Here is a 215,402-nt window from a genome sequence, read left to right as displayed (position 1 = left end):
CGGAGGTTGAGAAACAAATAACCGCAAGGGATGGCTGTCGCATTATCAAAACTTTCCAAGACGAACTTCATACGATGAGGATAAATTTGACGAACTGAACAAGCTATTTGCAACTTATCTTTCTTATTTTTAAAGCAGCAAATGAAAGAAGTATTTAAGGATATATTTCGAATTTCTTCATTTATTTCAAACATATTTTGAATTATAAAGATAACTGAAAAGTTTTTATGGTGATTTCCTTTTATACACAAATTGGCAAGTTTTTCGCTCAGTTCATAACATTAGTCATCAAAGACAGCAACAGATTTGGAAATATGATGACAGTTTGTCGGTAAACCATCACGAAATTCTACTTCAGATATTTCTTCAAAAAAATTTTGATATATACCATAATGCTAAATCATTCTCGAAGGAAAAGGATCAATTAATTTCGTTTCGAGGATACTTTTTACAAAATGACTTGGCTTGGATCACAAATTACGAGACGAAAAGGATAAATTAAATAGGGGTACTCCATTTTTTAATATGAATCTTTCTCAAAGCAAATTGAACCAAAAAATATTTTTAAAACAATAAGATGACTTGAAAAAAGATGTTAATACACTAATAACGAACGTATAAAAAAAAGACTGATATATATATATATATATATATGTATATGTGAATGTATATATATATATATACATTCACAGTTCATTACAAGTAAGTTTAATCCACTTGTTTCGTCACTGTATAATAACTTGTTAATGCCTTAGATACACGAGTAACCCCGCACATAATAGCAAGGTTGCGGTGGAATAGTGGTAAGGTTTCGGTTTTTAGCCGGAGGGTTTCAGGTTCGTGACCCGATTCCACCGAAGAACAGTCATGTAAGTGAGTCTGGTGCTCGCTAAATCCGTCGGGGCCGAACGTGCTGGTGTGGTGTGGAAGTTTGGAGAGGGTGTGCGAGCTCCGGTGTCATCCTCGTCATTTGATCGCTTATCAAAATTATGATTACTGCTGCCTTAAAACGGGGCGTTAATAAAACTAAACTAAACATATAAGAGTAAGTTCAAGTCCTCCCTATTTTTGCTGTCCTTCTGCCCTTTTTTATTTACAAAAGAAGTAAAAGATAAAATGAAAACACCTTGTGTGTCGCTTCGTTAGAGACACCATTGAGAGTTCTGGTCATTTCACTAAATGGATGCTCGCTGACTACGCGCCATTTTCGATGAATATTTGCTTAATCACTGCCCACTTCTTTCCCCATTTTAGTCATTGAAATTTACAATCACTATTTATTTGAGTAAAGCTATTGTTTTGACATCCGATACATGGAGAACGTTCAAAACAATCCTTACAACTCTTACTTTTTCGAATTAGAAAAATCTTTTAGCAATTTATAGTTAAAAGACTTTAGAAAGGCAGTAGCGGTTATCCGCACAGAAATTGGAGGTGCTCGCCTCGTGACTCAAAACTGGCCTTTAATTTTATGTCGCATTGCTAAGCCGGTGACAATTTTTTTTTATAATGCAGGCTTGTCCACAGAATTTTGTCCCTTACCGAAAAAAAAAGAATTATAAAAAAAAAACTGAATAAAAATGAAAAGATAAAACGTACGGAAATAAACATGAATGGAGAAGCCAAGATATAGCAGGAAATTTCTAAAAGTTACAAAGAACAGAAAAAAACGTTATACCAGAACCAATGCTTAAAATAAATTGCAATATGATTAGCATTATTATGATTAGAATATTATTGACTGATAAAGATATGACGCCTATAATGATGTTAGGAATAGTATATACTTTTTTCCTGGAAGGCAGAGTCGTACTCTTTGGATCCACGAGAAAAAAATTTTGTGGTGCAAGGAAATTTTTATTTACAAGACTATTATGCTCGAATGTATTCTAATTAAAGTCAACTTCCGAGCTCCAATTTTAGCTAGTTGATTTATAAACCTACTATTCTCGGCTATCATAAGACAAGGGGAAAAAACATTTATTTTACAAGAAATGTCACTACTATTACCTACACGGAGAAAAGAGAGTGTTTCCCCTTGGAAATTAACACCCTTGACCTTATGCCGAAGAAATGGCATGGTTTTGTAAAGATTTCTGCTTATTTTCGTATCATATCTGCATTTTTTTAAAAATCTTTACCTATTCTTATTCTCACAAAGTATTCACAATTTTTTTTTCTCTTTTTATCGAATTTGTGAAGAATGCAGGCTTCTGGACCTCTTTCGAAGTGTAGAGATACACAAATAGAATGTTTCTCAATTATCATAAAACTAATATTATGTATATATTTCATTTCTAAATGATTTTAAAGATAATTCAGCGCTAATACATCTTCTGCATATGTTCAAAAAAAATTTGAGAAAAACTGAACAAAACAAAAAATAATGAATAATAATTTTTAAAAGAAATGATAATTCTAATTTTGATGCATGTCGTCGGCTTATTTTCCTATTAAAACTATTATCAAAAACACGTTTTACTCTGGTAATTATAAAGGCAATTAAGTTTAAACATTCCATTTTATTTTCAATCGTTCTGAATTGATACCTGTAGAGCTTTGCATAATCATGTAAACAGATTAATCACATTTTAAAGTAATAATCACGATTTTTCTATATTGCTTCACTGATGAATTGTAAATCCAAAGAGATTTTTTTTACCCGTTCATTTTTGTTGTTTCCTTTTTGGTATTGTTTCATACTTTAGTCTATATAATTCTTTAAATTTTTGCAAATCCTTTTTTTTTTTTGGCAAAGTACATTAATTGTCAATTTTAATAAAGTGTCCCGGAAAGCTCGACATAAATGTGGTATAAAGTTCCGTAATGCATTGGAAACCAGCAAAAACAGGTGCTGGTTTAGTTAAATTATTAGAAATGCTTGAGAATTACGAGATGAAGGCAAATGAAACAATTGATGTCCAATGTTGCGATAAGGCCGACATACAAAGAAAAGGAAAGGAAGAAAGAAATTTCAACGACGATAGTACAGAAGATATTGAACTAAGAGGCAAGGAAAAACTGAGTGTCAAAACATATTTGCCTGTGTATAAAATAATATGAAATTTTATATGTTATATCAATAAAGATATAAATATAAAAAAGGGATTTTTCTATAATTTTATAAAATAATACTGTTTTTAAGTTTAAAAATGTCCAATTCTATTATTAAAAAGTATTTAAATTGTGTTATTACGTTTTGGAATCGTTTTACTATCTTGTTTAAAATAAAATATTTGTTATTTCAATTTCTTCTTTCATTAATCAACGTATTTTAAATTCAAGTTATTAAATTAAGTCTTAATTGATTTAAATAAGATAATAGAAGTAATTTAATTATTTTTAATATGCATTTTTGCTAATATATATATATATAGATGTAAAAAATAATTCATGTTATATATATATATATATATATATATAGGATTCATCTTTAATTTAAATAACAAATATTTCAAAATAAGCATAAATGTGAATTTACAAGAGCATGTAAATCTAGTTCTCATTCCTTTCTTGTCATCAATAAAATTTAGCTTGCAAGGGGCATTCCGAATAATTCATCGGCTGTGCTTTAAGTTGACAAAATATGTCACTGAATATATTAAATCATTTTAGAAAAAAAAAAAATCAAAGCCCCCTGAGAGTTGAAAATATAGATAAATTGACGTGTTTCACTTGTGGCAGAATACCCTTCATGTTTTGTTATATCATAAAAGTTTAATTTATGTAATAAAAGAACTATAAGCAGTTTTTGATAATAAAAAATAATCATGACTGAAAGTATTTGACTAAGCTACATATATTTAATACGCGATACTCAGAATTACTTTTAAACAAGAGAATTAAACCTAGGCGTTCCTAGTTAAAGTATGTGTGTTTAACCTAAATTATTTTTCTATAAATTCTGTAGAATTTTTTATGGTATTTTTCAAAATGCCCTAAATAAGATATTTGACTGAAAAAAAGATGAAATTTACTAATAAGTAGTCAAATAGCGAAGATGAAAGACACACGCTACTATATGAAGAGAAAAATATCATATGAAAATTCCCAAACTACAAAGGATGTATGTACTGTTATAAAATGTGAAATATATGGTGTTTGATTATGCTTTAATAAAAATATCAACTATATCAAAATTTTCCACATATTTTCTTAACTAGTATGTGCTCATATTTGTCACTGTCATAAAGTAAAATCTTTTCTTAAGGATTTCAGATTAATTTTTGTAACTTTTTGCAATAAATGTTGGTATTTCAATGATAAATTATTTACTTTCTAAAGTAGTTTGCAGAAATTCATTATCATAGTTCTTGAAATTTATCTATGTTTTAATATTATAGAGATTGATGACGGAAATATTTTTCTCAACTAAAATCAAGTGTTTCCGATTGCCAACAAACCATTTTTTATTCGCAAACCATACTTAAAATATTATTTTTAAAGCATTTATGTAATGATTTATTCGAAAATTATTTTTAAAAATCAGGTATTTAAGGGTTGATTAAAAACAAGGCTATAGAATCTGGCTGTATTAAGGGAAAAAAAAAAAAAAAAAGACAGCAAAAATTTGCCAATATCTTGCGGGAATCAAAAACTGCAATGGTTTACATTCGCAGTGCAATGCTGTCCAAACAGGAAACGAAAATACCCAGACTCCTGTACATAACAGGGTCATCCTCTGATGGAAAAATGTCAATGTGGAGACTTCTCCAAAACACTTAAAAGCAGCACACTTTATTACTAATACATTACACCCTATTCTGCAGTTGTGGTTTTGTTTTATTATAATAGGGAATGTTTGCGAAGACTGTTGATTTTCGAGTTCGTTGCAAATAAATAACAAAATAAAAGATAATATAGATATACATGTTAATTTTTTAAAAAAATGTGGGAAAAAGCACAATAATATTCTGAAATTAAAACGCTATTATTTTATATTAATTTGAATAAGTTACAGTACATTCTTTGTAGCATTTTGGTAGGGGGCAGGATAAGTCCAATCGGCTATTAGCCTATGCTTTTATTTTAACTTTAAGCATATTTCTTATGTTAAGGGAGGGCCGCGGTAGCTTCGTGGTAAGATCTCAGCTCGTGAGCCGTAGGGTTTCAGGTTTGTGACCCGATTTCACCGAAGAACTGTCGTGTAAGGGGTTCTGTTGCACGTTAAATCCATTAGGCCCAACGTCCTCCCACTGGTGTGGTGTGGTGTGGAGAAGGGGGCGCCAGCTCAGGTGTCGTCCTCGTCATCTGACCAAGGTTCAAAATTATGAGGTCCGTCCCAAAATAGCCCTAGTGTTGCTTTAAAACAGGGCGTTAATATAACTAAACAAAATTAAAATTATATTAAGGGATGTATTTGCATGACCTCTTTATGATTGAATAATAGTAAGGAAAAACATTCAAGAATATTTTCTTGAAAATTAATAGTCTTCCAGACCGAGTGGAAGGTGGAAACATATGAAAAATCAATTATTGCCTTTACAACTTTCAGAATGAGAAATAACTAATACAGACTTTTGGTAATGGATTAATTTATCTATTAAACTTATCCATTACCACTAATGATTACTGAAGTTCTTGCAGTTCCTGAAGATGAAATCTTGTTCACTATAATCATCCCATAAAGGTTTTATAAGAATGTGATTTTTTATTGGCTCCTCTGTAAAGTTATCGTCATGGGAAAAAAAAGTTGTGCATCCGAACTAGCTTTCATATCGGGAGGGGGATGAATATATGGAATTTTGAGAATAATTGTATTCATAACTATATATAATTTTTATGCTAAGGTAATGGCTTTTATCCCAATACCTCGGCATATATTTAGTTTTCAATCCTTCCCTGTCTTTCTGAATACGAAAACCTGAACCATTCATAACTTATTTAAGCATTAAATTTCAACAGCCACTGTAAAAAAAGATAGTTGTTATAGTCCAATCTGCTATAATCCATGGTTCATTGATTGTATATATATGTGGTTTTGACATAGTACATAAAAAGTATTTCATGCTTGCCACACAGAACTATACTATTTAAAAAAACTTCCAGAGAACTCAGAATAAGCTTTATAAGAATTATAAACACATAAAACAAAATTACATTGAGATTACCTTCTATTACATGTTCTATCCTTTTCAATTCTGCTATTTTTTCAAAGTACGTCCTACTAATGGATATCAGATGAAGATATACATATTTTCAAGAACAATTTATTACAAAAGACTTATGTAAAATACAGATGTGCACAAAAATACTTTACTAACATGATTTTGAGCATTTATAAAACAGTATATCTCTACAATTCTAATTAGTAGCACACCGTTTTACATAAAAAGCTCGGAAGGAATACAGATATATGCATCCTTTTATAGAAGTAATTATACACATATAAACATCCTACTATCTATGTACAGCTAAAAAAAGGTTACATTAAGAATTTTAGACATATCTCTTCTTCAATCCATAAAAATATTTATACCTTAGTAGTCTTTGATAGATAGTTATTACTTTCACAAATGAAAAAAGAATTAAACAGTCACCTCTTATTTGATATTCATACATTTAGTATTATATTCTGATCGGAAATAAATAACTTCTATAGTGTGTCGGCCATTAATATGGAAGAATCATTTTATCAAGATCTTCACCAAAAGAAAAACCTATATTTATAATACGTACAATTATAAATTCAATGTAATAATTTAAAATTCCCTTTTTAAAAATCTTGAGAAAATGCAAGCAGTACACATGGAGAAAATCAATCTGATTAATTTCAGCGATAATCTAATTACTTAAAAAATTAAATACACATAAAAATTAAGAAGCGGAAAAATTAATATATCTAGATCGGATTTATCTACCAATTATTTTTATCGAGATGCATTGCATTTGTAATATTATTACATTAAAAAATTAATTGATGATTTAAAATTATGTCTGACTAACACCTTTTCAAATGGTATAGAAGAAAGGGTACTTAAATCCTTAATCATTTTAAACTAAACGTATAAAATTGTGTAAGAATTTAATAAATTTTCAATTCAAAATTTAAATAAACTTTCTATTTCATAAATTATTAGAATTTTAAAAATTGAGTAAAGCAATATAATAATTAGATATGATTGTATTCACTAAAAAAAATTCATTGTATGACACTAACAAAATTAAAATGCAGCTACTTCGATTGCAATAACAATTCAAAATGTAAAAGAAAAAAAAATCTTGCAGTAGTAATTAATTTGATTTTGTTGAAATACCCCAAGTTATACAGGGTGTCTCAAAAACCTTGACCGCGGTTTTTATTCCTTAAATACTGATCACAGACATATACCGAAAATTACAAATTTGAGTAAAAAAAGGAGCAAAATGTTATGAAATCGATTAAAATTTTCATAAGATTAAACTTTAAAAAATAGAAAATGTGAAAGAACTAAAATGTGCCCCATCCTCTAATAAGGTCATGTACAAAATTTCAGAATTTTATCATGAAAATTCTCAAAGATATGTAAAAACAAAGTTGGTGAAGGGTCAATTACAAATTAAAATGCAAATGTTTACAGCTTCAGTGCAGATGACGCGACGCAGGAATGAATCATAAAGAAATAAAATATGCATTATATCTTTAGTTTTAAATACAAATTTTAAAATCTATGCTTCCTGAAAAATACTTTAAAATTTTACATCATGAATTACAGAATATAGCTAAAAAATAGCACAGTCAATGAACTTGTAAAAAAACTTATGTAATCGTTCCTTTAAGTTATTATTTCTACAAATTTTTAATACTTTTGAACCAATAAATACCAAAATTATTATTTATTTATTCAATTATTATTTTTTTTTGTTAATTTGTGTACGATCCCTAAAACATGGACATCCAACATGATTTTTCCTCTTTGCGAACACATATCCAGGCATCGAAAAGTGATTTAAGTCAGCATTTATGTAGTTTCATATCTTTGAGACTTTTTGAGATAAATTGCTGAAATTTTCTACATGACCTTATTAGAGGATGGGGCACATTTTACTCATTGGGAATTTTTCTGTACGGGGTCCGCATGAAAATTTAAATTTTGTATTTTTTGAAGTTTAATCCCCTGAAAATTTAAATCGATTTCATAACATTTTACACCTTTTTTACGCAACTTTTTAATTTACAGTATATGTCTAAGATCAGTATTTACGGAATAAAAGCCGCGGTCAAGGTTATTGAGACACCCTGTATAAACAAAATAGAATGTCAAATGTCAAAAGATCCTTTTTTAGAACTAAAATGGAAAGAACTGTTATTTGTTGAGTTAAATTGCTTAATAACAATTTTGTTTTCTTCTAGTGGAAGAAAAAACGATTTACAAATTAATAACTAATGATAATAATTTTACAAAACTATTGGATTTAGAGTTTCCTTAATATTTAACATATTAGTCAGTCATATACGATTATTATAATAGTCATGTCAGTTTCAAACCAAGGAATTCTGAAGTTAATATGCTCTTAAGTATAAAATAAACATGTTTCTTTTCGAAGCAAACGTTTTAAATTTAATTTAGTTTTGCTTATTTATTACTATTCAAAAACATTCAAAGAATATTTTTCATGATTGAAATTTCAATGATACATGTGGAGAGAGTTTGGAAAACAGTTCCCAATAAACAAAATAAAGCAGATCAAGAATTGAATATTTACAAAAAGCGAGCAAAGTTATTATTCAAGCAATCTAAAACAAACAACTACCAATACATTTACTAAATAATATATTTTAATACACAAAAATCATCTGGTGGAAATTTCTTTTTCATTACATAACCTTACTTCAGAGGAAAAAAACATTTAGAATTTATATATCCTAATACATTAAACATTCAACAAATTACACAATATACTTGCAGCTAACCATACATACAGTTGTCCTACACATAAACCGTAAAAACAATACAAAAAGGGGTTTCATATTTAAATTAATAGATATAGAGAAATATTTGGAAGAAAGTTTCAATGTATATTAATGAAACTTTCACTGTATGATTTCAAAACACTGAAATGCATATACACATATTAAAATCGATGCAGCTAAAACAAAAATTATTCATACCTCTTTAATTATGAAAGTATATTTTAAATAATGAGATTAATTATAAAAGCAAATCCTATGCTTAAAGAAATATCTATTGCATATATGATTTATTCAAACATCATTTTGAAATAAATCCGTTTTCGCAAAATACAACAATACTGAAAAACAATAGCAGAAGAACAAAGAAAAGAAATAGCACCAAATTATTTTATCAGTCTGAAACAAATGAAATGAAGCCACAATAAATAAATATGTTTAATGTTTCGAGTACATTCAATACTCAATGTGACTGACAAGAACTATATTTCAGTTCGATATATTTAATCATTGGCCCCAATATGGCAGAGGAATGTCCTCAATGATGGCTTTTTGTGTACATTAACTTTTAAAAATAAATGTTCATATATTATATATATATAAAATACTGACTAGGACAAAGCCATTTTCCCATGATCTGGAGAAGAATCAGCGTGCATACTTCCAGCAGAAGTATTACTATTCTGAGAAACACTAGTATTGGCACGGACTTTAGATCGAAATTTTGAAGAAAATGAACCTCTAGGCGAAGGAAAAATGGTACTGGTGCACCGTTTTCTAGACGTACTATTTTGTGCAATGGCATTCATGTAGTCTGCGATAAGTAGGGTAATTTCCAGTATCTGAATAAAATAAATAAAAGGATATTACTAAAGGAAAAATCACAAACTTGTCATAAAACAAACGCAAAAAATATCTAATAATCAATAAATTCAAATTCATAGTTCAAATATACATATCAAATATCACATTTCTTTTCATTAAATCACTGATTTTTAATCATGCTCATAATATATTACAAAAGAAGTACCTTACCTTAGATATCCATCTGAATTTTTTTTAATAACATGAATACCAAACATGTATGACAAGTGACAACGCAAAGTGAAAGTATGAGAAAAGTTTCTGACAAATATCATTGAAATTTTACAACTATATATATATTGATTAGAAACTGTAACTAAAAAAAAGCTGGTAAGACTTTATCTGATGTTATTTTCAAATGTACCTTTGTTATTATTATTATTATTAAAAGTTCAAAAAATCTGAAGCTTAATTTCGTGTTTGATAACAAGTTAATCTAAAAATTATAATAAAAACATCCTCAATTTAAATTTATAGAATATTTTCAAGAACAGATTCGTTCTACAAAAAATAAAATCCTTGGAATTCAGTGAATTCATGCAATATTTTATCTACAATATTTACAGAATAACAAAACTGAAGTTTACTTTCGGTTTTGTCATCGAAAATAGCAAGCGTTCAGTACTGCATGTATTTCTCTCTGTAGAAGAGCATTGAGAGCTGATGACAAGCATGAAGTCATCTCGGCAACCACCAAATGTCATTACTGAAGAATAAGGATATCGCACAATGCACTGCTAAATAAATAAATAAAAAAAACATTTTAAAAACACGTTTTTATTCTTGGTTATTGTACAATTATGTAAATTAAAAAAAAAATGTAACTTACAGCAGTATATATTTTGAAATAAATTGAATAAAACATATATTATACAGAAGATGCGAAAGACAATATTTTTTAAAAACAAAATCCGATTTTTTAAAGATACTGCTTACTTGCACACACTAAACCACTGTTTAAATAATTCACAGCTGCTATATTTTCAGAAATTCAAAAAGATTTAGTCAAAAGTTTTTGTACTAAGAATAAATACTAGAAATTTTAAAACATGCTATTATGCTTTAAATGAATTTCAGTCTCACATTAATGATAATTTTTTAAGAGAAATTAATATCTGTCCGATGAAAAAATGAATGAAAATCTAAATAATCCATCTCATATTCGAATATTGCAGGATTAGATATAGTCTTGTATACTTGTTTTTGTTTTAACTTATCAGAAGTACAATAATCGCAAAAAAATAAAATTATCAAAAAAGAAGAAAAAAGCATATCATTAATCAATTCACAACATCTTCAAAAAATATACAGAACTGCATTATGAATGCGATATAAGGAAACAAATTGCATATCACCGACTCTCTGTCCACACTTCCGACGTATGATTTATTCAATATTCTAGCACTAAGGAAATCCAGTAGAGATAAAAGTTTTAAAAGTATATATTCTTAATCATGACCTATTGAAACTCGTGCCATTAAAAACATGTACTATGTTGACATTTCTTTCCAGACAACAGTTATTGAAGTACTTAACAAATTTATTCTTCAACAACATTTTCAGTTGAAACTTTTTAATAACTAATATTCCTTGTAATGATTTTTATAAACTTTACATTTTTCATCATTTTTAAAATTCTTACTTTAAAAAAAAAGAGAGAGAGAGAAAGGAAAAGATGAATTTTTTTGAGATGAAAATTTATCTGTGCTAAGTTTATTTACTATAGATGTAAGAAAAACTAACCAGTTGTAAATGCTATTACTTATATCTGAGTCTTTGAAAAGATTTCACTTGCTATTATACTTCAGTGCATATAATTGACGTCTTAATGTTCTTATATGTGTCTTGTCTACAACCACTTATGTACATTACATTCACTATATTTTAGTAATAAAAGTAATAATTTAAAAAACTATTAAAATCAATTATAATATCAGAAGAATATTACATTATGCTTGTGATAAATTTATTTTACTGCAAGAAAATAATAAACCATCAGAATACATTGCACTTACCAGAGTAGAAGTATCTAAGATTGCAATACAGTTTTCAGCAATGGCCAGCCAAACATTCTGATGCGATCCAGATTTGAACTGTGATAAATATTCAATGAAGAATTAAAGAGAATAAATTGAATTCCACATAGTTTATCAACAAATGTTTGAGTTTGCATGCACCTGAGAATAAGACACATTTATATTTCAATAAAAGGAATATTTTGAAACCAATACCAAAAAAAAATTAGTAATTATAAAATGATAAAACAAAGATAGGTATGAAATAATTCTTATGACACGAATTTTTCTGATGAAAAATTAAGACTGGATAATAAACTTTCTCTATAATGTAGCAATATGACCATCGATAGCAATTATATTTGGATGCAATTTTTTTTTTTTAAATGTAGTTTGGCAGTCTACTATAATTATTAGATTAGAAATTGCCATTTCTGAAAATTAATTCCAGATGCGGCGGCAGCAATTTTCCGACGGGGGGAGGCAAGTAGCATTTCTCAAATTTAGCTTCCAGATATCACATAATAATCAATTTTACATTTTACAAGCAATTAGCTTATATAATTAATAAAAAACAAATTATAATAAATAATAATTTGGATTATTTATCAAATAATTATTGTATATATGTTTACAAATAATCTTGATATAGAGACAGTAAGGTTTTTTTGATGGAAAGAAGAGCAATAAAGGAAATGTAGAATTTAGAGCATAAATATCACAACAAATAAAATATACCGCTTTGATATTGTAAACAAATTTGCACATTATTTTTAAAATCTCATGACAAAATAAAATAATTGCTGAAGCAATACAAAATAATTATTGATTTATTATTACACGTATATACATATAATATTATAAGCAAAGTTTTAAATAATGTAACTGGAAAACATATCATTTCATTTCAATTTATGGTTATTATTTACATATTAACTATCTTTTCTGTTTCGTTTGCTAAGCTCTCTTTTTTAAAATAATCGTTTTTAAAGAAATAATTGGAATTTAATATATTAGAAAGAGGAAGAACTGACGTAAATCAAATACATAATGTTAAAATTATATAAAACCCAATCATTTTTAAGGCAATCAAATAAAACAAACGTTTCATCTATTTTAATATGAACATATACAAGAATTTATATTTGCAAAACTTTTTTAGATATATTTAAAATATATCAAGTTTCTATAAATTAATAATTAATAGAAAATTAAAGTAAAATAATAAATAGGACATTATTCACCTCATACAAAGCAGGTTTAGTTCTTCTATACAAGTTATAGTATTTTTAGCTCAGTCTTGTAACTGCTTCGATTGAAAGTAATTGCTTTGAAGAACGTTGTCTTGAACCCTTGGTAACAGCTTGCGATATTTAGCCAATCGGAGCTGAGGAGATCGAGTAATTTTAGAACTGAATTTCCCTCGGCCATAAATTTATGAAGGTCAGTCTATTTTAGCCCCCTTTTTAGCAGATGTGAGGTATCATCAAGTTACAAGAGCCTGGTAAATGTTTCCAGTGTACAAATAAGATATTGCTCTATTTGTCTTACAGTAGTGTACACAAGAAGAAGAAGTAGTGCACTGTCAATGCTTCAGAACAAAGTTCTTAAGAATTTATTCTAGAAAGACGTACATTTTACTGAGGAGGAAAAAAAAAAAAAAAAAAAAAAACCAGTAAACTATAATTTTTATGTTTATATTTTTCTAACGTTAAATATATACATTAAAGAATATGGAGATATCTGAATTACAGAAGTCTACCCTTATGAATCATGCAGAATATTTTTTAAAATTCTGATACAGACAAAAATCTATATTGCATATTTTTCAAAAAAAAAAAAAGAATGAAAAGGAGCTCCCAGTTTGTTTTTCCAGAAACGAATAATTTGTATTCTTGTTATAAAAATATAAAAGTTCTTCCGTTTCATGAAAAAACTTATAATCTTCATAATGTAATTATTGAAATATTTATATAACTTTTATCGATTTATAACGCGTATTTATATTTAAAAGAGCTAATATATTAGAATTTAAGAATGAAAATATTTCTTTGTTTAAATGTAATTCACAGAAATTAACTGCTTGACAAGTTCCTTCATGAAGCTACATATCTCTTACAGGAAAAAGAAATTTCATAATTGAGATGGAAAGAATGAAAGTCTTAATTCATTTTTAACAAAGCAAACAGAACAAAAGGTTAAGATGTGCAAGTGTTAGGCTCCAATAATTTGTTTTTATACCTGTTAGTATTTGCTATTAAAATCATTTTTCAATTATTATTTACTTCTTAATTCTTTTGTTAGAATTATGTTACATTTTTAAAAAAAATCTTATAATATATAGAGAAAATGCAAAACTGATTAATTAATTCCCTTTAAGTCACCTCTAGCTTACTGGCGGTACAACTGCTGTACCAGAGTTACTTTTACCTTTCCTTACGGCTCGGTACAACTGCTGTACCAGCAACGAGTTTGAATTTCGTTCATTTGAACTTTCCAGCTGAATCCTAATTGCCCCTTTTGTGTCGCACCCCTTAGTGTCAGGAGATTTCGTCCAGTAGTTGTTATAATTATTGTCGGCGCTAGTAGTCTTGTGAACCCTGCTTTGGCGGCATTTTTTTTAAGTAACATTTCTAAAGCGGCGTTCCTACGACCGGAGAATCTTCAGACGGACCACTCGTTCCCCCTTCGACTCGGTAAACTGGACAAACATCAAAGCACCCCAAAAAACCACAAGAGGGGTCGAGTGGGGAACGCGTGTCTCATGTGCCGTCTGGATAGGTCGTAGGAACGCTGCTTTAGATTTATGGAATGAATTTGCATAATTTCATTTGTCAGTAGTACTCAATTGAAAACTTTCGTCTTTTCCCCTGTTTCTTAATTTTTTAACTTTATAAATTCCTTAATATTTTAACTTAATCTAATTTTGTAACTTTATAATAATATATGTTTATAGTTGGGCCCATCTATTCGTCTAAATATTTGAACCAAGAATTTACTTGAAAGAATTTACGAAACATTTGAATAAGAAGAATTACTTGCAGTTTCATTTCTGACGGAATGGTATTATGAAGGTAATCGGCACCCTAGACAAATTGTTACTTCTTCACTCCCATTCGTCACAAATGATGCAGAAAAACTAAATGGAACCTCGGTTTTTTGGGGTCACTTGTCCTAATATTTTATATTAAAAAGTGACAAAACACTTTGTTTTGTCTTCATGCTTACCCCCCACCCCTACTGGAGCCTTGGGCATGATACTTCCCAGTCACTAATGTATTAGTCTAACACAGTATTAAAGAATCCATGACTTACAACTTTTTTCAGCTTTAAACTTAAACTGGATATATTCCTGCTAAAAATACATTTTGGTTTCGATTTTTCAGTAAGCTGCCGGTTTCACCATTATTTTTCATAATTTATGAAAACGATTGATTGAATAATTTATAATTAATCATTCATTAAAAGTTACAATTCTAATTTTAAAATATTGAAGGAGGTTGTTAAAATCTATCAAAAATAATAATTAGTAGTTTTTCTATATCAGAAGAGAAATATTAAAATCTTTATACCTTCATTTCAATCCACTGAGAAGTTACTAGACACTTCAATTATTCCACAAATATTTGTATTGAAATAAAATAAAGTAGCTGCATAAAAATGTCAGGAATGATAGATTTAATTTTAAGCATTTCTGAAAGATAATCCTAATCAGCTGCTGTTAAAAATACTTGTATTTAATAACGAATGCTGATCATTTAGAATTCCAGATATATTGTTTTATGTTTTTTTTAAAAAAAGTTTTCTGCTAACTACTTTTCAGCGTACAATTATCGCAATGTAATCTTATGTATCGAATTCTAAGTAAACCATATCTAATCTTACTTTTTTAAAATTAATTGTCATAAATCTGGTGATTACCTACGTCTTTCTTTTTCTGCAAAATTTTAATTTTGCAGATTTTTTTTTTTTTTAATAATTTAGTTATTGATTGTCTGCAAAATTGAGCACAGTTTTCAAAAATACTACACTGCAATAAGTAACTGAAATTCTCAGCAAAAAAAAAAAAAAAACCATTATAAATTGTAAAAATCGACAATAGAATAGAAGAACGTCACTAGTAATTATATTAAAAACCGTTCGAAGTATGTTAGGAATAAAAATTACATCCGATTTCTCTGAGCGCAATATATTAATACTAAAACATTCAAAGATATTTTAATCTACAAAACAGCAGATGATTGTTTTCTGTGTTATGCACAAAAAAAGGAATATTTTTTAAACGAAACTATAAACAATTAGGATCTTTAAGCCCGATATATAAATCATCACATTTTATCAAAATTGATGAGTTAGATGAATAACAAAATAAAATTCACAATGTTCAAGCTTTATAAGAATTAAATTTACAGCTTCAGTAATGCTTGAAAAATTTATTTAATGACAAATATGAATATAGGTCACTGCAGCTGTGTATATATGTTATAGATCTAACGAACTGGGCCGAAATAAATCAAATCTTGTATACTTATTATTTGAAAAAAGGGAGACTACTGTTAACTTTTCAAAGTATGGAAGTTAATTAAATATTCAATTAATTAGAATACGCCGAAATTTTATCGTTTATCTACAGTAATTTCGGAGCAAACTTTTCTACAAGAAATGTATTTATACCATCTTAAAATTCAAACTTCTTCCTTTTCAATGATGCAGTTTCATTTCCCTGTAATTTTTCTCTAATTTTAGCCATTTTTTTTTCACATTTAAGAAACAATTAAGTAAATGCGGACGATTGTGAAATAAGAAATTTTATCGGCATTTTCGATTAAATTGCAGAAAACAGATTTCTCAGTTTGAAACTATCTTTTCATACAAAAAAAAAAAAAAAAAAAAAAAAAATCACATTGAATTTCCAAAATGAAATATGATAAGGATATTAGTTAATGAATCTATATTAATTTAATAGCAATTCTTTTAAAATACAATATTTAAAATTATTTTTTATTTCTTATTGCAATCAACTACGAAATAAATAAATATAATTACCACAAAGGTATTTAAAAGGAAATTTTGCTAATGCTAACTTCCACAAACACTTTTGATAAAGTAAATCCTAAATGTTGGTCGAAGGAAAAAAATGCTGCACATTAAATTCTAAATACAAGTAATAAAATCTAGAACAAGTAATCTCTTACTTTTGCATCGGGAAATTGCAAATAAATGTTGTTGTTTCTTATGGCACGCGCCATCTAGGGCCAAGAGAACGTCTTACCTACACACACGTCACAACCCTTTTTACGGGGCGGACTTCATTCACGCATTTCATTCACTCAACCACAGATCGTAATTTAGACCCGAATCAGAGAACGATCACCCCTGATCCAGTACCCCCAGTGGTATTACTCTCGACATGGAGGACTTTGTGACCACGACAGATTTAACGCGCGTCAGCCACCAAGCACGCGGGGAATCTTCGGCCGGCGGGGTTTGAACTCGCAACCTAAGGGACGCGAATCCGACGCTCTACCAACCAGGCTATCCCAGCCTGGCAAATAAATTAAAATATTAATCTAACTCTGGTCGTGCATCGAAAGAAAATGCAATACACATTCCTATTAGAAAAATATATTAATACCAATCCTAAATATAAATGCTTCTTACCTTGGCAGGAAATAGCTTTCCTCCTGCAAATGACCATTTTCTGGCACAATTTAAATAAATACGAACGCAATCCAAATTGCTACGCCCTTTTAATGCCAACCATTTCTCTTTGATTAATTCTGAAATCTTCCTGCAATAAAGGACATGAATTTTTGGAATTTATATTTTTTACAAGGAACAGCACAGACATGTGAAAATATGGAATAAGAGCATAATGCTATCAAAGAGATAAATTTTTTAATTTATAAATAAAATGGTGAAAAAAAAATCTAAGAGTATTAATGACAAATTTAAGATTAAAAAAATTTCTTGAAGTTATAATTTATTTTTTTACGAAAGTATATTTTAATTTGTTCTGGTAGCAGAATTCGATCCAATCTACTTCCTAAATGCAAAAAATATTGCGTTAATTGCAACATGTAAATGAACTGTAATATAATAATTCAACAACAAAAATAACAGGGCAATTTCCACCACCAACACAACTTTTTAAGTACTTACAATTTATCTAAACTGATTTATTACTTCTTAAAAGCAAAAATAAAATTAAACAAAAATGAAAGAAACGAAATAATTTTTTTTTATCCACACATTTAAAAAAAAAAAAAAAAAAAAAAAGAAACTTACTTATCATTAACAGCATCCCTGAATTTTTTAGGAAAAAATTGATCGATAACTTGAACAATTTGAGGTTTTGGTTTGGAATTAGCTTCAGTAATGCGAGAACTATCATTTGAATAATCTCCAAATTCAATCTGAAAAGAAAGCACATATTCTAGTATAATGCATTTCAAATCCTATTCGTGAATAAATTGTTTAAAAGAAACAAGAAAAATCTTTTGACCATTAGCCTTCAGGGAAGTATTAAGATAAATTCTCGTACACATGAGTGTAAGGATTCATTTTAGCTAAAAACTGCAGTTATTGACGTGTTTTAATTCCTATAAATTAATTTGAGAATTTATGATATTATATGGTTATATCACAAAATTGTGAAAACAATGCATCATTTATAATGGCAAGTCAGACTCGACTTACGAGTACAAACTGTTAAAGAGATGAGATACAAAACGTCCACTTTAATTCTATCCCAAAAGCTAACGTCCAAATCGCACCATATACTTTCGATAGGAAAGATGAATTAATAACATGATGAAAACTACAGTTACCATCTAGATAAACTTAGTTGGATATGTAGTATGAATATCGTTTGAAAGAAAATAAAAGGTACATTAAATAACGGCACTTGATTGAAAACCAACGAATATGCAAATACATACATTTAAAAAAATACATATATTTTATGTGAAAAAAATTGATATACAATAAAGTAATGATTTAATGTTGTACGTTCTTTATTTTCGAATTTTAGTTCCAATTCCTGTATTCTTGAGAATTTTATTTATTCGATGAAAACATTAAAAGATGGCATTGTAGCTTTAAGAGATAGATGATCTCTTGATAAGCAATATTTTTAGACCCAATTCCCCACTCTACATAAAATAACATAGAGCTCTAACTATGTAAGATAAAGCCGAAAATAAAATCTGATATGGCATAAATTAAATTCTAGTCAAATGAAATAAAAATATTCTTAATAAAAGAGTTAATAAAAAGAGGCTTCTATTAACATACTAATAAGAGTTGCATCTGTTCTTTTTATTAAAAATATGGTTGTCAAAATTAAATCATAAAACGGGAGTTGCTGAGAAATATTGAAAGAAATTAGGAATTTTAATTTCAAAGTAATAATTTATTTTTAATAAATGTTTTGGAATTTCTCTTTTATATTATCATGGTTTAGATTCTTTATAATATTATTATCAGCATTTCAGACCTTTGCTTTGAAAACTATATGCTAAAAAATTCCACTTTCCTAAAACACTAAGAAAACCGTGTTTCCATGAACTTATTTATTATTATTATTATTTTCTTACTATTAAAGATTTAAAAAAGTGAAATTCCTTATTATAAATATTAGGGTATCGTAAAGCAACTTTTTCTCAAATTCATCATCAGCAAAATTTAAATGAAATAAAAACACACAACTTTACAAAATTTCAAAGCTTTAGTAGTTTTAAAAGCTTTAGTTGTTACAAAATTCCACTTTTAGCTATAGAAATAAGCTAAGTTAAATGAAAGTTTAAAACATTATAATTCCTAAAAACTAGCTTCAATCAATATGTAATTTCTTACTAAGACATCACATATAAATTAACGATGTACCTGGGCAAGTAGAGCAGCCAACTCGATGGCTAATTCTTTTGACAGAGGGAACTTTCCTTCCATTATTTCTTCATTGATTTGATACACTAAAAGCAATCTCTCTTTATCTGTCTCTGCTTTGCCGTTTTGCCTTAAAATAAGCCTGAAATCAATTTAAAAAATGTCAGTACAAATCAACTGAATAATAAAGAATTATTTAAAAAATATACTAGCACTAAAAGTAAATGAGATATAATAGACCGAAAATAATGCATACCACTTAAAACATATTTAAAAGCATAACACTATTATTTATCAATCATCGACAGCAATTTTTAACAAATCTATAATTTTTTTAACAGTTTATGACAATAGTTTTTTGTAATCTCGTAGATTTTGTAAATTTTGCATATAATGTGAGAAAGAAAAGACAAAAAGTACAGATGAGAGCAAAAATTAATCCTTTAAAGAAGCAGGCATAGAGTCTTAACAATTTTTATTCGTCATGATTTTACGAAATAGTGGTTTAATTTTTATCTGTTATGATCTATTTTTAAAAGCAAAGCCGAACACGGAGTAACATATCAAAAAAAAAAAAAAAAAAAAGTAGAAATTAGGAAAGACTGTGAAAACATATTTTAGGCTTATATAATTTTAAAAAGGAATTTATTGATAAAGTGTTTTGAGTCCAGGGAAAAAATAACGTCCGCGAAGTTATAATGAAATTGGAATTCGAGTGATTAGGAAATAATTTTAATGCGAATTAATTAGAAATTATTTATATAAGTTATCCCAAGAAAGTGGAGCGGGTTTTAATTTGCATAAATATTGCATTTAGACATATACTTCCAATCCCAAAGCTCTAGTAAATAATAGAGATAATTGTATGAAAACACTTTGGCTTCTACGGAGGTTAAAAATAAAAGAGTTAAAACTAAGTTTTTAACGTTCCCCATAGTGTTAACGTCTCAATTAGTAAATATTTCTTTTACGTCATCTATGCACACAATTTCGCGCTTCTATCGACAAATTTTCAGATATATGCTTATTTTTAAATTTAGAGAGACTAATCACAAATTTAGATTGAAGCATTTATTTCAAAACTGCACATTTATTCAGTGCAAAAAATCTGCCACATATAAATATTTGTTTAGTAGTACATCATCCAATCATCTTGACTTCAAAGAAACGTGCTAACCCTGGATAATGTTCATTTTGATTGGCCGACAACTACAATATTGACTTTATAAAGAGAGAAAAATTTGAGAAATTTAACATTTAAGATATTTTAGAGAAGCACTGGAATGCCAAGCAAGAAAATAAAATGATATGCTTGTACTTTTTATGCCTTCTAATAGAATGTCATATATCAGTAACAAGGAACGTTTGGATATGTTGATGAAGCATACAATCGTAATGCATGAATATGATGATTACTTCTGCTGAATGTAAATTTCCACAACCGAATGGAAACGCCTACATGTTGAAGGACTGCATATTAATTTTAACTGTTTCTATCAATCTACCAGTCTCGATATATGAATTTTAACTACTGTAGAATAGCAAGAAGAATTTCTTATTACAAGAAAGAAAACTTATGTTGCGATTTTTAAAGAATTATTTACATTTTATTATCTGTCTCTCAATGATCAATGACTAGATGGGCAGATAATGCATATTTGTGAATTTTTAAGTAAATTTTATGCATTAGTCCTATAACTTAAAGCCTTCAGATTTTGATGGACATAAGTATTTCAAATAAGGGCAATAAAAACTGTCCAATTTATAAATAACTATATAATATAGTTACAAATTCTATTTTAGATACTGAAAAACTTTTTTTTATAGAGGAATTAAAGTGAATGCTATGTTATAATTTTTAAGATATTCTACTGATTGGAATTAATATCTTATATGTGCTTTAAATGTGATTTTATATTTTTCCTGAAACATGTAATTTAAGATAATGTAGCTCGAAGAAATTAAATCAGTGAATCTAAGTAAAGTAACTGTCAATCAGTTACCAGAAAGAATGAAGTAAATAAAATCTTCACTCTTTCAGTTGAAGTATTTACAGCTTCTGATTAGACTCAATATTTGAAGAGAGCCTCATTTTAGAAATTAGGTATATAAATACCTAAAGTAGTGTCTATCAAAGTCTCGTTTGAAAAAATGGTACATCATGAAAATAAAATTTCCTTCTTTATATAAAGACTGATGAATTCATTTTCTTAAAATGCTATTATACAAATTAGTTTTTTACCAATGAAATAAAATTTTCCTTAAAAATATTGGAATTAATGCATTTCATTCTGAATAAAAATTTTGGCGTGGTAATGAAATGTTGAGGGACGGATCAACAATAGAGGCGAATTCAAAAATACATTTGGAACGAAGTTTCATACACGCATATAAAAAGGCATACAGGATTAAATTATTAAAAAAATTAACTTCCCTAATGAGAGAATTCAGATATACTAATTAACTCGGTTAATCAGTTTTTGAGTGCAAATATATGTCTTCTTGAGAAATTTCCATCGATATTAATTTTGTGAAGATGCAATAATAAATATCAAAGTTATAGATGTGCCCATTATTATTGTTGACAACTGTACAAAAGGTTCATCATCAATGGAAATTTTCTATAATTGTGTAATGTGGCATGTTAAGAGACTTTTTGGCTGATTCCTTTTTGTACAACAGTATGTTCAATGATAACCTATAGATTCAGTTAGTTTTGTTTCGCATTATGTCTGAACTAAGGGATGAATTGATTTTTCCCGTACACGCTCTGCAGATCTCAGAATTTAGAAAATCTCTTTAAGTCACAAATCGCATATCCGCAAATTTTGTTAAAAGAATTCAACTTTGTATAGATTTTGATGGTGTTCATTTTGAACAAATTTTAAAGCACTTCAATTAGTGTATTATAAGACCATTTTTTAAAATTTAATAAAAAAGCAACGTGTTTCTATTTTCTGATTCTGCCGATTTACTAATTTTTCTTCATATGTGCATTATGCCTGATAATTGCAACGAAAGTCCCGCTCAAACATCAATTAAAGGAACAGAAAAAGGTATAATCCAGTAAATTTGTCTTTTAATATAAAAATTTGTAGACAGAGGCATGAAAATTTGTATTCGTATAGATGAGTGTAAGAAAAATATTTTACTTACCGACACTTTTTCTCTGTAGGGGCGGTAAATCAATTTATATTTTTTTTATATTACCCTCTAAAGAAGTCAAATTAGTTTCATACATATGGGTACTTTATCTGAAGAAATCTTACAAATAGAAGTGTATGATTAATTGCAAGAGCCAAGAAAATAAATATTTGTTACAGGTTTTTGAGACATCCTGTTTATATATATATAATCAAAAACTAGAGTAGCGCTAATATCAAAGAGGTGAGAAAACTTTCAGATATTGTATACGCTCCAAACGCGAATTTTACGGAAATGAATTGGCGCAGTAACTTTTAGGTATGGGTTTCATTGCTTTTTCGGTTCAACATTATGCAGCTGAAAGTTACAAAAGTTAGACCCTAGGAAGAATAGGAAAGCCAGAATGCAACGTAACTCAAAAGTTAAAGTGTTTTTTGAATGTGTAATTAAAGTGAGTAAATTTTGAATATCAGTAATAAGCAAAATAATTAATTTGAAAAAGTGGATAAATCGAATTTCTTACATATACTATATAAAACTACACATATCTTTCATATATAAAATAAATAATAAAGAGCTCTATTTAACTTTCTTTCTTTTTTTTTTTTTTTTCGTGATTTGACAGAAGGTGCAATTTTTAGTAGCTTTCAAAATTTCTTTAAATCAAAGAACATAGAGTGACACACTCACAACAGCAAGCAGAAATCAGAAAAAAAAGGAGGGGGGGGGGAGAAGGCCATGCATTCAATGTTTATACATCCACGATAGAGGATTTTATTGAAAATTAACTAAGTAAGCATTTAATTAAGCTGCGTCATTTTCATGTGATAATGCAGTTACAAATTGCATAGTTAAAAATAATAATTAGAACCTGAGTAGATTAACTGTGGTAAAACCAGATGAATGCATAACTAAGCTACAAAATTTATTATTATATGCAGACATACTGTATATTTAGAAAAATCAGGAGCACATCAGTAGGACAATGCATCAATCAACCAGCACAAAATATTTTTCTACTGAAACAATGCCATATCACAGCGATATAAAATTTTGAACACCCTGTTACAGCATAACTGTTTACAATAAATTTACACATTCTGTATTTTCCACACACTGAAAATATAAGTAGATCAATCTAGCCTCAATAACCAATCATTCTAGGATAATTAGTAAAATAATGAAAGGTAAACAAATTATTTTTCCTTTTTGACCATCAATAGGAAATTAATTAACAGCGGATGAAGGATGAACATGATGCTCTATGCTGTCTGTATGTGTAATTCTATACCATTTTCACTTTAATATTTATAATTTGTTTAGAGAAATTATCTGATGTTGATAAAAGAGTTTGTTTGCTCGATTATTTTTACATGGATAAAATCAGAATGCAATTCTCAGGAGAAAAACCTTGTGGTGCGACTCTTATAAACTGGAATCTTTAATAAAACATACACAGCTTGATTCCCTGTCGATTGGCGCCCAAATATACAGCTTTCTCGCATCCTCGATCACATATAAAGAAAAACTCATATCATGACAATCCATAAAAACATGATTGTATCATCCGCCTCAATTTTGTGATACACTTTTTTACACATGCTAAAAATGATATCAAACTGTAACTATTAATTCTATTATATTTTATAAATAAAAGGACACACAATAATAATATCACGCAATAAAAGGACATGATTCAGATTACCTACACATCATAAAAGTATTGCTCATACTATTAGTCTCATAAGAATAATAAAACAGCGCATGAATATAAGAATGAGGTGAAATTTTAATCAACTGTACCTTCAAGGTAATGAAATCAATTTAAAATAATACATTCATTAACTCTAAAATGAAACTGAAACAACTACAATAAATACTTTTAAAATGAAATAAATTAAATATACATTTTTACCTGTTTTTATACATAAGTTTGAGAACTTTTGTATTTTCAAATTTCCCTAAATGTTGTACACGCAAAGCTTGCTCCCACTGAGAAATGACATCACAAAGCTAAATAGAAATTTAATTTCAATCGATAGAAAACACAAGCATATAAAAAAATTAACTTGATAAAAAAATGATAAAAGAATGTTTAAATGAATGCAGAAATATTAGTTCCTAAAAAAATTTTGAAACTAAAACTAAGCAACTAAATCCAGTGTTACTTGCTTCAAGCAACAGAGAAATTCATTGAGTTTCTCTTTCCTCAGTTAGAACACAAGTTTTAAACTCACAGAATAATTCATTCAATCAAAATAACATGTATAAGACACAAGGCAAACTATACATTAAGTTTCAATAAAATGAAGACTTAAATGCACCTTTTTTTCAATTCTATACCTTAGTGACCTTTAATTTTGATTTCTAAGAATTCACAAATTGTTTTTATGAAAGGCTCACCAATACTTAACACAAAATAAATTTAAATAAATAACAAGCTAATCTTCATGTAAGTTGTTTACCTGAATACACCAATTTCAAAAATGATATGAAAAATGGAACATTGATATCTGTAGTGTTTCCCTGAAAATAATTTAAAAAAATATTGCACAGAAAATTTTATAGATGATTTCTACTCGTTCACCAGCAAGCACAACTTTTACAAGATACATATATAACAAAAGTAGTACAAAGATTATTAATTCGGGCAGAAAGATCATTATTTGAATTTTTTATATTAATAGAGAATAGTTTAAGGATAACTATTCCATTGTGACATTAGGGTTTCTATGCGAGGAAAAAAAATTATGGTTTCTTTTTAGCTGTTTGATTTTTTTCATTGTTCTGAGACACTATAAATTATTATCCCTTTCCCAATAATTTCAAAACTGGCTATATGAATGAGTTCCATACACAATTTATTTTGAAATGCAGAAAAGGGCGGGGATGCGAAAAAAAATTAATCATTTGGTATATAAAATTAAGACTGTAATCTTCCAATTTGACAATCACGGTTAAATTAACCGGCCAATTTAAATTTTTTCAATCAAATAATTTTGCAACTAAAACAATGCATAAAATTGCATGAATTTTCATGACATTATCAAGTTTATTAAAATATATCTAGTTACAATAAAACATACTTTGGCTTCCTTCAATAGACAGTGCTCTAAGTCTTTTTCAATAGGATCATCACTAAAGAGAGCAAAACCAGAATATTCACAATCTCTGATGCCTACTTCTCGATTTACAGTTTGAGTAAATTCATGTACAGTTGTGGAACCATCAAACCCAAAAACCTAAAATAGAAATTTTATTATGAAATAAAAAAATTATGATGAAAAGTAAAATTAAAGAGAAAAGACGTTCTTCTTATTACTATTGTCAGAATTTACTAATTCTATAAAGAGCAAATACTTTCCATGATGGTGGTTATACTGCAATATTGGTGGTTGCGCAATATTGTACGATATTATATTATATTATTAAATATTCAGCAATATTATACAATATTGCGACCATTGTTTAACATCGTATGATATTGTACAATATACGTGAGATAGTCGGATAGTAGGAACTCTTTTCATTGGGAATTGTTGTTTAATAGAATGGAGTTTTCCGGGTTTGTGAGACCCATTTAAGCAGGGATAGTAACTAAAAAAATGTACAAATTATTTAGCAAATGATATGTATTCTTTAAAAACCTAAACTGTAAAAATTATTTTAAATAATTTTTTCCCCCAACAGAATACAGGTCCGACAAAAATGAACATAACCTTTGAAAATTATCTATCAAAATTTTATAATTAAAATTAATAATTTTTAGTGTGAAATTTCATTGAATATTGGAAACTTCATGATTCTACTAACAATATATATATTCCTTTTTTTTTTAGCAATTGCAATTTTTTTGTATCAAAATTATACCTTTTCATAAACAATATTTCAATCGTCATAATACACAATTACTCAACATCTGATAATCCTTGATTCACACTAGATAATCCTTAATATCAGTATCAGATTTATTTCATAAAATAGGTATTTGAAGGGAATTCTTTTTAGCTCATAACGTTTCTTGCGATTGCGTTATGTCCAATGATGTATCGTCACCCATTATGAATCTCGATTCACGATTCTCTCAGCTCACCTGTATTTCAAATAAGCTTCTACTTTCGATTATTCATCGCTGTTTTCGCTCCCTAGGAGCTTCAATCACTATTGTTTTGAGACAATTGCACTTTTCAAAGACGAAAATAGGAATGATTAATGATAGGGTTAGATTATTTTTGTTGTTCTTACTAAATCATGCTTCGAGATAATTTGAGCGATTTGGAAAGTGTGCTAAGAAATATCAGTGTTTATCGCCGTAGAATGCGGCTGTTCGTGAATCAACAGTGCAGATGGTTTTGTTCTTTTACTTCATTGCACTTTTCTATTATCAACAAGATACTGGCAACATTTCCATTAAAAAAAAAAAAATTCATTGCGCATTTTATTACATTAAAATACTTGATTTAAACATGCCATTTAGTTTTTCTTAATATTATTTTATTTGAACACTAAACTGCACTGGAAGCAAAAAATATTATTTTTGGTGTTCTTTCACTGAAAAATTTTAGTAATTCTATCGATTGCAGCTTAATTATAATAAACGAGTTGCTTATTATTAGTAATTCAAAAAATATTTTTACTATTCACATTAATTCTTCTGGATCAAGGATTTATAAATATATAAAATTGATTCACATAATTATAGTAATAGTGGTGGCTTTGCTATATACTTTATAAGCCATCAAGGAAGTAATCTTTCTTAGGCAAAAAATATACCATAGAAATATTTTTATTTTTAATGCTTGTTGTAAATTATTCCATTATGAAGAGGTCGCTAACGTTTGATAATAACCTAATTTTAAAAATGAAGGTACACATCAGATATACAAAACGAGATCTTCATAATCAGCTTCAACTTTTTGAGAAAAAGGTTTGAATTTCTTTTCTTTTCTTTCTACAATATTTCTTCCAGATAAAAATAATTCTCTTTTCTGGAAGTATCAACCTCTGTCACTGAAAAATTTATTTAATAAATTTACGGCTCGATACAGAAAGTAAATAGTTTATAAATTTACAGAGAAAAAATTCTTAAAACTTAGCATAATTTCATAACTGATTCTTACAAGTATCCTGCTCCCCGAAAGTAGAACCTAATTAAAAAATAAACTCTATCAAGATTTTCAAAATGCTCATAATTTAAGCCCAATCACTAAAAAATGTCCTAGTCCAGATCGCCAGCAAAATTTATTGCCGAATGACCAATAAAAATGTAGATGCCACACACACTGATAAATAAAGGATGTGGCAGATATTAATTAGAATCTTCAGTATTCACTATGCAAAAAATTATGGAAGACTTCCAAAGTAATTTCAATTTTCTGCAAAGTGATCATCGAATAGTCAAGAAAGCATTCAAAGAATAAAGTAATCGACAGTAAGGATGCTAATGAATTATAAGCAAGCAATATGGACAAAAATTTAAATGCTAGCTCTATTGCTAGACAAGACAGAAATGTAGCCACAAGAAATTAAATTCGGAATTCAGGGCTTGGAATTTTATCATGAACTTTCAGAAGATAAATATGGCCAAATATGAATATATATAAAATGCTGATCTGCATTCTTTTACACCAAGGACAGTAGAGTAGCGAGATTAAATAATTATTACCCTCATACTCAGCCCAGCCATAAAATGATTTTTTTCGCCTTCAATCATTGTAAGAAGATTAGCTATTGCGACAAAGACATGACATCATCTTTCACATTCATAAAATTTCTCTTTAAAAATGTCCCAAATCCACTAACGAATAGTCCTTAGGGACATCTTAAGATTGACGTTCGGTATATTTATACTGCCCTTGCTCCCTCAGTTACTACACTACTGATCAGGGATTTGCAAACTTTATTAAGAACGAGCCATTTTTTATAAAGCGAGACAATATAACTTATTTTAAAACTCAAGAACTCATAATAATTTAAAAATTATTTAACACCAGAGTGAAAATAACTAATTTTTTAAAGTTTCTTCTATCCTGGTTAGAAATGAAACGTACTGATCTATAATAATATTCGCGACAGGCCGGAGTGAGCCTCTATAAGGGCCATAGTTTGACATTTACTGTTTTACATAAATAAATGTAAGGTGTGCATGAAAAAAAATTAAGACATTGACTAATAATAAGTTCTAATGTATCTTTTGGGTAAAAATTAATGTAAGTCCGATTCTTATTTTGGAAGGTAACACAGTATTACATTTGTTGGCTTTCAATGAAAGAAATGTTCATTTTTTTTCAATCCTAAAATTAATAATAGTAATAATATTAAGATTTGTTTCTATACAAATGTATTAGCTGCTAATATTTTTGAATTAATATGTAATTCAAAATTTAACAGTATATGCAGTTTTATTATATGCCTCAACAAAAGAAAATATAATATTTTAAAATTACATGTTCAGTAAAAATACTCGCAAAAATTTTTAAGAAATACATAAAATATTAATCACAAGTACAATAAAATAAAAGAGCATCTAATGGAGAATGCAACACTATAAAAAAAATTTAGATAGGCAGTCTAATAAATAGTCAATACAAACGCGCTTTGAAAAATCAAAAAGAAAACGTTTTATTAACTAAAAAGAAAATGATTTTCTGAAGAATAATTTACATAGTTTCTAATTCACAGATTTTGATATTAAATGAAAAAAAAAAATGACGGATTTCTTTTAAATACGTTTCATTGAATATTTGAATTCTAATTTGCATACCTGGTAAGTTCCGTTCATGAAATGTACAGGTATGCTATGAGGTAAAGAGTGATGGTATGGATTTTTCAATAAAATACTGAGAGCTTCCATTCTAGAAGGTTTGCATTCTCGTCCTCCATTAACCAAAGCTCGTTCCAGAGCTCTTTGACAAAATATGGCATATTTACCAGCTTCTAATCTATAGATATAAAAATTATCTTTAAAAAATACATTATATTACAATAAAACATAAAATTCGAGTGATTTTTCGCGTTCATTTTTCTACAACTTAGTCTACATAACTCTAATATTACTTGTATAGTAATTTTAAAAGAATGATAAAAGTGAAGTTTTATTTTACACCAATGAGAATTTTACAATATATTTTTGAATTGTTAATTAATTAACAAAACAAATAATTATTGTGATATTTTTTTGTTAACTAAAAACTGATGAATAACTTCAATTCCCTATTAGCTTCTATTTGTAAAGTTTATCTCTAATTCCAGGAAGAACATTGTTTTCAAATGCAAATAATTGAAAATACATGATGCCAAATATGAATACTTTTATTTCTCATTTCGATTTAAAACCATTTTGTTAAGAACTGAAAATAATCAGACATTTAAAACTTCATGCGAAAATGTAATGACGTGTTGCGTTTTTCTTTAAGTAGTAATATTAACTAAAACTTAAAATAATTGAATTTAAATAAAATGTAAGAGTATGATATCAAAAATACTAAATAGTGGAAGATGCCAAGTTCAAAGGCTTAACGACATAACTTTTTTAAAATTAAGAATGTGAAGACCTAACATTGAAATAATAAGGTACATATCATCAGTGTTTTAACTCATAAAGCTGCTTTTATAAATCGATTTTTGCAAATACATCTGGAAGCAACTGAATGTTAGCATCTTTTAGAAATTATTTGCAGTAATTATGAAATTGGAATCTTTTCTTTGTGACCGAGCCGAAGTGTTAGCATTTCACTAAAAAATGTTTGTCAAATCAGATTTTGTCTTCATTTTGTTTTTGTAGTATTATAGAAATGCAAATGATACAAAAAAAAAAAAAAAAAAAAAAAAAACTAGATCCGATTTAAATTTTAACATGGAGCAGATGTTTGAAATAGCTCAATAACAAAATTTATTGCAGGTTAAGAAATTATAACAAAATTAGATTTAATACTTGTAAGAAGACTTCAATTGCAGAATCAAGCCATTTTTTTAAAACTTCATTTACAATACCATTCTCAAAATATGAGTAGAATATACCATCACGCATATTTAAAAATTACTTATTGATACATTAAGTATGACAGAAAGATAATGTTATATTTTTGCTATCAAACTTTTTAAAACAGCAATTTTTAAAAAAATGTTGATCACAATTCTAATATCAAGAAATAACAGCTTTTAACTTCTTACTTGGAATTTGCATTCCTTTGCAAATGCATCCGTAGGTACCACAGAGTTCTATTCTTTGGCACGAAAAGTGAAACTGCAAGTGCTAAAAGTTGCCAGGCTTGTACAAATACAAATGGAGCTGGATTCAACTTGCTTTCGGTAGGTAATGGTTTTTCTGAGCTACCAGCAGATGAAGATGTTTTTTCTGCCGATGATGAATCACACAAAAACAGAGACTGTGTAGCACAAATAAGTAGTTGCTAAAATAGAACAATTTTATTAACAGTTAATGCATTTAAACTGCAAACAGTTTGTAATAGCTACACAATTTAGGTATAAAAACAATACACAAAGGGAAAAAAACATATGAATAATTAAATTTAATTTTATGAATAATTTTCATCTAAGATTTCTCATTTACTTTAATCTGTATATAATCAATTAAGTATAAAAAAATATGCAATTTGTAATTACATGTAATTTTTTCAAAATTTTAATGCAAATAGAACACTAGTTAATTTAATTGCATGTTCTTTATGTAACTAACCTTATTAGTTTTTAAAAACTTAATAACTGAAAATCAAAATAAGTCTTATTTGGTTTGAAAATTACTAATATATTTATTTTAATGTATCATATATTTTGCATTAACATGAAGATTTTGTAATTAAAGTACCCCCTCAAAATTTTATGCTGGATTATTTTATGGTTTCAAATAGTCCCTCAACAAAGCTTACATTTTGGTACTGAAAAGAGTGATTTTTAGATTTTCAACAATTTCTCTTCCATTTTTACCCTTTTTGAAACATTTTAGGATATTTCTCTTTTGAAAATTTCCCAAAGCTTATTTAAGAAGACTGGTACTTAAAATAATAATTAAATCTGAGTTTTCATTCTTATCCAAAATGTGCGAATTATGCAACCAGAAGACAATATTTTGGTCTTGATTTTCCTTTATTATTAATTCTATTTATTTGTTTTAAAAATTATTTAAAGGATGTACAAAATGTTTGAGTTTTAGGGGCTATATTTCCCCTATTTATTTTGACATCAATAATAATAATAATAATAGATGATTAGGATTACACAAATCACTATTTTGCTTTCAATTTTCAGTATTGATAGATTTTATTTATCCTCAGTGCTATTAAAAATGCCATTCATGAAATAACATTTTTTTTTTTTTTTTTGTAAAAAACATTTAATTCCTTGCACAATAGAATATTACGGATATAACTCGTATCTTAATAATTAATAAAATTCAATAAGAAGACAAAATCTTATTGTTGCTTCCATTCAATTTTGTGAGCAACAGACATCTTTGTAAAGTAGTTCCATCCAAATACTTTATTTGAAAGATATCCAAACTATTAGAATGACGTAAAAGATTGATGATGGTATTGAAAACAAATAGGTAAAATGATAAAACTAGCATTATGTTAGAACAAAACTAAAGCAGGAATAAAATAATACAAAATTGCGGAAAAGACCAAAATATACATAGCAGATATTTGATATTTCAAATGCTAAAAAGAAAGCAACTCTCCTATAGAGGATTTACAATTTATTGTAGTTTAAACTATAAAACAATGCAAAATGTTTGTAAAAAACAACAGAACAATAAATAAATTAGATATTTTTTATACCTCAAATTATGCATTTAAAAAAAGAAATTGGCAATTTTCATCTTTTTTTCACTGTTATTTTTTGTAAACTCATAAAACAACCTGTTCTTAAGGATTATAGCCTCACTGTTTCGGAAGAAAATATAACAATTAAGGGAATAAATCTACAAGTCTGTGAAACTAAGTTTTAATCTTTAATCACCTGCTTAACTCATATTGAGCCTGTAGTATTTTACAAGATACCTTAGTTGAGATGATTTTCATGCTTTATATTCATAAAAACAAATTTTAAGTACCTGGACGCCGATTTTCTGATGACTATGTCGAGAAGTTTGCTTAATTAGTTGGCAAAAAAGTTCGTTTTGAAGTTCTGGATATATAAGACATTGCAGTAATGAATTTTGTGCCAAAGCAACATGGTACTCTATCCCAGAAGTATCCAGTGGAACAGAAATAAACAACTGAATAGACTGAAAAAAAACATGGTCTTATTAAGTCATAATCCTTAATTAGTAGCAAAGATGTTGATTAGATGTTGTTAAAAACTATTTAAAATATTAAACGTGTTGAAAAAGATAAAGAAAATCATAAGGCATCTCACACAAGAAATAATTTGAACACTTATCTCTTTGGGCTTTAAGAGACTAAATGGCATTATTTTAACTTGCAAAAAACTATTTAACTTTAAACGCAAGCCTTCATTTTCAAAATGCATGCGATAACAAACTTATATCATACTTTAATTAATCATGTCCGTTCAATGAATCAAAATGACCAACCACAGGACAAAATGAACAGTAGTACATGAATCTCTCACTTTGGCCACATAAATGAGTACAGAACTTATTTTATAAATAAAAGAACTAATTGGAAAAACGTTACAAGAAACCTCATTACCATTACTGCAGTATCATGTTCTGTATGTAAAGGGAAGGGCAGCATTTTCCAAGAAAAGGAAGCAAACTACCAGAATGGGTTTTCTCCGAAGCTGATAGCTGTTCAGAAAAATTTTAATATATGCTTCGCAGAAAAGGATAAAAGGCAGTCTTTTCCCTCAAAAACTATATAATGATATACTATGCAAATCATATAAATTTACTGCAAACCATAAAAAAAAGGGGTAGGAGTCTACAAACACATCGCTTTTCAATTATTTCATAAACACAAATCTCACTGAAGCATTTATTTTCACCCAGTTCTTTCACTAGAATGCAATGAATAGCAAAATTACTACAGCTTGCTTTCATTTGAAAATAAATAAATATATTTTTCAATAATACTCCCCGACCTAGCCACAGGCCATGCTAGAAACTTGATGCGGCCGCCGAAGAGCAACCCCACCTAGCACGAAAGAACAAACTACACTTGATAACATTGGACTCTTGCAAACAATAAAGAACCCTCTAGAGAAAATGCACATTGGTACAGAAAAGAATAGAAAAAGAAAAAAAAAAAAAAAAAACATTACATTTTATATTACGTATTAAGTTATGAAACATTAAAAACGCATAAAATACAATAAATGAGTGTTAACTTTTTACATTAGGAGAGAGATAAATACAAAATATTTGACAAAATGTACCTAATAGAAGATTTAATGTCTGGAATTTTTATGAGTTCTTCAACTTCAAGCGACACCGAATTTCTTGGTCAGCTGAGCCCGTGTTCTCGCCATATTGCACAGGATTTGATCACGTGATTTACAGATCCTTCTTCGGTGCCACACTGACAAGTCGAACTTTGGTCAAAGAAACGACTTTGATGCACAGAAAATACACATACTTGGTGTATGCTTGGTTAAGATAAAAATCACCCTCACTTCGGTTAACCGACACGTTTTTAAAATGTTGATAGATTGTTCGCCCAATGATGGAATTATTCCAACTCTCCTGCCAGTTCATAATTATTAGTTTTTTCAGTCTCATTTCTGAGTTGGATTTTGGATTCATAGAAAGATATTTCTCGGGTTTCTAAGTTTAAAGCTTCTTAGGTTAGTGTGTCAGCTTTTTCATTTCCACTATACCTCTGATGAGCTCTGATCCAGATTATTTCAACACCAAGTTCAGCGGCTTTTTCTTTTATACCTAATATTATTATTATAATTTTGTTTCACCAACGGAATCTAGGGCCATTAAAGCAGATCTTGAATCAGAAATTATCTCTGCCCATTTTATATTGCGTTGAGAGACAAACTCGAGAGCATTTCTGATTGTCACCACTTCTGCCATAAACATAGTTGCATTGACATTCAATGCAACTATTAAAAAAGTATTTTCTAGATTCTTTTTCTTGTTCATTTTCGTACCATACAAATGCACAAGCCACTTCCCCCCTCCCATTTTTGATCCATCTGTATATATACTAATTATTACCTTTAGTTATAACATCCAATAGTAGCTCCACGCAATTTTTTTGACTTTCCATGATGGAAGATACTTCAAAATCAAAGTTGCGCCTATTGTCTGAATATTCTACATTCCTTGCTCCTCTAATTAACCACCCTTTCTGTTTTAATAATTACATCGACAGGAGGACAACTACTGAGAATTTGAAGTGCGTCTGAGCATGCTGTGCTATAGGCTTTAGTTATTTTTCAATTTCATCTCATATTTTAGCACTTAAACCTCACCATAAGGAGAATAATGTATCTTTTTTTGTAGACATAATAAAGATATAATTAAATAGCTCCTCAATCTTAAATCTTAATTTGAAAAGGAAACAATGAAAAAAAAATATTAATTCCATTGGCGAAGAATTTAAAAAGCTTTTTAAATATTTTTGTCAAGATTATTTAGCTCATACATGTAATCATAATTGGCAGATGCGCGTTCGAAAAGAAGAACCTTTTGAAAATTTAATTGAGATTCCTTTCACCACAGGAATCGTAATTTGTACAAGAGAGAAGCGATGATAATACGATGCCTCTTTACATCGCGGTAATAGCAGAAGAAACAGAAATGTTTAATGTCAATTACTATTAGATTTTGATAGGGATTTCTTTACAACATGATTTAGACAAGGGAAAGGTGTGTGAAAGTGTTTGGGATTTTTTATCTTTTATCGGAGCATGAGAAAATGCATAAATCATCAATTTTCTAGAACGTGTGTTAAAAATAATTAATTAAAAAATGGGAATTAGATCAGGAAATAAAAGATAATTTTAGAATAAAGTTAATATAAGATAAATTAAGATAAAAATTAGGAAATTAATTAGGATTCAAATTAGATTTAAAAATATCATTAGATACATATAAAACATTTTGAAAATATAGATTCAAAAATTCAATAGTTTTAGAAATTACGCTACAACGCTAGCCATATTAAAAAATACCTTAATATATAATCCTTTTTCAATAACATATACATTTCTTTAGATATCAATGTCTGAATGAAACTCACTTTGAACATTTTCACTGCTTCCAGCTGAAGCTGTTCAGATGGCAAGGTAGTTAAAGGTTGAGAGATAGGATCTTTTGAGTAAAGAAGGAGAGGATGTTTCCAAACAACACAGCCTAAAAAGCAAAACATTATATATAATATTCAATATTATCAGAAATACAATTATGATAACAAAAAAGTATATGAAATGAAACAGAATATCTTACTTTCCTCTCCATTAACCTCCATTAATTTTGCAATTAACTGCTCATATTGCGTTCCAGCCAAATTATCTCCAGATGACACAACAGTTAAATGATACAACCAAGAATCCTAAAAGATATATTAAAAACAATTAAAAGAAAAATGGAACAAGCTATATGAAATGTAATTATATAAATCTTACCATACAAATTTTCAGTTCAATAATGATATAAATTTTAATGCATAGTAAAAAAAAACAACCCTGCAAACTTAATAGTTTCAAATATGCATGCTTAAAAACAATATCTAATGACACTGCTCTACAAGTTTTAAGGATCCCAAATGTTTTCTCTTCTCTATTATCTAGTCAAATAGCAACTTCTGTTTCAGGATAATGTTACCTCATTAATTCAACTCAGAAGTCCGTAAAATATTTAAGATGTTTAAGAATTCCAAGCAATTTTGGTATCAAATTAATAACATCTATGAATGACTGATCTTTGTCTTATAAGATAAAAGTACAATAATTTGTTGCGCAAATGTTGTATGAAAATGATAGTTAAGAGGTTATAAAAAAAGAAAAATTATTTAATTGAACATAGTATTTTATAATGCAGTCCAAAATTTTTAGGAAAGCGAAAACACATCTACGAAGAGTACATTAAATTTTTAAGAAAGTAAGATGTGCCTGAGATTTGAGATCGTTGAAGAAATAAGGTACAGAAATGAGAGATAGTATAAGTTATAAAAAGAAATAATGAATGATGCTAAAGAATTACTGCTGTCCTTATTAACTCAAATACTTGTTCAGTAAAATTAAAGATTCTATGCATTACATATGAGGTAATATTATAATAATAAAATTAATAATAGGATTTAATACTGGGAAATGTTTACATATATCTTTCACATAAAAGTAATCCTAATTATAAGTAAAATAATTAGCATATACTTAAAAATCTGAAATCAAGTAACTGAACTTTTGTATGAAATTTGTCAATTTCAGAACCAAATTTGCATAAGTATCTATATCAAAAAAGTAATAATTAATTTAAAATGTTCAAGGAAAAGATTCCATCTCAAATTTTTTATAACATTTACTTGCTATTCTCAAAACTGTAAAATACTCATAGTTTGAAATTATAGAGAAAAAAAAACTATCCAAAATAATAACTTTTAGATATAGAAAAATGGTTACGTTAATCTTAGTAGAAATCGTAAAAGATTCTATTACTATTTTAAAGTGCTTTTCATAAACGGCGAAAAAAACATTAGCCTAAAATTCTAGATATATCATAGTTTAAAAAAATAATAATAACAATGGGATCTTTAATTGAGAATAAAAGACAAGAAAAAAAACCCTTCACTAACTTTATACTTAAAAAAATTGAAAACATTTTTTGAATTTATTCAAATCAATCGATAATGCAACTGTTCAAACATACAACTGAAATATTAAGAGTAATGCACAAAAAGGTTGCCTTTTACCATTTCCTGTTTGCTGTCCATCAATAAATATGTTGGTCCTTGATGATTAGGAAAAATTCCAACAGTATATTCAGATTTGGTAACTTTATTATGATCATTTTCTTCTTCATCACTATCAGAAACATGAAGTACCTCTTCCACTCTAGCATCACGCATATTAATTTGACCAAGTGGATTCTAGAAACAAAGAAATATAATTATAACTTTAAAAGAACAACAAGTTTAATAATTCTTATTGTATATTCTTAAAATTAAACATTAAATAATCAGTAAATCTCAATTTATATATGGTATAATTAATATTTCCTCAACAAAAAACACAAGGTATTGAAATCTCGTTTTTATCTTTCCATCCCTCTTACCAGGTTGCTGAATGTTTCTGAATGGAATGCATATGTTACTGGCAAAGTATAAAATGCTGTCATTCTTTAGAATACTTCGGCTTTAGGGTTTTTAGGCAAAAAAGGAAATATACGAATTATATATTTTCCTTAGACACCACATAGTAATATCTAGGCATTCTATAAAAGGATAATTGCTATTTTGGCGAAGTATGAAAAAAATAATCATGATAAAGATATTATTTAAAAGACATTCATTCAGCAAAAATGTAAATGTTGTTTTGAAAAAATAATGGAACTTTTACACCAACAAAGTAAATAATTTTATTTTGAAGCGCACTTTGTTTTATTTCTTATTAGATGCCTTTAGTTACCAATCGGTTCATTAGGTTTAAAGAAATATTTTACGTAATTTAGTCTTAATAGATTCTTCAGCAAAACACTTTTAAATTTCAAATTTTGATAGGTATATAACTCATACTTTAATAGAAGTCCTACACAATTATGTTTATTGTACTATACATAACTTTAATTTTCTATCATCTGCTTTAAAAGTTAAACTTTAATTTGTGGCTGAAGTGATTAAACTTCAATCAATATTAAAAACCTTTTTACTAATACAAAATATGTTTTTTAAAAATATGAGAAAAGAGAATCGTTCAGCATTGAAGTCTTATATGCTCTACAGAACATTTTTTGTAATTTATGCAATTCCTCAAAGTATCATTCAATAAAATTTCTCTGATTTATCATAATATTCAGTTTATTTTCAAAAGAATTTAAATGACATAGATAATAATATTTATTTCGTTTCAATCAATAAATGCAGTTCTGAAACAATTCTGAATTTTAAACAATCTTTTTATCCTATGTATGATATTCAATAAAATATTCTTGACACTCAAACTTTTTAATCAAAATTCGTTTCAATTTTCTGCTACCAAATCTGATTGAGTTATATAGCTTTGTACATTATTATTTTCAACAATTTTCAAAATCAACAATTTTTCAATACTTTAAGCCAATTAACCTTGGATAAACTCCAGGCTCCGATAGGTATATTTTCTTCGAAGCAGTGAATGAATGGTTTAACTTTTTTTTCCTTTTAGGTAGTGATATTTAGATTTTTATAATTCACAACAGTTTTTGTCGCAAAAAGAGTGAAACTTTTTGATATTACTGTCTAAAAAATATTTTATTAAATAAAACTCACAGGACCGCCGATCTATATCTAAATTTATAATTCTGTAATTCATCAGAAGATTTATTAATTCAAACTATATAAAAGTATTATTTACTTCATTAAGACAAATTTTCTTATTACGTGTCTATTACCAACGGTTTAGAAATTAGCTATTGGACCCATTAAAGAGGATATCCAGCATATATTCAGTTATGTTTGCCTTAAATAACACATAACTCTTGAATTAATAATACAGTTTTTTAAAAGGTCAGAAAATTTTCCTTTCACTTATTTTTTAGAAATTATCATTTTTCATACTCATTTCAGGAAAACACGTTTAGAAATTAAACTTTTTTAGGTTTAGCTTGCAGTAAGAGTTAATTAATCTTTTAATTTGAACTTTGTTAAGGTGATGAGAACAGATTAATAAAAGCTATTTTTTTTCCCCCCATGCATTGGTATTGCGCTCGTTCAAGTTAAATTTTATTTTCATTTTGTGTAAAAATATAGAGTTAGAAAATATGCTTAAAGTATTTTTTTTAACATTAATTAAAAATTGAAAAAAAAAAAAAAAATTCATACAGCAAAAAAATAGATACCATTGAAAACATAATTTTTTGAATTTTAAGATGTTGCAAAAATTATTTTTGTAATACTTTCGAATGCTATGGCTGAAAAACGTCAAAATTTCGCTTAATTTTTAATAAATTAAATGGTAATTAAAATTTCCAAATTCTCGCTCCGAGGTGCACATTCCCATCCTTCAAATTATATACAGGGTTGTCCCACAAGATATGCAATGTCTAATATTTACAAATTCGGATAGAAGACGTCAAGACGAGTATTTTGATGTATAACCCCGAATATAGCATCATAGTCTAATTACACGAAGAACGTTAATTACGAATCCGACAGCTTGTATTCCATACGACGATTGCACAGCATGGAAGCTTCCATAGTTGAATATGAAAATTTGTGGCAACCAATCTGAGGGAAAGCAAGTTTGCAAGTGAATATGCAAATTCCCGCCACGGCATATAAGGCTATAAGGTTTGATGAGAATGGATCGCGCGTTACTCGCTTGGAAATTACTGTGTACTGTATGTAATCATTGTGGTTTTGAAATGAGTAAATATTAGATTCAGCATCGGGTGTTCATGGTGATGACTTATCATGAATTGCAATCACCAGCGGCTGTGGTGAAAAAATTCGGCAATCACCATAACATAACCGGCATAATGATTAAAAAAAAGTACGAAAGATTTATTAATTATTTAAAAGTTACTAGGATACTCTGAAGAATTTACTAGGATAATTATTCCCCAAGATGCTAGAATTATGCCACAGTACGAAATAAAATAAATATTAAATTATAAATTCTACGTTCATCGGCGCGGACCAGTATGAATTTCAGATTGATTGAAGCCGATAAAGGAAGAAATTATCACATTACTTTGACTATATTGTATAATGTATTACAGTACATTCTGACGCCAAGTAAAAGTTCACGTACAGAAAGAGGATTTTTACCTTGATTTGATTTCGAAGAGATTTTTTTTATTCCCCCTTTAAAAATTCAAGAATGTTTAGTTTCTTAAAATAATTTAAAACTGGATTTGACTTTCTACATCACAAAAATATTATACAGTTAGTAACAGCATACTGCTTAATATGAAATAGAACTCCTTAAGTGATGTTCAGTTATCATAATCTACCTGCATTTTTTAAAGTTTTGTTAATTCAGCGGATCAGGCGTCGATCATTCAACATAAAAATCTCTGATTCGAAACTCAAAGTAAATCGCAAGTGTTATGATACGAGATTGCGTTAGAACTATAGGAGTTGCAGATAGAACCATAGAGACTTACTTGCTCTATATGTATAATTAAAACATTAATATTTTTTTCCTTTACTCTAATAGAAATTTCAGATTTTCAGAATTGTGCAAATGCATATTTTTTCAATGCACTATAATATTATATAACCGTATACAATTCAGTTAAACTTTATTCAATACTATATGATGTTATATAGCATTACATAACACTGCTCAATATCAGGAAAATATTTTTGCACCATATTATAAATTTCTTAAATATTACACTGTTTCGATATCGTAGAAATATTACATAGCACTGCTTGAAGAAATTTTATATCATTATACAATATTATGTGTTATTTCAAAAAGTCTCATTCATACTGACAACTCCAACTGATTCCAATAACTTCAATTGATGTTCCCAAGATTTCTGTATCTATGAGAAGTGTTTGTCGTTTTCGACAATGTATGCCGATCGCTTTGTTTCCAAAATGTACCAGTGCAATGCAGACATATCAATTTTTAGCATTTCTGTGTTTTTTCATAAATTCCTCCGCTTTACACATTGACATTCTTGTGAAAATCACCTTGGGACATAGCAATTACTTACTCTAACGTTTGACAATCTGAGCTACAACTATATATTGTATAATAATTTGTTCTAATCTAGGATGCGCTTCATCATCTTTAAAATTTGTACCAAGGGTTTTGAAAAACCTTGTATATTTGAGAGAAAAAATACATAATATTTAAAAATTGCTTCAATAAGCAGAAAAGAAAAAGCTTTGATTGCTTTAAGTCAGGGGTGTGCATACTTTTATAGATTAAATCAAAAATAAAAGAAAAAAATTAAAAGGCCAGGATAATTTATAAACACAAAACACAATAAAAACGAAATAAATATGACGATTTTTTTTTCAAACACTAATGAGATAACGGAAGTTGAGAATGCATTTTAAAAAGTTCCTCGTAATTTCGTTCGAACTGAGACGAATTGATTATAATACTAATAATAATTACGACAGTATTGCCATTCAAATCTAGGGAAAAAAATTCCCTGTGTTTTCCCTGTACGTATATTCGAGATACGAGGAAATGCGCAAATAGCACTCACTCATTTGCTATTTATATTGGAATATGGTTTTAAGGAATGAAAATGGCAAGGAAAGGCAGCAACAATTTGAATATGCTATTATTTCGAATAATATTAAATAAGGTTTATATTTACACACAGAAATTTTTTTATCTTTATTTGTTATTTAAAAATCACCGAGACAAAATTTATATATTAATAGGAGGAATATTTTACCTCATACGCTCTTTAATTTTAAGTCACACAAATTTAAGGACTCGGGGGAAATAAAACACAAAATATTTTTGTTATCATGATACTAATCATTTAATGATTACTTAACAAAAAACAATATAAAGCAAGATTTTTTTTGTTTGTTTGTTTATTCCTTTTTGCCATTTCAAGTATTCGGGCATCAATTTCTGCAGATCTTTCACCCATCAGTTTCATGGAGCTAATGGACCTAATCGGTTAAAAATAAAGTGCAACATTTCTGTATGGCCTAACGTACATTTTTTAGCTATTTCACTTTCATTGAATATATGAGAAAATATTTCCAATATATCTTTGTAAAAAATTAAAGATCGAATTTGACGCAACAAGTTTTAATGCCCATAAAAATTCAGCTTTAAATGATTGTTCTTGAATTAAAAAGTTCGAAATCAACTTTTTTTCAGAAACTAAATCTGACGTTTTCAGATTTTACGTGTCATTCCTTTTAGATACTTAAGCCCAGCCTCAATGATGACTCTTTTGAACTGGCACAATTTCTTGTATGTTTTTATTTTTTATTTTTGGCATGATCAGTAAATATCTTATTTCTCATATTACTTAGGCTAATTATCTTCTTACAAAGCGAGCAGTACGCAACAAATGGATTTTGTAGACCTTCTCGAAACAATTCAGCAAAATCAGGGTTGATTTTTGAATTCGCATTAAATATGGATTTTAAGCAAGTCATTGTTAAAAAGAAAAATAAAGTTTTGTTTTAAATTCTCTAATTTACTTTGAAGAAGTTCACTGTTTTTCAAATAATAAACAAACATTCAATAAACTCAAATATGATTTACTAAAAACGACAGATTGAATGTTGCTAATCCCGCCCGAGAAATGATTCTATTCTTTTCCGCAGTTCCCCGGAAATCTCATGGAAAAAGAGCAATAGTCTCGCAAACAGAAACTGCAATGATCTGTACAGAAAAAAAGGGGGGAGAGGGAAGGGGTGAGTTTCCGCATTACACAATCGCGAATGGTAATGTTTCGTTTTTGGAAGCTATGACTACCATTTTTTATTCTTGTCATCTTTAGAGACCGCCATTTTTTGGATAGGAAAAAAATAACTAAGAAACTTAAAATTCCCAGTATTTTCCCTGTTATTATGAAAAATTTCCCTGTATTTTTCCGGTTTTTCCTATGCTGCCGGTGGCATGGCGACCTTATAAGAGGAATGTTTTTTAAGTAAGTACTGTTTTGAAATAAAAAATACACAATAGTAATTTTTATCAATTTCATTTTTACATGACAACCCTGTAATTTGATATATTTTTCAATATAATTTCCATCTTTATTAAGGCATTCATCGTATTGTACATCTTCATATAAAGCTGCCGCTTGATCTGATAACCACAACAATTAGGTCGTTTTGAGGTTATCATCATCGTTGCAGAGCTGACACCAAGAATCCTTTTTAAAAGCAGAAACAAGTGGTAGCACTATGCGCTAGATAGGGATGGTAATGGAGAGTAGTCAAGTTGTTTGATGTGGTGATATCTTGGGTACGATTACCCACAAGTGAACGGTCATTGTCATGATGTAAAACAATCCCCTTATTCAGCATGTCACGACTTTTGTTTTGAATTACACTACTCAGTGTAGTCAGAATCTCAGTTTTTATTTTGACAACAAGAGGCAAAAAATCCACAGCATCACGCTTTTCTTATCTTAAAACACAATACATATGAATCTTCGGGTGAAATTGTTCATTTGATCTTCACGTCCTTCGGTGGTATTGAATGGCGCCATTTCTTCGATTGTTGTCTCGGGCCAACCATGTTTCATCACTTCTCACAAGTGCACCTCAGTCAAGATTTTCGGAATACAACTTACAATAATTTAAATGTTCTGTCACCATTCTCTAAAGAGCCCTTCTTGGAACTTGAGGACACTCATTAGATAAAGATAAAATCGTAATGCCTCTGTTCTCACTAACTTCTCCCTCAACTCGTTAATAATGGCAGAATGTCGCAAGCTTCGTTCTTCATCGTGTAATCATCTTTAAATGTTCTAATCTATATTCTTATCGTCCCTTCGCTCATGTTTTCTACACACACCTCATTAATCAGTCGATGAATTTTAGCTGCTTTCACATCTTCTGCATTCAGAAATCAAATGACAAAGCGTATTTCATAGTCGGCGTGATTTCCAATTGACTAAGATATGATACTTTCCATAACGCCATAGCGCTGCTACTCAACGTTCATGCCTTAAACATTGCAGCGGTCGAAATTTAAAACAGAACTTACTTATAAAGGAAGTATGAATAAAAAAAGCATTTTATTTTGATTCATGACTGGTTTGATAGAAACTCTTTGTAGGTTATCGCTGCTTTATTGTCTCTATCGCTGCTTTAAATATAGTGGAATTTCGTATAACACGCTCCCATATACAGTAAATTCATCTGTACAAGGCGACAACTTTTCTTTTTTTTTCATTAGCTCTCATAGAACAGATTAAACAGACCCGTATTAAGGGTAAGATATATTTATTTGCACAATCTTCGATTATTTGTTTAGAAAATCAAATGTACACATGAATCTATTATTTATATAAGTGGGATCGACACATCAGAACGACACTTGTGGAATGAAAGTAGCGCCCTTTATCCCTTCCTTATATGTGGAAATATAAGATTATGATACTTTCGAGAGACATTCAAGCTATTGGGAGCTAGATGGGCTGAAGACATGGAAACGTTTCTTTTTCAGCGGATTTCGTCTATCTACACGTCAGATGGATAGCCCAATATCAACTATATATTCTATCATCCTCTAGAAGCCGACATTTCATTTATATACATCATCTATATATAGTTATATGAATTATTTATTTTATTTTAATTAACCAGCTCTTTAATTATGCTCCCACAAAAGTGCAGATACGGATCCGGATGGAGATATGAATGATAAAGATATGGATAGCGATATGAATATTTTCTGTGGTCTGTTTGAAAAATGGTGTAATACGTCCGGAGTATTAGGGATTGCCACTGAACATATAGTGATCTTTGTTTCATTCCTCACTGATGGAACTTTTAAAAGTTGATAGCATTTAATAGAAATAAAAGAAAACACAGAGGTGCAGTAGTTAAATATGCATTCTATTCATCCGTAGAAACCGATTCATATAGTCATATCAAATAATTACATTTCTTATTAATTGAGTTTTTACCTATGTTCCTACAAATATATAATGAAGCCGATAGTTTAAAAAAAAAATAACATTTCACTAGGAGTATGTGCATTTTCAAATTAGAGACATGCCCAATTGTCTTAATAAAGCATGTTCCATAAATAATGTCTTCCTAATGCGCGAAACATATTCATTGCGTTGAATTGCCATTCATTGTTTTTTTTTAGAAAATTTTACTAATTACATTACCATTAATTTTGTAAAGCAGCTAAAATAGTAAAATCACTTAGAAAACTATTTCAGCATCACCTTGAAGTATAATACATAAACGTTTCTGTACGAATTGAGTTCATCACTGCTAGGGGCTACTAAATGAAAACATTTTGATCGTCCTCCCCCAAAACTTTTATGCTTTTATATACAATAAATATTTAATCATTATGAATGAGTATTTGAAGATATTTTTCCCCCATAAGGTAATTGATACAAATTATCAAATAGCTCCAGAAGCATTTCTAAATTACAGGAAATATTATACTTGATAATATATGAGAATATTGGTATACTTCATGCTTTAAAGCTGTTCGATAGAGATGAAAAAATTCAAACAACAATCTACCACTGTTTGCAAATATACTTATAATTCATAAATTCTCCAAAATAGAGAAAATTTTACAATTACTTCTTTCAACTTCAATCATTATGAACAAAAATAGTTAAGAAACTCACCCTGGTTTCAAATAATTCATCAAATTTTCCCCCCAAAAATATTTTAAATCTAATTTTGTTTTTATTAACAATTAACTAGGATTTCATGTTCTAACTCATAATTCGATTTTAATGTCTCCGACATTTTCTTGATTCAAAAAGGAAACACGAAAGATAAAATTAAAGCCCTCATAGTAGTTTATAAGATTAATATAGTAACTTTTAAAGACATGAAAAAGAAAAGATTTAAAGACAATTCCCTATGAAATCAAATAATATATTATTTTAAACAGAAAGTATACTTACACAGTCATTTGGTGTTTTGAAGTACAAAAACATTCTGCCGATTAACACACACCAGCAACGACGTGAATGGCCATGTTTCACCTAAAAAGAAAATGGAAAGTACATTTAATATTTGGAGTTTAAGGCAGGAACAATATATTTAATGAGTAGACACTGAATTAACTAAATGAAGAAATCAATTTTATTTTCAAAGAAAATTGCAGAAACTAAATTGAAGTAATTCATCGTTACTGTTATCAACATGCAATCACAGGACACACAAACATTAACTGACGATGGGGGGAAAAAAAATAAAAAGCTCTCATACATGAATTTATATACTTTACACAGCTCTTACATGTTTTCCCTTTATCATTTAACAAAATCTAAATTAAAAAAAATGTTAAGTCCTTTATCGGCATAAAATCAGCCACTTAAAAAAAAGAAAAAGAGAGAGAGAGAGAGAGAGAAAAAATGAAAACTGATTTACCTTCGTTAACCAGCCTTCGGCAGCAGGTTTATCATCCTTTGTTAAGAGTAATTTTGTTGCATTTCGGCGCAATACATTCTGAAGAACTAAAATAAAATTAAAGAAAATTAACAATAAAAATCTAAAGGAAATTCTTATATTAAAATTTTTATTGCCTAGTAAAATAGATGAATTGTAATTCAATAAAATAGCGAAAAATAAAAAGCAAATATTACATTTATATAGATCATTATAAACAGATTTTCAAATCAACAATACCTTTAATCCACTCTTCCATCATGCTAATAGAGTCTGCAGTCAAGTAGTAAGTTCTTTTACCAGTAGAAATCTGTAGATAATTAATATTACATTTGAAAAATGTGGCAAAATATTTGTGTGTTTTAGTCTATCTTAATTACAGAAAACACTTGATTTTACAGATTATATCTCGATGAATGGATGTCAGTAAAATAAGATTTCAGTATAATATTTTCATGAACAATATTTAGAATAAAATATTCAACATGAAATTCTTTTGCAAGTTAAATGTAATTTATGATAGTATCAAATCGCTGCAACAACAATTTCTACTACAACAAAAAACTTCTCACAACTACAATTTTACTCATGTGGAAAAGTTTGTTTGAACAGATTTTTCCTCAAAAATACATTTACTATATTAATTAAATTCCTTACGTAAATCCAAGGTTAATTCGGCGATTTATGGTACATAATTCTTAATACAATAAGGATTTTCTCAACTAACCTCAAACGTTGCAGCCCCTTCTGCACGGTTCACTCTGCAAACATTGTCTAAAACAATCTGTCCCTGTGGTTTTCTATTAACATCAGTCTGCAGAAAAAAGAAAAGTTGAAGCATTCATAGATGTTATTTCTCATAAAAGAAAAACGCAATGGGTTTTTATCATAACATTTTTCATAACTGAGAAACTGAGTACAAGAGAGTAATAATTTGAAAAATTGCAAAATAATTAAAAACATGTTGAAAATCTATCAATCTATACTTTTATAAATCAAAGTAGACATAGTTACAGAATTAACAAAAACGTAAATAACTAGCGAATGAAATAATTACACATATATATTACCTGAGATTTATAATAGCTAAGCATTCCATTTTTGAGAACAAACCATCTTCTTCTCCAAGTTTTAAATTTTCCTCCCAGTTTTGTAAGGTAGCCACTTTTCTCAAGAACTTCCTATTGAATCCAAAATCAGAATTATTCTCTTAGTATAAATTCAAGAAACAAACGAAAACGGAATGAATCAACTTGTTTCAATTCGAAATGAACAACACACTGAAAAAGTGATTTAATGTAATACATTCTAATTAGTAATGGAAATTTAGAAATTACATCAAATCAAGATTAATAATATTATATTTTTCAGTAAAACAATAAATATAAAAAAAATTATTAGAAGTCATATGCAAACAAGATTCAACAATAAACAGGTGTAAAAAATCAAATTTGGCGTAACATGAAATATGGCACTCGAAATGTTTTACCTGGTTGCTCTTATTTTCAATAGCTGTTTAAATTAAATTATTGAATGAACAGTTACCAATTTCTCTTCAGATAATCTTGTTTTAATATGACTATCTTTCAAAAGAAGTTCAGCTTCAATAAAATTCAGTATTTCAAGAGCTTTAAATGAGTAGTATGTGCTAATCAATAACTGCTGGTACAAGGATAACAGTTTTGATACACAATTTAGTTCGTTTAGATTATATTTTGAACAAATTTCTTTACCTTCTTCTGAGTATCTTCCGAATACAGTATTCTTCGAATAAAAGTTGGAGTATTTGTAACACTTGAATGATTATCTGTCGAATTAATGCTAATAACATCCACGGAAACTGCATCTGGTGGCACAGCATAGTCATCAGACAAAACAGATTCATTTGACATTTCTAAAAGAAGGAGAAAAAAGCATTTTCTAGATGATATTTTGAAAACACAGTTATCATTTAGAAATCACAAAGCAAACAAAATATTTATAAAACACCGCATAGTGTTTGTAGAGCTCAAACACACTGAAGATGCAAGTTTAAGAATGAAACAAAAATATGAATATATTTAATTTTTTAATATCAGAATTTAAATTTATTATGAGATATTACATAATAAGACATTTTGAAAAATTTACTCTAATGTAACAAACAAAATGTTTTCAAACATTAACTATTTCTATGCATGTAATATACTTTAGATATTTAAACTATAAGAAAGAAATGATACTTTACTTTTAATATGCTTTAACATAAAATCAATATTTTTGAGGTCAACTCTTTTCTTTCTGAGGCGAAATGCTTCAACTTGTTAAAAGTTTTGTACCAAATTTTATAGCAAGAAATTGCATGTGTTATGAATTTAAATGCTCATAAAAACAACAAATCTGATATAATAGAAATATTTTCCAACTTTGCAAAATATGTAGCAATCAAAGAAATCAATTCAAAGAAAAAAAATAATCTTACCTCTACGGACAATCTTCATAGGAGAAGCAGAAGAACCATGACATTTTGATAAAGCAGAAGGTGAATTATAAGGAGGGGGAGTGGGATTGGAAGATATTCTGTGATTAAGAAATAATTTTTTGTCTGTGGGACTACTATCATGAGCACCTGCACCAAGCGATGCTGAAGATTCTGTGTCTCCACTAGTAGTTTGAGATGACGTTGTGGTCATGGTTACTCTTGCATCTTCATTGTCAGAAGAATCAGATGAGTCTCCAGTGAAAGGTACAGATCTGATCTGAGAAGCTCTCTATGAAAAGTAAATTATAAAATAAGTTTCAAAACTGTGAATTCTATTTTAAAAAATATGATGCAATCAGATGAAAATTTAATGAAAATATGAAGCATTCTATAAAAGTTCTAAATAGTATTTAACTAGTACAGGCACAGAAAAAAGTCAAATATATATTATCCAACAATTTTTTTTTTGTTCCTTATATAGAATTAACGAATGAAGCTTTATGAAAGATATTATGAATAAATTAAAATGACTTAATTCCATACATTATTCAATACTTATCTTCTGTATTCAACATTTATCTTTAATTAGATAATTTTTAATAACATCTTATAGCAAAACAAAAAATATATATAAGGTCAGTCAAGATAACTGGAAACGAATTTTACAGACATAAGCATTTTCTTCGATTTGAAAAAATCATATGAGATGGAAAATAGACTTATGATTTATGTGAGTGCATAACTGTGTTCTGGAGGGCTCATTAAACAATGTTTTTTCCTGATTTATTTATTAACCATTCTCAGCTACAACTTTTTATATTTACCCGGATATTGTGGGATAATTGGGAACATCTGTTTCAACATCTGATTACAATGATGAATTGATTTGAAGAAGATATATTTGAAATGATGTGAAACTGCTACTTTAATGCCCGAGAAATTATTTTACCGTCCGAATATCTAAAAATTCTTTTTAATAAAAATATATTCCATTTCATGAAATATCACACATAAACTATTATAATTATTTAATACCTTTAATTTGGAGTGATTTATAATTATTCTATTCCAATTCTGTCGGTAAAAGTACCTTTATAAAAACAAAAATAACAGCATTCTGAAATGTGAGAAGGAAATATCTAAGACTTAAAATACCCTTTAAAATAGTGAGGACTAAGAATTCAATCTAGTAGTAGAAAGTAAAACATTCAGTCCTCTATTCAACTAATTTTTCTCTGAAACTTCTGCTCCTTCAAATTCTATTGCCTTTTTAAGCAATAGAATTTTATGGAATACCTTTGTCCAGTTCTTGGAAATTACAAACTATTATTAATTATCAAAAAAATTTTGCTTCGGTAAAATTGGTAATTTTCAAATGTGTCACTTTCTGTTGATTACAATCAACCTCTCGGACTTAAAATAATGGGTCTTCATTCTGATACTTTCAATATAATCAATTAAAATATACATATTTGTAGAAAAATATAACGAAATGACTCGAGATTGCTTTCTCTATTTCTACAGCATACATTTCTTATTAAAGAGAATCAAAATCATCAAATTTCTTCCTCAGCATCAAGTATTTTTTTTTTTTTTTTCATACTTGACATCACACAACATCAATCAATATTAACAGTCAATTTTCAGACGTGAAAAGTAACATGTAGATTACATAGCAGTGTAATAAATTATTCCAAATACATGAAAATGTTGTTTATTGCATTGAGTGCATGTTTCTCATTACTCCATGATAAAAATTTTCAGGGGTAATTGAGAACTCCATCCCTTTTCACGCGAGAAAATTCGAAAACCAAAATTGAATTTTACTCGCAAATGTCATGTCTAATATCCGATATATATATGATATTTTAAACTGTAATTTCAATTTAATTAATTTCCAAGGTTTTATCTTAATTTAGCCCATAGTAACTTCATTCTAAAATATTCTCTTATTTCGTGATCCAATTCCACTTTCTCTATTTAATTCAAGAGAAGCTTTGTAAAATTTCTGAATCGGCTAAAATCCTAACTTTCCCACACTCCGCGTGAAGGGCTAGAAAAATGTCCAATAAACACATTCTCTTTTAAAAAATCCGTGTCTTTCCCCTGCCTTGTCGACGTGTGTAGCAAAAATCCCTACCGAAATCTTAATAATATATTAGCACTCTAAAGAAATATTTTCCCTGTCAAAATCTCAGGTTATAAAAGACCAGAGATAAAATGTTCAAAGGGATTTTTTCCTCATTTCTTTCGGTGTTGTGTGTGTTGCTCATCGTTCCTGCTTGTAAATAATGCGTGCTTCTCCAAAATGAAATAAAACGACGTCACCAAATCGAAAGTCTCTTCACTGTCTTCAAAACTGCATTCTGCTTCACATAAAATAATGCTTTTATTATATATATGTAATGATATTTTAAACTTTTAATTTCAATTTAATTAATTTCCAAGATTTTATCTTAATTTAGCTCATAGTAACTTCATTCTAAAACTATTCCCTTATTTCGCGATCCAATTCCACTTTATCTACTTCATTAATTCAAGAGAAGCTTTATAAAATTGCTTAGTCAGCTAAACGCCGATATTTTCACACGCTCGGCGTGAAGGGGTAAAAATGTCCAGTAAGCACATTCTTTCTTAAAAGATCCCTGTGTTTCCCTTACATGTGATTGACATGTGTCAGAAATCCTTATCACAATCTCATAGTACATTAGCACTGTAAAGAAATATTTTCCCTATCAAAATCATAGGTTCTATAAGACCAGGGATAAAATGTCCAAGAGCTTTTTTCCTCATTCCTTTCTGTGTCGTTCTGTGTGCTCGTCGCTTGTACATATGCTTGCTTCTTCAAAATGAAATAAAACGACGTTACAAAATTAAAAGTATCTTCACTGTCTTCAAACTGCATCATGCTTCACAACAAATAATATTACATATTATATATATATATATATATATATATATATATATATATATATATATATATATATATATATATATATATATATATATATATATATATATATAACTTAGCAATTTATGCATATTACAGATGTAGAGAGGAGTAATCACGCTTAAGAAAGTTTTGATTTCATTTTTCTCTCACTCGTTTGTAACTAAAATACACAAGAGTAGAAAGGACGAGCGGGAAAGCATTACTTTCCTTCCTCGAGAAAGTATTAATTAAGGCATATGCTTTCCAAGGCGCTATGACTTTGCCAATGTGTACTGTAGATACCATTCCCACTTACCTTTCCTGACCCTATTTGATTACAATTTTTATTAATCAAATGAGAAAGCAATGAGTTTCCTTTGTTAAAAAAATCCTTCAGTGCCAGATAAAAAAAAGCTAAATAAATATAAAGTTTTTTATTAACCTAAACTATTTTATGAAAGATAAAACATTAACAAGGATTTATCCACGATTTACGATCAATTTCTCTTTCAATTAATGGGTTGTAAGTCGAATTTATATTTTGCAACACCATTTTCATTCAAAACAATTATAAACTCAATCCATGTACATATAATTCCCGTTCTTAATATGAAAAAATACAAATATGTGTTCTATTGAACGTATTGTAAATAAAAATATTGCTTGAAATGTTTCATTTTAAAATTAAATTTATTTATTTTTTGGGCTAAATATGGATAACCGCAGTTTGAAGAGACGATTAGTTTCAAAAATATTTCTTCTTTTAATAGTACATTGAAAATAATGGGAATTCATTTAATTCAATAATACGATTTAAAATTCATTCAATAAAAATAATTCAATTCAATTTAAAATTCATTTAATAATAAAAAATAAAAAAAACGAATCTCTCGTAACCAATAAATACAATTTAAAGTTATTAAAAGGTTAGTATTTTTATTTCAAATTAAAGTTTTCGGGTAAAAGCAAAATATACGAACATTTAATTTTCTTTCATTTTACGAGAAAATAAAAAGTACTTTTGTATTATTCATCACAACTCTAATAGATTCAAATATTTATTACTTTTTAAAAATCATAACGGCCGAATTAAATAAAATACAATATAAGAAAAGAATACATGTCATAATATCTAAAGATAACATCAGATTAAATATATAGATAGGTTCTTAAAATATTTGTTCAATTATTAATAGATTCAAATCCTGAATTGTTATAACCTATTTGCATCTGGTTAACACAGATGTTTATTAATCTACAACCACTACATTAAATAATATAAAAAATTGGATTCCATAAAGAGGAAATGAATATTACCCCTTTTACAGTAGCATAAACAGGAATATTCAGCTCTGTAAAAGTATTATTAGAAGAATTGACATCATTCGAAGTTTTGCTTTGATTGTTGTTGGACGAATCTATAAAAAAATGTCACTGCATATAAGTAATCTATAATCTAAAATAATTTTTCATGTTAAATGCACAAATGGAATTTTAATGAAATAAGAAAATAAAGTTCTTCACAATATAGTCGAGTGCGTGACCTTTAAAAGAAAATTATCAACAAATTATTGCAAGAAAAAAGAGAGGAAAAATATTTTAGCATGAAAAAAATTAATTAGAATTTAAAATCACAAGAAAATAGAAGATAAATAAATAAGATTATTAATAAATTCAGAATTACTTTTAGACACGAACCTTCAATAAATACTAAATTCAATTCCAGAGATCTCAGAAAAACACTTAAAGTATCCTAGTCTGTATCCTCTGACCAGGCTACCAAAACCTAACCATGTTTTAAAAATATGGCAAAGACTGAAAAATTTTAATCAAGGGAAAAAATAGTACTAAAAGAATATTAAATAATATATTTAAAGATTTTTTTTTTAGCTCCCCAATCGTATTTTGAAAAATTATTAAACATTCTGAAGATTTATCGTATACGAGATTATATAAATATTCATAAATTTTTATTTTTAACTGTCGGAAATATTCATATAAAATGTTTGAAATAATTTAAATGCATTAATTACCATTAAAAGTTAAAAAAAAAATTAAAAACAATCCTAACAGAAGACCTATTGAAGAGATAACTTAACTTCCCTTTTCAGAAAATATTCACTTCAGCTGCATTTTTTAAATTTTAATTAATATTTAATTTTAATATCTTACTTTTGATCAGATTCAAGAAGTATAAAAAAGGAATTTAAAAATAAAACCAGAAATCTTTTTTAAAAAATAAAGTTTATAACCAAAATATCTGCAATTAAAATATATATATAAATAGGTATAAATTAAAAATTGAAACTTAATTACATTAGTTAAAAAAATAAAATATAAAAATTAAATAAATGACATCTTATTTTGATACTGTTTTGTTATGAATACTGCAAAATAATAAAAAATGTTTTACAGCCGTATATATATTTTTAAATGACGGGAAAATAAATAAACAATCATACCATTTGCAGGCACTGGAGAAATATCTGATGATACATTTATTCCATTGTTTGCTACATCATAAATTCTTGATTCCTTCAAAAATAAAATTATGGTGGTTAGTACTTATTTTAACTTGTTTTATAATTAAAATGATCATATTATGAAACATTTATTCAAAGAAATATCAAAAAAATATCTGCCATAAAAAAGGAAAGCATATACAGTATGTTTAAAAGCAATAAATGTCAAGAAGAAAAACTTACCCATGATGGAAAACGATGCAAAGGTGGCGTTGGAGGCTTACCAGTATTGTTTGCTAAATCATCTGTAATGACGGATTCACATTCATCATTGTCAGTATAAAAATCAGAGCAATCTTTGTTTGGAGTATATATTTCAGCATAATCATGAAGCTCATCTTGACTGCAAGAATTATCTTTGTAATTGCTCAGAGAGCATGATAATTCATCAAGAGTTAGACCACTTTTATCAGGCATTCGTTTATGGCTATCACAGTCAAAACAATCGGTAGTATCCAAGTTAGAAGCAATACTTGGAGCAGTTAAGGGTCGATTTCCTAAAATATTTTTCTGAGAATAATCTTGATGTCCAGTACCAAGTTCTTCATTTAGTGACTGCAGATTCTGATCAGAAAGAGCCTAGAGTAGAGTATTTACTAATATAGAACAATGAAATAAATATTACACTTATACAATAACAAAATTTAAAACTAAAATGAAATATCAAAATTAATATTTTAGAAAATAAAAAGTTGCTATAAATACTTGAATGTAATGGAAAAATAATGCATTTAAAATTTGAGAAAACTAATACCGAGAGAAAACATTACGCATACGGAGATTGCATCATCGTTATTTTAGACCTTTTCTCCATGAATTTTAGATAATTTAATAATACAATAATCAATAAAACTTTTTTTGCAATATTTTAGATTTAATAACAAAGATTTTCTAGAAAAGAATGTTTCCAAATGAATTTTTTTTAAATAAAACATTTAAGACTATTTTTTTTATGTTCCTTACACTCATTTATAAAGATTTATGGGAATTTTATTGACATTTAGAAAACTGTGCAATGCAGTTTACTATTGAAATTATTAATCCCACAGCTGAACTGTAAAGCTTTACAAACAATTAGTAAGTAAGAAAACTGTAACAAGTAAATTCAACATAAAATCAAAATAAATGATTACAAAAGCAGTTTCCAAATTTTGTTTGCAGTGCCCATCCTCTAAGTAAATGCAGTGAATCCTATCAGCTGTTATCAAAATGTCATGATCTCATCGCTCTTTAAAGAGGAAATGCAATAAATAATATTTTAGATATTCAGTCTTTTTAAAAAAAAACTGGTAAAAATATATTTATTGCTTTTGGGGTATACTAATTATGGTTTTTTTTTTTTTTTTGGCATATTGATGGGAATGATATCAAACCCCACATAAACCAATTTTCACAAAGATATCCTGAATAAACATTTATCACAGACAAAAATATAATTTAAAATATTTTTTTTATTTTATTTTGAATAAGAAAAAATATCTCCAAAATTTCTATATGGCTGCAATATTATTGGAGAAGAGAATGCAAAAAATATACGTGTTTCAAATGTAAAATCTCAAATAATAAGTATCTTGAAACATAGCATGGAGAAAGACTAAGAAAACAAAAGACGCCTTAGCATACATTTTTCCATAATTAGAAATGGAATCAAGACAATAAAATTACAAGCTTTTAAATTATTTTTAAACATGTATACTTCTGTTTATCAAGAAAAAATTGCATAAAAGATTTATTTTAGAATATATAATTTTATTTTCATATTTTAATTCTAAAATGTCATTTCACTGTTAATGTATTAAATGAAATCCATCATACAATAGAACAACGAATAATATATAAACAGCAATATAACCCAGCAATGAGTAATTTTTATTAATTACCTGTTGTTCAGAACCTGGAAAGGACTGCCTTTGGCTATACATCCCAATATCATGACCAGCATTATGGGATACAATCGACGAAATTGGTTCATCAGGACTCAGAACACTATTAGGAGTATCTATATCAGCTGATCCTGAGTCAATTCGAGAAGATCCTCTATTCCAAGATAAACAATCAACATCTGAATATCTTTGATCAGAAGTAGTACTGAGAGTTGATGGTGTAAAACATCCATCAAGTGCATATTTTTTTCTTTCAAGTTTAAGTTTTGGAGGTTCAGTTACAGCTTGGTTTGTGAAAGTTTGATTCTTTTTGGACGAATAATCAACAGATGCATAAAGTGAGTTAGGTGAAGAGACTTTTTGTTCAGTTTCTTGAGGTACAAGCGATGAGCAATGATAACACAAACCATCAGTTCCACTAAGCGAATGTTCTCTACATGTATGCTGCATTGTTGATTGTGATGAATATTCAAGAACTTCTGGAGGAGGCAAGCTGTCATCCGAATCACCGTGCTCTTCAAAACTTCCGCGAGAGGAATCCTGCTTTAATGGTAAGAAAATTTTTTATAAAAATAGAAATAAGAAAATAATCCAATAATTTCAAAATAAAGTACAGCACAACAGTCAAACATACAATCAAAAATATGGTATTTTCAAAAACACATTTTGAAATTTAAATAGCTTTTACCATATACTGTTTTCATATAAAATTTTGATAATAACTATACTTTTACTACAATTGGAGGGGGAGTTTAAGGTCGTTCTCAAAATGTGTATCAAATATATTTAGATTTCTATCAAGAAAAATAAGTGGTAAACCAATCGAGAAAAACCAGAAATGTTTTGAGACATTAATTATAGCATATGCGAATACTACCTACATCTGATTTATGTTATTCAGTTATAAACAATAATATAAAGAAGCCAGAGTAAATATTTAACATAATATTGTTCTTTTACAAGAGTGCAAAAAAATTACTTTTAAGACTCTTGCATGAACATAAAGCATGATTCTGAATTCTTTCCATAAGTATTTATATTAATAAGGAGAGGGAAAAATGGATTTAAAAAATACCTACGCTTCATAAAGCCTTATTAAAAGTGCCGTTCTTATCCTAAAGAAATGCAATTTTTATGCACTTAATATATCACAGGGCACAAAAGAAGTATTCCAGTGCTTTTAAACAATATCTTAAATGGTATTTTATCTATGCTAATAATATTATTTTAAATTAACATTTAAACAACAAAAATAAAATTTATACAATTAGAAAGAAATTCAAGTTCGGAGTGCACAATAACATAAATCTTAGTGCACAATAGTAAATGCCACCGAAAACACTGTGCATTTTAAATTATTGTGATGGTATGATTGAAACGAAAATTAACTAGCAAGTAAAATAAATTAAGCACTTTCTATGCCAGAATTACCAACTGAAGGGTCTTTTTCTACTTTAAACCTAATAATCTATTGTGCAATTATTAGTGTTAGCTCATTGTGAATTGCTTCTTTGGAAATTTAATTTGAATAAGCTAATAATAAAAATATCAAAAGGCAACAACATATTTTTCAAAATTTAACATATGGCCTTTATAGTTAATTGCAATCAATTCTATTAGGTTAGACATTCTTAAATCAGAAATTCAAAAATTTTTAAAAATGGAAATTTCAATATTACCTCTGTGCTTCCACGATCTCTTATGTTTTTATGATTAGGATTTGGGCTCAACTCGGATAAGTTAGTCAAACGACTTTTCAGCAATTCTAATTGTACATTACATTTCTGATTTTGTTCTCTTAAATGTTGATTCTGTTCTTCAAGCTGTGAAATAAAAATGAATAAATATATCATGCATTCAAATAAACAATTTCTTTAGTGTAATATTTCAGTGTGATTGATATAAAAATGCTTCCAAAATCAAAACAAATAAAAAATAATAGGTTGTATTTTTATGATTAGAAATTAGTATTGTACACTAATTAAATGGAAAAGTACGATCAACCAAATAATTATTAAACATGAACATTTATAAGGCAACATATAATTTAAATACAATGAATCAGATGATAGAATTAATTAAATTGATTTCTACTCACAAAAATTTTTAGTAATTAAAAGATTGTATTAAAATGTATTCAATCGTTATATAATAAAAGTGTGTATTCGATTATGAATTCTATGATTTTTTTTATTTACAACGACTTGTTCAGTAACCCTATTTTCATAAATGTTTCAGTGCGGTGCAATTTCTTATCAACTAAACATCCTGCTTTTCCTCAACAATTTTTGCAAATATTTAGCAGGCTGGATTCAAAACAATTGAAATTTTAATTAACGAGGGGCATTTGAATGCAAGCTGTTACTTACATTTCTTGTAAAAGGATGCAAATCTTTTGCAAAATATAAAATTAAAGACCTTAATTTCGAATTAATTTTGGAAGTACTAAGTGCTAGAATTTCCCGAAATTAAGATATGTTTTGTTAGATTAATGTTGAAATTTGAAGCCATAAATAAATTTTGGGAATGATGTCGTAATTTTGAACAGTGCTCCGACAACGAGGATACAAGAGCTAGTCTTCTACTTTCTGATCTTTCTACATTCTAAATATGAGAACGTTTGACCTCGCCCCTCCCCTCCATTCCCACGATAAATGTAATGCTCACTAGGCCTAGAATACAGCAGATCTGTAGAAATAGTTTTAGATCTCTTAAAGTCGAGAATCTGTGCTAGAAAAGCATGCTAAGCGCAAGGAAGAAAACATTACTGCCATACATATTTTATACTGTACTTTTGAAGCAAACCGAAGTTTCTTTATAAAATGGGAGATTTATTTGATTTTATTCTGTGATCTGCATAAATTTAGACCTTGTTTATTTGACCCAAACAAACCTTTCAGTTTAGTGTACTTCTTTTCACATCGTCAGTTGGAAATGCAATAAAACGTCTCCAATAAAAATACCATTATAAAAAGGAAAAGGCAATATTTTTTTTTCTCTTCAATGAATTTCTTTGTGAGTTCATTCGTTAATTAAATATGAAAAAATTATTTGAAAAAAAAAACATGATATCATAATAATCTTCTAAATTCAAATAACATGAAAATTTTAAATGAACAGCTTAGTGAAACAGAAGATATTAAGTCAATTTTTTATCATTCAGATCATTGTTTCAACTGCGGTTTCACATGCACAGCACGAATATTAAAAACAGCATTGCAATAACTATATTTTAAATGATTCATGAAGATTTAAAACAATGACTGCAACTGCTTCTATGCGGAAAGAATTAAAAACTCTATTCCTAATTTTCATTAATAAAAGGAACAAGGAGACAATGCTATTTCCAAGATTTCTATCTTTATTCTCCTTCGTTTTAATTAAATTTCCCATTTCTTCTTTTATCATGATGCATTATACAAATTTATTGCAATACACCTTAATATTTCTTTATTTATTTTTTAATTAGAAGAGGATAGTATTAAAAAAATGATGGAATGTGCTATCTCACGCATTACAATTTTTTTTGGGAAAAATCTGTATTAGTTGAAATAACTTATTCTATTTGAAAGTTAAATAATACTTCGATACAGTATCATTACAGTAGAAACAAATAAAATGTTATGTGTTTCATTTTAAATAGGGAATGTCAAAAATTTCGTATTACAAAAAAGAAAATAGATTTAACTGAATGAATTATACTCTCCACAATAAATAAATATATATAAAAAAGTAACAGTAAGATGAATAATCATATCCTTATGAAATAATAATTTATAAACTGTAAAAAGTAAATAATCCCGCCTACGAAAAGAAAAACTACAGGATAATAACTGGTTCTATTTAATAACAGGATTACTTAGTAAAAAAATATAATTTTTTAAAAAAGTGTACCTCTTTCAATTTATTTGTAACCCATTCTTTGATCTTAGCAGCCTTGTCTTCAACTTGCTTTGCATCCAAAATCCGCAATCTCCTCTACAAAAATTGTACATACATATAAAAAAATGTCAGACTTAAAAATATATCAATAAATACAATGGGAAAAGATGAAATTTCAACAAGCTAAATATTTAACTTCCATATTCAAGCGATTTTTTGTTTTTTCAGAAATAATTTATTTTTAATCAATCACTACTGTAATCACTACTAATCACTACTGTAAAGAAACAAACCAATACTTATATGCAACGTATTTTCCACCAAATTGTAAAGAATTAGAAGAGATTTCAACGTAATCAATCGAAAGAGTTAGAGTATAATTAATCAGCCTACCAGCGTCATTAAGAGTGTTTTAATATAATTTAAAAACAAAAAATTGAAATGAGGAATGAAACACAAGATTTGACTTACATGAATGGATGCTTTTGAAAAAATACAAATTCAACAATATGTTGATTATATAACTGTTAACAATATAACCTAATTAAATCTAACTACGGAGCTACGTTTCCTGTTTGCAGTGACCAACAATGATGTTCAAAAATATGCAAAGTAATCTTGCAAATCTGCGTTTTCATTATCACTACTGTCTCTACCAACAGATTCCTATAAACATACGAATGGCTTTTAACAATTTCGCCAAGAAAATCATAAATTGAAAAATTTATCAGTTTAACTTCGACAATTTCTTGCGGCCAAGACAGCCTCTATATTAACGTTTCTGTATCGGTGTCATTCGGTGTTATGGAGAAAAAATCTCCTTATGCAAAGTTATCGTTTTAAAATAAATAATAACAGGGGGAATGATTTTTCTACAATTCTTTGTTAAGATTTGGTACATTGTTTTAATTCTTCTAATAACAATTTACAAAATGTAATAAAATATAAGTTGATGTGGGTAGAGTAGGATTTGAGAAGAAGCGTTTCAAACGATTTTTGATGCTAACATTTTTTATCCCAAATTTCGTATTTGAAGCGAACTATGTAGATAGCTAGTTTGCATATCGAGAGTAAAAATTTAATGTTGAGAAAGCATACATATGAAAATAAACAGGTTACCTGTTCTTCCACTTGTTGTTCTAGTGCAGATATCACACATTTACTGTTGGAGCATTCATAATTATTTTTAGAAAAAAATGTTTTATTGCAAGTACATGGAACAGATGACGAAGCACTATTTTTTATTTCAGAAAATTTTTTCTCCATCACCTGAGCCTGAAAAATAAAAAACATGAATTATATACGGAAAAAAAAAAAAAGAAAAGAGAGGAGATTGATAAACTATAAACTCCCGATTACTCAAAGAACTATGTGGCACAAAGCGCATGAGTTAGCGAATTTCGTAGAAATTTATCAAAATGACTGAAAAAGGGAAACAATGAACACGAAAATGCTTTTAGACAATTTTCTTTTACAGTAAGTGACCTACACATAAAATTATGGCTCAATAAAAATCATATTTTAATACTTACAAGTTGTAAGTTTGCTTTTAGATTTTTAAAAAAAATCGTATTTGTTGTTAAAACATTTAAAAAAATTGTGGTTGATGGTTTTTAAAAACACATTTAGGGATTATCAAATGCACTGAAGTGTGGGATAATCGACAGTTTACTGTATATGTTTTCTAAAATGGCTGATAACAAAATTAAATTTTTCATCATTAGTTTTTAAATACAATATTTAATGCAGATAACAAACAATGGAAGGCAGCTGAGAAAAGTGGCTTTAGATAAAGTATGATATAAGGTGTGGCAATGTACAGAAGAAGCTAAATCAAAAATTTACGCGACAGTTTTGGTCAGCAGACAGAAAGCTAACAGACTTGCCATTGCCTTATTCTCAAAGGAAATAATTTTTTATAATATTCCATCATTTTTGTTTAGAAAAGATTAAACATTTACAACAAAAACAACAGACGATTGTTTTTGTTGTAAATGCTTAAAAAAATTTTTTTTAAGAATATAATTCCTTACGTGGGCTACTAAAGATTTTCTAATTACGAAACGTGATCAGATGCCGCCTGATCTGATATCGTAGCAAAATAAAAATATTTAACTTGTATCAACCATGTGCACTTTATGACTACTCAGCAAAGTCAATACTCGAAATCTTTATCTTGTTGAGATAAGCAGACGGAACTATTACTAAACCATCACGATCTTATAATGGCCAACTGGATTAAAGTTGGAAGTCAATCAAAAGCCTGCGAAATAATTATTTTAAAATAATTCGTCACTTAGTACATCTAGTTTAGTATTAAAATCTTCAATTTCCTTCTCAATATACACTATTCTTCAAGCACGGTATATGAAATTAATTTTTTCTGAAGTGATATCTTTATATGCAGCCCAAAACCTGTTCTAGCACTCTACAAGAGACGATACTTTTGGTATGAAGATATAGTTTGAAAGAAATTCGAGGAAAACATGCACAGTGTATTGCACGCACGCACGCACACACACACAATTTTTTAATCTCGAGTTGCAATAATATTTAAAACGCGAATAAGATAATAGGTAATTTGGTACTATCTAGACAAAATATTTTCAATTCCCATCAAAAAGTTGTGTAACAGATATCAATTAATATATTACAAATCATCAATTTCAAAAATTTTACTTTGAGTAATTTTAAAATTTTACTTTTTATGAGCGTAATAATACAAGTTCATTCATTTTATAAATATGATTTAAAGGCTGAGCGTTTTTTGTATAACTAATAATATTATATTCATCAATGTTCAGGAGTAACTTATTATCTGTGCACCATTTAAAAAGAGAATTAACGTCTTTCTGTAGAAGGACATCATCAATATTAGAATGTACTGAACGAAACAACTTCAAGTCGTCAGCATATAAAAGACACTCAGAATACTTAAATATAACAGAAATGTCATTAATAAATAAATAAAAAAGGTCTAAGATTAGAGTCCTGAGGAACACCACAGGTACCCGAGAACTCGCGTAAAACAGTTTTATTAAAATGAACACACACAGGTTGGTATGAAAGCAAAGACTATATAACTTATTTAAAAGAATTCCAAAATCGATAGACTCGCAGGCCTTCGAAAAGTCAGTGTTATCTAATCTTATTATTATAGCTCATTGCGACTCGAAAATCAAACTAATCTCAAGAATTTAATAGCAAAATTATTATTGAAATACATAAACAAATAAACAGATTATTGACATACAAACCAATAATTAATTATGTAATTTTTTCCAGGTTTACCAAAACCGATAGCTGAGAAAATAATAATAATACAACGAGACGGTTCTTACAGACTCTATCTGTAGACAATTCGCAAAACAAACTACATTGATTATCTGAAGTTAAAGTTGAGAACCACTGCTAAAAATGTTATTGGTTGGAAAATCATTATATAACAAGATGTATGCGCCACCTTGTAGTAAGAAATTACATAAAAACATCGATACATTAGAATATTATTTGAAAATTACAACGGATTATTAAGATCAAACAAAAATTTTTGTTAAAACTTCACACTTCTCATAACTATCAGATTTCTTTTGCCTTTACTTAACTAAAAAAATCAATGATATAAGGCAAAAATATTAACATTTTAATATTTTAATCTTATTTACCTAATATAACGGTTAAATAAATTCGGTATCTCATAAGAGCAGCATATGCTAGTAATAAAGGAAACTAGAAATTTCGAAAATTGTGGAAACCTTTATATTTTTCAAAAACGTAAAATTTGTAAATATCAAAATTTTTATTGTGATTAATCTTTCCCCATTCAGTTGAATATTTTTTTACTCACATAAATTATGTTCTATGCGATCAAAATATAATTATTCATTTTCATGAGGGGTGGTGTGTTTTTACAATGTTCAATAAGAAATAAAAGCTGAGACTTTATTAACAAATAGCTACCTTCAACAATCAGCTGGTTTGCCCATTATATTAATAGTTTAGTTATCTAGTTCTATCAATAAAATTTAAAATATAGAGCTTATTTAATTTTTGGTAAGCTGAAAGCTATCAAATCTAAAATCTAAAATATCAATGAATCTAAAGTACTCTGCTCATGGGAACTAAATTTCGATACACTGAATGTTTTGCATGTAGCAAATTTTATCCTTACATTCAACTGTTAAAAAGACGTTAGGCAGACTGACCGTCTAAATAGCACAAGTTTTATCGTCTTTATTTTCGTTAAGCATAATTCTAATTTCAATAATATCAATTATGCATCATTGAATTATTAAAATCAATATTATTTATATTCATATCATATAATGATATTTTAAAATCTAATTTAAATCCTAATTAACATTCATATTAATACTGTCATATAATTAATCGATAATTAATATTATCTCTTATACTGTTTATACATAATCTAATTTAAATTATTTATATTAACATCATTCTAAAATGTCCCCTTATTTCATGATCCAATTCCCACTTTTTATTTAATTTATTCTACAAGCGTTCTATAAAAACTGATGATTTCAGCATTTTCCCACTCTCGGAGTGGCGGAATAAAAATCCCTAATACTTACTACATTCTTTTAAAGGTACCTAAATTTCCCTTTCCTAAGACTATACATGTCTAAGAAATCCCTAATCGCATCTCATCTCTAATCAAAATCTCATAATAAAACCATTGAATGGAAAAATTTTGGTCTCTTCTGCTCCTGTGTCTCGAATTAGACTGACGTATTTTTGACCCTTTTTATTTATACAAATTATGTCTCCCGGGATGAAATAAATCGAATTTTAAAATTTCAAAAGTTTTGTTTATTCGGCCATGCAACTGTTTATATATATAATTTTTTAGTGAACTTTTGGTATTAAATTGCAATTTAAAGACTTTATCCATTAAAACCAAAATTGTATGTTAAATTCATTCTTATCCATTAAAACAAGATAAAACAGCCAAGCAGTAGCTAAGTTTACTTCTATTCTTTAAGATATTGATTAGAATCATTCTTTAAGGGATTTAATTAAGTATTATTAATTACGAGTAAAAAAATTTGCAATATAATCATTATAGATTATTCAAATACAAATCAAAATACTCAAATGTAAAATGCCATGTTTTGATTTATTTTTCAAATGTTTAGCGCTCTAAACTTGCTTTTTTTATCTCCGTTCCCACCTTCAAAGATAAAATAGTTCACAATGAAAATTCTCATTCTCTTACTTCAGGGGAAAACATTTTCCGTTTTCTAGACTCAGTTTTGAGTGCATAAATATTCTTTGCGTCCCCATAAATGAATTAAAAATTCTAATCCCAAGTAATCGTACAAATTTATTTATTTTTTTTGAAAAAAAGTTTGGTTTTATTATATTAATGTACCATTCTGAACTTACAAGCTGCCCCAGAAAAATCAAATAGTAAAGTGAAGCCTTGATTAATGGCAAACAGAAATTTAGTTAAATGCGTTACTCTTGTAAAATTTTAAAGAAGGAATTTTCAATTTAAGCAAAAAAGTAGCAGTAAATAAAAATGGATTTTTGAATTATTTATGTTAACTATAAATAAATCTGACATAAGAATCAGCTATTACTTTTTCATTATTTAATTTATCATTGGAACTTACAATTATAGAAAACTTCGCTTTGCTTGAATGAATAATGGAAAAAATAAGCGACACTTGGTGATAGTACTTGTAGTAGATATGCTCTGACAAATATAAAGCTAATATTTCTCTGTTCATATTGACAGTCATTGGAAATAAATATCCTGATTATTTTTTTTTTTCATTTTTATAATTAAAAGAAGATTTAAAAATAGCATTGTCAATAGCAAAATACAATATTATAGGTAAAAAGAATTTAAAAATTTATCTCTGGCACACTTACACGTACAGAAGGATCTAAGAGACAAAACTGGAACAGTTAAGTATTTGAGAAATGAACGAGATAGTATGCAAAAATTGCAAGCAGAATTAAATTGCCGTTTCATAAATTACCACCATTCCACTTTCACTTTAAAGAAACTTCAGAGTGATTCGATATAAATCTGAGATAAATTTCTAAAAGCAATTTTATTAATAATAAAATTTAGTTTAATCAAAAGCTTTAATGATATTTTAATCAAAAATGGAATGCCCCATGAGTTAAAACATTTTTAAAAGTTCTACAGCGAATTCCCTCAAAAGAAATCAACCCAACCACAACAACCTAGGCATTCAAGACGCGATTATTTTCAGCTCAAACTAAGGCCTTTTTAACTGTAGGTCGCGTCCATAAATGTAAATAATAAATACTAGAGTACTTTTACTAATATTGGAGTACTCTCTCTCCTCTCATAATAAATACTAAACTAAAATTTCATACCGTCATCTATTTTCTGATTTTTCATCATCTGTTAAGAAAAATAGTAATAAATATATAATAAAGAAAATCATCTTGGCTTCAGGATTTCTAATTTATTACTTACAAATGTATTACAAACTTTTATTAATTGGCACTGATACATTTGTTTTGTATATCATCATGCTTTTAACTGCATTTATGTAAGAGAATATCTTTTACACAGATTTACTGATGAAAACAAAACCACAAGGTTTAAAATTTTAGTTAACTATAAATGAAATCCGGCGAAAACAAAAGATATTTTTAGAATTTCCAACTGCATCAGCAATGAGGTTTTTGACTAAAGGAGCTTTGTAGAAAAGCATAGAATTTTATTTATTTATTTTTCTATTTTTGCAAGAGATTTTTTACTTTTTTTTTTTAAGATTTAAAAAATTTAAATATTACACTTTTAATGGTCTGTAATACTTTTTACATCTTGAGTTTTATTTTGACTTCCGATTTTTCAATATTTTGATACGATGTTACTCTTAAACACTTGCTTGTCTTTTCAATAAGTTTAGAATTTTTGCATTTTATGATGTTGCTTTTTTGCGTACTTTGTAATTCAGTATTGATTAATGTATTCGTATGTTAATTGAATATTTTTGTACTTAAATTTCCTACCGTACGAATCAGTATTTTACAATATTCAGACTGGCTACCAGAGTGGACAAATAAATAAATAAAAATTAGTTAAATAATTATTTTTATTTAATTGGTATGATTCATCTTTTTTTTAATTTTTATTTTCCACCTGAAAAAGACAGAGACGAGGGAAAGTTAAAGTAAGATTGGATTTGGCCAAATGAATACTTGATATCAGAATATTACAGATAGGATCTCTATATACAGTTCTGCAGCTGAATACACCAGCAAATCTCTAAAATTCTGCAGCCATAAATGCAAACGTAAAGTTTAAACAAAAAAACACAGTCATTAATTAAAAAACATTACTCTTGTTCAGTTAACGCCGATTTCGAAACCTATTTCTATTTTCTTAGTATTCAGCGAATATCAATTTCAAAAATACAGTAAAAGTTTTCAGGATTAATTTTAAGACTTTATTTGAAAAGTTTTTAAAATTGTAGGAATAAACGGTATTCTTTCGAGTAAAGCACGGCTCTAATTTTACTGCAGGGGCAAGAGAAGGAATGATAACAACAATAATGATAGAAAGAACATGGAATGTTTCGATATTTTCTTTAATGCTGGCAAAATTTTATTCAAAACAAAACATGGAAGAATTTTAACTCAATCAAATCTGTAAAAATTTAAACTGATGAAATTTATACCGATTGATTATAGTGATAAAAAATACCATAGAATTCAAACTTCGGAGATAGCTTTTCGACAAAGAAAACTATAGCAATAAAATCGGGCGACTAATTTATCATTTTTTGAAAGAATGACAGTTGATATATGTTCATATCTATCCGAGTATAAGAAATAAAAACAATAACAATAATAAGCAAACACACATCATTTATTTCATGTAACGAATTATTCAAGCTTTCTAATGTAATGATATGATTGTTTTATTTACTAAATATACTTATTCATTTTTAAAGCATTCACTGCCGTTGCCTGGTGTGAAAGAGAAAGGGCAAGTACAAAATATTTGAAAACTGTTCATAGTTTCAAAATCTGACTCTCCAAATTTAACTTCGATTTTCAAGGTCAAAATACTGATACATCTACAAACAAAACAGACAAATATTTGGAGCTGATACTGAATTAATAATTTACTTTAAATCGCCATACATGCATATGGATATTTGGACCTATCAATACAATAAAAATCTATAATTCTACAAAACAATTTATAAAAATAAAGTTTACAACAAATGCATTCATAACTACTCACAGATTTTATCAAACGCACTTTTTTTTCAATTATTAATATCAGAAATACGAGCACGTGACACAGAATAAATATGTGTGCAAACACAAACTTCTGATTATACTACGTGTTCGTGGTGCTACTGGTCTTTATTATTTTGATTGCCCTGCTAGGGGATGCGACCCTCCGAATATTCAATCGATAACATTCACCGCCGTCTGCCTCGTAGGTTTCATTTCAATGGGATGATGTCATCGAATTATCCTACCCGATTACGTCATCGGAGGGCATACCCAATCATGGCACTCGCAGAGGATGGACGCCACAGGGCATTGTTTACATACACACAATGCTAAAAGTTTCGGAAATTAAGTAGCAATTGATGAAAAGCATTAATTTGCCAAAAAATTAGTTAAAATGGACGAGCACACATAAAAATATATCAATTCATAAATTAATGCAATTTTAAAAAGAAAATAAAAAGCTGTTAGAGAGTAATATTAAATGGCAGTATAAGATTGGCAATCTAGTCAAATAATAAATGATAGCGTTTGGAAAAAGATTTCGAATCAGTACATTTTTTTAAAAACTTTCTTTAATAAATAAATAAATAAAAAACCTTCAAAACTATTATAATATTAGAATAAATACTTCATTTTCGCTAAAAAACCAAAAAGAAGTACAAAATGCTAAATCCTGTTATTTTGAAGTAAATGCATACTGAAAAAAAGAACGAATGTTTTTGCAATGAAAAAAGAATGGGACTCTCATTAATCAGAGATGATAGGAGATATTTCCTTTCAGTAAGCATCACTAACTAAAGTCAACTAAAAGTCAAATTCTGCTTTCTGAAAAAGTAAGATTACCAAATAAAACTTATTGCACATTAAGAGTTCTAGCAAACTTTTAAATATATTCATTTTTAATGTCAAATACAATAATACTTCAAACAGAATACATCTACAAAACTAAAATATAAAAGTAATTGATGCGATAGAAATTATTTTAAAAAGAGTTACAGATAAGGAAAAAGTAATAATAGAGAAATACGAACGAGAAAAGTTTTATCATCAAATATCAAAAAAGAATTTAGCTTGTCAAACGAAAAATAAATCTATAAATAATGTTTAAGAGAACGAATAATTCCAACAAGTCCCAAGAACTAAAACAATAAAATAAAATATTCAGAATATTGCATACAGCTAAGTAATTTCCTAATAATTACACAAAACTCACCACTTCAAAAACATTGTTGCGTAGCTGAGCTGAAAGATCAAAAACTTGAACATCTGTAGCGGGTGCATCGAAAGTAACGGTAAGTGAAAATTTATGACAAACATAAAGGACGCAAAATCATGCCGTTCAGTTAAATGAGCAGCCGGCAGCTGCTGATCAGCTCCAGCACTTTTCCACGCAACGGTCTCTCTCCTATGTCCTAAAGGGGAGTAAGGGTTGCCAGAAAAACCGAACTCGCCAAATCAGTTGCTGCATACCTTATGCGAAATGAGACAAAGGGGTGAAGACAAAGGTATAAGAATAACCCTACGAGAAATGTTCATCTTTAATGAAATTAATTGCAAGTTAAAAGTTAATTAATTTAAATGAAAAGATTTTGAATATCGAGTGCTTAACATGCTACTGCAAAAACGACATCTGCACCCACTCAATTTTTCATTGAAGATACAAGAATTAAAAGAGAAAGACAATATTAATATAATTAAAAGTCATTGTGGACTATGTATATATTCTCCATATTCCCTATAAAGCAAATGGGTAATTGCAGACATTAGAGACAAGAAAAAGAGTCCTGCCAATTTAAAAAGTTAATTAAATGTCTATTTCATAACAAATTAACAGAAATTTTGTCGGTTTTCTGCAGTAATTTGGAAACAAATTATCTCGTAAGAAATATTTTTATACCAACAAAAAAATTCAAAATTTTATCTTTTCAACAATACTAATTTCATTTTCCATGTAATTTTCTTTCAAAGTTCATTAATTTTTGAAAAATTATTTTAAAAAATTGGATAGATGCAGACAATTTCGAATATTCCGTTGTTAGGCAGCGGTGAGATTTTAAAGCACTTTACCTTTATTCTAGATAATTATATTATTTTAAATATTTCTTGCAACGTTTTTTATTGTTTTTAAAAGAATTCCAATGAATATTTTTTTAAATTTAAAAATTAGAACCATTAAAATATCCTTTCATCTTTACCTGCGTCTTCTAATTCGACTGAAAAGAGTATAGATCTGAGAGAATAGTGACGAAGATAATTTGAAGTACATAACAAATTATCGGTGGTTTTTAAAAATCGCCTCGTTCTACTGACACTCTCATTTTAATAAAAATCATTTTTCTGGCGATAAAAAAATTTTTTTATACGAAAGTAATTTTTACATTAAAAATATTAGTTCTGAAAGTGTTTTAATCTTGAATCGGCTAGTGTATTAAAAAGCTGAAATTTTAAAACCCACCCGATAATTAGCTAGCAATAATTGTTTTTTTAAAGCAATTTGATTTGCTGGATTAGCGTCTCATTTTGAGGTTATACTGCTTGACTGTTACACTTGCTGTAATTTAGAGAAAAACGGTTCAAAGACGGGGATTACATTTAACAGAAAAATCATAAAATTTTGAATATATGAGGCCAAGCAAAACACGCGATAGTGAAATAGCATGAATTCCCATTTTAAAAATTTCGTTTCTAGCAATGCCAGCAGAATTGCCAAAGCTTTTGAAGGACGAGCAGAATATCAGTGTTAACTTCAGGGTTACTTTTAAAAATGGAAAAAACCAGGTTGGAAATCAAACTGATTAGAAATTAAACCTAAAAATAAAATAATTATTTGACAATTTAACGATGAGATGGGGGGGGATCTTAATATATGTAGTAATTTAATGTGGGATAAATACTGCATTTAAATATTTAGTTTTTTCATTCCTTAACGTAGAAAGGAAATAATTCAAATGCCGAATACTTGTATTTCGGAACAGTATTATATTTTGTTAATTTGTAAATAAATATATTCATTTGTTCCATGTCTTTAAAAAAATTTAAATGTTATTTGTTTATTTGAAATAGCCGTCTACATTTATTTAAATGTAAATTACTATTACTTCAACTATGAACATATAATTAAAAAAAATTAAATAACAGCGGTGCTAATCAACAAGACCTTAACGCCGATAACCTAAAATTAACTTAAGAAAAGCTTAGAAATTTCTCGAAAAAAAAAAAAAAAAAAAAAAAAACATGAACTTTTCAAGTTTTTTATTTAAGTACCTGCAAAAAAAGAAGGGGAAAAAAAAAAAAAACGCGACAAATGAAATTGAGTTTAAAAAGCTATGAGTTTAACAACAACTTTTTGAATGCTACATTATTTGTTTTGATGCTCAAAATTTGTTCATTTGGTGCATTGAATTGCTATCTGAATATTCGGATAAAACATCCGAGTACGTTTACGTTATCTACTCTGTTCGATTTCAAAGGGAATCTAAATCCTTCGTTATTTCTAAATGGCCTCTTGAGTTCTTTATGTTGCTTTTACCGTATATCACTGAAAGATTTTTCAGAGTAAATTTGATCAGAAACTTCTTTCCAGTCAGGTGATTAATATTTCAAATTATATATATATAAAAAAAAACTCTTTTATTAATTGAACAAGTTTTTTTCTACATCGTCGTCATAATTCTTTTATACACATGTAAAAGTTGCATATAACAGAGATTATAATTAAAATCGCAGCACGAGTTCTCAAATGGCATATTGGTATTATGAAAGTCAAAAACAAATAAATTCAAGCATTCATCTCTTCCCTTCTGAGATTTCAATTGATATCTAAATTAATTTTCGAGCAAAATGGATAGCAGCAAATTGAATTCTCCCCTCTTAAAAAGCGTGCTTTCCACTGTGTAGAAGACGGCGGGATAACCGTAAGAATTTTTTCAGTGTGCTACAGAGTAATCAATACATGTAAAACCATCAACAGAATGTATTAAAAAACTACGAAAAATCTCTTTTTTAAAAAATATATTCCGAAAGTGGAGCTAACGAGAAGAAAGGTAATGGGGTGGAGGAGCTAAATATTCACCGGTTTGCGCAGTTAATACGCAACATCTTTCTTCCCCATCCTTTTCCTTTCTTTTTTTCATTTAACATTTCAGATCTGCACCGATTACAAGAAGGTGAAAAAACAAAACAATGAAAACACGAAGTTGATTGTTTCAATCAAAAGGGCTTCCTTTTCTTAGAGAGGAGGCGCCATTAATTCTATGGACAATCTGCACATACTTTTAGTCGGGAAGGTTTCTCAGTAACTTATATATAAGCAATATTCAAAAGGAAAGATGAACCACATTTTTCACAAAGAAAATATTAAATTCTTTATTTGTGTTATCGAGAACCTTTAATTATAAGAAGTCGCTTGGATAAAAAAAATAATAAAGAAACATTGACAAGATAATATTAATAATGTTATATTATTGTATAATAATCATATATTAATCTTATATTTTTAATTTTAACCCCTTAACTGTATTGTTTTCTTTATTATAAAATAAGGTGACGTCTTCTGTAATGGAAATGTATTGATTTTAAGTCCACAGAACATTTGAGATTTTTATGAATTAGGCATCATTTCTGCACAAAATTATAACGCATGTGAATGGCTCTGTTCTAAATTACAGCTTTATCATAATTCAAAACATGAACCATACTCTAGCAACACAGTAAGGGGTTAAAAATGGTAGGATAATGTTCATAATGAAATTTTGATTTGTTTTAATAAATAAATTATTCTCATCAAATAAAAAAACACTCATTCGCATTAAATTATTCCCGAGAGGATTTAAGCTTTCAAAATCTTAAAAAAGAGATTTAAAATGCTAAAAGAACGTCAACAATAAAAATGAATATTAAACGAAAACGGTCATTAAAAAAACGCAGCCATAAAAGTGAATAAAAGACACTTTCATTTAATACATTATTTCAGTTACAAGGAAAAAAAAACATGGATGTTTTCGGTATTTTCAAGTAGTTTCAGCCCGCGTTTTTGAAATTTTCTAGTAGACGAAATACTGATATACATATATAAAACGCAACACTAAAAAATGTTTCTAATACGATATGCAGTATTTATTATTTTTTTTTCAGAAAAAAGGCGTTACTATGCACACCCTTTTGATATCAGCATTTCTAAATTATTCGTTAATACATATTTCATGTATAACAGAATTGAGAAGTATATTTTAACATCTTTTCAAGCTAGTGTTTATTCCAATTAAATTTTACTTCTTGAAATGGGTTGATAATCTTATTCGCCATTTGCAATTAGAATTTCTTGATTTCTAAATAACAGGTATGCTACTTTGCAAACATTTAAGATGCTTAATATGTCAAAAATGTTATTATCATTTTTATTCATAAATGTTTTCCTTTTATTTTAGTGAATTTACACTTTATATGTTTTGCTCCAAATAACGGTTTTTTCCCCCCCGAAGCTAAATTTTTTTATCGCAATAAAAAGAAAACAGCTAGAAAGAAACTTTTACCGGTTCAGTAATAAAAACACGGAAAAGTATAAAAACGGAAGCAAACGAAATTTGTGTATAAATAAATGCAAGCTAACTAAAGTGATATATATAAAATCCTGCGAGGCATCTTAATTTTTGTTCTCTATCATGAGCCTGCAACTTTTATTTTTGTTTCATTTTATTTATTATACATGCTATGCGTATCTTCGTTTGAAAACCTATGGATTTTTTTTTTTTTTTTAATAATTCGGGGAACTTTTAGAGTAGAAGACAATAGAAGTTATAACCATGCAAAATTCAGAGAAACGCATTAAAAATATATCCTAGTGAAAAAAAAAAAAAAAATCAAATAACCAATTTCTGAAAACAAATCAGCGAAGATAGAAACTACGTAGTACTTTGAGAAAAGACAAAATTAAATCTCAATATGACAATTTCCAAACTAATGTTTTAAAAGATTTTTCAAGAACATTTGGACAAAGTTTTAAGAAAATCAATTCAGTGTTTGTACAATGGACGCACATGTGGAGCAACACAAACACATGCCATCTAATCAAATAAATATTTGCATTCTACAAGCAGTTTCCAGATAACTTGATATTTTAGCATGTGAAAAACAGTAACCGACAGGAAAAGGACTGATTAGATTAAAATGAATTTACTCTAATAAAACATAGAAATTTTTTAAAAACAAATCATAAATGTCGTCTTTTAATCGGAAAAAAAAACTGAGTAAAAAAAAAAATGCTCCGTTAAAAATGAATATTGAATAAATTAACTCGCGAAAAAATGAAACTTAACGAATTAGCTTCATTAACTTATAACTGGGCAGTATACATATTTGTTTAGTTATTATTATGGGTAGATTAAAAGATAAAAATGGTAATCTGCATCAACTGCGCAGGTTTAATCTAAAATTTATATTTTCACATATATTTATATCCATTTATATTGAATAATACAATAATTGGTAACATTATTAAAATGCAAATAGGTAAATACTTAATAAAATTAATATTTCATCAAATTAAAAGTCTAATATTTGAAAGACATAGCATCAGTTTTTACTTTTGAAGAATTGTTTAGCAATAAAATAACATCTCTGAGCAGAATTTCCTATTTTAAGGAATAATAATAAGCCATTCTTCATAAATGAATGTATTTAATTTCAAATAATTCTTCAATTAGATTATAACAGATCCCGTTAAACAAATGCAAAACAAAGTGGCTAATGCATGCTAAAAATTCTTCAAATCATAGTTTCTTTTCTTTTTTTTCTTTTTTTCTTTCACTCTCTCTCTCTCTCTTTTCTTTCTTTCTTTCCTTCTTTTTTTTTTTTTTTTTTTTTAAATCAGCGGCTGGTTTTGTTCTCGAGGGACCAATTTCATTTCATACCCACATTCCCAGTAGGGTATCTTTTCAACCTCAGAGCCGGTTCGTGCTGTTCGTCAATAAAACGACCGATCAATGAAAAGAATCAAATAGCATTTATCGCACGTGCGACAGCTGCCAGCGACAAAACGATTCCCCCCCCCCGCCCTTTAAAGAGGGATTAGGGAAAGGACGAAAACCTTGCTATCAAGGTCTATTGACAGGAAATCTTATTAAACCCGGAACAGCTTATCTCGCGCACATTTGTGATAGATGACAGGGTCTAAACAGGGTTCTTCATAAATACTGAAGCTTTACTAATAGATATTCGCAATTACAGTTAAATTACATTAAAAAAAACTTTTTTATTTTTAGTGGAGATACTTTTGCTGTCGTTTAGACCTTGCAAACATAGGGTAAATTATGGGATAAATTTTAAAAATAGATCAAATATACCGAAATAAGTCACTTTTCAAATAGAACATAGAGAAAGAAGCACAAATGGGGGCTGATATTGAAACACTTGGTTAGTGAATTAAGTAAAAGAAACGCAACACAGATTTAATGTAATATAAAATTAGAAGAATACAGCAACCCATTTGCTTTAATAACAACATGCGAATTGTGTATCGGTTCAGACGGCACGTTCTTTGAACATTTATTTAAGGTAAACCAAAGGTTATTCTCGATTTTACACACTACATTCCATTATCGTATCTGTCATGCCCTGTACAAATTGTAAAGTTTTATTCATACAACGGAATATGTGTGCTAATGTTAATTTGAATTCCATTTAATCTGTGTTCTGCATTTTTTTCTGGAGTATGCTTTTTTTTATTTAATTCATTGTCAAACAACTCCCTGCAGCGAATTTCAAGTTGTGTTTCCACCCCTACGTTCTATAACAAAACTGATTGGTTATTGTATGCCTGACTTATCTTACAAATTTGCAGCATGATTTTAGAAACATCCCATATAATCTTCATATTCACATATGCAGTGTAACAAACACAACAGGCAACTAACGACAGTAAGAAACGTATATTAATAAAAATGAACACAATGATAACTGTCTCTGAATTCTCACACATTTATTGGTGACTGGGAAAATATGAAATAACTCCAAACATGGCTAATTACGCTGCGTAATAAATTACTAATCATATTCATAAAACAGGCCAATTAAGATACTAACAAACAGTTAGTATAGTAACAACATACCTTCCTTTCAGCTTCTTCGGCTTTCCTTTCCGCATTACGAACTTTGCTTTGCAACTCAGTTAACTGGAAAAAAAATAAAAAAATGTTTTAGTTAAAGCAGAATACCTTACAAAATTATCACTTAGAAAAAAAAATGAATCACATAATATTCATAAACAGATTTTTTTCAAAAAAATCAAAATATAAATTTTGGGAGATGAAATTAGCGCCCAACCGTGAAAACGTCATTTTATATAATAAGCACTTATAATAATCAAGAACAATTGTATCCCTTCGCTATTCTTTGTGCTATTTTCACATTCTGAAGCTTTGATTGTTAAACTCTATATTTAAATTTATTTTTGTTAGATTCAGTCTTTGCTATTTTAAAGAATACAAAGGATATGGGAATGCACGTCATGAAATTCTTTGAAGCTCAGATGGTTCATTCGTACAAATCATTATGCATTAAAGCTTTTTAAATACAATTAATTTAAGTACTAATAAAAGAACTACAAACAATACAAGTATATTTAAGACCATTGCACTTCCTCTTATTAATGACTGGACAGTAAAATACTAACCTGACAAATGGAATGTTTAATGCAATATTTATTACATTTCATTATCCACTTTCCAAAATATATTTGGTTTATTGATGCCGATATTTTGCACAAATGATAATGAAGCATTCAGAGTGTTAGATTTCTAGAAAACTTGTGAATAACTTTCTCAGTTTTAAGTTTATTCACAAAAATTTAAATATTATATATCAAAAAATATCACACATCATAAAATCCTGTAAACAAGAAAGCTCCATTTTAGAAATTACACATGCACGGTGATTAAAAATCTTCCTAAACTGACGCATCAAACTATTAGTTATAAATGAATCTTATAGCTAAAAATAACTATGAAAGCTTTTAAATAATAAGAAACTATACATTTGAGATATAAGCTTTAATAAAAATTAGTAAACATTCAAGATTATTAAATTAATTTGCAATTTATCGTGTCATTTATCGTAATTCGTAATTCATGGAACGAAAATAGCATAATTCGGCGGCAAGATGCGCAAAATTCAGAAATGTTACAAAATTTTGATGGAATTTTTAGCAGTAGAATAAACGAGGAAAAAGAGACAAAGAGATTTAAATATAACAAAAATGATATTTATGTATTGCAGAAATAACAATCGAAGTTTTGAATTTGGGAATATTACTAAACGTTTAAAAAAATCATATTCAATTTTAATTGTAAGGAAAGAATAATGTTGTATAGTTGGAAAAGCAGTTAGCACTTTTTTAAAAACTGCAAATTCAAAAATCCATCTTCATTCAACAGTATCCTAGCTAAATTAGAATTTTGTAGAATGTTTACTCAATATCTTTAAACGATATGCTCGCAAAATTAAGCATAATCAAATAATCATACTAATAAAAAGCAGTATTTTTTTAAGTTAAAGTGAAAATTGCCACCGCTTTTAAGATAAGTTTTCCTCCCTAGTTCATTTCAATGACAAGTATCCTTTAAATATTTCACTACGACTTCAAGAGTGAAATAAAGTATTTAATAAAGAGCTGAAGTCAACTCGCAATATTTCAGTCTGAAATACTACGTGTCATCCGTCAGGAAGCTTGAACATTTTCAGAACTTCATCACATAAAACATACCGAGAAAGTCTTTTTATTTTTTTTTTATTCGACCAAGGAGATGATGGGTTGGAGATGTTGCATTTTAATCTTTTTCCAAACCAGTTAATTAAAAGGCATTAAGTTTCATTCGAATTTTGAAATCTGGTCTCTGTAACAAGGAACCAGCAACAAAATACGATAAAAAAATGAATAGCAAAGTAAAAAAATGTTCTACAACTTTTGGTATGTCAAGAAAAGAAAAGTGTGAAATTAAGTGTGCAGTAAATGATTTCAGGCGATAGAGGATGCCAGTTAAAGAGATAGTAAGTGCTACAAATATATGGTACTACAGATAATGTTTGTGTATAGTATCTCGCTTTAATCCGAAATTATGGGCAAATCTTTATCTTTAGTTATAAGCCGGTTACATAAGTTAGAGCTAGCAAAAAAAAAAGTTACACAATAATGGCAGAATTTGACATTTTAAGACCCTCAACAACGCACATGAGGCTCCCCCTTTTAATATTATTTAAATAAAATTCATCAATAAAGCATAATTTTGATTTTAATTAATATGCTAATAATTTATTTTAGGTTAATTTTTAAATGTAATAAATTTCTAAAAAATGCTCGTTTTTATTTATTTGTAATTCATGGCAGCACGACATTCATGCTTATACAAAATATTATTAAGCAGAGTATTTCCGGTGTCAGTAGTTGCCAGAATGTTCGCTTAAGGCAGAGATCTGTATCTGTCACCCCATCCGGTGATGCATTACAGTTCTGTTTTAAATAATTACTTCACTAATACTTATAGCATCCAATATATGCAAAACAAACAAACAAACAAAAAACATTGGAAACTTTTATACTGCAAACATTAATTAATCTTGCGACGAATTAATTTGCATTTCAGATTATTTTCATTCATTATACAAGTTACTGAACTTCATCAACTATCTGGCAAGAACAAAAACTGATCTAAAACCATGAAGAAATATACGTTTCTGCCTATTAAAACGAAATTTAATTACAACAGAGGGCTCTTTTTAATCAAAAAGACAATGTTTATTATTCTGAATTTATTTTTTAGACAGTAAGAATAACAAAAAGCCGATCCACGCAGTTTCGGAGAATAATAATTGAAAAATGTGTATGCATGCAATATGTATGCAATGTAAAATAGTATCAACCAAACAATAGATAATCATCTCATCTAAAAAGTAATGATTTTCAAATTCTATAATGCGAAATATTTCTTTAGATAACGACACATGATGAAAGTTAATCAGAAGCATAATTAAAGCAAAAAGAACAATAATAATAATCAAAATAATTTTTTAAATAAATTATCAAGAACGGATGAAGTGAAATAACTACAAATATTGCAACCTAGCTCACAAAGCCATCCAATTATACCATTTAATAAATATAAATTCCGAAAAAGAAAGCCTTAACAATAGCAAATACCTTTCCCATAAATTACTCAAAATCTACTGACAACGGACCAGATTTCTTTTAGAACAGAGGGGAAAACTCTTCCGGCATTAGTGGAGAGCGGGAAAAACAGTAACTAAGGGGGGGGGAGACTCTTTTATCAGAGTTAATCAAGAGAGAAATGAGTAATATTTACGTTTATAAAGGCAAAGGAGGCGGGTAGGAAATCCCTAAGGATCTAATTAGTAAGAGATTTTATGAAAAAGGAATGAGTAAGTAAATTATTTTTTTCGGAAACAAGAAATCCCTGGAGATTTCTTTTTCATTTACGTATCCAAAAGTTGATGTATATTGCCATGAAAAAACATGGAGCAAGAAGAATAAAGGTAATATTTTGGTTTATGTCTTAGCTTCATTCCTTCTGACCAAAAATGCTCCGAAATAATATATCGACTAAAAATAAAATTCTTACAAGGTTGTCTTACCTGATGTCGCCCTAATTTTATTACTCAGCTACTGAAAAGTAAAAACAGAACAATTTCGAGAGAAGAGAAAACACCTTTTCAAATAAAGACTTCTGTGAACTCTACACTTCTGGATATTTTTATTTAATGGGCAATTGATTCAACAAACATTTCATTCATGAGGATTTCAAGTCTGAAGACTATTCCTCTTTTTTCGACTATATATATTATATACATGGGCCTATAAACACAAGATGAACAGTAAAATTTAGTTTAAATTATTGGTACATATATCCTTTCAGACAAAAGTACAATGCTTTTCATTGTTATGTAAATACTAAAACATGTATCTTTTCTTTGTTAATTAATTAATTCCATTGAATATGCAGTAGGCTAAATAAAACACATCGATTAAACTCAGGCTGTCTAGAAAATTATTCAATTCTTCCTAATTAACTCAACATGTGCTAGGCTTATTACAATGATTCCATACAATTTTTAGACTTATTAAAGAATAAGCTCACATAATAAGGTTTCAATTTAGGGCATATTCTCATGCTGACCTATTAACGCATATGAAAATGCAATGGAAGTATATAAAAAAAAAGATTATTTTAATGCTTAATTTAGTTTAATTAGCTATCACTCACTTAAGGTAAGAAAAATGTAACTTAAAGAATACAGAAACCATTTTTGTTTAAAGAATTATTATTAAAAATAATTATTTGTTCACATATGTAATAATTTTTATAAAAGTTACTTAATATTAAATAAAATAAGATTAATTCTAGACTACGGCTATACTATTGTTTACAGTGGCCAGTAATCTTTAGTTATTATCTTGTTACCCTAAGCTTTGTTTCTATTTTCTTCCCCATATGGCAAGCGTAGTTGATTTCCCTTTTAACATATGCGTGTTACGCATACAAATGGACACACTGAAAATGAACTTTTGGCCCTATTCACTTACAGTTTTTATTTATCTAGAAGTACACGATTTCACTGTAATATCTTAAAAAATATCAGACTGTTACTAAATATTTTTCTAATCACCTGGCGCTAGGCAAACTCTTAGTGTTCTTTGCAAAAAGCCCGTAATTTTAACTAGTTTAATAAACGGGAATCGATATTATTCAAGAACTACCCTTAAGAACAGTAAACAATTAAATTAAAAGCCTCAAAGTTATTTCTTTTTAATACTGAATGACAGCTAGATGATGGAGTCAAAGTCCAGAGAAGCCCAGTAAGTGAGCAGTGGAACGAAGGTACACGGGCTATTTAAGCTTTTACCTTCCGGAAGAAGTAAAACATCCGATGGTCATACCAAGAGAAATTAAGAAAAAGAAGTACTAAAAGAAATTGGATTTAAAGAGTTATCCAGCAAAATTGAATGAAATGTTGTAAGCTTGTGTGATTTTCTTAATAATTCGTTCTGGCAGATGTGGAAAACCCCCAGTCTAAGAATACATGAACTCGATTTCCAGTAAGAAGCATAATGTCTTTCATATTTATTTCCATTTCTAGAAATGATTTGTCACTACCCCCCCCCCCCCGGCCTCTCTTTTTCAAACTACCGTTTATCCAAAAAAGAAAAGAATCTTGATTCCAGGTACAGAAGAGTACAGCAATAATAATTTTAATGCTTAGCACATTTGTACGTGTTATTTAATACATTGATTTAAGCAAAACTTTTAGCGCAAATCGTGATTTACATCAAATGCTGCAACCCAATTAAATTTTGAATTCCACTGCGCATAAGCATCTAGCAAAAGCGGGGGGAAACATGGCGTCATAACAACGAGAAGCTACCGTGCGCAGTTACTGCCCGTTTTGTGAACTGAGCTCTATTGACCCAAATATTAATTTATAAGGGGGAGGTACGTTTGATCTATGAAACGTTTTGAATGCTCTTACAACTCGCATCATTAAATAAATATATGTACTGGGGGGGGGGGGAGTCCCAAACAGATTGGAACTTCTAAGACCTTTCTACAAGCCAAGCCCATTAACTTGGCCCATTAAGCCCAAAAAGATTTACCGTTGCCTTTAGCTATTCAAAGAAAAGCTGATTCTTGCACTTCTTTATGCACCTATATAAATTGTTTATTCTTGTTAATATTCTTGTTTGCGGATACGGACCTATATAAATTGCCATAGAATAATTTTCTTCAGTAGAAACAATCATAAATATTTTTTTTCCGAGCAACTTTTCCTCCGGCATTAGATAATGCACAAAGAATTAGGAGAGAATCTGAAGGAATAAAATGCAGCCCTGCTACGTTAAACAATAAAAATTAAAGAAATGCTTCTTTAAGGCAAAATTTTTCTTAAGGCGAAATTTTGGAAATCTTTCACAATGCAAACTTTTCCAAAAACAAAATATTTTATTTTATATTAAGGTTTCTTAATAATATACACGGATATCAAGCGATTTGTTTGATGCACTTTAAGATATAAATGGGAGATTTGACCATGACTGAGTTAAATACATAGAGGGAAACATTCATACACTAAAATAAACGAAACACCACCTTTTTTTTTCTTTTTTTTCTTTAATTTTCAGAATTTTTGTTAGTAAATTTGTAAAATTAATGTTTAAATTTGAAGGTGTACAAGAAAACTCCAATTTCAAAGACTTCATTGGTAATACAGTAAGAACATGACTATAATATTTAAAATGGTATATCAACAATAACAGAACATTTGAGCCTCTACAGATTCAAAGTTATCCAGAGCCATTCTGGTTCCATCCTGCTGCCACACTAACGCGGTTTTTAGAAATTGGCTTTTACTTACCCTTCGATAAATATAATATGTATAACGTGATATCAACACTATCTTCATCGGCTCACATGAGGTTGTCGTCGGAGTCATACTTTTGACCGACGAGGAAACTCTTCATGGGTCTTAACAGATGAAAATTTAAGGATGCCCAGAGTAGCATAGTGGGTGCTTTAAAACTTCGTAATCGAATCCTTTCATTTTTGCACGAAAGAGCCGACGGCGTTCTATATTTCAGGGACAGGGATTTTCAAACCGATCCAGGACTTGGACAAATGCCTTAACACGAATGGAAGTCATGCCGAGAAGAAATAAATTGGTAATACTTTCATTTCAGTTTCAAATTGTCATGTATTATTGCATTTTTTTATTATTGTAAGCAAAATTATGTACATTACTTATTGAAGCCACTCGCATTTTATTACAAATATACTGAAGGAAATAATATTCTCGATCAAATTTTCATCCATAAAAAGCTGAAATCAAAATGCCTACATCTCAAAACGTGAAAGCCGTCCACAAATTTTTAGATACTGCTCTGATCACAATTTTTTATGCAATTATTTTAGCATAAAGAGTTTTTAAAAAATTTGAAAGGAAACGCAAGTTTATTCATTGGAATAAAGGCATCACTTAACAAGAAAAAAAAAAAAAAAAAACCCAAAATGCAGCTGAAATCCGATACACGAAACACCATGACCTTACACAAAGTAACTATTACAGACTTGCTAACTGATAAATTATTCCTTTTAAATTTCAAAATCTAGTAATATAAAAATACAATTTGAAAGTTTTAATTCGGAATACTAACTTTTGGGATCTTTCAAATCAATAAAAAGCAAATCTAAGAAATTTTCCGAAGAAGAAACAAGATAATTTTTTTAAAGAATTTTAGTCAATAAATAAATATCTATATTTAAATATATCTCTCATACACTTGTGAGCATAAAAGTTATTTCTGCATTAGAGATCTACAAAAATTTCAAGAAAAATACCTGATTGAAGACTGAACGCAATTAGAAATAGAAAACTTTTCACTTAGAGAAGAAAACGGAAGGAGAAGGGCAGAGGCAGAAAGTAAAATCATCAACAACTACCGAAGCGACATCTATTATAAATTGAATAAACTAGGGACCACGGTCAGCAGTTGAGGAAGGAAGCAATAGAGGGCAGCAGGGAGAGAGTAGTGACCAAAGTGTCAATTTAATTCAGGAATTTAAAGCATTTCACGAACAAAACAAACGTCAAGCAACAACGTGTACAAATATCTATGACGACGTATACTGCGTCTCCAAATTTACAGAATTTAGAAACTGTTTAAATAAATTATGCATGGCATGCGAGAGTCAATAAATATCTCGCAATTCTATTTTTGTTTTAATAATAAAATTTTTCCGAAGAGATAAAATTTAACTCATGCTTGAATAAATATGCATATCTGGAAAATTAAAAAGGTTATATCACGTTTCGTACATATTGGTTAGTTTTATAAAATGTTATTATTTTAAGAAAAGCTTAAATTTTGCAAGAAATTCTGATGAATGATTACACGTTAATAAAAACATTTTTCAGAGAGTTTTCTTAAGAGACAACAACTGATTTTGCAAATTCAAGATAAGCGAATTACAGATAAGGATTCCATTTTTCTTTAAAGTATTAAACGAATTCATATGTAAGAGGATAAAACTAAGGATATTTTTAGATTTAAAAGCACAAATTTATTATAAAATGAGTTTCATCAAAAAGCTAAAATTAGTATTGCCACAGATTATCAATTAAATGGCTCATTATATTAAATTCTTAAACAAATTTTCAACCGCAACTCAAAAGTTTCTGAACTTCATTCAACCAATCTACAATCTTGTTTTTTTAATTCATGGTGAAATAACAAGATTTAAGTTTAAGAAACCAGGCACAAAATACAAATAAACATTCACAAAGCATCCATTATTTTTTAGTACTATGAATTTGGAAACTTAAGAACTGTAAGGCAAATAAAAGCTTAACGAACACATCAGAGAAGAGTTTAAATAATAATAATAATAATAGTTACAAAAAATAATCTTCAATTCTAACATTTACGAAAAACAATGACTTTCAAATCTTACGAATTGTGAAAATGCTATTCAGAAAGATAGAAGTGATGTTAATATAAAACGACTTAGGTTTTGAAATGAATTCTAGAGTGTAAAAAGTTATAGCGAGACAAGGAGACAGGTTACACGACGATTGAAAAATGAAATCAATAACAACACAACAATTCATAGAAACTCTTTGTTCAACTACCGAAGTCTCCACCCACACCCCTTTCCTTTTTCAAGCAATTACTTAAAACCAGTTGCCATTGCTTACTTCCTGTCATTTCGAAACAGATTCAACACTATTTTTTCTCTTAGAGATAAGCTAAGTACATTGTCTACCAATTACAGCTCGATGAACATGAAGATACGAAAGGCGATTGTTAAGCAATCGAAGTGGTCATAACACAGAGCTGCATAATGTATGCAACTGTTTTTGATGTACAGCGCATAATGTAGCATTGGCTAGTTTATATGAACTATTAACTAACAGTGAAATAAAGAGGATTTTTTTTCAATTGAAAATATAAAGCAAAAATTTAGTTATGTTATTTTCTTACAAAAAGTCTAAAGAGGTTCGCTACCAAAACCATAGAGTGAGACTGTACTCAGGCACCAAAATAGATTTTACCTGTATCATTTTTTTGTGTTTTTTGTTTTATAAATTATGCACAGTTGTAACTAATGATTTTTAATTATAAATAAATGCTGGAAAGGACACTTGTAGTTATACTATAAAAATATATTCCATGCTCCATCAGCTAAGAGAAATTCGAAGGTACTCAAACATATTTCACGCATCAGCATAATTCATAGGGTTTTTTTTTTTATTTAAAACAAAAGTAATATTTAACCCCTTTCCATAAGCTCCTCAAGTTCCTTTAATAATTTAAGAAAAACTATACTTCAATGTTTCATCCAGAACGCATTTACGCAACAACGTTTCCATAAGCTTTGTACGGAGGACATTCAGAACTCGTGAGATATCTCGCAAAACACAGAAAAATGATGCCATTAATACACATCTATGTTATATATATTGAATATGGGATGTTTTTGCGCCAAATGGCAATGATAGAAGAAAAATGCAATTTTAAACTGAAGGTGAAAAAGACGAAATTACCTTTAAATGATAATCTCAAATGAAAAAAATACCACAACTGAAAAAATTACTATTAGAGCGAAGCTATCTACAATTAATTACTATTTGGTTTCAGATAAATTTGCATAAAGAAATCTATTCATTTTTTTTTTCATTAAGATGGCATCTAAGTCGGCACCTCATCCGATTTCTACTACACATCACCATACCACACGTAGTATAGTTTGATTTATGACAGAAAACAGATATTATTAAGATTCCCCACATATACAGCGGATCTTTGATAGAACTGGATACCGAATCTGCACCCTCCGACCCTAAGGTCCTTCAAGTTTTAAATACCAATATATACGAATGGTAAAAATTACATTTAAACAAACAAGAAAAATAAACCGTAACGAAATTTCGTGACACATTTCACATGCAGGGGTGAAAATTACATTAAGACAATCAAAAAATAAAGCCTAATAAAATTTCGAGATAGATTTTACTTTAAAAACACTGCAAAACATAAAACATCTTTTAAAATCGGATAAAAGCAATATACTAATAAATGTACTCAAAGTAGTATTTTATATTGCAGAATACCATTATAAATGATGTATGACAATACAAAAAAGTTTAGGCAGTAAAATGAGACAATATAAAATCCTAAAGAACGTCTGCGTCATGACTACATAATTAAGTAAATAAACAAATTTAATTAAAGATCAACAAGAAACACACACACACGAATTTTTCTTAAAATTACTTCGAAATCATTTGTCCAGAAAGAAACTACAAAACTTTATCGATCTGTAATTATAAATTTCTGGATGCCTAGATGTTATTTGAAGCTCAGAATGAATAAAAACTCCCGAGAAAGAAAAAAAAAAAATTAAATGTATTTTTTTTTTCTCATTATAAATCTGGACTAGTTAATCAAAACGAAATAAATAATAAAAACGAAAATAATAAGGATTCAAATTGCTTTAAGTCTGAATCTTATTTCGAGAACACAGGAAATAATCTTTCTGTAGAAAGCAAGATTACTCGTGGGAAAGCAAATCCCCAAGAGCGAAAATAACACACTAATTAACAGGGAAGAACAGGCGCATCATTCGAGATCTTAAGTTATTAAAAGCAGAGAAAGTTCGGCGGATTAATCAGCAAGCCAGGCAAATGGGTGAAAAGTCATGATTTAGATTTTCGATTTCAACTCGGATTTTAATTATCAGAGTTTCACGCGTGACATACTTTTTGAAATATGGTTTGTCGCCGCCGGTTATATAAGGGTGACATTTCGGGCCACATGTTCCTGATTCCCTTATTAAATTTAATGAGCATTCCAAACTGGATGAAATTTTCAGCAACAGGGAATTTGTATCCATCCGGAAACTGTAAGGGATCATATATCTACAAATGTGTCAGCTCCAGTGATTTTTGGGGATGGACATAATCAGAATACTGAAACGGGATCACGCAGTAAGTTGCGATTACTATGCGAAGATATAAATATGGTAAACTCATTACAGGCGCAAATTAAAACACAAAAACATTCCATATTTTTCACTTGTTTATCTAAATTTATAGTGCAAATTAGAATAATTGCTAACAGCAAAAAAATACAAAAATTTCCCAAAATTTGATTTTTTTTTTCGAAGTAAAGGGCAATTTCGAATTTCTTTCCGAAAATCAATCAATAAATAAATCCGATTATTATTTGATAAAAATCACTTGAATGGATAAAGTATTTAAAAGAAAACTTTCAGTATTTTAAAATGTAATTTTACTAAAAATACGCATTTAAAACCCTTCAGTAATAGGCGTATACAAGTTTTTATTTTTATTTTCTAAAGCATTGATGAAATTAATTTAAATTCATTCAAAAAAAAATATACAGCTTAATTTTACTGATTTTTTGCTATTTTCACATTTGAAATCCCTGTTTTTCCGGGGAAATACCTATTTTATTGATATAAGAAGATATTCCGATGTATTTTCAATAAGAAAAAGTAAATCGAAGTAGTACAAAAATAATGAGATTTCTAAAAAGACTGGTATCTGCTAAGTAAAATATCATCCATTTAATCTTTTCTAAAGAGATTAATAAGCAAGATTACGGAAGTCACAAATCAATAAAAAAAAGTAAACAAAAAAATCCAATAGGAGATAAAAAGGAATCGAATTAATCACTAACGGATTAGTTATTAACTTTGAGAGTTTTATCTTCCCAAACAGAATGCAAAATATTTCTTCTTTTCTTAAACTAGGAAAAAAAAAAAAAAAGAAAGGGATTTGGCATTAATTCCTTAGAGAAGTATGCAGAATTGTAAATAATTACTAAAATTCCCTTTCTTTATCAATTTATACGACAACTAGAAAGAGTTCGTCTCGTTTAGCTTCAGCAATCATCTACCGTGATATTCGGTAAATTAAAACTGCAATTAAAATCAGGTGGAAACAGGCATATATGCTATATATTTTGTTTGTATATATGCTACATATTTTGTTTCAAATGAATATAAAGATGTTTTAAATCTTAAGAAGCTGTGGCCAATCGACAGTGACACGTAAGAACGCAAATTAAATATTTCAAAATTTTTAAAATTAGAGGGATAGGACGCTAAAGCAAAACACGCTACAGAGAAACAAAATGTAATAACATTTTCAATGCGTGTCATGAAATATTTAAAAAACTTTAATACAATATTCATGTGTCAGTGGTAAATGTTTGAAATGTATTACACCGCACATATAAACAGTTTCATACACAATTCTTATAAACACACACGCCTTACTAGATTTAAATTGCAAAAACTCTAATATCAGTAGCGTTAATTGCATATTTTTACAAACCAGAAATAAGAAAAAACCATTCCATAGTTTTCAAGAACTCAGATTTTAAACACTTTCAATTCTAATGCACATAATAAAAGAAACAAAGCCTGAATAACAAAGTTTATTTTCAGGCAATAAAAACACTGAAATAAAAGTGATATTTCATTGTATTTATGGGCAGTTTTCGAGACAATAGATTATAAAGCTTCAAAATCGAATCTCAACTTTCAGATAGATTTACACAAAAACCAAAAGCAAAAGAACCTTGTGAACGAGGAAAATTTTAAATTACAGGTTTGGTAAAAAAAGAAACATAACATTTCAATACATATTATCTTTCACATAAAAACTGGAAAGATGTTCATCTCGTCGCGGCCAAGGCAACGGTGTCACGTTTTGGGCGTTTACGTTGTGACCTTAATCACCCAAAACAAGGAAGGCACCTCAGAATTAGCACTGTCACCTGCTACTTTTGGCAGGTTGGCGAGAATTAATCAAGTAAAGCACATGCCACATTAATAATAATCACATATATAAATACTAAGGTGTTTGGCTCCACCGAAACTTTTGTGCAGTAATTCGTATGAACGCAGGATGTAAACTGGCAATGTATTTCAAGATAGCATAATTAAATGCGCAAATATCCTACGGTGTATGGTATATTACAAAGTGTTGAGAAAAGTGATGATGACACGACAGTGAGTGATGAAGATGACAAAAAAAAGGTTATTAAAAAAAAAACTTTAAAAGGAGAAATGTTAACAACAATACAAAGGGGATTACAGTTTCATGAAAATGTGGCACATGAAGCGTTCCAATCTTTCCATAAGTGTGTGATGTGTTTCAGTCTATGAAAAACGCCTTCATCATAATAAACTTGTGTAAAGCAGGATTACATACTCTTTTACAGTTTAGGAAAGTGTTGAAGTCAATAAAGCAATAAGTAAGTTTCAATTTTATAACTTAATTATAAATATCTATATAATGGATTTTTTGCTTTATAACGAAGCTTTTCAACGGACGATGAAATTTCAATGAACAGAGATTAGACAGTATACAGAAACTATGCATTTACTAACCACATAATTAACACTGGATAGTAATAAATGAATTGAGGAGGAATGTTTCTAACTCTTTCCGGTTCAATGATGCAAAATAATATCATCGGAGAAATCAGAATTTAATAATTAACAAACATCATCACTCATATTGAAATTGTGCGTAAGTGACAACATGATCCGATGAATAATTTTAAATAATTAATATAAATGATGTCAATTGATTCATTTGAGCGAAATGAATTTTAATCACGGAAGTTTTTTTTTAATTTTTAATTGTTTTTACAAACAAATTCGAATTGAAGAAGATTACCGATTGCAGTATTAAATACTTTTATGGAAGCGGAATATTAAACTGGTTTTAAAACTTTACAGGAGTTTCAGAAAATTAACTATTCGTGCAGATTTTCAAACATTTCGCTTATAAACTTTCCACAATATACACCACACAAAGAGAGAGAAATCGCATTATTATTATTTGAACAAGTCAGCTTAAAAACTATTGGCTCATCGAATAGATAATTTTTAAGTGATAATAATGATTCAGAAATCAAGCGCGAATCAGCGAAAAACGAAACTTCAGTACATGATATTCAATGAACTTCAGCAATTACCTTACCCCACTATTATTAAATTGCATAAAAATAATATTAACTATATTAAAAAGAAGAATAAATCCACACAATTGTATCAATGTTAGTTATTTGAGACCTATCACACCAATACAAGTTTAAGGTGAGCGATCTTAAATGGATTATACAAAACAAAATTCCCACACTTTACAAAAGGATTATAAATTTTAATTTACGATCAACGTGAAATTTTTTGTAGAAATTCCAGGATTTCAGAAAATTTATATCTAGAAATGTCATGCCACATGAAATTTTGTGAATGATTCCTGCAAGTTGAATGATTTTCTTAAATATATTTACTACAAAAAAATGAATTGAATTTTACAAAGGCAAGTCAATAAATAAAGTCGTACAAACGTAAAGGTAATAATAATACATTTAATTTACAGGAGAATTTTTTACCAGACCCTTTTATTTATTTAAGCGTCACAAATAATCCCATGTCTAAAATATATCAGAAATTCAAAAAGAGTTGAGGGAAAAAAAAAATCCACGATGGTTCAGAAATCTGGAATAAAATAGCTAACGAAATTTGTGTGGCTTTAGAATATTCACATAAGCACAAAAATTTTCAAATTAATTAAATAAATTAATTTCATATAAAATAATAAGTCTCGAATCACTTATGATAAATTTTCATGCAATTACCAATTCGCACAATAAACTTTGATTCATCAATGATTCTTCAGAAAGCACCCGAACTTAATTAAAAAAATAGAATGCTCAATTTTTATCAGCTGGAATTATAACTGAGATAAAATTCCAAAATGTCAGTAAGTAAAATAATTCCATTTAGAAAACGATAAAAAAAAATCTAGAACATTCTAACTCATTATTAATAATCTCTTATACGAAAAATTAATCCATTGATTAAATGCATTGTATGCTTCAGTAAGAATTATAAACATACAAAAGCTAAGCGACGGACTATTATTAAGTCTTCAAAGTCAAGAAGAACCGGAAAAGAAGCTCAATGCATTCATTAGTGGACAATAGAGACTGTCAAGCAACTACAATTCGACTCCATTTTAGGAATTTCATCAATTTAACGAGAGCTCATTTATTTCATGCTTACATATTTTCCCCATTGGTCAAAGAAATCTTTGGGTCCCCACAATGGGCTGATTCATAGTTCTAACCCAGCAATTTTCAAGTGCAGGAGATTTACATTAAGATAGTCGATTTGATAAATTTTATTTACTTTAAGCTAATTAGTCACTATTTTATATCAGTCAGTCATTATAATTGATTCTTTTATTTCAATTGTTGACCTATGGTATTAAATGGCCTCTGAAACTAATGAATAAATAATGAACAGGAATTAACAAAACAGAGCCGTAATAATTTATACAATACAATGAACAGTAAATAAATCACTAAAAGAAAATTCAGATGAGATTCAAAATACTGTTTTCCACCTGTTTAACTCTCTTCGTTTAGCTAAAACTAGAGCTCCTTGATTCTATAGATATCTGTTACATCAAAGCAAAATCAATTTGATTTCATTTGCTGACAGAATGACCGTTTTTATTTTCCTTTACGTAAGTGAAAATTCTTGGAGTACTAAATTAAATCCAAATGGTATTTTAAGCGCCTTGTACTGAAAAAACGCATGAGACTAGTGCACTGAAGTATACAATTTTTCATATGTAAATATATGTTAAGAAGCCATCAATTTTTTAAAAAAATCACTTGGATTCGTTATAATATCTCAGAGGTCCTTATCTTTCTTATATGGGTAGAAATAGCAATATATGTTAAAATAAAATGTGGCAACTGATAACTGATTAAGAGTTTAACTGAATCTGTAGTTTAAGATGGTATTATTTTTTTATTCTTTAAAAATGTAACTCGCAAAAGAATCGCTTTTTCTCTGGTTGTTATTCATTAAGTAACAAAAAAAAAAAAAAAAAAAAAAGATTAAATTCAAAATTTTGAACTAAATATAACTTGTACAGTCAACTTATAACAACAAAAATTGTACTATAGGAAATTCTAAAGAAAAGACTTAGACAGGAACGGAAGTGAATCTATTTAAAATTTATAATGTAACAACTCGATTAAAATATAAAAAGAATGAAGAGGCTGAATCATAGAAACAACTTCAACGCCATCTATACTCCATTTTTTTTTTTTTTTTTATATCTAGCGACGAGCAATCGAAAATTATATTATATTATATTATATTATATATATATATATATATATATATATATATATATATATATTCTGTAGTTTTTCAACCATTTACTGCAGCTTTAATATTAGAATCATTCCATTAAACAACTAATTTGACGAAAATCGCCACAGATCTCGAGAAATATTCTTTCTTTTTTTCTCTCTTTCTTTTCTTTCAAACAAATTCCGATAGCCTGTTTAAAATAGAAATAACTTTATATTTATTTGAAAGTTGTTGGTTAAGAATAAATAAAGGAATTGCCTCATCTTCTAGCCTTAACTACTCGAGCTTTCATTCTATAAAGGTGGCCATACAAAAATTAATTTGCCGAAGAATTTTTTGGGGGCGGGTGAGGGGAAAGCAATAAAGTTTAACAATAAACGTTTAAAGATATATCTGATGCATACAGCTAGAACTATATGTATTAGACATTTTTACTTCAAAATAATTTTCTATTGCACCTTGAATGAAATAATTTAGAAAATAATTATTAATAATAAAATTTATTTAATAAAAGTAAATTAAAACTAAGAGCTGAGTGGACAATTTATATAAATGAAATAAATTTAAAACTCCGAAAGTTATATGCAAGTTATTGAAATTTCACAATCATACATAATATACAGGGTGTCTCAAAAACCTTGACCGCGGCTTTTATTTCCGAAATATTGATCGAAGACATATACTGTAAATTACAAAGTTGCGTAAAAAAAAAGGTGCAAAATGTTATGAAATCGATTAAAATTTTCATGGGAATAAACTTTAAAAAATACAAAATTTAATTTTTATGCAATGAACTAAAATGTGCCCCATCCTGTAACAAGGTCATGTACAAAATTTCAGAATTTTATCATGAAAATTCTCAAAAATATGTTAAAACAAAGTTGGAGAAGGATCAATCACAAATTAAAATGTAAATGTTTACAGCTTCAGTGCAGATGACGCGACGCAGGAATGCATCGTAAGACAATTAAACATGCTTCATATCTTTAGTTTTAAATACAAATTTTAAAATCTATGCTTTCTAAAAAATACTTTAAAATTTTATATCATGAATTACAGAATATAACTTAAAAATAGCACAGTCAGTGAACTTGTAAAAAAATCTTATGTAATCTTTCATTAAAGTAATCTTTCTAAGTTATTTCTACACATTTTTAATACTTTTGAACCAATACATAGTAAAATTATTATTTATTTATTCAATCATTACTTTCTTTGTTTATTTGTGTACGACCCCTAAAACACGAACATCCGACATGATTTTTCCTCTTTGCGAACTCATATCCAGGCATCGAAAAGTGATTTAAGTCAGCATTTATGTAGTTTCATATCTTTGAGACTTTTTGTGATAAAATGCTGAAATTTCGTACATGACCTTATTAGAGAATGCGGCACATTTTACTCACTGGGATTGTTTTGTACGGGGTCCGTATAAAAATTTTAATTTTGTGTTTTTTAAAGTTTAATCCCCTCAAAACTTTAGTTGATTTCATAGCAATTTGGACTTTTTTTACGCAACTTTGTAATTTACAGTATATGTCTACGATCAATATTTCAGGAATAAAAGCCGCGGTCAAGGTTTTTGAGACACCCTGTATACACATTTTGAATATTCCTACCGCTCAACACGTTCATTAATAAAGAACATTATCTCGCTTAATACAAACAAGGAGTTTAAATAATTTTTAATTCCATTTTTGAACTTGCTTACAAAAGGAAGAACTAATTTCGTCAGTCCTACGATGCCGGTGGTATTTTATGTATTTTCGTACTTTAATTATCACCGTATTCAAGTCTTCATTACTTTTCAAAAACTTTTCCGCTGAAAATACGCAATTCTTCATTTTCTTACCAAGCAAAATTGGTCGCCGTAATAATAAGCGGAAATGACAAAAAAAAAAAAAAAAAAAAAAAAATAATAATAATCTTTGGAAAGAAATATATAAGAACATACAAAGAGCTGAAAAAACCCGGACTCCTATATAAAAGTTTTTTTTTTGTCCGTGTGTGTGTGTGTGTGTGTGTGTGCAGGAAGGAAGGGAGTGTTATAAAAAGTAGTAAAATGTGAAATAGTTCAAAAGGAAAAAAATTAATACAGGACATAAATAGACTAAGAGAATCAATATGGTTTAGTAATTCTTAAAATCATCGCTGTTATGTCAAAATACCGTACACTGAAAAACACACAGGGAAAATAAATGTTTTTGTGTGCGTTTTTCAATGATTTCAAATTTTTGATTTAACAGCTGGTACCACTAGACACGTGGCATTTTTTTTTTTTTTTTGACAATATACAATAATTGGAATGCAGATGTAACTAACTGAATACATGTTTTTCACTAATAAAATGCTTTCGCAAATTTGTCATATGACGATGACATACAGTGACGACAGTTTTCATCATTATGTTATAAGTTTATAATGATTATTTTTTTAAATTAATCGATTTACAGTCTGTAAAATCAGATATCTGAGGTTTACGTCCACTTTTTCCAAAAAGTAAATTTTCTCACACAGAGATAGAAACTGTTCCTCTAAAAAACTGTAATATAAATAGCTACAAATATCTTAGAACATAAGTCTTAATTAAACTAATTCAAAATAAATTTAAATATTAATACATCATTATTTTAAAACTGAATTCAGAAATTGCACCCGATCTCAATACGACTTTTAAAGCAATGATTTTGAAATTTTAATGTTATGCGTATTTACTTAAGCAAAATTTTAGAAAATAAACAGTAAATATACTGAAACTTTCATGTTACAAGTATTAGCTTCGAAAATAATTTCAGGAACACGAAAGGGTAAAATAAAATGATCACTTTACAAATGAAATTTCTATAATTCTATATCACTTTGATATAAAACATAGATAAATTACGGTTGGGATCAACTCAGCATAGTATAGCGATTCATTTCTGGAACATTTATATTTTAAAGGTCTTTTTCACATAAATTGCATTTTATATTTATGCATACAATTTACATAAACAATTTAAGGAGACAAATAGAATAATAAAATTATTTATTTATTACATTTCTGACTTAAAATACTAGTTTTAAATAAAGAAATTTAAATTAGTCCCTTTATTTTTAATTTTTAATTCAAAATAAATTTTTGAATTTTTTCTCCAATTTTTCCTTGACTTACTAATATCATTTTGCACAACTGTGATTAAAAAACAAAAGAATCATGCAGTGTAGGACTAATAGTCTTTTCAAAAGAAATACAGCACTGCAAGATAATCACCAAAATTTAAATAACCAATTGACGGTTCTTTCTGGGAGATGAAAGGCAGCTCGTTTCTGTCATTTAATGGACGGAGGGCACTGACTGACCCAAGAAATCCATTTTGTGTAGAGATGAAAGCATAATTCAAGAACAGTTTACAATTCTGAGGATTTACGAGCTCCGTATAGTAGCGAAAGGATCAAACAGATTAGTAATTAGTCGAGAACATCTGCCTTGGCAGCTCGTAAAAATCTCATGCATCATAGCAGCTATCGTGTCCGGAACTCACCACTACAATCTCTCCTTTCATCTGAAGCCTTCTTTCATTTATTATCATTTCAGCTAGAGAGAGAAGAAAACAAGAAACTGTCATTTACAACCGACAAAAAGGGCTAAAAAAATCATGAACTAATGAAGGCTTCGATAGTTCCACAGCGCTTACAGAAATACAATATATCCATTATGACAAAAACATCATTTTTGCCCAAAACGTATTGCTTACTTTGTAGCAAAAATGGCCTAGAACTAAAAATGAAAGCTTTTCATAAATTCAATCAAACATGCTGATTAAAGGAAAGAGAAAGGGGTACAAAACAAAATATAAAACATTATATAAGGGAGTGTTGTAGAATATAGATCGTCGCTTAACTGGACCAGTATCGCACTGCCATTCTATTAAATATTTGGGACGTAAACCAAGAACATATGTTTAACATTATAAACGAGGGTTTTTAAAAAAGAAAATCCTTCCATTATTGCAGTTAAGTTACGTTTAAATGTCATCAATTACGTATTTTAACTTAAGACTATTTGTCCTCACGCTGCCATAAATCATGTAGCAAAATATGTTATTCAGTCCTCAGAGAAGAAATTGCTACATTTTAGATGTTTGACTACAATTTAATACAATAATATTATTACAATAGTTTAAAAATAAAATTATTGATTTCCTTTTTGGTAATCGTTGTTTAAGTTTTTCATATTGCGCGACAACCAGTTAACTAAATTGGACTGTTCGAATTAAATGGATTTATTATTTCCAACTAAAGCAAAAATACAGAAAGCAGTTAAAATCGCTGGTAGTCCTCATTAATTGGAAACGGAACAAACTACAGGAAAAGCCAATAAAAAGACATATAACGACATAAAATGTTAGTCCAAAAATAATGAAAACTAAGAGTATGTAGTTTTGTATCATATGTGAAAAAATAAGGAAGAAGAAATGAAAAAACTCATAAAATATCATATTTGGGTTCAAATATTGCAAGTTGATGTGAATTCAAAAATAAAATAAATAAATAAAAAATGTTGTGCTTTAATTATTCCGATTTAAAAAAAAAAAGAAGAAGAAGAAGGAAGAAGGAAAGAGCTGAACCAATTCAGGTAACCAGTTCCCTTAACAAGATCGATGCCACATTTTCATGCTATTTTTTCCTATTATAAAAATGTATCTCCTAAAAATTAATTACATTGTTTTGAAGACAAATAAACTACAAAGAAAATCTACCAGTTGTTTTTTTTTAAATTAAACTATTTCTCTGTCATTACACATTAAAAAAGTATTTAGGTGGTCTGAATTCAACATTTTCCAAAACAAATAAATAAAATAAAATAAATTCAGAAACAAGAAATAGTTCATTTTAAAACATTTTCAAAAAAAAGAAAAAACAAAGAAGCATAAATAAACTATTTTGTAATTATTTTTCCTTCAGACTAATTCATTCTCATTCGTCACGGTAGGATGACACCATTCTGTGTACAGTAATAAAAAAAAAGGTAGAGTTTACATGAGGGAAAAAATTACCATATATTTTACTTAACATGAAGTATTTACTACTAGAGGGGGGGGGGATAAGACAATCCGAGACATTTGATTTGAATTCGGGGAAAATACTTGATTACAGTATGGAAGAGTATTAATTTCTGCTTTACTGTTATTTATAACTATTTTTAAACTACACCTATTTAATCTTTATAGGACAAAATTATAAGCACTTTATTATAAGCAAATCTGAAACATTTAATTCAAATTTGGGACAAAACCAAGACGTTTTATGAATCGGGAGAAATATTTAAAATTCAGAGCCGTCTCATTTTATCCGGGAATCTCTACCTGGTCACATGAAATGGGAATGCTCAACAGGTATCATTCGTGTTCTAAGTTCTCCTGGGACAGATGGGATTGGATAAATGTTTTACGCAATACGTAAAAAAAGATAAAATTTGTAGATGACAAAATATCAGCGAGATCTTAAGTCTTGTCGTTGGGATTTATATATCTATAAATAAATAAATAAAAACTTCGGCGGATTAAATACGCAGAAGAAAGGGGGGGGGGAAGATAATATGCTATTAACACAATATTAATCAATTTAGACATGAAATTTTTTTAAAAGAAGAAAAAAAAAAGTCATAGAAACTAATTAATTACTTTAAACTCATTTCATGAAACCAGTGAGAACAAATTCAATCATTCATTTGAATTGTTGTCCAACAAATTTTAATATCGTTTCACTTGAAATACAACCATTTAAAAAGAAAATACTAAGCAAACACGTGTCTATACATCGTCCTAGGAAAAATTACTGTAACAATTAAAGATACTAATCTTGATAATTAAAAATCTAGATCTCAGAAACAATACGTCATATTTCATTCATTAATAGCTTGTTGGATATAAAAATGGTAATTTTATGGGAAAAAATATTAAATTAATTAATTAATTAAAATTTGAAATACTTCAAACCAATAAAAAATTGTATGTGAAAAAAAATCTTTAAATCTTGCTTTTTAACACTCTAAAACTTTTATTTTGAAGAGCAAACTCTCGTACAGATTCTTTTTGAGTCGAATAACATTTTTTAAAAATTTAGTTAGCAGTGAATACGACGGAAAATGGGTTTGAAAGTAAGGAATCTTTAAGCAGATAATTGGAAAGAAGAAATCGATAAAATCAAATACACTGTAGTGCTTAAATCATGTAAAGATAATTAACTTCCAGGTAGTCTGACTATCAACGTACAAACGCCCCTATGCGAAATGAGTAAATATTGATCATGAGGGCAAGTCAGAAATAAAAAATTAATAATTCATATCTAAAACTCCTTCATTTATTAGAAATACTCTGTTAGTCAAACAGTTCCAACACAAATTCCGTACTGGATAAACTGTTATGAATGAATGATATGAGATGTTATGAAAATTCTGATTTATTCAAGGAATTTAATATTCTGGTGAAGGAAAACGGACTAAAAGACCAAATCAATACTGGTAAAATAAATAGAAACCCACTTAATCCGAATAAAGTCGTGAATCTACATAATCGCATTTAAGAAAGGTGTAAGAATATTCATAATAAAAGAAAAGCATAAATTAAACTGTTGTCTTAGATCTATTATTTGGGAAATAGTATCTGCTGTAAGGTAATCAATTTTCACGTTATTAAAGAAGGGAAAATACGTATTAAAGGCATTAATACTTTAAAAAAACTACAAAATGATTCTCACTGCCTCAATTTTTAGTTGCGAGTATGAAAAGGGTAGAATTTTAGATGGGAGGAAAACGATTTAATGCCACTTTTTCATTTGTCAATAATTATGAAAACGAAAATATATTTTGCGAATAAAAAATACACATAATAGGAAATACATGGTGATTATTTTTTAAAAAAACCTATCCCGATATATAAGACCGTAACTATCATATCGTTCAGAGGAACGGAAAAAAAAATTTGGGTTCAAGGTATTTTGAGATATGAGCTCAAGAATCATATGAAAAACAACAGTTAAGCTATAACAGATACGGTTACAGTGACAAAGTTTCAAAAGGTAACAGCAACTTTTTTTTATTGGAATGTGTTCCCCCATAGCAAAAAATAATAAACAGCGTTCGAACGGTATCTATAGCACGAAAATCACCACCCCTAGACGGACTAAGATGAAATGAGAAAACAACTGTGGTGTGCCTCGCAGAGGCACGAATTTCAGCAGATTCCTTTCGGCATGGGCTTGCATTGGTTCTAAGCACCATCTGCCGTTTACAAAGTTTCATCATGGTTGAAGCGGGTCAAGTAGAAAATTTGTGAAACACAAAATGTTTTTTTTTTTTTAACCTGTTGTTTCTCTGCTGTTATTCGTTATTTTCTCTTTTCTTCTTAGTCTGTCTAGCGCTGGTGATTTTTGTGCTACAGGTACCGTTCTCGTGCTATTTATTGCTTTTTGCTATGAAGAACACATTCCAATAATAAAAAGTTGGTCTCGCCATTTCGAAATTTCCTCACTGTAACCGGAACAGTTATAGTTTAACTGTTGTTTTTCATATTATTCTTGAATGCATATTTCAAAATACCTTAAACCAAAATTTTATTCCGTTCCTGTGAACGGTATGATTGTTACGGTCTCATATATCGGGAAATTTTTTTTTATAATCACCCTAGTATATGAAAAACAATACTCTTCTATTACAACACAATCGATAAAAATTTCGAATAGATGAAGATACATCAATGCTTTTTGGACAATGCATATACAGCGTTGATTTAAAAAAAAGTTTAGAGCTGTCTTTTATGTCAGAGAGTTTGGAACTAACTATATGATTATTAACAGAAGTATGTGATATCATCTTTCAAAAGAAAATACAAAATAATTAAATTCAAGTTCCAAAGTAAAGCTCACAGAAAATTTAGTTTAGTAGTTTTAATAATTAAATTTTTATGCAAGAGATTTTTATAGAAAAACATACTTTTCCAAAACATTAAAATTAAAAGAAAAAAGAAAATTTAAACAATTTCGAAATGCATACTGTAAACCCTTTCAAAGACTATGGTGCCATTTGGCATCATCATAGATACGCATATTTCTTCTCTTTTGGGTTTATGCTAAAAATCTGAGCTGGAGAAGGTTTTATGGGCTAGATAGAATATAACATTATTTATTACATATATTGATTACAAATAATACAGTCTAGATGGCTGCATTATTTGGATGCAAATAAAGATTGAATGATTTTAATTAATAACCTGAAATAAATAATTAATTTTTAATACGAATTATTTCAATTTTTTTCTAATTTCTAATTTTTATTTTTTCATTGGGACTTAAATAGAATATAACATTATTATATATATTAATTATAAATAATATAGCCTAGATGGTTGAATTACTTCAATGAAAATGAAGATTGAATGATTTTAATTAATAATCTGAAATAAATAATTAATTTTAAATATGAAGTACTTCAATTTTTTTTTCTAATTTCTAATTTTTATTTTTTAGCAAACCAATAATAATTTGAGTCGAAAAGAGTTAATAGCACAACATAAAAAATTGCTTTGCTGTAACCAAATATATTTAATTATTTTTCATTCAATATTCCCTTACACTGGAAAAAATCTGATGCGACCCTTAATTAAAAAATTAATTAGAAATACATTAATTAATGATAATTAAAAAGAAATTCAGTGAAACATAGTTGTTAAGCAAATTAAAATTTCTTGTAAACAGCATTTTCGTAACTATATATGCTTATAAGAGGAAAGTAATGAAAAATTCGTTGCAAAAATTGTTTATTCTCCTATTTTTTTTAATGTAATTATAGTTTTAAAAGACCAGGCATAGACCAAGAGCGAAACTCTTTTAAAACTCTGAGTTAACTACACATAAATAAACAAAATTTTCTGTGCACACGCGCACACAAAAATAGCAAATATTTTTAATTGGATATGCATGACAAATTTTTAATGCAGGTAAGAAAAGAGTCAAATATCATTATAGCATTTTTAGCTCGCGGATAGAAATATATGAATATTAAAGTCATTAAAAACAATTTGTTATTAACTTTCAGTTTTATTTATTTACATAAATGTACGAAATATATTATGGTTTTTTTTTTTTTTTACGGAGCTTTTAATTTATTATTATTAAAATAAAATAACAAAATAAATATCAATAACAAAAAAAAACACAAAATGTTTCATAAAATTCATTCGACTCATCATTTACATATGAATCTGACAGTACTATGTAAGACTTGAATATGCATTGCAAAGGAAAAAGAGAACGGTGTATTATTTCAGTACCATAATATCACCTTTTACCAGGAAAGTATGTTAAAAAAATTCCATGTACAAGAAAGCAAAACTGTTTTGGTTTCAGAATATTACCACCCACGTCAACAATATTTCATGAAAGAAATGGAGCTATGCAACAGACATGGACGCTTTAAACGCACCAAACTTCCTCTAAACATTTAAAAAAATACGCATAAATTCAAATGAAATATCAATATTGCCGTGGTTGTTATTTTACAAAGCAAGATTTAAATGCCACCACCAACTGTTTAAAAAGTCAACAGTGTATACAGCATGTTTTTCTTTCAATAACACTGTGTTAATACAACGAATGATGTCGGTAGTACAAAGTTAAGAGATGCTAAGTCCTGCAACTAAAGAGGAAAATAAGTAACAAGACACATACGATGAATGGTTCATGACCTTAAAGTTCAGCCAGCAATAAATATTGAATTGCGCAAAATTTTGCGTAAGGCATCCGTTGACAAGCCAAAGATAGATCCAACTTACGTGGAAAGGTCAAACAGATACTGCACATTCCAAGAATAAGGAGCTATGCATGTTGCCAGGTGTATACGAAATTCGATCTTTCCACAGAATGCTTCAGCAAAGTATGAAATAATTATTACATTTTAACTTTTGGTATATTTTCCTTAAATACTGGTGATTTTTTGTTTTAAATCATACATTCCACAATACTAATACAAATAATCATACACCCAAAAAAATAGAGCTATCAAATACAGCTCAAAATGCTATTCCAAACTTGATCTTGGCAAGAAATTCTGACTGCTGCTGCTTCTCTTTCTTTAGAAAAATTAAAAGCCTTTTCTGTCATTTTGAAAAGTGTCTTATTCTCAAACATTTTTTTTTTTCGTAGTTAGCTTAAAAACAGTCATTTTACAAAACATCTGGGTATTCTACGCAATGCTTAGGTATATACGCAAAATATTAAAATTCAACGAATGTTTCAAATACTGCCTAAAAATTTCACATAATGCCTGAATTTCATTTCATATAAGTAGCATATACATTCAGTAACATTTTCATAAGTAAACGACTAACCGCATCAAATGGAACACATTTCACAGAAAAATTGAATAAATTTGCTCAACTTTTATATACTCATTAGAAATTTTAACCCAATTGAAACGAAGAATTTCAAGCTTTTATTCAGAAATGTTCAGATTTTTTTTTTTATTGCTCAGTTTGGAAGTGTATAATTTAATATTCTTTCTCGCAGTTCCTTTTAATACCATAGTAGGGAAAAAAATTGGAGAATTTACTTCACATTTTTCAACCAGATACTTTAAAAATTCTCACATTTTTCGACTCTTTACACAAAAGGAAAACGAGAAGAAAGAAGGAAGGAAAAGGAAATCCCATTTTCATCAGACACCATTTTAGCGACATTGTAATTAAACTATCAACATTAAGGATAGCTTGAATAATATTTCTAAAATTTAAATTTTTTTAAATTCGGGAACCACAAATAGCTACGATTTTACATTTATTTATTTCAAACAAATGTAATGCTAATGAAATATACCAGCTTCTTAAATTGCGGCTCACAGCCCCGAATGGTCTGAATAGAATATTATTGAGACTCCCCAAAACACTTTCATCATTAAATTTTAAAAATATTATAAACAAAAATTGTGCAGAAAATAGTCTTAATCTGATGAATTTCAAAGAAACCTGCTAAAACTATATAACTTTTTCCACCTATAGTCAATTAAAACTTCGTTGTTATTATTTTAACCTTTTCAAGGGCCGTGGGAAGTATGCTTCCCACCAAATTTATCAATCTCTGTGCGAAATTATGTAGGTTGGCATAAGTTCTGACAAATTTTTTTAGACAGTCAGAAACTTAGATGCTTCAGTTCTTTATCTCACACAAAATGACGTGTCATGATTTGTTACTTAATTATTAATTAACCAAATTAATTAATTAATCAAATTAAATTTATCTAATAAGCTAAATGAATCTCTTTTCTTATTCTAATTTCAAGCCTAAAAATATTTTAACATAATATGACTAGAAAAAAATGACCCTTTAAAGGGTTAAACTTATTTTCCTTTGTACTGTCTCACTTTAGAATATTGCAAAAATTAAGGGAATATCAAAAGTCAGGGGGGGGGAGAATGTGTGGAAAACATGCAACAACCCTTAGATCAGTTGAACAAATGAACATAAAGAAAGGAAGAGGACATTCCCTTGCCTAAAGATATGAACTGATTTGAAAATCTTTAATGAATACCGTCTAAAAACGCTACATCAAATTCTACATTGACTATACCAAACAGTAGAATTTTCTTCGATATTCTCATTTATTAATCACACCTAAAAATAATTATAAAGCCTAAAATATGCCCCCCTCTCTCCCTCTCCTCTAAATAATAACGAGGAATAAATAACAAGAATGCAAATATAAATAGATCAGAATCAGAATAATTTCTTTTAGGAAAAACCCGATAAAAACCAATGCTATCAGAACATATAAAAAGAAAAATATCATAAAATTAACACCCAAAAAAGAGGAGAGAAGACTCATTTAACGACGAACGAATAACGCGAATTACAGAAACGCTAAACAGTGAAATCGTTTGGAGCGGAAATGACAGATAAGGAAAAGGGGCAGAGAACCTTATAATAAAGGGAAAGATTCAAACCTCGTGTGCATGCGTGCGTTGCAGCTGTTTTATTCCTAAACGAAATCCAATAACCGATAGGAATGTTTGGGAATTAATCTACGATAACCGATCTTTTGAGACCTTTCAAAATAAAGGAAGCGAAAAATGGGTCACGGTATTAAAATGTTTTGGCTTTAGAGAAGAAAAATGGAAGAATCGTTAGCTTTAGAGAAAATTGCTATTCGATATGTATTTCACACATTTCTAAAAAGAGGTATAATTACGATTTATTTCCAAATGGCTAATTTTACCCAAACGACTGAGCATTTTTCAAACGTCTTCTTCAGAATAAAATAATAAAACAATTTGTAACAAAGTAAAATGATAATTTTCAAGTGACTTTTTTTTTTTTTTTTCATTTTAACTGACATTACTGCCACTTCAATGGGATTCTGAAGCCAACTGAAATTGCGTAAAAAATTTTAAGCAAAAAAACATTTTGTTTTTCAGAAATCACAAATAAATGAATAAGCTTAGTAAGCTTATTCATTCATTCATTCAAGCTTAGTAGTTTCATTCAAAATTGATGACAGATTTATTTGATAAATGTCCAGTTTGGAAGATATACGAGGGTCTTTTGGAACAAACCTTGCAATTATGAACTGCAGTCATATGACTAAGAGCATTATCAAAAATTAAGTAAATAGAATTTTGAACATTCCACTTTCCAGTGAAATGAATATCCTCACGAATACTCAGCATCAATTAAGTTAGTCATTAGTAGATTCTTACTACTTTGAAAGAATAGTTTTCGTCAATTTTTACTTTTTCCACTCATGAGAATAGTATTTTATGTTAACAAATACTTTATTTTAAGCAACACTCCAGGGGCTCATCAAATGCTATTACCGACAATTGAGTTGAAAAATCCATCTTACTCGGCTGATTGCCAAACCTATTTATTTAAAAGAATTTTGCTAATCATGAGTTACCTTGCTTTTAGCAGTCACCATGTTAAAGTGATTGATATCCATACAGATTTGAAATGAGTTCACAAACTCAATTTACGCGCACACTTCAAACCTCGATGCTAAAAAAAGTTCTAGCGTAAACTGTGAGTAGCAAGTTTTAGATATTTTAGTTGTTATGGCTATGTGTAATACAGGGTGTCTATAAATGATGGACCCGATTTTAAAAAATCATATTTTCAAAAGTTCTCGACGGAATAAAATAATTAATGCGTAAAAATAAAGAGAAAAGCACGAAGTTTTTTTTGTTACTAACAGATGACAGCACATTTACGATCGCTGAGAGTAAGAAGCCCAAAATGGCGACATTGAGTGAGAAGAGTTTTTGTGTGTTGGAGTACGCAAGGGTTTTTTCGACTACTACTGTTCAACCTGCTTTTAGAATTCAATACGGTAAAGAATCACCAACTAACAAAAGCATTTTGCGATGATACAAGCAGTTTAAAGAAACAGGTTGCTTGTGCAAAAAGAAAAGCAGCGGCCGGCCAAGCCTTACGAACGACGCAGTGGAGAAGGTGAGGGAGAGTTTTGTTCGCAGCCCGCGGAAGTCGACGAGAGTTGCCGGCCGAGAATTAGGAATGCCACATCAATCGGTATGGAAAGTTTTGCGTACAAAATTACAGTTTAAACCGTATCGTTTACAGTTGTTGCAACAAATAACAGAGAATGATAAAGTGTGTCGGTTAGACTTTTGTGAACGCATGCTAATGGAATTACAAAATCCAAATTTTGCCAAAAAATTGGTATTTTCAGATGAATTGACATTCCATTTATCAGGACATGTTAATCGTCACAATGTGAGAGTGTGGGGAAGTGAAAATCCTCATCAATTTCAACAGTTTATAAGAGATTCACCCAAAGTAAACGTTTTCTGTGCAATGTCATGTGAAAAAATTTATGGGCCTTTTTTCTTCGATGAAAAAACTGTCACAGGTGACAATTATCTCGACATGCTGGAAATTTGGTTATTTCCGCAACTGCTTGAGGACAGTCCCGATTTTATCTTCCAACAAGATGGAGCACCTCCTCATTGATCTTTGACGGTTCGTAGTTACTTAAACAATGTGCTTCCACAAAGATGGATAGGCCGTGAGGGTGACGATGATTTAACGTTATTAACATGGCCACCAAGATCTCCTGACCTAACCCCATGCGATTTCTTTCTATGGGGTTACGTGAAAGCGTGTTTTCGTACAGCCAACACTCCCAGAATTGAAACAACGCATTTCTGCAACATTACAAAACATTACCAGAAACATGTTACAAAATGTGTGGAATGAACTAGATTATCGATTGGACGTATGCCGTGTGACAAAAGGGTCCCATACCGAACATTTATAAGGTTAAAAAAACTATCTGTTGGTAACAAAAAAAAACTTCGTGCTTTTCTCGTTATTTTTAAGTATTAATTATTTTATTCCGTCGAGAACTTTTGAAAATATGATTTTTTAAAATCGGGTCCATCATTTATAGACACCCTGTATAGTTATTATGAGTAAATTACATCAGATGCAATGCAAAGAACAGAAAAGCGATAATTTTTTTCTGTGATATACAAGGCTATAAAGTATTTCCGTCTGCAGTGCGTTATAAATTTTGAAGGCTTTCGGCTTTGCCAAAACAACGATTCGTCATCTTAAAAAGTAGGTCTTACTCTGAATTCATTTTCGGACGAATCATTCTCGACAGGTATAGAAAGGGGGAAAAAAAAAAAAACATGATTTACAGAAGATAATTATCATTTGGTAGTTAAGACTAATCCACCAAGACAATTTTAAATGGTCCAGAGATTTCTACAAGAATTAAAATTAAAAAAATCGGGGAGCTAAGATCGAAAAAGCTCGGTTCCATTAGAAATTAGGGCTATCTCTCGTCACTAAAAATAGGAAAAGAAAAATAAGGGTGAACCGAAAAAAGTAAACATCGTTTCCCAGAGAAATGGGCTCTGTGACGGATATCTGCTTAGTTTTGAATATTTTAGCGTTCTATAAATGGAAGTAAGTGAACGAGCTTAAACATAAAAGTGGAGCATATGTTTATTTCCTCAAATTGCCATTCGACATATCATAAAAGTGTTATGAAGAAACTATTCAACGCATTCAAACAAAAAAAAAAAAAGCCGCTTCTGCTTTCAATTTGTGTCCATAAAATATTAGGACTTGACTTTTCACACGGAATGAACAAACGGCAGATGAGGTTTAAATAGAAACTATGTGGGTTTTCTACCCTTTCTCCTGCCATCGTATTTTCTTACCCTCTTATCTGCTTTCGGTAACAACTGTGTTGAGCATTCAGTTAACAAGGCTGTTCCTTCCCGAAATTTGCGCCCATAAAATATTTTTGGTTAAGATTCGCGCGCGAGATGCTCAAACAGCTGTTGCTTGAAACGAGTAGCAACAATCTAAAATAGAAACCAAGAAATCGTATACCTCGAACGGGTAAATAACCCTCCTTCTTATGGTAATCTTAAAATTGTAATAAGACTTATAATAATACTTATAATAAAGCTCATAAATCTGTTGTCGGCATAAAATAACACGTAGAGGAAATTAATAAATTTTAAGCACATTTTTATTAGTGTACTAAAAGTAGAATTTTATTCATTGTCAATTTTTTAGTCCTAAATTTACAATTCAATCACATATTATTATTATGGAATCTTGGGACAATTTTTTTCTCAAATTCTCTATGAGTATAGAGAATTTGATTGTTTTGCTGTTGCTGTTTTAAAATTAGCATGCAATTAGTGTATGGCACAACTTGTGAACTTTGAATTAAAAATTGAATTAAAATTATCGGTTTATCAGTAAGCTCTGAAAATATCCGAAAAGGGCGTTGTTATCTAAAAGCGTACAAAATTTCAAAATTCTAGAACATTAGGATGTTCGTGGAAAATCGATCACATACTTTCATCTTTGCAAACATGAAACATGTTAAATAAAACAGAAAAACTCAAAGTGAAATTTAAATTCCATATGTTTTACATTACGTCTTTTTCCGAACGTTAAAAACAGACTGTTAAATAAATGCATACTTAAAACTGAAGTCAGCAAAGAAAATGCTATCCTTCATTTACTTTATTATTACCATTTGATTTCTAAAAATGAAAATCGTAATTCCTGGAAAGAATTTTAAACGTATAATAATTTCGCTTTTGCACAATATTTCAGATTACAGAAAATGAAACAATTGATACAATTTTTGACCTTGCACAACCTTGAATTAAATTACAAAATCATCGACCAAATGCAATCTTTGAAATTCAAACATGGACTATGAATACATTGAAACAAAACTAGAATGCATACGAATTAGATGCAACTTTGGAAAACAACAAATATTAATGGTTCTCATTATATAGACAAATTATAAATCATAATAGAGTGCCAATGTATTATTAATGGGTTAAGTTTTTTTCTTCTTTTTTTTTTCTCTCTCTCTCTGTAATGGTGTACTGTACTGGATTTTAAGTCAAATTCTTAGGAAGAAGTATGAATACAAGCTAATTCGAAAAAGATGAGTTTTTAGGGCAAAGTATTAACAAATTGAAGAAGAGATTCGGGCCTAAGAAACTAAGCTCAGGCAACTCCCAAAATTAATAGAAATTAAAAGAATTACTTTAAACAGAATAAAGAGGAAAGTGACACTTGTTCTATAATCGAGAATCTAAGAGTTTTTAAGACAATTTGATGAATTTCTAGACCAGAAACTAATGCAGTAGTTACTCTGGTAAATTTCGAGATATTCAAAATACATTTGCAAACCTCTCTATATCCATATAATCAGATTCAAGTTCATCAATGGTGTTAGCGTTTTAGGAGTCGAGTGAGCATTCAAATGATCTTCGATATCAAATCTCATCACTGGTACATGTACAAGTATAAAGATGTTTCCGAATTGCAGAAAATGCTTCAAACAAAATTCACTATGAAGACTTTAACAAAAGGTTTGCATTTGACTTTTTTATGAGTTACCCAACCATTTACTTTGCTTTTCTACATATGATAGGTATTTCTTATAATAGGTAATTTCTGATTTATGATAGGTAATTTCTTATAATTCGAAACGCTGAAACTGTTCATTATATATTATTAGAGGATTGCGATATAGTCAGAAATGCCAAGATATGACGAAAAATGTGTGAAATGTGGAAAAAAAAATAAAAACTATACAAGTAAGAACGAATCAGAAAGCTATTGTGATCAAGTGAATTTTATATTTATTGTGATTTTTTTACAGTTAAAAAGTCATATCATATATTATTTCACACTAATTTTGAAGCGCAATAACTGATGAGGTTCTTTGTATCTCATCAAGAAAATTATTGGAAATAATAAACTAAAATATAAATTACTGTGATCATTTTGAGTCATATTTTATATTAAATAACTGAAATAAACACAATAATAGTTTTTGCTTTAGCAAAAAAAAAAAAAAAAAAAAAAATGCGCAACTTGGTGTTATTTTTTTTTTTTTAATTTACTAGAATTGTGTGTTTTAAAGAGTTAAAAAAAAGTCGAATAGTATGCTTTTTATAGTATGCATCAACATTTTCTTAACTTTCCATTTTATACACCGTTTTTTGAAACAATACCTCTCAAAATGTATTTATAATGACTAAATCGAGATACAGAATTTTCACCTTAAAATTTTATTTGGATTTCATGATATGAGGAAATAAAACGTAATAATTACTGCCAGTTACTATAAGCCATTGTAAAAGGAAAACAATTTTTTTCCCTCCTTTAAAAAAAAAAATCTTTATTTCATACCTTTAAAGCTTCAAGCATAGTATTATAAACTGAAGCAATGCATATCCCTCGTTTTTTAACGAAATATATGAATCGTTATAATAATTTGCTTTTTAAAATTACAATGAGGTCTCGAACCTTTAAATATAACGAAAAGTTGTTCAGAAATGCAAGAAAAACTGACGACAAACTATGTAAAAAATTTTTTGTCTATAAAATTTGCAAACTCTAAATGAATTTAATAAAATTGCAAACTAACAATGAATTTAGAATTCATTAGAATAAACCTTAAAAATAAGAAGGAGAAATAAAACAAAAAGTTTTTTGTAGCAAATACCACCACCAGGAAAATTTTTAAATCAAATACATAAGCACGTACAAAACACAAAAATTCAGAACAAGCATACAGTTTTAATAGATGAAATAGGAATGCGACATTTTATTTGGGCAAATATTTCTGAAAACAAAAACAGTTTCTTTTACAATCTTATAATGATTATTGTATTTGAAAAGTCTATCCACGGGAATTTTTCGTTGACACAAGACTATAACAGAAAAGGATTATATGTCGGAGTGTTTGTCTTGGTTATTACAAAGTATTAGAGCAATGTGCATATCTCCGACATTAAACGGCATGCGGGGTCGATTAAGAACAGATGTTGAATTTGCATTTCTTCGCATAATGCTTCTCAATACAAAGGGAACCCAGGCTTTTACAGCTATAATTCATATCCGAATTACAGAAGCTACCGACCGATAACCCGAATACGTAATGACTGAAGCGTTCGGGGAATGATTCCCAGTGTCGGTAAATTGCAAACGAAAAGACACATAAACCTCCGCAGGCAAACTAGAAATGCTGGACAGTAAATCGATCCGATACGGAATGATTTTCCTCGAAACAAGATGATGAATGACAAAGATGGCAGATTTCTGAGGGAAAGAAATATTTTGATAGCTCCTTCGCCCGGAAAATAGACACTTACGCATTACGAATCATCTTCAACAGTTTCCGCTAGATTGAGTGCTGCCTTTCAAGTGTTCCACAGCACCCCCCCTCCTTTCATTTTGTCCGATTATTACGATATTTTCTTCAAAGAGAATGAAGTGTCAGCTCATCAAAGTGCGGCTTAGGCTTATCGGAGTGCTGAGAAAGGGGTGGGGTGGGGAACTGTTCCCCGCAAATGTCTCTCAAAGTGTATTGACAAATGCGATTGCCACCCAACCAAACCTTAGTTGGGAAGAATATCAGGCAAAAATTGCGCGGAAGGGCTGAGATCTAACGAGACTAATATCGATTTCATAGAGTATGATTTCCTTTTGAAATGGGAAGGTTGCCACTTGAAGAAATGAACAAAAGAGGTACTCAAGAAACAAATGAAGGACACTTTTAAAAGATCACTCGCTTGTTGAAGAATTTCGACGACGGAGCACTTGGTTTGTACTTCATTTTTTCTTTTTGATATCTGAGATAAAATTAATTACAAAGGGGTAGTAAATACAGCTGTTACAAGGAATGAAAAGAACAATTTAAAATAATAGTTGATATAATAAAAAGTTTAAGAGATTCAATCGCATGTGTCTAATCCATTGAAATTCAATAATTCCGTTTAAATGTTTTATTTATTATTTTTTTTAATGAGGGAAAGAGTAGGAAGAAATATTTTCATTTTTATTTTTTTTTTTTTTTCTTCTAAAGTAAAAGTATTTCAAGAGAAAGGATTAATATTAATTAAATAAATTTTGATATCTTATTTCAGGCACTTTCATAATTGATAAAAGGGATCAGCTAACACATAACAATTCCAAACAGAATAAAAATTATAAATATTTATCTGAAATAACTTATTTATAAAACTGTTATAGCCATGCACGATTTTATCCATTATTTAGCTGGAATGTATCCTCCTCTTACAAACTAATTTAATTTGATAAAACTAATTTTCCACACCACAATATTTTTTAGGAAATAAATTGCTCAAAATCCCAGTAAGCTTTGCAGAAAATAGCCTGTATAAAATTATGATAATTTTTTTATATATTATTGGTTTATGAATTACATAAATACGTAGAAAAGTAAATAATTATTTTTTCTATACAAATTACTCCTTATAAAAACAACAGCTGAAAAAAGATTTTTGTTCCTAATAATAAGTTAAATTTTTTTCAAACTATTTGCAAATCAAACTTTTTAGAACGCATTACATAAAATTAGAAAAAGTAGTTCAATCAATAAATTCTTAACAACAGGGTTTTAAGCCTAGCTCAATAAAAGAACTGAGACAAATAAATTAAAATGAAATGTAATTTAAGAAACATTAACTGAATTTTCACTGCATTTACCTATTTAAAAAATGAGCATAGCAAATCATACGATTCTATTTCAAGCAATCAATACTTCCTCAGATAAAAATAGTTACGATAAAATTAATTCACGGACAAAGAATCAAAATAGGCTAATTTTTTTACTAAGGCGAATCATTCAAATTACTTTTTATCACATCTGTAACACATTATCGTATCGTATCCCCTCTGTCCTATGATAACAGTAGCAAACGAAAATAAATATAGAATGCATAACTTATCAAAAAACTAGATTAAATAAAATAAATTAAAAATATTACTCCTAATTTTTATTTTGAGTGTTCAAACATTTCTGAAGTTTTTTAACAATCTTGTTACTACATTTTAAACTTCTAAGTAAGATCCCTTGGTTGCGAAATGTCAAAATTCGGAATAATTTAGATTTGGGAACTTCAGCTGTCTGAACTGCTCATCTTATGAGCTTACTTTCTTAAGAAGAATACGCCCGTTTCACCTTTTTCTCCATATTATTTTAATTCGCGTTCACAGTTTTGTTTTTTCAAAGAATTAACACCAGCATACGATTCACCTGGGCAATTATTTTCGGAAACATGTTTCCAAATTTTTAATTTGCTGTAACCTTCTCCATTTTTTTTTTATGCATTAAGAAATGATTTTTGCTTGAAAACCTTTTTTTCTTCATCTTACTTTTACAACGGATTGATATTCAACTGAAATAAAACAATCGATTTCAATAAGTGGATGAAATAAGAAAAATAGTTATAATTCGTAATAACTAGATTAACTCAAAAATTGAAAGATGACTCAAAACAAATGACAGATATCATGGAACATTGCTTTAAATTCAAAGTTTCGCAACTGTGGACTGCAACATAACTTGCAGAAGCATACGCCAATAATACCGTGTAAATATTCACTTGCTACTATTATTATGGGACAGAGTGAGTAGGTTTTTTTACATCTTTTATTTAATAAAACTGCTTTCATATATCATATTTCATATGTAAAGACAGAATATTGAAATGCATTTTTCACTCTCTTTCTGATGAACAATAATTTTCGAACTCCCTAATCAATAATATTTTATAAATTTTGATTCCATGCGAGAGATGCCATCGGGTCGAGAATTTCAAAAACACTTGATTACAAAATGCCATAATAATGATTACAATAAATTATGTAAATAATAGAAAATAATAAAACTAGAGCAGTTTTTAAAAACACGCTTTTATTAGTGGGTTAAAACATAGAAAACAATTTTTGAAAGTCAAATAAAAAAATCTTAAACTTTTAAAACAATATTATACAATAAAACACAATGAATATCATAAGAAAGAAAATGTTTGCATATTCATTAAAAACTAAAATGGGGTTAAAATCCAGTTTATTTAAAGAATTTCTATGAGTACCTCGAGATTTTACGATTTTTGTTTTGATTCCAGATTTCTGACCAGAATATTACTTATTACTTTTCAATACCCAAGAACCATTTCCTAATTCAATTTTATTAACAACTATTTCATCATAAAAACTCTAAAATGCTAAAAAATGATTAGATTTATAAACTTCCAACTGAACATAGGAAAAAAATTTCGTATTAGAATTCATTTTCCATTGTTCCAATTCTTTAACTCGTGAACAGTAGAATAATAAATAAATAAATTATTCTAAGGATAACAGGAAGTATCAAAGTTGCCCAGCTTTTCATTCGAAAACTCTTTTTTCCCCTTCTCCTCTCCATCCTGTAAATATCAATTTTTCACTTGATTTTCTTTCTTTTACGATGAGCTAAGTATGAAAGGTTTGCTTTGAAATACCAGAAGCATTTTCGTCAATCGGTCTTTTTAATTGTCATTAGTTCCGCAATTAATCCGCCAGACGCCAATTAGCGCATTTCTTACTGGACACCATTCAACGATGCTCGACTAAACAGATGATTCATTTGCTTATAACGTATCTTTTCAGCTCAAACTTTCCCAGAACTCCATTAACAGTTCATTGTTTCGTATTCAAGACGTTTAAAATGCTTCATATCGTTATTTCAAATTTAAATACTAGACGTCTGCTTCTCTTTGTTTTGAGGAGTCTTGTACCCCAAGACAACAACAATATATAACTAAATTTTACACATTAATTTTCCGTTAATACTGTAGGCAGTCTAAAATAAACCGTTGTACAGCACGGTTGAATCACGAAGAGCAAGTTAATCTGGTTCCATTTAATTTACTGAATGAAAGAAATAAAATTTCACAAATGAATTGTAAGCTATGTCACTTCCTTTTCTGCAATTGTTAGATCTTGGAGGTTAAGAACCCCCTGAGTAGAGAAAGTACATCCACCCTCCTTTTCATAGATGACTCGCGAGTGATTTTACAGTGTATGCATATGTAAAGAACAAAAAATAAATAAATTTCTACTTGATGATTGTAAATAAATAGGTTGCATAAAAATTTATTTATTTGAAGACGTGAATAAAACACAATAAATATCATAAGAAACAAAATTCCTGAATTTTCTCTAAAAACTCTAAATATATTATGAATATGGTTGAAAACCTAAATCATTTATGGAATTTCTAACAATACTTTGAGCTTTTATGATTTTTGTTTTGACTTTAAAACTTTTTATCAAAGATATTTAACACTTTTCATTGCACAAAAAAAAACTGCTTTAAGATTTATTTTTATTTTCAATTAATTCACCACTACAATTGAGAAGTGATAAGAAATTACAATTATATAAGATATGAATGAATAGATACTATAAATATGGATATGGTGGATTACGCGAAAAAGCCTCGTATAATCCCCTTGATAATTAATGTATTAATGAAACAGAGCAAAAATCAGTTTGAAAACATTTGTCGCAACTAAACAGACAAAGCCAAGCACTGAAGTAGGAATAATCAGAAAAAAAAAGTACTTTTTTGCATTTCATTCATTCAAATAGTGACAGTAACAATGCCAAGAATAGTCTTAACTTTACTGAAGTCATATTAAACGTCTTCTAAATATTTAATGCTCAAGCAACAAATTTTATTTAGGTATCATCACTAATTAATACAATAATTAGAAATATTGATTTGATACAGCTAAATGAAATATAAAATAATAAAACAATTTAAATAATATACTTGAGTAGAAATACTTCAGTTAAAAATAAATTCAAGCAAAACGGCAAAAATATACGAAAAACGGGAGTCGGTATTGCTAGTAAATAGGTCAAGCAAAGTTATTTTTGAAATATCTTTTATTTAATATACTGGAATTGTACATGTTTTTTCCAAAATTAAATTTAAAAAAAACTTTAATTTTTCGAAATAATTACTAATTACAAAAAGAATACAGAAAGCATCTAATATAATCAAACAAACTACATTTTAATATTTTTGAACCAGATTATTTTAAAATCTGGATACAAGGCAGCACTAATGTGAGAAAAGATATTCTCATGCGGAAAATCAGAATATACTCGCACTTGTATGGTAAAGTAGTTATATTATTATTATTTTGCGTAGGAAATCATCTAAATATGCAGTTAAATTAATTAACTTCCATGTTCCCACATATTTCCTCACAAATACTGCAAAAAAAATTAAAATATTACAACATTCTAATCTTTTTCACATAACGCCTGACACAAAAATTCTCGAAATGATTCAATAATGTAAAACTATATAAATAAAACAAAAACCCCACATTTTTATGCAAGCAAAGCAATTGTATTTATTTATTTCTGCAGCCAATGGAAAACATGCAATAATTTCCTATTTCAACACTGAATGAGTAAATTGGAAAAAAAAAAAAAAAAAAGCATTACATAATCATCACTTGCTGCCTTTACAATGAATCATTTGAAATTATACTAATTGTTTCTCTATTTCTAAGGTTTATCTAACTGGTTAGTCATCAACTATATGTTAAAATAATTAAGAATATATAACTACATACAATTAATTTTATTCATTGCATGTTTGCAGCTGCATTCGTGCTTATTTCAAAATCAGAGTGCCTTTCATGTTTATCACACCAGTGACAACTAATAAAGATCTGCGAACAAACCGGATCCAAATATGAATTTCGTAAAACTTTAATCACTTAATGTTTGTTTCACCACTCAAACTAAGAGCGCTTAATGCAACAAATTAAAAGCCGGAATCTTGTCAAAGCACGCTTGCGGACGGCGCACTTTGAGGAATGAGCGTTTAAATCCTCATTAGATTTCGAGCCACGTAAACACGGTTGCGAACCACCGCTCCAAAGGGACGCTTTGGAAATCGTCACGTCTTTCGCAGAATTGGACGCTCAGGTTACAGCTCTCCTCAGTCAAGTCGCTAAATTTGGCATTTACTCTGCAGCCTCTCAAATGATGCTGGGTGCCTTGTCACCCAGCAGATGTTGGCTTCTTGCAACAAAGCTTGTTTCCTCCTCGTCTCGCCTACTGCACGCACTTTGCTCTGGACCGAACCCTTTTCCGGTAAGGGAAGTTGTTGGGTTGACACGCACAAATACTTCCCGTTACCCGCACTTATCGTGAATAAAAAAAAGTGTTTGCTTTGATCTTGACCTTATAATAAGATCCCCACTCACTTATCTGGATGCAGTTGCAAGGATATTTTAACAGTTCCCACAACTCGGATAGAGAAGGAGCCAGTCATTGACTTTCACAACAAAAGAAAATATATTTAGCTCAAGATAAACATGTGTGTTTTTTTTACATAAAAAAAATCATATAATAATTCGAACTGCTTTGGTTTTACGTGAAATTTTAAGGAGACTCGATCCTCTACCCGAAATATCGAAGCATGGCAATATTTCAGGCTTGCTTCGCCTGCCTATATATTATTTTTTTAAACTTACACTTAATTATAGCAACAATAGCGTGAACAATATATATATGTTACCGTAAAAGTATGAAATCCGTTATTTTATAGAACACCTAGTTATTCCATGAAATAACTGATAGTGTCCGTTAAAGTGTAAAACTCGCTTGTATTTCACGGTTTAACTAGTTATTTCATAGAATAACGATCTGCAGCCCGTTAAAGTGTAAAATAATCTTAAAATCGAAATATCGCTCCGGTCGGTTGCTACAGCTCAAAGTTTAGGTACTGGTCAGGGATTTAAAAAATGTTCGTGTAAAACCCAGTGTGTCAACAAAAAATATTTTTGTTTTAGAAATAATGCTCTTTGTAATTCCAAGTGTCATTTTAGTAATCCTTGTTGTAACAAATGATTTTATGGTACGTTTCCATAAATACCATTTATACGCTGCATAAATTAGATAAATTGCTTCTTTTTCATTTTAATTGTCTATCATTAGTTTAATTTCACTTTAGATAAATTGTTTATTTTACACTTTAACAGTCTCTCATTAGTTAATTTATAGAATACCTAGTTATTTCATAGAATAACTAGTTAAAGTGTCAAATTAATAACATATTACACACTTTAACGGACACGATCAGATATTTCATGGAATAACTAGGTATTCTATGAAATAACTGCATTATATACTTTAACGGTAACACACACATTATATATATATATATATATATATATATATATATATATATATATATATATATATATATATATATATATATATATATATATTCAATATCACCTCAAAACGTGTGTTTTAATCGTATTAACTAGAGCAATGAAAAGTATTTTAGCAAATTATACTTAAAAATTTATTAAATTTAAAGAAAAATTGTAAGGAAATAAAACTGGACTCAACAAAAAAGCATTTTTTTTTTTCTTTTTAATCTTAAATTGGTGCAAAAATGGTTTTTGTATACTAATATGGTCCGAAATTTTGGAGGAAAAACTAGATAAATTTCTAATTAAAAAAATCTACACAAATTTTGAAAACCCTTTCTAAGTGAGTATCTACTATCCAAAAAGTAATTATATGCTAATTTAAGTACTTCTCCATCCAACGGTCTGTCCAGTAAATGTGTTTTGAACAATTTTAGCATGTCACATCATGCAATTTACAAATATTCTACAACTGTTCTGTTATTTTGCTCACTAGTGTGGCGGAAAATGCTAGTAGAAGACCCAGTGCCAATTAACACCAATCAACTCCCAGCTTCGTCTTTTTTTCTGTCAAAGATATATAATAATTTATTATGTTTCTCAGAATTACCTCGTAAAAAAGGAATTATTGTTTTCCAAAAATGATTAAAGACTGCTTCAATGCGGGTCTTAATTTTTGAAACAAAGCCATTTCGCAGAGCAGACTTATAATTTGACATCATATCTCATTAACTGGATATTTTAATCGCACAGTTTGTTTTCTCTAGTCGAGTTGACATGCATTAATACTTTCCGCTATCTGCAATTATCGTAAACGCGGTGATAAAAAGCGCAGGGAGAGGGGAAAGAAAATGTTTGTTTAATTCCCGAGAAATGTTTGCAAATCTGACATATTTTAAAAGTTTGTTTAAATAGGAATGAGAACGACAGAAAGTTAATAACTTCCACACTTATTTTATTTAGATTAACCACTTCAAAGAAAAAAATGTGGTAAAAGTAGGAAAAGTGACTTCTTGTTTAATTAAATTTCGTTTATTTTACAATGGCATCGTTTCAATGAGCCTTAAAATAACTAATTTACTTATGATGAATTTCTCTCCAAAACATTTAAATTATTTTCACTAAAAATCTTTCGAATTCATCAAAATACTAAACGTACACAAATATGTATATAATATTAGACATATTTAATAGTCATTTATTAAATTATTTTGAAAGTTAGGTTACAATTCAACATATTTCTTACTTGTAGTTTTATAATGGAACTCACAGTTTCCCAAGGAGGAATAAAATTTGTTTTCGTATAAATCAAAATTTTAGAAACAGTACTTTTTTCCAACTAATTTCATATATTTCACTAATCAAAAATTTCACCATATATGGAGTTGCTTTGTTTTTTATAAAAGTCTCCAAATATATACATATATTTCATAAAAATTCCAAAGGCATCAATAACTGCTGTTTATACTATTCTATCAAAGAAATTTTTATTCTATGATATACCATTCTACGAAAGTAGCTTTGATTCTATAATATATTATTCTATGAAAATTTTCATTCTATGATATACTATTCTAAGAAAGTAATTTTTACTCTGTAATGTACAATTCTATATAAATAATTCGTAGCAAGAGCAATAAAGAAATGAAATGTACTTGTTAAAAATCAATTATAATTTTTACCAGCCATTGAAAATTTTTAAGAAAGAAAACCCCACAAAACCAATAAAATCCTAAATTTTATTGCTCTTCTGATTCTAAAAGTAATAAAATGTAAAACAATAAAAAGTTAGGCACAGAATTCGTTTGAAAATACACAGCCCCTTTGTATAATATAATGGACGACGCGAAATATGCAAAGAGAGAGAGATTTAAAACACTTAACTGGAAATAAAAAATAAACTGGGGGGGGGGGACAAAAGTTAGAATTGAGGTTGTATAGTTATTTGTTACCTTTCAGCTTTTCAGTTTTTATTTCCCAATACCAGCAATGGAAACATTTAGCATGATGAACTAAATACATTTATTGAGAATAAAATAAAAATGTGATTTCTCCATTCACAAAAGTCTTTCACTGAAACTGAAGATCAATAGAGCGGGAAAAGAAAAATAAAAGGGAAGAAAGGAATTTGAAAGAACAAATCTAAAAATATTTGTCGAACATAAAAAAGAAAGAAATGAATTTCAAAAGATTAAAACTGAACCTTTTGAGGATCTAAGAGCACTTGTTATTTTCGCTCAGTGATACGAAAGGAAGTTTTCCTTTAGAATAAATGGTCTTATGCAAGTGACAATTACACAGCAAAAAAAAAAAAAAAAAAAAAAAAAAATACTAGCAGGCATTTGCTCTGTAAACATACATTATGAATGTGAATCAATTAAATGCAAATTCCACTTATCTGAATTTCAAAAGAGCATGTTTACCTTTGAAAATGAAATCTCCTGATAAACAGACATTCAAATCTTTGTTCAATTTAACGCATTGAGGTCGCATCAAACGAATAATGAATTTGCTAGATCTTGAGCAGCAGTATGAATAAAATACCTCCCAAAAGAATATTCAAATTCAAAATAAGAAGACTTCACTTAACATTTAAAAATGGTTTTCCAACCTAGAAAACACGAGGAATGTACAGTGAGATCAAATACTGCCATTTATTTATTCACAATTAATTTCCTACCACGATGTTTAAAGACGAAATAACTCGACAGTTTTTTTTTTTTTTTTTTTTTTTTTTGTTAGCCTATAAGACTCAAGCTAAAACTTCCCCCTATATATAAATACGCCATTTTTTAGCTACCATTCAATAACAAGAAAGCGGAACTTTTTCTACATAACAATTGTTGAAATATTATAATTTCAAAGAATTTTTAACTGAAAACCAAAATGTTATTCCAATTGATTTTTTTTTAACAAAAAGCACTGCGATTCACTTTAAAACGTTCTACATCCTTCGGAATAACAAGCGCTCGCAGTTTGCAGCCATATTTGAATATACGGTAATGAGAATATCAAATCTCAAATTAAAACAAAATTTCATTTAACACCTTGGTTTCGAAGCATTTTTTTTCTAAAATGAAAGCTTAAAAATGTGCAGGTTTTCAATGACATTCAAAAAAAAAAAAAAAACACGTTTCATGGGGGGGGGGGTCCTCTCCTTTCATATTTTTATAACTTTATTTGGTTGTTGATTTTTTTTCAGGTTAATTTTCCGTCCCGAGGCTCTACCATCAATATCAGACGTATTATTTTGAGATATGGTCATCTGACTTCAATGATTTCGAATTATATTGTCTTGGCCCAATCATGTACATATCACATATATAAACTTTCTCCGATTAAAAGAAATTTTTAGCAGGTATTAAAACAAGCACGGTTGATCTTTTTGAAACTTCCTCGCATGCTTCTTAATAAATGCGTTATCTCCCCTTCACCTCGCATAACAACTAAAAGCTTTGGGCAAGGTCGTGAACGTCACGAGTGCTCAGATTTTTATTTTCAGAGTTCCGCACATGAGCGTTTTATGTTTTATAGTATAGGGCAGAAAATCGAGTATGCGTTTTGGATGTCTTTTTGCCAACATATTCAAATCACAAACTGACACGAACACTAATTTTTGTTAAAGAACACACAAAATTTCATTTTGATTTGAGTTATTGTGTTTATATGCACGCGAATGTACAGACCAACAGACCCGTAGACGAATTCTGTTCAAAATTTGGTCCGGATGTAGACTTTAAATGCTAAAAATATGTATCAAATTTTAAACGTCTAATTTTTTTCCGTCTTGCCGTTATCGTGCACATTGACAGTTAAGACAGAAAAACTTCCCATGTATTGATTTCGTTCAAAATTTAATTTAAAAAATCTACAAATTTGCTTAAAGACCACATAAATATTTCATCCGCCTATAAGACATTTTCCTTTCTGTTTTCCCTTTTTTTTTTTTTTTTTTCCCTCTCTTTTACTCTGGAAGTTATTAAAATCTGGAAGTCAAGTTTATTTTGGCGATTCAAATTCTTTTTCGTTCCATATTTCGTACACCAGAAAGTAAAAATACACGAGATAAAACAATGCTACTTTCTGTATTTCCAAATATGTATATCATCACTAGTACATAAAAACCTCTGATGACAAATTTGCCACAATATTTCATAGGTCAGCCACATCTTCTCTAAAATTGCTCAATCAAAATTTTGTATATTTTGATTTGTGAAGTCATTTTCATGTAATAGCATTCTTAACTTGCGACTCAACTTTCAAAAATGGAAGAAAAAAAATGCATACTAATAACAGAAGAATTTATTTAATAACTTAAGAGAATATTCACACATGATATTTCGTCAAACAAAAAGATTTAAGATAGATATTAGAAATTCTTATCATAACTTTTAGTATATCGACCATAACTGCGGGGGGTAGGGGGGGGGGGACCCGAGGGAATGTTGTATTAAAGGAAAAATTTTCACCAAACGGAAGACTTGCAAGTGAAGGAAGGTTATTAATTGCAAGCACACGCTTGAAATTTAACCCCTAAGTAAAGATGGTTGGTATCGCTTTTCGATAGCCATTTTATTTCCTGAACCGCCTTCATCCGCTCCTATACGTATTCGATTATTTCCGTTTTGCCGATATGCTTTTTGTTCTTTTAAAATTCTTACTTTCATACGCAACTTCTCAGTAATTAATTACCATTAATAAAAAAGTAATTAGCCCAAAGTCAGGATTATAAGTAATTTACACTACGCTATATAAGGATAAAGAATCCTTTTCCCTGGATTCAAATTTATATAAAGAACATTCGTTTGTGAAATCAATAACAATAATTTTTCGATAAATGGACATATGTTAAATCAAATTTTATTTTAAGTCAATCGCAATAAGCAAATAACATCAAAATATAATAGGGCACCTAATAAAACTAAATCTCATATTTTAAACCAGTAAACATAAAAAAGTAATAGGACATCTAATAAAACTAAATCTCAGATTTTAAATTAGTAAGCATAAAAAATTAACATGTCACCTAATAAAACTAAATCACAAATTTTAAACTAGTAAGCATGAAAATATAATAGGACACATTAAAAGCATTTAAAAAATCAGGAATTATCCTAATATAAGGTTATATGTGTTTCTTCCGTTGGACAAAACAAAAACCACATTTCAGAAATCATCCACGCTTTCATTAACTAAACACATATTTCACGACAGCGTGATAGTCTAAATACAAAAGTGTTTACAAAATGTTTTTTCACTATAAGTAGAATATTAAAACGCTATGCAAATTATATATAATTTTGTTTTAAGTAATCTGTCGGCTGTTGTAAGAATCAAATGGCCTCTCTTAGTACCTCAGTGTTTAAAGAGGAGAAAATGAAAAGAATGAGTATTAGCATACATACTCTCAGCGGCAAAAGTGCAGTTTTTTGTACATCCTCATAAAATTCGAGAGCTGAAAATGCAAAGAACCGATATAATTTCTTTTTTTACAACTTTTTACAAACATCTGAACAATAACCATCTCCGGAAATGCTGCTTTCTTCGCTATATCCCCTGCCTGATAAAAGCAGGAATCTCAGAAAAGCTGTATCTTTTGTAATTCACAAATTATAGCAATAATTCATGGATAGAGCCCCCTCCCCCCAAACAAAAACAATAACAGCATTTGCACTACTGAAGCCTTATTAGAGAAACTTGCCTTCCAAATGCTTGAAAACCGAAACCATGCAAAGATGACAGTGATTCCTAAAATAAGCATCTTAAAAAAAGTATACGAAAGGAAAGTATTCGAAACAATATCAGCGGGAAAATGTTTACTTAAGATGACAGTATCAAACGTAATTAAAAAGGTTATTAAAAGCACTTCACCAAATCTTACTTTATCGTAATAAATGTCAAAGATTCAAACATTAGAAAAATGCTTGTAGATGAGCTTTTGTACATCATTCCTTAATTTATTTTGATCAAAATGTTATAATATATGAATTGCTACGAAACTCGCTCATCTGGCAAGAAAGTTTTACTTTACGACAGGAAAAATTGAAAAGTATACAAAACTAGGGCCACAGAAAATATAGATATAGCCATCCAGAAGCTAACATCTACATACTAGGAACTTCTACATTTATTTAAATTTATAAAATTTAAAATTTCGAAGTAGTTTTATAATTCAAAATTCATCACACTTTCCAATTTTTAAAGAAATTACAGTCAATTCTCAGTTAACTGAAAACCCTTTTCTTCCCTTAAATACAATAATTCTCTTTGAAATTAGATAAATGCAGGTACTAAGGTTTAAATTCCCTTTTGAATTTGATACACAGACGTTTACAAAATGTGTCGTCAGCAAAATAAAGAAGAAATGACTTTAATCTAATCTTACTTGACTTCATGAAATAAATAAAACTATATAATTTTCACAATAAGGTACAACTATTTTTCAAGGTAGCGTCTCTTTATAAACATGAAAATATTAAACAACAAAAGTAAACAGTCCTAGATTTCAAATTTACACAAATTACTTCAACTTTCCTTCAAAAATTTCAAATTTACAAACTTCTAAATTATTCTAATTTTAAATGTTACTAAGGTTACATTACAAGCATTAAAGTCCCAAATTATGAAATAAAATGAAATTTGTATACATTTGCATATCAAATTAAACTGATCAACAACCTGTCCTAATAACAATATGGGATAATAAGTATTAACTTTAAAGAAAAGATAAGGCAAGAGACACACTATAATTTGTTCATTTATGATTTGTTTAACATTGTCAAAAATTATCAAAACATATCAAAAAGAAAGACGGCCCAATTTCTTTCCTTCTCTTCTTTGAATTCAATTTAAAACATACATTTCATTTCTTTTATATGCATGTCAAAACATGATTTGAATTTTAGCACCCCATTTGAAATTAAATAGACACCATGACACATGTACAAACACAATTTGACAATAATGAATATGCAAAAGCACATACATCATTTCTAATGATTTAATCTTCGTTTTCATCTTTGACTGATTATTTCCTGCGTCGGGCTCATTAAATGAATAAGTAGCATCTGATGGTAGGACGGGCAAATTCTCAGAAATCCATTTCTCGTGAAATAAAATCACTTTCTGTTTGAATTTCACTGACTTTCTATCAACATAAACCGCCAAACGATAATTTACAGTTATCTTTGCATAACAGATGGTACTGCCAACCACGAATAGGAAATTATTTTTCTTCATTCAAGTCTTGCAACTATATTAATGAGCGTAAATGATACTTGAAAACTGCTTTTCGTTATCTCAGTTTAGTTTTTTTTTTTTAATTCTAAACGGAAAGAAAAATTAAAACAGTTAGTGGGTGCCTGTAGACCATCGTTTTATTTTACTAAATATCTCTGTAAACGATCACTATTACATAATTCTTATACTACCTCAGTAAAATTAAAAATGGTGCAGATATAATTTTGCATAGTATTTCACCAAAATTTTGGTGGTAGTAAAACAAAATAATTGAGGTTAAACACTGACATTAAAAAAAAATGTCTTTTTCAGAGAAGTTCATATGAAGCTGATTTTTGAATATCAGAACAAAAGTAAAATTTTTAGAATAAACGAAAGACACTGCTATTACAGATTAGAACACTTTTACAAAAAGCAATTCGCAGCAGAAAGCTCGAAATGACATCAAATTATAAAAAATGTTACTTGCATTCTAAATATCTAAATAGTGTTGCAGTATTGTCAGAAAAAAAGTATTGCTATCAGTATCTCTACAAGGATTTAATTTTAAAATAAAACTAACTAAAGAATCGTAATGAATTACTTTTTAGATTTATATAACATTTTGCAAACACAAAAATCCTCATAATGGAGAAACTCGCAACTTGTAACCGTAGTAATTCCGCTAAACTATACTAAAGTGAAGTAAATGGGTGGCAAACAAATTATAAACTTTATAGAGATGCATCTTTTTTCCCATTATGATAATGTTTTTATTATGCCATTCTATCTATAAATTGCATGACGCTTTTAAATGCTCTACAAAGCAAACTGGTGAAACTAGAGTGAAAAAATTTGGCACTTAGTTACTTTTGGGGCAGTGGGCGCTTCCTAAATAAGTAAATTAATTTAGTAGTGCTATTAAATTTATTTCAATTTCTCTTAAATGTTATTGTTTTTTTCATTGATTAAAAGTTATCTGAAATTTTAACCTTTTATCTGAATAACTTAGAAGCAAATTATCGCACAAAAACTACTTTTCACTGTTACAAAATTCAAGTAATTAAACTTTCAATGATACCGACTTTATTTCAGAGCAATTTTTCACTTTAATTTTAATATATATGTATTTTAATTAGCTTGCAGTGACCGATGCGAAAGATCTTCATCATTTATTCGTTACTGAAATGCTCAATAGTCTCATTGTGGACTCAACTTCCACAATATTTATTACTTTTAATTGAAAAAAATTAGTAAATTTACATTTCAAAAATATCTAATTTTTAAGAATGGCTTGGGGATTTTAATTCTTCATTGCGTACTTCAGTTTAAATTTAAAGGTATGATTTCGTACTTTGTATTACTTGGATATAATTTTATGAGTTTGTAAATTTGATTTAAAAATAATGTAATAGAAAATGTAGACGATAAAATAAATAATATCTTTCAACGTGAATTTTTTAAGTGAAGGAGGAACAGAAATGTTAAGATTGTAATCCTTCAAATCAAGAAATGCAGAGGGTTACTCGAGAGAAATACTATAATCCTCTAAATCAAAAAAGGCTGAGTGTCACTGCGAAAAAGAAGCATATTTTTTAGCCCTTTATACACAAGTCTGAAATTGAAGAAAAAAAAATCATATGACTCAAAGAACTTTTTCAGTTTTATTCGAAAAATAGAAAAAATGATATAGTTTCCGTAACTATACTAAAAGTTTCAAAAATCATTTATTTTAAAAACTGTCTCCAGAAGTATTTCTGATGAAATCAAAGCTAGCAAGATTATAAATAGATAGCATAAAATAAAAACACACAGCTACAGGAAAAAAGCTACATTATTAAACTATGTATAATACGAATAATACACCTGCAAGGACAGGAAAAAAAAAAGGGACGATCAAACATTAAATCGTGAAACTAAGCCACTATAAGAAAAATAATTTGGTTATCTGAAATGTCAGACATACTTACATACTCCATAAACTGTTGGGTTTTAATTAAGTAAAATTAATGATTAAAATGTAACTTTATAAAAACATTTCGAAAGCTAATATATCACTTATAACAACAATCAACTCTATCTTGGATTTCAACAAATCTAAAGTAAAAATTAATCGTTTTTTTTTCTTTGTCATAATAGCATAAGTAATTACTGGCCAACATCCTTTTCCGTCTCGGAGGAAGTTAATTAATATGGAATATCCTTAAGTAAACATTAAACTTATTTCACTGTTGTTTTTGACTTCATATTTCCGTTGAACATTCCGAAATTTATTTCAATAAGTACTGTTGTTGTTGTGACTTATGGCACTTTACAAGCCAGCTGAGAGTTATCTCAATAAGTACTGAAAGCTTTTTCAAATTTAATCAAGATTAATTTTATGTTTTCATATCTAGTGAGATAAGCTTTCAATAACTGAGGCACATCATAACATTATATCCCTATGCCGTAAATGTTATGTTTCATATTATAATTCTGGGTTATAAAATAACAATTATACAGTTCAGGACGAAATTTTAACACGAAACAATGTAAAAAACATTTTCACGTTACACAGAATTCCTACCTTAGATCAAATTGTTCTGTGCAATGAAAAGTAACGGTAATTTTTTGAAGTAAATGACCAGGTGGCGAACAAAGTTTATAAACCATCTGCTCGACAAGCATCGGTACCACAGACTGACTCTGGATTACTAATAGATTGCAACCATGAATCATATATAGATAGATATTGGACAAAGGAGCTGAACGTTTCAATTTTTCTTTATTTTTTTATTATCCTCTCCAATTGCTGTACTCCCCAACCATCGCTTCGCGCAAAGAAATTTTAATTGGTAATGTTCATGAGCCTAGGTTAACTTAGGAGAGAAGTTAAGCCAATTTAAAAACATTTATAGAATTTATTCTTAATTCTATACTTTATTTCATTTCTAACAATAGTATTAATTCGAACGTTCACACAAATGAAAACAGAATAATTTGTCAAAATGATGAGAGCTACAATTACTCACTGTGGTCACTCACTGCAAAAGGGAAAGAATTTTAATAATTGTTTCACGGCGTTTTCATGCGTTATAAAATCAGGTTCAAATGACACTAAATATAAACTGTAGCTGAATCAAACTTGCAGGATATTTGTTACCATACGATTAAGTTATTTCCAAAACTTCCAGTTTGTGTAAAGTTCTTAGTATTTTGTAGTTTCAACACTGACTTCTTTGTACATATTCCCTGTTACCCAATGGGCTTTCGAATCGAATTTGCAAATATTTTTGGAGAAACTAAACTTGGTAACTTTTTTTCATTTTAACCCCTAATATTTTGTGTTAACCGCAATTACTAACATCATTTTTGGGAATCCTTAACTTAGCTTTCTCCTATACTCAGGCAGGGTTAGATGATTAAATAAGCACAGTAGAAACTGTCTAGGAGGAGCCCCACAGCTTTGGGCGGGGGATGTGAACTTCGCAATCTTAAAATATATTGGCGGTTTTTTAACAGTAATTAAATTCTACACCTTTATCTAATTTACAAGAGCCGTGAATTTGAATTTATGAAAATCAAATATCGTACTAAAACATTGTTCTAACAACATTTTTAATTAATTATGTTTTGCAAGTTTTATATTAAGTTATTTTATAATTCTATGAATATATGCTCCATTACTTATTTAAAAAAAAACGGCTGATTCAATAAAAAAACATTATTCTAATAACATTCTTAATTAGGTTTTGCAAGTTTTATGTTAAGTTGTTTTATAATTCTATGAATATACCCTCCTTTACTAACTTGAAAAAACGTCCGATTCAATAATTATAAATTTTATAATTCAATAATTATTTAAATAATAATAATAAAAAAAATTTTAATGATATTAAAAATTTTATCATTTTTTTACTGTTTTGTCTAAAATTACTATTAAATTTTAACTTAGGAAGTATTATATGAAACTACTCTCTTATAGATTTTCCAAAATTAAATAATTTGTAAACATTTGGTGTTTAAAATTCTTTATACAGAGATTAAGATAAAAATCATTAAAAAAAAATATTTGGCTTAATAAGTTCGAGAGGAGAGAGAGTGTGTGGGGGGGGGGAGTAAGGTCTTAAGACTTGCAATGTTCAAAAGCATTTAAAGGCCTTAATCCACCCCTTCTCCAGGAGACAACAAGCACCACAGAATGGGAACTTCTGATCAATAGGAATGTCATGAAATGTAAAATTAAATATCGTATAATTTATTCACTACATTTGGAAAGGTAAAGCATTGAAACATTGTTAATATTTACGTCATCGTCATAAAATATAGCTTGAAAATAAATTTGTTAAACTAAATAATGTCTAGCAGTAAAAAAGATTTGTTTTAAGTGAGATTCAGATCATGTACATAACAAATATAAAAATTTCACTTAACAGCATAAGCATTAAAAATAAATCGACTATCGCTTATTACCAAAGTTTACTTTGAAAACTTTTCAATTTCCTTATTTTACTGAGAAAAAAAATGAATAAAATCCCACAACTACTAAAGCGCGTAAGATCATTAAAGTTAACAAAAGATTAGAGTTAATGATACCTTTCTTTTTAAAGAGAGGTAGAATATTAATTTTCTTAATTAAGTTTAAAGGACTTTTTTACTTTTACGTCTTCAGAAAAGCTGGGAAATTATTCGGAAAAGTGACAAGCGAAGATAATCCGGGTGAAAGTCATTATCACAGAATAAAAGGTGGCAATCGAGTTCTCTTTCACTGGAAGAAAAATAACTAAATATTTAATGAGACCAAGAGGTTTTATTTGGGCAAAAATACTCTCTCTTCTCACTCAATTAAGAAGAATTCCTTTTTATCGCAATTTTATTACACCAGACTTCATCGAGAAAATACACTTTAGTTTCTAAAGGAAAGACTCGTAAAGAATGCGCCCATTCACAATAGAATACCCATTAAACGAAAACAGCCCTTGATTGTTTCGATTTTTCCAAAGAAAAACGTAACTCGGACTAAATTATGCAGAGACGAACTCATTAGTCTTTCATCACTTAATCTTATTTCGTTTATTCGAATAAAGTAAAGCAACGGATTCGGATCGAGGGTGAATCCATATTCCTTTATATTTGTTTCAAAAGTGGAGAAATGTAATATTTTGGCAGAAATTTTTAATAGGTCCATTCATTTTAAGAAAATAAAGGCACCAAAAGTAAATCTTCCAATATTTTAACCTTGTTGGCCAATTAGAATCACATGAACGAGGATTAATGATAAATTAAGAAAGCCAGGGACACTAGGGCACAGTAATTAGAAGACAGACATCAGATTTTGCTGTCGCCTGTATATAAATGAGCCTAAAAAAACCGTCCACTCAAGGCACAAAACACATGACTAACTTTAGAATTTTGGGATGATAGTCGAACAAAAACATCTCCGTTCCAGCGTGAGATCATACAGAAAAATTTAAATGACCGACTGCCAAGTATTGCAAATCGGGTTCTATGGCAAGAACAAAAAATTCCTCATTACGGCTATCACTTTATATATCTTATCATCTGACTGATACTTCGAAGATATAGCTATTATGACTATGATATTAACTATTAACCAGTTTTCCCTCTTATCCGGCCGGAATCCTATATTAGAATCCTAACGACACATCTAACATTTATTAGATGAGACGATATAATGTTTAGTTAAGGTATCCATCTTGTATGAGTAAACTATACACGGAACTGCCATTGCTTTGGAATTTCTTCAGATTTAAACATAATATGGCAGGAGGGAAGGGGAAAAAGTTATTCATAAAAAAGATCTGAGTTTCTCTTCAATAATTCCCGATTACTATTAATAATTTATTTGCTCAAAAGAAGAAAGAGAATACTTTATATCAAATGATAGGACTGGATAATTACCTTATCCCCGTGTATATAAATGATTTTCTAGAAGGCTCTTGAAGGAATACAAAGTTTACATGCATAAAAAAAATTGGAAAACGCAACAAATTTGACTAAGTGTAAGTTCAGTCTAATTATTTTTTTTAAACGATGGTAGCTAAGAACAAATAAACAATTGATGCTTATTTGTTCAAAATTACCTTATTACCTCATATCTTTAAAATTACCTTGCTATCTTGTTAGGAAATAAAACTTGCATTAAAAAAGTGACGTGCCGAATGTATTAAGTCATGGAATAACTATATGTAATTATGGAAAAGTGAATGAAATACGAATAAATGTATGAGTAAGGTGAATTATAAATTATGATAATCTAAAAATTTCCCTTACAGAACGATAAACTTCCCCAAATTCAATAAGGTAAAATAAATATTAATGTTAAAATATTTCTTAACTAAGTGGTCACAATAAATTACAAACTAAGTTTCGGAGATTGTGGACACCCGAGTCCGTGTGTTTAGTTAAATCAACCAGTAATGGTGCACAACGCAACAGTTTTAATAATATTGGTTGGTTGGTTCAGTTGTGTTTCTGGCGCAAGAGCCATACCTGTCTATGCTGCGCTGAACACGAGCTGAACAATATTGAATACGGCATAGGAAGAAACTTTTACAAATTTCACAGCATTGTAATAAAATAAAAACTTTTTTACAGTACGTATGTGAAACGTACGTACATATGTAAATTGGAACGGCTGGAAAAGTAAGTAATGAAACACATTCAGACTATTTCCACGTTGCATCCGTTATAAATAATCTAAACAGATAAGTTAAACAATGTGTTGAAGTGTGAAATATTTTAATCAGCATTCGAATCTCGACTGAAAGAAGAAACAAATTCGCAGTGTTCGTAACAAAATTCAACGAAAATATGACAATGCATTTAAATGGTGTAGACTGATAATGAAATCGATGTTGAATAGTGTTTTGAGAATTTTAGCCTGCTTTCCAGTTATCTATCTTATCGAAGCACTAATCATCCGATGTTCAACGAAACGCGTCATAAAATAATTCCATGAATAAAAGAAAAATGCATATGCGAAATTAATATCTTTTGGGTGTCACTAAAAATAAAGGAAACAGTTAATCTAATAAAAAAAATCTCCCAAATTTTTTTTAAACACTCAATTAGCTGAATCATACGTCATTCTCGCTAAAAAATTACTAAATGAAACTGTCGTATTAAATAAAATATATAACGTAAAATTATCTTCAAAAATAATAAAATACGTCACCAAAGTCAGTGTGAACATCCAGTCATACTATTATAATTGTGAGGTGATCACTTCCCCCCCCCTCGCCATTAGCCATTAGATATAACATGACGATTAATTCACCATACAAACATCAACCAAAATAATTTCTTAATTTCGCGACTGACTTAATTAGCTTATCCTCATTTTTAAAATACCAATGTCTAAACACTGAAACAAACACAACGGAATGAAAAAATTGTACAAACAATAAATACTTATGAAGCTGCTTAAGGTATTAATAATGGAAGGTCAATGTATTTAATGCAGACGATATCGATGACGCACATATGGAATACCTTAAATTATCTAGGAAGCTACTAATTCCATACATTCCTATCATTTGAAACCGGTCCACGGTGCTTCAAATATTAAATGAAAGGTCTAAGGTGACAGGATTAATGGAAGAAGGCCTCAACTGCAGCAATTAGCAACTTACAAATTGTCATCAATAAGTAAGAGGTTTCCCACATAAAGCCATTGATGGTAAAAGGCACAAATGTCTTTAAACAGCAGATAAATTTGACAGACAATTGTTCTCAATTAAATAGCATGCCCGAATATTTAACAAAATGGTTAGTTATTTCAAACGTAAATTAATTAAAAAGGGTTAAAAGGATAATGTGCATACCGTTATCAAATTAAAAATTAGCGGCATTTATAAATTTTTAATCAATGCATTTAGAAGGGCAAATTCATTCCTTTTAAAACAAATTTTAATAGCAAATCCATTGAATATAATTATTGATAATTTTCGAATAATTTTAGAATCTATACCTATTAGAGTGAATAATATCTAACATTCTACTTCAATTAAGTGTTTCTGATTTCTCATAAATTGTCTTCAAAAACAACAGAAGAATTTAAAAGAAAAAAAAAATCTGTTGAGTCATGAAACTTAATTTATAGCCAAATTATATTTGGTTGACTAAAGTGTCTTATTTTATCTTAAACTATTTAAATAATTACAAAAAAAAAGCAATAAAAAATCTACGCAACATACAGTTCCAAATATGCATATAAGTAACACAAGCTATAGCTTAGAACCTTCACTTTCTTGGCCGCTTCTAAAATAATGCCAAGTAATCAAATGCCATATATACTATTTAAATGAACTTATGAAGGGCCCCCATATCTCAAATAGATAAGGACTTCATCAAATCAGAATCTGGTCAGACAATAAATATAACTAGAATAAATGAAATAAAATGGAAAAAATTGTTTTCCTGTTTCTCACTTTTTCGCATTATTTTTACACGCTACTGATTTTGTCATAATTTTTCACTCAATACAATTTATTGGAGCCGCATTTTAATTCCAAATTTATCCTGACAAGTCAAGTGACCATTTTCGAACATACATGGCATACATTTCAGATTTTGGGACATGCAAGATCTTCAAAAAGTCCAACAAATACAGTATAACACGGCATTGCAAACTGAAATGCTAAATTTATTTAGTAATGGTCCATGTTAAGTATGGACCCGAACAAGAACCTCTTCGCGATGACAAATTACGTACAAAAATTTGCAATGTATAAATTTAAAAAAAAAAATTACAACACTGCGCATTCTAGTTCTGATTTCCCATTTTTTTTCTTTCAAAAATTAACTTGATATCAAGTATTTAAAATTAAATAGCTTAAACAAAAATTAAATTGAAACAATAAAATATTAATAAATAAATAAATTTAGATCTTAAATGCTATGCAAAGGAAATGATCTCAGGATATCCGAATACCAATTTGTGTCGCCTATAAAGTGATTATAAAAGACCTTGGATGGGGATTGATTTTTTTTTAATCGTACAGTAGCAGTTTATATTATATATATATAAACGGTAATCTTCATCACAGGAAGCAATGAAATATTCGAACTCTTGAAATAATATACGTTTATAGATTAAATGCAAATAACCTCTCACAACATAAACTTCTTTTTCATCACAACAGTTTAGCCATCATTAGCGTCCTCATTACCAGAGAGTACCGGCATCATTTAAATGGCTGCACGAAACCACAAAAGTCGCATAAATTCAGGTGTACAAAAAATATCAACCACAATCCAGACTGATAATCAGGAATCGCACACTGATAACTACGGTTATTTCCTTTTAAATAAAACATGAAAACAAAACTCACCTTCTTTTGCAACACATCCTGAACTTTAGCAGCTTCAACCCGAAACTTCACCATCACGATTTCCAGTTCTTCATAGCGCTTTTTCCAGTTTATTTCCTCTTCTTTCAGATCGTTGATGAGAAGACCACAACCGACCCCTTGGGTCCAGGTGTCTTCTCCGCCCCCTTCCTCCCCCTCTCCCATCAAGGATGGAAGGGAAGACCTCACGGATGAGGCTACACTGAGACGATCCAAAGGTCCGTAGCGAGCCAATTCGGTGGGGTCCGTCATTGCCAAAAGAAACCTAAAAAATGAAAATTGATTATAGAGTACAACTAACACGGGAAAACAGCAGAGAGATTTAGGAAATTAGCATGAAATCACACCAAAACAAGATAGAAAAATAATAGTAATAGTTCAGCGCAGAGCGTGTTTTGCTATCCACAGGAAAAAAGAAAAAAAATTGGCGACTTTGACATTTATTCTATGGTCACGTCTGCGTACCAGAAACTATGACGAAGAAAAGGCCAATAAAATAGATTGCCTTCATTGAAAGAATAAAAGTATTTTTTACCACAACAATTGAGAGCAAAAAGCAAAGCCAGATTATTAAACAGGCAATTGCCTCTTGAGTTCCACAACTATTGAGGACCTGGAGATATTTTTACATTTTTTCAAAGTAATACAATTTTATATTTCCAATTTTTTTTCAAGGGGCGTATATTCGAATATTTTCAAATTGAAATCAAGTATCTTTTCAATTTTAGAGCTTCCACCTTCGGATTGTTTCATGTTTTAGAATTCGCTTGAGGAATAGTGTGGTTCATACCCCTCACTCTTTTTTTCAAAAGTGGAATGACAATAGTTCTGACAAACTTTATATTTTGAGCAATTTGAATGCATTAATAAGAATTTAAGTTTTTATCATTTTGCTTAAAATTACTTTTAAATTATATTAATTTTTAAATGCAACATACTGAAAACAACTCTTTTGAAAGTTTTGAATTAAATGGGATTTTTTACTGCTATTATTTCAACTTCTCGTAGTGTTTGTTGCTTATATAAATATTATGTACTGATCTCGAATCAAAATCAATAAATAAATATCTGGGTTTGGAAGTTTAGGAGGGAAGGCTGCTTGAATTGCTTAAGGGACTGACAGAACTTCATTCAATCCTGGCCAAAAAGAAATCGTAACAATGTTTTCAACATCACGACTTTCTGCTATTAAATTGTATTGCACATTCAAATACAATTTCATAGCAGGTCGATGAACTTTAAATCAATTTAAGGAGTTTCCAGCCAACAATATAAAATTTTCATCATAGAAAAACTTGTATCAAATGGCATAAAGATCTTTCCAATCCGCAATTTCAATAACCATAACACTTCAAAAAAATAATTATTTAAAGTTTTTTTTAAAAATATATGAAGACTCTGACAATGTGCACCATAACTTCTAAATCACAGAGGTCTCTAAAATCAGCAAGTGTAGAAATTCTAAAGGCAAAAATATAGGCAACTGCATAAGTTGAAAGATTCCAGAATTTGGCCGAGAGTACTATACAATATTTTTTTAAAGCACTGTATATGTTTTATTAATGCATTAATAGAATAAAAACATAGGGCGAAAACTGATACATGATTTTTAAAATAACCTCAAATGTAAAATGACAAAAATGAATGGGAAAAAATTTAAGATGCTTATTAATGTATTCATACGAAACCTTCTGGTATTCTGTTCTGCAAAATTTGCTGGGGTTGTAATTAAGTGAGAACTAAGAATTAGTATTTGGACTTTAATACTGAAAGAGTATTAACATGGGACAAGAGATTAAAAATATTATGAAATACGTATATATACATAAAAAAGATGCGACAGAAATTATCCCCATTTCAAGCACGTGACTTCCGGCATAAGAATATTGGATGGCAGTTCGAATTACTTAAGTGCTTTGTCCCTTAAATGATCAGGCAACAAATACTAATTTGATTTATTATAAACAAGATTAATCAAAACTAACTTTTTAAAAGTGATAACATTATTAATCAGCTGTTAAGAAAAAAAATTTTATTACCATTGGAAATGGCATATTCTGTGTGCTTTGTACTTCTACATTTCAAGATTTGCTTTTTTTTTTTTTTATCACTTACGATTACTTCACATAAATTGCACTTACTATAAGAAGTGATTTGAGCATAAAACATTTTTTTTTTCAAATACTAAGTGATATTTCATTTCATTCTAAACTAGGATATTTTTTTAATAAGTGGTCTTAAAATAGATAACATAACATTTTAACATAATTACTTCGTACAATGTAAAATTTCAAAGAGGAGGTAAAAAAAACCCAGAGAGCTCCATAATTTCAGCAGATTTAAGTAATGCAATTAGTTTGGCAAAAAAAGAGAGAGAGAGAGAGAGAGATGCTGCTTTGGAAGCATTCCAAATTCATCAATCAATTTAAAGTAATTTTAGTCCTTCGTTGAAGAGGGGAACAAAACGTGCATACTAAACAGGTGGTTCTGACTTTTGAAACGTATACTGCTTTTCAAGGATTTATTATAAAATCTGAAATACACAAGTGAAATATGATCTCAACTTTTTTTTTCTACTCGAAAAACGAAACGCTTATGAAAGGAAAAATCACAACGTCAAACAGCTAGTGCTTTTCAGGAAAGAAAGGAATAAAATTATAAATTATTCAAAAATCCTTGAAACTGATTAGCAGAAAGATGTCGGACTTCAAAATTACTTTATAAACCGAGATAACTTACCATTTAGAAAATACATGCCCGGCAAAATGTTTTTCAAGTTTGCTTTTTTTAACTAAATAATACAGTAATTAATTCTTAAGCAATTCATTCTACAGACATTGCAATATTTAATACATTTTAAATAAATAAATGAAGACTAAAGGTCTAAAGACTAAAAAAAATCAGGCATCTTTACTTTTGTGTTTCAAACCCCACGAAAAGGCGGCATGCTTTTGTTCGATTTTTAAATAATAGTAATCAAAATTAACTAAAAACTTCGTCTTAAGATATATTATTAAAATTCATTAAATATCTACAATAACTACAGTTTGAAAACAATTATCGACAGTTAATACATTTTGTTTTGTCTTCTTCCAAAAATAATTATTTGGGGGTCATGAAAATTTTTTCATCCAAAAATTACGATTAAAAACTTTAGGAAACCGGGACAGCGTTATGGTTCATTTCATTCGCATACAAGCTTAATTATCGAAGCAAACCTTATTAATCAATCAACGTCCAGTATCCTACTCATTGGACAGCGACATTTCACTTTCATGGCTAAACCGAACTAATTGCATTGTTTCTTTTTAGCTCTATTGAAGTGGTCAATATGTATTCCCAAACCCTTAAAATAATATTAGATTGGCATATACCACCCAATAACCAAATTTTGTCGTTAATTCAAAATCGTAAGGCGTTCTTCTTTGCTTTATTTGCTACATGATGCAAGATATCAGGAAGTAATATTCCTTTTCCGACATTTTATTATCTAATAAAAAATTTAATGTATATTTTAAAAGTAGTAATTTTAAATTGGTAATTTTACTAAAAAATTAAAATAAGTATTTTTAGGAATTTAATTTTATTACAATTATCTTTATTAATTAAATCTTGTTATTAAAAGAAACTTATGCTTAGGCGTTTACACGATAATAAATAATATCTTTTGAATCTACATTTCTTTAGCATTTTCAACAAATAAAAATATATGAATAACATTTCAACGTTTATTCAAGACTATGATTCGGGTAAATAAGTCTTCGTTATTCCAATTACATAGGCCTAAATATGTCAAAAGATTGAAAATTCTAAAAATATGGTATCTTTATTATCAAATTTTAAACAAGAAAATGAGTCCTATAATTTGATAATATTGCAATAAATAAATTAATGCAAACTTTCCCCATTTTTGTACATATGTCTTTGTTCAATTCCATTATAATATAATATAATCAAATGATGAAATCACCATTTTCTCCAGTTTCAAAAAATAATCTTGCACCTATATTCGCTTCAAACTATCACTGAAAGATGAATTGAAATAACATCAAATAAATAGAAAGCATTCTATGAAAATATTCTATGATGACAGGAAACTTTCGAGGAATTCATTTTAATCTGATAAATATGTCCTAATAGAAAAAAAAAAATCTGTTGTCTACGTTAAAGGCATAGCATGCAAATACATTTTGAAACATGAATATGCAATATCATATAAAAAGCATAAGTCGTATAATATTGAAAAAATAGGAGACGAGGAAAACGAAATGCTGATTACATTTTAATATGAAAAGCAATAACCTACCACCTACCAAAACTAGCACGGATGGAAGAAATTCAAATTTAATACCAATGAAATTGAAATTGCATGAAGAGGAAAAAGCAATACCATCTGGAAGACGTTACACAATCTAATTAGATGAGATATGATAAAAGTTTCCAGGTTAGGAAAACAATTTTCAAACTCGGTTTTATTTCTTTCCCAATCTTATGTGCACTATTTTCTTAAGCAAGATTCATTCTATTCCAAAGTTCCTCGAAGAAATATTACAAAATCTTTAAGTATCCTTTGAAAAAAAAGAATAAAAAAACTACCGAGTTCTTAATGTACCAAAAAAAAAAGCGAGATAAGCATGGGATTTTCTTTATAACAATAGCCAGTATGTTCTAAATTATTCCATCTCAAGATCTGATTTTACAAATAAACTGAGCGAACAGTAATTAAGACACGTTACGAAGAATTCATAATCGTCGGATAAAGTACTGCAACTTAATTACTGCAAATCAGTTTCGAGAAAAAAAATTCAAATACCTTTCTTCCTCTCCTCTTTAAAGAGTAATATCTGGGAGACCGAGCTTCGCCCGACATTTTTTTTTTTTTTTTGGCGAAAATATTTAGATACGAATCACATACTGATTACATATGAATATTTTTCAATCTTACCTACATATGAACTGGGCATTTAAATAAAAAAAAAATCATAAATGCACTTAATTTAAGATGTTAGTTGCAACAATCTGCTATATTACAGTATTCATTTTACAGTTAACTATCATTACTTATATTCATATTACTATATATTACTTATATTACTTATATCATTACTTATATTTTGAACTTACACTCTGTTTTACCATGGTAAAATCGAGTCCGAGATGGCGCAATGTGACATTATCAGCATGAGAGCAGATAGAAAAAGGCTCCAATAGTTAGTTATAAAAAAAATTCTTTAGTGTAAAATCGCGCTTTTTCAGGAAAGACACCTATATAGATAAACTTAAAAAGCAAGAATATTAAATATGTAAGTAAAACAATAAAAAAAGCATAACTCGAACCGAGGGCGGACAACACACGCGTCATTCATGTTGTTCTGACCACTATACTGCACTGCCCACATTTCGAAGTGGAAGTTCCAAGTAACTAACTATTATTTTAATAGTTAGTTACAAAAAAAAAGTTTTGTGTGTATGTGTGTGTGTGTGTATAAATCGCGGTTTGTTTTTTTCCCCCCTCCAGGAAAGACACCTATATAGATATACTTAAAAAGCAAAACCTTATCCTAATATAAAATTTGATCCAAATTGTTAGAGTTGGTTTTGAGACATACGAAATAAATTTATATATATATATATACAAGAATTGCTCGTTTAAAGTTATAAGATATAAGGATTTAAGTAGCACCCAGAGATTGCCTGCAACATTTATCAATTGCAGCATATTGTGAGCATTGCCTTGTAGCCCTTCCTATATTTCACCAATTTTGTAATTGCCCATCTATAGTTATCGGCTCCACGAAATAACTATACCCATTCGAAATGATTAAAAAAAAAAGCATTCAGACTGACAAATACCTAATGGATGGCATTATGCTCGCGGGGAAAAAAAGGACAAATAATAATCATCGTCAAAATTTCTTTGAGTTCAATATGGGAAATTCCAACATACTTCGCATATGCGATTCCTTCAGAGACATTAAAAATGCATTACATGCAATTCGGGATTGACGGTCCACAGTTGATGATGCTATGAAACGTTAATAATATTTAAAAATGCGAAATGGAAATCCGGCATAACATAGAAAAGGAAGAAAAGTAAGAAATCATTATCTCAACTGAATCTAGATTGGGAAAATGAAAACATATATAACGAACGATTATGGATGAATCATTTGTGTTTAGGAAATGGAATAAGCTGATAGCAAAACAAAATTTTAGATTTTCATGTGTTAAAAGTCTTGAACATGAAAAGAAAACTGATCAGAGAAAAGAAATAAAAACAATTTAGCATTATGGAACCAAACTAGACATCACGGAAATGGAATGCTTCAATTTATAAAGATGATACTTCAGTTATTGTGCGATTTTGTATGATGACTCCACGCAAGACTTGGAAACTCATAAAATTACTGCGAGAGTCATCTTGAATTATTAATCAATCTTTTGAGACACGCTCCGATATGGTTCTGCTAATCACTGTCTGACTCTGTCTAGACAGTAATTAGAACAACAGTAGCATTCACTGTAAATTCCTCTCCTAAAACGGCATAAAATTTTTACATGGAATGATATTTTAAAAGTTATATAATCAGTTATTACACATAAGAATGTTCTGGAATATTAAAGTGGGGATTTTCCATCTCTTCTATTTCAAGTCAAACCTGAATCTGTTTCGAGATATAATAGGAGTAAGAATTTCCTTTTACTATTACTGCTTGTATCATTTATTTAACTCTGGAAAAGAAGAACGAAATCATGGTAATATCACCACCTACACCAACTAAAATTCCCCTTTTGAAGCGAAAGGGAAAAAACTTCTCCTAATTATCAATTGATCTATCAATAGATCTTGAACAAGTGGAAAACCAGGCTCCATCGGTGTAGGGTTTGTCATCCATAATTTAACAGGTAATTTTTTTTAAAAACCTTTAGAGTTAAACTGTAGCGAAGTAAAAGGCTTAGTACTCTAAGGTCAGCAGTAAAAACTTTATTATCAAGTTATTTGAAACAATTGAAAATGTCAAACTGAAATATCAAATGGTGACTACTGGCTCACGAGCGTTCACTTTACATTGAAATTCACAAACGATAGAATATTAATTAATATTTTTTAATTATGTAGAATTTATATAAAAATATTTCAATAAAATATCAAATGGTGACTACTGGCTCACGAGCGTTCACTTTACATTGAAATTCACAAACGATAGAATATTAATTAATATTTTTTAATTATGTAGAATTTATATAAAAATATTTCAATAAAAAAATTCTTTAATTTCTGTGTTCTTAAATACGCCAATGTTTTCAAAATGAACTCATCTCACAGGGGGAGGTGATATTTTCATTCCGAAACAATATCTGTTCAAGGTTAGAAAACTCAAATGAGATATAGATCTTTTAAATTGTTGACCATCTTCAAATGGTAATGTAAATACATGAGAGGCAAATATAAATCTTACTTTATATTAAAAGATAATTAAAGGGATGTCTCAAGATTAAAGATCTACCAGAATCATAATTATTACTTCATATTCCACTGTACAACCCACATAAAATTCTCAAGTTCAAAATATTGTCATCTTAATTAATTTTATCCGTAGTGCATGAGGGTTTTTACGTTGGCAGTGGAAATAATTCTTTAACACACTTTAGCACAATTCAGGCATCGCTACAACATTGTGATAAAAAGTGTGCAAAAGAGTCGTTAAACCCCTTATTACAGCTCCATTAATTACAAGAGCATCCAAACGTATTTGTGCCAAATTTTTATACGTGCATTTGAAGTTGATTATGTATTTTGTTATGTGAAGAATGGATTCCTTGCGTGCTCGGTATTTAATTACTTTATAAAGGAAGAAAAAAAACTGATACGAGACTTAATTACAGCAACAAATCCGGTAAATGCACGCCCATCTATAAACACGCAGGGTAGAGTTTTACTCGTGATTAACAATACAAATTCGGACAGTGAGAAAAGTAGTTTTAGTTAGGAGAGCTCATAATAATTTTGTGAACGTATTCGCCAATATTTCTTACTAATTTTAATTTCTATTTAATTTATTTATTTTTATGGGGTAACATAATTAATTAAAATTTGCGCCGATCTGTAATTGAAATCTTATGCTCGTAGGAACCTTCTTCATCAAGGCATTCCCAGGTTCAGGTAAGCATCATAAGAATTTCATTTTTACAAATAGTTTAGAAGGGGTAAGTGAGAATTTCTAACCTCCACTTTCTGTTATGCTTGCACAATAGGGTGGAACGAAAAAAATCCCTTTTTGATTTTTAATTTATAATAGTGCGGAAACGCTGCCTTTTGGTGTAGATAAAATAAATTATAAATATGAAAAATATTGGAGTAGGTCTTGAGGTGCTGCAAAGACGTTAAAGTTTTTTAAAAATTGAAATTTTTGATACATTTTGAAGTTTTTTTACGAAGCAATCAACTTTTAATTTTTAATTTGTAATAGCGCGGAAAAGTTACCTTTTGGTATAGATAAGATAAATAAAAAATATAAAAAAATATTGGAGTACATCTTGAAGTGCCGCAAGGACATTAACGTTTTATAAATATACACTTTTTGCAACTTTTTACGGATATTTGCGTGCCTCGATTATGAAATAAAAAACTTTAAATAGGCGTTGTCATATGAATAGAAATATAAAAGCAATTTTATTATTGCACTGACATGTCAATGAGTCTTCACCGGAGCGGTTGTTATTGAGGTAAGGCGGAGTTTGTCTGCGTCCGGTGACAAGGACAGGCCTGGTTTCAAATCAGTAGTTTTGTCAAGTTCAGTTGAGTTTGCATCTCCGCTCGGTCTATTGTGTAACTGATTAACGAAACTGATTTGTTAGTTTGTGCGCTTGTGTGTTTTGCTGTGATTATTAAAAATGGCTTAGTCTAAATTAGTGAAAACAAGACAAATGTCGGAGCTTTATATTTTTGGGAAATTTAGTGATTTAAGTTGAACTCCCTACTTATGAATCTGTTATGAAGTGCTATTGTTATATTAGACATAACCTCAAAATTGCTTCAGAGAAGGATCCTTCTGTAAGTGAAATATGTCACACTTTAGTTCCCATAATAGAACAAATATAGTCAAGAGCTTCTATTCCCATTGTTTCTAGCAAAGAATTTCACAAATGTCAAAAGCTTATCATGCTAAATGCAGGAATTTATTAAAGTCTAAAAGCAGAAAATGTTCAGATAAGTTTGATTTCAATTTCAAAGAATTTATAGAAGAAGCTGATATTGATATTTATTTGATATTGCTGAGTTGTATAAAAGAAGAAAAAAAAAGTGCCAGTTATGCAACGAAAGTTTCTAAACGATCAACGCTCTAACAGGAAAATGGTTATAGGAAATATTGATATTACTACCACTAGCGCTTTATGGAAGAAAGAAGCAAGAAAGAGTAAGAAACTACAAAGAAAAATTAAATTTAATCAAGAAGGGACAAAAATGCTTGTGTATCGGAAAAGATTATTGGGGACAATGGCAACGCTGAAGAACAACAGTGTTCTTCACAAAAATAGGCAAACCAACCAGATCCATCAAATAGACAAGAAGAGATAAACTACCAGGTGCCTATGTGGTTTAACATTAAATTAAAACCTTCATGTACTTATGGTTCCAAACATCTTTTTAACCTTATCTCATATTCACGCTATCTCTCTGGCAATCTCAAGAACGTTATGACCAGATTATTCAAAGAAATGGGTACTTTGCTGCTTTAGGAAATATCCTTTTGTCTATGCTAAGTGGTGAACGTAAAATTCAAAGAGAACTTGGTTTACGACGTGTTTTAAAAGCCAGAATAGAAAGTAAAGACAGAGTCAGGAGGTTTAATGTTCCAAAGATAAACTTCGATGCATGGGATTGCACTGACATGATCACATGGCTTGAAAATGACGTAACTGAACCTACCTTGTTAAAACATGTTTTCAGTGACTCTCTGAAAGACTTTATAAGACATCTGAAACTGAACCAAATAGTATAGGGGCCTCGGTTATCGACTTTCCCAGGCTTCCTTGTCTCATGCAAGCGGCGGAAAAAGCTGTGAAACCCTAGCCAAATCGGCTCAAAATATCTGTGATTCAATCGCAAAGAAGAATAGATAAGAGCAAAAATTGACTCACGTGTATATATTCCAAAATTTAATTAAAAATAAAGTTTAATGTAGCAATGAAGTAGAAACAAACATTTTGCTACTGTAACTTTTGTAATCATTAAGGATACAGAAGTAAGAAACGCAAAATTTGGCATTAAAAATATTTTTTTTATTATTATACTTTGTAATTAATAATTTTTTCCAGTTGTAATACTTATATATGTATTTAAAATCATCTTTTTTTAACATTATATGAACGAAAAATTCATAAAAATATTTTATCAAAGTTTATAATTTTTCAATTTTTTTTACAAACTCTAAGCTCTTTGCAACACTTGAGATATTGTTGTATTGGAACAAAATTTCCTTTTATTCTTTTTGAATCTAAAAGCTAACTTTTCTCCATTATTACTAAACTAAAATCTAAGAAAAAATTTTAAAGGACCATTTTAAAAATTCCCATTTTTTCAATTTTTTTTACAAATTTCAAGTTTTTTGCGGCACCTGAAGATAATGTAATATTCCAACCAAATTTTTTAAAATTGTTTTTGAACCTAAAAGGCAACTTTTCCGCATTATTACCAAACTAAAATCTAGAAAATGTTTTTTAAGGCTATTTTCGTTCCACCCTATAGCACAATATGGCGCGTTTTGTGCTTCACAATATATTAAAGAAAACTGAGTACGCACATGGATGTTTCCACCCTATTGCACAATATGGCGCGTTTTGTGCTTCACAATATATTAAAGAAAACTGAGTACGCACATGGATGTCTTCCTACTGGCCAATTTGGTCTAAAGACAAGACTTATCAAATTCCAATGGCTGCATTCACATGCAACAAATCGAACAGACGGTGGTGCAAAATTTGGTACACATCCATAATTCTTGTCATGACATGTGCCGATTTGCATCCATTAAATCAAGACGTTACTGAATTATCGCAATCACAAGATTTATAGAAGTCCTATAGATGGATTTCATACAAAAATCTCTTAATCCCGTCGTAACAAGTGCATACCAACTCTCATTCATCTCATTCATTACATTCTGAAAGTATCGTGTGCACACACATAATTTTATTTAGTTATTTATTTTTCCCGGACCAGTGATGTCTGAAGTATGAAGATTCATCAAAATCTCGAGGTCGAATTCTTCGAGAATTAGAATATTCGTTTTTTGTTACTTTGTATATGCGAAAGTAAAAAGCGATTCTTTCAGAGTTAATTTAACAAATGTGCTTAGCTTTTGACTTCATCAGATGGTCGAGATTTATCACGCATGTAGGATCACAGTGATGGCTCTACATTACACATAGTTCTAGCCCCAATCTTAAAAATTCCATGACACATTACGCATGATTAGTTTTTGTTTTCCACCCTATTAACATTTAATCGATTTTATACCAAATTTTATTAGTCAAGGGACATTAGATTACAAATATCAAACGACTATTATGTTATTCGACAAAAAAGAAAATAAAAGTATGTTTCAAGTGAAACTGTACATAAAACTTATTGCATATGAATTTGTTTAGAATTTCATTAAAAAGTACTTAATTCACAAAAATAATCAAATATCTCCAATTAATTGAAGTCAAGCAATTCAAAAACGCTTTAACTTTCGATATCAGTATGACGATGAATTCAATAAAAAAAATATTTCTTCATACAATGGATTTTAACTATGTATCAAAAGAAAGGCGAGGTATATGCTCATTGCTTTCGCCATTATCACGTTTTCCTTTCTTTCTTTTTTTTTTTTTCACGCGAAATATAAGATACAATTTTAGTAGAATACGGAATGAGAATTGGTCTGCTTTTCTTTATTACAACCCAAAAATAATAAAATAAAAAAAACATGCAAACTTGGGCACAGAATGAATCTATTTTTATTCGCATTACAGTGTAACGAATGTAAGGCTTTTGACTACAGGTTAACAAAAAATATAAGTAAAAATTTGTTTTCCCATGGTTTATATTCACATGAAAAAATCAAAATAAAACGTTATCACTTTAACAATTATTAAAAATCTGAATTAACAAATAGATCACGTTGTATTCTCCAAATTTTTGAATACAAATGAAAGGAAGACAACATGTTTTTAGGATCAGAATGCTAAGTATTTTAAAATAAAATAATTTGCATGCAATTAGATATACATAAATCTTGTTTTGCCAAGCAAAGACTCATAAATAAAGAAGCTCAACAAAGACTTCTACTATGCATTAGAACAATTCGCTTGAATTCCTCAATTCGAACACGCTTAAGTAATTTCGTTACTAAAATTGAAATAATAAATATATTCAGTAAAACAATGCATCATACTGGCATCATTCTGAACGAAACACATTCTTGTTGTTCTTATTCAATATTTTTTTCAAAGCATGTAAGTGCCTATGAATAAAGAATTAATATCTATCTATCTAGGAATCAGATGTAAAGTCATCTTGAAAAGAACCAGCAGCAATATTGCCAGTATGTATTATCAAATATTTATAAAACAAGGTATTATAAATTAAGACGGCGAGATCATGATACTCGATATTTTCAAAATTAATCACCTTCATTATTGAAGCTGCTATCAGCAATTTTTGAAATTTCGAAATCTTCCACAAACACAGTGATAGAGGAAAAAACACCTTCCACATCTGCAAAAATTGCTTTCTGCTTTGTCAAGCTAGTCGACCTAATTCTGGAAGGGGGTTCCTTTTCACCTCGAAAGATACATTCAAACTACAACTTCCTGGATACCTTTTTCCCGCAACTCCATCAAATAAAACATCTGATCGATAGCGACATTTCGAAATGACAGCTCGGTTCCACCGCCTCGCGAACAAAAGTTTCAGAAGTGTAAAAAGAAAACTATCAACACAGCCGCCTATTATGGGGTCTATGGGGGCAACATTCTGGGTGCTAGTGTTCCAGAGCAAAACTACACTTATCCTCCTCGTGGCCTGTGTTCGGGGAAAAACTTGTTCCTTCTATGCCCCAACCTTGACCTCACAAAGCAGATATACAGTAAGGTGCAGAGAGACAGATTCATCTCTCCATCGAAAGAATATAACTCAGACCTCAATAGCCCCCTAACCCTCACAAAATAAAAACGAACTGTAATAAAAGGGAAGGAATCGGAACAGTTTTCTTCTTTTTTTTTTTAAGAGGGGAGGAAGGTTTCCGTTTTCGTCACGCTCCTCTTCCCTCCAACTGGGACATCGAACCAAAAGGAAATCAAGGACAGCTTCTGTCAAGGCCTCTTTTTGTTCCCCTCCTTTGCTTTTGCCTTTTTGGCTTCGTGGTGTGTTTTCAACTAAACAAAGATTCGAACTTTTCAAACGCAAGAAAATAATTACCTTAATAATGACAACACAAAGGAAAGGTTCCTTATAGTCAGTCTATACAAAGCGGTTAAGAGTAATTCGGCTAAAGAACGTCTTAAACTAAGAATCTCAACTCTAACTGAGGTACATATTTGGAGCGGTGAAAACATCGGCCGTATTCTCCAATATTAGTTAACAAAAATAAATAAGAAGCCATGTTTAAGGCACTTAATTGAAATGTATCAAACTGCTCTATTACCTTCTTTCTTTCATTTATTATTCATTGATGTTTCCTTTGCGTGTTTTTATTTTCTTCAGATGATGTTATTTGGGGAAGAGGGGAAAAAAGGAAAAGGAATCACGATTGGAAAGAAAATATAAAAAAAGGCGCATTCTAACCAAAAATAAAAAAGCTGGAAACGTTTTGTTATATATAGCGCCTTATCTCTATCTTTGTTTCTATCAAACATATCTCCATCAAAGCATACCTGTCAATAAACTGTTCACAGATTTTCTAAATCTTTCAGAATGTATCAGCAATCTCTAAAGACAATAACCAACGTAACTTCCAAATACAATAATGATCTGCTCAAATTCGGGATTAAGATAATAAAATATATATACCATACTAATACTTAACGATATATTATTATATCTAATCAACATCAATAAACTTTCCGTTTCTTCCTGGATGCTTTCATAAATTAAATGACGTTCGATGCAAGGATTATTCAATACAGAAACCATTAATCATGGACCCTTCAATGAGGAAACGTATTGCTAATGAACTGAAATCGGTTGTAAATCTACTAAGGTGACTTTACAACTTACCAAAGAAGTATAGAAACTTAATGAGGTGACTTTACAACTTACCAAGGCAATATGGAAACCTAATATAAAGTTTCGAGATATGCTTGAATTTCATTAAGCACAAAAATGGCAGTGAAAGTATGGATTTTAAAATCGCAAATAGAAAGAAATAAGGAAACATGAATATTTCTATTTCGAACCTTGTTTAGACGTTTCGTTTAGGGAATGTTTTATTACAATAATTATATGGTTTATTTTAATCATATTCTGCACAATTTACTTTAAATATTTTCATTGAAAATGAGAGTTGCTATAGTGGATAACAATAAACATGCACCCACGAAAAAAAATTTTAAAATAAAAAAATAATTTTAAAAAAACTGGAAAATTAAACGAAAACAATGTTTTAAATATTTCAGCTATATGAAAAATGAACGCTATAAAAACTAGTAGACATTCATAATATTTTAAAACGCATACATCTGACGCATACGTGAAGCGCTCTTTTTTATCACATATAAACTTCTGTAGAAAAATGATTATATGACTGAAATATCTACTCAGACAGTCAGAAACGTGATCAAACGAGCTCTTTACAAAAGAGGAAAGAAATCCTTTAGAAACGAAATCTACTGAAAGAAGTGTTAAAAGACGTGTTAACAAAAGTGTGTGCTTTCAAATCTTTTCAGCGAAAGTTTAACTATCGCATTCAGAAGGTGGTAATAAAATGAAAGAAGGGAGGCGAGAATATGATAGGGGGAAAAAAAGTTCTAGATAAAGGAAGCTGAACTGCAGATAAGTGTAGGTGTCTGCAAGTTTAGCAATCAAAATAGATATGGTAAGGGCATTCAAACTGTCCTTCGAATTATTTTTCGACCAGGTAAAAATTATTCACGTAGCCATATATCGTTAAGTTATAGCTGTTATCCTAAGTTGCTCATCAATTTCATTCATTCAAAACCTCTCCAGGCAAACCCAACAAGATATTTTTACAAACACATCAGTTGTCAGCTTAAAAAAAAGAGAGATAACAGAAACAACAAAAATTAGTAGCAACTATACCAAGTCACAATTCAAGTTACAAAAGCCAAAGGTGATCCAAGTAATCATTTAACTGAAAATCGTGATAGGTAACCATTAATTTGGAAACATTATTTAAAGATGGTAATTCTTAAAATCATAACTTGAAACTATCACTATGTTCAATCCGCACCAAAGAAATCGTTTAACTATTTTTATTTTATTCATATAAAAAATATTCCATGTAGATGAATATTTATGATTACAGAACTCTATTCACCAGCATTAAAAATCGCTTTATTAAATTACAGACGTTCTTGTTTAAAGCTTCGTATGTACTATGAACTTTTTAAAACGCATTGTAATTAGCTGACCATGTAATTACAAAACAAGCAGAGTTTGCATACATTCTTTTAATCACGTCTGCAAAAATTCAATTGCTAGACAAATTAGTTTCAACGCCAATCTAGCATTTTTCAGAAGTAGAATGACACTTATCACAGTTGTAACTTTACTTTAAATTGTTTCATAACATAATTTTGAATAAAGTAAGATATAATAAAGAATACAAACGAGTTTTGACGTCTTTTAAGTGGCCAGAGGAACAGTGGTGTAAACCAGGGGAACGCGTAAAATACGGAAAACTCCTTACATTAATTGCCATTCTGAGAGGACCAACAAAAAGTATTGTAAGCCACAAAGAAACTTCAAAGACGGGGAGATAAAAGCGAATAATGCTGTATAGGGATTAAAGAAAAGAACAAATATCAATAATTTAAGCAAATCAACTAGCTAATACATGATTTGGGGGGGGGGGAAGTGAGGGAAAAAAGCCTTGAATTCAATTTAATTCAAAATTTGTTTCATCCGAATTAGACTTTCGTTCACAAGATGGATGGGAGGGGGAACCTAGAATACGGCTGCGTTAAATTCTAGACTTAATCAAATTCTGATGAAAAGCAAACATCTGCCAACCCGAGGAACGGAATGCTTTTTAAAACAGTTGGCTGATGTCAGTGACCTTTCGAATTACCGTTGAAAATCGTTTCTTTCCAATAAAAGAGTTTTTTCGCGGTTCTACGAGCAGAGAAAGACAATATCGGTCAACTTCCGCAGTACCTTTTCAAAAAGGAGCTAGCTACCTGAATCTCTTAGCGTTTTGATTCGGTCAAGTCACACGGATATACATACATACTGCAAGATTCCATTCCGAAGGTTAGAGAAACAATAGACGATGAAAATATGTCAGATACTACTTATGATTTTTTTTTAATAAAACATCTGCAAAATTGTTCTTTATATCGTAGATTTGTCTTGTGCTGGTAATTATGAGTTGATGCAAGATTTTAAAACTCAATTTAACTTCCTTACAGGTTCTTAAGATCAACATACATCAAAATATACAAAAAAAAAATGAATCAAATAAATATCGTTTCTAATATAGCAAAATAATTTGAAAATCTGCAAAGGACTCTAGAAAGAAATTGCGAATAAATTATCACGAAGTTTCAGAAGCTGAAAGCAACAATTGCAAAAGCACTTGAAACAGGTTAAAATTTCCTCTATATGAATTCATCTCGTTTTTGTAGATTTCTCTTTAAAAAAATTAGGAGCTTTACAATAAATAAGGATTCTAAATGATAATAATATTAATTTTCCTATACTATTGGAAACTACAATAGTAACTTGTGGAATTTGTAAATCTCAAATTTTACGAAGCACACGAATAACTTTCCTATAAAAGCTAGCTAACTTTCATTAACTACTTGATAAAAAAAATGCTCAAGATTATTAAGTATTTCGCAAGCATTAAATACCCTTTATTTTGCTTGTATTTTTTATTACATACATTACTTTTTACATTGCATCAACTGATTTAGATTTTAGTATCATTGCCCACTTTTCACTCCTGAAAATTTAAACTTTTACACATTCATTGTTACGCCAGCGCCCTCAGTGTATTATTACCTTCCTAATTTTATATATTTGGTAAATGATTGCTTTCAATCTGGGCAGAGATAAAGCCATATGCTTGACGCAGCACAAAAAAGTACGGCTCTTGCGCCAGTAAACCTAACCTGGTTACGATTTACAATAAAATATTCAATATTATATTATATTATATATATATATATATATATATATATATATAGAGAGAGAGAGAGAGGCCATAAAATAACTTTCCTTATTTAGAGGCATTTGCGATTAAAATTAATGAAAAGAATGAAAGTAAATTACATACACAGTTCATGGTAGGCATAGGGAGATGAATTCCACAAAAAAGTAACAAAAGATATCTTCAGAGTAATAAATTTTGGTGTTATTTAAAAAAAATGGATCAATAATTACAACGAACACACAAAAAAATGGATTAAGCACAATTTCATTAGTGTTTGAGTGATAAAAAAATTCACATGTAGAAAAAGAATGACAGGCAATGTGAAATATTCTTCAGTAATCAACGCCAGTACCCGCTGGACCATATGTAATATTTTCAATATATGTTGTTCTTTCCTGCGTATAAGATATTGCATCGATAAATTTTGGCGCCCTGCCCCTTCCTTTTTCCCTCGTTGAATTCAACTCCTCAAGTCTTCCACAGTTTGTATAAGAAATTTGATTTCATTCAGTCCACCAGCTTTCAGTAAGCGGAAACCTCCAAATAAGGGTACTTATTTCATGCTTATCATGCATTATTACCATATAAGTCAACTCATACAATGACATTGTAGACCACTCGTTGCAGCATCGAAATGTTGTTAATTGAAATTTTGTTTCAAGGACTATTGTACAAAACAGATTAAATTGATCTGAATTTCCTCAAAGCCCCTTTAAAAACTGATTTATAAGCACACACAAACATGAACTTCGCCCAGTTTAAACCGAAGTGTTATTGTGATAAAAGAAATTTATTATTTTACAACTACTCACTCATAACGGAACACATCCGAACTCACGCTTGAAGAAAACTTTTCATGAAAATTGCATTCATCGTAAATTGAACAATCATGGTTCTACATTTCATTGAGGACAGAAATATTTTTAGAGAGCTATTTGGTCAATTGAATTATTACTACCAATGTAATGCTTCTAGATTGCCACTCAATGCTTTTCAAGATCGTGGAGGCGTAATAATTTTATTTATTTATTTAATACGTTGAATGTCTGTTAAGCTTTTGTAACTGCGCTTTATTGCACAAGTCACGATGAACAGAAGGTCTAAAATTGCAATATCATTCAATAATCCATCATTGTCGGCAAGTCCAAATAGGAAATTGAATCAATGACCACTGACCAACTGCAAAAAAATACGGATCGCAATCATTAGGGATGATAAAAAGAAGTGCTCAATATGTCATCAATCAAAACTTTTTTATATTTAATTTTTGGTCAGTTCAAAACAAGAAAAATATTAATCCATGTTAAAAATTTTCTGCTAGTTCTAATCATTTTGTCGCCTTCTTTTCTCATCAAATGTTATTTAATCCATTCCATAATTTTATAACATTATATAACAAAATCTATGTAAAAATTTATTTCATTATTTTTTTTTTCATAATAATTTTCAGCATGTACTTTTTTTCCTTAAAACATCTTAAATCTAAGATATTTATCACACGGAATTAACTCTCTTAGTCGACAGATAATACTTTATAAATTCCATTTCAGGAAATCAAATCACAGATAATCATCCAACCGATATAAATTACAGATTGTAACCATTAAATATGATAACATGACGTATTCAATATACCATCAATCAAAACGATTTAATATTTTTAACTTTCGATAAGTGTAAAACAGACAAAACATTATTCTTTTCTTGTATAAACGTTCTAATAATTTTCTCGTTTTCTTTTCTCATCAAATATTAGTTAATCTACAACATATTTTTATAACATCACATAATAAAGTACATTTTTAAATAAAATCCATTTTTTTTTTCATAATTTTTAATTCGTATTTTTCTTCCACCTACAAGCAAGATCTCAGATATTTCTCAAATGTAATTTTCTTAGTCGACAGATAATACTTTAAGAATTCCATTTATTCGAATTTATGATTCTACCGAAATCACACGAAAAGGCATCAAGAAAGCGTGCTCCAAAGGTTTAAGCCAGGAAATAGCAGATAGACTACGACGAAGGTCACAAAACTTAGGGCCAAACGACTCTTAAGCAGCAGTTCTTCGAGCCGGAAATACATTAACAGGGCAGCTGATTTTATCGTGCAAAATTACTTCTTATTTTTATTGATGGCGGTAAGCGGAGCAATTTAAGAAGTCGAAAACGACGACATTTATCGCCTTCGTCACTCGATTCACTTATGGATTTAAAAATTATCGCTTCGCTTTGTTGAAATTAAGATCAAATTAAAATTCTCGAAAGTCATTATTAATGAATTTAATTCCATACATCTAATTTTTACTTTCATGCAAATGATCGATGAATACACCCTAATTTAAAGAATCGCTTTAATTCATTTCATACGAAATTTTTCCCAAACAATAATTCAACTATAAAAAAAGTAAGAATTCAGAAAAGGATTAATTATGAATGATTGCACAATAATCTGTACTATTTTTACATCACACGAATAAAAGACGATTAGAAAGTCATACAACAGTACATTATATCAACTGAAATATTTAAAAATGAAAAAAATATTCTTTAATTAGAAATCTGTCATATCTTTACGTACATTCAAATAATTTTAAAGGAATATAAATTGAAAAATGTGTTAGTCCGCATATTACAAATTTGATTTACTAATACATATATTAACTGTTCAATTTCAAACTTTCCAAGAAACGGCAAAATAATTTAAATGTCGAAACATCCTTAAATGAATGAATTCACAATTCGTTATTTTATAATGCCTTCAGAAATTATCCATAATTTTAAAGTGTAGCATAACTAAAATTTTTCAAAAAAAATTCAATTATCTTTCATGTAAAATAAATTTATAAACGGGTATTAAATTATGTATTACAAGAAGAAAGATGTTAAATAAATACAAGCAAATTAGTAAATATGAGCTAAAGTAAAAATTTCTAGAATATCTATATCTACCCTTCTAAGGCGAAATACTTTAACAATGTCCATACGAAAAAAGAATAAATAAAACCATTTACGAAACAAAAGCTAACGCCAAAATGGATAAAACTTGTTAACACATAAAATCATGTCTTACAAAGTCCAAGCCACCTACTTTTTAAAGTTTTACACCAAACCAAACAACTCACGTTTCGCCAGAAGCTTGGCACAACAACATCAGACTAGGTTCCATGAAGTGCCAAGAAGTCTGGCATCACGCCGAAAAGGTGTAAAATCTCCACGCACAAACACTTAGCAGAGTTCTACATTTTAAAGAAAGCCGAGGGTATGTTTAGAAAAAGATCCAGGTTTTCAAGTACAAGGATTTATGATCCAAATTCAAAATATCAATATTGAAGAATAACTGTAAGACGAATAAATGACGAAATTATACGAGTTAAAACATGTCACTTTTTAAATGAATAAAGAGATTTAAGAAAAATTGGGCAGATACAAAATAATTAGAAGCGTAAATAAATCCTGCTTAGAAACTGCAACATTATAAGAATTTTCTCGGAGCACAATAATTCAATAAGTGAGTGAAAGATCACTCCGTACTATTTACAGTAATATGAATCATGCTGATTTTGTTACAGTAAAAACTAATTCTTAATCACAAATTTTAAAATATAAGAAACAATGTATTTAGAACGAAACGTTGTCATTTACAATAAATGAAATATGAAACAAATATGCAGTGTCTGTATTCTAAAAGTTCAGCTTCTAAAGCTCTTTGATCTCTAGGAAGTGGAAGATGGCAAAATGATAAAATAAATTTGCGACGACGTTTCATGCCATATAAACTATAAACACTAAATTTTCCGCAAGATCAATCCAAATTCGGTCCAGTCAGTGTCTCACATTCACTTGACGTAATCAATGTCCATTATATTTCTGCCTGAAATGATAGCAAAAGTCACGTACGCGCTAAAAGTATATTTTGCCTGTCTGCGCCATTTCAATTCATAAATCAGTAATCTTTTGACATGTCAAAGCCATGACGCAGTGCCATGAATATTTCTCAAAGGGACAAAATGGTTAGCGATACTTTGAAGTCCTCGTTTCTAGGCGGATTCATTTCAAAAGCACGAATCAATCCAAATGGCTTTTCAAGGTTCCTTGCAAAAAGAAATCATACGAGTTTAAAGTAACAGCATTAAAAAAAAAAGAAACAGAAATAAGTAGAATGGATATAATGCAAAACATTAAAACGAGAACTAAAACCAACATCTTCTACGGCAAAGAGCATCGCATTTGCATACATTAAGTCAATTTAAATCCTCCCACTAAGCCAACTACTCCAAAGGAGAAGTTTTCAACAACATTTTCTCTCCCGTCGTTTACAGTGGTGTCAGGCCTTCTCGAGTCCGGTATAGAAGATCAGGAAATCAATTCCTGAGGCGTAAACGGTCTCCGGTATTCATACAAGCCACTCGAGATCTTCAATCATTACGGACGTCTCTCTAGACTCGATCTCATCTCAAGGTAAAAAACGTATCAAGGTGATGTTTTCCGCTCGATTTGGACAAAATAATCTATTGCAATGTCTTTATAACGTATATTTTATTAAGGAGCTTCTGATTTTGTATTATTCAGTTAAAAGGAGAGAAAAAAGTGAAATGCTCAACTTTGCCACCAAATCGATAAATGGGTAACTGATGCACTTCAATAGAGGAAACTAATGTTGGACCCCTTTAATTTAATTATTGAAATCAATCCGCTTTCAGATAATTTTTATATCAAATAAAGGGTAATTTGACTCCCTCAAGAGTACTGACAAACTGTAAAAAAATAATTGTTCCTTCAAAGTATCCATTTTAAATATTTTATCACAAACTGCTATAATTAAACATTATTCTTTGATGTATTTCAAATTAAAACATGCATTAGCCAATCAATGCACTTTATTTCAGTAGAGTTTTAAAAATGTTTACCCCATTTTAATTGATAGTTCTCTACACAAATCACTTTCTCTTACTTTTTAAAGATTCTCTTTCTCAAACTCCATATCAATTAAATAGAGAAAGAAATAACAGTAACACTATAATTTCATGCCAACGATAAATAATGAATGGCTAAATAAAGTTATAATGAATTGTGTTATTTTATACACACACAAAAAGAAATCATCAATGCCTATTAAGAACTAACGATTGCAAAAATAATTCAGTAAGTTCCCGTTTCCATTAAGGATTCTATTATAGAAACCTTATTCAATGCATGAAGCTATAATAGAATTCGTTCTTATTAAAAAACATAACAATTAGTTTTTATCGTTGATGAGAGTATGAAAAAAAAAAACTGAATTAGCTTAGTGAAAAATCAATATTAAAATCTTTAAGCTCTCTGAATATTTGTTGTTAAGATTTATCTGATTAAGAAACAGAAATAAGTCGGATCATGAAGATGAATGTATTTCAGAGCAGGAATCAGAGGTGGCAGTAATCCAACCTTCTTACTAAGGCGCCAATTCCGACGAGAGTGAAAAAACAAACACTTAAAATAAACTTTTCATTCACACCGAACCTGCAGTCATTGAAAACTTCAAGACGCAAGAAACTAGGCTCAGAAGCGTAAACAGCACCTTAAAAAGTCCTATATACTCATTTCATTTAAAGGACGAACAAATGGTTATGTAACACATAACTCATTATGATGCTTTTACATGTTCAGAAAAGAAAAAATTGTATGTTAGAAAATAAAAAAATTAATTCACCGTACATAACATTTAAATGTTTGCAGTTTTCGAAATATCCAAAATTTGAGTTTTAAATTTTATTTCTTTCTAAATATCAATTTTATGAGCAAAAAATTCAATAATTTAAGCTCGTTTCCGTTCATCCCAACAATCCGACACACACTGTTAATTATGGCACCAAATGGATCGCGCAGGACAATACCAAAGCATAACAAACACTCAAATTATCTTAAAAACTACAAAAGGAAAGCACAACTACTAAATTACAAAAATTTTAAATTTATAGTTTGAATTTTTTATTATGCGAGCGATATTTTCTTATTCGGTTTTCACTTTTGGAACCATGACAAAAAACACTGGAAGAAAACTGGGTTGCGAAAAGTTTTCTCCCGAAAAGGGGGTAGCAACAAAAAGTTTAGAGGCCCAGAATTGGAACAAATCAATAAAATTAAACCCTTCGTCTAGACATGGTTTGTCATCATTCTCTTGGTGCAGAAAATAATTTCAGAATTCCACTAAACAATTCAAGACTGTTTCCAATCAGAATAGAAAGTATTCGTAGAGATGATTTTACTACTTTTTTTTTTTTTTTCATTTAAAACAGAAAACCAACTGCAAAAAATGAAGACACGGTATGCAGCCAGCCATTTAAAAGCAGAAATAGAAAGAATACAAGAAAAAGAAAAGAAAGAGGGAGTAAAAAATCACCGGTATATGAACACTTTTCACAACGCCTCGTTAAATCCTCGGCACTTAGCCATCCTCATTACTTAACAAAGCCATTCAAAGCAAGAAAAATGAGGCTGCGAGGATTTATTTCTTTAACCAGTTGAAAAATTTTCGAAGGGTAAAATATTTAAACATAATATCACTGATGTAATATGCAAAATCTAAGCCTATTTCAGAGACCACACACACAAGTGCCCGAAAGGCCTGCTAAACAAGATAGAAGTAAGTCGAGCGAAACGAAATCGATAAAAATCAGGATAATTTTTTTGATAGAATCGGAGCACATTTTATTCTTGACATAAAAAAGGAGACAGAGATAGAAGATTCAGTTATGACATGCTTTCATTGGTTTTAATTTTTTAAGACATAATACAACATCAACTGTGCATGAAACTACACTTTGACAGTTGTTCTAAATAACTTGCAAATTCTACTATCAATGAACGCTATTCGTGTTCTTCAGATTAAAAAACAATGGAATGCTTTTCATTTTGTGGGACAATTTATTTCAAGAAGAAATGATCAATGAAATGAAAAATAAAAAAGACCAATTTTAGAGTCGAGGATTTAAATTCTCGAAATCAAAAAAGAATACAGGTACCATATTTCCGTGGTAGCAAAAAGAGTAAAATACTAGACATCATGCATAATATAGACAAAATCATTTTTCAAACTTCAAAAAAGGTCACATTAACCGTTTTCTAGGTAATAACAGAATTTTTATTTGTGTATGAAAAGCATAATAAATAATAGATTTCTTAAAAAATGAGCTAAAAAAAGCCACTTGTGGTAAAAGGTTTTTTTTCAAAACCAGGAAGAAAATTTTTGAAAAGTATTAAAACATTCTAAAGATTCAGTTCGAATAAAGGATGCATTGCGCAATATAATCACTATTTAGAACTAATAATGAAAATCAAAACCAGGAAATGAATGGAAGAAAAAGAGCAATGTCTGCTCTCGTACGTAAAATGTATTGTAATATCTAGCTCACACTTCATTAATTTCTATCATTTATGTGCAATCAAGGCATAAAAAATGTTTTAAAATATCGAATATTTTAATTAAACGGTAAACACTGCATTTCGCGATATCGCATTGTAATTTATTTTGAGGAGTTCGAAAATCCTGAAAGATGCTTTAATCTTTTGTTGAAAATAACATTCTAGAAAATTTTTAAACAATTAAAACGATTTTTTTTTTTTCCGAATGAACGAAACGATAATTCTTTAAAATCCTTCGGGATTTCATAATAATTTAATCTTACCAATTATCGACAAATCAATTAAATAAATGGAGGGAATATATGTACATATTACAGTTTAATTTCAGCTTTTAAATGTTTATTAAGTTTTCATCAATCTTAGAAAAGCAACGGTATTAAATATTTCGCAATTCTTGAACGACTTAGTTTTCTATCCTGTTGCCGAAATGTCTTCAATCGACACATACTTTGAAGAAGTCCCTCATGATGGCAGGAAAGGTAATCGCCCAGACCATACTCTAAAAAAAATTGTGCTAATGCAGCACTTTGTAAGATCGTATTACAATCGTAGCTGAAATAAAAGACCTATGCCTCATCAATTCACTGAAAGACAAGTACTTTCGAGTAAAAATTTAATCTCAATGCCTGGTTACCTTTTTCTTTTATACTAGAAGATGTAACCTCTAGGCAGGTTGTTATTCTCTTTGCAATATTGCAGATATAATTGTCACACATTAACTAACCAAAGTTGTAGTAGAAAATATCATGCATTTTGGTAGAGTGTTTAAGGAATAAATTTTTTAAAAAATTATTTGCAGTACATTTTAGATATAAATATATAATAACATTAAAAGTTTTGTTTCCTTTCAATGGGACCTTCTTTATCCATGATGTTAACGGACACTCAAATCAAAAGTAATCACTCAAATTCGATTGTAACAAATAGTGATCTACTAAGAGGAAAAAAATGCAACATAAAAACAAAAATATTGGATGAAAATATCAGCAGCAGCCTTCAAACTGGCCCGTGAAGGCAGAATATAATGAATCAGCATGGAATGTCGATAAATCAGTCAATTTAAACTTTAAAAAACACCCTATCTCAGTTACGAAACCAAAACAAAAGTTAGGATTTCGTATCCGATAATGACGTTAGCCAAAGAGGCGCGGATGGTTTTAATCCCCCCCCAACGTTACAGACAGTAGTAGACGATTATATATTCCGATAAATTGATTGTGTCGCTATATTTATCATTTACCTAACTCCTTCAAATCCACCTTATAAGAAGATTTATAATCTTTTTGGAAATCTTTGGGTTTTAAACTGATGATACTATACTAAAATGATAAGTGAAAACAACATAATGGTAACAATTATCACTTTGTCTTACAATTATTACAATAGCATGCATTGATATAATTGGCTATTTTAATAACTTGCATATGTCGCTTAATAAACAAAACTACTTAGCATATTTTTCAAAGTTTTACAAAAAGAAGGAAAAAGAAACTGAATTTGTTCAATCAATAACATAATCTGAATTTCTTTCCACATTTGTTGTGAATATGCAATCTCACATTCATATGAGATGTGAAACAAATTAGAAATATTCGTTATTCGCTACGAAAAATTCAGTTTTCTTTTGTTGTTGTTGTTGTTTTTACCTTTTTTTCTTCTTCCTCTAGTAACTTCGAAAAATAAGACAAATGACTTACTTATTAAGCGACGATATGTAATGTCAAAAGATAATAGAATATAAAAAGAAAACCCTTAAAATAAAAATCAAAGCAATTTGTATTAGTTAAAACGGAAATAGCATATGGAAATCAAACATAAGCTAGAAAGAAGACTACATTTTCAAATATATATAACAAGTGGTTAGTGTAGAGTTAATGGAAAAGCTGCAATTTACCTTTAGTAATATCTAACCCTACAATAGGCTACGCTCAAGAATCAGATTAAAAAAAATAGTAATTTTTTTAAGCTCATTCAAACTTTATCATCATTCATGTTACAAAGGAATTTAAAATTCGATGATGACTGAACACAATATTATAGTGCACTTAGATGAATTAGCACGATTTCGAAAAATCTGCACGAATGAACTGCATCAACAGAAAAGGGATTTCAGATTCTCAAAATGTCTGTGTCTGAAAATATGCAAGGAATAAGAACAAATTTTTTTAAAAAGTGAATGAGTTATAAAAAGAATTTTTTTCTTATTCATAATTTTCGTAACTTTTGAAGTGAACGGTCCAATTAAGAAAGGACAAAATTATTAACCATAAAAACTTAACTTTAATTGATACATGGACTAATGACTAAGGATTCTCGTAAGTTGAAACAAATTAGGACAAAAGCAAACGATTCTACAATAAGCATGAACTAATTACAGACTTTAAACAATGGAAAGTAAATAAAATCAATTACGCATGCTTTAACATTTGCAACGGAAAGATGCGAGTAAGGATTTTTTTTTTCTTTTTAAAATCATATTCATAGATAAAAACAAAAGAGATCTACCAATAAATTGAAAGATCATGACTCATTAAAAGAACTGATCCACATGCTTACGAGTTCCGTAGTATGAAAAAACAAAAGGAAAGAACGATTGAATAGTATCATTACGTTTGCTTTTATATGCCCTATTTTAAACAGAAAGTGTAAATGTAAGTTTAAACAATACAAAAAATAGTGATACAGGATTAATACCTTTCACTTAGCATAACTGTTACTTTATTGCTTAGAAACTAATAAAAAAATATACATTCTAATAAATTCAGTATAGAACATCATTTATATATTAAATGTTTATATTTGTGATCTTTTTATGACCAAGAAAAATTTTGAGATCCACATTCATTTCAATTGTTTCAGATTTCTGCATATACAATGCCGCACAAAACAAAAAGAAATGAATATGGTATTAATTATTATTAATTTCGTTTTCTACTAACGTTAATTAAACCTTACTTAGGTTAATTATAACTTACAACCATTTAGAGAGTCAAAAAAAAATAAAATTGAAGAGCTGAAGACACAGCCGAGAGAGATTCATTTATTGCAGATGTAATAATTTCAATTTATCCGCATTCTTAAAATTAAGTATTTTCTAATCACTTGAATTCAAGCTTCGTTTCAACTTTAAATCCTGCGTTGCGCGCGTTTTCGTTTCCCATGCTTCCCAGAGTCCACACGAGCTGAAATCAAAAAGCTTGTCAGTTAAATTTCTAGTATTTCCCTTTTGAAGTTATATAAATTTTAAATGCACTCTCACGGTCTTTTACCAGCAGCCCACCTTGCTGTTTGTGTTCTGACAGCTTGGTCATGGATTTAGTAAAAAACTTTAGAAATTTTTAAAAAAGCATCTAAGAATTGAAATCTTGGCTTTAACATCATGAAGAGAACACATAAATTATTTTAAAAAACTCATCACCTGCTTCTTTCTCCGAAAATATATTTCGTACAAAGAGCGTCTTCACGTCTTGAACATAATTTGAATATTGTGAAAATAAATGATTTTTATACGCTATCAAAAGTACTTCGATAATCTTTTGGATTATTATAATACATATGGATTACCCAAGATAATTAGGAATTTTTCGTGCAATCATATAAATATCACAAGTTAAATCCGTTGTGGCCAATTGTCCTCCTGCTGGCGTGACACACATATTTGGTGAGAGGGTGCGGCCCAAATGCCATACTCATTATCTGACTACAATTCAAAAATTACGATGTCCATCCGAAAATAGACCTTCCTTTTGCTTCGAAACAGGACGTAAATATAACTAAACTAAACATTTCAGAATAGTTAATGCCCCGTGATTAAAAGATACTCTTTAATTAGAAATAATTAATAAAATGATTAGAAAATCTTATCATTTTAGATATATGTCTAATGGCATTTGCCAAGAAGGGACGCTGAATTATGTTAAAATTTTGGAAAATCTATTAGAAATTAATAATAAAATCAATTAGGTTAAAATTTTAGAAAATCACCTTCAAAAGTAGAAGACGGAGCATTTTTGTACTTTCCACTGAGAAAGGTAAATCATACATTTCAAGGTATATTGAAAGATATTGTCTAGATACAAAAGCGGTTTTAAACAAATTGCAACATATCAGTCAAAAGATCTACAGAAGGTGGTAGATGGATTTCAAGCTAGTAACCTATTTGCCGCTAGAAATTTTGTCCGAATCATAGCTATTATCAGCAAAACCACATTTAAAGTGAGTTTCGCTATAGATTAAAACTGTCACTGACCCGACTGTTAATTAATTTGGAATTATTAATTCTTCTGTTACAGATTTTTTTTTTTTTTTTTTTTTTTTTACTTTCTTAGAAACCTTTTTCGAACAGTCTTTCTAAAAAAATTTCATGAAGTGAAGTGAAGAATCGCATGTAGATTTATCAAAAATATTTTGGACAGCAATTACTGAAAAGATACAGGCTATAAATTAATTACAAACAATATTTTTAAATAAACTTTTACAAGTGCATGGAAAAGTAGAATAGCTTTCAATTATTCTCAACCTTTTTAGACTTAAATTTATAATTCATTAATATAAAAATCTTGGAATGAATTTTCTTCCCAAATTCAATGCCAGATGTCGCCACATACATGGAACCAAAAAAATAACTCATTTAAATTGATTAATTTAATTGCTCACTTAACTGGTTCTTAATTCTGAAAATATTAAATTAATTTATCATAAATCATTTATAAATTCAAAACTTTAGCACAAGTGAGCGAAAAATCCAATTACGAACTTCACCTCCACAAACATGAAACCAATTAGGTTAAATAAAAGCGTTAAAAAAAATTCACAGGATACATATTTCAGGATATGTCAAAAGACAAACTCTATTCTAGAAATATCAAAATAACTACAAAAGCCTCACACAGAAAATAGTTTCTACAATGAAATTTGTGATCTGAATAAGCAGAAGTCCAGAGAACGAAGTCAGGAAATGAATAGAATAGTTCAAATTTCTAGACCTCCTGGTCAAGATGAGACGATTGCCTCTTGACATTTTGATCGGTCAAGGTCTTCGAGCTACTTAAAAAAGTGAGTATGTGAATGAACGAGCATTCATTTTCTCCAACATTCTCCCAGCAGTCACTCGAGAACTAACTAAATGCCGCTTTCTTAGCTAGGAAGCAGGTCATCTTGATGAAACATATGTGGAAGAAGTGGAAATTCATGCGATCACCATCGCGTAAAGTACAAATTAATAATAATAATAAAAAGAGTCAGCTGAACTGCTAAACAAACTTAGTGGACACTAAAAACTAGTTTCACACGTGACAGCAAGCTGGGTTTCTTTCAATCAAGTTTTGTTTGAGTAAAGTTTTTTTGTATTTCGGTAAACTGTTTAAGTAAATTCTCCTGCTTTTACCTTATCAAGAATGATATTTATTTATTTCCTACAGTCATATTTGAAATTTTCATTAAAGTCATTTTGTATATTTGAAACGCAAGTACAATTTCATTGAACCTTTCGTTCGCAGGAGAAAAACTATCTTTTAATATAATTTTTGCTTATAGTTCAAATTTAGACAGAAGCAGATACGACCCAACAGACTGCGGAAAAAGAAAAAGGAAGAAAGAAAGTAAAAGAAAGTAGTTTGTTGGTTCTTAACTTTCACCTTCAATAATTACATTATTGCCTTAATTTGTAATTTCTTACTTTTATTCACTTACATTTGAATGCCTATGCAGAAACAATTTCTGGGATAAGTATTACATGTTAGTAGAGAAATAACTGAAAATGATAATAGTTAACAAAGACATGAGTTAACTTTTTCCATACGCAAGGAATATACATTTGTTAATTTAAAGTAATTCGGCACGAAAAACTTACTTTCGGTTTTAATCGCACACATTCATACAGATCTAGGCAAAAAAAAAAAAAAAATCCATTAATCAACAGAATAGAAATCAGCAATATAAACAAATGTTTTTAAAAACATTGTCTATTTACTTTCCCAGCCCATACAAATCAAGATGTTAATACAACTTAATGATTAAAATAATCTCCCGTCTTGTGGCGTGTCCCATTGATTTTCAATCGATATCGCGTACAACTTGCATTGAATATTATAAATGTAGATGGAATAATTACACACTGCAAAACTCATTAGACTGTCAGAAATTTTTTCGATTAATCTTGTTTGAATATATCTGGGATATTTAACTTCATTGGTAATCGACCGAGGAATTAATGAGGATATCATTATGAGCAGCGATTGTTCCGATAATGGAAGTTATTGTCAGATGTAAATATAAAATCTAGCTTTACACATTGATTACTTGTTATGCTGATTTCTCTAATTTATTCCCTTGTTTGCTGTGGGAAGGGAAAAATTACGTGACTTGAAAATCAGTATAGACGAAAAACAAATTAATTTGGCCATAAGTGTACAAAAGAGTATTGAGAAAAATCTTTCCATGTACAAACAGTTTTCGACTGTGGTCGACAAATATGATGCAGTGTATCGCATAGTACGTCAGTATCAGATTTCAAAAATCTGTAAGAAAGTAAGTTATCTATAAAAATACCAGTTCTGAAAACTGCAAGAGGTTTTGCTCTATTTCAAAATGTGAAATTCAGGATTTATTAAATATCAAATTAGGGATTTATTTTTTAAATCAAAAGGCAATTAAAAATTGCCTTTCCAATCGTCAAAACAAGATAAACTAAAATTTCTTTTAATTTACATCAGTCGAGTATTTATGAGTTATTGTCTTTGAATTTCTTCAAGACTGTGATTTAACAATATGGAAGTAGTCTGGATAATTAAAAATTTTCGTTTTTTGGCGAATCATAGATTTGAGATTCTTGCCAAACCACAAAACTGAGAAGCAAAGGCGGATTTCCGACAGAGGCAGCTACCTAGTGCTTATATTGATTTAAAAGATGTTATCAGTCTATTTGTCAAATAAATAAATATGTAAAACACACACACACACATAAATCGGATCAGTTATATGTAAACTAGTATAATATTAATACTTTGTCAAGCATAAATGGTTAATTTCATACCTGCTTCGTAATGTTCATTTGATTACCACAGTTTTTAAAAACACCAAGCATCTATTTAAATATATTTAATTCACCACTACCATTCAATCATGGTAAATAAATTAATAAAAACAAATACGTTTTCACGAAGTAACTAAAATAATAAAATATCAACCTAATATAAACTCTTAACCTGTTGATTAATTTAAAAATACGTTGAAATGTGAAACTAAATTAACCAATTTATTAAAAAGAATTTCATATTAGGCTCTGCCTAGAGGCTTAAATCCGCCATTGCTGAAAAGCCTTGCTTAAAGAAAAAAAAGTGGGAATTATATATTTTTGCATATTTTGATAAAGGTGTTATCCTCCCTTCCCCCGAATACTAACACAAGACAAAACAATGAACGCCAAGAGTACTCAGATTTTTATTTTCAGAGTCTCGAACATCAGAGTTTTAGATTTCGTAGAATAGCAAATATAACCAAATATGGATTTTGGATGCTCTTTGAACCTGAAATTTGTCAAAGATCTACATTTTTATACAAAGATCAAATACTAAATTTCATTTATTTAAACCGTTGCGATTTTGACACATCCTGTTTATATATATGCGAAAGTACCGACCGAAGGACGGCCCACCGTTTGATGGATCTGGTTCAAAATCTGACACGTATCTACATTTTAGTTGCTAAATCTCAATACAAAATTTTATAATTCTAGCTCTCTACATTTTGTAGTAATCGAATTATTCTACACTCGAACAACTAGACAGACAACCGACTTTCTAAGAAGGGATTTCGTTTAAAATTTGATAGAAATCTATAAATTTGATGTAAAGACCACATACCAAATTTTATTCGTCTAGCTCAAAGTTTTTGTGAGTTATCGAGTTCAAAAACAAAGTGAAAAGCAGACGGATAAGTGATATAATTCTAAAAATGTGTTTTTAGGGCTTAATGAGTTCTAAAGCACAGAGTTCCGAATTTTTTGACCATTAAAGTAATTTCTCTTTGTACTCCAAAATAAAATTTTATATAAAAATTAGTATACACCTCATACTAAAATGAATTAATTGTCAACACACATAACATTATAAGGGATCATAATTAAGAAAGGCGTGAAATCCATTAAAATTCTAAATTTTTTTGTGAGTGCGTTTTTCAATATGATGGATTGAATTAAATAAAACATTTATACATTAATTCAGTAAACTGTTGCATATCTGTTTTAAAAATTAACAGACGAACATAAGAATTTCCGCTACCAAAGCCGCATCTACCAAACTAATAAATGAACAGCTCATGTCACAACAATAATATGGTTTAAGACATACTGTCGATTAACAGGTTAGCTTTCTGAAATAGAAGACGTTTGTTCGTCCCAAGGACTCGAAAGAGGAAAAAAAAAAAAAAAAATCAAGTGTAAAGAAAAAAAGAAAAGAAAAGAAAAGAAAAAAGACCAGCCATAATGGTTGGAAAACATCCCCACACCAAAAAACACAACTACTTTGTTCCTTTTACTCTTCACCGATTGCTGGTTATTTTTGACTCACTGTTACGTCTAATTGCCACCGGATCTCTGTGTTTTTCATTCGAACTTATACAGTTACAAACAAAATACAAAGTTCTGGTCAAATCAGATTAATACAATCTAATGCTGTAATGAAGAAAGTGTAAACAATATACGATAATTAAAAATTACAAAGAAATTACAATAATGTCAAATTAATAACGATTTCAAAGTGAAAGAAAAATGCAATCATCTAAACTTCGCCGAATACAAAAATTATTTTTCAAATGTTAATCACTATTTGGTTAATATTTTATAAAATAATTTTCAACAAAAATGATAATTAATTCCCAATAATAAATACGAATAAAAGATTTTATTCAAGTATTTATTTGGATACCATCCATACTGAAATGAAATATCTTTAGTACTGAACAACTTAATGGGTTTTTCCCCCCTTTCACAAAAATTAAATTCTGCATGGAGGACAGGTATTAAAATTGTTCATACCTCAAGCTCACACAAAGAAGACAACTTTTTTTAAATTTATTTTTGTATGAGGTATAAAATTAAGAATAAAACAAACACACAAAAATTTCACACTGTGTTATCAGCTCTTTCAAAAGCAACATTTAACAAGATAAAAACTTAAATTTCCAGTTTAGTAAAGAGTAAAAATGAATAAAGTGGCTTTCATAAAAAAAAAAAGTATATTTATTCATCAGTTCGATGATAATGAACTGTGTATATGCCCCATTCTAGATACCATGATCCTGATATATGGCAAAATCTCATTTTCTTTTCGCCCACTTGTAATCAAGTTTGTACAACTAAAAAAATTCTTGCACATCATGATGAAATACGAGCCTTGCTTGCAAAAAATTTGTTCGGCAATCTATGAATGGCTCTCGCGTCTTTTTAATCGGTTGATTTGACACTCCAAGGAGAAAGAGCCCACAGTCTAGTAAGGAACAAGCTTTGAAACCAGAGTACTGTAACAATCGTGTGGCAGGCATATGCAATAGTTGTAATTGCGTCCAATAACTGTTGTCACTTGCAAATGTTCAAAAGTTCGGTAAGCTGCAATTGCATGCGAAACCATAACCAGCGGGAGTGGTCTCTCCAAACTTTGAAAAAGGTGTTATCCCCCCCCCCCATAAAATTGTAAACTTTGGGTAAGGTCACAAATACTTTACATGGCATTGAGGAACAATAGTTACGAAATATTGTTCTTTGGCGAGACTTTGGCATTTTTAATGATCTATCATATGATCGATCCTGGCGATTTTTTTGGCGATTAATCCCTGGCATTTAGCAAGAGGTACCTGAAAATTGAATTTATGTTTTAGATGCGTTATTTTAAATCGATTGAAACTAAAATTTAACACAGAAATTTAATTGTAGCTACAAAAGCATATACCAAATTTCATATATTTGAGTCATCACGTTTATGAATTATCGTGTTTACATTTTGGTGAAAGTACAGACTGAGAAAAAGTCAACTCCTCGACGGATTTGGTTCTAAATGTGATAGGTATCTATAAATGCTAAATGTGATACTAAATTTTAACCATCTAGCTTTCTCTTCGCTTTGAAGTTATCATCTTAACCTATATTCGGACAGCCGGACAGACAGACTTCCTCAAAATGGATTTCGCTCAAAATTTGGTAGAAACTTACAAATTTGATGTAAAGACCATATGCTAGATTTCATCCATCAAGCTCAAAGCGTTTTTGAGCTTGATGGATCTTTGTCACAGACAGAAATAATATCAAAAGTATATTTTTCAAATATGGGGAGGTCTAAAATGCGGTGATTCGTCAAAATCTCAAGTTCAAATTTTTTTAACTATAACAATACTTTCTCTTATGCTTCATATAAGAAAAAGTATAAAAATGATCAAAGGGCCGCAGTGATTTGGTGGCAATCTCGGTTACTGTAAAGGGAGATCATAGGTTCAGGTCCCAATTTCCTGCATGAATGGGATATATGTTAGATTTATCGGGAAAAGCCAAACAATTCAGAAACTGGGGCGTCATTCTTATCAAAACAATTGAAAGTTATTAGCATTAAGTTATTATTATTATTATTATCTTACTTAACCTACAATAGCTTCTGAACGACACATTAATTTGGCAAGCAAATTAAGATCATTAGCTAATCTAGTAAATAAATTGAGATAGTTAATTAACCTAGTAAATAAATTAAGATGGTTATTTAACCTAGTAAACAAATTTTGATGGTTAGCTAACTTAGAAAACAAATTAAAATGGAATGCTAGTATATTAAGAAAGTGCAGTTCCAGATATACATCATTAAAATATTCAATAAGATTTTCTGAAATTTTATTAGAATTTTTAACAGCGATTATAAATTTATACCAACCAATTAGAATTGACAATGAACTACAATGCACAAATAAATATTTATGCTGGTTCCGAAACTACATAAATACAAATTAACTACTGACAGACGTTTTCTATCAAACATTTGAAACAAATACACATTCCAAGTACTCAGGAATTTACAGAAATTGTAGAAATATTGTTTGGTTTTTGAATTGTAACAAGGTACAAATCATTATAAGAAACTACAAAAAAAAAAAAAAAAAAAAGACAACATCAAAACAGTCAGATTCCTATAAAACGAAAAATATTGCTTCAACTTTAAAAATACTTTTTAAAAAAACCAACTGGTGAAATTTAAGCATTATTTCAGCAATCTTTCCAACAAAAGTTATGATTATGAAGAATTACACAATTAACATTGTGGGTATTAATAATATGGGTAGAAAAACATTGATTATTTAAAAAAAAAACGATTTAATTTTAGAAAATATGTACCCTCTTTAATAATAAAATAGTTAAACCAATTAAAATTTTCGATATTCCAGCAATCTTTTATTCGTATTTTCATAGAAACAAAATATCGTTCATTTTATATCGTTCATCATCAATAAATATCATTTAAGGAGATCTTATAGAGCAAAAAATTCATACGTAATGAATAAGTAAATGGCTTTTACATAATTCTTGGTTCGGCATGCGTGCGTGCGCGCCCGCGTGTGTGTGTGTTTCGCTTTTTCTCTTCCGAAGCTGAATTTTATTTTTGAGTTGTAATACTCTATTTTAATTCGAAACTATATAATGTTTCAATATATTGCTAACTACAAAATAAACATCTCTTCCGTCACCTCTATCATTGTGAAATCCAAACAGATTGGCGGAAGCGAAAAGCACTGAAATTTTCGTAAAAAAGAAAATATACAATACTAATCACGCTCCCAATTAATTTTATCTTTTATTTTTCATGAAAAGCCTTTCCACATATTTGGAAAACGTAACCACATGTAGCCATTATATCAAAGAGATAAAATTCCAAGAGATATTTTAGATTTATTAACTGTTAGCATCTTACCCATTTCAAAGAGCATTAGAAGTTCCGATATGACTTCTTCACCAAGATTTATATAATCCGTATTACGAATAGTCAAGGTGCATTAGAAGCTTAGATTTGATTTTCTTCACAAAAATTTATATAATCCGCATGTACAGATAGTCAGCTCTTACATTTAAAAGAAATTGATATTATGTTAAATCATTTGTGACAGTTGTTACACAAATTGATTGCGTAATTTTATTCCGATGATAGTACCCAATACTCTTCTCCAAAGAATTCAAAAGATTAAACATACAAAAGTTCGACACTCTTTTCTCGTGCTTGTTTTTTAAATACGTACAAGTATGAATAGATTCTCTACACAGATTTTATTTCAATAAAGGCGATTTATTAAACAAATCATTACAATTAATACTATATTATCAGCCAATGAAAAAGAAACCTGAATGATGTCATCAATTATAACAATTCACACTAATTTGGTATAATTACAATTGAAAAAAAAGGGGGGGAAAGCGAGTTAGGGGAAAAATCTAGAGTCATTAGTTCGAGAGTACCAGAAGGCCACCGGTTCATTTCTCTCATTATAACCTCGAAAAAAACGTGATATCTCGTGTAATACAATAAACGTTAAGATTTAAATAAAGTCTTGAATTCAGCACTCTCTGAACATGAAACGGAGATGCTGCCTATCAATAATTAAAAAGTATTTACAAAATGCTTACGTGAAGCAAAAGACTCGTGAATAAAATGAAAAGAAAGATAACTGGGAAAAAAATCCGAATTATGTGTGTTTCTTCCTTCATTACTTAACGATTTCTTTATATTCCACTAAGACAGCATTACCAAAGAAGTGGACACATTAGAAATACAAAGGCATGATAATAAGAAACAGCAGGAGCGGAACTTTCTCACATACCCTTCAATAAAGGTCTTATACCCCTCCCCCTGTATAAACTTGTGGACCTCGGATGAGTCCGCGAGTGCCTAATATTATATCGATGAACATTAATTACGAAATAACCAGTTTTAGAGTGAATCTAGCAATTTTACTGAATCTATCGTGCGAATATGCCTTTTTTCCGACTGATTGAAACCTATATTTGACAGGGAGCTGCAATTGCAGTCGCAAGATCACATATCGAATTTCACTGATTTAAGTCACTGAAGGTTTACATGCAAATTAAACTACAGACCAACAGACGGTCAACTCTTTGACAGATTTGGTTCTAAATTTGTTAAGAATCTACATTTTAGAACGCAAAGCCTATGCACCAAATTTTATCTATCTGGCTCTTTATGATTTGCAGTTATCGGGTTCGTATTTCAATAACAAGATAGACAGATTTCCTTTGAATGAATTTCGTTCAAAATTTAGTACACATCTATACATTTGGTCTAAAGTCTGTATACCAAATTTCATCCATATAGCTCAAAGCATTTTTGTGTTATCCTGTTTACAGATAGACAGACAGACGCACGAACAAACTGACATAGCGCCAAAATATAAGTTTTCCGAATTCGGTGAGTTCGGAAATATGGAGATTCGTCAAAATCCCGTGTTCTAATATTCTGACGATTGCATTACTTTCTAAATACGTCATATACGAGTAAGTAAAAAGTGGGAGAGATTCCTCAAAGCTAATACAAAAATTCGCTCATTACAAATATCTATAGAAACGTATTAATGCTGGTAAAAAAAAAAAAAATACGAATAAACTGATCAGCAACAGCTATCAGTGTTCAAAATTCACAGTATCTCACAAATCAACAAGATTCTGTAGAATATGAAAAATATAAAAACTACAGAATAATAACCTGTATATTGATATCTTTCTGAAAAGCACAAATTGCTTGAACATAACGAAAAGAAAAAGAACTGAAAAAATCCAGGTTATACTTCTAGCCCATTACCATTATAATGAATTCCTTTTACATTTCTAAAAATCTCTAAGCAGCTGAACACACCAGAAAAATAAAACACTGACTGAATAGAAAATTAAAAATTCTATCCTGGCTGTCACAGAATGTCTGAATAGAAAATATAAAAATTCTTATAGCTTGTGAAAAGAAATTAGTGTATGGCCAATAATTACAAGACCAGACGACAGGTACAATAATACAAGCATTAGCAATTTGCAACATCTCAAAAATCCGAAAATTCCAGCAGGAACCACCTATCCAAGATTCTCCAGAATAATAAAAATACAACAACAAGAATAACCTGTGTATACTAATTTCCATTTGCTTCCTATAAGTGGAAACTACGCAAAACCTAAAGTAGCGATAAAGTAGTCAATTTCTCGGTGAGTTCATTCCCACCCACGTCATCTCGAATTCGACTTTTTTTTTTTTATCTGTATACATATGAGCAGAGCAGAAAACAATGCTACATCCCAAACTGGTATAACCCACGAAAGAAATTTTAGAAATTACAATAAGCAAACTAAAATTCTGAAACTTCAACGGACCGTGAAGTTTAATGTTACGCATGAATAAAAGTGTCCAAAAATGGTTGAGAAACCACGACAGTATAAGAGTCGTGTGCTCTTAAACCGAATAAAACTAGCAATTAAAGAAATCAATGGAAAAGGAAAAATTAATTAATCTTAAATTCGATTTAGGTTTTAAAAATTGGAGCTATTCAACAAGGAATTTGCATTTTTAAAAATAAATACAATACCTTGAGGAGAGAACATCTATTACAAAAATAAATAAATAAAATAAATTGTAAAGACAGGTACGAATTCTTACTGGATAAAAGCTTAAAAGTAAATTGCACCTTTAACGGCAGAATATAATACTTATTCTTTGCATTAATATAGAATAAATGAATTACTTAATAAATGAACAACGAATTTGCTTCTGAAAATTAATTTATTCAGTATTAAAGAGTTGACAATTCAATACCTTTTGAGAAATTTCAGCAGTTTATTTATGATGTATCGCAATCGAAAGTGTTTTACCTCCGCCGTCCACACACATACATACATACATACATGCATCCCGAAACGAAATCAATGGCAATAAATTTGAAGTAAAATGCCTAATAGTATATGTTGTAAAAAGATAATGTTTTTTAATAATGCTACAAAAAATATAATTACATAATTTCAGTATTTGGCATTTCATTTCAAATCAATGGCAACGAATGACGAGTAAAATGCCTAACGGTATACGTTGTAAAAAGATAATAGTATTAATATTAGTATATTTTAATAATGCTACAAAAATGGAATTACAAAGTTTCGGCACTTGGCATTTCAATTTCATTACTATAGCAGAATTTATGAAATTTCATCTCGCGTTTTACAAAACATTTCCAATCAAATGACACACCTCAGATTAACTCTGTCATAAATATTAAAAAATCTTCAGTTAATCTCACTGTGAAAAAGCCTGAAATGTTGCTTGCCAGAGGTAAAAATGTCATACATCTGTTGTCAAAATTTATTGTTAGAACGCGCTAAGTATTGTTGTATTCTTATATTGGTTTTTATTGCTTCCAGTTTACATTCTGTAGCTTCAACTCAGAAGACACCCCTACAGACACACACTTCTTTTTAACATAATAGGTAAGCGATATTTAAGAACATAATCTATTTAAAAGTATAAACCAGGTCATATGGTAGTTAAATCTCGGTTTCGAAATCGAAGAATCACAATTTTGAGATTTATTCACCGAATGCATTTACACCTAAAATATGTCGCTTATGTGCACCTGGTGTATATTTAAAATAACATCGATTGCCAAATACGATCATATTGATAAGACGAAGAAGTATGGAAAGTGGAATGCGACTCAGGTGTCGTCCTCGCCATCTGACCATAATTCAAAATTGAGAGGACCGGCTTTATACCCTAGCATTGTATAAATAAACCCCTGTGTAGTTCAAATAACGGTGCGTTAATCTAAGGAAAATAAAAATTATTGTTAGTTAACTATTAAACTTTAATATATAACTATCATATTATATATTTATAGTTAAATTATTATACTATTTTATTATAGTATAATAAAATAGTATAATAATTTAGCATAGCTGTACTACTATTAGTAGAGCTAATGCGTTCGTTCAATATATACAGTTTATTAGTTTATTAGCGATCAAAATACAAAATAGATACAATATTTATTTTTGATCAATACATATATCGCAGAAAAAATATAATTATAGAAATTAGAGTTATATAAAATATATTTACGGCATTTTTAACGGTTCTCAAAATTAAAAATTCAAGGAACTCTCTTCTTAAATTTTGCTTTACATCACAGAATTAAATAAATTTGCCAAATAAATCTACTCAAGAAAAATAAACGCAAAAATATTTACAATCGATAACTGAAACAGGTATCGTTCTTCAAATAAATGGAGTTATAGAAAAGAAAATCCCTATTGTATTATATGGTTAGAGCACTATTTAATCACGTGTATTTCATTTAATAAAAAGTGTGCATTGTACAGCTCTTTCGAAAAAGCAATCTTTAAAAAGAAAGCGACGGTACTTGAAGTATAAAAGATAAAAAAATGCAGTTTTGGGAATAAATGCATCGAAATAGAAAAAGGTTAGCGAAACAATGAAGTGCGCATAACATGCAGAGCAATACGATAAACTACGTATTAGTACGCATTAACACAGTCCTAATGATCTTAACTGCCTCATCATCATCAAAACAGAAAGTATTCATTTATACTTGAATTGTAAATTAGTGTTTCAATTTCCCATCGACTGCTTTTGATATGACGAAACATGGTTGATAAAGAATCCGGTATAGAAAGGAAGCGGTTTGTTTCGTTTTCGGTTTTGATATCATCAGTGTCAAAATCAAACAATAAATAAATAAAATAGAATTTTCTTCAAAAATTGAAAGATGTCGACAGGATCTAGCAGAAATGATAACATGAAATTCTTCTATCAATAAGTTATGTTACAATAGCAAAATAAGACAATAGATGCGAAACTCAACATATAAGACAAATAATATCACAAATTTATATATAATGAGTTTAAATTTGTAATAGAACAAACACACTCTTCAACAAGATAAAAGCCAATATATTTTAATGATTATAATGTTCATCTATTTAAAATAATAACTAAAGCATATCATTTACAGGAACGACAATAATAACAGATTAAAATAAACATTTCGGCAGATGGTGATAGTTTAACATCATCCCACTGTTGAATCTTAAACAGAAAGGAGCGAATGTTCCTGATGGTTTTGTGCAAAAAGAAATTTCTCTCACGCGAACAGAAAAACAAAGGTTTCGTTGTATATTTATGCATGGCGCTTTTTCATGTCACATTTGTTTTTCGCCAGTGAAGTCTAGCACGTAAACTGGTGTTCGATGATGTGTACAACAGAGAGCTAGCTGGAAAGTTTAAACAGAAGACGAAACAAAATTGTGAGGCGTTGCTTTTTACCAGTGTTTTCTTGTTCTCTCCACACGAAAACAATCATTCACTGTCCTCACGAGGAATAAGAAACGCCTTGAGAGCTAAAAATGTTTTTACCCAGTTATTTTAGATATTCAACAATTTTTGCATAGGAAATTTCCAAACAATCAGTGAACTAACAAGAATGCACAGAAATCCCAAATTTTCAGGCGTGAACAAGTAGCATTATTCAAAATAGGCAATAAAGAAATTAGATGAACTGTACATTTGTTGTTGACCTCCCACTTTTAAAAAGAAAACAGCATATTTCATGATGAAAATAAATCTTTATTTTTGGGTTAATTCATAGTACCAGAAAAGCAGTTGCTTAAAGCAGTGTTTCCTAACTTTTATGCATTCAACTTGCTCGCCAAAATGCTGATTAGTTTATGATATTAACTTTTCGCTTAGAAAGCACATAAGAGGTATTGAATGTGGGCCTTGTTGTGTAAACCTATTGTTAAACGATAAAATTTCATTCTTCTAACTTCCTTGCTACTCCAAAAAGATGTTTCAGTCAGGACAAATTACGCATACACCAGACCTTCGAAAAGACAGATGTTTGATATAATAATAAGAAGACTCAAACCCGAGGACATGAATTTGGAAGTTCAGAATCTGCCATCAGGCCACCTTGAACTGTCTAAAAATTAAACACTTATACCAGTCGACCCCTGACTCTCAACATGTTCCTCATAATAATAATAATAATAATAATGAATTATTAAAAAAAAAACCTTCGTCCTTTCTATAACTAAGTTCTAAGTTCATTTTTAACGAAATTGCGTATTCCTCAAGAAAACAGATAAAAGTAAACAAAAAAATTTTCAGATATTTCTTTCTAGGCATTACATATATCTATGGACAGAAAAGTGACAAAATTGGGAGGGGGGATCTTTCAAATGTTTGGCAATTAATAGCAATTACGAGTTGAAAACATTTTACTTGGTACGAAATTTAGCTTTCGAAAATCTATTTCGACGATCATATTATTCCATACTCGACAATTTCCAACGCAATTCATTATGATGCGATACAAGCCATCTTTTCAGCGGTGCAATTTCATCAAATTATCTACATAGCATTTTTAAATAAAGAGTTATCGTTCATCATTGAGGAGCAAACGAAAAATTTGCATACCTACTGCGGCTGAAATGATAAAGTTTTGCACCAGAGGAAACCGATAAAATCAACTTGCAGGTTCGCTGCAAATTATTATTGCACTGCCAGATACAAGTTAAACAAAAGTGCCATTCCGGTTTGAAGATACGACAAGAAAAAATTATTATTGCTCTCGTAATGTTAAACCGTGGCGAGAAAAGGAAAAAGCCCTTAAAGCAAGCATTCAAATAGTCAAAAATTGCACTGCGTCGTAAATTCTCAATTATTCGTGCACCGGTTATCTAGTTTGTGGGTCATTCATGTATTTTTTTTTTTTATTTCACAAAAAATTTTCATGAGTTAAACGATAAGAAATTTTTAATATGTGTGAAATGAGCGCGCACAAGTAGCAGCGTGAGTTCCATAAAAGCAGCGATCGAAATACAGCTTCAGAGCAATGATATATTTACTTTGCAGATATAAATGCAGTAATATAATCACCTCTTATTCATTCGTTTTCCAAATGTTAGTAACATTAATTTTAAAATTAAAATTACATCGCCGTTTCTATGAATTATAATAAGCAGTGACCGATTTCCAATTGGGCAGCTGTCTAGAGCTGCTCGATTAAGAGAGGGTTTCTAGAGATCGGCTAAAAATTTTCCAAGCTGCCAAATAAACAAGTGAAAAAAAAAATACCGATTTTATGAATAATAAAACATTAGGGTAATGTTAATACTTAACGAGGGTAATATTAATACTTAAACGAGTATCAAATATAATTGGTCATGTTCATATGTTACGGTCAATGTAAATAATCGGCTATTATTAATACTAACTGCTCATTATTAATAATAACCAAACCAGTTAGTTTTAATATTAACCGATTATTCGTATTGACCGTAACACATATACGTTTCATTATTAGAATATGCATTCATTAGAATATTCATAATATTTAACATCTTTAATAATGCCGTATACGAACATAGATGCCCGGTAGGCTGAAATCAATATAGACAAATAAAAAATATATATTCCCAAAGTTAATAAAATAAATAAAAAAAATATTTACTTAAAATAAATCATATGTTACATGTGTTAAAATGTGGAACTAAATTGACCATCTTGTTAAACTGTTCACTGCCTAAGGCCGCATAATACTTAAATCTGCCACTAATAATAAGAGATTTCAACAGAGGTAAAATGATCACTGATTGCGATAATTGTGGTGCCTACCGATACAACAGACGAGAAAAGTAAAAAAGTAGTAACTAAATCGCCCAAAACGAAACGTGTCTTCGTTAACCTATTTATACTGTAAATTAGCTTCTCTTAAACATGTATATAGGTCTATATGCTTTTCATTTTCTTATGCAAAATGGTTATTATGGCAAAAGAATAAACATCAATTATTTAGTTCCATTTTGTGTATTGATTAGCTCGAAAAATTGAGAGGTTAGTTAGCAGAAAAGGGTAACCAGACCAGTTTATGACCAAAATCTCCAATGTTATTTATGGCGTTAACATAATTCCTACCGTAAATCCATGTCAACTGAGAAATAGACATGAATCACACATAAATATAAGCCATCAAGATTTAAACACTCAAAAATAATTTCTAATCGGAATCTTTAAGCGAAACCTGTCTGCCGCCCTTGGCCACCCAACCAGACAGGAGCAGAAACGAGTGTCACCAATTCTGTGGATCGACGGAAATCCATTGAGGACAGTCAGAAAATAAGACTTAACTATCGATAACTGCTGTCAGAAAAATAAACAAGAATCTCCACCTAAAAAAATAAATAAACACAACCTAGGGAAACGAAAAGAGATTTAACAACTAGCAACACTTTAACAAATATAAAAGACAATAAAAATATTAAAGTGCATGAATTCTAGTTCCAAAGATCTAAAGAGAAAGGGGGGGATAAAAAAATTAAGAATATTGAATCAATTAGTTGAAAAATCCAATTTGAAATCCATAATATTACAGCAATTGTTAGCAGCAAAATTTTATCACTGATTAAGAGTGATTGTGAATTTAAGAAACTCACAGGTGCAGAAATGTCACTTTTCTAGATAACGCCTAGAGAAGGCCTTCTTTCTGTGTAATAGGACCTTAAGCTTTTTCACTATTTATAAGCAATAACAATTAAGAAAATCATCTTAATTTTAAAGATTTCCTCAAAAATATTGGTAAATAAATATATTTAACCAATTTTCTTTCGATTATCATTCCACCACGTTAAATATTTTTATTATTACTATTATTTTAATATGTTAGAATCAAGGCAAAACTTTTCTGGTGGAATTGGGATAAGCGAAAATTTTTTAAACTAGGAAAGGGGGGGGGATGGAAAAGGTTTAAATCTTAGTCTAGAAGGCAATTCACGCTGCACAGTTCACTTGAAATGCTAACCAAAAAAATAAAGCACGTAAAAAATTTAGCATACCGATGAAAAATCAATTTTGAAGTTTCTTTAAATTCATGAGCGCTGAATTGACGCGCTGATTTTTTAAAACGTCAGTGAGTAATAAGACCTATTTTAATAGAAAATGAATTAAAAATGAAAGGGATAACTCAATGAAAAGAAATAGATCAACAAAGTCGTAGCAATAAACAGAAAGAATATTGGATTCAGAAGGCACAAATTTAAATCAAAACGAAATCCTAAACAAAGGGCATATATAAGATGCCTGTAGAAGAGTGAAAATGCCCATAACGTGAAATAAATATTAAATATGCTGTGCAAAATTTCCACAGGATTTTTTTAAAATTATTCTCAAGAACATCTGAGCAATTTTAGCAGTCTCTTTATATATCCTGGCGTTTCGCCAATCTGGTCTCACCATTTGCATGCCGATTAAGCTTAAGTAATACTGTATCAATCTAATACTATGTGTCAGGTACGCAAAAGTATCAGGTATCGCAAAATATACAAAACTGATACAGACTAGAATTATTAGATACTCGAGACACCAATTTTTGGACTAGAATGATAATCTTCTCGACCTCATTCATTTTGAATCGAGTGATACATCATTCTGATATAAAGTATAAGGTCGATATAGCCAATCTCCCCTGTTTGCCGGCAAACCCATTGAGCATGCTTGAATTTCTTTTATATATTTCATCTCCGAACCCATGTAATGATACACATACCACTGAAGAATTCCCACCTTCTCCTATATTAATTATATCAATAAAGTATTTCCTTTCCTTTCCTTTCCTTACTTGCTCAATCACTGTCAAAACCAAGCTCACGATTACTTTGACACCAATACCTCTTCCGAAGGACCGAAAGTTCAATTTGGAAGCATTCGTATTAATATCTGTAACTAGTCTCAGCAGAAATGAGAGAACCGATAACTATCGAGTAGCCGGTTCCATTCCGACGGAAAAAGAATCGGCTACCGGCTGTATCAGGTACAAAAGTATCAGGCAGAAGTGTAAGGTACAATCGAGTATCAGTACCCACATGTGCCTGATACAGCAAAACTGAGTAACAACCTTATAAAAATGTCGAGGCCAGTGACCTTGAGGCAGCGTAAACGATAGGATATTATTGCACATATTTTGAATCAGATTTTGCAATACATCGAATAGCAATATAAAGAATGTTTTTCTATATAAATTTGTATACTTTGTGCAATAAACACGTGCTGCCTTAGAATGCAATTTTTAAATGAACCTCCACAAACCGGCTCCTTTATAAATCCGGCAGTCCTCTGATATAGTATTTGACAGATTACTAAGAGACTCCTGCATAAGTTTCTTAAATTTCCTTTTGTTATATCAATTCTGTAACATAAAGTGAAATTAACATGTACTTGTTAACTTCGTTTTTTAAGCATTTTTTGAGTTAATAAAATGTAAAGGCTTTTCTGAATTTTTTTAATGAAATGTTATAGAATTTTCATAATTCTACAGAGAAGTATTTTCTATTATCAAAAATAATTGTTTAACATGAACATGGGCATAAAATTACCAGCACGCGATTGAAATTGAGTTTAAAAAAAGCACGCAGACGCTTGATTTGAGCACTGTTATAAAATTCTAGTTTTTTTTTTTTTTTTTTTCCTAGGCTGCAATAAAGGACGACTTTATGCAGTCGTAGTCCTACAGAAGACTCAAAATATAAACATTTATGCACACAGAGAAAACGAGATGAAAAACATTCCCTCGTGACTGAAGACAATATCTTTTGCTCTAGACAAAAGAAATACGACTCGCTTTTGTATTATGGAACTACGGAAAGAAAAAAAAATAAGTATCAAAGTTCATAATAAATGTCGTGGATCTTATGTACTGAGTTATAGGCTTTTGGTGCACATTTCCTCTATTCTTTTTACCGAATTTTAATATCGAAATCAGCAGAAAAGAATGAAATTTTTAAAACATAAAGATGAGGCTTCCAAGCAAGTCTCATTTATTACTTTGAAGAAATGAAAGAACAAAGCATGAAGTTGTAGATTAAGAAAGATAAAAAGGTAAAAAGAACAGCTAGTAAAAAAATTGATTCAAATGCTTTCATAATTAAAATCATTTGTAGAATATGACTAGATTTTCATTCCATTCGGTGAAAAGGGAAAAGGATTTTGATTACAAAAGCAGATATAACGAAAAACAAGCACTATAAAAGAGCACCGATTTTTTACCCTCCAGTCAATGAAATAAACACTAAAAAAATATCTAAAAATCGGAGATATGAGAAAAATTGTTCTTTAACAGTTCAGAAAATTTTAAACATTAACTGAATACGATTAATAACAAAAAACTTAATAGTTAAAAAATGTAAAGAGGTTATGAGTGAATGTACTTTCCTTTGCGTATTTCCAAATTAGAACACTTAATTACGATGATACAATTTATATACTTCATGTTAATTAATGTATGCATTACTTCATGAACGTATGTACACACACGTTACACACATGTTGTTTTGTGTGTGTTTCTTATATGCATATATATTACTTAATGTATGAATTTCTTATGTTTGTTACTTAATACGCTTAGAACTTCCTATTTTCACAGAGTACAAGGACATTTAATCAAAAATTATATTTAATAAGTAGCAGGACAGTGAAAATGGTGAAACTTTGTTCAAAATGAGAGTCACATCTTCAATATCCCGATCACGAATTGTTGGCACATGAATAAAAACTCGTCTACCTAAGCGGCAAGGCATCATTTGCCTTAAGTTATATAATTTCATCTTCATTCATTACGTTTCCGTTATTTCTAACCAATGTATTTCATTCCTCAATAAAAAATATTTTAATCTTCTTTTAAAAATAGCAATATGGCCCGAGATTTAGACATTAATTAACGATTACTTACAATCGCTAAAAGGATGAAATTTGGTATATGGTCTTTGCACAAAATATATAGATTTTATTAAATTTTCAACGACATCCAATCAAAGGAAGTCTGTCTACCCATGATGATTACAAAACGTAAACAGATAGATAGATAGATAAAATTTGGTACACATATTTAGCATCTATAATATAGATCCGTATCAAATTTTGAACTAGATCTGTCAGAGAGTTGACCGTCTTGTCGGTTTGTACATTTCATGTACTTTATACACTAATCCTCATTATTTTGTTAGTTATATTTGTAACTTCTTTATTTTGCCGCTACAAGTTACTTCCCCAGTTGTAAGAGACGCCGTTTAAAATTTAAAAGACTAAAAAGGTCTTTACCGAGCACCCTCTGTGTGTGTGTGCATATTTATATATTGTTCACGGTTTGGATATTTAAGTACATAATAATCTGTTCTATATTTCTATATTTAACCCTTGATTCTTGAATAACGAAACGGTTCATCTCGTCGTGAATTAATGAGTATCGGATCTCCCCAAACCGCTTAAAACGTTTTTATAGTTAAACCAAACTGCATTTCAATTAAACATTCTATGCTCGAATTTATAAGAAAATAAACTACATTTAAAAGAAAGAAATAATCGCTAATCCATAAATTCTAGAAATGTTCCAACGATTAATTTTACTAGTTTCATTATATAAATTTGAACCAGCTTCTACAACCTTAATTGCTTTATCTACATAATAAAACAACCCAAGAAATCATAGAATTCACAATACATCAATCATGCTAAAGAAGCAAAATACTGGCGAATGAATAGCTGTGCTAAGCAATCATGCATTTTTAAATAAACACGGTTGAAAAAAAAAAAAAAAAAAGACATGAGAAAAGTTTTTAAATCACTAAAGCGATTAGCGGGTTTGTTCAGTACTTGTTCAACGAGTAGTTTTCATTTCTAAACGAATTTGAGTAAACCACTTCGTTAACTACATTTAATCACAGCATTCCTGAAAACTAACAAAACTGGTTGAGTAACCAAAAAAAAATCAATTTTATTATTTAATGAGTAAATCTGAAACAGCTATATAAAACAACCAATTTATAAATATATATAAAAGAAATGTAATTCTTTTTCTCACTTTCACTCTAAATCAAAAGATATCATTGAGTTTCCAATTAAATATCTACTGCCTTTTATTGATGGAATTCGCTACAAATATACCAGGCGACGTTGGCTACAGTTGCTTCTGAAAACTAAGTACACTGATTGATTTTTACAGATAAGAATTTACAAATATTCATTTCAGAACAAGGAATAAAACTTTGATAGAAAAAAATAATAAGTTATCATAATCCACACCAACTGCTTTGTTCATATTTCTTGAAGTTCCCGAATTTTACAAAAATAAGTAATGGAGATTCTCAATAACCCAGCTTCTCTATCATTCTTCTATAGTAAAAAAATAATTCTTCGCAACAAAATGAGAAATATTTTTGTGAAAATTAAGCCTATGCTTTACGTTGATGTTATGTTTATTTTAAATTTGATATATGTATTTACGGTACAATGTATATTTTTTAAAGTTTCCTATCATTAAGTTAGACAGTATAAAATTTAACATGAAATGTGTACAAAAGTTTTATTCGTATTCATCATAAATTTTTGAAAAAAAATATTACAAATCATCAAAAACATTTTTTAAGCACTGATTTGTACAAAGAGGTCGGAAAAATATAAACGGTTTGAGTACAATTAGGAGTTTTCTAATGATATGGAAGGGATGAGATGCAATGATTTACAAAACTGATAAATCCGGCTTTCTTGTTATCTGGTCAATCCTTCCGCCATCTTTGGCCCAATACTTGAGAGTACATTGTATATAATAAACACCTTTACTCCTACGTTTTCTTTAGAGAATAAATGCAGATATGGACACTATTCCCGATTAACTACATGCCATTATAACCATTTCATGCTACAGCAGACGAAAATCAGGAAGATTTCAAAGCTATTTATACACATTAAATAGATCAAACATACACCATATTTCACATCATAAAGTTCTTCGGAATAATGAAATAAACATTTCATGCATCCCACGGTAAAAGACCTGAATTTTACAATATACTTAAATTATTATTCTACAAAATACCTAATTTTTTTTTAATAACCGGTAACAAGTTTGACCATGCTGCGAAGCAATCGATCCTACATTTCATCATTTTTCTCTGTGATGAAAACACAAACACAAAATTAAAACAAAAAATAATGGGATCCAAAACTGAAAATATATAAATAAATCAAGCCAGGCACAAGGAAACCGATCCAACTCCGATTTCAATTCCGTACATAAATCACCTTGTTACAGTGACACCAAACCAAAGAGCTAATTTAGGCATACTTAAGGGATGTAATAGCGTGCAATCACTCGATGGAAATAATTGACCTGTAACGTCCGGAAAGTTATTTATTCTCTGAACTTATCTCGTCTGTAAAAGATTTCAAAAGGATGATCTTAGGATCATTAGAAATATTAATGCAAATTGAGTGCTTTTGTAGGAAATTAAGGCCAATAACAAATGAAGCAAATAAGAATATAAAAAGAATTTAGAGAAACCAACAAAGTAACTATAGTATTGATTTTTAAAGTCTGTTACTCTTTTACTGTTTTTTTTAATAGATGATACATATTTTTTATACTTATAAAATCAAATGGAAAGCTAATAAAAGCAAAGAAAAAAAATGTTGCAATTTCACTTTTAAAAAATCCGCCTTACACACAAGGTAATAATGGGAAATAAATATGCAGATCCAAACACTAAATATACTGAATTGCATAATTACACAGAAAAATCACTCTCATTTTAATATGAACTAAGCAAAGCATCCATTTAGGGTATACTTCAGTAATTATAAAACATTTTTTAATTGTGAAATGGTGCTGGGCCTTATTAGCACAAAATACTGTACGATATCGCCACCATGTTAATTAATATTCAAAATGCCAGACAATATTGTGAAGATAATGTAATAATATTGTTGAACATTTTGTGCTAATAGACTTAACTGATAATAATCTGACAATAATACGCAAAGCACTCAAGAATTAATGCCAATTAACATTACATTTTCTCAGGTATATGAACGACTGAATTTCAATGCAACATTAGAAACCAATAAATAAAATCGCAGGCGTCGCAAATATATTAAAAAGCATTAAATTTTCAACTGTCACTTCCATCTAAAAAAATGGTGAGATAAAAATTGGATGAAGTATATTTCTACAATATATTATCACTTTAGGCAGACATACAATTTTAAATACAAAATATTCGGATAAAAAATATACTCATGGACCTTTCTTCTATTCATTTTAAAGATGAACTTATCTAAGAAGAAACTGAAATTGTTAGACGCATTCCAACTTGCAAAAAATACGTTCATTCATTTTGGCCATCATATAATAAAATTGATATTGCACTATCTTTACAACAAAAATCCATTAGCTGTAAAATAAGATAAAATCTGAAAATTCCGAGAAACTAATGTTTAAGTCAAGTTTATTTTTTGTTTAACTACTACATTTTACACATGCTATTAACGCTTTTATATAACATAAAATAATTACAAAAAATATGCTTTTACTCATATCTGACAATTGTTGCTTTTACAATTTTTATGATAAACAAATATGTTTTCAGTTTCGCTGCTCTTTGAGTAAAGCTGTATCGCAAAACTTTACTTTCACGTGATAAATTAAGAGATAAATATCGCGGTATAATACCAAGGCTCCGATTCATGATTGGACTAACAGCTTGCAGAATATTCTCTTGCGCCCCTTAATTCTTTGGTATGCGCAGCATCTGAATAAGTTCGAGATAATTTCTTATCCGATCGAAATCAATAGTATATGATGGTGATTTAGATAAATGATACATCTAAATAAAATTCAGCTGTTGTTTTTATTTGTCGCTCAAAGATGTCCAATGCTTTCGTACTGTTGAAATTTACTATCCAGGATTCATTCATCAGATCAACTTCAGATAACACTATCTCTCTTATGTCTACGATTAATAAATCGTTGATTTGGCTGAGCAATCATCAATATCCAAGTAGTTAAAATTTACCGAAGTTATATAAAATCTTCATAAAAGCAATACTTTTACAACAACGGCTTAAACATATCCATGGCAAAATCAAAATTTATAGAACTTCTACTTTCCGAAAGCTGTTTTCTCTCTTCATAAGCGCTACCATAGTTCAATTCCAGCACATAATTGCGCTAATTATTCATTCTCTGATGGTAAGTGTTTTTTTTTTTTAATTTGTATATGCAATTCCTTTTGTTAGAATGGATTTCTAAGAATATTCCAGCGACTTATTATGTAAATAGTGTCTACTTGAGTTATGTCGAAAGAAAGAGACACAGCAATAAATTAGGAAGACAAAGTCTCGAGAAAAGACAATCGCTTTTATTCTTTAACAGTTTTCAATAACTTAGTCATTTCTACATTAAATTTTTTGAAAACGATCGTAAATTTAATTTTATATACTTTATTCATCAGGGATTTTCCAAACATATGTATTCTTGATAGTAAAGTTCCATGAAACTCAACTAAAAGAATGAGGAGAAATGTGTAGATAGTATACGCTATTTAAATGTCATCCTCAGTTGTTAACAGCTGATTTTTAAATTTAGAACATCGGCAAAAAAAAACAGTCATTTAAGAGAAACTTTTCGAGTGTTCCGACTAATGTTTTAACATAAATTCATGATTAGATTTGCAGATAAAAACATTCCACTTCAGGAAAAAAAAAAAAAAACTTTTATAATGCAACCATTCATTTGATAGCCTCTTATATGTAGTTGAATCTATTTTCTGGTATTCGATCAGCTTCAGATTCTACATACGATAGTTAAAACAGACAGCACTATTGTAGGAGAACCTTAGTATCGGCAATATACATACATCATAATTAATTTTTAAGGATACATTTCAGTGGAATTTTTTTCATGTTTCATCACCTGGCTACATTTAAATACCTGTAATCATCAATCCAAAATGATTTACTATAAAAAAAATTGTCCGCAATGTTAATGTCAAAAGTCGCATTTTAAATCTGTTTAAAATTCCTGATTAATAATTAAACAATTGAAGAAGTAAATAAATACAATAATTTCAAACTAGCTATGTTCTAAAAATAATTTTCTAATCACTCGAACTCTGGCTTCACTGTAATTTTAACATCTAAGCTGCGCATTTTCCCACGGAATCAAAACGCAGAGTCGACAAATTCCTTACTAAAATTATATAAGCTCAGAAATTTTTCACAAAGTCCTTCTTTTCTGCTTTCTGCCTTCAGTTCGCTACATTTAATTTTCCGTGGGTTGGACAAAGACATCTTGACAAAAATTAAAAACTAAATCCTTTCATTGAAAGTATGATGAATAAAAAGTGTTAAAGAACTTAAAGACTGTTTCTATCAATCATTGTTTTGCATTTTATATATATCGTTACAATTACATTCTTCTTTCTTCCATTCTCTTGGAAAAGAGCATGGGAGATTTACATTTCATAAATTCCAACAGACAAGGAAGTGAAAATGATCGAACTCTGCCACAACCTTGCGACTCTGCCGTTCTTAAAAAGAAGCCCATGGCAGTGCGCTTAAATTTCAAAAAAAAGTTATCCCGGCTATGTTCCTGAATTAAAATAGGAATGCAGGTTCCAGTCGGAATCTGCATTTTAAAATATTAATTATAAGTTAGGCGAGGACGCGCTCTCGGATTGCTTGGGTAAATTTGTGTTTCTCCTTGAAATTAGTTGGTGATGGTTCATGCCCTTTTAACTATATAGATTTAAGAGGAGTGGTGATGGACGACTCAGCTTCGTTAATTCGGATTCCACAATTTCAATCCTTCAGATCACCCCTCTTTAAGTCGAATTTTTTTTTCTATTAAAATACTTTATGCTGTTTAGTGTTTTAATGATAATACAAAATGAATATAACGCGGACAATGAATTTTCTTTAAATATTGCGCACAATTTTCTAAAAGCGGCGCGACTAATGCTCCACGATTTTCTTTTTTCCGGTCTTACGATGACATCCAAAGCAAAACTTTTGCAATGAGAAAGATTTGCAAAAAATCTGCGAGTCGCTTTTGCAACATGCATTTTGTAAATAAAATAAAATGCACAAAAATATTTATAATTTCCGGTATTTAACCACACATATTAAACATTAAGACATTGTAAATGAAAAAATAGCAACTAATCTTAGATACGCCATGCTTAATCTGAAGCTTATAATAACCGCGCCTAGGAATCTATCTATACATGAGAAATCTATGCAGAAACCATTAAAAAGAACTATGACACTTGAATTGCATGTTTCAAAAACAAAAATAATCCTGGTTAAAACGCAATTTATGAAGAAAAAAGAAATGAAATGACACAGTAGACATACATGACCATTTGACTAGGAACAGTAACTAGTTTTCGCAAGTTTGACTAATATAAGAAGAAAATGATAACAGCACGAAAGCGATTAAATACGTCATTAAAATTAAAGCTTTAAAAGACTGAAATGAATAAAGATTTTTAAAAAAACTTTTCTATGAAAACAAAATTAATGCGAGTCGAAAAATAAACATGTTTTTCTTCTCATTTAAAAAAAAAAAAATCATACACATTTGATTAAAAATAACTGTGGCTCCTTTTTCATTTCTGTTTCTAACTATTAAAAAATAAGTCCACTGTAATAGTTTTGTTACGTGTTTGAATTTACGCACTACTGAAAAAAGTTCTTTGATTCACGGTACGACTTTTTTAATAAAAAAAGTACTACAAATTTTTTAACATTAGATGATACTGTATTTCGATTATCTACATTTCATATCATTCACAACGATACGGTGTCGTTAAACGACTGAAAGAAAAGCTTCAGCAGTCAGGATCAAAAAATAAATAAAAGATAAGACATAAAAAAAGATAATACTCCTGAATAAATAAACATAAATACTAACTTTCAAACGTTGTCTTTCAGCAAGTCAAGTGGGTAAAAAAACGTTGGTGAAATTCACAAAATCCAAGAAAGTTGAAATATAGTGTATGAAAATTTAACGATAAATAAATTGTGAAAAATAATAATACAGAAGAAATAGAAACGGGATGCATGGTGTGCATGGTCATACATTATTTTATGCTCTCCCCGAATATGAATTATTCCTTGTTAACTAATTAGAATTAGTTAATATGAAAAGCAGGTATTAATATGGCAATATGGAAAATGTTTGCCATCTGGTTTAGTGAGCTTAATTTTTTTTTTTTTAATGAATTCCACATTAGAAAGAATCGGATAATTGCTACTCCAACATTCATATATATATATACTGAAGAAACTGCCACAAATGAAAATTGACCACGCTAAATAGGATAAAAAATTCTATGACAAAATTTTTTGCTGAAAGCATAAGAAAACAATATCTAAAAATTAGTTTTAGATTAAATTAATGTTCATTGTTATGAATAAAATAAATACATTTTAGCTAATAATTTTAACTTTTTTTTCTTCTTTAACGCATTAAATAGAAACAAAATTTTCAAATATTGCTCTACTAAAGTTACTATATATATATACAAAAATGCACAAACTAAATTCATTTTGATTCAATCATTGGTAAAAAATGTGCACTTAAAAGATAATTACTAAACACATATAAAAGTAGCAATAAAAATTAACATCCAGCTATTAATTTCTTTAATTTTGTTGTCTTAAAAAAATTTTAATTCTAACCTATGAGCAAGAATTTAAAATTAAACCTCCAATAAAAATGCCAAATTATTTTCAATATCATTTTCTCCCCTCTACTTAATTATGATAAAGATTAAATGAATATATCCAAATCTTCTAAAGCAAGCCTTCTGCCATCTTAGATTTATTTTTAAAAACCAAATTCATATTTTTTAAAAACTTGAGTTCCAAATAATCTATGAAAGCCTTCACTATATAAACAATAAAATAAATTTCATTTGAAATGTTATTTTAACTGCATATTAAATTCTAAGTAATTTTTTTCGACTTGCTATACAAATATATTAAGTTCCTACCTGCAATTTATTACAATAATTCAGCACATACACACAGATCATATAATCCATATAAATAAATTTCTCAAAAACATAGAAAAAATATTTTCTATAAATAGGCATAAAATTTATATGTAACAGATTAATTCATAATTACATTAAAGGTTGTGGAGAATTAGCCAGTCTTTCTTCATTGTTTATTCCATAAATTATTTTCTAATATACAACATTTTTCTTACACTGAATATGCATATTGAAAAATATATATATATTTTTCATAAACCGAAAAACAAAAATTTTTCTTTTTACTAAACTTGTTTAGATTTTAAAAATATAATATTATTTACAGATTCTAATTTGAACTGTAAAGCCAGGGCATCTTAAAGCATAAGTTTTAACTCCCATTAGAGTCCCATAGAATACTAAGAGGATCATGAGAACTTCTTGACGCTGTCTTCTATTAAATTTTTGATATTAACAAAATAGATAGTTCAGAAAATTATCTTTACCCAAATAATTTCATTTAAATTTATTGAATAACTATTTAAAATTTAATTCCTTTTGATTCCCATAAATGTATGTCTCATTTTGAAATTTCAACCAAGTTTTAAATAAAACCGGTTTTGAAAAATTTTTTCTCCCAAAATAGGAAAGTGAGAGAGAAAAAAAATTAGAAGCTTTAAAGTAAATAATAAAAAAAATTCAACAGAAAAATTCAAAAATCATACAAATGAATGTAAAGTTAATAATGAAATACACAATAACACAAATTAGAAAAAAAAAAAAAAAAAAGTTTGGTTTCCAAGAATGAAATTTACGATTAAGAAAATATTTCGTTAATTAAGGAATAAAATCTAAAATTTAGTTACCATGCAACAAAATTAAATCATATAAAGAAAAGCCACCCTTCTGAAATATTTTAATTTCCAACAATTTTCTTTCTAAAATATATGTATATATTTCTGTCAGACACATTAATATTAATCTATAATATTCCACTATACATTTAATATTAATTTTTAGATTATCTACATGCCTGAAGTTTTCAAAAGAGAATCAGTTTTAATGATTTCACCAGATTTTTATACACATTCTTAAACCAAAATTAAATAACAAATAGACTATGCCAACTGGGATATTTCATATGAAGTCTGGGAAAAATTTTTATCTTATGAAATCAGAGACTGCAAGAAGAGATAAATAGGTGAAACACTGATAAACATGGCAAAATGGATAACAAACAAACAGCAATTATGAAAAATTGTTGAAACAATGTCATAACTAAAGACATAAACAAATCAATACAATATGCATTTTAAAAATGAAAGCATGAATGATTGATGACTGAAATGTGATAATGAAACTGATATCTTATAATTATACTTTTTGAAGAACTTAAAAATCCTATTTCATTTTTTAAAAGATTATTTTGCAAAGGATAAAGATAAATTTCCCTTTAAAAAAACTTTAAAATGATTATTCTGCTGAGTGAATGAGGTTCAAACAATGTAATATCTGCTAACTCACCAAACCTGATATAAAAACTTATAATATTAATTTAATTTTTGAAGTTTTCACAAAACAAATCTCAAAAAAAAAAAATCATTAGCATCATCAACAAACACATTTTATAAAACACCAATACCATCATTCCTAACTAAATTGTCTAAATTTAATATAAAAATCATTTGAAAACAATGATAAATAAAAAATTTAGATAAGTGTTTAAAAGTTTAAAACCTTAAAAATTATTACAATCAACATAAACACATAATACTAATGCAACCTAGTTTGGTTAGTTTTTGTTGACATTTAAAATGACTAAGATACAAAATTTTCATAGATTACTGATGATATTACATACTACTAAACTACAATAAAATGTATATAAAATTAAGATTCACTAAATCAAATTATAACTTCAAAATATTATGCATAATGCTAGAATAAGATTTTATTAAAAATAGGATATACAGAATATTTTACTTATATTAAAAACTATTCAAAATGTTTAGTTCCCATTTCTAAATACTTATCAATACCTTACAAAAGGCATTTCAAAGTTTCACTTTGTAGAATAAATTATAAAGATATGGCAAGATAGAAATTTGAGCAAGCACACTTTAAAAATATTATAAATTTATTTGGAAAAAAAAATGAACACATGAGTAAAATTTCAAAAAATAATTATTATTCAGTAATATAAAAAATCAACTCACCACTTCCTGATAATTTGGCTTTTTTCTCCAAATGTCAATTGAGTAAAATTTACACTTTTACAAATATTTTTCCAAGTTTTATCAATGTTTCAAACCACTTCACCAATGTGACTGAAATTACATTCAATCCCCGCGCTAAAAAAGAACTTCTTACAGTTTGTCAAATATTCTATGTCTTCTAGAATTAAAAATTAAATTGCATTTTAAAACACAAATTATATCTTTAAAATCTCAGTGAACTCATCTATCACAGTAATTTTACTGTTGCAGAATAATGTTCACATGTCATTCGCAGAAGAAATAAAGTTAAACAGAGAAATGGTATGCCATTTCATTTAAATTATGAATAACTTTTCATTAAATGATTTGTAACACAAACTTTTATCATGATCCCTCTTGTAACTATTGATTATAAATACTGTTACAGCTTCCGCTATCAAACACCTGATCGCTTTGCAGTGTAAACAACAATCAACAGTCAACAACAAACATTGTTTCATTTCAGATTGTTATTGAAACGATTGACGATTCGAATGTGTTCTCGAAATTGCATAGCAGATTGCAAGCAATACTCCTTTTTCTTCATTTTTGCAAAACACGTGGAAAATTAACCGAAAAACAAACAACGAAGCAGCGCACTTTCGATTTCATGGGACGAGTTCAAGAACAAGGAATTCCTTTCAGGACTGTTTGTTTAAACGATACACAACAAATTTTCAAAGTCATATCATACTGAAAAATTTAGTGTCTACAAACGATCGCTCAGAAAAATGACGCATAACTTAAAATCTCGCACAGTAGAACCTCAGAAATGCTGAAAAATTCCTGCACCAAAATTCTACGCTTGGCCGTGGCGCCAAAAATTCCAGCATAGACGCAGAAGACTCACTGCACAGACTTCGCAATTGCACCAGGTCTCAGCTCACAGATGAGCGATAAATACCAGCTCTCAAAAGCTTTGGGAACCCACTGCGTCATACGACTGCAGCGCCGTTCCTTCAGTAACTTCAGCGTGTAAACCAGACAGGGAAGAAAAATTGAAAAATCGCGGGGCCTTCGTTATTTTCAAACCAGGTGACAAACCCGGGTGAACGTTCGCAGTCTTCCGCAAAAAGGAAAAGTATAAAAGAAGTTGAATTTACCCTTCGGTTTATCTATTATCGACATTCAAAGAACTACGCGCTTCTAGGATTGTTAGACAGTAACTAAGTTCAGCTGTAGAATGGTCGGACCGGAAGTGATGGGGCCCGTAGAGATGGGATCTGAATTTATGCAAAGTGCGATTATAGAGCCTGTAGATTTTTTCCCTCAGCGCTTAAATGAAGAAGCGCATAAAGAAAAGGAGATGAAAACTAGATTATTTTTGTTTACTTTTGCTTTTATATTTAATTATTTTTAAAATAAAATGTAAACAAAACCAAATTCATAACTAATTGAATTGTATCTGAAATTAATTTTTTTCAAACTTCACGAAATATATGGAGTAACCTTAAATAAGTAGAATTATATGCATAAATTGTCTTTATTCATAAATTGTATATATCGCTAAATAAAAAAAAAGTTATTCAGAATTAATAAATTAAATGAAATTTTCCGTCATAAGCTGATTTAAGTTCACCGATTCATAAGTAACTCAGGCTAACTAGTCTAGATTAATGTTTCGTTTATAACTTGAAAATTATTAAATATAAATGATTTGATTCAAAAGTTTAATAAGTCAAATGAAATAATTCTTGATAAGCTGATTTAGTAAATTTTAACCATTAACAACATACATGTATATTGACAATTTTCATAAATGCCAGATTTAGAACTACAGGTCATGTGTTACATTATTGTATGTCAGCAAGCTGCTATATTCAAAATATCAATTAAACTATGCTCAAAATAGAAAAGAAGATTTTCTTTTTTTTTTTAATAGTTGTTTATTAAAAGTATTTAAGTCTGCCCTATAATTAAAAAGTATAATGAATGTTCAAAAATTTCTTGCTTGGTTTATTTTCTACAAGTTCAGCATTAGCATGCATATTTTGTGATTTTGATTAGTTTTGAAAAAAAAAAGCATATTAATTATTTAGCCGTCAGTTTTTTTTAATGAATATGTCTACAATCCTGAGCATGTAATTTGGTCAATATTAAAAGCAAAGGGAAAAGACAAGAAAAAAAAAAGTGAAATTCGTTGGGTTTTATTATTATTATTTGTTTCAGTGTGCGATGCGTTATCATGAAGATGCTCATTGTTAAATATAAAAAAAGGAATCTCATATAAAGTTTGCTTAAGAAAGAATGATAAATAAGCAAACTAAATCGTTTTTATAGCTTCTTTTTTTTCTGTCTTTCTTTTTTTACTGCTGCCTGGAAATAATTTTTACATTCACTTCTTCAGTCTCTTTCTCTATACTCTGTTCTCTCTTCCTCGTCCTTTCTTTTCTTTTTTTTTTTTAATTAGAAAAACCTCAGACAATTTATTTCAAAAAGTAGAAAGTAAAAGATATGTCTGAAAATGATGATTAGTTGCATACTTTCAAGAACAAATCAAAACCGATTTCTAAACCAATGATGCAATTAGGTGAGCGCAAAACGTACAGGCTGACACCAAACAGGCAATCAACTTTTTTTTAAATTACATTATTGCCAGAATGTAGATATATTGTCAACAATTCTTTCCATAAAAACTTCTTCTTAAGTTGTTCTTGAACAAGATTTAATTTATGCGACTTGCGTCCATCTGTTTTTAGTATCATGCATTTTATTGACGGGTTAGCTGTGAAAATGTTACACACTAAGATAAATACAGAATTAATGAATTCAGTCACGTAATTGCACTTAATATTGTAGTTGAAAGGCCAGAAACAGGTTTAAAATTTTTAAACTGTGTTTATAAATGGTTAAACATAAAATTATATAACTATTACGAAAAACATATTTTATGCTTGGCATTTGATCAAGCTTTAAAAAAAAATGTTTTTGGTTCTACTTATTTAATTTCTCAGGGTTAAAAAAAAAAACATATTTTTTCTCGAAATTTCCTTTTATCTTCAAATTAATTAACAAATTCAAACAACGCCAAAATGCTTTATAACAGAGTTAGACTTTTACTGTGAAATGCTGTAGACAAAGTTAGTGATTAAATATATTAGTATAGCTTAAGTTGTAACATTTTTTCTTGAAACTAAATGATTATGTCGTTAATCCTAATTATTATGATGGATTTTTGAAAACATTACTGATGAAATAACGATGAAAAATGCATCCTACTATTTGAAAAGTTTTTATTAGTAAAATTTATTTTTCTGAGTCAACCATATATTTGGCGCAGCATATGGCTCTTGTGCCACAAAATCCGAAACTAATTAACTAATTTTCCGAAAGCTGTATTTTTAAATTTTACCGTATTACCCAATCTATCATTTTCCATTACATTTATTAATTGATATAATTTTGGAAAGAGATGGCATATAAGTAATGACATCTGTTGACTTCTAATACAGTTGCGTTATAAACTTAAATGGCAGTTTCGATTTAAAGAAAAATTACTTTTGGAGAATTATTTCGTCCTTTTCTATTAATATTATCCTCTGTGTTAGCTCCATCAAAATAATATAGTCACTTTTTTCCCCCCACTATTCTATGTTACAAATGAGAAACATATTGTTGCTCCAAAAAGAAATGATTTGGAAATGTTTTCTTTATTCTTTTTCTCGGGCTACACTAATGGCTTCTTTTAATCCAGGACCGTAATTACCACTGGAGTAAGCATGGTAGTGGCCAGGGTCTCCGAGTTTAAGGGGTCCTGTATGAGCTTTTTAGCTTGGAGACTTTATTTAAAAAAAAAAAAAAAATCAGGAAACTAAACTTTCCTAATGATATAGTCAAGAATACTTATCGAATTTGAAATGAAATTTATGATCAATTAAATATAAAATGTTACTTGCGAATGTGTCGATGACTAACCAGATTATGTAATACTTGCCACATGATACCAGTTTACAGGCCGATCTAGATGAAAGGCTTCAAGGTGAAATTATGGGTTACAAGAAAATACGACGTAAAGCGGCGAAATTCGGGAGATTGTTTCGGTAGAATTCAAGTATAAAAGCAAAGTATGCTGAATAATTTACTAATAAACGATTTGATTCAATTATATTGAGTATATTTCATGTTACTTTCTGTATATGAAATATAATTTCGAAACTCTTACTCTTGTAAACTGGCATCGGAAATAATAGCATGCATCAATGAGATATTTACCGAAAAAAAATTCATTCAATTCAAGAGTATAAAGCTAATTGTTATGAAAATGAAAAACTAAAGTTTAAAAAGATGTAATTAAGGTTGGGAGAAACAATAAAGAGGTAGGCCCCATTATCATCAGTTACCCAATGGCCTCTAGTTCGCAACTTACGGCCTTGTTTAAATCAGACAGTTTTGAAAGAAAGAAAGAAAAAACAATTTTAAAATAATCTTTGATGTTTTCGGTCCTCGTTAGTACATATAATAGATATTTGCAGGATAAACCACTGAATAAAATTTGCAATGACACGAGTTTGCCTTGAAAAACTCATTAAATATGGTCAGATTCTACAAAGCGAAGCTAAATCTGCATACAATGAAAAAACTTCGTTGTTAATTTAAGAAAGTAGTAAAACTTAACTAGAATATAAACTATAGCATCTATAATCCTCAGTCGAATTTTATCTGAAGTATTAAAATTATTATTTCTTTTATCTCTCTAGTTTGGCTTCATGCTTGTAAAAACAACAAAATTCGTGCCCAGAAAGAATTTTCTACAAAGAAATAATATTTTCTATTCAAATTAATAAATTATTGCAAACGCTTCCAAGAATCAAAGTCTTTTCAAGTCTTTTCATTATTAACATTCTGTGCAATTTCGAAAATACGACGAATTTAAATTTTTGTTGTTTTAAAATTTACCGGCGTGCATTTGTAACTGACTGCGTAAACTGACACTTCAAAAATCCTAACTTTATTTTCAGTCAGTGCGTCCTTGAACACCTTCTCAACGGTGAGTCATTTCACTGAGACGAAAGGTACCAGTCAAGTTATCAATTTTCGAGTTCCTTTTTTTTTTTTTTCAGTACCAAAAGACTCTGTCATCAAAGAGTGTTTAATTTACGGCTTTTCTAGCCCCTTTTTATCCCTATAACAATAATTTCACGTAATGACTAGTTTGAAAGAATTCTGGAATAAGACAGCTTACAACATGAGCTGACAAAATTCATAAATTCGACCTCCCATCAAGACAACCTCGATAATAGTCACAATTTTAATACTGCATATATCTATATTAGATTAGACAGATATCACGTTAGTAGATTATGCTGAAATTTCAGTATTCAAAATTCAATTACCAGATTCCTAATATCCAGTTTAATGCGGCGAAAGGGCAAACCCGGCAGCAAAAAAGTCGTATAGGCTGAAGTTCTAACACGCTTCCTACCTTACCCAAACAATTGAAAACATCTTTTGTATTTTAAAGCCAGTTTTTATCCGTATTTTTAAGCTCTTAGAACAGGCCATTACTTACAAATGCTTGTTATGCTGGCCTGTTTTAAAAATTTATGACAAAGTAAAAAATAAAAATATTTCGTATATTTTAAGATATAGGCTTACTTATTTAATTCAATTGCAGGAAACATAAAATCATGTGCATGATACAGTATTAATACATACTGTTCGTTTCAGAATCCCAAGACTAGCAATTTTCGATTATTGTACTTCGCTAAGGGAAGGTACGCAGAAAGGCGAGCGGTTATTACGCCTTCTAATTCAGCGAATAACTTGATTTCATCCTATTGCTAAATGTAAAGATCTCCATCTTTTCTCAAAACTCTTTTTTTTCTGGCGAAATAAAAGCCTCCTGACGCATGCGCAAAAGCGCAGAGGGTTTCTGAATTCGAGAATGAAAAATATACTTTTCTATAAAATAATAAAAATACGTGTGTGTATGTGTTGGAGCTCTGCAGGCCAGACTATTTAACTTAATACTACAAAGTTGGCACATACATATCTTATGGTAATATTTACCTCGGAGGGGCTTCTTTTGAAATTTTAATTAAAGGTTTTATTAATTAAAATCTAAACGAAATTTTTAAAAAAACTCAAGATTTTTGCATCATCTTCGAAGAATGATTTTTTTTAATGATACGAAAATTTTTTACCGCATAATTTATTTGCTATTTTTAATCAAATATTTCTTTTTATTTTATTTTAAATCTAATTACTACAATATATTCCTGAGTTCAAGCGAAATCAAAATCGTTTTCATTGTTATTATTAATATTTCATCTTGATTTTATTTTCCGTTGTTGATGATCAAGAAATGAAGATTTGATTTATTTTTCCGTGTTAAATAGCTTGTCAGTTTTAGGTACGTCTTTTATAAAATTTTTGAAATTTTATTTTACTTACAATTAAGGTTTAACTTCAGAATCAAGCAACCATTAAAATTTTTTTAAATGTCCGCCCATTTTTAAATATTGTTATTTTTTCCTGTGATATAAATGGATTCATAAATATATAAATACAAAATTTGGCAAGTGCACAGTATAATGGGAAAAAAAAAAAAAAAAAAAAAAAAAAAAAAAACGACTTTTGAAATAGTATGAGTTACATGTCTATCATAATTTCACCTTATTTCGAGTTACACAAAGTATTTTATTGAAATTTTTATCAACTATTAATCTTGGCAAATCAAACGGGCGCCAAAGGTGACTAGTTTAAAATAAATAAAGCATTAAATATTTTCATAAAAATTATTGAAACCAATATTATTTTCATTGGTAAATAATTATACTTATGTGAAAATTTAGGCACGAAATGGAAAAGTCAAAGCTAACTGTTTCTAATCTATTTAATATACTTTTCAAAGAAAATTATTCTTCAGTTTATGGTGGGAAATTATTTTTTAATAAGGTAAAAATGTTAATAAGGTATGTCAGCTGTAGAAGTACGAGTTCAAGAGATTAATGTTATTATTTTTTATATTTGAAATTTAAAATTTTTTTATAATCCACGCCTGCTCTCTCAGTTATAGATTTTACGATTAGAAGTGGCATAAGGGGGTGAGTTCACTCTCTAAATCTTAAATTTTGTCACAAATCTATAAAATTAAAACCAATAATCAATCATAATGGATGCCCAATAAAAAAACAAATCAATAATACAATCATTTATCTACAAAATATTACAATGAATCAAATACCCACCGAAAACAGGAAAAACACTTTAAAGTAAAATAACTTGCTGCATACATAATTTTGCAGCCAATTGTATAGCAAACAAAATCAAAATACACAATTAGAAAAGCAAAAACAAACCTTTCAGAAATTTAACACTTGAAAGAACGAAATACTTAAACTGATCTATTATTTATTTGTATTTTTTTTTTAACCAAAAATGAAATGTGACCGAAAACTGTAAAATGTATGAATAAGAAAAGTAAACTTTAATTACTAATGTGTGAAAAAAAGATTCTTATTTAAATTATTTATTTCGGGAATTTTAATGAAATATTTTAAGTCAAGGTCAATGAATATTTTGAACTATAATTCCTTGCAAATATTAGAAAATCTTTAGAAAAGAAATATCAGTTGAAGCTTTAGCAAGCACGATGCACAATAGTAGAGAGTATTTAATATAATCTTCCTTCAGATATCTCTGATATTTTAAAAAGACTTAATTCTGAGAAATAAAAGTTTGTAAAGAACATTAATTCATCGAGAATTTAAATTGAAGTAAAATTCTTTGAAGAATTCATGATGTAAGTTCTTTGATATATTTTTAATATAATATTTCACATCACAAGTTCGTTAAAAATGATTTGAAATCAATAACTGTCGAGTTTCATCAAGAGTAACGGAGACAAAAATTAGAAAAATGAATAAAGCCATGTATTATGATAAAAATTCTTGCTATTTGATTTAAATCATAATCAAATATATAGCTTTTCAATTATGAGGTAAAGTTTAACCCCATTCATTTTTTAACTATATAAATTTCGGAGGTTCTTTTCTGTAATTTATTTATTTTTATTTATTCCTTGCTTTTATATTACAAGAGAGTGATATTTTAGAGGAAATCTTTTCCATATTGATGATTTTGATGTTTAAAATATTTTTCAGTGAGACAGACATATGCTTTAGAAGCATAACAGATACAAATATCGAAAGAAATGCGTCTTCAGTTATTTAAAATAGTTGCCAAAATAATTTTTATTTCTTAATACTTTATATTCACATCAGAAAGAAGATCAATAAATATACTTGAATGTGCGAAGTATTTAAATAATTTTTTGAATTTCTTTACCAATCTCATATTAAAAGACTACTTAGTGTACTACATTTTTAATGCAAGAAAGTATAAAGTAAAATGCATTTCGTTATTTAACGACTGATGTTCTATTATAAACTTATAAAACATTTTTCATAATATTTCTCTCTAATTCACTATTTTTAAAATTTATTTAAATATCATGTGAGATATTATTCAAGTGCTTTAAAATTATTCTCACAGACCAGTGACGACATCTATGAAGGAAAAACTGAAGCCATTTATCAGTCCAAATTGCTATTTGTGAACAAGCAAATTACTTAAAACGATTTAATTTAGATCCGAGTTAAGACGTGCAAATCTATTGTACATTGTCTAGGTTATATTAAAATGTCATATGTCAACTATATCAAGTATTTTATTCGGACAAAATACTTGTAAGGCTCGCTAAATCGGCTCTCAGTTTGTTGTAAATTTATGTCTTTGCTGATTGTTATCACAAAATACTATATATTGCTCGTGGTTCCAATTGTTACATCAAAATTTCGCATGCTTTGCTTTATGTTAGTAATTTATGACATTCAACAATTTGACTTATTAACAATTATTTATGACATTTTTTTTAAGTCACGATAATTAAAAAATACTGATTTCATACAGCGATTGCTTTATTTTCGTTAAAAGAAGCCTAAAAGACTGATTCGACTTGAGAATATTATTCAGATTTTAAGTTCAAATTTATTGAATAAATTACCTATTATATTGCTTCATTACTTCTCGCCATTCTGATATCTTTTGAACAATTCTAAACGTAATGATGAAGAAAGAGCGATACAGTGCCTTAGGGTCTTTAATCTTAGAACCATGACTGTTGCTAAATGATAAAGAAAGATTATACATAGCTTTATGTTATGAAGAATTATATGATTATTGAAGTGCTTTTGTTAAATATTATTTACTTAACTCACTGATGTACAGTAATTTTGACAGAATAAACAAACAAACCTTCATTCCATTCCATCCAAATGCTATTTAGTATTTTACTTTTTATCGTGTTACTTATTTATATGTCGTAACTTATACTGCTCTCAAGAGTGTGTAAGTACTGTGTGTGTGCGTGTTCTGGACATTTCTTAATAAAATCGTTTTAATTTTATTTTTTCGTTCATTCTTTGAAAAATTACATCATAGAAATATAAAAATGAATCGACGTTTTAATAGAATTTCCTCAGATTGTAAATTTTATTAAAATCTTATGAAAAACTTCAAATTAAAATAATGCCTTATTACTTGTTCAAATTTTGTATGTTAATTTTTCATTATGTTCCGCAGTTTCTGAAATGTAGAATAAATTATTTAATCATTTAAAAAGATCATGCTGGTCTTTACTGATCTTGATGCTCCAAATGATCTCTTGGTGCTTGATCTTGATGCTCCATAATATAAACGGCATGAAATATTACATTTTTCTTTAGTTGAATTACAGCATCTTGTATTTCGATAAAAATACAGCTTAATCCTTAATTCTCGTAAAGCAGTTCTTACTTGCAACGAATCATTTGATAAGCTTTTAAACTAGATATGATTTATAATTCTTTAAATAATAAAAACTTGCCTTTTAACACGAAAAATACTAATGAAACAAAAATGTCTATCTATTTTTTGCAAAAATTCAAAAATAGAATCATTCACAAAAAATTACTTCAAACGTAATCATATTTTAAGGAAGGAATCTATGAATGAAACTGGAAGAAGGCGAAAAATTGAAAAATTAATATCCCTCGAAGATTATTTTTCTTCACTACCTCACCGAGATTGTTCCGCACGCTCCATGCCATTAGAAAATATTTTGTAGCCAATTGCCCCTCACAGCCATGCTATAAAGATAACATAATTTTGCTTTCAGAGGATATGTAAACACTGAAATCTGACTGCAACCATCCAGTGTTGACGCACTAAAAATTAATATATAATTAAAAATATTAAAATTTTACTGTATTAAAAATTACGCAAAAGCTTTCTCCCCGCATGAACTATTCTGTCTACAGTTAGAAATAACATATCTTTATTTCATTGAAATAACAATTTATTAGTATGTACAGCAGCAACAAATTTATTTGTCGGTATACTTTCTGTAAGGGAACATTTCTAAAATCTCCATTTCGTTTCTCGGAAAATCTCCTTACAGTGCTTGTTGTTTATAAGCATTTTATTCAAAACGTGGTGATCTAGGTCATTGATTTGATGACATTTAGAGGCATAAAATAGACATAATAACGTGGAGCAGTCGGTATAATATTGCTATATCATTCAACAGCAACCATCCAATAATTCAGGAATTTGAAATAATTTTATTGCAGCAGACTTCTGTAACGCGCTCCCATGCCAGTGTAATTCCCATTTATTCAAATAATTAGTTTCGCACAATATTTCAGACATTTTTCACAAATCGCATCTTAGTGGATGACAATCTAGTAAAAAGTTTTTATTTATACGCTTATTACAAATTCATAAAACTTTCTTCAAATCTGAGTTGGGCCTTTCATGGCTAGAATCTGGAGTTATTTCTCCTAACAGATTAAGTTGCTATTTTAAATTTCTTCATATTCCTCTTGCACGATTAATTTTGAACAAGAATTTCGTATTGAGATCAGACGAGAACTCTTACAACTTTAGCTTAAATTAATACAACTTTTAAGATGACTGGCGGAACAGAACAGAAATGAATAATTTAAACATTTCTAATTTTAGTCCAATTAGCTTCTAGTATTTTCTCCAAATGAATTTAAATACATCTACCTTCTTTATGGTCAATGTATAGGTCCATGAGAATTTTAAAATTTAATTAAGTAAATATATCACAAAATTAAATTCTGGAGACAAAGTTATTTAGAGAATGAATAAAATTTTATTTGTATATGTGGTATAAAAGACAAATAGTTTATATTATCATTACAACAATAAAGTTAATATAAACATGCATTTTAAATAAGGATTCAGCAGAGCGAAAAGTAAATTCGCTTTTGATGTTTTACTTAACAAATTTCAAATAAAAATTCAAACAATTGTTTAAATAAAGCATTCACATAAGATATCATAATTTGATACACTTAATTTTCAAACTAATTCATATGAAAATTCTTAGATGTAATTTAAAAGAAGGAAATCACTATATACAAGTAACTGCGAAAAAAATGACTAAACACAAATTTAAGAAAATTACATCCAGAACGCATTTTAAAAATTACAGTAAAATGGCATTACGAATTAAACATTTCAATGATTTTGAAAGAATATTCTACCTTCGAAAAGGGGACATTCAAGTTAATAAATTGATAGCTCTGGAAGAAAAACTAACCGTTTGATTACTATAAACGGGATATACATCCCACTAACCATTTAAAATTAAGTAGTAAGTTAGTAAATTTTCTTGACTATGTCCCAGCTCCCGAGTTGATAATCATTTGCGGTCATATCACTGACTTTCCGACCCGCCCGAAGGCACACGGATAAAGAAAACTGAATGACCAGACCGCCGCAAACAGCAACACTGGCGGGAATTGTGGTTGAGTCCTAAGGGCCATCACCGGTCACGATACAACCCTTCCCGAAGGAAGTACGTCCCGTCATCGATGGGAGGAACCAGATCCAGAACCTTTTTGTGTAATCACCAGAGTGGCGAGATCCAACCACAATCCGGAAGCATCTCATCCTCCTTTCGAGGTGCCCCTCGGGAGTTATCATTTGGGGGGGGGGAGATTCGAACAAATTTGTCTTATTCAGAAACTATTCTCATCCCTGTGTGGAAAATAGAGAAAAAAGATTAAAAAACTCATATTCAAAGGGTTATGAGAAGTAACGTATTTAAGAAAAGTTGGCCATTAATAATAGTTAGCTATTTTTTGTATCATTAATGAAAATAACTATGAAAAATAATCTGCAACTGCATTATTTACAATTCTGTTACACCCTTTCGATATTTTTCTGAAAAAAATTTGTTTTTACAAATGAAACACCAATTTCAGCATAATCATTTTGGCGCATGTTCGTTATGCGAGTATTTTCTTTTCTTTGAAAGTATATTGTTCACCATAGTAAACAATCATTTTTTTAAATAAAATTCAAAAGTTTCCTGATTGGCTGTGCGGCCGAGCCTATCAGTCATCCTACAATGGGAAACTACGACAAAACGAGAAGAGTCTTAATGAACTCTTATTTACAATAGTACATTTTCCTTCGAATGGAAAAATAATAGAAAATTTACAAAAGTAAATTTCTTTCGAAGAAATTTAATGCCGTCTATTTATAGAAAAATACATAGATCCATTTCTTCAGATTTCAAATTCAAAACCCTCAGATAATCAATTTTTAAATTTAACAAAAGTAAAAATTAGGATTAAACAGAATTTGCAAATAGATGCAACAAATTAGTTTTTATTATAAAAAATATTTCAGAAACTACTGATGTTCAAATATTCAACTAAAAATTGCAATATTTATGCAGAATAATTAAGCTTTAAGCCAAAGTGGAAATTATGAAGACCAAACATTTGAGAATATCTTGATATTTGAAATCCATGAAAAATAGATAATAAAGCAATCTGTGACAAAATTTTAATATAATTGAAGTCATGATATTAAAACATTCGATACATTCAAAAATGCTATTAATGTTTAACATTTAGTTTCATAAGAGCAAACCCAATATTTTAAAAAAAAGTTTTAATATTATTAGTTAAATATTCCAGAAATATTTAGAACAAAATCATTTCAGTAAAATACAATTTTTTTTTTTTTTTGACGTAACAATTTCGTTGCCTTATCTTCGACATTCAGCTAAACGTTTAAGACTCTAAAAGCCAGCTAATAGATACAAGGAAATAAAAACGTCAATCTTCAGATCAATTTAAAACCACTCCTCAAATGCGGATTTCAGGATCTTTGAATGTGTGTGTGCGTATGCAACAAGCAAGATTTATTAAATTTCTCATTTACTGGAAAGTGAAATTCTTTGTCTGCAGGAATTCTTTATTCATAAAATGAAGTTCTACAAAAAGAAATGTTATGAGCATATTCTGTTTCATTTTATATTGAATGAGTGTTTAAAAAATTAAATTTATGAGCAAAAAAAAAAAAACTCTGCCTATACAAAGAAATCAAATAGGATGGCTATTGTTTTTAATTTTAGGATTATACAGTTATTGCCAGCCATTTAATATGATGGGTACAAATCAAATAGCAGGAAGATGCATTCTCAAATGTCAGAGGCATCGTGAAAATAATGAAAGGATTCCATAATTATTTTCAAATTAAATTCCTTTTGTTATCATTGTTAATCAATGATAATTACATATAACGGTTAAATCTCTTCAGCAAAAAATCCATTTTCCACGTTCTAAAGACTTTAATAGTACTAGAAATGACATTCACAAATGGAATTTTTTTAAATCCATTTTATGCATTTATAGCTAAAGAAAATATTTCGATACTCTTGTGAAATTAAGTCAGTAGGAGAAATCTTGTATAATCAGATTTAAGATAATACGAATCTGTCAAAAGGTTTCTTTAGATACAAAAGAATGTCTTTCACACCTAAAATTACTCCTAAGAGAAACTGATTATTTATCTTGATATTCGATTATTCCAGTCATATTCAGTGCTGCTATCTAGGTTAATATTTGAGCAATTTAAAAAAACGAAATATTAAACATTTTTGGGTATATAAATATATGCTTTGTTTAATCAATTATCACAATATTGAAAAATTCTGTACAAATAAATGCTTTATGTAACATCAAATAATCAACAAACATTTATAATACAAAATAAAATTTTGAAAAGATTTTTGAATACGTCATGAAAATTCCTCAAACACACAAATATTCGGTAAAAGTAGTTTAGTCCTTGAACTATAGACAGCAAACATTTTAAAGATGTGTAAACATCCAAAATTAATGCTGACACCTTATGAGGTTTTCAATTTCATTGCAGAAGTTTTCGCACTTTGATAATAAATATTAAAGTACTTTAATGGTATTTGAACTTGGTATAACATCGAGTTTGTGTAACGTAAATTTCAAGATCTGTTGGTTCTTCTCACATAATTTGCAAAAGCTTACTGTAAAATTCAAGAAAGGTTTGATAATTCAACGCATAATCGGCTCGGTCAGGATCAAGATAATTACTCGGATCTAAACACGCCATCAACGAGGTAGATCTGAAAAAAAAAAAATTGAATTAATACAAACCAAATACGATTTGACTCAGTTCCGGCTTCTTATGGTGCAAGAGTCATGAATTTGACTGCATACCGAGTACGAATTCGGGTCAAGTGTGCCGTTAAGTGAATTAGAGACGATATAATGTAATTCTTTAAATATGTCGATAATTCAGATTCTAACTCAAAATAAATTTTTCTAGTGAGTTTATTATCGGTGAAACTGCATAATATAATTTTTTAAATTAGAATAATTGTATATATCTCACCCTCATTTCCGTTGTCTTTAAGGAATTGAATTTTATTGTTAGAAGTTTTAAATAATAAGCAAAACAACTTAACATGCCAAAACTTCTAATGAGCTTCTTCCTCTCCCAGTGAACTTTCGATGGTTGCAAGTGCACTTATTCCTTTAGTCCTATTCTGTAAGTCCTAAATACTATAAATACAACGGCAAGAAAATGTTCTTCTGAGTAGATAGTACCAACAGACCAAAATAATATTTAGATTACATTGTACAGACTTAAAAATCATTTATATTTATACTTCAATCGGTGAATCTATCATTAACATTTAAAAAAATACCTTCCATGCACTATTGATCAAGTTCGTTCTGATGAATGACCACTGTGAAATTCAAACTTTCCGCTTTATAGATTGTCCATTGCTGTGACCTATGGAAATAAAATATCTTGAAAGAACAATAATTAACGCTACTCGATTTTTTTTTCAGTATTGTAAACCTCTTCTCACACTTTAAAAACTGTTTGATGTCTCAACTCTAAAAGTTACATTTATATTGTTCGATGTCTCAAATAAATGTTTTTACACTGCACACATGGCTTGCATAAAGCCACACTGCTCGCACACTCCCATTACCACTTTATATTGAACAACTTTTTTATTCATTTTGAATCATGAAATATGTTTCATTTTTATATCGTATTATTTTCTGAAAACTTTTAAAGCTTTTCGTTTGTCCGCTCCCTCAATATTTTCTAAGCTCTTTGACTGTATGCTGTTCAACGATAAATCTTGCATGTAATACAAGTTTTCAACTTTCAACTGAAAATAAAATTTTATTGAAATTGGGGTTATAGGGTCAGTTAGAGTAATTCCGAACAGATTTTGCAGATATTGACATTTTCCATTATGTTCTGGAGGGTTCACTAAAAAATACCTTTTCCTCCAAAGTAATTAATGAATTTACCAGTCTCGTTTATAAAGATTTTAATAATCTCATCAGGGAGTATGGAGTAAATGAGAACATCTATTTACATCTGATCACAAAATGAATTGGTTTGAACAGAATATATTTGAAATGGTAAGAAATTACTGTTTATTGTCTCAGAATTTATCTTACCGCAAGTTCCTAACTACTCCAAATTACTGCTTTAAAAAAATTCTAGAAAATATATTCTATTTCATAGAATATCACATATAAACTATCAACTATTTAATACTTTCAATTTGGAGTAATTTCTAAACATTCTGTCTGTAATTTTGTTCAGAAAAATCATGATATGAACCTTTAAGGAAACAAAAATGTTTGAATAATATGAGACAAAAGAAGAAAATATCTAAAACACAGAAAGGCACTTTAAAAAGATTAAGGGCTAGTAGTTAATTTAGTGGCAGAAAGTACAACTCTCATTTTAAGTAGAAAGTTCAGAGTCTTTTACAAAACATTTTTCTTTGGCATTTATGGTACTTGAAATGTCTATTTAAGATATATATGCCGTAGAATAACTTTTATCTGACTTTCAGAAATCCCAAACTATCATTAACCACTAAAATAAATTTTGATTTAATTAAATCGATGCTCTTCAAACTTGTCACTTTAAGTTGACTACCGTCAACTCCATCAAACTCTCAGACTTGCAAATAACGGGTTTTAATTCTGGTACCTTCAAAATAATCAATAACAGAAAAAAAAATTGTTGAAAAATCAACTGTGAGTAATTCAAGAGAAGTTACTTCCCCCATCTTCCTCTAGCTCCATTTCTTATTGAAAAGAGTCAAAAATATTTTCTGCAGATTCGTCCCTCCGAGTCAAGTTTTTTCTTTGTAGACTCAGTTTTCAAGTTTTTCATCATACTTAGCGTCAAACAGCATCAAATCGCTATTAATAACTAACTTTCATTCGTAAAAGATAAAACGTAAGAAAATCAAATAAGAAATTCTTTAAAAATATCAATTGCTAATTTGATATAAAACAATCAACATTATTGATGGAACGACACTTCCGTGTTCCTAGATTTAATATTACTTCTTATCATATCATAAATTATTCTAAACGCATGAAAAAGAGTTTTTTTTTTTTTTTTTCATTGTAAAACTTTGCTCCTGACTAACTCACGGTGAAAATTATCAGAAGTAATTAGTAACTCTATCCTATTTCTCAGAAGAGAACCTAAAAATGAAAACTGAATTTTACTTGTAAACGTTATATCCTACAGATCCAATAAATATATAGCTTCGCAGCTTACATTGCAAATAATCGTTGTAAAGAAAAAATAATGACCCTGAGGAAAGTTTTTTTGATTATGGTTGCAAATAAAGTAAACAAACTTTAGAAAATAGCCTGAAAATAGCGGGGAAGTACTGTTAGTTTTATCCTCTAACGTACCTTACAAAAGGGAAATGATTCCCAGCTAGCTAAGACTTCACCGATGCATAATGTAATCACGGTTTCCAATTACTCCTTGTTCCCAAGTATCCTTCCTGGCCCTATTTTACATTAGTGTAAAGCAATAAAACATTTGCATATTAGACATCAACAAAAATATTGTTTTTTAAGTTGACAAAGTACATTACATAAACGGCAATTTGAGTACCCCCAACCCCATACTCTCCAAGTGAAACGAATGCAACGTACCTGTATAACCTAGACGTTTTCAATTTGGTTACATCACTAGAAGATTCGGTGAAAACTTGAGATAGTTTGGTGCACTTTCAGAGGATATTAAGCCTTGCGGCACGCAGGCAGATATTGAGCCCTGTAGAGTCCCTTATGAATTTTTCAATCTTTTTTTGAGGAGGAGGGTATTTTTCCCCTACATTTCTATAACCCGATATTTTTATTGATTTTAATTTAATCTCTATATAAGCAAGTTTTAAATTAAGACTATAATTCCGACATATAGAAATAAAAAAATTAATGGCGGGTCACCTTCAAGATGGTTCGTTTCGGTAGGGAAGAGAGTTGTTCCTTTGACCTATTGCACCTTTAACACGTTCAGTAGCGTGCGACAGATATTCATTCGACTTGGCTATGGTGTCATGGGTGAGAGGCACACTGAAAACCGTAGAGCCAAGATTTCTAGAAATGCATAATTTGAACAAATGTCAATACTTTTAAATTTTTCTTCACTATCACCATTATTACAATGGTGTGGTGAAATTAATGCAGTATAAAACATATAATTTTATTTATTTATGAAATATAGACTTATTGTTCGCGTACATTGTGATGTGTCGTAATGAAGCCCTCCAAACAATAAAAGGGTGAACCAACACAGCCTTTACAATATGTTAAGACCTTTTTAGTAAGCTTTTTTGTAGTTGTCCTCCCTAATTGTTTTAAATCGTTTTGAATGCACATTTTGAAAAATCGGCGCACATTTCTGGCCTTTCCCAGCCTTTTTGCACAGATTATGAGAAAAATGGCAGTTCATGTATGCCATCTCTATCTGGCCCTTGGCCAAATGGCCTATCGCATGAGATTTCCAATCCAATCTCAAAAACCATCGTAACGATGGGAATGAAATATATTTTGGGAACGCAGAATAAATTTTTTAAGAATGTCTTTGCAGATTGACGTTAACTCTTGGAATAAAATTTGATTAAAGTATTTGAGTTTTTAGCATACTTCAATTTATAATTTTATATATGATATTGCACAATATCTTAATTCTAAGTGGTTTAATCTTTAGATTACTTTTACATTCATTCTTTTCTTACGAGATTACTTTTCAATCGTTAGATTACATTAAAAGATTATTTTTCGTCAATTTTTAAGAACTTTATCGATCATATACGACCAAGTCCGGAAAAACTACACTATTACTCCTTGATAACTACGAAGCTCACGTAAATTATTGTTATTGAGATGACAAAAAGGAAATGGTGTGATTATCATGATCTTTCATTCTCAAAGTAATTATCGAATGTTTATTTCACAGGGGTGTATTTAATTCATTCAAAGATTACTATAAACAGGCAATGAAAACCGACTTTTTGTTAACATATAGTTGCAAACCTGTTTGTATATATTACTCACTAAATCTACCTAAATTGCTTTAGTAAATCTATGATTCGGAATAATATCATGGACGGTTTCGATGCTATAAGATTTTGTTCCTTTCAATAAGAATATTTTTACTGATAATGAGTTTTTGCCTTCATTTGCAACTGACAGGCCAATGATACATTCAAATCTCATGTATAATTCAGTTATTCCAGGTTCATCAACACAGATTCTGATCCAAAATCCTGTCAGTCTATATAGACCATTGGCCTCGGTTATGTCCTCTGAAAATGAGAGGTCTTTCCCTAAAGCTCAGTGCAGAATAAGAACAAGGAAAGAAAGACTAAAAATTAAATCAAAGATCATCATACAGCACTGAAAAACTATTTATGGTATTGAAATTAAATGAGGCCCCCACACTTAAAAAAGCATAGAAAGGGATTCAACAGAAACTTAGCTGCTTTATAAAGAAAAATGAATTCTGAAAGTAATAGTATTTTTTTTTCAATTATAAAGTTTCAGTAGATTATCTTCATTCATTAAAAAAGAAGCATAATAAATATTTTTTTAAATGATGGAGCCTTTCATGAATTACAAACTGTTGTAAATAAATTTTTAAATTTAAAAATATGAGATCTAATTAAAATAACAATCTTATCATTTTAAGTGAATTAAATTCATTTTCTCATTTATGCTGTTTTTTATAATAAGCGCAATCAAAGGAGTTCTATACACTGTTGTACCACTGATCACCAATAAAAAAAAATAATTAAAAATATTGAGAATTTTGATCTTTTAAAATATGTAATTAATGCAAAACAAAGCAGAATTAAAATCAGCATTCACAACAAAATTACGAGTTTGAGAGATACGGAGATAATAAAAATCGATCAAAACCACAACACCCTCTTTTACATTAAATTTAAATATTAATTTTTTGCATGTAATTTCAAACAGATAGTGTGCGAAGGTTGCGTAAAATAAATGAAAAGAGCAAACGGACTGTAAAAATGCGTTTATTTTGTTTAGTGAGACAGTCTGAGAAATTATATGGTTGCCAGGTTGGCATAGTTGCAGATTGTGCCGAGTTGAAGATGCTCCGCCACCAAAGGCTGATTTTACAAGTACAGAACAGATAGTAAAAAAAGAAAGAGGGAGAGAGAGAAACCTGCAAAGCTATTTAATAATTCTTAGTCTAATAATAATTTTATCATGATTCTGTTGATTCGTGAATTAGCCAGATAAATGCACGAAAGAATTGGACCATTCCCTACAAGCGAATTAGAAAATATGAAAGAAAAAAATTCAAAGAATAATCTTCTGATATTTATACGATACTTGATTTTAATTCGAATGAAATCAAATGCATGGCCTTTGCATATCAAATAAAATCTGAAAATATCGTAAAAAAAAATTAAAATCTTCGAGGCCTTCAAAGTTGCCCTATTCAGTTGAATACATTGCCTATTTGATAATCTGGCCATGTTCTTGTTAAATTCGTCGTGGGTCACACTTTCTTCAGCAACTGCAATATGGAAATCTTGAAAAAAGGAAGCCCCGTTCTCCTCCTCTGAAGACTGCACAAAATGACGCAATCAAACGGAACATCAGTTAACTGAACTAAACTCGCCTTTATCTCTCAGAAGAAAAATATTCACCTCTAACCACTCAACTCTCAAAAGAGAAGCATTAACAAGCATCTGTTACCTTTTTAAATTAATAGATTTGCGACTTATTTCGATCATATTTTTGCCTTCCCTTACAAATACAATCTGTACCACTTATAAGGAAAAGATAAATTTTTTTAAAGTATTTCTGTTGACCTCAACTCAACAGATAAAATATAAAATTGTCTAAAGAACACTATATTGATTCTTTTTTGGATTTAAAGAAGCATTTGTCCATTCATATACAAGTTTTGCAAAAGATATTTTCCCAGCATTGTAAAAGACACACGCATTCACCTTGTACTCCCCAAAAGTAATAATTATTTTTTTGTTAAAATCAAAATTCACAGTTTGGATGCCAAATAATTTTTATGAAATAAAAGACCACATCATTTAATAAGCGTTCAATTTGTCGCTTTAAAATTATCTTCGAATAAGTGCCTGGGTACTTATTCAAACTCAACAATCTAGAAAATCAATGTTCTCGTGTAAACTTAAAAACACATTGAAGAAATCAATTAGCAGATTTTTCAAATAAAATAAACGTTATTATTCTTATTTGTAGGAAAAATAAAATATATTACATCTAATTTTATAAAGAATAAATCCACAAGAATTTTCAAGAGGTATATTTTTTTGTGATTGCAGGCATTATGAGATTATCAAAAAGGCAAATGCCTATGAGTCATGACTTTATTTTTGCATTATTTCCAAGTGATTTTATTTAATTTACAAGAACTGTG

The 215,402-nt window shown here is 29.2% G+C and overlaps 1 protein-coding gene across 4 annotated transcripts; it reads right to left on the bottom strand.

Annotated features, from left to right (window-relative positions):
* Positions 1–6,073: 6,073 nt before the first annotated feature.
* Positions 6,074–195,147, bottom strand: LOC129958231 (uncharacterized protein CG43867-like). Of its 4 annotated transcripts, none has more exons than XM_056070521.1 (31): positions 194,235–195,147; positions 135,318–135,600; positions 77,015–77,077; positions 61,770–61,925; positions 60,663–60,746; positions 58,448–58,591; positions 56,766–57,311; positions 55,069–55,464; positions 54,826–54,898; positions 53,681–53,781; positions 49,432–49,720; positions 48,704–48,864; positions 48,041–48,151; positions 47,698–47,784; positions 47,211–47,280; positions 46,953–47,038; positions 46,484–46,564; positions 37,647–37,823; positions 36,182–36,287; positions 35,976–36,088; positions 32,873–33,046; positions 30,973–31,211; positions 29,564–29,741; positions 25,887–26,042; positions 24,716–24,813; positions 19,657–19,798; positions 18,058–18,185; positions 17,431–17,560; positions 11,770–11,847; positions 10,342–10,491; positions 6,074–9,732 (listed from the first exon to the last, which is right to left on the bottom strand). In XM_056070521.1, the coding sequence occupies exons 2-31, from the start codon at positions 135,585–135,587 to the stop codon at positions 9,502–9,504; spliced, it is 4,818 nt and encodes a 1,605-aa protein (XP_055926496.1). In that variant the 5' UTR covers positions 135,588–135,600; positions 194,235–195,147; the 3' UTR covers positions 6,074–9,501. The 4 variants fall into 4 exon arrangements, with proteins under 4 accessions (XP_055926496.1, XP_055926497.1, XP_055926498.1 ...); XM_056070522.1 differs by having other exon boundaries at positions 56,766–57,308; XM_056070523.1 differs by lacking the exons at positions 77,015–77,077; positions 135,318–135,600; positions 194,235–195,147 and adding an exon at positions 70,123–70,263 and having other exon boundaries at positions 6,075–9,732.
* Between the last annotated feature and the right edge of the window lie 20,255 nt (positions 195,148–215,402).

The sequence above is a fragment of the Argiope bruennichi genome, chromosome X1 (genome assembly GCF_947563725.1).
Source record: "Argiope bruennichi chromosome X1, qqArgBrue1.1, whole genome shotgun sequence".
Lineage (NCBI taxonomy): Eukaryota > Metazoa > Arthropoda > Arachnida > Araneae > Araneidae > Argiope > Argiope bruennichi.
Note: the sequence above shows the minus strand (reverse complement) of the source record. Positions and strands in the feature narration are given on the sequence as shown.

What these genes read in the sequence shown, in the direction of transcription:
- LOC129958231 (XM_056070521.1), bottom strand. Translation starts at nt 135,587, where the DNA reads ATGACGGACCCCACCGAATTGGCTCGCTACGGACCTTTGGATCGTCTC. An exon ending in TTACAAATAAATTGAAAGAG is followed by an intron (nt 58,592 to 60,662) that starts GTACACTTTTTT and finishes TTTATTTCACAG; the next exon opens with CTTGAAGAACAGAATCAACA. An exon ending in GGAGGTTAATGGAGAGGAAA is followed by an intron (nt 36,089 to 36,181) that starts GTAAGATATTCT and finishes TTTGCTTTTTAG; the next exon opens with GCTGTGTTGTTTGGAAACAT.